Source organism: Ascaphus truei, chromosome 4 (genome assembly GCF_040206685.1).
Source record: "Ascaphus truei isolate aAscTru1 chromosome 4, aAscTru1.hap1, whole genome shotgun sequence".
Taxonomy (NCBI): domain Eukaryota; kingdom Metazoa; phylum Chordata; class Amphibia; order Anura; family Ascaphidae; genus Ascaphus; species Ascaphus truei.
The window spans coordinates 288920556-289208913 of NC_134486.1; the positions used below are offsets into that span (position 1 = coordinate 288920556).

A 288358-nucleotide genomic window follows, 5' to 3' on the forward strand; every position below is an offset into this window, starting at 1 on the left:
CCATCAACCTGGAGAGGGTTAGGAGGAGGAAGAGTGCACCCAGGAGAGGGATTCTCCCAGAACAGCTTCAGCAGGGAAATGTGGAACAATGGGTGAAACTTTAGGGAGATGGAGAGCTCCAAGAAAGAGATTGCTGCACTAATGAATTCTATTTTAATTAGGCATTTTTGGTCCAACTTCATGGTGGGAACTTTCAGCCATAGATTTCTTGTAGAGAGCCAGACCCTATCTCTGAAATGAAACATTGAGGTCTGTCTGCAGTGTTGATCCACAGGTCTCTTGTACTGTACCCGAGCCTCCAAGGCTCTTTAGAGTTTCTTGGATTTCCTTTAATGTGGCAAGTCTTTCTGTAATGGCCGGAATATGACCAAAAACAGGAAGGTAGGGCGATAATCATAGTTAGAAACGAAGGGGCTTTGCTGCATCAACTATGCTGAGCATTGTTGTATGAAAACTCGGCACCTGGCAAGAAATTGGACTAGACATCCTGGAGGTGGCAAAGAAAGCAGTGCAGGTACTGATTCAGAGTCTGACTGTCGAATTGGAGGTAATAATAGTAGGAGGACAGATTTAGCTTAACTCCCAGGGTGGAACAAAAAGTCTTCAAGAATTTTGAGGTGAACTCACCTCTCTGTCAGGCACGATCTCATCAGGACCCAGTGAAGGCAGAAAATCTTCTGTATAAGCAGTTCGGCTGTCTGATCCACTGCAGGGAGATTCTGGGCAGCAATAAAATGAGCCACCTGTGTGAGCCGATCCACGACTACCAGGATGGTATCGTTTCCACTAGATAGAAGTAGCTCTATGACAAAGTCCATTGAGATGAACCCCCAAGGACATGTAAGCACTGGGAGTGACTGTAATAAGACTAGAGGGGAGGATCGAGCGGTTTTGGTCCTGGTGCAGGTTTTGCAAGAAAGGATATATTTACAGGCATCTCGTGGCAGTTTGGGCCACCAAAAAGAGCGGGACAAAAGCTTCTGGATGTCTGGATACCCGGCAGATCTAGAGCTGTGCATTAGTTGGAGGACTTCTAATCTTACTTCTTCTGGAACAACCGACAGCCTTGAAAGATCAAGAGGCCATCCTGCAGAATCAAATCGAAATTCCATTGGGATTACTTAGAAATGAGTCATTGGTATAGGCTCCCTTAATCTGTGAGAGATCAGTGGAAAAGGTGACGCCAAGAAAATGTTCTCTCCACATTTTGGGCTTGAACAAGCATTAGGCGATAACCTGTGTAACGGATATTCCTTCTATCCCAAGTACAGATATAGTGTGTGGGTGGAAACCTATGTGTTACCAGGTGTGGTGCATATAACTGTAGGTTCACAAGAGGCCTGAGCCTCTGCTTGTTGGGAACCTGGTGCGAGTCCTTCGGCTCGATCTGGTTTGTTGCTCCTCCACCTGTGTAGGGTTCTAGGAATGTAGAAGGTTGCCTACACAGGACCCACATATACAATAAGTACATACACGGAGATGTATATAACCAGTTTATATATATGCAGGAATAATCACACTGTACACGCTTATCACAGACTTTAGTAATCACTACTGTGTACTTATAATAATACTCCCCCTAGGGGGTAACTCCACACTATGTACCGTAGTACCAATGTCATTCACTCCACTTGGAGTGTACCTTGCACCCACCACCGTGTATCCCCACACCGTGTCCACAGTTAACCCCTTTGTCCCGTGGTCAGCGCTGCCACTATGTGAGAGTATAGATATATATTTAGGTGATTCGTTGGTGCACTTATAAAGGTACCTGCCGAGTGCTCCTGCACTCGGGCCTGCAAGCAACTTCAAAAAGGTTCCGCCGCTTGGTGATCTCGTCTGCGATCCGGTGCTTCCTTGCACGAGGGTCCGCCAGGGGCGATCCCACCCTGGAGATAGTCTGTGTCTCTTTGGGCGTAGGCTTGAGCTCAAGCCTCTTCTCTGGGAGCTCAGCGTCCGCTGTGTCCCTAACACTGGTACTAATGTGACAGGTTCCTAACCTAGGGCCTGTCCCTGTAGCACCACAAGCTGTGAAGGGCTCAGGACCTAACTGGGGCCTATGGGGCTGCTGGCCTAATGCAGTGGGTCACAGACCCCTGCACTCACCTCCTTCCCCTAGCTCTTCCTGGTCCTGACTAACGTGGGCTCCTTCAGTGCACGAAATGTATCAAAATCTCCTCAGCAGGGAGATTCTAAGCCCTATTGGCTCCATGGCATCACGTGGGGTCCCCTAAGGCTCATGGGACTCGTAGTCCCGTCAAAGAGCCTTCCCTGGTAGGCTAGGGTTTCGTGGGCTGCCACTGCGCATGCGCAACTCGTCGGGGCCGCCGGAGCCTACTGCGCATGTGCGGACTTATTCAAGATGGCGGCGCCCTGCACGGGAGCCGCCGGTAACCTGCGGAGCGCCGAAGCGAACCCTGCATGATCCCCACCCTCCAGAAGTGCCGGCGGGTCTATCGAGTGACCCCCGGCAGCGGAGGTAACGAGGGGGGGGGGGGGGTCGCGGGACAGAAGGGACCTGGCTACTCCTGGATAGAGCATCTGCTTTCCCATTCTTGGGACCAGGGCGGTACGAAATCAGGTACTTAAATCGCAACGTGAATAGAGCCGTTTGAGTTTGTCAGGCTGACAGTCTTTTTTTTTTCTATTGGATAAATTCTAAATTCTGACGATACATAAGGACGGTAACTGGGGGAGTGGCCCCTTCTAGTTTGTGTCTCCACTCAAAGACATCATCCTTAATGGCCAAGAGTTCTTTGTTCCTGATGTCATTGTTCTATTCCGCTGGTGACCTTTAGTAACAGTAAAACGCACAAGGGTGAAGGACCATCTTTGGTCCAATTTTTTGGTTAAAGATAGCTCCCATGCCGTAGTCGGAAGCATCAACTTCCACTATGAATGGAAGTTTACGATTCAGATGAACGAGGACAGGAGCAGAAGTAAAGAGAGACTTCAGTTTCTCGAAAGCTGAACTAACTTCCGGCGACCACTCAAGCGGAACATCTTTTCGGGTGAGTTGAGTAATGGGAGCAATTAGACCAAATACATTTTTAATGAAGCATCTATAGAATATGACGAAGCCCAGAAACTTCTGAACATCTTTTTTCATTTTTTGGAATAGGTCATTTCCCCACAATCTGAATTTTACTAGGATCCATCCTTAAACCATCTGGGGAGATAACATACCCAATGAATTGCATGCAGGTCTTTTCAAATTCGCATTTCTCAAGCTTGATGTATAGTTGATGCCAACAAAGATGTTCCAGGACCATTCAGACATGTTTTGAGGGGCCTTAAGATTATCGGAGAAAATCAGGATGTCATCCAGATACGCAACAACAAACTGGTCGAGGAGATCTCAAAGAGCATCATTGATTAAATGCTGAAAGGTGGCTGGAGCATTGCAGACACCAATTGGATTGACCAAATATTCATAGTGTCCATAGCGGTTTCAGAAGGCCTTCTTCCACTCATCTCCTCGTACAAACTTGATTGTAAGCTCCCGGGAGATCAAGCTTTGTAAAGTTCTTGGCAGACCATAATCTCTCCAGGAGCTCTGGAGTCAACAATAGTGAGTACCAATTTTTTTCCTGAAAGTCAATGCAAGGTTGTAAGGAGCTGTCCTTTTCCCCCACAAAGTATATGATATACAGTGCTTGAGAAATCACCCAAAAATCTATTCGTCGAACCAAAAATTTTACTTGCCACCTAGCCCCGCCCCCAGCCCTGCATTTAAAAAAAAGAAATTGAATAATTTCCTAGTAAGAACTAATAACATTCTTTTTTTACATAAGTTTATTTATTGTATTACATTGATACTTTACTACAATTAGGTGTGTGTGTGTGTGTGTGTGTGTCAGATGACCTCACTAATCTAGAAATAAAAGACAGATATGAATGACAAATAGTCCTGAACCACTTAACCAGTGTCTGGATGCCCCCGCTTCACAATTTTCCCGCCTGGGATCTTACCTGGAAGTGATTCAAACTGACCAGAAAATGACGTAAATGGATTTAGAGTATATAGAGGTACAATGCCATCTATTTAGTACAATTAACACTAAAAATATAAATAATAAAATAGGGTCAATAATCAATAGACACAAAAATATATATAAAGATATATATAAACCTTCAAAAAATGATAAAATTATTTAAAATCCCCACAAAGTGTGTATTAGACACAAATGTAATTGCCAATAGGCAATATAGTAAAAACTAATGAAAAAGTCTAAAATTCCAGTTAATATAATAACCAGATATCCAATTCTTCATTAAGGCCCAAGGAGGCAAGAATCCTCATTTGGTATATCCAAAACGTCTCCTCCTTAGAGAGGGCCTTAATCCTATCTCCCCCTCTTCTATTTAGATGTACAACTTGCACCACTTTGTACCTCATCAAACTCAAGTCACTACCATGATGACTTTTAAAGTAACGAGGTACACTATGTTTGTCCATGACATTTCTTATATTTCTCGCATGTTCAAGGATTCTTGTTTTTAAACAGCTTTTTGTGCTACCAATTATTGGAGCCCACAGGGGCACTCCAACATATACCTTGTGATATCCAGGATGCTTTGGAGGCTTATTGCGGAGCTCTTGTGAGTTCGTCAAGGGGTCGTTTCCTGTCATTCAGCAGTCAATCATCTCCTGCTTCTAAGGAGTAAGATCTCTATTGTGGACAACACATTTGGACTGCTGTGGACATAATGGATTGGCGGTGATATTGATTTTCACAAATGCCTAAATTGTAATGACTCTTGTGAGTGCGATTCCTCCCTCCCTCCCTTCCCTCCTTTCCCTCCTTCCCAATACATGTTATCTTTATACGCTATGGGGCGTGCACTCTCTCTTCTTTTTTTCGTATATATATATACAGTGTTCGACAAATCACCCAAAAATCTACTCGCCCAACCAAAAAATCTACTCGCCACCTAGTACTGCCCCCAACCCCGCCCCTAGTCCCGTCCCAACCCCGCCCCCAGTCCCGCCCCCAACCCCGCTTTAAAATAAAATATATAAATAAAATACATTTAATAAATTCCTAGTCAGAACAACATTCGTTTTTGACGAATGTATTTATTACATTATACTACAATTAGTCCTTGTTACGTGTGTGTGTGTGTGTGTGTGTGTGTGTGTGTGTGTGTGTGTGTGTGTGTGTGTGTGTGTGTGTGTGTGTGTGTGTGTGTGTGTGTGTGTAAATGTCGGATCTAGAAATAAAGCCACAGGTGAATGACTAGTTTTCTGAACCCCTTAACCAGTGTCTGGACGTCCCCGCTTCACAATATCTAAAGCAGCAATCCCGCCTGGGATCTTACCTGATCCGCAGTCTCTCAATGTCCAGGTACCTCATTCCCGCAATGTTATAAATTGGAGGGGAGGTGTTCCCTACCTGTCTTCTGGGTTAGGGGGGGTTCCGATGTCTTCCGTGTGAAGCTTGAGACAGATCTGGAAGAAAGCAGTATAAGTTATTTTGGTGTAGTATAGGACAGTTAAGATATATAGGGTAAATAAGATATCCAGATACAGAGAGAGGGAGGGGGAGAGGGAGGGAGAGGGAGGGGGAGAGGGAGGGAGAGGGAGGGGGAGAGGGAGGGGGAGAGGGAGGGGGAGAGGGAGGGAGAGGGAGGGGGAGAGGGAGGGAGAGGGAGGGAGGGAGGGAGAGGGAGGGAGAGGGAGAGAGGGAGAGAGAGGGAGAGAGAGGGAGAGAGAGGGAGAAAGGGAGGGAGAGAGGGAAGAAACAGAGAGGAGAGAGAGAGAGAGAAGAAACAGAGAGGAGAGAGAGAGAGAGAGAAGAAACAGAGAGGAGAGAGAGAGAGAGAGAAGAAACAGAGAGAGGAGAGAGAGAAGAAACAGAGAGAGGAGAGAGAAAAAAGAGACAGAGGAGGGAGAGAGAAAGAGACAGAGGAGGAAGGGGAGACGGGGGAGACCAGAGATAGGGGAGACCAGAGAGAGGGGAGGACAGAGAGGGGGGAGATCAGAGAGAGGGGAGACCAGAGAGAGGGGAGACCAGAGAGAGGGGAGACCAGAGAGAGGGGAGACGGGGGAGACCAGAGAGAGGGGGGAGACCAGAGAGAGGGGGGAGGGGGGAGACCAGAGAGGGGAGAGGGGGGAGACCAGTGAGAGGGGAGACGGGGGGAGACCAGAGAGAGGGGGGCAGGGGTGACTGACTGACCGGGACAGGGGTGACTGACTGACCGGGGCAGGGGTGACTGACTGGGGGGGGGTACCTCTGGTGTCACACACATACTCCCATACACACATACACATTCTCCCATATATATACACACACACACTCCCACATATATACACACACACTCCCACATATATATACACACACTCCCACATATATATATACACACACTCCCACATATATAGACACACTCCCACATATATACACACACTCCCACATATATACACACACTCCCACATATATACACACACTCCCACAGATATACACACACACACATGAATACACACTCCCACATATATACACACACACACATGAATACACACACACACACACACACACACACACACACAACAGGGGGAAGAGGAAAGGCAGCAGGACCGAGCACCACCACGGCCCCGCTCGACACCCCCCTCTCTCCCCCGTGACCATCTCCAGCCCGGAGATGCCGGGACAGGGTGAGAAGGGGGGACACCCCCACTACAATCTCCTGCCCCGCGCGGGAAGCCGGGACAGGGCGAGAAGGGGGGACACCCCCACTGCAATCTGCAGCCCCGCGCGGGACACCGTGACACGCCGAGAAGGGGGGGGACACCCCCACTGCAATCTGCAGCCCCGCGCGGGACGCCATGACAGGCCGAGAAGGGGGGGACACCCCCACTGCAATCTCCTAGCCAAGTTAAGTGGGGACAGGGAGAGAAGGGGGAAGGGGGAACACCTGCCTCGCGCGGGGAGTAAGGGGGCTTGCAGGGAAGGAGAGTAAGGGGGCTTGCAGGGAAGGAGTAAGGGGGCTTGCAGGGAAGGGGAGTAAGGGGGCTTGCAGGGAAGGAGAGTAAGGGGGCTTGCAGGGAAGGAGTAAGGGGGCTTGCAGGGAAGGGGAATAAGGGGGCTTGCAGGGAAGGAGAGTAAGGGGGCTTGCAGGGAAGGAGAGTAAGGGGGCTTGTAGGAAAGGAGAGTAAGGGGGCTTGCAGGGAAGGAGTAAGGGGGCTTGCAGGGAAGCAGCAGCGGGGCCGCAAGACGGAGGATTGGAGAGTACTTACTTAGTCTCCAAGAGCTCCAGCCGGAAAGAATGGCTGCTCGTTAGGGGAGGGCTCATATAGAGCCTGTCCGCGCGCCCACAAAGCTTGGGAGCGCGTGCCAATCAGCTGTCAGGTAGGGAGTTTTTTTTTTTTCAGCGCGAGCAGGGGAAATTTAAAAATAAAACACGTGTGCTGCTTGGGCCAATGTTTACTCGCCTGGGGGTTAAATCCACCCGCCGCGGGCGTGTAAATGTATACAATTGTCGAACACTGTATATATATATATATATATATATATATATATATATATATATATATATATATATACACACACACACACACAGGGGTGTGACAAAGAAAGTACACCCTCTTTGAATTAATTCTATGGTTTTACATATCAGGGCATAATAAAAATCATCTGTTCCTTAGTAGGTCTAAAAATTAGGTAAATACATCCTCAGTTGAACAACAACACGACATATTACAGTGTGTCATGATTTATTTAACAAAAATAAAGCCAAAATGGAGAAGCCATGTGTGAAAAACTAAGTACACCCTTACTGTTTCCATAGGAATTAAGATACTAAGTAGAAGACAGGTGCTGCTAATCAAATGCCCTTGATTAATTGATCATCAGCAAGTGTGACCACCTCTATAAAAGCCGAAGTTTTAGCAGTTTGCTGGTCTGGAGCATTCAGGTGTGTGTTATCACAATGCCAAGGAGGAAAGACATCAGCAATGATCTTAGAGAAGCAATTGTTGCTGCCCATCAATCTGGGAAGGGTTTTAAGGCCATTTACAAACAATTTAAAGTCCATTATTCTACTGTGAGAAAGATTATTCAAAAGTTGAAAACATTCAAGACAGTTGCCAATCTTCCCAGGAGTGGACGTCCCAGCAAATTCCCCCCAAGGTCAGACCGTGCAATGCTCAGAGAAATTGCAAAAAACCCAAGAGTTACATCTCAGACTCTACAGGCCTCAGTTAGCATGTTAAATGTTAAAGTTCATGACAATACAATTAGAAAAAGACTGAACAAGTATGGTTTGTTTGGAAGGGTTGCCAGAAGAAAGCCTCTTCTCTCTAAAAAGAACATGGCAGCACGGCTTAGGTTTGCAAAGTTGCATATGAACAAACCACAAGACTTCTGGACCAATGTCCTTTGGACAGAAGAGACCAAAGTGGAGATGTTTGGCCATAATGCACAGTGGCACGTTTGGTGAAAACCAAACACAGTATATCAGCACAAACACCTCATACCAACTGTCAAGCACGGTGGTGGAGGGGTGATGATTTGCGCTTGTTTTTGCTGCCACAGGACCTGGGAACCTTGCAGTCATTGAGTCGACCATGAACTCCTCTGTATACCAAAGTATTCTAGAGACAAATGTGAGGCCATCTGTCCGACAGCTAAAGTTTGGCCGAAATTGGATCATGCAACAGGACAATGATCCCAAGCACACCCGCAAATCTACAACAGAATGGCTGAAAAAGAAAAGAATCAAGGTGTTGCAATGGCCCAGTCAAAGTCCAGACCTCAACCCGATTGAAATGCTGTGGCTGGACCTTAAGAGAGCTGTGCATAAACAAATGCCCACAAACCTCAATAAACTGAAGCAACGTTGTAAAGAAGAGTGGGCCAAAATTCCTCCACAACGATGTGAGAGATTGATAAAGTCATACAGAAAATGATTACTTCAAGATATTTGCTGCTAAAAGGTGGTTCTACAAGCTATTGAATCATAAGGTATACTTACTTTTTCACACATGGCTTCTCCATTTTGGCTTTATTTTTGTTAAATAAATCATGACACGGTGTAATATGTCATGTGTTGTTGTTCATCTGAGGTTGTATTTACCTCATTTTAAGACCTGCCAAGGAACAGATGATTGTTATTATGTCCTGATAGGTAAAACCATAGAATTCAAAGAGGATGTACTTTCTTTTTCACACCACTGTATATATATATAGCCCCGGTATCCCTCAGGGGATTGTCACATGCTGCGGCTTAGTCAATAGTGCGGCTGCATTTGCAATTAAGGCCTTTTCAGTGCAAGGGAGCCTGCGCTGGCAGTTTTGAATAGGGACAGTTAATAGAGGCTGCAGTTACATGTTGCTAGGCAACCAGTGAAGCTGTGAGAGATGACAGTTAAGACGGTTTTTGAAGAGTGTAAGTTGGAGCTGGGAGATGGGTGAGTTAGGGAGTGTGTGCAGGGAGCAGTAGCCCCTGGCACTAGGCCTAGTTAACCCCAGAGGCCCCAGATAACTGTTAAAATTGCCCCAGTTTGTTGTTGCTTCAGGGACAGGCCCTACGTGAGGAGTTCTGCCCCTTTAGCTGTTTGGGTTGAGTTAAGTTAAGGAGCCATTCAGTGGCGCGCAGCCTGATTACTGGGTCTGAGCTCAGACCCCCCAGAGTTATATATAGACTATCTTCTTGGAGGCCACGCCAAGCAGTGACTGCGGCCTGCAGGCTGCAGGAAGATCGCCGTCAAGGTACAGATGGTGCGGAGCTGCGGTGATATTATCCACGCTGGAATTCACCCCACGCGTAGGAGGACGTCTCGTCGGATCAGGCGGATCCACTTCAGTGTATAGCGGCACCCGCGGGCCGGAGCCTGGGCAGGTATCTATAAGTAGTGCACCAACACGTCCAGGGATAGCGCTATCTCCAACACACGTGCGTGGGTTTGGACATAAGGTACTTTGGGGAATACCTATGTTGATGGGTACACCCAGGGCACGTCTATGTGTGTGTATACGCATTATTCTGTGTGGTACAGATACCGAAGTTTTTATTAGTAGTTACAATAGTAAACAGTTATTAGCATACACTGTGTGCGTGTTTTATTATTGTGGTTCCTGTAAGAGGACCATCCCACTCAGGTGGGAACCCCTTACAGGTGGAGGCGCTGTGTTCGACGACGGATCAGGTAACCCCAGGCTCCAGTGGCGGAGGTTCAGGCCTTCTGTGAGCCTATCAGGTGACGCACCACACCCGGTAACACGAGTGTAGATTTCCCCACATGGTCCCTATCTGCGATTGGGGGGGGGGGGGGGGGTGAAGGTGTTACATATATATCAAATGAAATAAGTTAAAATGATTGCATGCTAAAAAGTGGGGGGGGAAAATAATTAAAATCTGACAAAATTAGGTCAACAAGATCTGAAATCAATCAACTAACCACAACAGGGCAATAAACCAGGAGAACGAAGAAAAAGGAAATTTGGTTAGTACAGGGCCGGATTAAGGCTTTTGGGGCCCCCAAATTAAAAATGCTAAATATATCTAGTTTCCATTGGAGCTCCAGGAACTTTGCCTGGCAGCTTCCTGTAAGAAGTGCAGCCTTAACTAGGAGATTGCCTGGAACCAAGATGGCTGAAACAGCCAAGTGAGGGCAAGCTCCAGAAAAAACCTGGACCGGAGTAAAAAAAAAAAACCTGACGTGGATCGAGCAGAATAATGTAATCCACTTCCTGTCACCCCCCCTCCTCCCATGACCGCCCCCTCCTCCCGTCACCCTCTCATCCTCCCATCCCTCCTCTTCTTATCATCACGCTCCTCCTCTTTCACCCCCCTCCGCCTCATTTGTCCCACCTTCCTCCTCTGTTACCCCCCCTCCTCCTCTGTCACCCCTCCTCCTCCTATGTCACCCCTTCTCCTCTTCTGTCACCCCTTCCTCCTTCTCCATTACCCCCTCCTCCTTCACCCCCCTCCTCCTCCCACACTCTCCCCTCCTCCATCACACTCCCCTCCTCCTCCATCACCCCCTGCTCCTGTCACTCCTTCTTCTTCTCTGTCACCCCCTACTCCTCTCATCCCCCCATCTCATCCTCTCACCCTCTGCCTCATTCTCTCTCACCTCCCCTTTCACTCCCACCTCCCATCCCCTCCTCCTCTCATTCTTCTCATTCCCTCATCCGCTCACCCCTATACCTCCTCCACTCATGCCCCCCTCCTCCTCTCAACCCCCCTCAAACCTCCCACTCCTCCTCACCTACCTTCTTCCTCCTCACCCCTCCTTTCTCACCACCTCCTCCACACCCTCTCCTCCCTCCGCCCTCACCCCATCCCTCTTCTCACCCCCTTGCTCCTCTCTCACCCCCTTCCCCTCAATCATCCTCCTCATCTCTCACCCATCTCCTCCTCTCTCACCCACATCCTCCTCCCCTCCTCAACCGCCTCCTCCCATCCTCTCGACTCCTCCTCCCCATCCTCTCAATCCCCTCCTTCCCCCATTATCTCATCCTCCTCTCCTCTCACCCCCTCCTCCTAATCTCACCCCCTCCATCTCTCACCCACCCTCCTCTCATCCCCTCTCCTCCTCCTCCTCCTCTCATCCCTCCTTTCACCCCACTTCCTTTCACCTCCTTCTCATCCCCTTCTCCCTCTCCTCCCCCACTTCCACATTCTCCCCCATTCCCTCACCCCTTCCCTCCCCCTCATCCATATTTGCCTCGCCCACCTTCACCCCCTCCCCTTCTCCACTCACCCCTCCTCCTCCTCTCACCCCCCTCATCTCCCCATTCTTTCAGCACCTCATCTTCTCTCATCCATCTCCTCATCCTCTCACCCCCCTCCTCTTCTTACGTCCCCTCCTCTTTGTCTCACCACCCTCCTCCACCTCACTCGCTCTTCTTCTCCTCTCACCCCTCCTCCTCTTACATCCTCTACACCCTTCCTCCTCATCCTTTCACCCCTTTCCTCATCCTGTCACCCCTTCCTCATCCTCTCACCTCTTCATCCTTCCTTACCACCCTCCTCCTACTCTCACCCCCCTCCTCCTCCTCTGTCCCCTCACTTTTTCCCTCTCTCCCTCAACTCCACCTCTATCTCCCCCTCTCAACCACCTCTCCTCCTTACTCCCTCTCTCCCTTCTATCTTGCTCTCCCCTACCCCCTCCTCCCCCCCCCGGCCCACTGCGGGAGGAGAGTAGTTGTCCAGGCTCTCCCCCTGTCGGCGTGCACCATAGGGCACCGTGTTGGGGACCCTTGAAATCGATACATTGACAGGTGTGTATATTTTTATTTATATAGTGCCAAAAATGCTTTACACAAAAAGAATTCACAGATTTCTAATACAGTAAATGCAGCAAACAAAAGCAGACAATGGGAGTTTAACAGATAAAAGCTTATTCTATGAGTGGCATATTAGGACACGTACAGAGACAGCAGATGAAGGAGTGCAGTGGATGATAGTGACGAACCACAATGGTTGTTAAGTGCATCTATGGGTGTGGGGCACCAGCGATGAATCCAAGCTATTGAAAAGCCTCACTCTGCATGTTTTCAGATTTGACTTGGAGATGGCAAGAGAAGGTGCATGGCATATACTGTCAGGGAAAAAGAATTAGGTGAGTGGTAGGGGTGGAAAGGAGAAAGCATTATATTTTTTAGACAGATAATTACACCTTTAAACCTCAGACCTATTTGTTCCCTCTTTTTAAGTGTACCTAAATACAAGTACAATAAGAGCTGATACCTGGCCCCTGATCTCTGGAGACACATGGGCTGCTGTGATACTGGAGCTATTTTGTGTCAGAGCGTCTTCGAGTGACATTGGAGCTTCTTATTGGCTATTGTGTCCACACCGGTGTCCAAAATTGGTTATATCTCAGGAGATGCCAAGGGTTGGAGAACCAATGATCACCAGTTTAGGTAGAAAAAAACTAAAAAAGATGAATGCCATGCAGATTGCTGCTTTAAACTCAGTGACACCAATGTATCAATCCTCAGGGAATTAAAGCATTTGACTTACAAAACTGTTTTCATGGAATTTCCTAACCCTAATATTTACCTCTGCATGCTATTGTGTATGTTATACAGATATTTTGCTTTTACACATTATACATTGCATATTACTGTATAATAAAAGTACACAATGCATTGGATAGTTTCCGTCCTTACCTTTAGGCCACATCCATGGTCGGCGAGAGCGCGCAGAGGAGTGCACAATGCCTTAAGGCAATGATCGCAGCTAGCGCGCAACAGTGTGAGTGGGCGGTTTGCCCTCAGCTGTGACGTCACGGCCACGCCCCACGACACGCCTCCCTTCTACCTTGGCCACAAATCGCTGGTGCAAAAAAGTGGGTGACGTCATGCGCACAGACACGAGTGCACATCCCCATGGACCCAACCTTAGGCTACGCTTATAGTGCCAGCGACGGCGGGCTACGGTTGCTGGAAAAATCAAATTGAGATGACTTTCAGCGATTGCGACCAAGCCGTCGCTCCGTCGCGTTGCGCTTACTATAATATAAGCGCACGCGATGGCGGCAATGCATTTATTTTGACGCGATGTCGCGTCGCTGTCATCAGCACTATAAGTGCAGCCTAAGGCCTCGGCCCCAGTGCTCGCTGGCATGAACAAGAGACGGCCCTCTATGGGGCAGCCCCAGTCAGTTCGTGTGCGCTAGCACAAAGCGTGATGGCACGACCGCATATAGGCAAGACAAGAAATGTGTCATTTCATGCGGCGACAGCGTCACATGTTTGACTGTGATCCAATGATAGTGAAGATAGTTTAAACCAATGAGAGGGAAGTTCTTTTCAACCAATGAGAGCGAAGTTACTCTTCTGGTGATACAGTACAGTAACTGATACAAAGTAACTACCTTGCATGACAAAAGGTTATGGAGATCAGTATGACTTTCTGCATGCCCAAGGCCTCATGCTTCCAAGACAGAAGGGAAAAGAACCAAAGATAACATCAAAGTCTGGCCATATTTAGATCCAGCAAAAATAGGCAGATAAAAGTAAAACACATGAGTACTCTGGTAAGAGCATGCCAACCTGCATAAAACACATTTTGACATGCTTAATAGATGACACACGGTATTACACTAAATATATTTGTCTATGGCTTCTAAATATCTATAAAACTCAATGGAATAAAAATTAGCCAAGTTTTTATGGAATGTAAATGTGTTCAAAGTATTTCACATTTCAGGCACTTATAACGACTATTAACATGACCTTGTCTAAAAGTATCAAAAATTACAAATGTAGCTAAAAATCAGATTCTCACTGTATTCTTTGCTATACACAAGATATAATCAAGATATAATTTCCTAGGGAATAAATAAAAAATGTAGTAACACAGGTACCATGCCACATTGTCCAGAATGGAATAAATGATGGTATAGGCTTAAACTACTTTGTTTTCAGAATAGTGCAATAAACAGGGAGGGGGGGGGGGGGGGGTGGGGGGAAGAGACAAAGAGAGAGAGAAAAAGAAAAAGAAAGGGTGTGAAGGTTCAAGGATAAATGAATATACTACTCAGAGGTGCCACTTCAGAATTGCAATATTGTGAATATAAACCACATCACATTTTCGTGTACTGAGGATGTGATGTCATGCCTCCCCCCCCCCCGACAGTGAGGTACTCTGTGTGTGTAGATTGTGTGTTATAAATACGTTTATAATAAATAAATACGTTGGTCTTCTCCCGTCGGCCGGCTCCACGCTCACTGCCGTGCGCACAGGCGGTCCTATTATAGGAAGGCTGGCTAACCACAGCCAACTATAAATGCCGCACGCTCCCTCTATAGAACAGCCCTAAGATCTCCAGGTAGGGATTTTCCTTTGTATTGTCTGACTTTGTTGCATTTATTGTATTAGATTTTCCTGTACTGTATTGTGTTTGTAAAGGGCTGAGTACACTGTGGTGCTATATAAATAAAGATATACATTTTATAGAAATAAGCAAGGAGTTGGGTATTACATTGCTATATACTGCAGTGTATGTGTCTTCATTTCTGCATTGCTATTGTAAATTATTCAGACACACAGAGCTCAGTAATACATACATATCCTTAGCTCAGCAACTTAATGACTCTGGGATTAAAGGTGCAACTCACTTAGGTAACAAAATAAAACAATATGTTGTAAACAAGATAAAATATAATTGATTTATTTAAAGAAATGCAGTTATGCGTAAAGCAAACATTATGAAAGGATCAAAGTGGGTGGGGTTTGGGGCTTCTTGAGCAACCAAATTGAAGTCTGACACCCTGCCGGTAGAGATCAGTGCGAGAGGCAGGAAATCAGAGACGACATATCTGCTTTGGGCTGACATAAAGTGGGGGGTCCTGGACATCTGCGTATAAAACGTGTTATTGAGCTACTGGTGGCCTTGATTTTTTTAAACAAGCAGCCATGTAAATGCAGGTAACCACTTTCCCACTTAGAGGGGGGGGGGGCAGAGGAGGGGATAATCCATGTGCAGACCGGAGCCGCCAGGGAACCGGCACATCTCCTGCTAATCAGACTGCGCGAGACACACCTTAACGAGGCCCCGCCTCTCAGTCTGCGCGCGCACGCCGCTGCCCGTGTGCTTCCTGCGCGGCTCTGTGACGCATTTCCGGTTCCATCATGGCGGCGGTCTCGTCCCTGGTGTCTTATAGTAGCGGTTCCGAGTCGGATTCTGAGGCGGAGGACCGGGCCGTGGCGGTGGCGGAGGACCGGGCAGTGGCGGCGGAGTGCAATGCCCATCTCAAACCCCTGCCCGCGGGGGACGGAGCAATGCGGGCTCTGGACTCGGCACCAGAAGTCGCAGTAAAGGTGAGTTCTTAGAGATGTTTGTGTGTATATACCACCAAGCAGGAGAGAGCATAATACGTGTGTGACCGAGCAACCGTGTATATACGTATAGATACAATCCCTGACTGAACAACGAGGTATGTATACAGTAGGGACACCATAGTATCTACACACATTAATAGTAATGCAACACCCTCTTACATTTCCACACCTACCCACACACTGATATACACTCCCACACCTTTTGTAAGACGCTACAGTGGGCGCTTTATACATTTATATTTACATACACTCTTCCATCACTAACATTCAGGGACCATTTAACACCTTAAGGCCGAGTCCATGGTGCCTCAGCCCGTGCGGAGGCGCGCTGAGGCTGAGGGGAAGCCAGTGCTTTCCCTGGCCTTGGTTAGCGCGCCGTCGGGGGGGCGGGCCAGTGACCTCACGGAGCTGGTTCGCCCTCATTGGGCGAACCGCTCACGTGACCGGCCCTGTGCTCCCATGAGCGCGAAAATTTACATTTTTCATAAGACTTACGCTTCCGCATGCTTGCGTAAGCGAGCCCCTACTAAAGCCGCTCTCATTGCGGCTGCAGGGGCTCACTGCCGAGCAGCAGCGCGCCTCAGCACGGGTCAGCGCATAAGCCTGTCATAAATCGCATACTGCACAGGGGGCAGGGATAAGCTTCAGTCACAGATAACATTCCAAGATGCACTGTTTTTAAGTAAAAACCCTTTCTTGCTTTATCCATTGTAACACCGCCAGAAGAAGAGATCAGTGTATGTCGAAAGCTCGCACAAATAAAAGCATTTCGTTAGCCACAGAACAGTGTCGTCTATCCGTTTTTGATTATTAAGCTCGGCTAGTATATATATATATATATATATATATATATATATATATATATATATATATATATTACACATATATATACACACACACACACACACACACACACACACACACGCATACCCCGGTTTAAGGACACTCACTTTAAGTACACTCGCGAGTAAGTTCATGTCGCCCAATAGGCAAACGGCAGCTCACGCATGCGCCTGTCAACATGTCCTGAACAGCAATACCGGCTCCCTACCTGTGCCAAAGCTGTGCACAAGCGGGGAGACTATAGAGCCTGTTACAAAAGCGTTATTTACATCAGTTATGCACGTATATGACGATTGCAGTACAGTACATGCATCGATAAGTGGGGAAAAGGGAGTGCTTCACTTTAAGTACATTTTTGCTTTACATACATGCTCCGGTCCCATTGCGTACGTTAATGTGAGGTGTATATATATATATATATATATATATATATATATATATATATATATATATATATATATATATATATATTTATATTTATATATATATATATATATATAGTTATATGTTACCGTTCCAAGGATTGGTAAACAAGAGACAGCACTCAATGTTGAAAATCAAAGTGTATTAGTGAAAGCAAAAATACATCCAGAAACCCAACGTTTCGGTCCTACAGAATGGGACCTTCCTCAGGGGGATATCAGGGGCTTACAACAATTTTGGCCAAAAATGTCAAACTAAAAGACCATTTACTTATTAGATATTTATCCATATATATTTAGGCACTGTACCGTGTATGAGTCTCACTAGATGTGCTAAAAACTGAGCTTTGTCTGTGTTTTATGTTATGTCTCTGGTTTTAATGCATATTGCCATGCTCAGTAGCACTCCTCTGACACTCATATGCTTATATATATGTTGTGGGTATTTTGGGGGTTTAATAGGAGCTTGTTAGGTGTCCAGTATGTTAAAGAACACGTAGCCTAGGTGATATTAAAGATCAAGTATTGGCGTACTTTGTTATAGCTGCCTGAAATGCCAATCTGTAGCTGTGAATATCTTTGTGTATTTACTATTTGTATTATCAATGAACATGAAGAAATAAAGAATTTACAAAAAGATGCACAAAGTTAATAGGCATGAAAACATTAACTTAGTGTTTTTTGTGGTGCAGTCTGCATTTAATACTAAGTGTTAAAAATAGGAAGACATACAGGAAAAATATATTGGAATAATCTCTTTTAGTGTCTATATCATCCATCTTCAGCCCTTGTCGATCCACTGCTGGATGAAGGCCTCCCCAATGATTTTCCAGGTACTGCGGTTGCAGCCTCTCTATGTTGCTCCAACACATTTTCTGATGTCATCCTCGTCTTAATTTTGGTCTTCGTCATTTTAATCTCTTGGACAAAGATGATACTCAACTGAATTCCAACGATGGTCATTTCTTCTTGCGATATGTCTGGCCCACTACCACTTACATTTCTTCACCCTTGTGATGTCACAAAGTTTTGTTTGCTTTCTAACCCATTTGTTTTACCCATGACACATCGCTCTATACTTCTTTGCATGCTCTAAAGCTTTTGAATTAACGTTGCATTTACGGTCCAAGTTTCACATTCATATGTGAGCATGGGCAGAATACACTGGTTGAACAGTTTCTTCTTGAGGCACAGTGGAAGGTTCCCTTGAAATATTGTCTTTCTTCATTCTCCTATTGATTTAATTCAAAAGGTTCCCATCCATTGTTATTTGCTGGCATGGTAGACATAGTGTCCCACTTCTAGTTGTATTTCATTTATTTCAATCTTCGAAGACTTTACACATTTGAACATCACCTTGGTCTTGATGATATTCATACGGAGGCACACATTCTTACTTCTGCTAGTGCTTCAATTTTGTTGCTGGAGGTTTTCTTGACTTGTAGCAAAAATAACAATGTCACCTGCAAATCGTAGGCGACTCAAATATTCACAGTTGATCTTGATTAGTTTCTTCCTAATCTAAGGGCTGTTCTATAGAGGACGCGCTTGCTGTGCGCGCGCTCGGTAGTTGTCTGTGGTTAGTCAGCCTTTCTATAATAGGATCGCGCGCGCATGGCAATGAGCGTGGAACTGGCAGATGGGGGAAGATGGGGAAAATAGAGATTTCGCGCGGCTACCGCCGCTGAAATGTGTGTGTGTGTGTGTGTGTGTATATACACAATGTTAATTAAAAAAATATTCTTACCAACATATTTATTTATTATAAACGTATTTTAACTCACACACTCACACACACTACCTCACTGTGTCGCTCACAGCATACACACAAAGTGTGCGGCACGTGCACAGGCGCACGCACGGACGCACACTATATTACGGGCCTAATGTCTTTAGCAATTCAAGTGTTGCAATGAAAAGCTTTGGTGACATGGTATCTCCCTTGCTGATCCTTATCTTGCTTATATCTTTATGTAATCTGATGATTGTGGTATTATCGTGAATGTTCATTTTAATATCAATGTACGCTTCAACATTTTGTTTTAGTGCATCTAGGACCACTAAGGTGTAGACAGGATTCAAATGCTCATTCACTATCTACGAATCCTAAATGGAGTGATAGATTGTATTCATTACTTCGGGGAATCGCTTCTTGTATGACTTTGATGTGGACCATTGTGTTATATCCACTGCAAAATCCCGCTTCTCTAGGCTCGGCAAAATCAAGGGTCTGTTAGTGAGTATCTTCATAAAAATCTTGTAAGTGATTGGAAGTAGACTGATCGATTGGTCTATTGTTCTTTGTCAACTTTTTCTCCTTTCTTGTGTGTGAGGATAACTATGGCATTACTTCATTGTTCTGGAAATTTCTTGTTCTTGAAGCATGTAAAGAGTTTTGCAAGGATTTTTTTTTTTTTTCTACTCCCCCAGCTTCTTTCAAGATTTTGGTTGTAATTCCATCTTCCCCGGGAGCCTTCCCATTCTTCATGGGATCAGACTTTACCTTTTAATATGCTTGTTCCTGGGCCACTACTGTCGTTTCCTCACTGTTTTGTCTCAGATATTTTCGTGTGTTTTTTTTTTTTTCCCCCTGCGCTTTTAACTAGTTCTACAATTTTCAAAAGTTCATAATTGTTGGTGTGCCCATGCATTTTGAGGACACTGATGTAATCTGCAGTAAACTAATTGCTGATCATTCATTGTGTCAATGATTAAGGGCTGTGCAGTCTTCAATCATGTGTTTCTTTAAGATATAGTCAATTTCATTACTGACCCCATTGGGTCCATTCTTTGTCCATTTCTTATTAGAATTCTTCTTGACTAATTCATGATATAGACGTTTTCACATTCTGTAGTTTCTACCAATCTGTCCCCACGTTTATTCTTGTTACCGTAACCATACTTACCAACTGATGCTTTGCATTGAAATCTCCCTTGAAATCTTGGTGACAATTTCCATTGTTGTTGTTAAATTTGTTGAAGTCTTCTACTTTATTGTCTGTGTGACTTGATGTTGGAGTATTCACTTGGATTATTTGAAACCTGTATCTTTTTGTCAACTGAATGACTGTTCTGGCTGCTATTTCTGATGAGCTTTTGTACTCCACTATGTTTCTTCATCTCTTGTTAATGATGACGCCTACTCCACTGATTCTTCCATTATCTATACCTTTTGTAATAGAATGTGTCTGCTTTTGTGGTCAATGAAGCCTTCATCTTTTATTCTAAATTCTTTATTATTTATTTATAAAATGTTTTAGCAGGAAGTAATACATTTGAGTTACTTCTCGTTTTAAAGTATGTCCTGGGCATAGGAGATAAAATGACAAATACATGGTTACATAAGTGAACAGGGTATACATTATATACAAACATAGCATGCATACTTAAAGATAATATATATTATTGGTGTATGTAACAGTTACAGACCAGATTAAAATGTGAGACAGTTTTAGTTTTGAAAGAACTTAAACTGGTGGTGGATGTAAGAGTCTCCGGTAGATTGTTCCAGTTTTGGGGTGCACGGTAAGAGAAGGAGTGGCCGGATACTTTGTTGAGCCTTGCGACCATGAACAGTCTTTTAGAGTCAGATCTCAGATTATAAGTGCTGCATGTGGTGGGGGTGAGGCCAACAAAATCCCATTTTAATCTTTTGAAGTTTAGCTTCCGGTTATTCCAGTGCTGCTTCACTGGAGAGGGTCCGGCAGTTGTAGGTAGCAGGGCCGTTTAAAGACCTTTTTTAGGCTCTAGGCACTTTTATTTCTACAGGCCTGTGTGTCCAATATTTTTACTCATGTTTATGCTAATTTCATCGTTTGCTTGTTTCTTTTGATACTAGCGATATTTGGCATCGATACTTTTGTTTCGATATTTAAAGGTATCAATACTTCGAAGGCATTTTAAATTAAAATTTGCTGTTTTCTCTTTGTGGTGGTTTTTGTTTTTTTGTGTTTAGGTATTTTTTCAAGGGAAATATTGTAGGCCCTAAAAGGTTCGGAGGCACTGTGCCTAGTCGGCCTAATGTATGAAGCGGCCCTGGTAGGTAGCCAGGCTTCGGTTTGAATGACTGCTTTTCTTAAACCTCCGGTGATTCTTGGCACCCTCTGCCTGCATGCCTTCCTAAAAGCTGTCGACCATTGCTTTTTGGTGTGTTCCATATTTTGGGATTGAGGCCCTACTTGCCATGCCAGCCTCATTTGTTATAGTGGGCTATACTTGGTGCTTTACGAATGAGAGACAATACAGTATAGGGAATTATAGTACAATAAGTCCAACAAATAAATAAGATCAGACAATGGGAATGGAAATCCCTGCCCCGGAGAGTTGACAATCTAAGTGGTATGAAGGGAAGTTTACAGAGACAGCAGGTGAGGGAAGAAGTGCAGTAGATGGCAGTCATTTGTAGGTGTGACAGTAGCTATGATTCTAGGCTATCGGAGCTCTTCATTTTAAGAGGTGAGATTTAAGGTTTGCCATTAGAGGTGGGGAGGGAAGCGCCTGGCGTATACTGTGTTGGAAAGTTTCACAGGTAAGGGGCAGTGAGGGGAAAAGGTTTATGGCAAGAGAGCGTAGAGGTGAAATGGGTGGAAAGGAGAGTTGTGGGTAGAACGCAGGAGCCGAGCAGGGCATAACGAGAGATTAAAGATGAATATGTGGAGAGCTTTTGAAGGTAATGCATGTTGGCAAGTACCTTACCCACTTTAGCCGGGTATATTGTTCAAGCTTTCATAGTATGGTTAAACATCCAGCACAAGTACCACTGTACATCTTCCTGAACCCGGTGACACCTTCTCACCACTTTAAGGCAGTGAATATACACACACGCACGCCCCTGTAAATGTGTCTCACACTGTGCAACAGATGCACACAGCTGCCATTGGGGGGGAGGAGGAAAGAGTTCTGTTACAGCCGCCGTGTGTGTGTCTGTGTTTCTCTTCCTCCCCCATATACAAGAAGCTGCCTCTCTTGGTCCATATTATCATGCATATCTTTGTGGATAAAATTGTTGTTCAATCTTTTTATGTTTTTAATATCTCCTGTAACCTACTTTTGATCTTCCTCAGAAAACACAATATCTGCCAAATCTCTCTCAAATAGAAATTTGTGGCTTCCTGTTGGATGTCCATTTAAATCCCCTTTAAAAAAACAAAAGTACTGTCGGTTAATTCACCAGTCCAGTGCTGGAATTAGTGTGAACAGGTAAAGGATAAGGCAGTGCACTGCCAAAAGGAATAGGAGGCTCACGGCATGCAGCATCAAAAAGGTGTTTATTCCATCTTAAGTGGATCAAAGGTCTGTTGTGACCTAAGGGGGGACCTTTGATCCACTTAAGGCTAAGGCCCCGCTCCCAGAGTCAGCGCGCCCGCACTGCAGACAGGCGGTGCGCTGACATACACAGATCGCGATATGTGGTCTGTAGGGACCGGGAGGTGGGCGGGAGTGGGAGGTTTGACAGGGAGGGGGGGCGTGGCTTGAGCGGAGGGACCAGCTACTCTTCCCCCCCTCCCCCTCCCTCCACGGACTCGGGCTGGAGCTGCTGATGGTTAGCAACACACACACACACACTCATATACACGCACACACACGCGCGCACTCATATACAGGCACACACATACACAGACAGAGGCAGGCACTCACGCACTCAGACACATACACACACACAGACAGGCACGCATGCTGCTTTCACTCCACACTCCTCCCCGCTCCCCGAAGCCTCTCCTCCTCCCGAAGCCTCCCCTCCCCATTGGCTCACAGCCACACCACGTGACGCGTCAACGCTAGGGATCACCATTTTCTTGTGTCCCATAGCGGCTGACGCGCCACAGCGTGTAGTGCGCTGTGCCGCCAGGGGGGACCGGGACCGGCTCGGGAGGATTCCCCTGCTGGTGGGGAACTCGCGTGTGGCCGCCCGCGCCAACGAGCGCAGCGGGACCGAGGCCTAAGGCCTTGCCCCCGCTGCCTGCTACAGTGTCCGCTGTGGCGGACGCTGCGCTCACGAGAGCCCTCCCCGCAATGGCGCCGGGCCCGCTGCGAGGGGGGGGCCGCAGCGCTCACGCGAGAGCTACTCCTGCTCTCAATAGAATTGAGAGCAGGAACTCGCGTCGAGCGGCTAGGCACGCCCCCCGGCGGTTCAGCCAATGAGGGCGAACCTGCCGGGTGACGTCATGGCCGCGCCCCCGTCACTCCTCTGCCACGCCCCCCCCCGGTCTCTGCTCCTGCAGTGAGCTGCAGACTGGGGAATCGCCGGAACGCGCAGCCAAAAGCGCGGGCGCGCATTACAGCGCCGTGACCGGGGCCTTAGCCTAAGATGGAATAAACACCTTTTTGATGCTGCATGCCGTGAGCCTCCTTCTATTCCTTTTGGCAGTGCACTGCCTTATCCTTTACCTGTTCCTGCTACTACCTGGGAGATTGCACGCCTAAGAACACACCTGTGGTTGGACACTCCAGGAGAATATAAGTGAGTGATACTTATGGGTCGCTGTACCCTTCATTTCTCCTTTATTATGGGACTTTGGTCTGTACTATTCATATATGGTGCCGCTGGCATTAGGTACTAGTCCCCTAACCCTATTAGGGCTATGCTATGATACATGCTTATATGGAAGGAGTTTATACCAACTGCAGTTCTTTATTACAAAACAGGACTTGTTTTTTCTGATGCGCTGGCTTTCTATATACTGGAATGAGTGTGGTTCAGGACCCCCCCCACCCCCCTACCCAGCTCAAAGCCTATAAGAAAAATGTATGCTCCTTTTAATTTTTGTATCACACCTGCATATTCAGTATTTCTATTATGTTAACCATGTATAAATATACATGGCTATATCTGCTTCTTTTGCAAAAAAAATAAATATATATATTTTATAATTTTTCATGAAGAATGGACATAAGTCAACTCTATAATCATTAGTTAGCCCTTAAAGGCATCACTTCTGCCTTGCTTTTTGTTCTGTAGTGCTTTGCAGCCAGTGTCATTTATTGATGACCCGATACCTGAGACTGTGGTAAATGCCTTGCATAGCTCCTCCGTTGTTTACCAAAGATATTTTTTAAAGGAGGATACAATATTAAATTGTAGACTTATCAACATGTTCACTCAGTCTGCGGTCTCCTAGTCGGCAGTTAACATGTTTCAATTTTGAAGGGTCTGTCAACTCATTCCTTTGCAGTACTTATGGCAATCTGCCATGGAAGGGAATGTCTTCTGGCAGCATCTCTTGCAGTCCTTGATTTTTAGAATGTGTTTGTGTGTTGTGCTGCACACAGAACAGCTCAAATGCTCTTTCCTGCCTAGCCTAATCTAATTTCCCATTTGTTTTATACAAATACTGGGAGGTTGGCCGGGTTGAAACCCTACATTGTGCATCTTGACACGCCGATCGTGGTGAAAGGTATACATGAGGCTGTAGGCAGTAGCTCTGGGACATAATTGGGCCTTGCTGACCTCCCTAAATACAACAGGAAGCTGTGTTTGGTAGTATCAAATGAATTTTAAGACGTTGAGTGACGATGAGTTAAACTCATAAAAAGCAGGCTTCAGGGCATTTTTTGCAGAACAGGAGGCTTAGAACAGAGTGGTTGTTTGTCAGAGAATTTAGTTTTGTGTCATGTGCTGTGTGTTTTATTTTTACATGGTAATGCAAAGTCCTTTTTTAGTGTGTTCTCCCCCCCACCACCACCACCCATATTTTTGCTTTTGCACGCTATTCTAAAAATATATAATTAAGTAGAGCTGAAACAAACACAGCTAATTTTTAATTTTGTCTGGAAATACAAACTACATATTTTTTCAAAGGTAGCAATCATGCTAGTGGTTTAGAAATGCGAAATGAGAGCAAAATGTGTCATGAATAAGATCCAGATTTGGGATTAGATCCAAAATACACCAACTTAATATAGATATTGAATATCACCTCTGTGCTGATAGTTAGTTTAAAACCCCTGACTTTACACCTGCTGTACAGACCAAAGTTTCTGAATGTCTCTCCGCTATATCCTTCTGGATGGCCCGCCGCCGACTGAAACGTAATATATCAAAAACAGAGCTTTTCATATTTCCTCCCAAATCTGGCTCTACTACCTCCTCCTTCCACAGTACTTTTGGAAGCACTATCATATACCCTGTAGCACAAGCACGCTGCCTAGGGGTCACATTCGACTCTTCTCGCATTCTCCTCTCACCCCTCACATTCAAAAGGTAGCTAAAACCTGTCGTGTTTTTTTTCCTTTGGTAATATTACAAAGATACGCCCTGTCCTATGTTGCTCGACTGCTAAAACGGTGACGTGGGCCCTCATTCTCTCCCGTCTCGACTACTGTCACCCCTGTCCGGCCTTCCTGCCTCTCACCTGTCTCCACATCAATCTATCCTAAACACTGCTGCCAGAATCACTCTACTCTTTCCTAAATCTGTCTGTGTCTCCCCTGCTGAAATCCCTCACTTGGCTTCCTATCAAATCCCGCATCGCACACTCAATTCTCCTCTTCACTTTTAAAGCTTTATACTCTTCTGCCCCTCCTTACATCTCAGCCCTAATTTCTCGCTATGCACCATCCCCCTCTTGCGTTCTGCTCAAGGATGTTTTCTCTCTACCCATTTTGTGTCTAAAGCCCTCTCCCGCCTTAAACCCTTCTCACTGACTGCCCCACACCTCTGGAATGCCCTTCCCCTAAATATCCGACTAGTATCCTGTCTATTCACATTTTAAGACCCATCTGAAAACATACTTCATTAACGAAGCATATGAGTAGCTCCGTGGCTGGTAGTTTACACCTCTTACATTAACCTTGGCCCCTTGCAGACGCACTTACCAGAGCACCTTCCTACTGTCTCTTATATGTTAGTCCTAGTTACCAAATAGATTGTAAGCTCTTCGGGGCAGTGAATCCTTTTCCTAAATGTCACTTTTATGTCTGAAAGCACTTCTTCCCATTATGTGTTATTTATATAATTTGGTATTTATATGATCACGTGTACCATACATACATACATACATACATACATACATACATACATACATACATACATACATACATACATACTGTGACCCACCCACACACCAAGAAGACAGAATGTTGTCAGACTGCATGCAGGTAAGACGGCAGCTATAGGTTGGCTATAATTCTGTAAGAAGTAATATTTCTAACTCAATTAGTGAAATGAATCTAATATTCTGTGAAGGACTTGCATTATTTTTTTTTTTTTTTTTTAATATGAAATAAAGCTCATTTTCGGTTGTTTTTCCCCTAAATTGCATGGATTGGCACCTGTAAATTGGAAGGGAATCTCCTCTGTAATGGGTATACTAGTGTCAGCGTGAGCTATATTGAGTAAAAACCTGTATCGCATACAATTTTACAAGTAGACCAACTATTTTCACACATCTGTGAATGGACGTATATTTGACCTTTATGACAGATTAACTACTTTCTTTTATTTTTAATGTCAAGTGTATTAGAATATTGCCCCAATAGGTGCAGGGGAAGTGGTTCTTTGAGCTGCAGCTAGTGGCTGTGCGCAGACGGAGGTGGAGCGCTCCGATGGCAGAGATCGTTTCACCGCTCCATTGGAGCTGACTGTAACCAATATTGCTTTTTGTTTTTAATGGCAAGATAAATGGTTCCCTTTTGTAATGCTACATTGAACATTTTAAAAGGTAGGGTTTTCTGCATTCTGGGAACATGTGATTAGTGAACACGTGTGGTGCCAGGAAAAATGCTCAATGGAAACAACAACAACAAAAAGGGTTGCATTTTCCTGGTCTAGTGATGCCTTTACATTCTCTGATTTAACCTTAGTGGACAGGAATGCAGTGATCTTTTTCTTGCTGTTTTATCCCAAAAGGTGCACTTCGTCGTGAATGTTTTTTTTGTTTTTGTTTTTTTTAATGAAGTAATGCAGTCGTTCCTTGTCTCTTATGGCAATGCAATTATCTACGCTGCCGATCGCTCCATTCTCCTGTGATTGTTCAGTGAAGATCCTGCTTCCCAGGGCATACGATGTGGCTGCCTATTGCAAAAAATCAAGTGGTGCTGTGACTTCCTATATAGTTGCTATAGCAACCCAAGGAAGCTTAATACATTAAACACCAGTAAAACGGGTGTACAGGTTGGAAAGGTGGGGAGAAATAAAAGTATTATCTAATACTACAGGGGAGACCAAACTTCTGGGGCTGTGCCCCCCCCCCCCCCCGCCTGCTCCCCCTCGCTTTCGCGCTCACCTTGGTTGGCGGCATCAAATGAAGCCGCGGGGTTGCGTGACCTGTTACCATGGAGATGGCCATGTGACGTCACTCCGCATGACACGTGGTGACACATGACACATTTGACAACGCGTCTGACCCCCGGTAAGTTTGTTTCAGACGCCTCACGCAATTCTCTCCCCCCCCCCCCCCTGCATTTAATTTGAATGTCTCGGGGCCTTTTCAAGCGCCTGAGCCCCCCAAAAAATCCCGCGCCCCTCACATTGTTCACCGCTGTAATACTGTACTACACAACTGATTTAATAAAACCCATATAGGATTTGAATGAAATGCTGCTACTTGGCCTCTGGTAGTTTTTTTTTTTTTTAACTTATATTTTTATTGAGATTTTTCAGATATAAATTGGGGGAGGGGGAACAACCATTTTGCAACAAAATTCTTATTATTCAACAGTCACATCACATACATTTTTATAAACCATGTGTCTATTCTCTCTCCCAAATCTACCTTTCTATTACAATTATCATTATCCCACACCCCAAAGTTCCCAAACTATATCGAATTTTCTTGTGGTGTGATTCAGAAATGAGGTGAGTCTCCATTAGTTGGACACCATTAACTCTTCTAATCACTCTCTCCTGAAGGGCGGAAGTGTCTTCTTCCACGCTGCTGCTACAGCGCATCTCGCCGCCGTTAGGATATGCATAATCAATGTAACTGTATAGTGGTTCACCTTCTCCATGGGTCTAGCCAGAATAATCAACACTGGGTCTAACAGCATCTTAATCCCTGTTACATCTTTTATCAATTTCAAAATTGTCCTCCAATATGTTTGCATAACTGGACAGAACAACCAAATATTACAAAAATGGACTAAAGTCTGCTGCGTTGGAATTACACCCCCAAGAGGTTAAAGCAAATGTTCCTGGAGTCTACTGATAGATGCTGGAGGGGTTGTGGGCAGATAGGGGATCTAGCGCATAATTATAATAATAAATAATAGCGCTATCTAAGAACATGTTGGCGCTAGATCCCCTCTCAGTAGACTCCAGGAACGTTTGCTTTAACCTCTCGTGTGTGTGTGTGTGTGTGTGTGTGTGTGTGTTCGTTCCCTAGTGAGATAAATCCCTAGGTATTTTAAATGGGTCTTTTTCCACTTGTAATCAAAGTGGCCTTTGAGGACCTCGACCTCCCTTTGTTAACGTTGGATTTAACGCTTTCCTACATTGACTTTATATCCTAATAAATCTCTGAATCCACGGAGGGGGGATTGCAAATTCGGAAGTGTCACCAGAGGATTAGAAATGGTAAGGATAATATCTGCAGAGTGATATTTTATAGCACTCGTCTTTTTTATTTTAATCCCTTGTATATTTGGGGAGTTTCTGATTGCCGCAAGAGTCTTAATTTGTCAAGTCAAAAAGAAGAGGAGAGAGGGAGCACCCCTGTCTTCAATTGTTAGTTGGTTCCTCTTCGCTCCTGGGATTTTCAAAGTGGCTGTCGGTGTCTGGTAAAGGGCGCGGACCCCCTGTGTACAAAAAAAAACAAAAAACCCCATAGAACCCAAAATACCTCTAATGTTTTATCCAGAAAATCCCATTTTATCAAACGCTTTCTCCGCATCCAAGCTCAGGAACACTGCCTTCACTTTGGCTTTGTGGACCTGTTCAATCACATAGATAATTTTCCTTGTGTTGTCTGATGCCTGGCGTTCGCTCACAAAACCCACTTTGTCATTATTGATTAACCTAGGAAGTATTGGGTTCAACCTGTTAGCCAGGATTTTACTATAAATTTTCAGATCCGTATTGAGTAGTGAGATTGGCCTATAGCTGCCACAGCATAGTGTCCTTACCCTCTTTAGGAATCACCACTATATTGACTTTCGTCACCTGTGAGGGGATTGGTTTTCCGCTAAGAAAATAGTTAAATAAATCTAGTAATCATGGTCCTAGGATTCCTTTAAAAAAAAATTGTAATACAAATTCGAGAAACCATCTGGGCCAGGGGCCTTTGATGGTTTCAGTGAGCCAACCACCCTTGTTGCGTTTTAAGATTTTATTATCTTCCTCTGTTAGTTTTCAGAAGGTTGCATTCTCTAAGATAATCCTCTATCTGGGACAAGTGCGGTGTCTTAGAATTTGGGGATGTGTTATCTAGGTTATAGAGGTCCCTATAGAATGTAGCAAATTCCTCTGCTATCTTAGAGGGATTGTATGTCACTTCTCCTTTCATTCTAATGGCAGGGACCAAAGTTCTCGACCTAATCACTCTGAATTAATTTGACAGCAGACGGTCAGCCTTATCTCCTTTTATCATAATACATCTGTTTAGTCCCCTTCAGGGCTTTCTCTAGCTCTTCTAATTGTAAGCTCCTTGAGTTCTACTCTTGCCTGACTTAGAATTTTTTGTTTCTCCATTTTCATCCTCTTTCTATACGTTGCTATTGAAATAAGCTGTCCTCTAATCGTGGCCTATGTGCTTCCCATAATACTGCTGTTGATTCTACAGGCCCGTTATTAATATGGAAATAATTTAAGTGACTCCAATTTTAGTGCTAATCTCTGGGTAGTTTAATAGTCATTCATCCTCCAATGGAATTATCGCGTCCTAATGGGGGATCGAAAAAGATCGCTATGGGGGCGTGGTCTAACCATGTAATAGGCCCTATCTGAGTGGACCAATACTTCCAAGATACTTGGGGAAACAAATATATTATCAATTCTCGAAATACGAATCATGTGGGGGCGAGTAAAAAGAATAATCCCTCTGTGCTTTGTGTGCTGTGCCAAGCATCCCATAGTCCAAATTCTTTGAGTAGCAGTCTAAATGTCTTTGCTACACTGTAGGTCAATGCGGAGTGTGGGTGTTCTGAGTGAGTGAACGAGTCCATGTCTGGATCTGGTGCCATATTAAAACAACCTCCCAGGATTAGTTGCTGATCTCTACTTCCCCCATAGATTCCAATGTTTCCCTTTAAAAAAATCATTTTGACCATCGGTGGGAATGTAAATATTTACTAGCGTAATCTGTTGGCCTGAGAGGAGCCCGTGGTCCACCAGGGACCCTCCCTCTTTTATCCCTCTTGAACTCCAGTGGCTGGAACGGAATACCCTGTTTTATCAGTATCGCCAACCCCCCTTTTTTAACTGGTAAAAGACGAGTAGAATGCTATAGTGTAAGTGCCACTGAAAGTTTCCGGGGGCTCCTGGGTGTCAAAATGTTTCTTGTAGAAAAACATCTGCTTTCAGATACCTACATTCTTTTAGGGCTAACCTACGCTTACCATTGCTATTCAGGCCTTCAACATTTATGGATACTAACTTCAATGGCGCTTGATTAGTCATTCCCAATATCGTGCCTCTCTCATGTGAAAGTTGTGAACAAAAAAAGTTGATGGTTGTTGGGGACAGGTGGGAATAGGAAAATGTAAGGATCTTTCCCCCTCCGGGAACTTGAATGCTTAAAAAAAAAAAAAAAATTAAACTACAAAAAAAGATGTGTAACCAGCCACTCATCCGTAATTTGCAGCCAGGCCCTGATGTCGGGAATTCAGGGCTTCTTCCCACCCCACACACCCCGCCTCCCTCTTCATCATAGTCCCTTGATCGCACCTGAATCCTGGCCGTAGCCGAGGCTCGCAAACAGCACGATCGTCGTTTTTATCTAACCGATCAGCAGACCAACTTCCAAGATCTAGACGTCCAAATCGAACTCTAATGAAACAGTCCCTACAACAGTTATAAGGAATAAAAAAGGGAGAAACAAGGAGTTTTTAAAAAAATTTTTTTTTTTTTTTTTTTATAAGGGTGGAAGCAAACATGGTTATAGAATTGACGTAGATTTCTCACGATTGTTCTCTATAGACGGATCATCTATTGCAGAAAGCAGCCGTGGATTCCAGTTAAATCTTCCAAAGTTCTAGAGAACCACAGGGAGAGTGGTTCGACAGGAGACCATCAAAGGCACAGACGGTCTTGGTTCTTTTATTTCCTGGCAACTGCACCCTCGGCCGATGGATCATCGTCTGCGTCGTCGTCCCGGGTTCTTTATTGTTGGTCCGCTCCATTCCTGGGGGTCAGACCCAACGTCGATTAGAAAGGATGGTGATTCTTCTGGGTGCCGGATCAAGATCTGTCTGCTATCATGGTTGACTACAAGGCGTAATGGAAAAGCCCATCGGTAGCGAATACCCCTTTCTTGAAGTACTGCTGTTACTGATCGTAACCCTCTCCTCCTCCTCTCAATTGTCGTCCTGTATAGGTCCTGGAAGATCTTGATGGAGCTGTTTTCAAATTCGATTGAGCCTATGTCTCTGCAAACTTTTATAATCCTTTTCTTGGATGCATATTGGTGGAGTCTTAGGACCACATCCATTACTTGCCTCTCTCCCTTGTTGCCTGCAGGTGCGTGTGCTCCTGTGCGCTCAGTGGCGCCATCTTTGTTTTTTCTTTTCTCCGGTGCCGCTTGCTGCCCGCAGGAGAGATACGGGGTCCCCGGCTTCAGCATCTTCTTAGAAGAAATCCCCGCTGTTCCCCTGGCTGGTCGAATATATCGTGGGGCTAAACAAAGCGGCTATCGGGATTTTAACGGATTTTCCCGATGGGGTGCCCGGAGCTTTCCTAGCCTGCGTGCACCCACATTGAAGTCACGCGTGCCCCGGCCTCTTGTTTTTAATGATGAGTATAACTAGCTTCAACTTTCAGCTCATTATTAATGTAATTGTACAGAGTTAACTGTAAAGCTGCTTATTATAAATTAAAATAGTTAAGTACTCCGTAACAGTTCCAGTCCGTGTAGTCCCAAAGTGGTATAGGATTTGCTTAGCGGAGATGAAATACTGTACTTTAAGGTGAGCAGAATTTTATATAAAGCACTGGGTCTGTCTTGGGACATATTTACCAGATTGCACAAAAAATAAATTGGGACTTGACCTAAATAATATTCAGTGGAATACATTAAAGTTTAAAAGGCAGACGAACGATGCACATTAGTTGTTGCACAGCTTATTTATGTTGTACAGCTGCTATGCAGTGCTTCTGTTTGAGAGTAATGTTTAAGGAAAGGCACACTAGATATATTACTAATGGATTAGGGTGTTCATCATTTTCCTAACCATATTCACTGCTCAACGTCTCCCAGAGCAAAACATTTCTCATGATCCCAAATACACTCTGTACACATGGAGGATTATGGATGTGTGACATTACCCACAGGGGTGAATTTCCCAGTATTTATTTTGTATTTCTGTATACATATGCATGTATTGGAGGGTGTATGATGTGCTTTGTGGTTGCTTCTCTCTCCAGAAGTGAAGTCTTTTCATGCATTATTTAAGGTGCAGAATTAATCCTTTTTATCTCGCCCACACACGTCTCCCGTTTTTTGCGAGCAGAGAATATACGCCATCAAGATCCCTGTCGCATATGTTGGCACTGCTTTCTCCAATGTAAAAAGGCAAATCTTAAGCAGACAGGGAATTGATACGGATTCATCAGTATTTCACGGTCATTAACTCCTTTTTGGTGGTTAAATAAAAAGCTATGAATATATAAAGTTGAAGTAAAAAGTACATGGTAGCATACTTGGGAACATTTTGAAGATACGTGTGGTGTCTGGGTGTAACTAAAATATCATGCACATATACCTGCATGGAGAAGCAACTACTAATGCTATTTATAGAGGGAAACAATGTCCAATTTTTCTTGCAAGGTTTTGGAGTTCAATACACAGGCAGGGAGAAAAGGTAACTTTCAAAGGTACTCTGGATCTTTTTAAAGCCATGATGCAGTAATGCATTGTTTTGTAACATTTAAGACATAGGGGGATTATTCCTCAGTCTGAGGTGGAGAACTAAGGCGAATAAACTACACCAGTATAAAAAATATTCCAACTGAAACAGGTTTTCTTCATTGAATTGGATATGATGCTTTCGCACCAGTATTACAGTCCCGGAGCTCTTGGTAAGTAGACTATAGGGAAGTAATGCCTTGGCATTCATGAACAGTTAAATGACCGCAAATACTGTTGTTACTTCATAAAGCTTCTGTATTATTATTTGCATTTACAGAATTAGAAGTAGTGGAAAGATTCAGAATAAAAGACGTGGTTGGGTGTGGGGGAATGTCACACTTATAAGTGGGGGGCAGGGCATGATAATAATAATAATAAACCAAAAGGAAATGTATAAATATATGCTAATACTGTAATTGTTGTTCCTAGAGTTATCAAACGATAAACTTGTTTGTCAAGTTTCCTTTTTCATGAAAACCTGCTTTGGGCGATTGGTATCTTTTTTGTTTTTTTTAGCGGTCTCGTATGTGACCCTACTATATAATGTGTGTGCGATAGAACGAGAGATGAGCTTTTGTTAACCACAAACTAAACCTTTGTCGATTTTTGCTAGTAAAGACAAAGATTTGTATTTTGGTAATATGCCATTATTATAATATCCTTCCATTGTAGATGCATGTTTAACAAGTAAAATAAATGTAGGTGATTGAAACCATAAAAATGCAGACAAGTCAAGGCAGTTTAAATAATATTTTAAACATGTTTCCATAGTAAGCAAATGCTGTAGAACATTTTACCTGATCGCTTTTGTGAGATCTTGTGTATACAGCAACATTGTGTGCACATTACTTTTTTGTTGCTTTGTGTAAATGGTTTGTGATGCCATCATTAGTCAAACAGATAAAGGGAAAAACAAGACTGCATCAGATTAGAATGATATAGTATCTGATAAAAATAACGGTTAGAACACAGGAGAGATGACAGGGAAACCTCCCTCCTATTGCACACTAATAAATAATAGAAAATAAATAATGCAGAAATGATAAAACGTCAACTTTAATGTCCATAGTTATAAAATAAATGGGTATCACACACGTACGTTACATACAGAAGGTGTGTGGTAACCAAATCTGATGTAGACGAGAGAGTACTATCTTAATGCATTGATGTTGATGGGATCCCATTAGTAGGGATAGCCTAAGTCAGCGGTGCGCAAACCGGGGGGGCGGGGGGCGGGAGATTTGTCTTTGGGGACGCGGCGGTTGCCGAGGCCCCGCGCTCTTCCCCAGGGCATTTAATGCCGGGGTATTGCGTGAGGCCTCTGCAACACTCCACTTACCTTGATTTCAGCTGGCTGTGTGACGCATGTGACATCACATTACCCATCGCCATGGCAACGCGGGGTCAAATTACACCGCGGGGTCATGGCATGACATCACATGACGCGCACGCCGGGAAGCATGGTAGGGGGGGTGTGTGTGCGAGCACCAGGGGAGCAGGCAGGGTGGGGGGGGCACAGCACTAATAGTTTGCGCACCCCTGGTCTAAGTGAACCACCAAAACATTTTATTGGTAGCAGTGGACTTGGTGCTAGTATCGACTTAAAAGGTGTGTGTGTGTGTGTGTTACCTCTTCCTCCAGCCAACAGAAGAGGGGCCACAACAAAGTGTCCCAATGTCTGTATGGTGGTGTATGTCAGGGGAGCACTATCTTTTTCTCCTGCATCCCCCTCTCTGCCCCCCACCCCCATACCTTGGTTCAGACGTTCTGGGCGTCATGTCATGGCAACATGACGTCACATGACTCGCGGCGGCATTTGATGTCACGTTGCCATGGCGACACATCTCCAGAAGCAATCTGAACCGAGGTAAGTGCAGTTTAGAGTCCTTCGCCGCTTCCCTGGATTTAATTTAAATTCCTTCAGTAAGCGTGCGGGGCCTCTGTAAGCCCTGCGCACCCCTGGGGTATGTGATGCTCCGCGACTCTTGTTACCTTCTTTCTCAGGTGCTGGCATCTATGCAGGCTGGTGCGGCGAGCATTTGAAAGCAGGAGGGCGCCAGGAACAAACGGGAACGGTTTTCAGATAAAGGGTAGCGTCTTGTTGCAAAGTATATAGTTGAACAGGCGGTTCCTCAACAATGAGATATTTGAGCAGGGGTAATCTCTTTCCCAACCTTAAACCCTCTCACCAAGAACAGAACGATGGGACATTCTTCCCCCGTGTAATTCCCAAGCAAACGCCTTCAGGTCTCCTTGGGGGAAAACCTTTAATAAGGTGCTCACTATTCTACTGTGGTGGGTGACCTGTTCAGGAATATATCTATAGGGGCCCCCTTAGTCTGGGATACTTTCCCTATCTTAGAAAACAAGAAATGATGTTGCTTACCCATGGATAAAGAAAGAACTATACACCTGAGATCCCCCTTACTCTGGGTCCACTAAGATATGAGGGTGGAATATTTCCATTCCCATGTTCTATACTCCATTGTGACGTCACTAATCGCTATGACTACTAGGGGGCATGTTATGATTCTGCTTTGTAGCAATAGTTAATTACATCACAGGCACTTTCTAGAAGATTGGTGTGACTAAACCTCTGCCCAGCAACTCCACACAAGGTGGAGGAAATCTGTTCCACTATAGCTACAATGCGGTTAACCCCTCTAGGAACCATTCCCTTAAGTAAAGTAGTATTCCCACAGGGATGCTACATATATATTCGTTAAATCCCTCTGTGTTCAAACATAACCCTTTTGATGTAATCCCTCAGGCAGCTGAGGCCTTAATTGAAATTGTGCTAACTCCCTTTTAACCCTTTGCAGCACTGTTAATTTACAAATCAGTGAGGCTACTAAGGTCTCTCTTAGAAGGGGTTAATCCCCTCTGTATCCTTGCAATCGCTGAGCTGTTAGGGCAGTTATTTATGAGACTGCTGAGATTGGGTTAAATCCCCATGTAATTGTAGCAATGCAGTGCTATTGGGATAAAACTGTAGCAGGGCTGGTCTAAATATAGAGAGCCTAGATAGAGGTTCAATATAACCAGGTAGGAAAGAGATTCCTCAGTTACTAGATCACACAGATGGCTAGAAACCATAATGCTGGTCATGCTTATCATAACTGCGCAGCGGGAAAGGAGGCTGTCCGTAACGGCATGCGGTCTTCTCTGACCGTCCCGCTCCATCTACTCCCCCCCCCCCCCCCTCCCCACCTGCGTTTCATCTGCCATTCTTCTAAGAGATTACAAATGAATATTTTTGAGTTTGCCCTGGATATCTCATTTTTTACCATATTGCTGGCTGTGCTCCGTTTTCACCCTTTACTTCCTATAAATATAAACCAACCCACAGTGGGAGAGATTAGATTCACATAGTGGGCAAATACCCACAGGGCATATTAGTCACTGCTTTGATAGTACCTATGCATTAGCATCTAACCTTCATAAATTATGGCACTGATAGCCTTACTGAATTTGATCTGAGTTCACGATACATATAAGCGTTAATAGTGAAAGTCAAAGAATTGATTTATAAAAAGGTGGATGAATGAAGGGAATATTTTAAAACGGAGGACCGATACTTTCCTTGTTTCCAACAGGGGTACCTGGAGTCTCATAAACACTGAGGGAATAAACCCAGAATAGTGTGAAAGCTTAATCTTGTGTCAAGGGTGAGAATGGCAGGGTTAGTTGTTTTGACTGACATTTGGTTTTAGTGATAGCTTGTATAGGATTTTGAGACTTAAAGGAGAGAACATGAAGCCCGTCGTTGAGGCCATTAGGTCTGTTCTCCGGGAATAAATCCATCTCTATTCACATCTCGGTAGTTCACGATCCCTGTTCACTTTCTCTCTTTACTGTCTTAGTCCCTGTAAATTTTAGTACCTGAACATTGCCAATGTGTTCAATAATGTGTCTATCCGATACAGGGATATCGTACTTCTTCCTGACCGTGCCTACACGTTCCACAATTTGTCTCCTGAATTGACTGCAGGTTTTCCCACAACAGTTTGCATAACTTAAATTACACGCATACACGTAACCGTTTTTCTTCAAGGGGGATTTGTACTTATTTCTGATGAAGGTAATTACATTGAAACATTTAATTGTTTTTGCGTGCTGTTTTGGGACTGCCTTTTTAAACCACAGATGCTTACGTTTTTTTAATGCAATGTTTATTTATACAGTGCCTTGACAAAAATCAATTCACTCATCCTTGCTGATATATATTTTTTTAATTTTCCATGTGCTGTTATCAGCTAATACTGAAATATATTTATAGTGAAAAGATACCTTTTTGTTATTTGGACTAACAATTGATATTAGGGAGGAGTGGCTCAGTGAGTAAAGACACTGACGGAGCCTGGTTCAATTCCCGGTGTCGGCTCCTTGTGAACTTGGGCAAGTCACTTTATCTTCCTGTGCCTCAGGCACCAAAAACATAGATTGTAAGCTCCACGGGGCAGGGACCTGTGCCTGCAAAATGTCTCTGTAAAGCGCTGCGTACAACTAGCAGCGCTATACAAGAACAAACTACAGTATTATATGAGCTTTCGATTTCTCTCTCTTCCTCAGGTCAGCAATACTAATTGACAAAGATTCTGTGAGTTTAATACAGATGTAAAATCCAAGTTAATAATCTAAGGCAGATGCGGTAGAGGGAATGGTAAATACACAGGGAAATGGATGAAAGGGGTAGTGAGATGTTGTGAGCAAGTAGGCTCATATATTCATCGGCCGTGTGAAAGGTTTGACATTATAAAAATTAAGAGGTACAAAAAATTATGATGGTGTGTAAGAAATCCCATATCCCCATTAAGTCCTCTTGTTTTAGTCTGATAGCGGACTATCATTTTTGAGTTTAAATGTTTTCTGTTCTTGAGTGCTTTTAAATATTTTATTGAGGATTTAGATTTTTACATAATTTCACCATAAATATAAATTCCATTTAATATCTCCTCTGTCTCGACAGCATGAATGTCATAAGGACTCTTGATTACCGTCTGCACTTATGGCAAAAGAAAGTGTACCGCTACAGTTGTTTGCTGTCAATCTATCACATACTTAGTGGTAAACAATTTGCATTGCAGATGCTTTAGTGTTCCTGCTTGTGTTTTATTCCGATTTTATGGGCAGAGATTCCCCGTGTTGTGTTAAACCCATGTGACTGTGGTCAGGGGCGTGCGTTAGGACTAGCTGATTGACTTGCATTTTCACATGAACACACTTTTTTTTGTCGCACTAGGTCATAACTTCATTGTGGTCCCTCCATAAGAATTTCTTGAAAATGAAATGGTGCCCTGTGTCTATTGTGAATATTGTATGCACTTCTAAAAGCCGACTTTTACCCCCTTTTTAAAGCTGCAGTTCAGGCTCTAGTATTTTTTTTTTTTTACTTCAATGGTTTCAGTTGTGCAATCTCTACTTACCTAAAAAACTGAATAGCTCCCGGTCAATTCGTTCTCCGTCTATTGATTGGCAAAGTTTGACGACATCTTTAAATATGGGGAATGTAAATATTTGCTATAGGAACAAGCATGCTTGTTAAAATAGAATAAAAGAAAATTGGTCTTTCAAAGTTTTTTTTTTTTTTTTTTTTTTTTTTTTATAAACATAAAATGCTAAAAGTATTTTTCCTGATCACCCTGGCAGTGGGCACCTTTGGGTTAATCCCTTCTCACTCTAGGTAGGACAGGAAATAGACTTTTGCAGGTAGGCCATATAAGGTCCCTCCCTCTACCTGCACCTTAGTCTTTTTCCTGTCCTCACAGCTAGGAGTAGGATTTTTTATTTTGTAAGGGACTCACCTACTGCACCTTGTGTAGATATCCAGGGTCTCGGCCTCTCTGCCCTGAAGCTCCGATCGACGCGCACAGGTGGTGGCAAGACATAGACCCCTAAGAGTCGGGGGAACCCCAGGAACCCAGTACATCCGTGGGGTGGGGAGCAGCTGCAGCTGCGGGCGTGGAAGCTTACATGCAAGGAAGCCCCAGTACCAAACGAAAGGTAAAGAAATGGTGCGCAGAGGGGGAGCATAGCAGCTGCAGCTGAGAGCCCATGGAGGCCCAGACTCACCGCATTAGCGTCTGGTACGCTGCGGTAAAGGAACCCCAGGAGCCCGCTGCGAGCCGGAGAATAGGCTCAAATTGACCGCGCTAGCGTTGGGAACGCTGCGGTAGAGGGAACAGTGCACGGGAGCGCGTGCGTCACGTTCCGGCCGGCAGATGCGTGCACAGACACGCTGGCCGTGCACGAGCACTTGATACGTCACAGAAGCGACAGACACACTGTGTGTATGTGTGAGTGAGAAACTGCAGCATGGAACGCTCAGCAGGGAGAAGCCAAGTGCTGGAAATGGATTCGAAAATGGAGACACCCAAAAGTTCAGTTCCCAAGACTAGGTGAGTCCTTTGTTTTAGTTCTACATGGGAAAGAGAGATGGGCTATATACATTAGGGTGTATGTTTAGTATTTATTTTGTTTTTATAAAATAGTTCGGCGGTTACCCTCCCAGAAGCAGAATCTTCAAAAGGGACGGGGGAATCCCTGCCACATAAAAAAGGTTGCTAAGAAAACTAAATGGTGCGCAGCTTGCGAGAAACCAGCCCTAATAGGGAAGAAATTATGTGAAGATTGTCTTAAGGCAGCTGCAGGGGATTCCAAGAACAAATGAGCACTTTCCTTGTATTGATGAAGGCAGTCCAGCAAGCAGTTAACCCTGCGCAGAAAAGATCTAGATCCCAAACCAGTCTGGATAAGGGGAAAGGTTTTTCATCAGATGAGTCTGACATTGATTGTTTTCAAGTATCAGAGGGTGAAATGGATTCATCAGATCAAGATATTCAGGAAGAGGAATCTGAATTTGATGTAGAAATGGTGGATCCACTCATCAAAGCCATGGCATTGGAACTAGAAGACACTGAGGCGTTAACCCACAAGAAGGATAAACTTTTTGGGGCGAGACAAAGAAAAGGTAGAGTCTTTCCTATCCATCAAGTAATTAAGGACCTCCTTCAGGTGGAGTTGGCGTGACCAGACGCCAGAGTATTTACGCCTAAAAGGTTTGGGAAGATGTATCCATTCCCACAAGAAGAGGTAACATTTTGGGATGTCAGCCCAAAGGTGGATACTGCTATTTCCAGAATAGTAAAAAAGACCACAATCCCAATAGAGGAAGCTGCGTCATTGAAGGACGCTATGGATAGGAATATGGATTACGTGTTGAAGAAAGCGTACGTTACAGCAGGAACATCCTATAAACCAGCCATAGCAACTACGTCAGCAGCAAGGTCTATGTGAGTGTGGATTGCCAACATTGAAGAGGCAATAGACAAGGGTGTCAAAAGAAGTGCTATTCTTAAAGCACTGTCCGAAGTAAAGTGGGCAACAGATTACATAGCGGAGGCCTCATTGGATGCGGTAAAATTAGCAGGCAAATCTATGGCGCTAGCGGTATCAGCAAGAAGGGCTTTATGGCTCAGACAGTGGATGGCTGACACAGCATCAAAGAACAGCTTATGTGGACTACCATTTGAAGGTGAATTCCTCTTCGGTAACAAACTGTATGCGATAATAACAAAAGCATCAGGAGGTAAGAGCACTTTCTTACCTCAGGAAAACAGGGCCAGAAGATTCGGTTTCCAACAGGCTAATAGAAACCAGTATAAGGAAGCAAAGGCATATTGACCTGGCAGGTCATTTCCAAGACAAACAACATGGAGGGGCGGCCAGAACCGGCTTTTTCGTGGCGCCAGAGGAAGAGGATCATTCACAAAGAACAAGTCTACATGAAGGTCAGAGGGCCCAGCAGTTGCCAGTAGGAGGGCGACTGAAGCAGTTTTCTGCAACATGGGCCCAAACAATACAGGACAATTGGGTATTACAGACCATTCGTCAGGGGTACAGTATAGAATTCAGAGAGATGCCAAGAAGAAATATGGGCCTAATAACATGGATACAGTCCAAGGAAAAAAGAAGGCAAATGAATTTGGCTTTAAAGAAGTTATTACAAGCAGAAGTAATAAAGAAGGTACCTCAGGAAGACAGAGGAAGTGGAATTTATTCCAGAATATTTCTAGAAAAGAAACCTACAGGGGATTACAGAGCAATCCTAGACCTAAGAAAGGTAAATTTATTCTTGAAAATAAGAAAATTCAAGATGGTGTCGTTGAACCTGATTATTCAAGAGGTACAACCAGGAGACTGGATGGTGGCGATAGACTTAAAAGACGCTTATCTACATGTGCCCATAGCAAAGGGACACCAAAGATTTCTAAGGTTTGCAGTAAATCAAGATCATTATCAGTACACAGCATTGCCATTTGGTCTGGCGACTTCCCCAAGGACGTTTACAAAGGTTCTATCCCCTCTAGTGGCAGAAATGAGAGAAAGAGGGGTAGAAATATACTCATACATGGACGACATCCTGGTAAAATCAAAAAGTCTGGAGAAACTACAACAAGACCAGAAGATGATCATAACCTTCCTGGAACAGCACGGTTGGTTAATAAACAGAGACAAGAGTCATCTCATGCCCACTCAGCTGTTAAGATTTCTGGAGGTAGAATTCGATACGGCAAAAGGAGAAGTGAGACTTCCAGACGCAAAGAGGCAAGACATAGCCATGCAAACAAAGAAGCTCAGGAAAGCTGCCAGGACTTCAGCAGAAGAATGCATGAAGCTCCTGGGAAAATTTGCTGCAACATTAAGCGTCACAAAATGGGCAGCACTACATATGAGACCATTACAAAACAATTTTTTACAACAGTGGAACGGGAATCACAAAAACACAAGACAAAGAATCTTGTTACATCCACACACAAAGCAGGAATTAAAGTGGTGGGAAGATACCCGAAACCTGGAAAAAGAGCAAACACTACACCCAGTACAGTGGGTAAGAATTACTACAGATGCGAGCAACGCAGGTTGAGGTGCCCAAATGGAAGAAACATTGGTGCAAGGAACCTGGACAAACCAGGAAAAGCATCTTCCTTCAAATCTGCTGGAACTAAAAGCAGTACAAAGGGCCCTAGAAGCTTTTCAAGACCAAATAAATGGTAGCTATATAAAAATAGAATCAGACAACAGGTCAGTTGTCAAGTATATAGCCAAGCAAGGAGGAACCAGGAGCAGAAAGCTGATGAACCTCACAGCAGAAATCCTCTTTTGGGCAGAGCGCCACTTGTCACAAATTACAGCCATACATATCCCAGGACTAGAAAATGTCACAGCAGACTTTCTAAGTCGAAACATCATACACCCAGGAGAATGGGCATTAGACCCACAGGTGTTTCAAGAACTGGTTGAGCGATGGGGTCAGCCAGACATAGATCTCATGGCGACACATCAGAACCGCAAGGTAAGGAAGGAACTACTGTGCCAGACAGTTTCATCCAAGCGCACAAGGTACAGATGCTCTCAGTTTCAAATGGGACTTCAAGTTGGCATACCTGTTCCCTCCAATTCCCCTAATTCCGAAAGCAATCAGGAAAATCAGGGAAGACCAAGCAGAGGTGATATTTGTAGCACCATTCTGGCCAAGAAGGCGTTGGTTCACACACTTGGTAAATATGGCAGTAGATACACCATGGCACATACCAGATCGCAAAGGACTGATGCGACAGGGGCCAATATGTCATCCAAACGCCAAACAATGGGCCTTGACGGCATGGCGATTGAAAAGTATACCATAGAATCTGGCTTTGCTTTCGCGATTGGTGTGGAAAAGAAAAACAAAATTTCCTTTCACCTAGAATTGTATCAATAGTAGAGTTCCTGCAAAAGGGATTTGAGAAAGGTCTCAGTCTTAGTGCAGAAACCTGTACTTTCAATTAGCTATCAGCCTTATTGGAAAGAAATCTGGCAATGGAAAGATTAATCATCAGGTTCTTACAGGCAGTTAAAAGATTAAGGCCTCAAATCAAGAACAGGGTACCTACATGGGACTTGTCCCGAGTATTGGATGTACTAACAGCAGCTCCGTTTGAACCTATACAGGAGATAGGCTTAAAATGGTTATCATGGAAAATGACGTTTTTGATAGCAATCACCTCAGCAAGGAGAGTGGGAGAACTACAGGCTCTATCAGCCAAAGAACCATTCCTAGTCATACATCAAGACAAGGCAGTTCTCAGACCAGTGCATCAATTCCAGCCAAAGGTTGTATCACAGTTCCATATGAATCCAGAAATTGTGATTCCGTCATTCTGTCCAGAACCAAAGAATAAGAAAGAAGAAAGACTACACAAATTAGACGTGGTAAGATGTCTAAAAGTGTACATGGAAAGGATGCGAGATATCAGAAAGTCAGACAGACTATTCATCATACCAGAGGGACCGAAGAAAGGTCAAGCAGCATCAAAGACAACAATTTCCCAGTGGATAGTGTCTTGTATTAAAAAGGCTTATGAAAGCAAAGGACAAGATAAACTTTTGAACATTAAAGCTCATTCTACAAGGGCCATGTCTACTTCATGGGCATTTAAAGCCCAGGCTACACCAGGACAGATATGCATAGCGGCAGTCTGGTCCTCATTCAATACATTCTTGAAATACTACAGACTAGACGTACAATCATCAGCTGGCGCAAGCTTTGGTCGTAGAGTGTTAGAATCTGTAGTGAAATAAAGTGTAAAGTGTATTAATAAAGGTCAAACTGATTAAGGCATTAACTGGTGGTGTTTATTCTGATGTATCCCTCCCTAAAATTGTCACTGCTTAGGGTATGTCCCAAAGTTGCCCAATGCCAGGGTGATCAGGAAAGAAGAAAATTACAGTAAGTTGTTTTAAATTTTCTTCTTTTCTTACTACAGAACTGATTGATTAAAAAAACACACATGCAGGATATTGCCTGAACTGCAGATTTAAAGAAATGTAACCCGTGGCACGCAAAATCAGCAGAAAATCCGTTTATAGAAGATTTGTTTCAACAACACCTGAAACGTATAGCATTTAAATGATCACTTGTGACCAAATTCACCTCATACAGGTCTGCAACCATGTTTTTCCCCATTATCTCCTAGCACAGGGGTACACAAACTTTCCCCTGCAGCCCCCTGTTTGCTCTCTTCCCCCACCTCGCCCCCCCACACCGCTCGGTTCCGGCGTCAAATGATGCCGTGGGGTCGTGCCATGGCAGCTCTGGACGATGCGGCTAGTTGGGGAAGCCTTTACCCACTGTCATTGTTGTGAGCAATTTTAAGTGTATGAATGCATTTCCAGTTTTATTGAAGTCCTTGTGTGTATTTGAAAACCTGTCTGACGGATAGAAGAGCATTGTTTGGAGGAGTATAATTTTTGTTGGCAAGGCTGATGACTGATCTGTACACCCTCCTGGCTCGGCGTTCTTAAAACACACTAGAACAGTGTGGTTGATAGGTTTTCTTTTTTTTAATACGGAAAATATTTATTTTGAGGCTCATTGCTCTGTGTAGAAGACATTTAGTTTTTTTGAAATGTGAATTCATACTTGTATGGATGTTTTTGCATGTATTGAAGAAAAAATTTCATCTACTGAGCAACCCAAGTGTTTGTTTTCATTTTAACAAATGTTATTTTCAACTGACTAACACAGTACACACCCTGTACTTAAAGCAATTTAAGCAGTGTAAGCTTTTACTTCATATTTTACCGAAGTAGTTATCTTGACAGTGGTAATTATCTGCCTCTAAGTGAAAATAATTAGTCGTTATCCACAAGGATGTAGCCTATCTTTTCGACTCACTCACAGTGCTTGCTGTAGGGCCTCTACATTTAATACAATTTGTATATTGAAGCCTAGTCAACTATGTTCAACTTTTTACAATTGAAACAAAATTAAAAGGTTTTACAGAGAAGGAATGGGCCTCCTGATTAGAATATTCCTTTTTGAAGACTAAAATTATCTGTGACTGCAATTCTCTTGACCGCACTGTGCCTTGAACACCAAAAACTGGGATCACGTATGTTTTGTTACTCAAGTAATAAAGGGGGGGGGGGGGGAGAGAGGAGAGAGGAGAGAGGACTTTGAACAAGTTTGGTCTTCTTTTTTTGTAGTGGGATATCTATTTTTCAAATAACTTTACACATTTATGGTTTAATAAACCTTCTATATGGTATTGAGGGTTATCACGGAGTATATACTGTACTTTTATGTTGTATGCACATCGATTTTGATATAAGAGGTAGGCTAGTTTTCTCACATCACAAAGATGCACATTGTTTGAATATAGGCCTACTGTATGCTTGTCTTCCCCAATATGTGTATATATACTGGCATTTTAGGTTTTTTTTTTAATTTTTTTTTACAAGGAACTTGTCTGTTCTGTTTCAGGAAGAGGTGGAGACTGGAATTCATCTTGACCCCTCCCTCAAAGAAATTCAGTTCAACCCTACCTATGAGACCATGTTTGCACCAGAGGTAAGATTACAGGCCACGCTGATAGCTTGAGCTTTAGAAATGTTAATATGCTGAGACTGGGAGGTATATGAATGTTCCACATGAGGTGCAGCAAGGAATCTAGCCCTCCCATGATGCCTCATCGGTCAAATTAGTGACCTTGTTTGTACTTATGGTTTTATGTGTAAACAACATTTTTTGAAAACCGCTGCGCAAAAAAAGAAAATATTGGAGATCCAATCCTACAATACATATGTTTCAAACTGTTGCGGTTACAATGAAGAAAGATGGACTGAAAATATCTCCACGTTAACTAACATCTTTTCTCAATTGTTTATTTTTAATGGTTGATTAAAGTTGATCTGTAATTACATGTGACTTGAGTTTAACAGCCCTGATGTAAACTATCAGTTTTCATTCTAAAATGACAAAAAGCTGCTCTTTTCTTCATCTCTTTTTTTCGTCTTGTTGAAGCTTTATCTGTGCAAATGGAAGGCAATGTCGGGGAGGGTGGTGCTTACTGTAAACTAACGCTCATTATAGCAACAAATGATCAATATTATGGCTGCAGTATGTAACAAGTCTTACCATTTTACTGCACTCGGGATCACAACACTAACAGGAATCAGCCTTGTGGCAACAGATCAAATGTACTGATGCAGCGGTGGGAGCTAACTGTGCTCAACCCTTACATTTTGTAGTGTTTCTCAAGAGATGATTCAGATTATATCAGTCATGTTTAAAATATGCTGTGTGTCACCTGTTTGATATAAGACACCACCTGCATTTTGTTTGCATGGCAGCCACTGAATAAGAGGTGTTGAGATGACATTCCAGAATGTGCTTCTGGTGGCTAAATGTGTTCCACTTAATCTCTAGGGAAGTAGAAAGCAATGTTATGCAGGCATTCAGAAACCTAATGATATTTAAATCAGAATCAATCATTGTGTTGTTGCATTGTGATATATTTAGCCACTGTAAAATGGCTTTTTAAATTTGTCATTAAGGCTCTTTTAATTCCTCGCTGTCCCTGTATGAATTATCCATGGATATTATTTTTACATTCCCCAGTAGTGAATGTCTTGATGCACCCACGAAGTTGCAAGGCACCCTCTATCCAGCATTGTGGTAATGCTCAAGTGTAAGAATATAGAATGTCTTGTTAACATTGTGTATTAATGTTTATCAATGCAGTTGGGACCCAACAATCCCTTTAAAACACAGCAGATGGCTGCTCCAAGAAACATGCTTTCTGGATATGCAGAACCAACACACATTAATGACTTCATGTTTGAACAGCAGAGGAGGACTTTTGCAACATATGGTAAGAAGCAGAGGGTGAAATGTAAAGATTGATATGCATTTCTAGCTCTTCGCGGTGGCGAGCTGCATATTAACCAAAAAGTTAAATCCACAAATAACGTTAATTTTAAACCTTTTTAAACCTGTCCAAATATCTATTAACACAATTCAAATACATCATAGATCAGGTTGCCAGAAAATCTGTTTGGTCATTGTAGTATGTAATAATAATTGTTGGCAACAAGTAAAGGGTAGGTAATGCACACCATAAAAATTGTAATATGACAAGCGGTTATTGCATGCTCCAGAGAAAGCAAGCAGGCACTTGCCAGCGTCTCATGTGACATAGAAGAATCTTCCTGTACTCAGTGTAGCAAAATCTTTCATCGTTTATTTGGTTTCATATCAAAGACCCTTAAGGTTAGAATTTTAGGGCATTGGTACCATTCAGACTTGCACGTTTACTTCACACTTTTACTTCACCAGGAGAACAGTACTTGATAGGAGTACAATTGCCCTGAAATACATTTTGAATGCCCACCTACTTTTATTACCCAATCTACTGTAATTTCAGAGGTAGAAAAAATGACCTGTATAGATTCATTTTAGATGCTTGGGAACTGTTGTGATCTGCTTAAAATGTACTTGTTTTATCTTGTCATCAAATGTAGTATTATATTGCTGGTATATGAAAAAAAATTGTTCATGTAACTCTGCTAAAATAGAAAAGCTTTGCTGAACCAGTTATCCATGCTATCAAGGGCCTGTGAAGGTTTGGTGATGGCAGTAGCCTGTTACTATTCATGTTAGTGATGATTATCCATCTGAAACTAGACTGTTGCATGCCCACAAGGAGGCGCTCTTTCCCCTATAGAAGCCTGCATTGTGTTTATGAGCACAGGCCTCCCAACATGGTTATCTCTTGACATGTTTTCTAATACACAAAGGCCCTTTGTAGTCTGGAAAGCTCATGTACCATAATATCCGTGTATATTGTTAATGTTTGTACCATTAAAGTCAACCTGAGCAGAATCTAAGATTGCGACAGACAGAATGAAAAGTTTACTACTTGCTTTTCACTTGTGCACCTGGTTGCACAAGGCAGCAAATGTAAGTACAGGCATACCCCGGTTTAAGGACACTCACTTTAAGTACACTCGCGAGTAAGTACATCTCGCTCAATAGGCAAACGGCAGTTCACGCATGCGCCTGTCAGCACGTCCTGAACAGCAATACCAGCTCCCTACCTGTACCCAAGCTGTGCGCAAGCGGGGAGCCTATAGAGCCTATTACACATGTGTTATTTACATCAGTTATGCACGTATAGAACGAGTGCAGTACAGTACATGCATCGATAAGTGGGAAAAAGGCAGTGCTTCACTTTAAGTACATTTTCGCTTTACATACATGCTCCGGTCCCATTGCGTATGTTAATGCGGGGTATGCCTGTACTTAGAATAGATTATTAGACCATTCACATATCCTGATTCCAGACTGGAGAAAGGCATACAAGTTGTTGATCATCATACAATGTAATGACCATCCATTTCTGTTATAGGTTACGCACTGGATCCATCAATAGATATTCAGGAAACTGCTACTAAATATATAGGTTCTGTGGATGATGCAGAAAAGAATCAAGGTAACTTTATTCGAGGATTTGATGTAGTCTCTGTTGCATTGTTCATTTGCAAGAACCGTTAGATTTTAATGTTTTTTTGTAATTTGGGGGATAGAAGTTAGACTTGTGTTTTTGAAGTGAAACTTCTTCTTTGCTGGCACAAATCTCCTTTCAAGGAGACGGAAGTATGTTATGGAAGTGACAGCATTGCTGGCAGATGAGGCCGCCGGCTCGGCACGCAGCAGCAACCCTGCCACACTTGGGAGGCAGAACACACACACTCTTCAGTTGGTATAAATATAGAAGTGCAAATAGCTAAAACTGGGTGTGTGCTGACTGCGCGTCCATGCTGCTGGCGCGCAACAGAATGCCGTGACGTTTCGCTCGCATGTAGCTCGTGCCATTCTTCTCCTGTGGTAGACGTGACGGGGGGTGTTCCGGGTGGGGGGGGGGGGGGTAAACTCGAAGTCACAGAGCTGGTTGGGCGAACCGCTCACGTGATCCCGCCGTCGCTCGTCAAACACAAAAAAAAGCTGTGTGTGCTGTGCACGCGCATAGTAAGTGAAACTTCTTTGACTTTTGTCACAGAAATTTACTTATAACGCGCGTGCTCAGCACACGTGTCAGTGTGTGTATGTGTGTTTGTTTGTGAGTGTGTCGGTCACTGTGTGCATGTGTGTCAGTGTGTGTGTGTCAATGTGTGTGTGTGTGTGTGTCAGTCAATGTGTGTGTGTGTCAGTGTATGTCTCCCTCTGTGTTGTGTGAATGTCTCTCTGTGTCGGTCAGTGTGCGTATGTGTGTCAGTCAGTGTGCGTGCGTATGTGTCAGTCAGTGTGCGTGCGTATGTGTGTCAGTCAGTGTGTGTATGTGTGTCAGTGTGTGTATGTGTCAGTGTGTGTATGTGTCAGTGTGTGTGTGTGTCAGTGTGTGTGTATGTGTCTGTGTGTGTGTGTGTGTCTGTGTCTGTGTGTGTGTGTGTCTGTGTGTGTGTGTGTCTGTGTGTGTCTGTCAGTCAGTATGTGTGTCTGTCTGTCAGTCAGTATGTGTGTATGTGTGTCTGTCAGTCAGTATGTGTGTCTGTCAGTCAGTCAGTATGTGTGTATGTGTGTCTGTCAGTCAGTCAGTATGTGTGTATGTGTGTCTGTCAGTCAGTCAGTATGTGTGTATGTGTGTCTGTCAGTCAGTCAGTATGTGTGTATGTGTGTCTGTCAGTCAGTCAGTATGTGTGTGTATTGTATATGTGTATATATATATATATATATGTGTGTGTGTCTCTCTTTCTGTGTCCTGCCCCCTCTCTCTTGACTCCCCCCCCACCCCAGGCGGTGCTGCGGCTCTGTCTGAGTCTCTCCCCCTGCCCCTCCCCCTCCTCCTCCCCATCTCTCCTCTCCCACTCCCCTCTCCTCCCCCACGGAGACGCGGCCGCACTGGGCCCGCCGTATGTGAGGGGCTGATACCGTGATTAAGAGAGCCCCCGCCCCCCGTCCGGCAGTGCTGCGTGGGAAGTGGTGCGCTCAAACCCCCCGCTTCCCACGTTACCGGAGCAGGAGCCAGGAGCGCACGATAACGTCTGTGCGCGCATGCGCGGCACATGCTGACAGCGCAGCGGCCGTCATGATCCTAGGGCTCCTCTCCTCCTCCGGCACCGGCGGCACTCAGTCAGCGGGACTCGGGGAAGGGGAAGCAAGAGGGAGGAGAGAGGCTGAGCAGCGGCTCCTCCTCACAGCCGGAGGACTTGCGGGGCTTCCGCCATCTTGGTACACCCACAGTACCGGAAGCTCTGCGCACGTCTAGGGGTAACGGCGGCCGTTAAAAGTGGCGCCGGCGGCTATCGCCGCCGCATGTCACAGCAGGTGGGGGGGGGGGGAGTGGGTGGGTAGCGGCATCCATGTACATAGAGCTTCACAGCAGTAATACACGTGACCTAATAATATAACACACACTAGGAATAAGCGCAGAGACAAAAGTAACATTAGGAAAAAGGAGCCCCTTCCCCAAAAAGCTTACAATCTAATTTACATGGAAAACTTAGTGGATCCAATGCCTTTACAATTTTTGTTTAATGTATGCTTTTAAATTGCCTTCCATAATATTTTAGCTGCAAAGCATTTTTCTTAGGTTAACTTATTTTTTTTTTTTTTTTTTTTTTTTAAACGCTTGCCCCTAGAAATTCCCAATATCTCCCTCCATTCACATTATATGATGGTTACAGCAACCCCTCGCCAAAAAGATTTGTTTTCCCACTGAAGAAACAGTTTAAAAAAATAAAAAAGGTAAAGTGCTGAAGCACTAATTGGGAAGGAAGACCATTAAAACAATTCTCAAATTACTCTTATTTTTACAGTACCCGGTATATCACAATATTATAGCGATGCATTCACTTGCCATCCTTGCAGCCTCTTGTTCCTGAAACACTTACCTCCCATTATGGAGAGGAATTCCTTAACCACATGGTATCTGCAATGTGTGCCTCTGCTTACTCAACTGGCACCAGTCTTGAGCATCATAAGTGCTACAGAACTGAGGCCTGTACATCGAACAGTGTGCTTTAGAACCTATTCCTGCATGAAATAGCACTTTGGTGAATATACATACTTTTGACATTGGGATAACAGCAGGCTTGGAAATTGGAATTCTATAAGGAAGCTTAGGTGGGCTAATTGATTTGGCAGCATCTTCATATATTACTGTAACTTGAGGGTTTAGTTACCTTGAGGCTAGGCTGTAATTTTTGCAAAATCTGCAGGCTTGCCGTTTCGTGGGAGTTCTTACACCGAGTGATATGAACAGAACACTGATTTTCCGAGGGTTTCCTATTGTAACCACCCGCACACAGCTCTTGTCTTCATATTGCTCCAGGACATGACATATTTATGTTGAACGGAGGCACATATAGCTCAGACTATAGCAAAGCCTGTCTATTTCATCTTTAACTTTTTGTGTAACACATTCAGATAACACAACATAACTTGTTTGTTTCAATGGCACAATTTAAGAGTCACATCTCGCCATAATGTGCCAGGGAACAATGAAGTCTGCTACACCTTTATTTATTGTATAATATGGTTATGTCCAGTGTATGTTCTAGCAACCATCAACTAAAGTGCAGCTTGTGTAGTTGAGGCTGCTTGTGTTATGCAGTATACCATTGAAAAAACACGAGTGTTTCCATGCCCTCATTTTAGTAATCAATGTTACAAAGCCTAAAAAAATGACTTGATCGCAGTACTCTTGACTCTCTTGCGTTTTGTAATTTTTTTTTTTTTAATGCTCCGTTCATATGAGGCTGCAGCGGGGTTTTTTGGTGTCTGTAACAAAGTAAAGTTGCTTTACAAGTGGCATTGTTGCTAGAGGGAATTATTACCACACCAAACTGACCTATTGAGCGCTATATAACTTATTGCACTTTTTCCCCCTGCAGGTTTAACGGTATTTGAATCGGGTCAGAAAAAAACAGAGAAGAGGAGAAAAGTGAAAGGAAGCGATGCCTCAAATATAGATGGTTTCCTGGGTCCTTGGGCAAAATATGTTGATGAAAAAGATGTCGCGAAGCCGTCTGAGGTAAAACTACTTTGTGCTAGTGTGTAAAAACAAAAATGGACATCCCTTTACATGAAATATTATAAGAAAACCCTGTTTGTTTTTGTAGGAGGAGCAGAAGGAGTTGGATGAAATAACAGCAAAGAGACAGAAGAGAGGCAAACAGGAGGACGATAAACCTGCAGAAGAGAAGACTATTTTACATGGTATCCCCGCTATCCTGATGGCGTATTTTCCAGATTTTGTCACATTTATTAATGACACTCAAATCCCTCCAACATCATGGGCTCTTATCCCATGCTGAGAGCATGAGCGCATTGTTTTCTGTGGTCGCCTTTCATTGCATGAGCAGTAGATCAATTTGATTTGCCGCTTATGAGGTGGTACCTTGTTCACAGGATTTCATAAGCAAGGACAGCCAAGTTGAAAACTGTTGATATCAAGGGTCTCCTGTAAGAAAGGCTTCTTATTTTAAAAAGTAGATTACCTGAACCAAAGACCCTTTGAAAAACCAGACATCCTATTCCTAATCAATCTTAATGTTGCATGTTTGAAAGCTGTGAATGAGACTTGTATGGTGAATAAATGGATACAGTGCATATTTTGATATTACTGCCTTTCTGCATGTGTGCACGTTCTCGCACTCCATGGTGTGCAATGGGAATTTAATGTCCGTGCCATTTTTGTTTTCTTCAGTTAAAGAGATGTACGACTACCAAGGCAGATCTTATCTCCATATCCCTCAAGATGTCGACGTTAACTTGCGGTCTTCGGATTTGCCTGAGAAATGCTACCTACCCAAGAAACAGATTCATGTCTGGTCTGGACACACCAAGGTAGGTGATATTGGACTGAGCGCCTTTTTGTAATTTTTCCAGCCAAGCAAGAAAATAATTTGCCGTACAATGTAGGGTTGGGCAATAAATCTTTTCCCATAGTAAATATCGTTATACTGATGTATTAATATTATCTTGATAAATATCTGGTGAATGGAAGCATAGAGAAGAACATTAACCGCATAATAAAACAGAAGACATCAGTAACATAATACATTTGAAAATAAAATCATGTTAAAAATAAGTTTGAATGCTCAATACCAATTTGAAATGTGTTTATTTAAACTACATTTTAAAATAAAATACTTTTGCTTCCATCTATTTTTGGACATTATGAGAAGGGAGTTATGGGAATGGGGTAAATACAGGGCGAAGTGATCTTTGCGGTAAGAGGGCAGCACTGCTAACCTCCGGGAAGGGACCCTTATCCCTCCTTACCCTGGCAGCGCTATCTTCTTAAACACTGCTGCGTCCTCAACTGCAAGTCATCCACTGCCTGTAAAACGTCACTGGATCCCATTGATTGGCAATACCACGATCAAAAAAATTAACATTGACTTATCTTTCTTTTTATCGTGATATAACGAGCAAATCGCTATATTGCCCAACTCAAGTACATTAAAAGCATTCCCCCTCCCTTCCTGAACAGCTCTACCGTTTTTACTTTTTGTGATTAAGATGAAAGGCATTTAATCTGTGCCCAAATGTTTAAATCTTGACATGCTAAAAATGACAAGGGATGTATGTTGCTTTTGTTAATTTTTTTGCGTAACTAAGGAGAAGATGCTGAAACTATTCCAATGTTGCGGTGATCAGTTCTGAGGTATAGAGCGCCATTTGCAGAAAATGTAAACGGCAACTACTACTAGGTGTGTCTGATATTGAAAGCTTCTGAAGCAGCTTGTGAGCAAAGTATGTGATCAGGGGGGAAAATACATGTCATCATGACGTTCCTCGGCTTGTCAGTGCCCATTTATTTATTTTCCTTAAAATATCTGGACACCCGAGTTAAGCGTTTCCTGAACCCATGGGGTTTCTAGTGATGATGGCGTGGGGACGTCCTGCTCCAGGAGAGATTCTGCCGTCGGGTATAGAAAGGTGAAAAGAAATTAAAGGGAGTTGGGGACAGTTGGTGCTTTAATACTTAATAAAAAGGATGTAGCTGTGTAAGAGCCGTAGTAGTATTGTCACACTCTCCCAGAAGTATGTTGTGTTTTTGTTGAGTTTGCCATTTTATGGTGATCCATTAGTGTTTCAGTCGCCCTGCATAAACTGTTTAATAATACTACTTGCTTGTTTACAGGGTGTCAGTGCCGTGAGACTATTCCCCCTCTCTGGCCATTTGCTGCTGTCTTGCTCCATGGATTGCAAGATCAAGGTGAGCGAGCTCATGATTTGCTCAAATTTTTAACACCAGTATATGTTTCTCATGGTAAATTTCCGCAATTTGAATCATTGATTATAAATGCTGTGGGGTATCGTCGCTGTAGGTTGATCAGCTTCTCGTTGAACTTTCTAAATCCTTCTAGAATATTTACCCGCCTAAAAATTCTTATTTTTAATTATTAATCAGATTCATCTTGACCTTACCACGGTGCAGTTAATCATCTCTGGCTGTCACATTGTTCAAATATTGGTCTTGCGTTGATTCTTTGTGGTGCTGTCCCACTTGGCGGCATATAGTTGGTTGCAATACACTGAAAGCACTCAGCCAAGCAACACCTTTCAAATGACTTTTAATGGTAGTTTATAATTCAATGTGTGAGCAATATCTTGTAATGTGCACATACTACTTTGTTAGAGGCTAGTTCTAGTCTCCTAATTAAGAGACTGCAGAATTTTTTTTCCGTGTAGCTCCGGATTGTCTATAATCTTCCTTTCCTGTCAATGATCGATCCTGTGCCAGGGTTATCAGCGCACTGGAACAAAAAGATGGGGGAGCACAGTGTGAGGAAGAGTATGTGTTATTAGGGAAGGTGTGTCTTCTTTCACTGGTGATCAATATGGTGAGATCACCTCAATTGATTCGTCAGCTATAGGGTAGACGAGAAATATATATAAGTGTATATAAAAATGGGCATATAACTCACACGGCCTTGTGTAAGTTCTATTACATCAAGGTTTCTTTAACTCTCGGCTTTTTCTTATGGTGTAGGTTGTTGTTCTGTTCTTTCTTTATCTTTCGTGGGTTCTTGGATGTTCCTCACCGCAAAGGTAACTTCTTCCTTCTGGAGGTCTCCCTCTCACAGAAAAAGAAAAGCAGTTAAATCGGTACAAATGCAAACGACAACTGTGATGCGGGGAGGTATTTGTGAGAATAATAAAAGATAATATCTATCACTCACACGTGCTAATGTGATTGTTATCTTCTCGTGGTATCTTGATTTTCACCTGGCAATAGGATGGGAGGGGAAAGGGGGATGTCAGATAAAAATAGATTCAAATACTCACACGGACCAGTGTGAGTACACACTGATATAGGTTTCTTTGGCTTCCTTTTTCAATTCCGGAGTCCTTCTGTCTTTCTTATGTCCAGCATAGATGTGATTGCTTAGTGGGATATAAACCATAGGGTGCAATGGGTGGTCAGGACAAATAAAAGTTTTATTTTAAATAAGCAAGACAAACTGAAAATGATGCACAAAAACAAAGTGATTAAAACTGGTAATAAAAGAAATAGAGCACTGTGAAAGTGCTAAAAAGACATAGGGAGTCGCTCAGTGGTGGGTGGTAGGTAATCTCTTTCTCCGCGTCCGGATTAAGAGCTACGACGTCACTTCCGGCTCCGCTATGGTGGCTGCAACTGTCCAAGGTAATGAGCTACGCGTTTCGCCCTGTGCAGGGCTTCCTCAGGCTCTTTCAAAGAGCGGAGAAAGAGATTACCTACCACCCACCACTGAGCGACTCCCTATGTCTTTTTAGCACTTTTACTGTGCTCTATTTCTCTATTTCTTTTCAGTTAGAGACAAATTTAAAGCTTCTGACTTTCCCATATTCATTTTATACCCAGACAGATCACCAAATCTCAGAAGGGATGACTGTAAATTTGGGAGGGATGTCAGTGGGTTAATTATAGTAAAAATAATATAATCTGCGAATAGTGACAATTTATAGTGTTCATCTTTTATTTTGATCCTTTGTATATTTTGGGGAGACTGTTCTGGTGGCCGCAAGAGGCTCAATTATTAAAGCAAAATAGAGGAGAGAGGGGGCACCCCTATCTCGTACCATTCTTAATTATCAAATTCCTCTCCCCCTGGAAGCTTCAAAGTGGCTGTGGGCGACTGATAGAGGGCCCATACTCCCTGTAGAAAAACTCAGGAGAACCTGAATGCCTCTAGTGTTTTATCCAGAAAAGTCACGCCTTCTCCACATCCAAATAAAATGAGTGTAACCAGCCACTCAACCCAGGTTTTGCGTCCAGTCCCTACATGGACCGGCGGTCATATGGCCCTACTGGGGTCGCCCTAACATCTGACATGCGACTCCTTACTCTTACTCACCCCCACATACTGCCACTACTAAATCTCCACCTCCGGACTGCACCTTTTTGTTTGACCTTACTTGAAACCATAGTCATTGATTTATTTTTCCGGGCTCACAAAAAGTTTGTTCCTCTGCTCCAAACAGATCTCAGCCTCTTCCATACTCTGAGGGTCCTCTCTGCTTCGTAGAATTAGTCTTATTGTCCAGAAAATAGATAACTAATCTCGATGGCCTGACCTGTAAATAAAAGTACAGAGAGAAACAAGACCAAAAAAAACTCCAACTTTGGCTTCTTAGAGGATTGTAGGCTCATCAGTCGGTTAGACTCTCGTGGGCTCCGATGGACCCTTCCAGGGCTTGGTGACCGGCAAATAAAAATCACCCATGGAGCATATCAAGTGCTTGGCCAATCTTACTTATCCTCTAATCGGGTACTAGATTCCTCAGATTATGTGATCTATTTTTCTGGGATTGGCCTTGTTGGTCCGTTCTGCTCTTGGGCGCCAGACCCAACGCCGAGAGAAAAACTGAAGACTCCTCCGGATAACAAAGCCTGTCGTCATCCCTGGTTGATAAGGTGGAACAGAAAGGCCCACCAATGGCGAATTCCCTTTTCTTGTAAAATCGATGTTACCGGTCGTAATCCTCTTTACTTGTCTATAGTCATCCTTGACAAATCCTGGAAGATCTGGATGGGGGAGTTTTCGAAGTTGATTGATCCTCTCTTTCTGCTTCCCTTTATCTTGTCTTTAGCCGCATATTGATGAAACCGCAGCACTACATCTCTGCTTCTTTTAGGGTCGTCAAATCTTGGACCCAGAGCTCGGTGAGCTCTGTCAATTAACAGTTCGCTGTTTTTTAGTTGGAGGTCAATTGAGAGAAATAGCCTATTAAGATAAGGCTGCAGTGCCTCTGCAGTCCCTGACTACGGGATGTGGCGATTTTGCCTGCGCTCCCTATTTTCTAAATCGCCCAGACCTGTCTCTCATGGCTCTTACCTCCCCGTTGAGCCTCAAGACTTCATTGTCCGTATTCACTTGGTTTTGCAGGGAAGTGTCCATTTTAGATTCCAGATCCGAAGTTCTTCTAGCCAGGGTAGAGATTTCAGACTTAAACTCCAGCACTGCTTTATCCAAGGCAGACTGAAACATGGACTGCATATGCTGGAGCATCTCCTTTAAATCCTGTCTTGTTATAGCTATACCCTCTCCTCTTCACCCTGCTTCTTCTCAGGGCTTAGTGATGCGCGCCCCCCTCGGCGCCATCTTGGTTTTGTCCTCCCGCTGTCGTGGGCTGCTTGTGCCCAAAACGGGACAGATCTGGAGCGCCCACCTTCCTGTCTTTGAGAGGCATGTCGGGTGGTTCCCCCGTCCTCTGCCGCTATTTTGACCGCGCTACGAGGTGCCAATCGGAGGCTCTATCTGAAAACGGCAGACGTGCATGCACGGAGCTCCTCAGCAGACGTGCATGTGCTGTGACGTCACGCGCCCGCCCCCCTGCTACTCCATTTTAATAAACTTAACGTGAATAATTAGGACTATTTTCTAAGAGAGAAAATATTTAAATTCCGTTTTATGTTGACCATTTCCAGAGCTTTGTACCTTAGAATAGCTAAAATATTCTAAAAAACAGCACTAACAATATTAATCTGCAATAGTGACATTTATTCAAATCGCTCGCATGTTTTCACAGATCTGGGAGGTGTACAACGAGCGAAGATGTTTACGGACATTTATAGGTACAGTATGTGTATTGTGTAATGTTTTTCATCGCTGAGTGCACCAAGATGACAAATTCTTTGACGAATGCATTATTAAAGCAGCAATCATGTTTAGGAAGTATATTAGTCCTTTTACCGTTTGCAAATGTTTAGGTGAAGAGTGCCTTTATTGGCCTAAGGGTTTTTTTTTGTTTTCCCTACAGGTTTACAAAATATGACTTGATTGCCAACAAGTAGCAAAATACCCCCCTCCCCACTATTCTAGAAAAAATTAGCAGCAATAATCCAGCTCTGAAATGTATTACACGTTATTTTATCACATAATTTTGGGTGTAATATTGTTCATTTCACGTGAGCTTCTTACTGTGTGCAGTACGGACATGAAATGCTCCTTTTCAGTATGGTTATGGTGTATTCTCACAGAAAATGCTCATGTACCATAGACACGGCCCTCTGCTGGTATTTGTCTGAATACCATGTGATATATTTTACTTCATTTTATGATATTGCAATCCAGAGATATCAGCCCCTCGCCCCCAATTCATACACTTTTGACTGACATTAAGATGGCTGACATTTTCCCCAGTTTGAGTGACAAATGCTTATTTTATGATTTCTAATGACTGAAAAGAAGAAACAGTTTTTTTTGTTTTGTTTGTTTTTTAAAATAACTTTACAAGGGGCAACGCAGACTTTGTTAAAGCTCTCTCTGTCTCCTCCCCTTCTCTCTCCTGCTCCCCCCTTCTCTCTCCTTCCTCCCCCCCTTCTCTCTCCTTCCTCCCTCCCCTTCTCTCTCCTTCCTCCCTCCCTCCCCCCTCCCCTTCTCTCTCCTTCCTCCCTCCCTCCCCTTCGCTCTCCTTTCTCCCTCCCCTTCTCTCTCCTGCTCCCCCTTTCTCTCTCCTTCCTCCCCCCCTTCTCTCTCCTTCCTCCCCCCCTTCTCTGTCCTTCCTCCCTCCCCTTCTCTCTCCTTCCTCCCTCCCTCCCCTTCTCTCTCCTTCCTCCCTCCCTCCCCTTCTCTCTCCTTCCTCCCTCCCCTTCTCTCTCCTTTCTCCCTCCCCTTCGCTCTCCTTTCTCCCTCCCCTTCGCTCTCCTTTCTCCCTCCCCTTCTCTCTCCTTTCTCCCTCCCCTTCTCTCTCCTTTCTCCCTCCCCTTCTCTCTCCTTCCTCCCTCCCCATTCTCTCTCCTTCCTCCCTCCCCATTCTCTCTCCCTCCCTCCCCATTCTCTCTCCTCTTTCTCCTCCCCCCCCTATTCTTTTTTTCTTTTTCTCCTCCCCCTTTTTAGAAAGCATTAGTAAATAGGTGTGGAACATATGCTGAGGCGGTTACAGGTGTTCAGCTTGGCAATACCAGTTGTCTAACATTGGGGTTGGCAAAATATAGTGCATTGTATAAAATAGGATCTGTGCAGTCCAGAGTATGTATGTATGTCTTTATTTATATAGCTAAAGTGATAGGGGAGCCCCTGCTGCTGCCTCATAGAATGTGGACGTGAACGGTGAACGGTGCTTTGGGTATACAATGAATAGGTAGAAAGGGTAGAGAAGAACCCGCATTAACTCGCGGTCAGAGACATTAATGCGGAAGTGATTACAGCCCTGCGCGTGCACGTGTGGAAACAGAGCCGACGCGCGCGTTTCGCGAGGGGCTTTCTCAAGGCGAAACAGTAAGAGTTACTCACTGAGGTTTTTTATAAGGATTTAGTTTCCTGTGTGATATTGATACACAACAGGAGACGCCTATTATATTGATTGCGAGCCCTATGGCTGTCAGTATTTCGATCCCACGACCTCTAGTACGTCATTTTAACACCCATTATTTTATATATGTGTTGTATTAATAAAGTTTATATTTTAAACCATACACTAATCACCAGAGGGTGAACTTGAGTGCTACACTGGGTTCTTCTCTACCCTTTCTATTTATTTATATAGCACCATTAATGTAGATAGCGCTTCACAGCAGTAATATAGATGAGAATCATATATATAACACACAAAGGGGAGAAGTGCTTCAGACATAAAAGTTGCATTTAGGAAAAGGAGCCCCTGCTCCGAAGAGCTTACAATCTAATTTGTTGGTAGGAAGAACATACAGAGACATTAGGAGGGTGTTCTGGTAAGCTGCAGGGGGCCAAGCTTTATGTATGAGGTGTATAGTATCAGCCATAGAGCTAATAAGCAGTTGTGTTTTGAGGTGGGTCTTAAAGGTGGATAGAGAGGGTGCTAGTTGGATATTGAGGGGAAGGGCATTCCAGTGGTGTGGGGAAGTCAGTGAGAAGGGTTTAAGGCGGGAGAGGGCTTTAGATACAAAATGGGGTAGAGAGAAGATATCCTTGAGCAGATCGCGAGCAGAACGCATGCAGAACGCAAGAGTCGGGATGGTGCATAGCGAGAAATTAGGGCTGAGATGTAATGAGGGGCAGAAGAATGTAAAGCTTTAAAAGTGAGGAGGAGAATTGAGTGTGAGATACAGGATTTGATCGGAAGCCAGGAGAGGGATTTCAAGAGGGGAGATGCGGAGACAGATTTAGGAAAGAGTAGAGTGATTCTGGCAGCAGCGTTTAGGATAGATTGTAGGGGAGACAGGTGAGAGGCAGGAAGGCCGGACAGCAGGAGGTTACAGTAGTATAGACAGGAGAGAATGAGGGTCTGTGGATTGAGAGGCTCATGCAGTACAATAGACCAGGAGTGCGCAAAGTTTTTTTTGGCTGCGCCCCCCCCTGTCTGTGACCCGGCGTCAAATGACGCAGAGGGTCACATGACTCCGCAGCATAATTTGATGTGTGTTGTCATGAGGACCCGGTATCATTTGACACCGCGTTGTCATGGCGATGTGAGCAGAAGCCGGCTGAATCCCGGTAAGTACAGGTTGCAGAGGCCTCGCGCGGTCACCTGGCATTTAATTTAAATGCCCCAGGGAAGAGTGCGGGCCTCTGCAACCGCCTGCGCCCCCCCCCCCCCCCCTGAAAAATCCTGCGCTCCCCAGCTTGCGCACCACTGCAAACCATAGAAGCCTGCTTCACTTTCATTTCATTCACAACCATGTTTGAGCACTTGCACCACTCAATGCTTTGGTGTTTGATGGGTAATCCTTCTTTTCTTGTTATTCAGGGCACAGTAAAGCTGTTAGAGATATCTGCTTTAACAACGCTGGAACTCAATTCCTAAGTGCAGCTTATGACCGGTATCTCAAGCTCTGGGACACAGAAACAGGTACTATAAAAATGCATTGTAACTAGAAGAAAAAAAGTTGAATTTCAAAGCCAAACTGTTGTCACTTCCCCAATATGCTGTCACTACCTATCTCCTATGAGGGTGTCATTCTAATTTCTCTAGGTGGGAAATGGATATTCTTGTCATTTTTCTCACCCTGTCTGTGTTATGGTTGGGATGATTTCTCAAGTACTTCAATCTCTGATCTCGTTTCCATAAACCCCTTCATGTTTCTTGCCTTTTTCATGTCCAATATCCTGTTTCTCCAGTGCTGGAGGGCGTGCACAGCACATTGCAGAGCGTAGAATAGGTTTGTGGTTAATAATTATGGACGGCTTTTATGTCTCTGCTTTTTGATGTGGCTATATAAAATTACTTCCCAAAAGCTGGTGATTTTGAAGAGCATCTGCCACTTAACAGATTAAAAACCCTCTTGTGCTTGTTCTAGAGGAGTCATCTTGGATTGCAGAACAGAGCTTGCAAGCTAATAGTATGTTCTTGCTGATTCTGCAGTGTAGTTAGAGGGTAAAACTAGTTCCCTTTTTTCCCCCCCGCATTTGAACTCTAACTTATTGAATCATAGAAATTATCAGGCAGATCAGAACCACTTAGCCCATCTAGTCTGTCCACTTTCCATAGCTATTGTGAACTCGGAGACCTTGTTTGGACCCGTGGACTACGAATTTTTAAACCGTTTCAGGAGGGTGGAGACAAATCCTAGCTTAGTCATATTATAATTAATATATATGTCTGAATTGCTATAACTGAGTTAATTTCCCTCTTTGTTCCCTGAATGTAAATCTGCTGCTTATAAAGGGGAGGCAGACTTTTTTAGCCTCTGTAGCTTTTAATGCCACTCATGTAAATTGGCAAATTTGCTAACTTCCCCAAGTGCAAAAATGTTAAAGTGGCACACAGTATAAGCATTTTTTTGGCATCTCATTATTCAGTTGAAAGTTGCTTTGAATCTTTCCACGACCCCTTATTACCTTTTTGTAGAACAAATTTTCTAAAATCATACTCCTACTTTTCAAGTATGTTTTTGTTTGTAGTATGCATACGGTATCCAAATCTTTGACTCATTCTGCGTTGGATTTAGTTTGTAAACATTTTTGTACTACAGTACCATAATATTCATTGCCTGTGACGCTAACATAATTATGGTTGGTGTTTGCTTTTCAATACAATCAGGGGTTTGAGATGCCTAACTTCTGACTGGGGCGCAATTTGAATCTGGTTGGGGTGGGGGTGCAGTCATGGAGTCATCACATGATGCCGCATCGCTGTAATGACGCAGTGTCACATGATACCGTGATGCAGATAGAGGAGGGCTGCTGCCCGCTTTCTCCCACGGCAATCTATTCCATTGCTGTGGGGAAGAGTGCGGGGGGTGGGGGAGCCCATCTGTAAGTGCGATATCAATTCTTGGGTGGTGCAATTTCCCCGTCTCCCTGGTTCCAATACTGGCTTCTGAGACTTAAGGCAAAGATATGACTGCTTTGGTTTCTGTTAGGTGCTCAGAAAATGTGCCAAATTCCGTGATTTGTTATTTATTGGTCTCCTGGCTACAAGACCAGTACAAATTAATTGTACTATATGTATCAAATGACAATCCCATTGCTTTCCTTTTCCTTGATAACTTTAGTGAATTACATTTACTCCTGTTTTGGAAATATTTTGAATGTTATGGATCGATGACTTCATATCGAATCATTAAGGCGAGCGTAGCATTTCCATACTTCTGTATGTTGGTGGATTCCTTTCACCATACCCATTTTGTTCTTTGTCTGTAGATAAGGTCCACGATAATCATTTGTGCAGTATGATAATTCATAGTGATGGCAAATCCAGTTAGTGTAGTCATTCATGGTTTAATGGTTCTCCAGATCTTGGAGCGCAGATGTACTGTATATGAAAAATACAAAACACACACACAATAGTACAATATGTTTGTGACAGTGTAGAGACTCTTTCGAATCCAACAATGGGTGTACTCACATATTCCCCTTTCTTTTGTGCATATCCCAAATCGGTGGCAAAGGTGTGTCGTTTTGTACCCCTATCAGGCCAATAGTGCAGACTGGTATAAAAAAAATGTTATCAATAAATGAATAAAATAGATACTCACATGGTGTGTTAGCGTCCTACACAGTGATCGACAGCGATTTCACTCGACGTATTTCACCGACTTGCGGTTTCATCAGGAGAGCCGATACGAGAGACGCAAGCACAGCTGAGGAGAAGAGCGGTGCAAACGCCAGGGATCCCAGCCTGCTGCACTCGTTCATGTTCATGCCTTTTATTATCTGACACCATGTGAGTAACTCTCTTACCCATTTATTGATACTTTTTTTTTTTTTTATATACCAGTCTGCACTGTTGGTCTTTTTCCTTATTCACGAAGGTCACACTACAACAAGACGGATAGGGGTACAGAACGACACACCTTTGCCACTGATTTGGGGTATGCACAAAAGAAAGGGGAGTATGTGAGTACACCGCCTGTTGGATTCGAAAGACAGTCTCTACACTGTCACAAACATTACTATTGTGTGTCTGGTTATAAGTGCCATTTTTGATAACACTGTTTTCGATTTATGGTTAACTTGATTTCATATTTTTAATAACTTGATTTCATATAGTTATTTTCTCCCAATGGGACTCAAAGCACTTCAGTTACAGGATAGTGCACGGTACTCCGCACATAGGAAATATTACAGACAGCCCTTGCCCAGATGAGCATGCAATCTGTTTTTGGTGCCTGAGGCACAGGGAGATAAAGTGGCTTGCCCATGGTCACAAGGATAAAGGGATTTGAACCATTCTTCTCTGCTTCAAACTGTGTAGTTATCAGTTCGTGCCTTTACTCTGAGCCGTTCCTTCAGCCCCTTCAGGGGGTTACTCCAGCACTACAAAAGTTAGGCATAAATTGAGCAACCAGTGTAATGTTAAATAAAAATTAAAGTTGTATTTGCCTTAGTCCTGGCCATTAAACCGCAAGTTTCTCCCACGGAGGGGGAGCTTCTAATCAAAGAGCTGATATGATGGACTTGGCCTAAAAAGGACCAGGGATTAGCCAAATGGTCACCGCCATTTTTCTAAACCGTCTGCATAAAGATTTGTGCTCTTATTATGGAGGTGTATGTACACTTGTTCCATGACTGTATTTCTTTTCTATTTTCTATAACACGTTTTGAATTGCGCATACATTGATTTGCTACATTTTTGTAGTGCTGGAGTAACTCGCATAAGCCCATATTCACTAAAAGGTGCTGCGGTTTAGCATTCAAATAAATGGAAGTTAAGATGTGCAAAAAGCTTAACACCCTTTAGTAAATATGGACCATAGAAAGCAGATTTTTGGTGGATCTTAGGAGTGATTTGCACACATTCTCCCTTGTCCCCATTGATAGCACTTCTCCTAGAAGAAAGTTATGTCTGGTATACCTTTTTGTTTAAATGCATTTAGATGTTTGCAAAACAAAACGCGGTGCCTATCTGACCAGGCTTATGAGTAAGCGTCAAATGTTTTTCTTTTCAGGGCAGTGCATTTCCAGGTTCACGAACAGGAAAGTGCCTTATTGTGTTAAATTCAACCCCGATGAAGATAAACAGAGTCTTCTTGTGGCTGGAATGTCTGATAAGAAGATAGTGCAAGTAAGTAACCGTGCTTTTTTTTAAATGTGATATGCTTTACTTATTTAGGGCCTCATGCAGAGAGCAGCGCTATGCAGAATTGGAGAGGGGGAAAAATTTTACCTTTTTTGGAGAGTTTTTATGTCCATATGCAGAAAGGGCAGAAAACTGCCTTTCTGCATATGGAGAGTTTCAACCAGCGCTATTAGCGCTGTTGAAACTACTGGGGAAAAAATCGCGTTTTTTTTTTTCCCCCTCTCCACCGTCCGCGGAGCGCCAGCTGCTTGGTGGAGAGGGAAAATGTTGAAAATCGCGCCATTTTTTTGCCGCGAACAGCCACTAGATGGCGATCGCGGCTCTCTGCATACGGCAGAGAAAAAAACTGGAGAGAATTTAAACTCTCCAGGCGCGCGGCGAATTTGAAGGGGGGAAAAAAAAAATGGCGCTTTTTTTTAAACTGGCCGGTTTCTGCCTTTCTGAAGGCAGAATCCGCCAATTAATGCCGCTTTCACTTTTTGCGCTGCTCTCTGCATGAGGCCCTTAGTCTCATATCTTGGGCAAGGTATCATAAGAATGTCCATTATAGATCTCATCTGCTTCTTGCCTCTTGAAGGAGTTATATGGGGGGTGTGGGGGGCGGCGCTAATTACTTGCACTATTCTAGCTATTTCACGAATTTGATTTTGGCTCATATTGCAGTGTAATTCATTATTCTTCTGTAAAATAAAATATACACTTTTTTGTTTTTAATTGACAGAAAAATAATTAATTACATTGCAATAGGAGTCAGCAGAAATCTGAACTTGTACTGGTTATACCATGCACTTCACATTATTCAATGTTATGGGTAAATTCTAAATGCTCAACTCCAATAATATTGGCTAAAATACAGTTCTGTGAATCTGTAGGGCTGGATAAGTGAATTAGTGTACCATTAACAACTGTTAGTCTTTGGTGTGCAGTAGGCTCCTGAACTTATGCTTTTCGCAGAATTAAAAGTACTCAAACATTGATTATATGAATGGATGCAACACATTTTGTCATAGATATGTGAAGGTTGCCAGTTTTCAAGTCTAAATATAGGAGGTCGTTAAGTCTGAGAATCACGAGCCTGTTTTCCCCCCCCCCCCCCCCCCACCAGTGGGACATTCGAAGTGGGGAGATTGTCCAGGAGTACGACCGGCATCTTGGAGCTGTCAACACGATTACTTTTGTGGATGAGAACAGACGCTTTGTGAGCACCTCTGATGACAAGAGCTTGAGAGTCTGGGAGTGGTAAGATCCATGTGCAGTCACCGCATGATGCCAATTTCCGAAAATTGTATTTCAGGCGCAAATGGTTTTTAGAGCTTTATCCCAGTTGTACATGATTGAGAGGGAAAATACAGAATCCAACAATATTAAAAAAGAAAAAGTGATCCACCAAAAATAGAGGGAAAGGAGGTGCCAGGATTCGGCAACAAGTCGTAAGGGTGGTTCATAATAATGATATTTCACAGTAAATATACATCCACTTTACAAGCTTATTATTAGAGCCGAATAAAAACAGCAAAAAACCTCGGCGCTAACCTCCACAGAAAAAAACCCAAAGAAAAAGGTTGAATATTACCAGTGAATAGTGACGAATACCCCTAGCCAATCAATTTAGGAAAAACCTAGGTTGATGAACCCTTCTGCTACAACCCCAATGGGGGTTATCTAAAACCCTGGACAAGAGAGATAAACAAGAAAACGGGGGAGCAAGGGCTAAAAGGAGAAAATGCAGTCTTCAAATATAACGCATATATCAAACCTCATAAGGTTAGATAAGCCAGGGAGGAGGGGGGGGGGAGATAAATAAATATAGATCCACAATACTTAAGTATTGCTCCCCCCTGTTTTCTTGTTTATTATTAGAGCCACTAGAACGTTCTTAAAGGTTTTCTATACCAGCAGTGGCTGAGGAGGTCCAGGTTTTGTATTATCTTTTAAGAAGGCCGGCAACGTCATCTGCACAGAGTATGAAGTCCTATTTTTTGGTGGGGGGGACATGTTCTTGGTTGTTCTTGGCATAAGTGACCAGTTTTAATGACTACTGGTTTTCCCAAAATCTGACACAGATTTGAGAATTAATAACATTCCTCGTACCTGATTTGCTACAATAAATTGTAAGCTTAGTAAAATGTACAAGTGTATAGAAGAGCAATTGTGGTGTTTTCTGGGTTTCCTTTGAGTAGTATCCAGTTCCGTTAGAAATGTTTAATCCTAGTGGTGTATCATTTGGGGACACCAAGAAAACAAACCATATCAAGCGTACATAAAAGAAAAAAAGGGAACATTTCTATGTTGGTATAGTCTTAATTGTAAGAAAAATGTCTTTTCATAGCTTCTATACTCTGTTTATAAATAATGTACAGTCCTTGCTAGTCTAGGAATGCGGAAGATTTTAGTGGGGATTTTAGTTTTGCTTTCATATTGCACTTTTCACCTTGACAACGCACTGCAAGTACAAAACATCTTGGCCTTACAGTGATTGGTAAATAAATAAATAACTTCAATAGGCCATTATTCCTATGCTGTTCATCATTCTCCATCTGAGTGCCATTCTTCTTCTTTTGTAGGGACATTCCTGTGGATTTTAAGTACATAGCAGAACCAAGCATGCACTCAATGCCAGCTGTGACCTTGTCTCCGAATGGTGAGTAAACACAATGATACACAAGTGCATAATAAAAACTCGACTTTTTTTTTGTCAACATCTTTCCGTTTATGTATTTTTAATTTTTTTTTTAACTCTATCTGCTTCCTGTTTTAATACTTTTTTTTTCCCTGCACTTTATGCTTTTGTTCCAAATGTTCGATCATACAGAGTGCTGTATACTTATAATGGACAATGCAGTACGTGTGTGTGCGTGCGTGTGCGCGCGCAACAAATGGTGTAGTCCACCTTCTCTAGGGGCGAAAAGAGAAAACACGCACATTGAAAAAAAAATTACAGCTCAACCCCGTTATACGCAGTTTCGGGTTGTAACGGGTCACGCTATAACGCGATGTGAGCGTGGCTCCCAATTATCACTTACCAAAACCCAACCAATCGTAGCATGACCTTTTCAATTAATTATATGACGCCCACAAAAAGTAACAGGTTGTAACAACAATACCTAAAGGCAAGGGGCATGAGAGAGACAGGACAGCACACCTTCTCTGTCACTCAGGTTCTTCCCTCTGTTGTATAACTCCCGTCCTGCTCTTGCTGATGCTTGTGGAATCCCTACGGTGCCCCGGCGAATACAACGGTGCGTTGAATCTCAGCAGCACACCTGAGGTGTCACGTTGTTTCCTAGCAACTGTCCAATCGGGGAGCCACTGGGGGTGCATGCAAAGGTACACGCGCTTTCCCCCTGATCGTACCATCTGAGTTTCAGGAGATTGCCCTTAGCCGATTTTCCTCTCTCTCCCTGTCAGCCGGAGGCTGACTGCAGAAGCAGGGAGAGGAGAGAGCTGCTGCCGATGCCGGGTCAGTCCTGCGTGGGGGAGCCGCTGCGTCGCCGGGTCTGGAACAGCTGGGAGAGTTATCCCAGCTCTCCGCGGCCGTGGAACCCCTGAGAGGTGCAATTCTCGCCAAATTATTATTATTTTTTTTAACGCGATCCGCTTACAACGCGATGTGCTTCTTTGGACCCCAAGCACCACGCTATAACGGGGTTGAGCTGTAAATCTATACATATTAATTTTGTCAAACATACCTAGTAGGTCTATCACAACTTCCATTCATAGATACTCAAGGGGAAAACATTGTATTTAGCACATAAGCACAAAAGCAATATGTGTTAAAGTGATACTTAGTCATATTCACACCATCGACCAGAACAATGTTTTGGGGCATCGACCCCTTTGTCAGATCTCACGGGGGCTCTTCGTAGGGGCAATTCTGTGCTAATGTGCCTATTGGAATAAATACTGCTAGCTTGGAAATAATAGGAAATTGTAAAACTGTGCTTGCTACTAGATTCAAATATTTTATTTCCCCCTCTATTGGCTCAGAAGGGCCCGTGGGATTTCTGTGCAGATTACTGTTAGTTACCCCATTTGCCACTGCTACAGCCGGTGTTTTTTTGTAATACATGCATTTTAAATTGCTACACAGCCTTTTAATTACTAAAAGTCTTCACTGTAAAGGAAATGTATAAAGGATCCGATAACAAGACCTTGCAGCTTTTATACTACTGCACACACTAGTATTTTAAAATGTAACTTGTTTGTGTCAGACACTTTGTTACCTGCAGTTACACACAAATGTAAAAGTATATCAGAAGTAGCTGTGTGCCAATATCACCAAAATTTTGTTAATAAATCCAGTGTGTTCACACTATCTCAGCTCCAATACAGCTATTTTTATTTTATCTACCCTGCGTGCAAAAAGTAGTCCATGTAGAACTCCCTGTTATAGTTGCTGCAGAAGTGTAAAAATAAAGTATTGAATAATATTCAATGGAATTACATTTCCATTAGAATAAACATTTGTAGCTCAGGTGGTGTTGGTTACATAGTAGATGAGGTTGAAAAAAAGACATGCGTCCATGAAGTTCAACCTACGCTAACTTTAGACGACAGATATTTTACCCTATATTTGTAATTAGAGTATATTAAACCAGAGGAAGGCAAACAAAAAACCTCCCAGTGAAATATCATCTGATATCTCATAAGGGGAGAAATATAAATTATTTCCCAGCTACAAATATTGGCAATCGGATTACTCCCATGATCAGTATCCTTCCCATGTTTGCTTAATTGGTATATCCCTGTTTACCTTTTCTTTCTAAAAAGATGTCCAACCGTTTTTTTTTTTAATATCTATTGTATCTGCCATCAGTCTCCATGGGTAATGAATTCCACATTGTAACTGCCCTTACTGTAAGGAACCCTTTCCTTTGTTGCTGGTGAAATCTCCTTTCCTCCAACCTTAAGGGATGACAACATATCGTTTGTACTGTCCTTGGGATGAATCTTTGTTCTGAAAGCTCCTTGTATTGTCCCTGACTATATTTGTATATAGTTAACATATCCGCTCTTAGACTCCTTTTCTAATGTAAACAAATCTAATTTAATTAGCCTTTCCTCATAAATCAGATTATCCGTCCCCTTTATTCATTTGGTGGCTCTTCTCTGGTCATCTACTTTAATCTGTATGATGAGTTTACATAAAGCACAATGAAGATTGCACAAAATTTAAATTGCCACCGTCATATTGTTATAGTCGATGAGGTATTTACTTTGACAATAGCTTGTTTTAAAATGTCCGTGTCCCTTTGCTAGACTCAATTATGCCATTATTAAGACAATCGGGTCAGGTCGGAATTGGTATTCCTAAAAGGATGTCTGTGCAAACTGGATTTACCTCATCTGGTATGAGTGTTGGGAGAGAACTGGGGAATCTATTCTCTTTAGCGTAGCACATTAGTTAACTGCGAATGTCTGTTAGCCTAATAATCACAATCTGGAAAGGTAAGTGGTAGAATCCTAATTTCACCTGTTCTAAAATGAACTGATCAGAAACGTTTTAGTTGGTAGTCCAGGTTATCAATGATAGGACACCAGCGTCTTGTGGATTGGTATCTGGACTGCCTCAATACCTAAGGCCAAGGTACAATTAATTATGTTACCTGTGAAAAATATTGTATGCTATATACAGTAGGTGGCTAATCTTCTGTAAGGCATAAATGTATGTAGCATCTTTCCAGATTCTCTCCATGGCAAATATGTACATTTCTGCTATTCTATACTATTAATTTGCTAGTGTATTATTGGCAGTTGTCTGTGCCATGAGAATCTTTTTCAGTGTTCTGTATGCAATGGGAAATTACATTTGAACGCGACATACAGATGTAGCGTGTGACATTGTTTTCCCAGAAAAAACAACATATCCCAAATATAAAGCAGAATATTTAAAATGTCCATAGTATTAAATTTCAGTAGTGCAGTAGTTTGGTTTTGTATGACAATTTATCTGATCTGCTTCTTTCTGCATTCACAGGTAAATGGTTGGCCTGTCAGTCAATGGACAATCAAATTTTAATATTCGGAGCCCAGAACAGATTCAGATTGAATAAAAAGAAGATTTTCAAGGGGCATATGGTGGCTGGCTATGCTTGCCAAGTTGACTTCTCACCAGATATGAGGTTAGTGCTATATGTGGGATGAATCTGAACATTCTTGTGTTTTGTAAGTTAAACATTTCTACCTGTAAAATAGAAAAAAAAATTGTTTACATCATCTGTCAAGCATTCGTGCTGTGACAGGTTTCCGGGGGCCACCAAAAAACGCCCCACTCATCCACACGCCCCACTCATCCACACGCCCCACTCATCCACACGCCCCACTCATCCACACGCCCCACTCATCCACACGCCCCACTCATCCACACGCCCCACTCATCCACACGCCCCACTCATCCACACGCCCCACTCATCCACACGCCCCACTCATCCACACGCCCCACTCATCCACACGCCCCACTCATCCACACGCCCCACTCATCCACACGCCCCACTCATCCACACGCCCCACTCATCCACACGCCCCACTCATCCACACGCCCCACTCATCCACACGCCCCACTCATCCACACGCCCCACTCATCCACACGCCCCACTCATCCACACGCCCCACTCATCCACACGCCCCACTCATCCACACGCCCCACTCATCCACACGCCCCACTCATCCACACGCCCCACTCATCCACACGCCCCACTCATCCACACGCCCCACTCATCCACACGCCCCACTCATCCACACGCCCCACTCATCCACACGCCCCACTCATCCACACGCCCCACTCATCCACACGCCCCACTCATCCACACGCCCCACTCATCCACACGCCCCACTCATCCACACGCCCCACTCATCCACACGCCCCACTCATCCACACGCCCCACTCATCCACACGCCCCACTCATCCACACGCCCCACTCATCCACACGCCCCACTCATCCACACGCCCCACTCATCCACACGCCCCACTCATCCACACGCCCCACTCATCCACACGCCCCACTCATCCACACGTTTTTTTTATACAACTTCTACTGCACTACACAGTGGGACCCAGAGAAATCTTCTAACACTGTGACTGCACTCTAATCCCTTAATATAATATGAAAATAAAACATTTCAATGTTAGTCTTACCTTTTTTTTACATGATCCATTCTTTGATTTACAGACCATTTTACAATCTGCTCAATATGGGCAATTGTTCCCATGTACCAGTACATATTTTTTTTAATTTTTTTTTTAAATCTCTGCCTTCAAGTGATGCAAGCTCATGTAGCCTTAAAGTTTACAATATATCTAAACAAGATAATGATGTTATGTATATTTAAAAAAATAAAATAATCTCTTACACAGCTATGTGGTATCGGGTGACGCAGATGGAAAGTTGAACATCTGGGACTGGAAGACAACTAAACTGTACAGCAGAATAAAGGCTCACGATAAAGTTTGCATAGGTGCAGTATGGCACCCACATGAAACCTCCAAAGTCATCACATGCGGATGGGATGGTCTAATCAAACTCTGGGACTAAAAACCACCACTCAATTGCCTGGACTGGGTGGGAGGGGGGGGAACGACATGTTCTACGATAATGTGTCCGTGTTTGTGTGACTGTTTGATGGTCCTTCATGCATCTTGTTGAATTATGCTCACACAAGGACACTGAGCTGGAGGTTTGGATAACCTGTTGACCGTGCCATGGTAGATTACAAACTCAAGCACAATGGTGCACAAGTGTCACAACGCCGTGGTTTTTGTGTTTTACCGATAAAGACCCAATGCTAGTTTTATAGTTGTTTGCAGGTCTGGCCCTGTGGTAATATGAGAGAGTATCAGTCTGTCATACTGTTACCGTTTCCAAATGGAGTCAACATTCACCAGCTCTGTATTATACTGGCTATTCCATATGTTGTTGCTGATTTACATACTTTTGTGGTCGTATTTTACTTTGTGCAAATTAAAATGGCTCTGTGGTGGTTGAATGTATTTGAAGAAAATACCTTTTTTAAGGTGAAATGACTTGCTTGCACAAGTAATTTATGTTCAGTTGGCAACTTAAGTGTATTCATTAAAAGGCTTGTGCTTTTCTCTTAAGCCTTTATATAAATTGCTTAAAGCAGCATGCAGGTGCTGGTGTATTACATCAGAGGTATTTGCAAGTACTGTGTACATAAACATTCTTTTTGTAAGTACAAAATAAACTTTTAATAAATCTTTTTACATTATTGTTTCTTTTAGCACATTTAGTTTGATTATATAGTGCATAAGCCATTAATAAAGGTAATCTACACAAAGGTGTCAACATCACTGATCGGATTGTCGTGTTCCAAAACTGGCTTTTCTCTTGAGTAGAGTGAATGTGGCCTACATGATACCGTAGGCAGGACACGAGCCTCCAGCTCAACACGTTCCTGCCTCTTCAAACATTCCAAGCTTTGGTTACTCCGTATTTATTGCCTGGTGGAAAGGGAAACATTACTTTATTTTTTTAATACTGGTTGCTAAAGCATTTCATTTTTCTATAGTAGAATGTTAAACATCTTTTGCAGCTGAAGGGGAACTGGGATATATTGCTGCGCAATGTGCAGTCGCCTTCAACTTCGGGGTGTTGCAGCTATGCCTAAATCTTTGTTTGGTACATTTCCTATTTTCTGTTGCGGTAAACCCAGCTGCCAACCAAATGCATTTTTTTGAGCTGTGGAGCTTGTATACTGTTTGTAGATCCTTACAATAAACATTCATTGAAGGCTTCTCTAGCACAGCTATCTGTTTTTCCTTTAATTTGGAAAAGGATAAAATAATGCTGCGCTTTTCATTTTTGTGAATGGAAAATGTTGACCTTGCCAGCAGCATACTGACTAATAACTTAAAGATGCTGCCGAGTACAGAACCTCAGTATAAACATTCTCTGCACATCATACACATCATTGCTCAAAGCAAATTTGAATAATAAGCAGTGTTGCCGCCTTAAAAGAAAAAGAAAAGCGCTGTTCTGCATCTCCTTAACCATCGACAAGAAATGACAGACTTTGAGAGCCACCATTGCAGAAATAAGTACAAATCACAGCAGATGTTACCATTGATTAACCTGCAAGCATATTTTTGTTCCTGTTATCATTGAAAGAAGAGAAGTACTGCATAATCTGTAAATTGAAACAATCTCGTATATTGTCGTCCTCCCTTTTGACAAGCAGATTTCACGTAAATAACACTTTATTTACATTAGGCAGATGGTGACTGGCTTTGTATAAATACATATATGAATATAGTGCAACTGCAGTCTTGTCCCTCCGATGACACAATCCAGTTGTGTTTGTTTTTCAAGAAATGTACTGTTATCCTTGTTAATTAGAAATCGAAGATGGAATTTATCAACAAATCCATCTGTTATGTTTCAATCAGTTAAAGGTAACCAGTGATATTTCATACTGTACTAATGTGCATGTTAAATATGCTGGTGAGTACTTGGTAGAAAGTGTAACAAGAAATGTGCAGTTTTAAGGTTAAATGCCAACAAATGAGGACATTTTACTAAAGTAATGGTGAAAATTGTGAGAAGTCAGAAAATAAATATTGTAGCTACTTAGCATAGATACATCTTTGCATATAATATATTTGGAAACCCTTCTTTGTGGCTCATGTCTGCCATATATATTTATCACTCAAGGTGTATCCTAGTAGATAGGGAAATATTTCAACACTAACGTTTGTTTTTCACATAGTTAATAATTTCTTCTTAATAGAGTACAATGTTGTTTTCACCGAGGAGCACACACCTCTCTTGCATTAATGAACATGTCGGCCTCCATGCGGTGAGTTGTTCAAAGCAATATTTCTCAAAGTCCATAAAGAAGCAAATCTTTGATTCCTAATGTCATGTCCACCGGGTATTTGCCCAGCTAAGTGTGTAGCAGCTGCTTGCATTGAAGATTTCCTTTCTCAGGAACATCTGTGGTTTAGATATGTCCTTGTAAGTGTAAAAAAGTTTGAAGTCCTTGCGTTCTAGTTCTTTGAACAAGCTATACCAGTATCGAACCACACTACTGTCATTTCCACTGACCTCAAACCCAGGCCAGTGGAGGTGGATCTCTATGACCAACTGTCCTATCTGTTCAACAATGCCTTCTAAAATCAGATTTTCCAGAATTTTCCACTCTGCACTCTCCATGTCCGCCTTAAGAATATCGATCTGAAAATAAACACACATTATTTATTCAACAAGTAGTTGGAAAACAGCTTAATCACATACATGTATTTATGTAGCCGTCAAGCAATCATTTGTGTATTTTACACAAAAAAAAATTGTATTCGTTTATTTAATGGTGAGCTTCAGGGAGTGGAGGTCGTTCACGTTTACAACAGCTGTGCAGGAAGCCTGCAAATATATTATGAGAATCTGAGTTGGCACTTCCAACCTAATCAATGACGACGTGTATTAGGCCTGGGACATAGTGATTTTGTCCGGGCTGAGGCTCGGGGAAAGCGGTGCTTTCCCTGGCCATACACAGCGCGCCGTCCGGGGGTGGGCCAGTGACGTCACGGAGGTGGTTTGCCCTGATTGGGCGAACCGCTCACGTGACCGGCCCTGCGCTCCGGCGAGCTCCAAATTTGAAAACTGTGTGCGACGCACGCTTCCGCGAGCCCCTGCTAAAGCCGCTCTCGTTGCTGCTGCAGGGGCTCAGTGCCGAGCAGCAGCGCGCCTCAGCACGGGTCAGCGCATAAGCGCTGACCATGCCCGAGGCCTTAAAAGTGAAACCATCCATGGAGAGAAGTGAGGTAATAATAATTTCTTTGAACATTGAATTAAAGCTAGATTACCTGCCGTAATATCAGACTACTGCCAAGTAAAATGTAAGGACTTGATCACAATGTACCGGGCTGATTTTTAAATATATGGGTGTGTGATATATGAATGCTGTAAGTTGAGGAGACGTTTTAAGCCTTTAAACAATTACTATTTGCTGTTTTTATTAGTAAATAGGCCGCTACACTGTACAGTTATTTTTCTGCAATTATGCAATGCCAATGTAAAAAATGCAATGAGTTACTGGCACTTTTAGTGCAATACAATAATGATTTGGTTTGCACCCTACCCTAAATGCAGTTGGACATGCTATGTTTTAGTACTGGTATATATGGAATAATTCTTATCCCTAAAATGTGATCCAGTTGTACCCTTAGGCGTAGAGTTGATAACTATTACTTTGGGTTCATACATATAGCTTCACTAAAGTGCCATTATAGTATGTATTTTAATATGGGGAATCTGAGTTTGAGTGACTTGCATAAGATTGCACGAAATGTTAATTGAAGATTTTCAACCCACAACAATTATTCCATTCCAAGTTCTGCCCTTTAACCAGCATATAACGCCTCCACTTTCAAAATATTTTTGTGATGCAGTAGTGGCAATCCCTTTGCTTGAGCTATTCAGACACATGCTTTTTCTTTTCTGTTATAGAACATATTTAGCTTACATTTTAAGTCACTTATGTAGATATTTAAGAAAGTGTGTAGGGCCGAGCAACTGATCTTGTGAAGTCTCCTAGAAGAGCAAATAACACTTATTCTACTGCAAGTTTTAGGTCTGATAAACGAAATATTACCCGCTGTACACAAGGTTTCTTTTGTTTGTTTGTTTTTTTGTTTTTAATAAATGAGTATATGAAATGTGGTCCCACTGGAGATACAAATTTTATACCAAACATGTTCATTTATGGCAGCTCTTTATTTTGGAGCACAATTTAATGTTGTAAACATTGCACTGGGAGTTATGATGTTTGCGTTCCTCATGAAAGACAGATTTAACTACAAAAAATATCTTCATCGCAACTCTTAACTAATACGCCATCACTGTGACAATAGGGAATCATAGATACAAGTGAAGCCATTTTTATTACACCAGATATATTTTGGGATATGTCCTCTCAAACATGATATAATAATGACATATCAGAAATGAATAAAAAGGCAATCGGTAATAAATCTTGCACTTTGCAAGTATTGTTTAAACAGAATACATTGGAGTTCAGTTAAAAACAATATAAATATATATATATACTGTACACATATACACGAGTCTGAGTCCTAAATTCCGAGTTCCGAGTTCTAAAATCTAAATTCCGAGTTCGAGTTCCGAAATCTAAGTTCCGAAATCTATGTTCCGAGTTCCGAAATCTAAGTTCCGAGTTCTAAAATCTAAATTCCGAGTTCCGAATTCCGAGTTCCAAAATCTAAATTCCGAGTTACGTGTTCTAAAATCTAAATTCCGAGTTCCGAGTTCTAAAATCTAAATTCCGAGTTCCGAATTCCGAGTTCTAAATTCCGAGTTCCATAAATCTAAATTCAGAGTTCCGAAATCTAAATTCAGAGTTCCGAATTCCGAGTTCTAAATTCCGAGTTCTAAAATCTAAATTCCGAGTTCCGAAATCTAAATTCCGAGTTCTGAATTCCGAGTTCCGAGTTCTAAATTCCGAGTTCTAAATTCCGAGTTCCCAGTTCTAATTTCCGAGTTCTAAATTCCGAGTTCTAAATGCCGAGTTCCGAGTTCTAAATTCCGAGTTCTAAAATCTAAATTCCGAGTTCTAAAATCTAAATTCCGAGTTCTAAAATCTAAATTCCGAAATCTAAAATCTAAATTCCGAGTTCTAAAATCTAAATTCCGAGTTCCGAGTCCCGAGTTCTAAAATCTAAATTCCGAGTCCCGAGTTCTCAAATCTAAATTCCGAGTTCCGAGTTCTAAAATCTAAATTCCGAGTTCCAAAATCTAAATTCCGAGTTACGTGTTCTAAAATCTAAATTCCGAGTTACGAGTTCTAAAATCTAAATTCCGAGTTACGAGTTCTAAATTCCGAGTTCCGAGTTCTAAATTCCGAGTTCTAAAATCTAAATTCCGAGTTCCAAAATCTAAATTCTGAGTTCTAAATTCCGAGTTCTGAGTTCTAAATTCCGAGTTCTAAAATCTAAATTCCAAGTTCTAAATTCCAAGTTCTGAGTTCTAAAATCTAAATTCCGTGTTCCGAAATCTAAATTCTGAGTTCCGAAATCTGAGTTCTAAAATCTAAATTCCGAGTTCCGAGTTCTAAATTCCGCGTTCTAAAATCTAAATTCCGAGTTCGAGTTCCGAAATCTAAGTTCCGAGTTCCGAAATCTATGTTCCGAGTTCCGAAATCTAAATTCCGAGTTCTAAAATCTAAATTCTGAGTTCTAAATTCCGAGTTCTGAAATCTAAATTCCGAGTTCCAAGTTCCGAGTTCTAAATTCCGAGTTAAATTCCGAGTTCTAAAATCTAAATTCTGAGTTCTAAATTCCGAGTTCTGAAATCTAAATTCCGAGTCCCGAGTTCTAAATTCCGAGTTCTAAAATCTAAATTCTGAGTTCTAAATTCCGAGTTCTAAATTCCGAGTTCTGAAATCTAAATTCCGAGTTCCAAATTCCGAGTTCCAAGTTCCGAGTTCTAAATTCCGAGTTAAATTCCGAGTTCTAAAATCTAAATTCCGAGTCCCGAGTTCTAAAATCTAAATTCCGAGTTCCGAGTTCCGTGTTCTAAAATCTAAATTCCGAGTTCCAAATTCCGAGTTCCGAGTTCTAAATTCCGAGTTCCAAATTCCGAGTTCCGAGTTCTAAATTCCGAGTTCTAAAATCTAAATTCCGAGTCCCGAGTTCTAAAATCTAAATTCCGAGTCCCGAGTTCTGAGTTCTCAAATCTAAATTCGGAGTTCCGAGTTCTAAAATCTAAATTCCGAGTTCCAAAATCTAAATTCCGAGTTACGTGTTCTAAAATCTAAATTCCGAGTTACGAGTTCTAAAATCTAAATTCCGAGTTCCGAGTTCTAAATTCCGAGTTCCGAGTTCTAAATTCCGAGTTCTAAAATCTAAATTCCGAGTTCCAAAATCTAAATTCTGAGTTCTAAATTCCGAGTTCTGAGTTCTAAATTCCGAGTTCTAAATTCCAAGTTCTGAGTTCTAAAATCTAAATTCCGTGTTCCGAAATCTAAATTCTGAGTTCCGAAATCTGAGTTCTAAAATCTAAATTCCGAGTTCCGAGTTCTAAATTCCGCGTTCTAAAATCTAAATTCTGAGTTCGAGTTCCGAAATCTAAGTTCCGAGTTCCGAAATCTATGTTCCGAGTTCCGAAATCTAAATTCCGAGTTCTAAAATCTAAATTCTGAGTTCTAAATTCCGAGTTCTGAAATCTAAATTCCGAGTTCCAAGTTCCGAGTTCTAAATTCCGAGTTAAATTCCGAGTTCTAAAATCTAAATTCTGAGTTCTAAATTCCGAGTTCTGAAATCTAAATTCCGAGTCCCGAGTTCTAAATTCCGAGTTCTAAAATCTAAATTCTGAGTTCTAAATTCCGAGTTCTAAATTCCGAGTTCTGAAATCTAAATTACGAGTTCCAAATTCCGAGTTCCAAGTTCCGAGTTCTAAATTCCGAGTTAAATTCCGAGTTCTAAAATCTAAATTCCGAGTCCCGAGTTCTAAAATCTAAATTCCGAGTTCCGAGCTCTAAAATCTAAATTCCGAGTTCCTGAGTTCCGTGTTCTAAAATCTAAATTCCGAGTTCCAAATTCCGAGTTCCGAGTTCTAAATTCCGAGTTCCAAATTCCGAGTTCTAAAATCTAAATTCCGAGTCCCGAGTTCTAAAATCTAAATTCCGAGTCCCGAGTTCCGAGCTCTAAAATCTAAATTCCGAGTTCTAAATCTGAGTTCCGAGTTCTAAAATCTAAATTCCGAGTTCCTGAGTTCCGTGTTCTAAAATCTAAATTCCGAGTTCCAAATTCCGAGTTCCGAGTTCTAAATTCCGAGTTCTAAATTCCGAGTTCTAAAATCTAAATTCCGAGTTCCAAAATCTAAATTCTGAGTTCTAAATTCCGAGTTCGAGTTCCGAAATCTAAGTTCCGGGTCCCGAGTTCTAAAATCTAAATTCCGAGTCCCGAGTTCCGAGCTCTAAAATCTAAATTCCGAGTTCTAAATCTGAGTTCCGAGTTCTAAAATCTAAATTCCGAGTTCCTGAGTTCCGTGTTCTAAAATCTAAATTCCGAGTTCCAAATTCCGAGTTCCGAGTTCTAAATTCCGAGTTCCGAGTTCTAAATTCCGAGTTCTAAAATCTAAATTCCGAGTTCCAAAATCTAAATTCTGAGTTCTAAATTCCGAGTTCTGAGTTCTAAATTCCGAGTTCCGAGTTCTAAAATCTAAATTCCGAGTTCGAGTTCCGAAATCTAAGTTCCGAGTTCCGAAATCTAAGTTCCGAGTTCTAAAATCTAAATTCTGAGTTCTAAATTCCGAGTTCTGAAATCTAAATTCCGAGTTCCAAGTTCCGAGTTCTAAATTCCGAGTTAAATTCCGAGTTCTAAAATCTAAATTCTGAGTTCTAAATTCCGAGTTCTGAGTTCTAAATTCCGAGTTCCGAGTTCTAAAATCTAAATTCCGAGTTCGAGTTCCGAAATCTAAGTTCCGAGTTCCGAAATCTAAGTTCCAAGTTCTAAAATCTAAATTCTGAGTTCTAAATTCCGAGTTCTGAAATCTAAATTCCGAGTTCCAAGTTCCGAGTTCTAAATTCCGAGTTAAATTCCGAGTTCTAAAATCTAAATTCCGAGTCCCGAGTTCTAAAATCTAAATTCCGAGTTCCGAGCTCTAAAATCTAAATTCCGAGTTCTAAATCTGAGTTCTAAAATCTAAATTCCGAGTTCCTGAGTTCCGTGTTCTAAAATCTAAATTCCGAGTTCCAAATTCCGAGTTCCGAGTTCTAAATTCCGAGTTCTAAATTCCGCGTTCCGAGTTCTAAAATCTAAATTCCGAGTTCCGAGTTCTAAATTCCGAGTTCCGAGTTCTAAATTCCGAGTTCTAAAATCTAAATTCAGAGTTCCGAAATCTAAATTCCGAGTTCTAAATTCCGAGTTCCCAGTTCTAATTTCCGAGTTCTAAATGCCGAGTTCCGAGTTCTAAATTCCGAGTTCCGAGTTCTAAAATCTAAATTCCGAGTTCTAAAATCTAAATTCCGAGTCCCGAGTTCCGAGCTCTAAAATCTAAATTCCGAGTTCTAAATCTGAGTTCTGAAATCTAAATTCCGAGTCCCGAGTTCTAAATTCCGAGTTCTAAAATCTAAATTCTGAGTTCTAAATTCCGAGTTCTAAATTCCGAGTTCTGAAATCTAAATTCCGAGTTCCAAATTCCGAGTTCCGAGTTCTAAATTCCGAGTTAAATTCCGAGTTCTAAAATCTAAATTCCGAGTCCCGAGTTCTAAAATCTAAATTCCGAGTTCCGAGCTCTAAAATCTAAATTCCGAGTTCCTGAGTTCCGTGTTCTAAAATCTAAATTCCGAGTTCCAAATTCCGAGTTCCGAGTTCTAAATTCCGAGTTCCAAATTCCGAGTTCCGAGTTCTAAATTCCGAGTTCTAAAATCTAAATTCCGAGTTCCAAATTCCGAGTTCCGAGTTCTAAATTCCGAGTTCTAAATTCCGAGTTCTAAAATCTAAATTCCGAGTTCCGAGTTCTAAATTCCGAGTTCTAAATTCCGAGTTCTAAATTCCGAGTTCCGAGTTCTAAATTCCGAGTTCTAAAATCTAAATTCAGAGTTCCGAAATCTAAATTCCGAGTTATGAATTCCGAGTTCCGAGTTCTAAATTCCGAGTTCTAAATTCCGAGTTCCCAGTTCTAATTTCCGAGTTCTAAATTCCGAGTTCTAAATGCCGAGTTCCGAGTTCTAAATTCCGAGTTCCGAGTTCTAAAATCTAAATTCCGAGTTCTAAAATCTAAATTCCGAGTTCTAAAATCTAAATTCCGAGTTCGAGTTCCGAAATCTAAGTTCCGAGTTCCGAAATCTATGTTCCGAGTTCCGAAATCTAAATTCCGAGTTCCGAAATCTAAATTCCGAGTTCTAAAATCTAAATTCCGAGTTAAATTCCGAGTTCTAAAATCTAAATTCTGAGTTCTAAATTCCGAGTTATGAATTCCGAGTTCCGAGTTCTAAATTCCGAGTTCTAAATTCCGAGTTCCCAGTTCTAATTTCCGAGTTCTAAATTCCTAGTTCTAAAATCTAAATTCCAAGTTCCGAAATCTAAATTCCGAAATCTGAGTTCTAAAATCTAAATTCCGAGTTCTAAATTCCGAGTTCTTAATTCCAAGTTCCGAGTTCTAAAATCTAAGTTCCGAATTCAGAGTTCCAAGTTCTAAAATCCGAGTTCTAAAATCTAAATTCTGAGTTCCGAGTTCCGAGTTCTAAAATCTAAATTCCGAGTTCCGAATTCCGAGTTCTAAAATCTAAATTCCGAGTTCCGAATTCCGAGTTCTAAATTCCGAGTTACGAGTTCTAAAATCTAAATTCCGAGTTCCGAGTTCCGAAATCTAAATTCCGAGTTCCGAAATCTAAATTCCGAGTTCCGAGTTCTAAAATCTAAATTCTGAGTTCCGAGTTCCGAGTTCTAAAATCTAAATTCCGAGTTCCGAATTCCGAGTTCTAAAATCTAAATTCCGAGTTCCGAATTCCGAGTTCTAAAATCCGAGTTCCGAGTTCTAAAATCTAAGTTCCGAATTCAGAGTTCCAAGTTCTAAAATCCGAGTTCTAAAATCTAATTCCGAGTTCCGAAATCTAAATTCCGAGTTACGAGTTCTAAAATCTAAATTCCGAGTTCCGAATTCCGAGTTCCGAAATCTAAATTCCGAGTTCCGAAATCTAAATTCCGAGTTCCGAAATCTAAATTCCGAGTTCCGAATTCCGAGTTCTAAAATCTAAATTCCGAGTTCCGAATTCCGAGTTCTAAAATCTAAATTCCGAGTTCTCAAATCTTAATCCGAAATCTAAATTCCGAGTTCCGAAATCTAAATTCCGAGTTCCGAAATCTAAATTCCGAGTTCCGAGTTCCGAAATCTAAATTCCGAGTTCTTAAATCTAAATTCCGAGTTCCGAAATCTAAATTCCGTGTTCAGAGTTCCGAAATCTAAATTCCGAGTTCCGAAATCTAAATTCCGAGTTCCAAAATCTAAATTCCGAGTTCAGAAATCTAAATTCCGAGTTCAGAAATCTAAATTCCGAGTTCCGAAATCTAAATTCCGAGTTCAGAAATCTAAATTCCGAGTTCCGAGTTCTAAATTCCGAGTTCTAAATTCTGAGTTCCGAGTTCTAAAATCTAAATTCCGTGTTCCGAGTTTCTAAATTCCGAGTTCTAAAATCTAAATTCCAAGTTCCGAAATCTAAATTCCGAAATCTGAGTTCTAAAATCTAAATTCCGAGTTCTAAATTCCGAGTTCTTAATTCCAAGTTCCGAGTTCTAAAATCTAAGTTCCGAATTCAGAGTTCCAAGTTCTAAAATCCGAGTTCTAAAATCTAAATTCCGAGTTCCGAAATCTAAATTCCGAGTTACGAGTTCTAAAATCTAAATTCCGAGTTCCGAATTCCGAGTTCCGAAATCTAAATTCCGAGTTCCGAAATCTAAATTCCGAGTTCCGAGTTCTAAAATCTAAATTCTGAGTTCCGAGTTCCGAGTTCTAAAATCTAAATTCCGAGTTCCGAATTCCGAGTTCTAAAATCTAAATTCCGAGTTCCGAATTCCGAGTTCTAAATTCCGAGTTACGAGTTCTAAAATCTAAATTCCGAGTTCCGAGTTCCGAAATCTAAATTCCGAGTTCCGAAATCTAAATTCCGAGTTCCGAGTTCTAAAATCTAAATTCTGAGTTCCGAGTTCCGAGTTCTAAAATCTAAATTCCGAGTTCCGAATTCCTAGTTCTAAAATCTAAATTCCGAGTTCCGAATTCCGAGTTCTAAAATCCGAGTTCCGAGTTCTAAAATCTAAGTTCCGAATTCAGAGTTCCAAGTTCTAAAATCCGAGTTCTAAAATCTAATTCCGAGTTCCGAAATCTAAATTCCGAGTTACGAGTTCTAAAATCTAAATTCCGAGTTCCGAATTCCGAGTTCCGAAATCTAAATTCCGAGTTCCGAAATCTAAATTCCGAGTTCCGAAATCTAAATTCCGAGTTCCGAATTCCGAGTTCTAAAATCTAAATTCCGAGTTCCGAATTCCGAGTTCTAAAATCTAAATTCCGAGTTCTCAAATCTTAATCCGAAATCTAAATTCCGAGTTCCGAAATCTAAATTCCGAGTTCCGAAATCTAAATTCCGAGTTCCGAGTTCCGAAATCTAAATTCCGAGTTCTTAAATCTAAATTCCGAGTTCCGAAATCTAAATTCCAAGTTCAGAAATCTAAATTCCGAGTTCCGAAATCTAAATTCCGAAATCTGAGTTCTAAAATCTAAATTCCGAGTTCTAAATTCCGAGTTCTTAATTCCAAGTTCCGAGTTCTAAAATCTAAGTTCCGAATTCAGAGTTCCAAGTTCTAAAATCCGAGTTCTAAAATCTAAATTCCGAGTTCCGAAATCTAAATTCCGAGTTCCGAAATCTAAATTCCGAGTTCCGAGTTCTAAAATCTAAATTCTGAGTTCCGAGTTCCGAGTTCTAAAATCTAAATTCCGAGTTCCGAATTCCGAGTTCTAAAATCTAAATTCCGAGTTCCGAATTCCGAGTTCTAAATTCCGAGTTACGAGTTCTAAAATCTAAATTCCGAGTTCCGAGTTCCGAAATCTAAATTCCGAGTTCCGAAATCTAAATTCCGAGTTCCGAGTTCTAAAATCTAAATTCTGAGTTCCGAGTTCCGAGTTCTAAAATCTAAATTCCGAGTTCCGAATTCCGAGTTCTAAAATCTAAATTCCGAGTTCCGAATTCCGAGTTCTAAAATCCGAGTTCCGAGTTCTAAAATCTAAGTTCCGAATTCAGAGTTCCAAGTTCTAAAATCCGAGTTCTAAAATCTAATTCCGAGTTCCGAAATCTAAATTCCGAGTTACGAGTTCTAAAATCTAAATTCCGAGTTCCGAATTCCGAGTTCCGAAATCTAAATTCCGAGTTCCGAAATCTAAATTCCGAGTTCCGAAATCTAAATTCCGAGTTCCGAATTCCGAGTTCTAAAATCTAAATTCCGAGTTCCGAATTCCGAGTTCTAAAATCTAAATTCCGAGTTCTCAAATCTTAATCCGAAATCTAAATTCCGAGTTCCGAAATCTAAATTCCGAGTTCCGAAATCTAAATTCCGAGTTCCGAGTTCCGAAATCTAAATTCCGAGTTCTTAAATCTAAATTCCGAGTTCCGAGTTCTAAAATCTAAATTCCAAGTTCCGAAATCTAAATTCCGTGTTCAGAGTTCCGAAATCTAAATTCCGAGTTCCGAAATCTAAATTCCGAGTTCCAAAATCTAAATTCCGAGTTCAGAAATCTAAATTCCGAGTTCAGAAATCTAAATTCCGAGTTCCGAAATCTAAATTCCGAGTTCAGAAATCTAAATTCCGAGTTCCGAGTTCTAAATTCCGAGTTCTAAATTCTGAGTTCCGAGTTCTAAAATCTAAATTCCGTGTTCCGAGTTTCTAAATTCCGAGTTCTAAATTCTGAGTTCTAAAATCTAAATTCCGAGTTCTAAATTCCGTGTTCTAAATTCCGTGTTCTAAATTCCTAGTTCTAAATTCCGAGTTCTAAATTCCGAGTTCTAAATTCCGAGTTCCGAGTTCTAAATTCCGAGTTCCGAGTTCTAAAATCTAAATTCCGAGTTCCGAGTTCTAAATTCCGAGTTCCGAGTTCTAAAATCGGAGTTCTAAAATCTAATTCCGAGTTCCGAAATCTAAATTCCGAGTCCCGAGTTCCGAGTTCTAAATTCCGAGTTCTAAATTCCGAGTTTCGAGTTCTAAAATCTAAATTCCGAGTTCCGAGTTCTAAAATCTAGATCAAAATTCCGAGTTCCGAGTTCTAAATTCCGAGATCTAAATTCCGAGTTCCGAGTTCTAAAATCTAAGTTCCGAATTCAGAGTTCCAAGTTCTAAAATCTAAATTCCAAGTTCTAAAATCTAAATTCCGAGTTCGAGTTCCGAAATCTAAGTTCCGAGTTCCGAAATCTAAATTCCAAGTTCAGAAATCTAAATTCCGAGTTCCGAAATCTAAATTCCGAAATCTGAGTTCTAAAATCTAAATTCCGAGTTCTAAATTCCGAGTTCTTAATTCCAAGTTCCGAGTTCTAAAATCTAAGTTCCGAATTCAGAGTTCCAAGTTCTAAAATCCGAGTTCTAAAATCTAAATTCCGAGTTCCGAAATCTAAATTCCGAGTTACGAGTTCTAAAATCTAAATTCCGAGTTCCGAATTCCGAGTTCCGAAATCTAAATTCCGAGTTCCGAAATCTAAATTCCGAGTTCCGAGTTCTAAAATCTAAATTCTGAGTTCCGAGTTCCGAGTTCTAAAATCTAAATTCCGAGTTCCGAATTCCGAGTTCTAAAATCTAAATTCCGAGTTCCGAATTCCGAGTTCTAAATTCCGAGTTACGAGTTCTAAAATCTAAATTCCGAGTTCCGAGTTCCGAAATCTAAATTCCGAGTTCCGAAATCTAAATTCCGAGTTCCGAGTTCTAAAATCTAAATTCTGAGTTCCGAGTTCCGAGTTCTAAAATCTAAATTCCGAGTTCCGAATTCCGAGTTCTAAAATCTAAATTCCGAGTTCCGAATTCCGAGTTCTAAAATCCGAGTTCCGAGTTCTAAAATCTAAGTTCCGAATTCAGAGTTCCAAGTTCTAAAATCCGAGTTCTAAAATCTAATTCCGAGTTCCGAAATCTAAATTCCGAGTTACGAGTTCTAAAATCTAAATTCCGAGTTCCGAATTCCGAGTTCCGAAATCTAAATTCCGAGTTCCGAAATCTAAATTCCGAGTTCCGAAATCTAAATTCCGAGTTCCGAATTCCGAGTTCTAAAATCTAAATTCCGAGTTCCGAATTCCGAGTTCTAAAATCTAAATTCCGAGTTCTCAAATCTTAATCCGAAATCTAAATTCCGAGTTCCGAAATCTAAATTCCGAGTTCCGAAATCTAAATTCCGAGTTCCGAGTTCCGAAATCTAAATTCCGAGTTCTTAAATCTAAATTCCGAGTTCCGAAATCTAAATTCCGTGTTCAGAGTTCCGAAATCTAAATTCCGAGTTCCGAAATCTAAATTCCGAGTTCCAAAATCTAAATTCCGAGTTCAGAAATCTAAATTCCGAGTTCAGAAATCTAAATTCCGAGTTCCGAAATCTAAATTCCGAGTTCAGAAATCTAAATTCCGAGTTCCGAGTTCTAAATTCCGAGTTCTAAATTCTGAGTTCCGAGTTCTAAAATCTAAATTCCGTGTTCCGAGTTTCTAAATTCCGAGTTCTAAATTCTGAGTTCTAAAATCTAAATTCCGAGTTCTAAATTCCGTGTTCTAAATTCCGTGTTCTAAATTCCTAGTTCTAAATTCCGAGTTCTAAATTCCGAGTTCTAAATTCCGAGTTCCGAGTTCTAAATTCCGAGTTCCGAGTTCTAAAATCTAAATTCCGAGTTCCGAGTTCTAAATTCCGAGTTCCGAGTTCTAAAATCGGAGTTCTAAAATCTAATTCCGAGTTCCGAAATCTAAATTCCGAGTCCCGAGTTCCGAGTTCTAAATTCCGAGTTCTAAATTCCGAGTTTCGAGTTCTAAAATCTAAATTCCGAGTTCCGAGTTCTAAAATCTAGATCAAAATTCCGAGTTCCGAGTTCTAAATTCCGAGATCTAAATTCCGAGTTCCGAGTTCTAAAATCTAAGTTCCGAATTCAGAGTTCCAAGTTCTAAAATCTAAATTCCAAGTTCTAAAATCTAAATTCCGAGTTCGAGTTCCGAAATCTAAGTTCCGAGTTCCGAAATCTATGTTCCGAGTTCCGAAATCTAAATTCCGAGTTCCGAGTTCCGAAATCTAAATTCCGAGATCCGAAATCTAAATTCCGAGTTCCGAAATCTAAATTCCGAGTTCCAAAATCTAAATTCCAATTTCAGAAATCTAAATTCCGAGTTCAGAAATCTAAATTCCGAGTTCCGAAATCTAAATTCCGAGTTCAGAAATCTAAATTCCGAGTTCCGAGTTCTAAATTCCGAGTTCTAAAATCTAAATTCCGTGTTCCGAGTTTCTAAATTCCGAGTTCTAAATTCCGAGTTCTAAATTCCGAGTTCCGAGTTCTAAATTCCGAATTCCGAGTTCCGAGATCTAAATTCCGAGTTCTAAATTCCGAGTTCTAAATTCCGGAATTCCGAGTTCCGAGTTCTAAAATCGGAGTTCTAAAATCTAATTCCGAGTTCCGAAATCTAAATTCCGAGTCCCGAGTGCCGAGTTCTAAATTCCGAGTTCTAAATTCCGAGTTCTAAATTCCGAGTTCCGAGTTCTAAAATCTAAATTCCGAGTTCCTGAGTTCCGAGTTCTAAAATCTAGATCTAAATTCCGAGTTCCGAGTTCTAAATTCCGAGTTCTAAATTCCGAGTTCCGAGTTCTAAAATCTAAGTTCCGAATTCAGAGTTCCAAGTTCTAAAATCTAAATTCCAAGTTCCGAATTCAGAGTTCCGAGTTCTAAAATTTAATTCCAAGTTCTACATTCCGAGTTCTAAAATCTGAGTTCCGAGTTCTAAATTCCGAGTTCTAAATTCCGAGTTCTAAATTCCGAGTTCCGAGTTCTAAATTCCAAGTTCTAAAATCTAAATTCCGAGTTCTAAAATCTAAATTCCAAGTTCCGAAATCTGAGTTCTAAAATCTAAATTCCGAGTTCTAAATTCCGAGTTCTAAAATCTAAATTCCGTGTTCCGAGTTTCTAAATTCCGAGTTCTAAATTCCGAGTTCTAAATTCCGAGTTCTGAGTTCTAAAATCTAAATTCCGAGTTCTAAATTCCGTGTTCTAAATTCCGAGTTCTAAATTCCGAGTTCCGAGTTCTAAATTCCGAATTCCGAGTTCCGAGATCTAAATTCCGAGTTCTAAATTCCGGAATTCCGAGTTCCGAGTTCTAAAATCGGAGTTCTAAAATCTAATTCCGAGTTCCGAAATCTAAATTCCGAGTCCCGAGTGCCGAGTTCTAAATTCCGAGTTCTAAATTCCGAGTTCTAAATTCCGAGTTCCGAGTTCTAAAATCTAAATTCCGAGTTCCTGAGTTCCGAGTTCTAAAATCTAGATCTAAATTCCGAGTTCCGAGTTCTAAATTCCGAGTTCTAAATTCCGAGTTCCGAGTTCTAAAATCTAAGTTCCGAATTCAGAGTTCCAAGTTCTAAAATCTAAATTCCAAGTTCCGAATTCAGAGTTCCGAGTTCTAAAATTTAATTCCAAGTTCTACATTCCGAGTTCTAAAATCTGAGTTCCGAGTTCTAAATTCCGAGTTCTAAATTCCGAGTTCTAAATTCCGAGTTCCGAGTTCTAAATTCCAAGTTCTAAAATCTAAATTCCGAGTTCTAAAATCTAAATTCCAAGTTCCGAAATCTGAGTTCTAAAATCTAAATTCCGAGTTCTAAATTCCGAGTTCTAAAATCTAAATTCCGTGTTCCGAGTTTCTAAATTCCGAGTTATAAATTCCGAGTTATAAATTCCGAGTTCTGAGTTCTAAAATCTAAATTCCGAGTTCTAAATTCCGAGTTCTAAATTCCGAGTTCCGAGTTCTAAATTCCGAATTCCGAGTTCCGAGATCTAAATTCCGAGTTCCGAGTTCTAAAATCGGAGTTCTAAAATCTAATTCCGAGTTCCGAAATCTAAATTCCGAGTCCCGAGTGCCGAGTTCTAAATTCCGAGTTCTAAATTCCGAGTTCCGAGTTCTAAAATCTAAATTCCGAGTTCCTGAGTTCCGAGTTCTAAAATCTAGATCTAAATTCCGAGTTCCGAGTTCTAAAATCTAAGTTCTGAATTCAGAGTTCCAAGTTCTAAAATCTAAATTCCAAGTTCCGAATTCATAGTTCCGAGTTCTAAAATTTAATTCCAAGTTCTACATTCCGAGTTCTAAAATCTGAGTTCCGAGTTCTAAATTCCGAGTTCTAAATTCCGAGTTCTAAATTCCGAGTTCCGAGTTCTAAATTCCAAGTTCTAAAATCTAAATTCCGAGTTCTAAATTCCGAGTTCCGAGTTCTAAAATCTAAATTCCGAGTTCTAAATTCCGAGTTCCGAGTTCTAAAATCTAAGTTCCGAATTCAGAGTTCCAAGTTCTAAAATCTAAGTTCCGAATTCAGAGTTCCGAGTTCTAAAATTTTATTCCAAGTTCTACATTCCGAGTTCTAAAATCTGAGTTCCGAGTTCTAAATTCCGAGTTCTAAATTCCGAGTTCTAAATTCCGAGTTCCGAGTTCTAAATGCCGAGTTCTAAATTCCGAGTTCCGAGTTCTAAAATCTAAATTCCGAGTTCTAAAATCTAAATTCCGAGTCCCGAGTTCCGAGCTCTAAAATCTAAATTCCGAGTTCTAAATCTGAGTTCTGAGTTCTAAAATCTGAGTTCCGAGTTCTAAATTCCGAGTTCTAAATTCCGAGTTCTAAATTCCGAGTTCCGAGTTCTAAATTCCAAGTTCTAAAATCTAAATTCCTAGTTCTAAAATCTAAATTCCAAGTTCCGAAATCTAAATTCCGAAATCTGAGTTCTAAAATCTAAATTCCGAGTTCTAAATTCCGAGTTCTAAATTCCGAGTTCCGAGTTCTAAAATCTAAGTTCCGAATTCAGAGTTCCAAGTTCTAAAATCCGAGTTCTAAAATCTAAATTCCGAGTTCCGAAATCTAAATTCCGAGTTACGAGTTCTAAAATCTAAATTCCGAGTTCCGAATTCCGAAATCTAAATTCCGAGTTCCGAAATCTAAATTCCGAGTTCCGAAATCTAAATTCCGAGTTCTAAATTCCGAGTTCTAAATTCCGAGTTCCGAGTTCTAAATTCCAAGTTCTAAAATCTAAATTCCTAGTTCTAAAATCTAAATTCCAAGTTCCGAAATCTAAATTCCGAAATCTGAGTTCTAAAATCTAAATTCCGAGTTCTAAATTCCGAGTTCTAAATTCCGAGTTCCGAGTTCTAAAATCTAAGTTCCGAATTCAGAGTTCCAAGTTCTAAAATCCGAGTTCTAAAATCTAAATTCCGAGTTCCGAAATCTAAATTCCGAGTTACGAGTTCTAAAATCTAAATTCCAAGTTCCGAATTCCGAGTTCCGAAATCTAAATTCCGAGTTCCGAAATCTAAATTCCGAGTTCCGAAATCTAAATTCCGAGTTCCGAGTTCTAAAATCTAAATTCTGAGTTCCGAGTTCTAAAATCTAAATTCCGAGTTCCGAATTCCGAGTTCTAAAATCTAAATTCCGAGTTCCGAATTCCGAGTTCTAAAATCCGAGTTCCGAGTTCTAAAATCTAAGTTCCGAATTCAGAGTTCCAAGTTCTAAAATCCGAGTTCCGAAATCTAAATTCCGAGTTCCGAAATCTAAATTCCGAGTTCCGAGTTCTAAAATCTAAATTCCGAGTTCCGAGTTCTAAAATCTAAATTCCGAGTTCCGAATTCCGAGTTCTAAAATCTAAATTCCGAGTTCCGAATTCCGAGTTCTAAAATCCGAGTTCCGAGTTCTAAAATCTAAGTTCCGAATTCAGAGTTCCAAGTTCTAAAATCCGAGTTCTAAAATCTAAATTCCGAGTTCCGAAATCTAAATTCCGAGTTACGAGTTCTAAAATCTAAATTCCGAGTTCCGAATTCCGAGTTCCGAAATCTAAATTCCGAGTTCCGAAATCTAAATTCCGAGTTCCGAAATCCGAGTTCTAAAATCTAAATTCCGAGTTCCGAATTCTGAGTTCTAAAATCTAAATTCCGAGTTCTCAAATCTTAATCCGAAATCTAAATTCCGAGTTCCGAAATCTAAATTCCGAGTTCCGAAATCTAAATTCCGAGTTCCGAGTTCCGAAATCTAAATTCCGAGTTCTTAAATCTAAATTCCGAGTTCCGAGTTCTAAAATCTAAATTCCGAGTTCCGAAATCTAAATTCCGAGTTCCAAAATCTAAATTCCGAGTTCAGAAATCTAAATTCCGAGTTCAGAAATCTAAATTCCGAGTTCCGAAATCTAAATTCCGAGTTCAGAAATCTAAATTCCGAGTTCCGAGTTCTAAATTCCGAGTTCTAAATTCTGAGTTCCGAGTTCTAAAATCTAAATTCCGTGTTCCGAGTTTCTAAATTCCGAGTTCTAAATTCTGAGTTCTAAAATCTAAATTCCGTGTTCTAAATTCCGTGTTCTAAATTCCTAGTTCTAAATTCCGAGTTCTAAATTCCGAGTTCTAAATTCCGAGTTCCGAGTTCTAAATTCCGAGTTCCGAGTTCTAAAATCTAAATTCCGAGTTCCGAGTTCTAAATTCCGAGTTCCGAGTTCTAAAATCGGAGTTCTAAAATCTAATTCCGAGTTCCGAAATCTAAATTCCGAGTCCCGAGTTCCGAGTTCTAAATTCCGAGTTCTAAATTCCGAGTTCTAAATTCCGAGTTTCGAGTTCTAAAATCTAAATTCCGAGTTCCGAATTCCGAGTTCCCAGTTCTAATTTCCGAGTTCTAAATGCCGAGTTCTAAATTCCGAGTTCCGAGTTCTAAAATCTAAATTCCGAGTTCTAAAATCTAAATTCCGAGTCCCGAGTTCCGAGCTCTAAAATCTAAATTCCGAGTTCTAAATCTGAGTTCTGAGTTCTAAAATCTGAGTTCCGAGTTCTAAATTCCGAGTTCTAAATTCCGAGTTCTAAATTCCGAGTTCCGAGTTCTAAATTCCAAGTTCTAAAATCTAAATTCCTAGTTCTAAAATCTAAATTCCAAGTTCCGAAATCTAAATTCCGAAATCTGAGTTCTAAAATCTAAATTCCGAGTTCTAAATTCCGAGTTCTAAATTCCGAGTTCCGAGTTCTAAAATCTAAGTTCCGAATTCAGAGTTCCAAGTTCTAAAATCCGAGTTCTAAAATCTAAATTCCGAGTTCCGAAATCTAAATTCCGAGTTACGAGTTCTAAAATCTAAATTCCGAGTTCCGAATTCCGAGTTCCGAAATCTAAATTCCGAGTTCCGAAATCTAAATTCCGAGTTCCGAAATCTAAATTCCGAGTTCTAAATTCCGAGTTCTAAATTCCGAGTTCCGAGTTCTAAATTCCAAGTTCTAAAATCTAAATTCCTAGTTCTAAAATCTAAATTCCAAGTTCCGAAATCTAAATTCCGAGATCTGAGTTCTAAAATCTAAATTCCGAGTTCTAAATTCCGAGTTCTAAATTCCGAGTTCCGAGTTCTAAAATCTAAGTTCCGAATTCAGAGTTCCAAGTTCTAAAATCCGAGTTCTAAAATCTAAATTCCGAGTTCCGAAATCTAAATTCCGAGTTACGAGTTCTAAAATCTAAATTCCGAGTTCCTGAGTTCCGAGTTCTAAAATCTAGATCTAAATTCCGAGTTCCGAGTTCTAAATTCCGAGTTCCGAATTCAGAGTTCCAAGTTCTAAAATCTAAATTCCAAGTTCCGAATTCAGAGTTCCGAGTTCTAAAATTTAATTCCAAGTTCTACATTCCGAGTTCTAAAATCTGAGTTCCGAGTTCTAAATTCCGAGTTCTAAATTCCGAGTTCTAAATTCCGAGTTCTAAATTCCGAGTTCCGAGTTCTAAATTCCAAGTTCTAAAATCTAAATTCCGAGTTCTAAAATCTAAATTCCGAGTTCCGAAATCTAAATTCCGAGTTACGAGTTCTAAAATCTAAATTCCGAGTTCCGAATTCCGAGTTCCGATATCTAAATTCCGAGTTCCGAAATCTAAATTCCGAGTTCCGAAATCTAAATTCCGAGTTCCGAGTTCTAAATTCCGAGTTCTAAATTCCGAGTTCCCAGTTCTAATTTCCGAGTTCTAAATGCCGAGTTCTAAATTCCGAGTTCCGAGTTCTAAAATCTAAATTCCGAGTTCTAAAATCTAAATTCCGAGTCCCGAGTTCCGAGCTCTAAAATCTAAATTCCGAGTTCTAAATCTGAGTTCTGAGTTCTAAAATCTGAGTTCCGAGTTCTAAATTCCGAGTTCTAAATTCCGAGTTCTAAATTCCGAGTTCTAAATTCCAAGTTCTAAAATCTAAATTCCGAGTTCCGAAATCTAAATTCCGAGTTACGAGTTCTAAAATCTAAATTCCGAGTTCCGAATTCCGAGTTCCGAAATCTAAATTCCGAGTTCCGAAATCTAAATTCCGAGTTCCGAAATCTAAATTCCGAGTTCCGAAATCTAAATTCCGAGTTCTAAATTCCGAGTTCTAAATTCCGAGTTCCGAGTTCTAAATTCCAAGTTCTAAAATCTAAATTCCTAGTTCTAAAATCTAAATTCCAAGTTCCGAAATCTAAATTCCGAAATCTGAGTTCTAAAATCTAAATTCCGAGTTCTAAATTCCGAGTTCTAAATTCCGAGTTCCGAGTTCTAAAATCTAAGTTCCGAATTCAGAGTTCCAAGTTCTAAAATCCGAGTTCTAAAATCTAAATTCCGAGTTCCGAAATCTAAATTCCGAGTTACGAGTTCTAAAATCTAAATTCCGAGTTCCGAATTCCGAGTTCCGATATCTAAATTCCGAGTTCCGAAATCTAAATTCCGAGTTCCGAAATCTAAATTCCGAGTTCCGAGTTCTAAATTCCGAGTTCCGAGTTCTAAAATCTAAATTCCGAGTTCCGAAATCTAAATTCCGAGTTACGAGTTCTAAAATCTAAATTCCAAGTTCCGAATTCCGAGTTCCGAAATCTAAATTCCGAGTTCCGAAATCTAAATTCCGAGTTCTGAAATCTAAATTCCGAGTTCCGAAATTCCGAGTTCTAAAATCTAGATCTAAATTCCGAGTTCCGAGTTCTAAAATCTAAGTTCCGAATTCAGAGTTCCAAGTTCTAAAATCTAAATTCCAAGTTCCGAATTCAGAGTTCCGAGTTCTAAAATTTAATTCCAAGTTCTACATTCCGAGTTCTAAAATCTGAGTTCCGAGTTCTAAATTCCGAGTTCTAAATTCCGAGTTCCCAGTTCTAATTTCCGAGTTCTAAATTCCTAGTTCTAAAATCTAAATTCCAAGTTCCGAAATCTAAATTCCGAAATCTGAGTTCTAAAATCTAAATTCCGAGTTCTAAATTCCGAGTTCTTAATTCCAAGTTCCGAGTTCTAAAATCTAAGTTCCGAATTCAGAGTTCCAAGTTCTAAAATCCGAGTTCTAAAATCTAAATTCCGAGTTCCGAAATCTAAATTCCGAGTTACGAGTTCTAAAATCTAAATTCCGAGTTCCGAATTCCGAGTTCCGAAATCTAAATTCCGAGTTCCGAAATCTAAATTCCGAGTTCCGAGTTCTAAAATCTAAATTCTGAGTTCCGAGTTCCGAGTTCTAAAATCTAAATTCCGAGTTCCGAATTCCGAGTTCTAAAATCTAAATTCCGAGTTCCGAATTCCGAGTTCTAAATTCCGAGTTACGAGTTCTAAAATCTAAATTCCGAGTTCCGAGTTCCGAAATCTAAATTCCGAGTTCCGAAATCTAAATTCCGAGTTCCGAGTTCTAAAATCTAAATTCTGAGTTCCGAGTTCCGAGTTCTAAAATCTAAATTCCGAGTTCCGAATTCCTAGTTCTAAAATCTAAATTCCGAGTTCCGAATTCCGAGTTCTAAAATCCGAGTTCCGAGTTCTAAAATCTAAGTTCCGAATTCAGAGTTCCAAGTTCTAAAATCCGAGTTCTAAAATCTAATTCCGAGTTCCGAAATCTAAATTCCGAGTTACGAGTTCTAAAATCTAAATTCCGAGTTCCGAATTCCGAGTTCCGAAATCTAAATTCCGAGTTCCGAAATCTAAATTCCGAGTTCCGAAATCTAAATTCCGAGTTCCGAATTCCGAGTTCTAAAATCTAAATTCCGAGTTCCGAATTCCGAGTTCTAAAATCTAAATTCCGAGTTCTCAAATCTTAATCCGAAATCTAAATTCCGAGTTCCGAAATCTAAATTCCGAGTTCCGAAATCTAAATTCCGAGTTCCGAGTTCCGAAATCTAAATTCCGAGTTCTTAAATCTAAATTCCGAGTTCCGAAATCTAAATTCCAAGTTCAGAAATCTAAATTCCGAGTTCCGAAATCTAAATTCCGAAATCTGAGTTCTAAAATCTAAATTCCGAGTTCTAAATTCCGAGTTCTTAATTCCAAGTTCCGAGTTCTAAAATCTAAGTTCCGAATTCAGAGTTCCAAGTTCTAAAATCCGAGTTCTAAAATCTAAATTCCGAGTTCCGAAATCTAAATTCCGAGTTCCGAAATCTAAATTCCGAGTTCCGAGTTCTAAAATCTAAATTCTGAGTTCCGAGTTCCGAGTTCTAAAATCTAAATTCCGAGTTCCGAATTCCGAGTTCTAAAATCTAAATTCCGAGTTCCGAATTCCGAGTTCTAAATTCCGAGTTACGAGTTCTAAAATCTAAATTCCGAGTTCCGAGTTCCGAAATCTAAATTCCGAGTTCCGAAATCTAAATTCCGAGTTCCGAGTTCTAAAATCTAAATTCTGAGTTCCGAGTTCCGAGTTCTAAAATCTAAATTCCGAGTTCCGAATTCCGAGTTCTAAAATCTAAATTCCGAGTTCCGAATTCCGAGTTCTAAAATCCGAGTTCCGAGTTCTAAAATCTAAGTTCCGAATTCAGAGTTCCAAGTTCTAAAATCCGAGTTCCGAAATCTAAATTCCGAGTTCCGAAATCTAAATTCCGAGTTCCGAGTTCTAAAATCTAAATTCCGAGTTCCGAGTTCTAAAATCTAAATTCCGAGTTCCGAATTCCGAGTTCTAAAATCTAAATTCCGAGTTCCGAATTCCGAGTTCTAAAATCCGAGTTCCGAGTTCTAAAATCTAAGTTCCGAATTCAGAGTTCCAAGTTCTAAAATCCGAGTTCTAAAATCTAAATTCCGAGTTCCGAAATCTAAATTCCGAGTTACGAGTTCTAAAATCTAAATTCCGAGTTCCGAATTCCGAGTTCCGAAATCTAAATTCCGAGTTCCGAAATCTAAATTCCGAGTTCCGAAATCCGAGTTCTAAAATCTAAATTCCGAGTTCCGAATTCCGAGTTCTAAAATCTAAATTCCGAGTTCTCAAATCTTAATCCGAAATCTAAATTCCGAGTTCCGAAATCTAAATTCCGAGTTCCGAAATCTAAATTCCGAGTTCCGAGTTCCGAAATCTAAATTCCGAGTTCTTAAATCTAAATTCCGAGTTCCGAGTTATAAAATCTAAATTCCGAGTTCCGAAATCTAAATTCCGAGTTCCAAAATCTAAATTCCGAGTTCAGAAATCTAAATTCCGAGTTCAGAAATCTAAATTCCGAGTTCAGAAATCTAAATTCCGAGTTCAGAAATCTAAATTCCGAGTTCCGAGTTCTAAATTCCGAGTTCTAAATTCTGAGTTCCGAGTTCTAAAATCTAAATTCCGTGTTCCGAGTTTCTAAATTCCGAGTTCTAAATTCTGAGTTCTAAAATCTAAATTCCGAGTTCTAAATTCCGTGTTCTAAATTCCGTGTTCTAAATTCCTAGTTCTAAATTCCGAGTTCTAAATTCCGAGTTCTAAATTCCGAGTTCCGAGTTCTAAATTCCGAGTTCCGAGTTCTAAAATCTAAATTCCGAGTTCCGAGTTCTAAATTCCGAGTTCCGAGTTCTAAAATCGGAGTTCTAAAATCTAATTCCGAGTTCCGAAATCTAAATTCCGAGTTACGAGTTCTAAAATCTAAATTCCGAGTTCCGAATTCCGAGTTCCGAAATCTAAATTCCGAGTTCCGAAATCTAAATTCCGAGTTCCGAAATCTAAATTCCGAGTTCCGAATTCCGAGTTCTAAAATCTAAATTCCGAGTTCCGAATTCCGAGTTCTAAAATCTAAATTCCGAGTTCTCAAATCTTAATCCGAAATCTAAATTCCGAGTTCCGAAATCTAAATTCCGAGTTCCGAAATCTAAATTCCGAGTTCCGAGTTCCGAAATCTAAAATCCGAGTTCTTAAATCTAAATTCCGAGTGCCGAGTTCTAAAATCTAAATTCCAAGTTCCGAAATCTAAATTCCGTGTTCAGAGTTCCGAAATCTAAATTCCGAGTTCCGAAATCTAAATTCCGAGTTCCAAAATCTAAATTCCGAGTTCAGAAATCTAAATTCCGAGTTCAGAAATCTAAATTCCGAGTTCCGAAATCTAAATTCCGAGTTCAGAAATCTAAATTCCGAGTTCCGAGTTCTAAATTCCGAGTTCTAAATTCTGAGTTCCGAGTTCTAAAATCTAAATTCCGTGTTCCGAGTTTCTAAATTCCGAGTTCTAAATTCTGAGTTCTAAAATCTAAATTCCGAGTTCTAAATTCCGTGTTCTAAATTCCGTGTTCTAAATTCCTAGTTCTAAATTCCGAGTTCTAAATTCCGAGTTCTAAATTCCGAGTTCCGAGTTCTAAATTCCGAGTTCCGAGTTCTAAAATCTAAATTCCGAGTTCCGAGTTCTAAATTCCGAGTTCCGAGTTCTAAAATCGGAGTTCTAAAATCTAATTCCGAGTTCCGAAATCTAAATTCCGAGTCCCGAGTTCCGAGTTCTAAATTCCGAGTTCTAAATTCCGAGTTTCGAGTTCTAAAATCTAAATTCCGAGTTCCGAGTTCTAAAATCTAGATCAAAATTCCGAGTTCCGAGTTCTAAATTCCGAGATCTAAATTCCGAGTTCCGAGTTCTAAAATCTAAGTTCCGAATTCAGAGTTCCAAGTTCTAAAATCTAAATTCCAAGTTCTAAAATCTAAATTCCGAGTTCGAGTTCCGAAATCTAAGTTCCGAGTTCCGAAATCTATGTTCCGAGTTCCGAAATCTAAATTCCGAGTTCCGAGTTCCGAAATCTAAATTCCGAGATCCGAAATCTAAATTCCGAGTTCCGAAATCTAAATTCCGAGTTCCAAAATCTAAATTCCAATTTCAGAAATCTAAATTCCGAGTTCAGAAATCTAAATTCCGAGTTCCGAAATCTAAATTCCGAGTTCAGAAATCTAAATTCCGAGTTCCGAGTTCTAAATTCCGAGTTCTAAAATCTAAATTCCGTGTTCCGAGTTTCTAAATTCCGAGTTCTAAATTCCGAGTTCTAAATTCCGAGTTCTGAGTTCTAAAATCTAAATTCCGAGTTCTAAATTCCGTGTTCTAAATTCCGAGTTCTAAATTCCGAGTTCCGAGTTCTAAATTCCGAATTCCGAGTTCCGAGATCTAAATTCCGAGTTCTAAATTCCGAGTTCTAAATTCCGGAATTCCGAGTTCCGAGTTCTAAAATCGGAGTTCTAAAATCTAATTCCGAGTTCCGAAATCTAAATTCCGAGTCCCGAGTGCCGAGTTCTAAATTCCGAGTTCTAAATTCCGAGTTCTAAATTCCGAGTTCCGAGTTCTAAAATCTAAATTCCGAGTTCCTGAGTTCCGAGTTCTAAAATCTAGATCTAAATTCCGAGTTCCGAGTTCTAAATTCCGAGTTCTAAATTCCGAGTTCCGAGTTCTAAAATCTAAGTTCCGAATTCAGAGTTCCAAGTTCTAAAATCTAAATTCCAAGTTCCGAATTCAGAGTTCCGAGTTCTAAAATTTAATTCCAAGTTCTACATTCCGAGTTCTAAAATCTGAGTTCCGAGTTCTAAATTCCGAGTTCTAAATTCCGAGTTCTAAATTCCGAGTTCCGAGTTCTAAATTCCAAGTTCTAAAATCTAAATTCCGAGTTCTAAAATCTAAATTCCAAGTTCCGAAATCTGAGTTCTAAAATCTAAATTCCGAGTTCTAAATTCCGAGTTCTAAAATCTAAATTCCGTGTTCCGAGTTTCTAAATTCCGAGTTATAAATTCCGAGTTATAAATTCCGAGTTCTGAGTTCTAAAATCTAAATTCCGAGTTCTAAATTCCGTGTTCTAAATTCCGAGTTCTAAATTCCGAGTTCCGAGTTCTAAATTCCGAATTCCGAGTTCCGAGATCTAAATTCCGAGTTCCGAGTTCTAAAATCGGAGTTCTAAAATCTAATTCCGAGTTCCGAAATCTAAATTCCGAGTCCCGAGTGCCGAGTTCTAAATTCCGAGTTCTAAATTCCGAGTTCCGAGTTCTAAAATCTAAATTCCGAGTTCCTGAGTTCCGAGTTCTAAAATCTAGATCTAAATTCCGAGTTCCGAGTTCTAAAATCTAAGTTCTGAATTCAGAGTTCCAAGTTCTAAAATCTAAATTCCAAGTTCCGAATTCATAGTTCCGAGTTCTAAAATTTAATTCCAAGTTCTACATTCCGAGTTCTAAAATCTGAGTTCCGAGTTCTAAATTCCGAGTTCTAAATTCCGAGTTCCGAGTTCTAAAATCTAAGTTCCGAATTCAGAGTTCCAAGTTCTAAAATCTAAATTCCAAGTTCCGAATTCAGAGTTCCGAGTTCTAAAATTTTATTCCAAGTTCTACATTCCGAGTTCTAAAATCTGAGTTCCGAGTTCTAAATTCCGAGTTCTAAATTCCGAGTTCTAAATTCCGAGTTCCGAGTTCTAAATGCCGAGTTCTAAATTCCGAGTTCCGAGTTCTAAAATCTAAATTCCGAGTTCTAAAATCTAAATTCCGAGTCCCGAGTTCCGAGCTCTAAAATCTAAATTCCGAGTTCTAAATCTGAGTTCTGAGTTCTAAAATCTGAGTTCCGAGTTCTAAATTCCGAGTTCTAAATTCCGAGTTCTAAATTCCGAGTTCCGAGTTCTAAATTCCAAGTTCTAAAATCTAAATTCCTAGTTCTAAAATCTAAATTCCAAGTTCCGAAATCTAAATTCCGAAATCTGAGTTCTAAAATCTAAATTCCGAGTTCTAAATTCCGAGTTCTAAATTCCGAGTTCCGAGTTCTAAAATCTAAGTTCCGAATTCAGAGTTCCAAGTTCTAAAATCCGAGTTCTAAAATCTAAATTCCGAGTTCCGAAATCTAAATTCCGAGTTACGAGTTCTAAAATCTAAATTCCGAGTTCCGAATTCCGAAATCTAAATTCCGAGTTCCGAAATCTAAATTCCGAGTTCCGAAATCTAAATTCCGAGTTCTAAATTCCGAGTTCTAAATTCCGAGTTCCGAGTTCTAAATTCCAAGTTCTAAAATCTAAATTCCTAGTTCTAAAATCTAAATTCCAAGTTCCGAAATCTAAATTCCGAAATCTGAGTTCTAAAATCTAAATTCCGAGTTCTAAATTCCGAGTTCTAAATTCCGAGTTCCGAGTTCTAAAATCTAAGTTCCGAATTCAGAGTTCCAAGTTCTAAAATCCGAGTTCTAAAATCTAAATTCCGAGTTCCGAAATCTAAATTCCGAGTTACGAGTTCTAAAATCTAAATTCCAAGTTCCGAATTCCGAGTTCCGAAATCTAAATTCCGAGTTCCGAAATCTAAATTCCGAGTTCCGAAATCTAAATTCCGAGTTCCGAGTTCTAAAATCTAAATTCTGAGTTCCGAGTTCCGAGTTCTAAAATCTAAATTCCGAGTTCCGAATTCCGAGTTCTAAAATCTAAATTCCGAGTTCCGAATTCCGAGTTCTAAAATCCGAGTTCCGAGTTCTAAAATCTAAGTTCCGAATTCAGAGTTCCAAGTTCTAAAATCCGAGTTCCGAAATCTAAATTCCGAGTTCCGAAATCTAAATTCCGAGTTCCGAGTTCTAAAATCTAAATTCCGAGTTCCGAGTTCTAAAATCTAAATTCCGAGTTCCGAATTCCGAGTTCTAAAATCTAAATTCCGAGTTCCGAATTCCGAGTTCTAAAATCCGAGTTCCGAGTTCTAAAATCTAAGTTCCGAATTCAGAGTTCCAAGTTCTAAAATCCGAGTTCTAAAATCTAAATTCCGAGTTCCGAAATCTAAATTCCGAGTTACGAGTTCTAAAATCTAAATTCCGAGTTCCGAATTCCGAGTTCCGAAATCTAAATTCCGAGTTCCGAAATCTAAATTCCGAGTTCCGAAATCCGAGTTCTAAAATCTAAATTCCGAGTTCCGAATTCCGAGTTCTAAAATCTAAATTCCGAGTTCTCAAATCTTAATCCGAAATCTAAATTCCGAGTTCCGAAATCTAAATTCCGAGTTCCGAAATCTAAATTCCGAGTTCCGAGTTCCGAAATCTAAATTCCGAGTTCTTAAATCTAAATTCCGAGTTCCGAGTTATAAAATCTAAATTCCGAGTTCCGAAATCTAAATTCCGAGTTCCAAAATCTAAATTCCGAGTTCAGAAATCTAAATTCCGAGTTCAGAAATCTAAATTCCGAGTTCAGAAATCTAAATTCCGAGTTCAGAAATCTAAATTCCGAGTTCCGAGTTCTAAATTCCGAGTTCTAAATTCTGAGTTCCGAGTTCTAAAATCTAAATTCCGTGTTCCGAGTTTCTAAATTCCGAGTTCTAAATTCTGAGTTCTAAAATCTAAATTCCGAGTTCTAAATTCCGTGTTCTAAATTCCGTGTTCTAAATTCCTAGTTCTAAATTCCGAGTTCTAAATTCCGAGTTCTAAATTCCGAGTTCCGAGTTCTAAATTCCGAGTTCCGAGTTCTAAAATCTAAATTCCGAGTTCCGAGTTCTAAATTCCGAGTTCCGAGTTCTAAAATCGGAGTTCTAAAATCTAATTCCGAGTTCCGAAATCTAAATTCCGAGTCCCGAGTTCCGAGTTCTAAATTCCGAGTTCTAAATTCCGAGTTTCGAGTTCTAAAATCTAAATTCCGAGTTCCGAATTCCGAGTTCCCAGTTCTAATTTCCGAGTTCTAAATGCCGAGTTCTAAATTCCGAGTTCCGAGTTCTAAAATCTAAATTCCGAGTTCTAAAATCTAAATTCCGAGTCCCGAGTTCCGAGCTCTAAAATCTAAATTCCGAGTTCTAAATCTGAGTTCTGAGTTCTAAAATCTGAGTTCCGAGTTCTAAATTCCGAGTTCTAAATTCCGAGTTCCGAGTTCTAAATTCCAAGTTCTAAAATCTAAATTCCTAGTTCTAAAATCTAAATTCCAAGTTCCGAAATCTAAATTCCGAAATCTGAGTTCTAAAATCTAAATTCCGAGTTCTAAATTCCGAGTTCTAAATTCCGAGTTCCGAGTTCTAAAATCTAAGTTCCGAATTCAGAGTTCCAAGTTCTAAAATCCGAGTTCTAAAATCTAAATTCCGAGTTCCGAAATCTAAATTCCGAGTTACGAGTTCTAAAATCTAAATTCCGAGTTCCGAATTCCGAGTTCCGAAATCTAAATTCCGAGTTCCGAAATCTAAATTCCGAGTTCCGAAATCTAAATTCCGAGTTCTAAATTCCGAGTTCTAAATTCCGAGTTCCGAGTTCTAAATTCCAAGTTCTAAAATCTAAATTCCTAGTTCTAAAATCTAAATTCCAAGTTCCGAAATCTAAATTCCGAGATCTGAGTTCTAAAATCTAAATTCCGAGTTCTAAATTCCGAGTTCTAAATTCCGAGTTCCGAGTTCTAAAATCTAAGTTCCGAATTCAGAGTTCCAAGTTCTAAAATCCGAGTTCTAAAATCTAAATTCCGAGTTCCGAAATCTAAATTCCGAGTTACGAGTTCTAAAATCTAAATTCCGAGTTCCTGAGTTCCGAGTTCTAAAATCTAGATCTAAATTCCGAGTTCCGAGTTCTAAATTCCGAGTTCCGAATTCAGAGTTCCAAGTTCTAAAATCTAAATTCCAAGTTCCGAATTCAGAGTTCCGAGTTCTAAAATTTAATTCCAAGTTCTACATTCCGAGTTCTAAAATCTGAGTTCCGAGTTCTAAATTCCGAGTTCTAAATTCCGAGTTCTAAATTCCGAGTTCCGAGTTCTAAATTCCAAGTTCTAAAATCTAAATTCCGAGTTCTAAAATCTAAATTCCGAGTTCCGAAATCTAAATTCCGAGTTACGAGTTCTAAAATCTAAATTCCGAGTTCCGAATTCCGAGTTCCGATATCTAAATTCCGAGTTCCGAAATCTAAATTCCGAGTTCCGAAATCTAAATTCCGAGTTCCGAGTTCTAAATTCCGAGTTCTAAATTCCGAGTTCCCAGTTCTAATTTCCGAGTTCTAAATGCCGAGTTCTAAATTCCGAGTTCCGAGTTCTAAAATCTAAATTCCGAGTTCTAAAATCTAAATTCCGAGTCCCGAGTTCCGAGCTCTAAAATCTAAATTCCGAGTTCTAAATCTGAGTTCTGAGTTCTAAAATCTGAGTTCCGAGTTCTAAATTCCGAGTTCTAAATTCCGAGTTCTAAATTCCAAGTTCTAAATTCCAAGTTCTAAAATCTAAATTCCGAGTTCCGAAATCTAAATTCCGAGTTACGAGTTCTAAAATCTAAATTCCGAGTTCCGAATTCCGAGTTCCGAAATCTAAATTCCGAGTTCCGAAATCTAAATTCCGAGTTCCGAAATCTAAATTCCGAGTTCTAAATTCCGAGTTCTAAATTCCGAGTTCCGAGTTCTAAATTCCAAGTTCTAAAATCTAAATTCCTAGTTCTAAAATCTAAATTCCAAGTTCCGAAATCTAAATTCCGAAATCTGAGTTCTAAAATCTAAATTCCGAGTTCTAAATTCCGAGTTCTAAATTCCGAGTTCCGAGTTCTAAAATCTAAGTTCCGAATTCAGAGTTCCAAGTTCTAAAATCCGAGTTCTAAAATCTAAATTCCGAGTTCCGAAATCTAAATTCCGAGTTACGAGTTCTAAAATCTAAATTCCGAGTTCCGAATTCCGAGTTCCGATATCTAAATTCCGAGTTCCGAAATCTAAATTCCGAGTTCCGAAATCTAAATTCCGAGTTCCGAGTTCTAAATTCCGAGTTCCGAGTTCTAAAATCTAAATTCCGAGTTCCGAAATCTAAATTCCGAGTTACGAGTTCTAAAATCTAAATTCTGAGTTCCGAGTTCCGAGTTCTAAAATCTAAATTCCGAGTTCCGAATTCCGAGTTCTAAAATCTAAATTCCGAGTTCCGAATTCCGAGTTCTAAAATCCGAGTTCCGAGTTCTAAAATCTAAGTTCCGAATTCAGAGTTCCAAGTTCTAAAATCCGAGTTCCGAAATCTAAATTCCGAGTTCCGAAATCTAAATTCCGAGTTCCGAAATCTAAATTCCGAGTTCCGAGTTCTAAAATCTAAATTCTGAGTTCCGAGTTCCGAGTTCTAAAATCTAAATTCCGAGTTCCGAATTCCGAGTTCTAAAATCTAAATTCCGAGTTCCGAATTCCGAGTTCTAAAATCCGAGTTCCGAGTTCTAAAATCTAAGTTCCGAATTCAGAGTTCCAAGTTCTAAAATCCGAGTTCTAAAATCTAAATTCCGAGTTCCGAAATCTAAATTCCGAGTTACGAGTTCTAAAATCTAAATTCCGAGTTCCGAATTCCGAGTTCCGAAATCTAAATTCCGAGTTCCGAAATCTAAATTCCGAGTTCCGAAATCTAAATTCCGAGTTCCGAATTCCGAGTTCTAAAATCTAAATTCCGAGTTCTCAAATCTTAATCCGAAATCTAAATTCCGAGTTCCGAAATCTAAATTCCGAGTTCCGAAATCTAAATTCCGAGTTCCGAGTTCCGAAATCTAAATTCCGAGTTCTTAAATCTAAATTCCGAGTTCCGAGTTCTAAAATCTAAATTCCAAGTTCCGAAATCTAAATTCCGTGTTCAGAGTTCCGAAATCTAAATTCCGAGTTCCGAAATCTAAATTCCGAGTTCCAAAATCTAAATTCCGAGTTCAGAAATCTAAATTCCGAGTTCAGAAATCTAAATTCCGAGTTCCGAAATCTAAATTCCGAGTTCAGAAATCTAAATTCCGAGTTCCGAGTTCTAAATTCCGAGTTCTAAATTCTGAGTTCCGAGTTCTAAAATCTAAATTCCGTGTTCCGAGTTTCTAAATTCCGAGTTCTAAATTCTGAGTTCTAAAATCTAAATTCCGAGTTCTAAATTCCGTGTTCTAAATTCCGTGTTCTAAATTCCTAGTTCTAAATTCCGAGTTCTAAATTCCGAGTTCTAAATTCCGAGTTCCGAGTTCTAAATTCCGAGTTCCGAGTTCTAAAATCTAAATTCCGAGTTCCGAGTTCTAAATTCCGAGTTCCGAGTTCTAAAATCGGAGTTCTAAATTCCGAGTTCTAAATTCCGATTTCCGAGTTCTAAATTCCGAGTTCCGAGTTCTAAAATCTAAATTCCGAGTTCCGAGTTCTAAATTCCGAGTTCCGAGTTCTAAAATCGGAGTTCTAAAATCTAATTCCGAGTTCCGAAATCTAAATTCCGAGTCCCGAGTTCCGAGTTCTAAATTCCGAGTTCTAAATTCCGAGTTCTAAATTCCGAGTTTCGAGTTCTAAAATCTAAATTCCGAGTTCCCGAGTTCCGAGTTCTAAAATCTAGATCAAAATTCCGAGTTCCGAGTTCTAAATTCCGAGATCTAAATTCCGAGTTCCGAGTTCTAAAATCTAAGTTCCGAATTCAGAGTTCCAAGTTCTAAAATCTAAATTCCGAGTTCGAGTTCCGAAATCTAAGTTCCGAGTTCCGAAATCTATGTTCCGAGTTCCGAAATCTAAATTCCGAGTTCCGAGTTCCGAAATCTAAATTCCGAGATCCGAAATCTAAATTCCGAGTTCCTAAATCTAAATTCCGAAATCTAAATTTAGAACTCGGAACTCGGAATTTAGAGTTCTAAATTCCGAGTTCTAAATTCCGAGTTCTAAATTCCGAGTTCCGAGTTCTAAAATCTAAATTCCGAGTTCCTGAGTTCCGAGTTCTAAAATCTAGATCTAAATTCCGAGTTCCGAGTTCTAAATTCCGAGTTCTAAATTCCGAGTTCCGAGTTCTAAAATCTAAGTTCCGAATTCAGAGTTCCAAGTTCTAAAATCTAAATTCCAAGTTCCGAATTCAGAGTTCCGAGTTCTAAAATTTAATTCCAAGTTCTACATTCCGAGTTCTAAAATCTGAGTTCCGAGTTCTAAATTCCGAGTTCTAAATTCCGAGTTCTAAATTCCGAGTTCCGAGTTCTAAATTCCAAGTTCTAAAATCTAAATTCCGAGTTCTAAATTCCGAGTTCCGAGTTCTAAAATCTAAATTCCGAGTTCCGAGTTCTAAATTCCGAGTTCCGAGTTCTAAAATCGGAGTTCTAAAATCTAATTCCTAGTTCTAAAATCTAATTCCTAAATTATTACTCTAATTCCGGAGTTCTAAAATCTAATTCCTAAAATCTAATTACTAGTTCTAAAATCTAGTTCTAAATCTAATTCTAAATTCCGAGTTCTAAATTCCGAGTTCTAAATTCCGAGTTCCGAGTTCTAAAATCTAAATTCCGAGTTCCTGAGTTCCGAGTTCTAAAATCTAGATCTAAATTCCGAGTTCCGAGTTCTAAATTCCGAGTTCTAAATTCCGAGTTCCGTGTTCTAAAATCTGAGTTCCGAGTTCTAAAATCTGAGTTCCGAGTTCTAAATTCCGAGTTACGAGTTCTAAATTCCGAGTTCCAAAATCTAAATTCCAAGTTCAGAAATCTAAATTCCGAGTTCAGAAATATAAATTCCGAGTTCCGAAATCTAAATTCCGAGTTCCGAGTTCTAAATTCCGAGTTCTAAATTCCGAGTTCCGAGTTCTAAAATCTAAGTTCCGAATTCAGAGTTCCAAGTTCTAAATTCCGAGTTCCGAAATCTAAATTCCGAGTTACGAGTTCTAAAATCTAAATTCCGAGTTCCGAATTCCGAGTTCCGAAATCTAAATTCCGAGTTCCGAAATCTAAATTCCGAGTTCCGAAATCTAAATTCCGAGTTCCGAAATCTAAATTCCGAGTTCCGAGTTCTAAAATCTAAATTCTGAGTTCCGAGTTCCGAGTTCTAAAATCTAAATTCCGAGTTCCGAATTCCGAGTTCTAAAATCTAAATTCCGAGTTCTAAATTCCGAGTTCTAAATTCCGAGTTCCGAGTTCTAAAATCTAAGTTCCGAATTCAGAGTTCCAAGTTCTAAAATCCGAGTTCTAAAATCTAAATTTCGAGTTCCGAAATCTAAATTCCGAGTTACGAGTTCTAAAATCTAAATTCCAAGTTCCGAATTCCGAGTTCCGAAATCTAAATTCCGAGTTCCGAAATCTAAATTCCGAGTTCCGAAATCTAAATTCCGAGTTCCGAGTTCTAAAATCTAAATTCTGAGTTCCGAGTTCCGAGTTCTAAAATCTAAATTCCGAGTTCCGAATTCCGAGTTCTAAAATCTAAATTCCGAGTTCCGAATTCCGAGTTCTAAAATCCGAGTTCCGAGTTCTAAAATCTAAGTTCCGAATTCAGAGTTCCAAGTTCTAAAATCCGAGTTCTAAAATCTAAATTCCGAGTTCCGAAATCTAAATTCCGAGTTACGAGTTCTAAAATCTAAATTCCGAGTTCCGAATTCCGAGTTCCGAAATCTAAATTCCGAGTTCCGAAATCTAAATTCCGAGTTCCGAAATCAAAATTCCGAGTTCCGAAATCTAAATTCCGAGTTCCGAGTTCTAAAATCTAAATTCTGAGTTCCGAGTTCCGAGTTCTAAAATCTAAATTCCGAGTTCCGAATTCCGAGTTCTAAAATCTAAATTCCGAGTTCCGAATTCCGAGTTCTAAAATCTAAATTCCGAGTTCTCAAATCTTAATCCGAAATCTAAATTCCGAGTTCCGAAATCTAAATTCCGAGTTCCGAAATCAAAATTCCGAGTTCCGAAATCTAAATTCCGAGTTCCGAGTTCTAAAATCTAAATTCTGAGTTCCGAGTTCCGAGTTCTAAAATCTAAATTCCGAGTTCCGAATTCCGAGTTCTAAAATCTAAATTCCGAGTTCCGAATTCCGAGTTCTAAAATCTAAATTCCGAGTTCTCAAATCTTAATCCGAAATCTAAATTCCGAGTTCCGAAATCTAAATTCCGAGTTCCGAAATCTAAATTCCGAGTTCCGAGTTCCGAAATCTAAATTCCGAGTTCTTAAATCTAAATTCCGAGTTCCGAGTTCTAAAATCTAAATTCCAAGTTCCGAAATCTAAATTCCGTGTTCAGAGTTCCGAAATCTAAATTCCGAGTTCCGAGTTCCGAAATCTAAATTCCGAGATCCGAAATCTAAATTCCGAGTTCCGAAATCTAAATTCCGAGTTCCAAAATCTAAATTCCAAGTTCAGAAATCTAAATTCCGAGTTCAGAAATCTAAATTCCGAGTTCCGAAATCTAAATTCCGAGTTCAGAAATCTAAATTCCGAGTTCCGAGTTCTAAATTCCGAGTTCTAAATTCTGAGTTCCGAGTTCTAAAATCTAAATTGCGTGTTCCGAGTTTCTAAATTCCGAGTTCTAAATTCGGAGTTCTAAAATCTAAATTCCGAGTTCTAAATTCCGTGTTCTAAATTCCTAGTTCTAAATTCCGAGTTCTAAATTCCGAGTTCTAAATTCCGAGTTCCGAGTTCTAAATTCCGAGTTCCGAGTTCTAAAATCTAAATTCCGAGTTCCGAGTTCCGAGTTCTAAAATCTAGATCAAAATTCCGAGTTCCGAGTTCTAAATTCCGAGATCTAAATTCCGAGTTCCGAGTTCTAAAATCTAAGTTCCGAATTCAGAGTTCCAAGTTCTAAAATCTAAATTCCGAGTTCGAGTTCCGAAATCTAAGTTCCGAGTTCCGAAATCTATGTTCCGAGTTCCGAAATCTAAATTCCGAGTTCCGAGTTCCGAAATCTAAATTCCGAGATCCGAAATCTAAATTCCGAGTTCCTAAATCTAAATTCCGAAATCTAAATTTAGAACTCGGAACTCGGAATTTAGAGTTCTAAATTCCGAGTTCTAAATTCCGAGTTCTAAATTCCGAGTTCCGAGTTCTAAAATCTAAATTCCGAGTTCCTGAGTTCCGAGTTCTAAAATCTAGATCTAAATTCCGAGTTCCGAGTTCTAAATTCCGAGTTCTAAATTCCGAGTTCCGAGTTCTAAAATCTAAGTTCCGAATTCAGAGTTCCAAGTTCTAAAATCTAAATTCCAAGTTCCGAATTCAGAGTTCCGAGTTCTAAAATTTAATTCCAAGTTCTACATTCCGAGTTCTAAAATCTGAGTTCCGAGTTCTAAATTCCGAGTTCTAAATTCCGAGTTCTAAATTCCGAGTTCCGAGTTCTAAATTCCAAGTTCTAAAATCTAAATTCCGAGTTCTAAATTCCGAGTTCCGAGTTCTAAAATCTAAATTCCGAGTTCCGAGTTCTAAATTCCGAGTTCCGAGTTCTAAAATCGGAGTTCTAAAATCTAATTCCTAGTTCTAAAATCTAATTCCTAAATTATTACTCTAATTCCGGAGTTCTAAAATCTAATTCCTAAAATCTAATTACTAGTTCTAAAATCTAGTTCTAAATCTAATTCTAAATTCCGAGTTCTAAATTCCGAGTTCTAAATTCCGAGTTCCGAGTTCTAAAATCTAAATTCCGAGTTCCTGAGTTCCGAGTTCTAAAATCTAGATCTAAATTCCGAGTTCCGAGTTCTAAATTCCGAGTTCTAAATTCCGAGTTCCGTGTTCTAAAATCTGAGTTCCGAGTTCTAAAATCTGAGTTCCGAGTTCTAAATTCCGAGTTACGAGTTCTAAATTCCGAGTTCCAAAATCTAAATTCCAAGTTCAGAAATCTAAATTCCGAGTTCAGAAATATAAATTCCGAGTTCCGAAATCTAAATTCCGAGTTCCGAGTTCTAAATTCCGAGTTCTAAATTCCGAGTTCCGAGTTCTAAAATCTAAGTTCCGAATTCAGAGTTCCAAGTTCTAAATTCCGAGTTCCGAAATCTAAATTCCGAGTTACGAGTTCTAAAATCTAAATTCCGAGTTCCGAATTCCGAGTTCCGAAATCTAAATTCCGAGTTCCGAAATCTAAATTCCGAGTTCCGAAATCTAAATTCCGAGTTCCGAAATCTAAATTCCGAGTTCCGAGTTCTAAAATCTAAATTCTGAGTTCCGAGTTCCGAGTTCTAAAATCTAAATTCCGAGTTCCGAATTCCGAGTTCTAAAATCTAAATTCCGAGTTCTAAATTCCGAGTTCTAAATTCCGAGTTCCGAGTTCTAAAATCTAAGTTCCGAATTCAGAGTTCCAAGTTCTAAAATCCGAGTTCTAAAATCTAAATTTCGAGTTCCGAAATCTAAATTCCGAGTTACGAGTTCTAAAATCTAAATTCCAAGTTCCGAATTCCGAGTTCCGAAATCTAAATTCCGAGTTCCGAAATCTAAATTCCGAGTTCCGAAATCTAAATTCCGAGTTCCGAGTTCTAAAATCTAAATTCTGAGTTCCGAGTTCCGAGTTCTAAAATCTAAATTCCGAGTTCCGAATTCCGAGTTCTAAAATCTAAATTCCGAGTTCCGAATTCCGAGTTCTAAAATCCGAGTTCCGAGTTCTAAAATCTAAGTTCCGAATTCAGAGTTCCAAGTTCTAAAATCCGAGTTCTAAAATCTAAATTCCGAGTTCCGAAATCTAAATTCCGAGTTACGAGTTCTAAAATCTAAATTCCGAGTTCCGAATTCCGAGTTCCGAAATCTAAATTCCGAGTTCCGAAATCTAAATTCCGAGTTCCGAAATCAAAATTCCGAGTTCCGAAATCTAAATTCCGAGTTCCGAGTTCTAAAATCTAAATTCTGAGTTCCGAGTTCCGAGTTCTAAAATCTAAATTCCGAGTTCCGAATTCCGAGTTCTAAAATCTAAATTCCGAGTTCCGAATTCCGAGTTCTAAAATCTAAATTCCGAGTTCTCAAATCTTAATCCGAAATCTAAATTCCGAGTTCCGAAATCTAAATTCCGAGTTCCGAAATCAAAATTCCGAGTTCCGAAATCTAAATTCCGAGTTCCGAGTTCTAAAATCTAAATTCTGAGTTCCGAGTTCCGAGTTCTAAAATCTAAATTCCGAGTTCCGAATTCCGAGTTCTAAAATCTAAATTCCGAGTTCCGAATTCCGAGTTCTAAAATCTAAATTCCGAGTTCTCAAATCTTAATCCGAAATCTAAATTCCGAGTTCCGAAATCTAAATTCCGAGTTCCGAAATCTAAATTCCGAGTTCCGAGTTCCGAAATCTAAATTCCGAGTTCTTAAATCTAAATTCCGAGTTCCGAGTTCTAAAATCTAAATTCCAAGTTCCGAAATCTAAATTCCGTGTTCAGAGTTCCGAAATCTAAATTCCGAGTTCCGAGTTCCGAAATCTAAATTCCGAGATCCGAAATCTAAATTCCGAGTTCCGAAATCTAAATTCCGAGTTCCAAAATCTAAATTCCAAGTTCAGAAATCTAAATTCCGAGTTCAGAAATCTAAATTCCGAGTTCCGAAATCTAAATTCCGAGTTCAGAAATCTAAATTCCGAGTTCCGAGTTCTAAATTCCGAGTTCTAAATTCTGAGTTCCGAGTTCTAAAATCTAAATTCCGTGTTCCGAGTTTCTAAATTCCGAGTTCTAAATTCGGAGTTCTAAAATCTAAATTCCGAGTTCTAAATTCCGTGTTCTAAATTCCTAGTTCTAAATTCCGAGTTCTAAATTCCGAGTTCTAAATTCCGAGTTCCGAGTTCTAAATTCCGAGTTCCGAGTTCTAAAATCTAAATTCCGAGTTCCGAGTTCTAAATTCCGAGTTCCGAGTTCTAAAATCGGAGTTCTAAAATCTAATTCCGAGTTCCGAAATCTAAATTCCGAATTTAGAGTCCCGAGTTCCGAGTTCTAAATTCCGAGTTCTAAATTCCGAGTTCTAAATTCCGAGTTTCGAGTTCTAAAATCTAAATTCCGAGTTCCTGAGTTCCGAGTTCTAAAATCTAGATCAAAATTCCAAGTTCCGAGTTCTAAATTCCGAGATCTAAATTCCGAGTTCCGAGTTCTAAAATCTAAGTTCCGAATTCAGAGTTCCAAGTTCTAAAATCTAAATTCCAAGTTCTAAAATCTAAATTCCGAGTTCGAGTTCCGAAATCTAAGTTCCGAGTTCCGAAATCTATGTTCCGAGTTCCAAAATCTAAATTCCAATTTCAGAAATCTAAATTCCGAGTTCAGAAATCTAAATTCCGAGTTCCGAAATCTAAATTCCGAGTTAAATTAAATTTCTAAATTAGAAACTCGGAACACGGAATTTAGATTTTAGAACTTGGAATTTAGAACTCGGAACTCGGAATTTAGAACTCGGAATTTAGAACTCGGAATTTAGAACTCGGAACTCAGATTTTAGAACTCGGAATGTAGAACTTGGAATTAAATTTTAGAACTCGGAACTCTGAATTCGGAACTTGGAATTTTGATTTTTGAACTTGGAACTCTGAATTCGGAACTTAGATTTTAGAACTCGGAACTCGGAATTTAGAACTCGGAATTTAGAACTCGGAACTCGGAATTTAGATCTAGATTTTAGAACTCGGAACTCAGGAACTCGGAATTTAGATTTTAGAACTCGGAACTCGGAATTTAGAACTCGGAATTTAGAACTCGGAATTTAGAACTCGGCACTCGGGACTCGGAATTTAGATTTCGGAACTCGGAATTAGATTTTAGAACTCCGATTTTAGAACTCGGAACTCGGAATTCCGGAATTTAGAACTCGGAATTTAGAACTCGGAATTTAGATCTCGGAACTCGGAATTCGGAATTTAGAACTCGGAACTCGGAATTTAGAACTCGGAATTTAGAACACGGAATTTAGAACTCGGAATTTAGAACACGGAATTTAGAACTCGGAATTTAGATTTTAGAACTCAGAACTCGGAATTTAGAACTCGGAATTTAGAAACTCGGAACACGGAATTTAGAACTCGGAACTCGGAATTTAGATCTAGATTTTAGAACTCGGAACTCAGGAACTCGGAATTTAGATTTTAGAACTCGAAACTCGGAATTTAGAACTCGGAATTTAGAACTCGGAATTTAGAACTCGGAACTCGGGACTCGGAATTTAGATTTCGGAACTCGGAATTAGATTTTAGAACTCCGATTTTAGAACTCGGAACTCGGAATTTAGAACTCGGAATTTAGATTTTAGAACTCGGAACTCGGAATTTAGAACTCGGAATTTAGAACTCGGAAATTAGAACTGGGAACTCGGAATTTAGAACTCGGAATTTAGAACTCGGAACTCGGAATTTAGATTTCGGAACTCGGAATTTAGATTTCGGAACTCGGAATTTAGATATCGGAACTCGGAATTCGGAACTCGGAATTTAGATTTTAGAACTCGTAACTCGGAATTTAGATTTCGGAACTCGGAATTTAGATTTTAGAACTCGGATTTTAGAACTTGGAACTCTGAATTCGGAACTTAGATTTTAGAACTCGGAACTCGGAATTTAGAACTCGGAATTTAGAACTCGGAATTTAGATTTTAGAACTCAGATTTCGGAATTTAGATTTCGGAACTTGGAATTTAGATTTTAGAACTCGGAATTTAGATTTTAGAACTTGGAATTTAGAACTCGGAACTCGGAATTTAGAACTCGGAATTTAGAACTCGGAACTCAGATTTTAGAACTCGGAATGTAGAACTTGGAATTAAATTTTAGAACTCGGAACTCTGAATTCGGAACTTGGAATTTAGATTTTAGAACTTGGAACTCTGAATTCGGAACTTAGATTTTAGAACTCGGAACTCGGAATTTAGAACTCGGAATTTAGAACTCGGAACTCGGAATTTAGATCTAGATTTTAGAACTCGGAACTCAGGAACTCGGAATTTAGATTTTAGAACTCGGAACTCGGAATTTAGAACTCGGAATTTAGAACTCGGAATTTAGAACTCGGCACTCGGGACTCGGAATTTAGATTTCGGAACTCGGAATTAGATTTTAGAACTCCGATTTTAGAACTCGGAACTCGGAATTTAGAACTCGGAACTCGGAATTCCGGAATTTAGAACTCGGAATTTAGAACTCGGAATTTAGATCTCGGAACTCGGAATCTAGAGTTTCTAAATTCCGAGTTCTAAATTCCGAGTTCTGAGTTCTAAAATCTAAATTCCGAGTTCTAAATTCCGTGTTCTAAATTCCGAGTTCTAAATTCCGAGTTCCGAGTTCTAAATTCCGAATTCCGAGTTCCGAGATCTAAATTCCGAGTTCTAAATTCCGAGTTCTAAATTCCGGAATTCCGAGTTCCGAGTTCTAAATTCCGAGTTCCGAGTTCTAAAATCGGAGTTCTAAAATCTAATTCCGAGTTCCGAAATCTAAATTCCGAGTCCCGAGTGCCGAGTTCTAAATTCCGAGTTCTAAATTCCGAGTTCTAAATTCCGAGTTCCGAGTTCTAAAATCTAAATTCCGAGTTCAGAGTTCCGAAATCTAAATTCCGAGTTCCGAAATCTAAATTCCGAGTTCCAAAATCTAAATTCCAAGTTCAGAAATCTAAATTCCGTGTTCAGAGTTCCGAAATCTAAATTCCGAGTTCCGAGTTCCGAAATCTAAATTCCGAGATCCGAAATCTAAATTCCGAGTTCCGAAATCTAAATTCCGAGTTCCAAAATCTAAATTCCAAGTTCAGAAATCTAAATTCCGAGTTCAGAAATCTAAATTCCGAGTTCCGAAATCTAAATTCCGAGTTCAGAAATCTAAATTCCGAGTTCCGAGTTCTAAATTCCGAGTTCTAAATTCTGAGTTCCGAGTTCTAAAATCTAAATTCCGTGTTCCGAGTTTCTAAATTCCGAGTTCTAAATTCTGAGTTCTAAAATCTAAATTCCGAGTTCTAAATTCCGTGTTCTAAATTCCTAGTTCTAAATTCCGAGTTCTAAATTCCGAGTTCCGAGTTCTAAATTCCGAGTTCCGAGTTCTAAAATCTAAATTCCGAGTTCCGAGTTCTAAATTCCGAGTTCCGAGTTCTAAAATCGGAGTTCTAAAATCTAATTCCGAGTTCCGAAATCTAAATTCCGAGTCCCGAGTTCCGAGTTCTAAATTCCGAGTTCTAAATTCCGAGTTTCGAGTTCTAAAATCTAAATTCCGAGTTCCTGAGTTCCGAGTTCTAAAATCTTGATCAAAATTCCGAGTTCCGAGTTCTAAATTCCGAGATCTAAATTCCGAGTTCCGAGTTCTAAAATCTAAGTTCCGAATTCAGAGTTCCAAGTTCTAAAATCTAAATTCCAAGTTCTAAAATCTAAATTCCGAGTTCGAGTTCCGAAATCTAAGTTCCGAGTTCCGAAATCTATGTTCCGAGTTCCGAAATCTAAATTCCGAGTTCCGAGTTCCGAAATCTAAATTCCGAGATCCGAAATCTAAATTCCGAGTTCCGAAATCTAAATTCCGAGTTCCAAAATCTAAATTCCAATTTCAGAAATCTAAATTCCGAGTTCAGAAATCTAAATTCCGAGTTCCGAAATCTAAATTCCGAGTTCAGAAATCTAAATTCCGAGTTCCGAGTTCTAAATTCCGAGTTCCGAGTTCTAAAATCGGAGTTCTAAAATCTAATTCCGAGTTCCGAAATCTAAATTCCGAGTCCCGAGTTCCGAGTTCTAAATTCCGAGTTCTAAAATCTAAATTCCGAGTTCGAGTTCCGAAATCTAAGTTCCGAGTTCCGAAATCTATGTTCCGAGTTCCGAAATCTAAATTCCGAGTTCCGAGTTCCGAAATCTAAATTCCGAGATCCGAAATCTAAATTCCGAGTTCCAAAATCTAAATTCCAAGTTCAGAAATCTAAATTCCGTGTTCAGAGTTCCGAAATCTAAATTCCGAGTTCCGAGTTCCGAAATCTAAATTCCGAGATCCGAAATCTAAATTCCGAGTTCCGAAATCTAAATTCCGAGTTCCAAAATCTAAATTCCAAGTTCAGAAATCTAAATTCCGAGTTCAGAAATCTAAATTCCGAGTTCCGAAATCTAAATTCCGAGTTCAGAAATCTAAATTCCGAGTTCCGAGTTCTAAATTCCGAGTTCTAAATTCTGAGTTCCGAGTTCTAAAATCTAAATTCCGTGTTCCGAGTTTCTAAATTCCGAGTTCTAAATTCTGAGTTCTAAAATCTAAATTCCGAGTTCTAAATTCCGTGTTCTAAATTCCTAGTTCTAAATTCCGAGTTCTAAATTCCGAGTTCCGAGTTCTAAATTCCGAGTTCCGAGTTCTAAAATCTAAATTCCGAGTTCCGAGTTCTAAATTCCGAGTTCCGAGTTCTAAAATCGGAGTTCTAAAATCTAATTCCGAGTTCCGAAATCTAAATTCCGAGTCCCGAGTTCCGAGTTCTAAATTCCGAGTTCTAAATTCCGAGTTTCGAGTTCTAAAATCTAAATTCCGAGTTCCTGAGTTCCGAGTTCTAAAATCTTGATCAAAATTCCGAGTTCCGAGTTCTAAATTCCGAGATCTAAATTCCGAGTTCTGAGTTCTAAAATCTAAGTTCCGAATTCAGAGTTCCAAGTTCTAAAATCTAAATTCCAAGTTCTAAAATCTAAATTCCGAGTTCGAGTTCCGAAATCTAAGTTCCGAGTTCCGAAATCTATGTTCCGAGTTCCGAAATCTAAATTCCGAGTTCCGAGTTCCGAAATCTAAATTCCGAGATCCGAAATCTAAATTCCGAGTTCCGAGTTCCGAAATCTAAATTCCGAGATCCGAAATCTAAATTCCGAGTTCCGAAATCTAAATTCCGAGTTCCAAAATCTAAATTCCAATTTCAGAAATCTAAATTCCGAGTTCAGAAATCTAAATTCCGAGTTCCGAAATCTAAATTCCGAGTTCAGAAATCTAAATTCCGAGTTCCGAGTTCTAAATTCCGAGTTCTAAAATCTAAATTCCGTGTTCCGAGTTTCTAAATTCCGAGTTCTAAATTCCGAGTTCTAAATTCCGAGTTCTGAGTTCTAAAATCTAAATTCCGAGTTCTAAATTCCGTGTTCTAAATTCCGAGTTCTAAATTCCGAGTTCCGAGTTCTAAATTCCGAATTCCGAGTTCCGAGATCTAAATTCCGAGTTCTAAATTCCGAGTTCTAAATTCCGGAATTCCGAGTTCCGAGTTCTAAAATCGGAGTTCTAAAATCTAATTCCGAGTTCCGAAATCTAAATTCCGAGTCCCGAGTGCCGAGTTCTAAATTCCGAGTTCTAAATTCCGAGTTCCGAGTTCTAAAATCTAAGTTCCGAATTCAGAGTTCCAAGTTCTAAAATCTAAATTCCAAGTTCCGAATTCAGAGTTCCGAGTTCTAAAATTTAATTCCAAGTTCTACATTCCGAGTTCTAAAATCTGAGTTCCGAGTTCTAAATTCCGAGTTCTAAATTCCGAGTTCTAAATTCCGAGTTCTAAATTCCAAGTTCTAAAATCTAAATTCCGAGTTCTGAAATCTAAATTCCAAGTTCCGAAATCTAAATTCCGAAATCTGAGTTCTAAAATCTAAATTCCGAGTTCTAAATTCCGAGTTCTAAATTCCGAGTTCCGAGTTCTAAAATCTAAGTTCCGAATTCAGAGTTCCAAGTTCTAAAATCCGAGTTCTAAAATCTAAATTCCGAGTTCCGAAATCTAAATTCCGAGTTACGAGTTCTAAAATCTAAATTCCGAGTTCCGATATCTAAATTCCGAGTTCCGAAATCTAAATTCCGAGTTCCGAAATCTAAATTCCGAGTTCCGAGTTCTAAATTCCGAGTTCTAAATTCCGAGTTCCCAGTTCTAATTTCCGAGTTCTAAATTCCGAGTTCTAAATTCCGAGTTTCGAGTTCTAAAATCTAAATTCCGAGTTCCTGAGTTCCGAGTTCTAAAATCTAGATCTAAATTCCGAGTTCCGAGTTCTAAATTCCGAGATCTAAATTCCGAGTTCCGAGTTCTAAAATCTAAGTTCCGAATTCAGAGTTCCAAGTTCTAAAATCTAAATTCCAAGTTCTAAAATCTAAATTCCGAGTTCGAGTTCCGAAATCTAAGTTCCGAGTTCCGAAATCTATGTTCCGAGTTCCGAAATCTAAATTCCGAGTTCCGAGTTCTAAAATCTAAATTCCGTGTTCCGAGTTTCTAAATTCCGAGTTCTAAATTCTGAGTTCTAAAATCTAAATTCCGAGTTCTAAATTCCGTGTTCTAAATTCCTAGTTCTAAATTCCGAGTTCTAAATTCCGAGTTCTAAATTCCGAGTTCCGAGTTCTAAATTCCGAGTTCCGAGTTCTAAAATCTAAATTCCGAGTTCCGAGTTCTAAATTCCGAGTTCCGAGTTTTAAAATCGGAGTTCTAAAATCTAATTCCGAGTTCCGAAATCTAAATTCCGAGTCCCGAGTTCCGAGTTCTAAATTCCGAGTTCTAAATTCCGAGTTTCGAGTTCTAAAATCTAAATTCCGAGTTCCTGAGTTCCGAGTTCTAAAATCTAGATCAAAATTCCGAGTTCCGAGTTCTAAATTCCGAGATCTAAATTCCGAGTTCCGAGTTCTAAAATCTAAGTTCCGAATTCAGAGTTCCAAGTTCTAAAATCTAAATTCCAAGTTCTAAAATCTAAATTCCGAGTTCGAGTTCCGAAATCTAAGTTCCGAGTTCCGAAATCTATGTTCCGAGTTCCGAAATCTAAATTCCAAGTTCCGAGTTCCGAAATCTAAATTCCGAGATCCGAAATCTAAATTCCGAGTTCCGAAATCTAAATTCCGAGTTCCAAAATCTAAATTCCAATTTCAGAAATCTAAATTCCGAGTTCAGAAATCTAAATTCCGAGTTCCGAAATCTAAATTCCGAGTTCAGAAATCTAAATTCCGAGTTCCGAGTTCTAAATTCCGAGTTCTAAATTCCGAGTTCTGAGTTCTAAAATCTAAATTCCGAGTTCTAAATTCCGAGTTCTGAGTTCTAAAATCTAAATTCCGAGTTCTAAATTCCGTGTTCTAAATTCCGAGTTCTAAATTCCGAGTTCCGAGTTCTAAATTCCGAATTCCGAGTTCCGAGATCTAAATTCCGAGTTCTAAATTCCGAGTTCTAAATTCCGGAATTCCGAGTTCCGAGTTCTAAATTCCGAGTTCCGAGTTCTAAAATCGGAGTTCTAAAATCTAATTCCGAGTTCCGAAATCTAAATTCCGAGTCCCGAGTGCCGAGTTCTAAATTCCGAGTTCTAAATTCCGAGTTCTAAATTCCGAGTTCCGAGTTCTAAAATCTAAATTCCAAGTTCCGAAATCTAAATTCCGTGTTCAGAGTTCCGAAATCTAAATTCCGAGTTCCGAAATCTAAATTCCGAGTTCCAAAATCTAAATTCCAAGTTCAGAAATCTAAATTCCGAGTTCAGAAATCTAAATTCCGAGTTCCGAAATCTAAATTCCGAGTTCAGAAATCTAAATTCCGAGTTCCGAGTTCTAAATTCCGAGTTCTAAATTCTGAGTTCCGAGTTCTAAAATCTAAATTCCGTGTTCCGAGTTTCTAAATTCCGAGTTCTAAATTCTGAGTTCTAAAATCTAAATTCCGAGTTCTAAATTCCGTGTTCTAAATTCCTAGTTCTAAATTCCGAGTTCTAAATTCCGAGTTCCGAGTTCTAAATTCCGAGTTCCGAGTTCTAAAATCGGAGTTCTAAAATCTAATTCCGAGTTCCGAAATCTAAATTCCGAGTCCCGAGTTCCGAGTTCTAAATTCCGAGTTCTAAATTCCGAGTTTCGAGTTCTAAAATCTAAATTCCGAGTTCCTGAGTTCCGAGTTCTAAAATCTAGATCAAAATTCCGAGTTCCGAGTTCTAAATTCCGAGATCTAAATTCCGAGTTCCGAGTTCTAAAATCTAAGTTCCGAATTCAGAGTTCCAAGTTCTAAAATCTAAATTCCAAGTTCTAAAATCTAAATTCCGAGTTCGAGTTCCGAAATCTAAGTTCCGAGTTCCGAAATCTATGTTCCGAGTTCCGAAATCTAAATTCCGAGTTCCGAGTTCCGAAATCTAAATTCCGAGATCCGAAATCTAAATTCCGAGTTCCGAAATCTAAATTCCGAGTTCCAAAATCTAAATTCCAATTTCAGAAATCTAAATTCCGAGTTCAGAAATCTAAATTCCGAGTTCCGAAATCTAAATTCCGAGTTCAGAAATCTAAATTCCGAGTTCCGAGTTCTAAATTCCGAGTTCCGAGTTCTAAAATCGGAGTTCTAAAATCTAATTCCGAGTTCCGAAATCTAAATTCCGAGTCCCGAGTTCCGAGTTCTAAATTCCGAGTTCTAAAATCTAAATTCCGAGTTCGAGTTCCGAAATCTAAGTTCCGAGTTCCGAAATCTATGTTCCGAGTTCCGAAATCTAAATTCCGAGTTCCGAGTTCCGAAATCTAAATTCCGAGTCCCGAGTTCCGAGTTCTAAATTCCGAGTTCTAAATTCCGAGTTCTAAATTCCGAGTTTCGAGTTCTAAAATCTAAATTCCGAGTTCCTGAGTTCCGAGTTCTAAAATCTAGATCAAAATTCCGAGTTCCGAGTTCTAAATTCCGAGATCTAAATTCCGAGTTCCGAGTTCTAAAATCTAAGTTCCGAATTCAGAGTTCCAAGTTCTAAAATCTAAATTCCAAGTTCTAAAATCTAAATTCCGAGTTCGAGTTCCGAAATCTAAGTTCCGAGTTCCGAAATCTATGTTCCGAGTTCCGAAATCTAAATTCCGAGTTCCGAGTTCCGAAATCTAAATTCCGAGATCCGAAATCTAAATTCCGAGTTCCGAAATCTAAATTCCGAGTTCCAAAATCTAAATTCCAATTTCAGAAATCTAAATTCCGAGTTCAGAAATCTAAATTCCGAGTTCCGAAATCTAAATTCCGAGTTCAGAAATCTAAATTCCGAGTTCCGAGTTCTAAATTCCGAGTTCTAAAATCTAAATTCCGTGTTCCGAGTTTCTAAATTCCGAGTTCTAAATTCCGAGTTCTAAATTCCGAGTTCTAAATTCTGAGTTCCGAGTTCTAAAATCTAAATTCCGTGTTCCGAGTTTCTAAATTCCGAGTTCTAAATTCTGAGTTCTAAAATCTAAATTCCGAGTTCTAAATTCCGTGTTCTAAATTCCTAGTTCTAAATTCCGAGTTCTAAATTCCGAGTTCTAAATTCCGAGTTCCGAGTTCTAAATTCCGAGTTCTAAATTCCGAGTTCCGAGTTCTAAAATCTAAATTCCGAGTTCCGAGTTCTAAATTCCGAGTTCCGAGTTCTAAAATCGGAGTTCTAAAATCTAATTCCGAGTTCCGAAATCTAAATTCCGAGTCCCGAGTTCCGAGTTCTAAATTCCGAGTTCTAAAATCTAAATTCCGAGTTCGAGTTCCGAAATCTAAGTTCCGAGTTCCGAAATCTATGTTCCGAGTTCCGAAATCTAAATTCCGAGTTCCGAGTTCCGAAATCTAAATTCCGAGATCCGAAATCTAAATTCCGAGTTCCGAAATCTAAATTCCGAGTTCCAAAATCTAAATTCCAATTTCAGAAATCTAAATTCCGAGTTCAGAAATCTAAATTCCGAGTTCCGAAATCTAAATTCCGAGTTCAGAAATCTAAATTCCGAGTTCCGAGTTCTAAATTCCGAGTTCTAAATTCCGAGTTCTGAGTTCTAAAATCTAAATTCCGAGTTCTAAATTCCGAGTTCTGAGTTCTAAAATCTAAATTCCGAGTTCTAAATTCCGTGTTCTAAATTCCGAGTTCTAAATTCCGAGTTCCGAGTTCTAAATTCCGAATTCCGAGTTCCGAGATCTAAATTCCGAGTTCTAAATTCCGAGTTCTAAATTCCGGAATTCCGAGTTCCGAGTTCTAAAATCGGAGTTCTAAAATCTAATTCCGAGTTCCGAAATCTAAATTCCGAGTCCCGAGTTCCGAGTTCTAAATTCCGAGTTCTAAAATCTAAATTCCGAGTTCGAGTTCCGAAATCTAAGTTCCGAGTTCCGAAATCTATGTTCCGAGTTCCGAAATCTAAATTCCGAGTTCCGAGTTCCGAAATCTAAATTCCGAGATCCGAAATCTAAATTCCGAGTTCCGAAATCTAAATTCCGAGTTCCAAAATCTAAATTCCAATTTCAGAAATCTAAATTCCGAGTTCAGAAATCTAAATTCCGAGTTCCGAAATCTAAATTCCGAGTTCAGAAATCTAAATTCCGAGTTCCGAGTTCTAAATTCCGAGTTCTAAATTCCGAGTTCTGAGTTCTAAAATCTAAATTCCGAGTTCTAAATTCCGAGTTCTGAGTTCTAAAATCTAAATTCCGAGTTCTAAATTCCGTGTTCTAAATTCCGAGTTCTAAATTCCGAGTTCCGAGTTCTAAATTCCGAATTCCGAGTTCCGAGATCTAAATTCCGAGTTCTAAATTCCGAGTTCTAAATTCCGGAATTCCGAGTTCCGAGTTCTAAATTCCGAGTTCCGAGTTCTAAAATCGGAGTTCTAAAATCTAATTCCGAGTTCCGAAATCTAAATTCCGAGTCCCGAGTGCCGAGTTCTAAATTCCGAGTTCTAAATTCCGAGTTCTAAATTCCGAGTTCCGAGTTCTAAAATCTAAATTCCAAGTTCCGAAATCTAAATTCCGTGTTCAGAGTTCCGAAATCTAAATTCCGAGTTCCGAAATCTAAATTCCGAGTTCCAAAATCTAAATTCCAAGTTCAGAAATCTAAATTCCGAGTTCAGAAATCTAAATTCCGAGTTCCGAAATCTAAATTCCGAGTTCAGAAATCTAAATTCCGAGTTCCGAGTTCTAAATTCCGAGTTCTAAATTCTGAGTTCCGAGTTCTAAAATCTAAATTCCGTGTTCCGAGTTTCTAAATTCCGAGTTCTAAATTCTGAGTTCTAAAATCTAAATTCCGAGTTCTAAATTCCGTGTTCTAAATTCCTAGTTCTAAATTCCGAGTTCTAAATTCCGAGTTCCGAGTTCTAAATTCCGAGTTCCGAGTTCTAAAATCTAAATTCCGAGTTCCGAGTTCTAAATTCCGAGTTCCGAGTTCTAAAATCGGAGTTCTAAAATCTAATTCCGAGTTCCGAAATCTAAATTCCGAGTCCCGAGTTCCGAGTTCTAAATTCCGAGTTCTAAATTCCGAGTTTCGAGTTCTAAAATCTAAATTCCGAGTTCCTGAGTTCCGAGTTCTAAAATCTAGATCAAAATTCCGAGTTCCGAGTTCTAAATTCCGAGATCTAAATTCCGAGTTCCGAGTTCTAAAATCTAAGTTCCGAATTCAGAGTTCCAAGTTCTAAAATCTAAATTCCAAGTTCTAAAATCTAAATTCCGAGTTCGAGTTCCGAAATCTAAGTTCCGAGTTCCGAAATCTATGTTCCGAGTTCCGAAATCTAAATTCCGAGTTCCGAGTTCCGAAATCTAAATTCCGAGATCCGAAATCTAAATTCCGAGTTCCGAAATCTAAATTCCGAGTTCCAAAATCTAAATTCCAATTTCAGAAATCTAAATTCCGAGTTCAGAAATCTAAATTCCGAGTTCCGAAATCTAAATTCCGAGTTCAGAAATCTAAATTCCGAGTTCCGAGTTCTAAATTCCGAGTTCCGAGTTCTAAAATCGGAGTTCTAAAATCTAATTCCGAGTTCCGAAATCTAAATTCCGAGTCCCGAGTTCCGAGTTCTAAATTCCGAGTTCTAAAATCTAAATTCCGAGTTCGAGTTCCGAAATCTAAGTTCCGAGTTCCGAAATCTATGTTCCGAGTTCCGAAATCTAAATTCCGAGTTCCGAGTTCCGAAATCTAAATTCCGAGTTCCGAGTTCCGAAATCTAAATTCCGAGATCCGAAATCTAAATTCCGAGTTCCGAAATCTAAATTCCGAGTTCCAAAATCTAAATTCCAATTTCAGAAATCTAAATTCCGAGTTCAGAAATCTAAATTCCGAGTTCCGAAATCTAAATTCCGAGTTCAGAAATCTAAATTCCGAGTTCCGAGTTCTAAATTCCGAGTTCCGAGTTCTAAATTCTGAGTTCTAAAATCTAAATTCCGAGTTCTAAATTCCGTGTTCTAAATTCCTAGTTCTAAATTCCGAGTTCTAAATTCCGAGTTCTAAATTCCGAGTTCTAAATTCCGAGTTCCGAGTTCTAAAATCTAAATTCCGAGTTCCGAGTTCTAAATTCCGAGTTCCGAGTTCTAAAATCGGAGTTCTAAAATCTAATTCCGAGTTCCGAAATCTAAATTCCGAGTCCCGAGTTCCGAGTTCTAAATTCCGAGTTCTAAAATCTAAATTCCGAGTTCGAGTTCCGAAATCTAAGTTCCGAGTTCCGAAATCTATGTTCCGAGTTCCGAAATCTAAATTCCGAGTTCCGAGTTCCGAAATCTAAATTCCGAGATCCGAAATCTAAATTCCGAGTTCCGAAATCTAAATTCCGAGTTCCAAAATCTAAATTCCAATTTCAGAAATCTAAATTCCGAGTTCAGAAATCTAAATTCCGAGTTCCGAAATCTAAATTCCGAGTTCAGAAATCTAAATTCCGAGTTCCGAGTTCTAAATTCCGAGTTCTAAAATCTAAATTCCGTGTTCCGAGTTTCTAAATTCCGAGTTCTAAATTCCGAGTTCTGAGTTCTAAAATCTAAATTCCGAGTTCTAAATTCCGTGTTCTAAATTCCGAGTTCTAAATTCCGAGTTCCGAGTTCTAAATTCCGAATTCCGAGTTCCGAGATCTAAATTCCGAGTTCTAAATTCCGAGTTCTAAATTCCGGAATTCCGAGTTCCGAGTTCTAAATTCCGAGTTCCGAGTTCTAAAATCGGAGTTCTAAAATCTAATTCCGAGTTCCGAAATCTAAATTCCGAGTCCCGAGTGCCGAGTTCTAAATTCCGAGTTCTAAATTCCGAGTTCTAAATTCCGAGTTCCGAGTTCTAAAATCTAAATTCCAAGTTCCGAAATCTAAATTCCGTGTTCAGAGTTCCGAAATCTAAATTCCGAGTTCCGAAATCTAAATTCCGAGTTCCAAAATCTAAATTCCAAGTTCAGAAATCTAAATTCCGAGTTCAGAAATCTAAATTCCGAGTTCCGAAATCTAAATTCCGAGTTCAGAAATCTAAATTCCGAGTTCCGAGTTCTAAATTCCGAGTTCTAAATTCTGAGTTCCGAGTTCTAAAATCTAAATTCCGTGTTCCGAGTTTCTAAATTCCGAGTTCTAAATTCTGAGTTCTAAAATCTAAATTCCGAGTTCTAAATTCCGTGTTCTAAATTCCTAGTTCTAAATTCCGAGTTCTAAATTCCGAGTTCCGAGTTCTAAATTCCGAGTTCCGAGTTCTAAAATCTAAATTCCGAGTTCCGAGTTCTAAATTCCGAGTTCCGAGTTCTAAAATCGGAGTTCTAAAATCTAATTCCGAGTTCCGAAATCTAAATTCCGAGTCCCGAGTTCCGAGTTCTAAATTCCGAGTTCTAAATTCCGAGTTTCGAGTTCTAAAATCTAAATTCCGAGTTCCTGAGTTCCGAGTTCTAAAATCTAGATCAAAATTCCGAGTTCCGAGTTCTAAATTCCGAGATCTAAATTCCGAGTTCCGAGTTCTAAAATCTAAGTTCCGAATTCAGAGTTCCAAGTTCTAAAATCTAAATTCCAAGTTCTAAAATCTAAATTCCGAGTTCGAGTTCCGAAATCTAAGTTCCGAGTTCCGAAATCTATGTTCCGAGTTCCGAAATCTAAATTCCGAGTTCCGAGTTCCGAAATCTAAATTCCGAGATCCGAAATCTAAATTCCGAGTTCCGAAATCTAAATTCCGAGTTCCAAAATCTAAATTCCAATTTCAGAAATCTAAATTCCGAGTTCAGAAATCTAAATTCCGAGTTCCGAAATCTAAATTCCGAGTTCAGAAATCTAAATTCCGAGTTCCGAGTTCTAAATTCCGAGTTCCGAGTTCTAAAATCGGAGTTCTAAAATCTAATTCCGAGTTCCGAAATCTAAATTCCGAGTCCCGAGTTCCGAGTTCTAAATTCCGAGTTCTAAAATCTAAATTCCGAGTTCGAGTTCCGAAATCTAAGTTCCGAGTTCCGAAATCTATGTTCCGAGTTCCGAAATCTAAATTCCGAGTTCCGAGTTCCGAAATCTAAATTCCGAGATCCGAAATCTAAATTCCGAGTTCCGAAATCTAAATTCCGAGTTCCAAAATCTAAATTCCAATTTCAGAAATCTAAATTCCGAGTTCAGAAATCTAAATTCCGAGTTCCGAAATCTAAATTCCGAGTTCAGAAATCTAAATTCCGAGTTCCGAGTTCTAAATTCCGAGTTCTAAAATCTAAATTCCGTGTTCCGAGTTTCTAAATTCCGAGTTCTAAATTCCGAGTTCTAAATTCCGAGTTCTGAGTTCTAAAATCTAAATTCCGAGTTCTAAATTCCGTGTTCTAAATTCCGAGTTCTAAATTCCGAGTTCCGAGTTCTAAATTCCGAATTCCGAGTTCCGAGATCTAAATTCCGAGTTCTAAATTCCGAGTTCTAAATTCCGGAATTCCGAGTTCCGAGTTCTAAAATCGGAGTTCTAAAATCTAATTCCGAGTTCCGAAATCTAAATTCCGAGTCCCGAGTGCCGAGTTCTAAATTCCGAGTTCTAAATTCCGAGTTCTAAATTCCGAGTTCCGAGTTCTAAAATCTAAATTCCGAGTTCCTGAGTTCCGAGTTCTAAAATCTAGATCTAAATTCCGAGTTCCGAGTTCTAAATTCCGAGTTCTAAATTCCGAGTTCCGAGTTCTAAAATCTAAGTTCCGAATTCAGAGTTCCAAGTTCTAAAATCTAAATTCCAAGTTCCGAATTCAGAGTTCCGAGTTCTAAAATTTAATTCCAAGTTCTACATTCCGAGTTCTAAAATCTGAGTTCCGAGTTCTAAATTCCGAGTTCTAAATTCCGAGTTCTAAATTCCGAGTTCCGAGTTCTAAATTCCAAGTTCTAAAATCTAAATTCCGAGTTCTGAAATCTAAATTCCAAGTTCCGAAATCTAAATTCCGAAATCTGAGTTCTAAAATCTAAATTCCGAGTTCTAAATTCCGAGTTCTAAATTCCGAGTTCCGAGTTCTAAAATCTAAGTTCCGAATTCAGAGTTCCAAGTTCTAAAATCCGAGTTCTAAAATCTAAATTCCGAGTTCCGAAATCTAAATTCCGAGTTACGAGTTCTAAAATCTAAATTCCGAGTTCCGAATTCCGAGTTCCGATATCTAAATTCCGAGTTCCGAAATCTAAATTCCGAGTTCCGAAATCTAAATTCCGAGTTCCGAGTTCTAAATTCCGAGTTCTAAATTCCGAGTTCCCAGTTCTAATTTCCGAGTTCTAAATTCCGAGTTCTAAATTCCGAGTTTCGAGTTCTAAAATCTAAATTCCGAGTTCCTGAGTTCCGAGTTCTAAAATCTAGATCTAAATTCCGAGTTCCGAGTTCTAAATTCCGAGATCTAAATTCCGAGTTCCGAGTTCTAAAATCTAAGTTCCGAATTCAGAGTTCCAAGTTCTAAAATCTAAATTCCAAGTTCTAAAATCTAAATTCCGAGTTCGAGTTCCGAAATCTAAGTTCCGAGTTCCGAAATCTATGTTCCGAGTTCCGAAATCTAAATTCCGAGTTCCGAGTTCCGAAATCTAAATTCCGAGATCCGAAATCTAAATTCCGAGTTCCGAAATCTAAATTCCGAGTTCCAAAATCTAAATTCCAATTTCAGAAATCTAAATTCCGAGTTCAGAAATCTAAATTCCGAGTTCCGAAATCTAAATTCCGAGTTCAGAAATCTAAATTCCGAGTTCCGAGTTCTAAATTCCGAGTTCTAAAATCTAAATTCCGTGTTCCGAGTTTCTAAATTCCGAGTTCTAAATTCCGAGTTCTGAGTTCTAAAATCTAAATTCCGAGTTCTAAATTCCGTGTTCTAAATTCCGAGTTCTAAATTTCGAGTTCCGAGTTCTAAATTCCGAATTCCGAGTTCCGAGATCTAAATTCCGAGTTCTAAATTCCGAGTTCTAAATTCCGGAATTCCGAGTTCCGAGTTCTAAATTCCGAGTTCCGAGTTCTAAAATCGGAGTTCTAAAATCTAATTCCGAGTACTAAAATCTAAGTTCCGAATTCAGAGTTCCAAGTTCTAAAATCTAAATTCCAAGTTCCGAATTCAGAGTTCCGAGTTCTAAAATTTAATTCCAAGTTCTACATTCCGAGTTCTAAAATCTGAGTTCCGAGTTCTAAATTCCGAGTTCTAAATTCCGAGTTCTAAATTCCGAGTTCCGAGTTCTAAATTCCAAGTTCTAAAATCTAAATTCCGAGTTCTAAAATCTAAATTCCAAGTTCCGAAATCTAAATTCCGAAATCTGAGTTCTAAAATCTAAATTCCGAGTTCTAAATTCCGAGTTCTAAATTCCGAGTTCCGAGTTCTAAAATCTAAGTTCCGAATTCAGAGTTCCAAGTTCTAAAATCCGAGTTCTAAAATCTAAATTCCGAGTTCCGAAATCTAAATTCCGAGTTACGAGTTCTAAAATCTAAATTCCGAGTTCCGAATTCCGAGTTCCGATATCTAAATTCCGAGTTCCGAAATCTAAATTCCGAGTTCCGAAATCTAAATTCCGAGTTCCGAGTTCTAAATTCCGAGTTCTAAATTCCGAGTTCCCAGTTCTAATTTCCGAGTTCTAAATTCCGAGTTCTAAATTCCAAGTTCCGAGTTCTAAAATCTAAGTTCCGAATTCAGAGTTCCAAGTTCTAAATTCCGAGTTCCGAAATCTAAATTCCGAGTTCCGAAATCTAAATTCCGAGTTCCGAGTTCTAAAATCTAAATTCTGAGTTCCGAGTTCCGAGTTCTAAAATCTAAATTCCGAGTTCCGAATTCCGAGTTCTAAAATCTAAATTCCGAGTTCCGAATTCCGAGTTCTAAATTCCGAGTTCCGAGTTCTAAAATCTAAGTTCCGAATTCAGAGTTCCAAGTTCTAAAATCCGAGTTCTAAAATCTAAATTCCAAGTTCCGAAATCTAAATTCCGAGTTACGAGTTCTAAAATCTAAATTCCGAGTTCCGAATTCCGAGTTCCGAAATCTAAATTCCGAGTTCCGAAATCTAAATTCCGAGTTCCGAAATCTAAATTCCGAGTTCCGAGTTCTAAAATCTAAATTCTGAGTTCCGAGTTCCGAGTTCTAAAATCTAAATTCCGAGTTCCGAATTCCGAGTTCTAAAATCTAAATTCCGAGTTCCGAATTCCGAGTTCTAAAATCTAAATTCCGAGTTCTCAAATCTTAATCCGAAATCTAAATTCCGAGTTCCGAAATCTAAATTCCGAGTTCCGAAATCTAAATTCCGAGTTCCGAGTTCCGAAATCTAAATTCCGAGTTCTTAAATCTAAATTCCGAGTTCCGAGTTCTAAAATCTAAATTCCGAGTTCCTGAGTTCCGAGTTCTAAAATCTAGATCTAAATTCCGAGTTCCGAGTTCTAAATTCCGAGTTCTAAATTCCGAGTTCCGAGTTCTAAAATCTAAGTTCCGAATTCAGAGTTCCAAGTTCTAAAATCTAAATTCCAAGTTCCGAATTCAGAGTTCCGAGTTCTAAAATTTAATTCCAAGTTCTACATTCCGAGTTCTAAAATCTGAGTTCCGAGTTCTAAATTCCGAGTTCTAAATTCCGAGTTCTAAATTCCGAGTTCCGAGTTCTAAATTCCAAGTTCTAAAATCTAAATTCCGAGTTCTAAAATCTAAATTCCAAGTTCCGAAATCTAAATTCCGAAATCTGAGTTCTAAAATCTAAATTCCGAGTTCTAAATTCCGAGTTCTAAATTCCGAGTTCCGAGTTCTAAAATCTAAGTTCCGAATTCAGAGTTCCAAGTTCTAAAATCCGAGTTCTAAAATCTAAATTCCGAGTTCCGAAATCTAAATTCCGAGTTACGAGTTCTAAAATCTAAATTCCGAGTTCCGAATTCCGAGTTCCGATATCTAAATTCCGAGTTCCGAAATCTAAATTCCGAGTTCCGAAATCTAAATTCCGAGTTCCGAGTTCTAAATTCCGAGTTCTAAATTCCGAGTTCCCAGTTCTAATTTCCGAGTTCTAAATTCCGAGTTCTAAATTCCAAGTTCCGAGTTCTAAAATCTAAGTTCTAAATTCCGAGTTCCGAAATCTAAATTCCGAGTTCCGAAATCTAAATTCCGAGTTCCGAGTTCTAAAATCTAAATTCTGAGTTCCGAGTTCCGAGTTCTAAAATCTAAATTCCGAGTTCCGAATTCCGAGTTCTAAAATCTAAATTCCGAGTTCCGAATTCCGAGTTCTAAATTCCGAGTTCCGAGTTCTAAAATCTAAGTTCCGAATTCAGAGTTCCAAGTTCTAAAATCCGAGTTCTAAAATCTAAATTCCAAGTTCCGAAATCTAAATTCCGAGTTACGAGTTCTAAAATCTAAATTCCGAGTTCCGAATTCCGAGTTCCGAAATCTAAATTCCGAGTTCCGAAATCTAAATTCCGAGTTCCGAAATCTAAATTCCGAGTTCCGAAATCTAAATTCCGAGTTCCGAGTTCTAAAATCTAAATTCTGAGTTCCGAGTTCCGAGTTCTAAAATCTAAATTCCGAGTTCCGAATTCCGAGTTCTAAAATCTAAATTCCGAGTTCCGAATTCCGAGTTCTAAAATCCGAGTTCCGAGTTCTAAAATCTAAGTTCCGAATTCAGAGTTCCAAGTTCTAAAATCCGAGTTCTAAAATCTAAATTCCGAGTTCCGAAATCTAAATTCCGAGTTACGAGTTCTAAAATCTAAATTCCGAGTTCCGAATTCCGAGTTCCGAAATCTAAATTCCGAGTTCCGAAATCTAAATTCCGAGTTCCGAGTTCTAAAATCTAAATTCTGAGTTCCGAGTTCCGAGTTCTAAAATCTAAATTCCGAGTTCCGAATTCCGAGTTCTAAAATCTAAATTCCGAGTTCCGAATTCCGAGTTCTAAAATCTAAATTCCGAGTTCTCAAATCTTAATCCGAAATCTAAATTCCGAGTTCCGAAATCTAAATTCCGAGTTCCGAAATCTAAATTCCGAGTTCCGAGTTCCGAAATCTAAATTCCGAGTTCTTAAATCTAAATTCCGAGTTCCGAGTTCTAAAATCTAAATTCCAAGTTCCGAAATCTAAATTCCGTGTTCAGAGTTCCGAAATCTAAATTCCGAGTTCCGAGTTCCGAAATCTAAATTCCGAGATCCGAAATCTAAATTCCGAGTTCCGAAATCTAAATTCCGAGTTCCAAAATCTAAATTCCAAGTTCAGAAATCTAAATTCCGAGTTCAGAAATCTAAATTCCGAGTTCAGAAATCTAAATTCCGAGTTCCGAGTTCTAAATTCCGAGTTCTAAATTCTGAGTTCCGAGTTCTAAAATCTAAATTCCGTGTTCCGAGTTTCTAAATTCCGAGTTCTAAATTCTGAGTTCTAAAATCTAAATTCCGAGTTCTAAATTCCGTGTTCTAAATTCCTAGTTCTAAATTCCGAGTTCTAAATTCCGAGTTCTAAATTCCGAGTTCTGAGTTCTAAATTCCGAGTTCCGAGTTCTAAAATCTAAATTCCGAGTTCCGAGTTCTAAATTCCGAGTTCCGAGTTCTAAAATCGGAGTTCTAAAATCTAATTCCGAGTTCCGAAATCTAAATTCCGAGTCCCGAGTTCCGAGTTCTAAATTCCGAGTTCTAAATTCCGAGTTTCGAGTTCTAAAATCTAAATTCCGAGTTCCTGAGTTCCGAGTTCTAAAATCTAGATCAAAATTCCGAGTTCCGAGTTCTAAATTCCGAGATCTAAATTCCGAGTTCCGAGTTCTAAAATCTAAGTTCCGAATTCAGAGTTCCAAGTTCTAAAATCTAAATTCCAAGTTCTAAAATCTAAATTCCGAGTTCGAGTTCCGAAATCTAAGTTCCGAGTTCCGAAATCTATGTTCCGAGTTCCGAAATCTAAATTCCGAGTTCCGAGTTCCGAAATCTAAATTCCGAGATCCGAAATCTAAATTCCGAGTTCCGAAATCTAAATTCCGAGTTCCAAAATCTAAATTCCAATTTCAGAAATCTAAATTCCGAGTTCCGAAATCTAAATTCCGAGTTCAGAAATCTAAATTCCGAGTTCCGAGTTCTAAATTCCGAGTTCTAAAATCTAAATTCCGTGTTCCGAGTTTCTAAATTCCGAGTTCTAAATTCCGAGTTCTAAATTCCGAGTTCTAAATTCTGAGTTCCGAGTTCTAAAATCTAAATTCCGTGTTCCGAGTTTCTAAATTCCGAGTTCTAAATTCTGAGTTCTAAAATCTAAATTCCGAGTTCTAAATTCCGTGTTCTAAATTCCTAGTTCTAAATTCCGAGTTCTAAATTCCGAGTTCTAAATTCCGAATTCCGAGTTCTAAATTCCGAGTTCTAAATTCCGAGTTCCGAGTTCTAAAATCTAAATTCCGAGTTCCGAGTTCTAAATTCCGAGTTCCGAGTTCTAAAATCGGAGTTCTAAAATCTAATTCCGAGTTCCGAAATCTAAATTCCGAGTCCCGAGTTCCGAGTTCTAAATTCCGAGTTCTAAAATCTAAATTCCGAGTTCGAGTTCCGAAATCTAAGTTCCGAGTTCCGAAATCTATGTTCCGAGTTCCGAAATCTAAATTCCGAGTTCCGAGTTCCGAAATCTAAATTCCGAGATCCGAAATCTAAATTCCGAGTTCCGAAATCTAAATTCCGAGTTCCAAAATCTAAATTCCAATTTCAGAAATCTAAATTCCGAGTTCAGAAATCTAAATTCCGAGTTCCGAAATCTAAATTCCGAGTTCAGAAATCTAAATTCCGAGTTCCGAGTTCTAAATTCCGAGTTCTAAAATCTAAATTCCGTGTTCCGAGTTTCTAAATTCCGAGTTCTAAATTCCGAGTTCTGAGTTCTAAAATCTAAATTCCGAGTTCTAAATTCCGTGTTCTAAATTCCGAGTTCTAAATTCCGAGTTCCGAGTTCTAAATTCCGAATTCCGAGTTCCGAGATCTAAATTCCGAGTTCTAAATTCCGGAATTCCGAGTTCCGAGTTCTAAATTCCGAGTTCCGAGTTCTAAAATCGGAGTTCTAAAATCTAATTCCGAGTTCCGAAATCTAAATTCCGAGTCCCGAGTGCCGAGTTCTAAATTCCGAGTTCTAAATTCCGAGTTCTAAATTCCGAGTTCCGAGTTCTAAAATCTAAATTCCGAGTTCCTGAGTTCCGAGTTCTAAAATCTAGATCTAAATTCCGAGTTCCGAGTTCTAAATTCCGAGTTCTAAATTCCGAGTTCCGAGTTCTAAAATCTAAGTTCCGAATTCAGAGTTCCAAGTTCTAAAATCTAAATTCCAAGTTCCGAATTCAGAGTTCCGAGTTCTAAAATTTAATTCCAAGTTCTACATTCCGAGTTCTAAAATCTGAGTTCCGAGTTCTAAATTCCGAGTTCTAAATTCCGAGTTCTAAATTCCGAGTTCCGAGTTCTAAATTCCAAGTTCTAAAATCTAAATTCCGAGTTCTAAAATCTAAATTCCAAGTTCCGAAATCTAAATTCCGAAATCTGAGTTCTAAAATCTAAATTCCGAGTTCTAAATTCCGAGTTCTAAATTCCGAGTTCCGAGTTCTAAAATCTAAGTTCCGAATTCAGAGTTCCAAGTTCTAAAATCCGAGTTCTAAAATCTAAATTCCGAGTTCCGAAATCTAAATTCCGAGTTACGAGTTCTAAAATCTAAATTCCGAGTTCCGAATTCCGAGTTCCGATATCTAAATTCCGAGTTCCGAAATCTAAATTCCGAGTTCCGAAATCTAAATTCCGAGTTCCGAGTTCTAAATTCCGAGTTCTAAATTCCGAGTTCCCAGTTCTAATTTCCGAGTTCTAAATGCCGAGTTCTAAATTCCGAGTTCCGAGTTCTAAAATCTAAATTCCGAGTTCTAAAATCTAAATTCCGAGTCCCGAGTTCCGAGCTCTAAAATCTAAATTCCGAGTTCTAAATCTGAGTTCTGAGTTCTAAAATCTGAGTTCCGAGTTCTAAATTCCGAGTTCTAAATTCCGAGTTCTAAATTCCGAGTTCCGAGTTCTAAATTCCAAGTTCTAAAATCTAAATTCCTAGTTCTAAAATCTAAATTCCAAGTTCCGAAATCTAAATTCCGAAATCTGAGTTCTAAAATCTAAATTCCGAGTTCTAAATTCCGAGTTCTAAATTCCGAGTTCCGAGTTCTAAAATCTAAGTTCCGAATTCAGAGTTCCAAGTTCTAAAATCCGAGTTCTAAAATCTAAATTCCGAGTTCCGAAATCTAAATTCCGAGTTACGAGTTCTAAAATCTAAATTCCGAGTTCCGAATTCCGAGTTCCGATATCTAAATTCCGAGTTCCGAAATCTAAATTCCGAGTTCCGAAATCTAAATTCCGAGTTCCGAGTTCTAAATTCCGAGTTCTAAATTCCGAGTTCTAAATTCCGAGTTCTAAATTCCAAGTTCTAAATTCCAAGTTCTAAAATCTAAATTCCGAGTTCTGAAATCTAAATTCCGAGTTACGAGTTCTAAAATCTAAATTCCGAGTTCCGAATTCCGAGTTCCGAAATCTAAATTCCGAGTTCCGAAATCTAAATTCCGAGTTCCGAAATCTAAATTCCGAGTTCTAAATTCCGAGTTCTAAATTCCGAGTTCCGAGTTCTAAATTCCAAGTTCTAAAATCTAAATTCCTAGTTCTAAAATCTAAATTCCAAGTTCCGAAATCTAAATTCCGAAATCTGAGTTCTAAAATCTAAATTCCGAGTTCTAAATTCCGAGTTCTAAATTCCGAGTTCCGAGTTCTAAAATCTAAGTTCCGAATTCAGAGTTCCAAGTTCTAAAATCCGAGTTCTAAAATCTAAATTCCGAGTTCCGAAATCTAAATTCCGAGTTACGAGTTCTAAAATCTAAATTCCGAGTTCCGAATTCCGAGTTCCGAAATCTAAATTCCGAGTTCCGAAATCTAAATTCCGAGTTCCGAAATCTAAATTCCGAGTTCTAAATTCCGAGTTCTAAATTCCGAGTTCCGAGTTCTAAATTCCAAGTTCTAAAATCTAAATTCCTAGTTCTAAAATCTAAATTCCAAGTTCCGAAATCTAAATTCCGAAATCTGAGTTCTAAAATCTAAATTCCGAGTTCTAAATTCCGAGTTCCGAGTTCTAAAATCTAAGTTCCGAATTCAGAGTTCCAAGTTCTAAAATCCGAGTTCTAAAATCTAAATTCCGAGTTCCGAAATCTAAATTCCGAGTTCCGAGTTCTAAAATCTAAATTCTGAGTTCCGAGTTCCGAGTTCTAAAATCTAAATTCCGAGTTCCGAATTCCGAGTTCTAAAATCTAAATTCCGAGTTCCGAATTCCGAGTTCTAAAATCCGAGTTCCGAGTTCTAAAATCTAAGTTCCGAATTCAGAGTTCCAAGTTCTAAAATCCGAGTTCTAAAATCTAAATTCCGAGTTCCGAAATCTAAATTCCGAGTTACGAGTTCTAAAATCTAAATTCCGAGTTCCGAAATCTAAATTCCGAGTTCCGAAATCTAAATTCCGAGTTCCGAAATCTAAATTCCGAGTTCCGAAATCTAAATTCCGAGTTCCGAGTTCTAAAATCTAAATTCTGAGTTCCGAGTTCCGAGTTCTAAAATCTAAATTCCGAGTTCCGAATTCCGAGTTCTAAAATCTAAATTCCGAGTTCCGAATTCCGAGTTCTAAAATCTAAATTCCGAGTTCTCAAATCTTAATCCGAAATCTAAATTCCGAGTTCCGAAATCTAAATTCCGAGTTCCGAGTTCCGAAATCTAAATTCCGAGTTCTTAAATCTAAATTCCGAGTTCCGAGTTCTAAAATCTAAATTCCAAGTTCCGAAATCTAAATTCCGTGTTCAGAGTTCCGAAATCTAAATTCCGAGTTCCGAGTTCCGAAATCTAAATTCCGAGATCCGAAATCTAAATTCCGAGTTCCGAAATCTAAATTCCGAGTTCCAAAATCTAAATTCCAAGTTCCGAGTTTCTAAATTCCGAGTTCTAAATTCCGAGTTCTAAATTCCGAGTTCTGAGTTCTAAAATCTAAATTCCGAGTTCTAAATTCCGTGTTCTAAATTCCTAGTTCTAAATTCCGAGTTCTAAATTCCGAGTTCTAAATTCCGAGTTCCGAGTTCTAAATTCCGAGTTCTAAATTCCGAGTTCCGAGTTCTAAAATCTAAATTCCGAGTTCCGAGTTCTAAATTCCGAGTTCCGAGTTCTAAAATCGGAGTTCTAAAATCTAATTCCGAGTTCCGAAATCTAAATTCCGAGTTCCGAGTTCTAAATTCCGAGTTCTAAATTCCGAGTTCCGAGTTCTAAAATCTAAATTCCGAGTTCCTGAGTTCCGAGTTCTAAAATCTAGATCTAAATTCCGAGTTCCGAGTTCTAAATTCCGAGTTCTAAATTCCGAGTTCCGAGTTCTAAAATCTAAGTTCCGAATTCAGAGTTCCAAGTTCTAAAATCTAAATTCCAAGTTCCGAATTCAGAGTTCCGAGTTCTAAAATTTAATTCCAAGTTCTACATTCCGAGTTCTAAAATCTGAGTTCCGAGTTCTAAATTCCGAGTTCTAAATTCCGAGTTCTAAATTCCGAGTTCCGAGTTCTAAATTCCAAGTTCTAAAATCTAAATTCCGAGTTCTAAAATCTAAATTCCAAGTTCCGAAATCTAAATTCCGAAATCTGAGTTCTAAAATCTAAATTCCGAGTTCTAAATTCCGAGTTCTAAATTCCGAGTTCCGAGTTCTAAAATCTAAGTTCCGAATTCAGAGTTCCAAGTTCTAAAATACGAGTTCTAAAATCTAAATTCCGAGTTCCGAAATCTAAATTCCGAGTTACGAGTTCTAAAATCTAAATTCCGAGTTCCGAATTCCGAGTTCCGAAATCTAAATTCCGAGTTCCGAAATCTAAATTCCGAGTTCCGAAATCTAAATTCCGAGTTCCGAGTTCTAAAATCTAAATTCTGAGTTCCGAGTTCCGAGTTCTAAAATCTAAATTCCGAGTTCCGAATTCCGAGTTCTAAAATCTAAATTCCGAGTTCCGAATTCCGAGTTCTAAATTCCGAGTTCCGAGTTCTAAAATCTAAGTTCCGAATTCAGAGTTCCAAGTTCTAAAATCCGAGTTCTAAAATCTAAATTCCGAGTTCCGAAATCTAAATTCCGAGTTACGAGTTCTAAAATCTAAATTCCGAGTTCCGAATTCCGAGTTCCGAAATCTAAATTCCGAGTTCCGAAATCTAAATTCCGAGTTCCGAAATCTAAATTCCGAGTTCCGAAATCTAAATTCCGAGTTCCGAGTTCTAAAATCTAAATTCTGAGTTCCGAGTTCCGAGTTCTAAAATCTAAATTCCGAGTTCCGAATTCCGAGTTCTAAAATCTAAATTCCGAGTTCTCAAATCTTAATCCGAAATCTAAATTCCGAGTTCCGAAATCTAAATTCCGAGTTCCGAAATCTAAATTCCGAGTTCCGAGTTCCGAAATCTAAATTCCGAGTTCTTAAATCTAAATTCCGAGTTCCGAGTTCTAAAATCTAAATTCCAAGTTCCGAAATCTAAATTCCGTGTTCAGAGTTCCGAAATGTAAATTCCGAGTTCCGAGTTCCGAAATCTAAATTCCGAGATCCGAAATCTAAATTCCGAGTTCCGAAATCTAAATTCCGAGTTCCAAAATCTAAATTCCAAGTTCAGAAATCTAAATTCCGAGTTCAGAAATCTAAATTCCGAGTTCCGAAATCTAAATTCCGAGTTCAGAAATCTAAATTCCGAGTTCCGAGTTCTAAATTCCGAGTTCTAAATTCTGAGTTCCGAGTTCTAAAATCTAAATTCCGAGTTCCGAATTCCGAGTTCTAAAATCTAAATTCCGAGTTCTAAAATCTAAATTCCGAGTTCCGAATTCCGAGTTCTAAAATCTAAATTCCGAGTTCTAAAATCTAAATTCCGAATTCCGAGTTCCGATATCTAAATTCCGAGTTCCGAGTTCCGATATCTAAATTCCGAGTTCAGAGTTCCGAAATCTAAATTCCGAGTTCAGAGTTCCGAGTTCTAAATTCCGAGTTCCGAAATCTAAGTTCCGAGTTCCGAAATCTAAGTTCCGAGTTCCGAAATCTAAATTCCACCATTTTACCTCAGGACTTTGCTGACTATTTCAAGAAAAAGGTGGAATCCATACATCAGGACATTTCTCCCGCCCCCTCTCTTTTCGCTGTCACAGAGGAGGTATTGTTGCTGATCTCCTCTTCTCCCTCTACCACCTGCCCTCTTGACCCCATTCCCTCCCATCTCCGAAAACCGCTTGCTCCTACTACAATCCCTACCCTCGCACACATTTTTAACTCCTCCTCCTACTCTGGTACCTTTCCCTCCTCTTTCAAACATGAAACCGTTATGCCATTACTCAAAAAAAGCAAGCTTGACCCTACCTGTCTTTTTAACTATCGACCTGTCTCCCTCCTGCTTTTTGCCTCTTAACTCCTTGAACGTCTTGTATTCTGTCCCTTGCTCCATTTTCTCATTCTCTCTTAGACCCTCTACAATCTGGCTTCCGCACTGCTCACCCCACTGAAACAGCCATCACTAAAATAACGAATTACTTCCATGCTGCCAAAGACAAAGGTCACTACTCTGCTCATATTACTCTACCTCTCTGCAGCATTTGATACTGCGAACCATACTCTTGGTATCCATAACAGCTCTATGCTGGATATCCGCTTACCCCTCCCATTGTACTTTCAATGTCTCTTTTGCGAACTCCTCTATCTCTTTGCGGGAGTACCCCAGGGCTCTGTCCTGGGACCTCTTCTCTTTTCTCTTGATACACAATCTAGGTGATTTGATCACATCTCTTGGTTCAAATGTCACCTCTATGCTGATGGCACATTTGCTTTTCAACCGCTGACCTTAGTTAGACCTGCTGTACAGACCAAAGTTTCTGAATGTCTCCACTATATCATCCAGGGTGGCTTGCCGCCGACTGAATCTTTAATATGTCAAAAAAAAGAGCTGCTCATATTTCCTCCCAAACCTGGCCCTACTTCTACCTCTTACATTACTGTTGGAAGCACTATCATACACCCAGTATCACAAGCACGCTGTGTAAGGCCTGGGACATAGTGTGTTGGGAGCGCGCTCCTGCTCTGCCTCGCCTGCTGAAAATGGGGCTTTTCCTGTCCTTGCAGGCGAGGCAGTGAGCGAGCTCAGGGGGCGGAGGCGGGGGCGGAGCGGGGGCATGCCAGGAGGCGGGGCTAGTCCCCCACTCCCATTGGATGGGAGTGGTCACGTGACCGCTCCTCCGCTTCCCCGAGTGGCAAATTTCAAAACTGCCTGTCTCGGGGAAGTTTCTCAGCCTCCGCACGCATCAGCGCGCATGCGGAGGGAGAAACTATAGCCGCGCTGATTACAGGTGCAGGGGCTTTGTGCATCTGTTCAGTGTGGCTCAGCCCGCCTCAGCGACGCTGATTGCACTATGTCCTAGGCCTAAGGGTCACACTCAACTTCTCACATTCAAAATGTAGCTACAACCGGCAATTTTTTTTCCCTCCGCAATATTACAAATGTATGCCCTTTCCTGTGTTCTATTGCTAAAACTGACACAGGCCCTTATTCTCGCTCGTCTCGAATACTGTAACTTCCTGCTGTCCAGCCTTCCTGCCTCTCACCTGTTTCCCCTACAATCTATGCTAAACGCTGCTACCAGAATCACTTTAGGCTGCGTCCATACAGCCTTCATCCACGCAGAGGCGTGCGCGTGCATAACGTCACCCCTGTAAAGCGGGTGCGTTTTCAGGACATGGTAGATGCACCTTCGAGGGGCGTGTACGGGCATGTCTGTGACGTCACAGAGCTGGTTCGCTCTCATTGGGCGAACCGCTCACATGACCTGCCCGTCGCGCATAGAAATCAGTTTCAACTGATTCCTCACGCAACGCGCTCTCATTCCTGCTGTCGTGCACGGTCTATGGGCCTGATCAATGCCTTAAGGCAATTTGATCGCGCCGTGCGGTCTTCGGCAGCATGGACTCCGCCTTACTCTTTCCTAAATGGATCTCATCTCCCCTGCTGAAATCCCTCTCCTGGCTTCCTATCAATCTCCTCCTCACTTTTAAGGCTTTACACTCTTCTGCCCCTCCTTACTTCTCAGTCCTAATTTATTGCTATACACCATCCCGACTTGCGTTCTGCTCAAGGGTGTTTTCTCTCTACCTCTTGTGTCTAACGCCCTCTCCCGCCTTAAACCTTTTTCACTGACTGCCCCACACCTCTGGAATGCCCTTCTCCTCAATATCTGACTAGTATCCTGTCTAGTCACCTTTAAAGACCCATCTGAAAACCCACCGCCTTGACGAAGCATGAGTAGCTCTGTGGCTGATACTATACCCATCATACATCGACCTTGAGCCCCTTGCAGATGCACTTAACAGAACACCCTCCTACTGTCTCTGTACATTCTTCCTACATAGCAATTAGTTTGTACGCTCTTTGGGGCAGGGACTCTTCCTAAATGTTACTTTTATGTCTGAAGCACTTCTTCCCATTGTGTTATTTGTTATTTATATTATGTCACGTGTATTACTGCTGTGAAGGGCTATGTACATTAATGGATACTCAAGACTACTGGGGAGCGGTGGTGAAAGCCATGTAATAAAGAAAAATTCCAAACCACATTAATGGAGATATACAAATAAAGATATACAGTATTACCTAATACTCTGAGATAAAATGCTTTAAATCATTCATTCTCCATTACGTTACACAATAATAGATGAACTCTAGCATTGTTGTCCTAACCACTAGACTTACTGTATTTCTAGTTTGTTATCCATTAGGGCAACGAGCCCTGTACCTGCACTACGAGCTGTGTCATGTGCTTGTTCGGTGGGAATCCTGCTTTAAGGCTACAGTCCATGACTGCAAACTGGGAATAGTGACCCGATATAAATCTGTGCACAACGTTTGCAAACTGCAATTAGAGCTGCTATTTTTTTTTAATGCATAATCATTAAAACTAGTAAATTAGTTTATATTTCTGGCAAACAGCAAAGTTTCTGCGCTCGTGCTGTCCTATAAAATCAGCTAGGGTAATCCGGTTGCACCTTTGCACGCAAGTAGTCACTCCTCATACACTCCTAAAGTAGAGAACTCCCAAAGGAGCTCCCAGAAAGACAGACAAAAAACAATGCACACAATGAGCACCACGGATTAGATTTAAAATATAGCAACTTTAATATCTGGTCACAAGACCACAATAACCAATGCATCACAATAAATAATAACTACAACTCATTAATTAAATGAATTACATTTGAAAAAAAATACATATAAGTATTACATAAAATACATGGACATTTCCACATAAGGGGACACTGACACAGTACTAGCTTCTGTGAAGCATAACATAAAAACACGAAACAAAACCCAAGTTAATCAAATCAAACAATCGTATTGGAAGTTCTATGAATAACCCGATTTAGTGACCACAATGAGGGGCACAGATACTAACCACAAGCGACAGCAGGTAGCCGGTGTACGCGCGAAAAAGTCCGGACTGCACGAACACACAGCAGAGCTTCCCTCCGCGGGTGCTTCCTGGTTGCTCCGTTCCAGCTAATGGGTAAGTGCGCAGAACAGCCTCTCGTGACCTCTACGCGTTTCGCAACAGCGTGCTTCGTCAGGTCATCACGTTAGAGGCTGCTCATGCGCATTAAGTATCGGTCAAGAAAAAAGTGAGCGCACAATCCTGTGGTAAGAATAATATGTATATGAATACAATTTAATAAAAACACAATGAGAGAACAGATCAAATTGGAAATGTGATCCTATAACAATAATAAAACAATGCATATATAAGCTAAAATGACGGAACTAGCTGCAGCAAATGGTTACAAACTTGTATATTGTTTGCATTGAGGAATTGGTTCATTCCTTGTTGAGCTGTCATCTGTTTGTTAACCTTAGTCTTCACTACATGCATTTATTAGTATTTGATTTGTTTCATTGCCAAGCGCTGGTTCTTTTTTGTGTGTGTGTGTGTACACACACAAATGTTTGAACAAAATTTTGAATCAATACAAATACGAAAACACAACAAATGCAGGAAAAAATAAATATATATATATATATATATATATATATATATATATATATATATATATATATATATATATAATATATTTAAGATCCAAAAATATATTTATATAAACAAACAAATACATTAATATGTTACTGGTGCATATAACAAGGCACCCCAACCAAATAATAAACTTACTAAAAAATGCTTTTAAAAATGAAACAAAATTCAATTAAATATAAATTTGGAAAATAAGGTTGATCAATCAGTATGTGACCTAGATTACAAATACCAATCTTGAGTCACATCCAAGACTTATCTGAGGATTTGGGTATTTTGACTCAAAAGTGTATATCCAAAATTGTTCTTTTTTCAGCAAGAATAGATCTCTATCACCCTGTCTAGCTGATCTTGGAATACATTCAATCCCCATAAATTTCAAAGAGCTTGGATCGCATTTATGAACATCTTGAAAATGTTTAAGTAATGGTGTCAATGGTTCAGTTTTGACCTGACTTGGGGGCCAAGAGCCCCTTCAGGTTTTGGACCTTCCTAAAGACCACATCTGGTTTGGATTTAATTAGTGGACCCAAAACAGGATCTAATTTTAAGATCCTCCAATGTTCGCTCAATTTTTTTTTTAATTGAGCCGTGTGCTCTATTGAACTGAGTTAAAATACCCAAAGGGATTCAATGAATTGGTGGAACTGACTCCATTCCTCAGACAAGTCTTGGATGCGACTAAAGATTGGTATTTGTAATCTAGGCCACATACTGATTGATCAACCTTATTTTCCAAATTAGACTTTTAATTGTATTTTATTTCATTTTTAAAAGTCTTTTTAAGTAGGTTTTATTATTTGGTTGGGTGCCTTGTTATATGCACCAGTAACGTATTTATTAATGTATTTATATGTTTGTTTATATAAATAAAATTTTGCATTTTTTTTTGTATGTATGATTTTCTTAACGGTTCAATAGTTCCGGTTCCAGTTCCAAACAGGTTTTCTTGATTTGAGCTAAATGTCTCACGCTTTGTACTTACATTTGACTGCAAACAGTACGAACTAAACAAAAGTATGTTAATACAGAGCTGTAATTTAGAAATGTTGGCTTTAGTGTTGTCTTTCTGTGGTTTTCTTGCCATTCTCAATTATAGTCTTGACTTGATCGGATGCAATTGTTTAGGATACAGTTAGGGTTAGTTTGTTTCATCACATTATGTGACTGAATGCCTGTACTTTAGTACAATTCGGAGGTGTGTTGACATGGATGAACGTACTCCCTGTGTGTTAAGCATCGTTTCAATAACCCCTCTGTGCGGCTTGCAATGCCAGCTCCCTGGGCTATAACACTAATGGCATTTTCTGACTGGATGTTTTTGTTTTTTCAAAATAAAGAAACTCAAAGATTTTATTCTATTCTTCTGTTGGATGTAAGTATTACCAGTAACATTTAACGTGTGTGTGTGTTTTTTACATTAATAGTTAGTAAAACTTTTGCTTTGCAGCTGCATCTGTTTAAAAAAAAAAAAAAAAAAAAGGACACATTGTGTTTGGAGACTTCTTGAGAAGAAACATCTGATGTCTGTTTACAGGGATGCTGATAGAATGACAATGCATGATAATATAGCTAAACACAAATTGCTGCAGAGAATTCTTCTTTTCATTAGAATAACAAGGCATCTTTACTCAGCTAAGTAAAAAGTGATGAATTAAGGAATGCTCTAGCTAAACATAACATGTTTACTTATGAATGTCACATACACAGCATTTATACATAAGTATTGATTTGGCTTTACTCCCAACTACCTGGAAACACTGTAATGATGTATTTCTTTTTCGGGAAGTCATTCATGAGCTCTTACAGCTGAATACCAGATATCACTAGTCCCACCATTTACTGAGCTGTAGTGTCACAAGAGACTGCGAAAGTGGTTTTCCCAGATGTACCACAACTGTCTAGTTTTATGAATCACCAATCAGTGAGAATGACTGACTGTGTCCTTTTGGCCTTCTATTTAACAGATTGTCAAAAGAAAAGAGCTTAATACAACACACAATGCAGAATAAATATGTTGAACGTCTTCTAATCATATTCCTGTGCTTATCTGTGTCATTTTAATTATAGCACATTCAGGAACTTTGCAGCTAAGAATACAAATTACTGTGGTAGCGCCAGGGGTCCACTGACCCTGATCAGCAAAGCTAATAATCTGGCCACTCTCATTAACATAATATGCACATTATATCCAGCATAAGTAAGGCAGTAAATGGTATTATACACATTTCAAAGTTTGTTTTCTTGTATAATAAACGCACTACCACATTTTGTTTACACACACGCATTCCACTTGCTTTGTTTTTACACATTACAATGTATAAACAGCATAAACCTCACAAGACTTTACAGAAATATGAGCTTTTCCACAAATTCCACTCATACCTCTGCAAGACACACACACACACACACACACACACACACACACACACACACACACACACACACACACACACACACACACACACACACACACACACACACACACACACACACACATATTTTAATCTATATATCTCTATATATCTCTATATCCAAAGTGCACACATCAAATAAGTAGCTGCTATGTTTTAAAGCTGCAGACCAAGCAATATCCGATGTGTTTGATTTTTTAAATAAATCAGTTCTGTACTATGAGAAAATACTTGTAGCATAATTTTTTTTTTTTTTAAACTCTGATATTTTTTATATATTATAATGTAACAAGTCTTTTTTGTTTCTACAGCAACCATTTACAGAATCACAGATACGGAGTCAATACTACACTGCAGTCATTCAGTGAACCCCTGAGCCAAATCTTCGCTGATCGATCACAGGAGAACGGATCGATCAGCAACTTGGCTAATTACTTATCATTGTGTGGATTGTATTGATGCACATATTAATGGGAAGGAAAAAAGAAACGGCAGTTTGAACTGCTGCTTTAAATTAGTGCTCCCGAGAGAAGCAAATCATTCATTTTTCACAAGATTACAACTAAGAAAAACATTTCAATTAAGGGTGATTGAATCTTTAGAAGAAAGTTACACTGTTAACACCTGCTACATTGTATTTTTTTTTAAGGCACCCTTCTGTTCTGCAGAGAGGAAATGTTTTGGTGCGATCTCCAGATTGGACAACTCTTCAGTACAGGAGTATGTGTCGGCAACATGCTTCCATGTGTGACCCAAATACCATTCAAACAAGGATTAGTGAAACATTCAACAACAAGAATGATTTTATACATTTTAGCAAAGACTTATTTTTAGAGCTACCTTAGGTTGAGTCCCCGCTAGTTCTGAGCGGGCGGCGCTTGCCGGGGTTACTTTGTATATATATAGATATATGTAAGTCCCCCGCTCACGCGGTTTGTGTGCGGGCACACACACTCACCCGCGCTCGGCGCCGATGTAAACAAAAAAAACTAACTTTCCAGTGAGCTCAATTCTCCCCCCACCCCCCCCACCCCCCACGCGCGTAAATGCCAGGACACCCGGCGCTCATGTTTGGAGCTCTCTCCAAGCATTGGCGCACTCAGCGCCAGCGGGGACTCAGCCTTATGCAGCATTCCTCCCTGCTTTCTTTTTCGCTGATCTATTTGTCTTTCAAACATCTATTCCAGGATCTCCTAGAGGCAGGGGAACAGAAGTAATGGAAAGGGGTATATGTGTGAAATAAATACTCATCCTGGTATGTCAAGAAACGAGGTAAGAAAAGTCTGAATCATACAAAGGGAAGAAGCCATCCTATACACCAGCTACATAATTTCTCCTAGATATATACATATTGGAAGGATTTGTAATGGACATGCGAATAATCATTGCAAACGTGGATTCATTTTTGCCTTTGGGAAACTAGAATAAAACTCAATTCCTGCCTCTCACACGTATGGTTCACAAGGGCCAGATCTATAAAAAAAACCTGAGCAATCTAGATAAAAATAACAAAAGAGGAGTTAAAGGTAAAGTTGTGGCTGACAGTTATCATCAATAATGAGTCTCTGTCTTTATAGTTTATTAAGTTAAGGTTGGAGATTAAATGCACATTTCTGCCTAGATAATGTTTTTCTGTCAGGTAGGAAGCAGAGAGTTTCCAAACCTTAAAATCTGTTCATTTCAACTTCGGGAACCCCTGCTTCCTGAGATACCTCCATGGGTCATGTTGGTAGCAGCCCGGACTAGGCACTAAGTATGGCGGTTTAAAGGTCTGACATTATACATGCCAATAGGAAGCCACCATGTCTGACATGGCTTCCAGTTGCACTGCGTGATGCAGGACATTTAAGTTTGCATGTGGCACTGGCAAGCAGAGGGTCCACAGAGCTGAAATTAATGGGCTTAAGCTCGGGAGATCCCCTGCTTCAGAAATAAATTTAAAAAAATGTATCAGCTGTGGTGAAAAGCTGTGTACTACGACAGGCATAAGATTATTGGGGTCCATGTTAAAATGGATGAGAAGTTAAGAGTGACCGTGTGTGGCTCCGTCCTGTGGGACACGTAAGGCAGGAAACAATGTTAAGTAACTACACCTTCCAACATCTATGTGCTCTCTGTCCTGCACTTGTTCCCAGGTTTTCTTTCATATTTTTTTTCTGCCCCCTATCTGTTTACTGCACACTGCGCAAAGCTGGACAGCAGTAACATGAATGAACAGAATGGGCATATTAATCTTGAATGTGTTTATATGCATATTTCTGCAATACGACTGCCACAACTTGTACTTGTACTACTCTTACCTTCCAATGTCCAAATTCATTCAGGATGATGCCCAGTTTTTTAGTATTGATGTGGGAGTTATGTGTTGCAATGGCAGGGTTGGGATCCCTCCAATCAATGGATAGACGATGATGCCAAAGCCGCTCTCTTTCATGGACATGGGCAGATTTAGTGCTTGGATCGAACCGATGGACCTCACACCCTCCATTAGCCATATTGACCTCAAATAGGTTGTCATCACCACCTAATCTACAAAGGAACATGACAATCACTTTAATACAAGAAACAACCCACAAATATTGATCTACAAAAAATAGAGACTCATATTTACTAAGCAGTCTTCTGCCACAAGACACCCAGACTGGAAGACACCTTACAGCACATTGACTTGCATGAGCTATAATGGGTCTTGTACACTGCTTAGTAAAAATATTCCATTATGTTCACAATTTACTGGAAAGACAAAACAAAAACATCTGAAATGTAAGTAAACATTTCAGTTACTACAAGAAAGTATACAGAAGAATCAATGTATATGGAATATAAAGATAAGTACCAACAACTTCTGACATTTGTATAATATTTTTATACACATGTAATCTTGCAACTGTACAAACTTACAGCTGCAGACCAAGCAATATCCTACATGTGTTTTTTTTAATAAATCGGTTCTGTGTTATGAGAAAATACTTGTAGCATTTTTTTAAAACAACTCTGAATTATATTTTTTATGTATTATAATGTAACAAGCATTTGTTTCTATAGCAACCATTTACAAAGACATCCCCTTCCTCTTCTTAAACCGGCCCAGACACACCCCTTTTTTAGGCCTGCCCCCTCAAGCAGTGCACCAGCTGTATCAAGTGACCCCCTTGTCACATGATCTTCCCAACAGAACTTTGCATCTTTGGTCCTCTTCTGCTGCACTGACAGCCATTTAATGAACCCCCAAGCCAAATCTATGCCGATCGGCAACTTAGCTAATTACTTTTTGTGTGGAAGGTATTGATGCACATATTAAAGGGGAAAATACATTTTTGTTTTTTAAACAGCAACTTGGACTGCTGCTTTAAGGCTTTTTTCATTTTTGGGTTGCATCTTTCATTTTTTAGATCACTGTTTCCTGAGCATTTCCTTTTACAACATATTCTAAAAAATCCATTGTAGGCATCTGGCAGGCTGATGCTTAACATACGTTCACTGCTAGATTGGTTTCATTGCATTGGGTTCGCTGTCTAGCAACAGAATGTTCAGCGGATCTAAATGTTTATGGTGGACAAAAGAAAATCTTTTAAGAGAACCTTAATCTGCATCAGTGCTTTTGCAGAAAAGTAACTAGAACAGTGCAAAGATAGGCATTCAATATTTAGTGTGGCTCATAGGTGGAGACCCTGCTGGTCCTAGATCTAGAGACACTGCAGATCCAGCGATATTTAATTATGAAAAAAAGTGCGTGTGCCCGAGCATGCGCATTTTAAGTGAAACTTCTTTGTCTATTGTCACTGTTTTGTCACAGAAATTGTATTTGTGATGGTGATGTTTTTAACTAAAAATCAAAACACAATTTAATTGCCAAAACGCAAAGAAGTTTGACTTAGAACCCCTGTTTTAGCTATTTGCACTTCTATATTTATTGTGCGTGTGTGTCTCTGTGTCTGAAAGGAGTGGACTTTCAGAAGTTCCGTATGACACTGCTTCTGTGCAGGCGCGTGGGGGATAACCGGAGTTGCAGGAGCCCTCTGCCGAGCTGCCAACACTGAAAAACTGACTGCCTGGGTGGGTGACTGAGTGACTGCCTGGGTGGGTGACTGACCTTGACCGGGTGGGCGCTGCTTCCTGCTTCCCTGCCTGCCGGATGCTTCGTCCATTGTTTTTTCCTCGCTTCCCCCCTGCCCCCGATCCCCGCGGCTGCTACCTGGGGCGGGAGGTAGGCGTGTTGGGGTGTAGGCTTAAAGAGCATGGGAGCTAGGCTGGGGGGGGGGGGAGGGGCGGGAGGTAGGCTGGGGGGGGGGGGGGGTGAAACTGGCGGGCTAATTCCCATCCTCTGGTCCCCACGGGTGCTACCCAGGGCAAGAGGCTGGCCCTGGGTTGGTGTGCGCGGGCTCGCCATGATGCTTCCCCTTTATCCCGCGGGGAGAGCGGGCCCACAGGCAGAAGGCCAGACACCCTACTTTTGCTGCGCACGGGGATCGCCGGCATTTATTTTTTTTTTACACTTTTTTTTAATGAAACTGGCACGGCCGGGCCTCCTGACTCACCGGGCCCGGGTCGACAACCCCAGCAGACCCCCCCTGTTGGCGGCCCTCGTGCCAGCAAAGAAGTTTCACTTCAAAAAGAGTACCCCTGCGCAGTTTCCTGCTTCTAAGCCTCAGTGGCCTCTTTTTAATTTACTGAAAATGTTTGTATGTTCGAGATGAATACGCGGGTGCTCCATGCACTAACGCAGCAGCAGTGCCTGCGCTGCAATGTATAAAATGACTGAGCAGTGTTGCTTTCTGCTTTAAAATACTGGAGAATATTAGTCAACCCGAGACAGTTATTCTTGGCAGACAGAATCTTTAGGAAAAGTTGCTTCAACGTGGCTGATGTGCTTATCGTAAAGTTTACTACCGGGACACTGGTTACATTTTATCTTCAGCTTTAAAAATAAATATACAGATAAGAGTAAGTAGTTTATTAATCACTCTTAGAATGCTTAACTTGGATTACATTTCCATTCTTTTGCTGACCCCTCTAGTGAATCAGCAATTTCTAAAAAAAATAGCAGTGTTTGTGTTTTTACACACGCACATTCAGTACTAGAGGATTTGGCAACATATTTCTCTGCAGTGTGCACTTCAATACAGTACTTTAAATACAGGCATCAAATGAGTTTTCAGAAAAAAGCAGAGATTAAAAAAAAAAGCAACAACACTTTCTGTAGGCAAAAATCCGCTTAAAGCTGCAGTTCAAGCTGCCGTATTTTTTTTAATATATATATAATATATATATTTTTTCATTCAATATGTGCATCAATACAATCTGCACACTGACAAGTGATTAGCTAAGCTGCAGATCGATCTGTTCTCCTGTAATCAATCGCTTGCTCTGGGCTATTTAATTCAGTTCTTGCACAGCATTGTGGGCAATGTTGTCCTGGAATATGATTGACTGGGTAGTTACTAGATACAATTGGTGCACTGCTAGAGAGAGGGCGGGGCCAAGAGCCAGAGTCTATCAGAAGGGGAAGGGGCTGTCACTTGGGAAATGCTTCCTACATTAGAAACATTAAAAATGTATTTCAAACATTTTTTTTTTACATTTTTTAAATGCTACAAGTATTTTCTCATAGTACAGAACTGATTTCTTTTTTTTTTTTAAAAACACACGTAGGATATTGCTTGATCTGCTGCTTTAATATGTGCTTTATGTTTTTGAAACTGTTCACATTTCCATGATTCAACAACTATCATATGCAAGTGTAACACTCCCCCCCACCCCCCCACCCTCCCGGTTTGGTTTTATAAAGTACTATAAGGAGTTAATAGTTGAGACTGATAGGGTCCATACAGTATGTCTTATGTGATTACATGGAACTATGTGACAGGGGGTGTAAGAGGAGAAGGAATATTCTAGAGAGGAGGTCCCAGCGTGGGATGATAGGCTCTTCGGGGAGTAGAGGTACAGGATATGTTCCCACAGTTATGGTATAGATCAGGCCCACATTTTGTGTGTGTTTCATTTAGGGATAGTGCCCCATGTGTTAGGATCCCATAGTATGGCCATAAGAGTAGGACAGGTCCCAGATAGGACATTAAGACATGACACAAGGGACAACGCAGAGAAGGCCCCAGGATGTAAGGAGATCAGCCCTACAAGCGGATTCCCATCTACAATATTCATTATCCCAGAGGATGTCGCAGTTCCACAACAGGGTTGCAGATTAATAGAAACGTACACAGAACAAGCCAGTATTTCAGCAAGGGCCGGCAGTAAAAGGGAACAATAGGATGTTGCTAAAAAGGGGGGCACGGTCCACCAGATGAAGTCAGAACAGTAAGGCCGAGCTTATAGTGGCGGAGTTGCTGCATGCGCGTCATGCACACTTCAGTAATTGGCTATAGCAGTTAGCCAAGTGCAACATAACTACAGGCGAAGAGGCGCGTTGACGCGGTTTGAGGAGACAATATATGTTGTCTTCTCAGGCGGCTGCCATGAGCTGGTTCAGCCAATGAGGGCGAATCAGCTTCATGACGCGGCCGCTATGCCCCCTCATCGTCTCCAGCACTATGAGCAGGGATCGCTTGTGCTGCAGCCGCGCGGCACGGTAAGAGCTCGCACTCTCGCTAGCAAGAGGAGTATATAATCTGTGCCTAACAAGTGAATGTACCTCCCATGGGAAGAAATGTATTTAGAGTGATAGCAGTATGGATGAGAAAAAGGTACGGCCATGTCAATCTTATTGTAACTGTGACTGCAGTGTTCCCAAGCATGGGAACATGAATAAAGATTGAAGTTGTACTATGAAAAATCCTGGCGGCCATCTTTTCCATTGCCCAGCCGACCACAGACAACACCCTGAGAAGGTAAATCTATACAGATGTCCAAAACAGAACTACATTGATGTAACCCCAGAGGGAGCCGGACAGGGAGGGTTACGCAAGGAAAATGCTAAGGACAAAAAACAACCTGGTTAACTTAAAATATAGCTCAAACCCATGAGATGTAAAACATTCCTTTTTTTTTCATGAAGCAGGCAACATAAATACCTCCAGATTATTAGAAAAATCATATTTTTTTTAGTGTAACAAATCTACAGATTACAGGTTCTGCTTGCAAGTTCAAAGATTGTTCCTTTGGGAGTTGAGCGGAAAGTGAGTTTGAGTGGCAGAGAACACACAACAACAGTAACATATTATTATTATTATTATGCCAGTGACCTGGTTACACTGGAAAAATACTTGTTATCTTCAACTTTTTAACTACAGTTTAAGGAGGAACAGGGCAACAGAGACTCCGATAACACATGTGTTTTCAATAATCTAAAAAAATGTGTTGTGTAAACTGTGACTAGAGTTGCTATGAATAGAGGAAACACGTTCCACAGCACAGTGACAGTTTATGTTGCTAAATCCATTCATTTCTGAGCAGTTGTGGATTTACAGTATGTATAAGATATATAAGCTACAGTTTAGGGCCTCCAAAAACTAAGAAATATTTGTTTTTTCAAATACCTATAATATATTTGTGGGACCCCGCAAGTCCAAAGGGTCAATTCATGCAAAAAAATAATGAGAAGAAAATCAATAGTGGTTTGAATCTTTAGTAACAAAAGTTGAATGTACGTTAAAAGCAACCTGTGTCATGTAAAAAAAAAAAAAAAAAAAGACTAACAGTGAATCAACAATATTTTGCAGAAGAACATAATGATTTCGTTAGTTATTTCCTTCGTTTTCATATCCACAGTCCCTGTTTTGTTTAAGTTCTAGGAATAGACTCTCACACTATCTTTCAATTGGTCATCTTTATCATAGTTTAGGGCCTCGCAAAGTCTTAATCCGCTTCTGAGTTAAGGGGGGTATTCGTTAAACTGTGATAGTGTCGATTGGGGCACTATCACATAGACACCTATAGTGACATCAATAGGCGATTCTGTGCGATAGTGCCCCAATTGGCACTATTGCAGTTTAATGAATAAACTTCAGGGAATGTTTTGTCAGGAGCTTTTAAGATGTCACATTTTGTTACCATAGCCTTAGATTGTAAGCTCAGGGATTTCCTTTTTACATTGTCCGATTTTGTTTGTTGCACTTATTGTATAATTGTATAATTCCCTGTACTGCATTGTCTCATTTGTAAAGTGATGAGTACACTGTGGGTGGGATCCCTGACGAAGTAGTTCGCTACAAAACGCGTAGGATTGTGTGTTATTACTGGACACACTCCTGCAATCATCACCGTGTTTTGGACCCTCCATACGCTGCCTGCGGGACCTTATATCCTTCGCTGTTCACCGAATTTACCGGTATGGACTCGTGACCAACTGAAGTGATGTCAGTGCCCCAATTAACGATCACAACGGGACGGAGGTTCACTGCTTCCAGACGGGTCCCAGCTGGAGTGGATCTATCGTGTAGGAGAGTTTGCTCCATTGCTTTCTTCATCTGTAACCCTGTGGGTACTATGTAACTGACATTGCTACAAACCGTGATTGGATACTCTTGCTGCAACTGGGGTTAAGGTTTCCTGCCTGGGCCAGAAGGAGTGTATGTTGATGGATCCTCACGAAGCAAGTCATAAACTTCTTGAGTGGTAACATGTACCCTAAACATGCCCTGCTTTTTTGACTAAGCTTTCTTGTACGTGCAATCATTTACACTTTAATATTGTCACAATATAATTACTTTTTTACACAGTCGTACGCTTTGATTTTTCTCTTTTACATCTATCCTGCGTGATTTTGAGCCATCCATTCTAACAGGCTGCAGACTCTTCATGAATGATAAAGGTTTTTATATTTTATTTTTATCATTTATATTTCACTTATTATCTCTGATTTGGAATACAAGTCTGTGTTCCCATAAACCTTTACGTGCACTTTAATTGTATCACTTCTTTTTTGGTTTGATATTAGCACATAACTATATTAGTTTTTATTGTTTATAAATAGTTGCATTCGGTGCGCAGTAAATAGTTTTTTCTTTAGTGAGCATAGTCTCTGTTGAGTGAGCAGTACGAAAACTAAGTCAAGAGTAAGAGTTCTGGTGTGAGGGGATAGGATCGAAAGGGCGTGTGGTTCAACGAGAAGAGAAAATCAGCTTAGAAACCTCCAACTCTGTAACATGAGAAAAGAAGTCAAGAATGGAGGAAAGAGGTGTTGAGAGAAGCAGAGAGGAAGGGGAGGGGACACAAGAAATCTCATTCTGGATAGAATCCACCTTGCCTTTAAAGTGATCGGCAAAGGCTTGAGAAGAAGTGAAGACAGGATGATGGGAAAGGGTCAGAGGAGAGAGCCAAATACAGAGAAAAGACAGCATGTATTGAATCTGAAAGTGTTGATGAGGGAGTAGTGTTGTTTGGCCTTAAGGAGAGCAGAGTTAGATCAGGAGAGGAGAAATGTATAGTGCAGAAATTCAGCCAATGTGAAATTAACTCCAAAGACGTTCAGAGGAGCGAGTGCAAGTGCGAAGGAAGCGTGTTTGTGAATTTAGCCAAGGCCGTGTGTTATAGGGGCTGGTATATAAATCCTTGTGTCACACGAGACAACAGGGATCTGTGGCGGCTTCCTATTGGACCACATCATTTTTGAGATTGAGGCTCCATTTTTCACGCAGTGTGAAAGCAAATAGTAGATTTGAACAATTTGATGTACACATTAGCTGTAGAGAATTTCACACTCAGCAACAAACCAGCAAGCAAAAGTAAACGTGATTACTAAATGCTGTATTATTAATTAATACGCACTATTACTGCTGTTTATGGTTGGCAGAACAATAAAGCACGCGTTTACTTTATTCATTAACATTTCTGATCAACAGGTCACTCGCTCCCTGTGTGGAATGAAGGGTGGAATGTTTGTATGATGTATGAATCCACCCCAGTGCACTTTATTAACATTGGATGAAAATACAATTTAAAGGCAATTCATTCCTTCACTACTGAAATCCATGTATTTGCCAGAAACTGTAGGTAATTACAACCTGAAGCTGTTCTAAACTCCTTTAAATTTTGAAAACTGTACTTGTGGTTATAACATTTTGAAATAGTATTTGGTCTTTAATGATGAGAACAATGTGCAAGTAACCCATCTCTTGCAGTGACAAGGTGATGCATTAATAATACAATTTTTAACACCTTTAGTGCCAAAGTAATCTGCAATCACTTGTTTATCATTTATTTACATGAAAAAGCAACAATATGAAAATAAGAAGATAAAATATACTTTTTCAAGGATTTGGAGAAAAATAATATTTTTGGCTTTGGACCTTTTTATCTAAGGCTCTTGCCAACTCTTGACATAGCCTTGTCACAGGCTGCCAACAGCTATGTGTGCCAAGTGTCTAGATGGATAAGTTACAGCCCACGGGGAATGAAGCTGCTTCAGAACTGCCAGCAGGAACATTCATTATAAGCATTCCATACTTTCAGCTACTCACATATGCAGACGAGCCTCAGTTCAGAGATACGATATACTGTCATATAAATAGGACATTTATTCTCATTTTAGTAACATTGCATTTGACAGCAAATGAGAACCACTTGACCCACCTTGTCTGCCCATTTTCCTTTCTGCTCTAAAACCTCGGACCCTATTTGATCCTTAACTATCTTTCGTTTTTAGGATACTCCTATGTCTATCTCAAGCATGTTTACTGTATTGGCACCTACTACCTCTGTTGGAAGGCTATTCCACCAATTACTATCACCCTTTCTGTAAAAAGAAGTACTTCCTCAGATTTCCCCTCAGCTGGCCACCTTCGAGCTTCAGAGAAGGACCTCTTGTCCTCACACTTCTCTTTCTGTGGAAAACGCTTCCCTCTAGGGAAACATGTAATAGCCGAATGATTTAACCCCCTCCATGTCACAGGAGGATGCAAAGCAGTGTTAAACCCTATCTAGTGTCACTGTTACTGTACATGTTAGCTTCGCCTACTGATATAACCATTGGTCAAAGGGGTTTAAAGAAAGTACTGGTACTCTGATTGATCTGAGAAATTCAAAAGTCATTAAGCATTGGGGTGAAGCTTGTGATCTTTATTTTAGAGTTTGTCCAATAGGTATTCTCTAAAACATAAATGGTGCTAACATTTCTAAAATAAAACCCATTTTCTTTCAACAGAGTTGAGCTGTAGGTATATAAATAAAAAAAGTTGTGGTAATTCATGGTACTTCGGTGACTTCAAGGTTACACATAGAGTGAAGCTAACAATCTATGTTTTTTTTTGTGTCTGAGGCACAGGGAGATAAAGTAATTTGCCCAAAGTCACAAGGAGCCGACACCGGGAATTGAACCAGGTTCCCCTGATTCAAACTCGGTGTCACTAGTCACTTTAGTATTGTTTACTGTATACAATATTACACTATATTTTTTGCATTTCGTAGATTAGGCAAAAAGAGAGGGAATACGGAGTTAAAAAAAGGAGAAAATACAATATTTTATCAGAAAATAAGCTGGCCAGCCATGTCATGATATAATTCTGGCTAAAAAGTATGTACAAAATAGCAAGATATTGTATTTAGTTAATTCTGGGAATGCTGGCTAGTACATAGTGAAACGACGACAACAACCATTCCACAGAACGTAGAACATAGCAAGTAATCTACAGAACTCGCTGATTACTACTGACTTATATAAACATTGGTAGTACCATCACTGATATACAAGCACATGTGGTTACCATCTCAGGAACACTCGGTACATTGCTGCAGATGTACATTATTACTTTTATTATATACATTATTATATTATATACATTATTAAGTTGTGAGTGTATATATATATACACAACTTAATAATGTATATAATAAAAGTAATAATGTACATCTATATATAAAGAGAAGAAAAAGTGCCCGATCCTAGTGTGATACCAGTGGATACAATTTAATATTTGGGACAATAACAATTTAAAACTCACAAACAGCAGTGAATTTTGAACGTTGTGTGAGTAAACTCATGCCCCAACATGCTTTTCCTGGACGCCGCTCCACGCCAGCTCTGTTATTGGATATCCTCCTCCAGATCCCCTGATGAAATCCCCATAACAGATTGGACGGAGTGGCGTCCTGGAAAAGCATGAAGTTAGTTTCATTCATTGTTAGATTGATACCAATATATATATCCCTTTAAAATTAGGGTTCATCTGCATGCATTGCAGTATACATTTAGAGGCGCTGTCTAAATACAGCTCAACCCCCTTATAACGCTGTGCTTGGGGTCCAAAGAATCGCATCGCGTTATAAGCGGATCGCGTTAGAAATAATGTACAATTGAATGCATTGTACAATAAAGTATTTAAGATGCCAATAATCGTGTTGTAAAGTATTCATAAATACGAAAATTGGGAGCCACGCTTGCATCGCGTTATAAGCAGATTCGCGTTGTAACGGATCGCGTTATAACGGGGTTGAGATATGTGTGTGTGTGTGTGTGTGTTACTTATATATTCATGGCACTATGAAGATGGAAATTCCCAACAAATCTGTATCCTCTAAAAGGGTTAACAAACGTCATATTATGGTGCTCATTTCCATTTTTCTGGCATGCAGATTACTGCTGTGCTCTCACCATAACTGCACTGTCACACAAGCCTGTATTTTAGGGTTTAGAATGTGGGCCGTTAACCTTGCTCCAGCCATGGGAAATATCGAAAGTTGGTGGGGGGTTTGGGGGACACAGTATTCGCATTATATCATCTTTATTTCCAGAACTTTACACGCATTAGGAAATGGAAATTACAACAGATAAGGAAGTTACCCCTGTGGCTGCCCGAGGTGCCTGCAATACATTGCAAATGGTTATGGAAGCAGTACAGGTATTGAGTTTGGAATTAGAAGACAACAGTAACAACTAAAATATATCAGTAATTACCCCAGTGAGTAAACGCGACATTGTTTATTTCTGATTTGATGTGCCAAGTTGAATTTGTCATCCAGACAGACAGTCCATGGCTTAGCTGTGGCCTCAGACTGATCTGTCAGTCCGTTTCTCACCGAGTGAGAGCACGAAATCTGTGAAAATGAGAGAACGTCATTTCTGTGCAATGTGACCTATTTCCATGATGGTTTCTCTTAGGCATCAAGGACAGGAAAACACACACACACACACACACAAACACACACACACACACACACACCAAAGTAAACTCATTAGAATGTAGTTTGTACAGCCTCTGATGAACGCGTTAGGCTATTTCTACACCTGAAGTGACCCTCCAGTAACTCTCCGTTTGGGAAATCTGATGCCTGTGGAAGCACTGAAGGACTGAGATCCGACCTTGGCAATAGTGTCACAACCGGTAGTGACGAAACCAGGATACAAGTATTTACAGAAGCAAGAGGCGGAATGGAGCTGTTTCCTTCCTGTGAGACCCTGCGTGGTCTATCTGTGCCTGGCCTTCAAAGAATAATAACATCACGTCACGTGTACACTAACAGCGCAGCTTCACAGAACAGTAACATAACGTTAAGTCATGTTTTCTCCCGTAAAGCACATTGCGTTAACTATAACAAAGGTTGGTAATAATTACATGCAAATTTTATCAAATGAGGGGTTACCCTAACACTGTATAGCCACACATCTGTTCAGGTTAACACATTATGTTAGTTAGGTCTCCATACCTAAACATGGTGCTACGCACATCCAGACAAAATAGAAAGGGTATCACAACGCTCACCAATTGAATTCAATATTGGTTATATGAATTTGCCTATGTTGCCAGAATTGGCAGCTGGTGCTACCTATGTGCTTAAGATAATGTCGATTTATCAACAAGGACAACAGTTGAAAAGGTGGCTGTTGCCCCAAAGGGAAGCACATTTGAGTGGTGCACTCTCAGGCGATTAAAACTTAACTTTTAATTCAACAATTGTAATATATATGTATACATACAACAATACATTTAACATAAGTGTATGTTTAAAAATAAACAAATAAAATGACAGGTTGTGAAGTGTAGTTATTTCTGCTGTTATGGTGTTTGATGTGTAATGAAACAGAACTGTTTGTTGGGTAATAGTCCAATGATATAGTAATGTCTTGTTGTCCCAAATATATAGACAATTTGGAGATAGAGAAACTATATACTAAATATGAAAGTCACATGAATGGGTGACGCAGCTCTAACATCGCTGCCAATAATTACTCCTCGTCATAAATTTATATTAATCTCTAAGTGAGGCATGAGTGAATGCGCTTGTAGAAGATGACAATATTGCATAAATGCTGGAGTGTATGATGTTGAGGTGCAGTGGAGATATAATGCTAGAAGCTAGATATAAAAGTCATGCAAAGCATGACGCAGCTCTAACATCACTGCCAATTATTACTCCTCAGCCAATTAATTTAAAGCTAATCTCCACAATGTGATGACTTGTGTATAATGTTTGTAATGAAATATTATAACATTGCGATAGTCTATACATGGGTATAAGTTATGGTAGACGATATGAATTGACCGTGTATTCATAGGAGTCTCTCTGTAAGAGAACAAAATGCTTTGATGTCCTTAGTCAGAGCTGCAACATTATGCTAGTTAGGTCTCCATACCTAAACATGGTGCTACTCACATCCAGGCCCTGAAACAGTGAGGTATGATTGAATTAACAGTGCTATTTCCCTCCCCTATCTTCATCAACTTAACGTCCGCTCCTACTTTAATTAACGTCAAGTTATGAGCCCTGAATTAACAGACCTTTGTGGATCTATCCCTGAGAGCGGGTTTGTACTTGAGCATTTAAAAAAAAAAATAATGAAAAAAATTTATACAGTAGCCTAATAAAGATTTAGGACTTTTTTTTTTTTTTTTTTTTTTTAAATCAAAGTCTCTTAATTGCAAAGCTATGCAAATGCTAGTTCAAAAATATTTGGCAAATAAAACTAAAATTGTAAAGAAATCCATGAGATTTTAAAAATAAACTTGGAGCAGTTTTTGCACCATTTTTGTAGTTGGGGAACTAATCAATAGCCCCCATTATCTTTACATAACAACTGTTCATTTTTTCCCATTAAGAAAACGAATTACATTAAAAATATTTTTTTTATATCCAATTAATACTTGTAATTTCAACCTGTAGAAATGTCATAAATATTTAACATTTTCTATATCTGACAATTATGTTTCAAATAATTATTCACACACCCACCTAACACCGCTTTATTATGTAATGATATAGACATTTTCACATTTTACTTCAATAAAAAAACTTTGATTTCTGTGTCTATTTTGCAATACATTATATGCAGGCAAAATATATACAATTTATTTTATTTATTCGTGGGTCCCTATTTGATCATATGACCTCGCCTATCAAATTAGAATGCACACGTTTTAACTTTAATGTTTGCAATGCAGTATGTAATAAATGATTCACCAAATGTTGTCTGGTGCTTTGTAGCAGTAACACCATTATAGGAACTCGTTGGTTCAAGTAGCTTACAAATTGTGCTACAGTGCCTCATTTAAAAAAAGATCCACATGTATTAAGCAGTGGAGTGCAGCTCTTTGGACTGTATTTTGGAAAGATTACAGCAATATTAAGGCTGTGGAAAAAGGTAGGAGAAACTTTCCTTTTCTAGTAGCAAACTGTCACCCCATCATTTATTTCCTTTCCTGTCATCACATCTATTTATTAAAACACATACAGCAATGGATGAAATGTACAAAAATAGCAAATAAGTCAGTCATTCCAGGTTTGCCAACAAAATTTTTTTTTAAATACCAAATTGTAACCATTTACAGCTTCATGGAGATCTCTAGGGTGTGCATTAATTAACCTTTACCTACCTGAGCTGTGCTGATGTAGTGAAGAAATCTTAAAGCTTCATCAGTAAGGGAGTGTGAGGTGCTAGCCCAGGGCTGCAGCTCTATGTGCCAACGTACAGGCTGAAAGAAAGACAACAGCATGCTCTTTATATAGTACAGCACCATAGCATAATGTTCTAATTATGTTCCAATTAATAAAAACATAAAGACACAATGAAGTTCTCCTTTAAATTGTCACTTTATCAGACGGAATCTTTTTTTTTTTTTTTAACAGACATCAATCTGTATGATAAAGTGTGAAACCACCCTCAAAACTGGGTCAGATGTTTTTCTCCAGAAGAGAGTAAAGCAACTTTAAAATTGTGGCTCCGTCCACAGATATCAGGTTTTTTTTTTTTTTTTTCATTCTTAAACAAATGATTTGCACAAAATATGATCCTTGTCTTGCAACAAAACGGCCAATTTTCTATTCCATTTGTGAGTCAAGAGTTATAGGAGTCTGAATAAGGGGGATTAAACATGAAGGCAACGCGGAGTCACGCAATAGCTTTGACTGTGCAGACATACTGTAAAACAGCAGAAGTGTAGACAAATCACATCATTTTTCAGACATTGTGTACACATTTTTATATTTACAGAGTATGTAATCAAAATGGAAAAAGATATTGTATGACCTAAGCAGATGAAGTTTCGAGCTTCAATCAATATTTAAGATTCATCTAGGGGTGTTTAAGGAGATGCTCTTGATTGAATTCACTATCTATTCATAAAACACTTCTAATTGCATTGGAACATAAGAAGTCACCAACATAACAGGCTTACTAAATAATGAACTGGGGAAATGACCACAACCAACAGTCTAAAGAGACAGCAAGTCTGTTATCACAGACATTTAATATCAAACGCCAGAGTGAAAAATGTAAATGACGAAGATATGAAGAAATATTAGTGTAATTATGAATCTTCAATTTCCTTAGGAATGGAGATGCTTACTTTTCCAATTTTTATGTGTATGTCTATGTGATTAAGGTGAAGATAGATAGTCAACCAAGACAAAAAGAGGACTCTCTCAGACACTTTTCAATTATTAGGGGGTGCCAGTACATATGAACTACTAAAGACGAACCCTACACATGTTTTTACTAGGCAATTTAGGGCAATTCTTCTGGCAGCCAAACATAGTTCTATCCTTTCTAATTCTCAGTTTACATTTCTATTTGTGGAATTTTGGATCTATTATATCTGGGATAGAGTCACTTACTACAAAAGTATTTCAATATATTGACCATTATCTTCAGCTATTGGTTACAAATCTACCTATTTTAACCTAGAGACACAATTCACCTGTTACAACTGATTAGTGAAATGAAATGGCAACAAGATACCATATATGGGTATCTTGTCATGCGAATGCTGTGCCTTTTACCTACAGTATATCGTACATGGGAAGAGCCCCCAAGAAGTAAAACACCTCTTAGACTTGTTGAGTGGACTCCCCATTGAGAATTGTTATTTAATTTTACAGGGCATTTTTTTACAACTCTTAAATCTCATGTTCTCATTTCAAGACCCTTTGAGACTTTAATATGTGTGGTAATAATGTATGTTAGGGACTTCTGATTATTGTATCCTGTTATTTGATGAACTGTCTGCATATATCGTACTGTATGTTTTTGTAATAATCTTTTTCTGTAACCTAAGCACTGTACTACTTTTGTATATTAAATCTAAAATTGAGTAAGTATTGTCTTTGGCTCTAATTGAATTTAGCATGCTTTGAAGAGAGTAATTGCATTTTCGGACACATATTGCTACAAGAGATTATTGTGTGCTATTTACATATTTTGATTATAAACAGGAACCATTGGCAGGGCTTAGGTAGCCACAGTGGCAATCAATGGTTTTATGGTTAAAATGTATTTGAAATGTATTTATAATGTTATGCTGCTTTTTTAAGATGTGTTTTTTTTGGGGGGGGGGAGGGGTTAATGCACAAAAGTACTATTAGCCACATTTGGCTAGTAAGGATATTGGGCATTAGTCTAGGGGGGGTAGGTTTGTTGGGGGGGGAAGGGGGTTTAGAGGGGTGGGTGAGTAGTTGCCGGCGATTAGGCCTCCAGGAGGTGTGGCTGGAGGGATTAACCCCTTGCTTACCTAAGCGGTTGGCAAAACATTGCATGGCGATGCTTTACTACCCACTGAGGTGGCCAGAGGGGGTATATAGTGTAGTTTTATGCTTATATTAACCCCTTTGTAGCCTTTTATGGACAGCTAATTATGGAAACCCATCACCAGTTGACCCATGGGCTACTAAGGGGTTAATATGTACTGCTATGTATTTTAATTACTATTTTATCATCTATTTCAGCTTAGTTTAGCTTATCTTGCCTACAGTCCTACAGTATGCATATAATGGCGAGTATATACATACAAAAGATTGGGCTAACGCCAGCCTGGAGTAGGTGATAAATTATTTGCAGTCTTCTGCTGTTAATCCCATTCGATAAGTATTGGAACATGATAAATAGCCATTTTTACCAAAAAATGTCGTTTTGGCCTTTTTTTTATAGGACCCGATATTTTTTAACGGATCCAATAAAAGGTGCTTTATTTTTGATGATGCAACATTGATGAATTGCACGATAAAAATAAAGCACTTGTTTTGGGGATAAGACCGCTTTTTTAGGTTACCGCAACTTGATGGGCCACAGTGTGAGGTGATTCTTCAATATCAGCAGCTTTCTTCCGATAAATAGAACCCTATAGTGATCCGAGTTAAAGGGGTCACCCCCGGTTCCCCTGATCTTCCTTTGCCCCCTGCCTTACCACTGTGGCAGTGGGGGAAGGGGACGGCGACTTCTCCCGGCGGGCACCGCCATCTTGGTTGCGGCGCGAGGTTCGCGCAATGCGCAGAGGTTGGCCAGGGTAGCGGTGGCCATCCCCAGTGTGCCGGAGCTCTGGGAGGTTGCGCAGGCGCAGTTAAGCGTAACGGCGGCCATTACAGCGTCGCACATGCGCAGTAAAGATCGCGCACGCGGTCCCCATAGGAAAGAGCTGTGCCAAGGACTACAATTCCCAGCAGCCTCTAGGGACTGCACTTTCACCCTGGTCACAGGCAGCATTGAAGCCAATAGAGCTGGCAGATTCTCATGCTGCAGAGTTGCAACAATGTTGTGTGCAGACAGGGTTTTTGTCAGTTGGATCCAGGAAGAGATTGGGGAAGGTAGTGTACACAGAGCAGGGCTCTGCTGTACAAGGTCAGAGAAACCCCAGGTCCCAGGTAGGCCCCACTCCCCACTAGGTTAGTGGGTAAGTTCATAGGGAAGGCCCCTAGGTTAGGGACCCTGCCCTTAGGTGCGTGTGAGGTGCAGCCTTCTCAGTGTCACGGCTGTGAGTGCTGACAAGAAGGCATAGTGTGTGTGCAGCCGTTTGCTGCAGGTCCAAGCAGGTTGCAGTGCGTTGGTTGCAGTGCGTTGCTGCAGGTACAGTTAGTGCAGTGGGTTGCTGCAGGTGCTGGGAGTATTAGTTAGCAGTCAGGACCGGGAAGAGCTAGGGGAACGGATCAGGCCAGTAACCCCCTAGGCCCCAGATAGGTCTTCACTCCCCAGCTTGTGGTGCTACAGGGACAGGCCCTAGGTTAGGGACCCTGTCACAGTAGTACTAGTGTTAGATAGGGACACAGCGGACGCTGCGCTCCCCGTGAAGAGACTTGGGCTCAAGTCTGTAGCCCCAGAGAAAGAGACAGAGACTATCTCCAGGGTGGGATCGCCCCTGGTGGGCCCCGTGCGAGGCAACATCGGATCAGACGGGATCACCAAGCGGCAGATCCTTTTTGAAGTTGCTTGCAGGCCCGAGTGCAGGAGCGCTCGGCAGGTATCTTCCTATGTGCACCAACGTATCCTAACATATCACAACTACACATAGTGGCAGCGCTGACCACGGGACAAGGGGGTTGGGCTGTAGACACAGTGTGGGGATACACGGTGACTGTGGAGTTACTCCCTAGGGGGAATGTTATAAGTGTGTGTTATTGCCTGCATATATTAGTAAAGTGGTTATATACATTCCTGTGTATGTGGTTATTGTATATGCGGGTCCTGTGTAGGCAACCTTCTACATCCCTAGAACCCTACACAGGTGGAGGCGCTGAAACCGAGAACGTTCCAGAGGATTCACCCCAGGCTCTCACTGGCGGAGACTCAGACCTCCTGTGAGCCTGACAGGTATACTGAACCACACCTGGTAACACATAGGTTTCCACCCACACACACGGTATCTGTGATTGGGATAGAGGGAATACCCGTTACACGAAGATGTAATGAACACAATACATGATATGCTGTAGTATGCCAAAATCTATTCAAAACTGTACAACAAAGCGTATAACTATTCCACTGCCTGCAGGCTTTGCTCCTAAGCAGAAATGCTTTTAAGTAGAAATCTTTCAAGTAGTATGGAGGTTTAAAAAAGGAAGTTGGGACCATTGATCTGCTTCTCATCTCATCTCTTATCTTTTCTCAGGTAAAAACATCTCAAATTGTCTGTCTGTCCTGCAATCATCATACCCTGCTGTCTATTTAGTTCAATTTAGGTAAAAACATATCTCAAATTGTCTGTCTGTCCTGCAATCATCATACCCTGCTGTCTATTTAGTTCAATTTAGGTAAAAACATCTCAAATTGTCTGTCCTGCAATCATCATACCCTGCTGTCTATTTAGTTCAATTTAGGTAAAAACATATCTCAAATTGTCTGTTTGTCCTGCAATCATCATACCCTGCTGTGCCTTAATTTAATTAGTCTTTCAAACCATTTGCTTTAACGTCCCTCACATGTGCTAATTAAGTTGTTTAGTCCAGCCAGGTGACTTTGTAATAGTATATAAGTAAGCTCACAACAGCCATTGCTGCCTGCAGCCTTTGCTCCTAAGCAGAAATGTTTTTAAGTAGAAATCTTTCAAGTAGTGAGGAAGTTTAAAAAAGGAAGTTCAAAACGAAGTGGAAAAAGTAGAGACCATCTACTGCTTCTGATTCCTGCATTTGAACCATTCTGGAAAGGATTATACCATCACAGACAGCACATCTCAACACATTACTATTGCTGTGATGCCGCCTTTACTTTTTATATTTGCTGTAACCTCACTTATTTTCAAATTATGCACTTCCTTCCACCAGCCTCATCATGTCTCAAACTCTATTCATATTTCACCATCTCTCCTTACTTCACCACTTCTCAGTTCACATGAACTCCTCTCCTACCTGCGCCCTCTGTCACCACACAGCTATACCCCTTCACTAAAACACACCACTACAAATCATCCTCACACATTCTCTTTCTGTCCATGCTTCTCCTCCTCGCTTCTGGGAATATCTCTCCTAATCCTGGTCCCTGCCTTATTTCTACTAGCTCTCGTCCTCGCCTTCCACATGCAACTTCTACTCCTTCTGGTGTAAACCCCTCCAACCTCATACCCATCCCCTGCCACCCTCCCTCCTCTCTCCCTTTCTCCTGTGACCTTTGGAATGCTCGCTCCCTCTCTAACAAGTTCCTCTCTGTGCATGACTTCTTTCTCTCTCACTCTCTGCTCCTATTTGCCATAACTGAGACCTGGCTCACTCAGACTGACTCTGCTCTGGAAGCTGCCCTCTCTTATGGTGGCCTTTCCTTCTCCCACACTCCGCGCCCTGATGGCAGGGGTGGAGGCGTGGGGCTCCTTATCTCCTCTCTCTGCCGCTACCGAACCGTTCCTATTCCTCCCTCTCTTGCTTTTCCCTCCTTTGAGGTTCACACAGTCCAGATTTTCTCTCCTCTCCCGGTCCATGTGGTGGTCATCTATCGCCCACCTTCCTCTACTCATCCCCCTTCTGCCTTTCTCTCTCTCTTTGAATCCTGGCTCTCTTCCTTTCTCTCCTCAGACGCCCCTGTTCTTCTCCTGGGGAACTTCAACTGCCTCTCTCCCTTGGGCTTCCCGCTTTCTCTCTCTAACCTCTTCTTTTGGCCTTCAACAGTGGACTGAAGCCAGCACTCACAAGGATGGACACTACCTAGACCTGGTTTTCACTAAAAACTTCTCTCTCTCCGATTTCTCCATTTCCCCTTTTCCTCTCTCTGACCATCACCTCATCTCATTTTCCGTCTCTCGCTTCTCTCCATCTCCATCTCACCCTCGTTTTTTCAGAAACCTGCACTCTATTAACCTACCAGCTCTTGATTCCACTTTACGCTCCTCCCTCTTCTCTCTCAGTTCTGCTTCAGACCCTGACAACCTGGTCAGGAACTATAACTCTGCCTTATCTTCCTCTCTTGATCTTCATGCCCCGCTTTCTCTCTGCCGTCCTCGCCCTTTTAACCCCAGACCCTGGCTAAACTCCCACACATGCATGCTGCGTTCCTCCATTCGTTCCGCTGAACGCCTCTGGAGGAAATCTCATACGCTCGCAGACTTCATTCACTACAAATTTATGCTGTCCTGTTTCAACTCTGCCCTCTCTCAGGCTAAACAAACCTACTTTTCATCACTAATCAACACACACAAGTCTAACCCACGCCGACTCTTTTCTGTCTTTGACTCTCTACTCAGACCACTCTCAGCTGCCTCCTCTTCTTCCTCCATCTCACCTCAGGACTTTGCTGACTTTTTTAAGGAAAAGGTGGAATCCATACATCAGAACATCCCATCTGTTGCCTCCTCCCATCCCACACTGCTTCCCAACTCTCCTGCCTTTCTTGACTCTTTTTCCGCTATCTCGGAGGAGGATGTGTCACTGCTGATCTCCTCTTCTCCCTCTACCACTTGCCCTCTTGATCCCATTCCCTCCCATCTCCTAAAACCTCTTGCTCCTTCTATAATCCCTATGCTCACACAGATCTTTAACTCTTCCCTCTGCTCTTGTACCTTTCCATCCTCCTTCAAGCATGCAACCATTATACCATTACTCAAAAACAGCAAGCTTGACCCTACCTGTCCTTCTAACTATCGACCTGTCTCCCTCCTGCCTTTTCCCTCCAAACTCCTTCAACGTCTTGTATTCTCTCGATTGCTACACTTTCTCAACACCTATTCTCTTTTAGATACTCTACAATCTGGCTTCCGCACTGCTCACTCTACTGAAACAGTCCTCACTAAAATAACTGACGACCTCCATACTGCCAAAGACAGAGGTCATTACACTCTGCTCATATTACTCGACCTCTCTGCAGCATTTGACACCGTGGACCACCCTCTTCTCCTTCACATTCTCCATACTCTTGGTATTCGGAATAAAGCTCTATCCTGGATCTCCTCTTACCTCTCCCATCGTACTTTCAGTGTCTCTTTTGCTAACACCTCCTCCTCCTCTATTGATCTTTCTGTGGGGGTACCCCAGGGCTCTGTCCTGGGACCCCTTCTCGTTTCTCTGTACACACTCTCTCTAGGTGACCTAATCACATCTTTTGGGTTTAAATATCACCTCTATGCTGACGACACACAAATATACCTTTCAACCCCTGACCTTAAACCTGCTATACAGACCAAAGTTTCTGAATGCCTCTCTGGAATATCATCCTGGATGGCCATCCGCCGACTGAAACTTAACATGGCAAAAACAGAGCTCCTTATACTTCCTCCCAAATCTGGCCCTACTACCTCCTTCCACATTGCTATTGGAAATACAATCATTCACCCAGTAGCCCAAGCACGCTGCCTAGGGGTTACACTTGATTCCTCTCTCTCATTCTCCTCTCATATTCAAAACGTTTCTAAAACTTGTCGCTTTTTCCTCCGCAATATTGCAAAGATACGCCCTTTTCTCTGTTACTCGACTGCTAAAACTCTGACTCAGGCCCTCATTCTTTCACGTCTCGATTACTGCAACCTCCTGCTGTCCGGCCTTACTGCCTCTAACCTGTCTCCCCTACGATCTATCCTAAACGCTGCTGCCAGAATCACTCTACTCTTTCCTAAATCTGTCTCCGCATCTCCCCTCTTGAAATCCCTCTCCTGGCTTCCGATCAAATCCTGTATCTCACACTCAATTCTCCTCCTCACTTTTAAAGCTTTACATTCTTCTGCCCCTCATTACATCTCAGCCCTAATTTCTCGCTATGCACCATCCCGACTCTTGCGTTCTTCTCAAGGATGTCTTCTTTCTACCCCTTTGTATCTAAAGCTCTCTCCCGCCTTAAACCTTTCTCACTTTCTGCCCCACACCTCTGGAATGCCCTTCCCCTCAATACCCGACTAGCACCCTCTCTATCCACCTTTAAGACCCACCTTAAGACACATCTGCTTAAAGAAGCATATGAATAGCACTGGATAATCATGGACACATGATACATAAAGCTTGGCCCCCTGCAGATGCACTTACTAGAATTCCCTCCTACTGTCTCTGTACGTTCTCCCTACCTACCAATTGGATTGTAAGCTCATCGGAGCAGGGACTCCTCTTCCTTAATGTTACTTTTATGTCTGAAGCACTTATTCCCATGATCTGTTATTTATATTATTTGTTATTTATATGATATGTATTACTACTGTGAAGAGCTATGTACATTTATGGCGCTATATAAATAAAGACATACAATACACTCACATGTAATCAGAAAAAAATGAACATACATCCAAATAAGGGGGTGTAAGTAAATAATTGCACAGTAATGGCCTACTGTATGCCACTTTATTTTTTCACATGTTTATAAGCTAATTTTCACATTATGTTTATAAGCTCATTTCTACATTATCAGTCACAATTACTTTCACATTAGTGGTAGCGCCCGTAAGTTTGTCTCTACTTGCTAAATTAAAAATAGGCAGCTTTTTAGCCGTGAAGCTTTCTGACATTTAAAGTATTATTGCTTTTCACCATGCTTCCCTCTGATTTGTTTGCATTTAATAATAATAACTTTCTTTCACATAGTGCTTTTCTCCCAATGGGACTCAAAGCACTTCACAATTACAGTACAGTGCGCGGTAAGCAGTACGTAAGAATTTTGCAGGCACAAGTCCCTGCCTCATGGAGCTTCCACTCTATGCTTTTGGTGCCTGAGGCTTAGGGAGATAAAGTGACTGGCCCAATGTCACATGGAGCTGATACTGGGAATTGAACCAGGCTCCCCTACTTCAAACTCTGTCACTGTTTACAGTCAGTGTCTTTAATCATCCTTCTCATTTGGGAAGATTAGTGTCGAGTACCATACATATATTACTTATTGTTTCATACAATGTGTTAACATTTTCCCTGAAACTTGTTTCAGTGTGATGCAGTCATTGTAATGATAATTTATTGTATCATTTTGTAGAACTCTTCAGACATATATCTCCTGGAATGTGACACTAGCCCTGTGTTCTTCACTGGCACATGAATTCATTACCTTGCTTGTGCTAATCTTGCACAACCTGCCCTTTCAGCTGAGACAGTATTGTGTTTTTACTGAAGTCTGGGTATCATAAGAGATTTAGGTTAAAATAAAATAATGTTTCCTTTATTTATTGTGGCTTCAAAAGGAAATTGAAAACATATGTGATCAAAATACCTTTGGCAGATTTTGGGTTATCCTTTTTTAGGCTGTGTCACATTTCGTCTATTACCTAGTCCTAGATTAAATGTTTGTCAAATGATATCAGACACTATTACAATAGATAGAAACGACCATATTTGCTAAATGGTGCAAAAAATGCTGCAAGCTGTCTTATGCCTTTGCATTGCATAGTATAATATGACCCAATGTATCATGCACTTAATTTGTGTCACTTATGGGTAGCAACCGATGCAAATACATTGAGGTAGGTAGAAGCTGTCATCCTCAGTTTTCATACAGATTCTATAATAACAAAAAAGTTATACAAATGTTGCTCTGCTAGGTTGAGTTCAATTATAAAGGAAAGGTCCCAGTATATTGCCCTAGAAACCCCAAGAGTAATGAAAAAATGAACGCTCAACTTTTAATAATTCATATTTAAAATAATTATTCCTTAATAAGTAGATTGAAAATCCAAACAAGTGTCAGCCTGTGAAATAAAAAAATAGATCAAATACAAGAATCAGGTTTGCATATCCGTGACTGCTAGAGAAAGTGATGCAAAGGTATTATATGTATTATACACAATAGGAAAATATGTGCCCCCATACCACAATCCTTCTCTCTCTCCCCCTTCCCCTCCCCCCCTCACACACTGCAAATGTCACTATGTATAGATATGTGCAATCATTGTATATGAAGGCTTGCATTGATGCTGGAAATTTTGTCCATTTTCTGGTGTTCAAAAATTGAAAATAAATAAAGGCATTCAGAATATCTTTAAAAAATGTTTTTTGTTCAATTGAAAAATAGATAACTGTAACTATTGAATTGTTGCAATTTAATGAAGTGATGTAGCATTTCAACCTCTATAGATTGCCTTTAATGTTTTCTGTGAACTGTTAATGCAATTATTCTGTTTAGCAATAGTGTCGGGGAAGTACCTCAGAAGGTTGCTAATTTTTTTTAAGTTATGGTATTTCATTTTATCGTATCCAAATTCCTCTCTCTCCCCCCCGCCCTTTTCTCTACCCCTCACACTCTGTCCCCTCTCTTTTGTCCCCCTTACACACACTCTTTCACAGTCCCCCTCTCTCTTCTCCCCCCTGCACTCTCCCCCTCCCACTGTCCCCCTGTCTTCCCCCCCACACACTGTCCCCTCTCTCTCTCACCCCCCTTACTCTCTCCCCCTCACACTGACCCGTCTCTTCCCCCCTGATGCTCTCCCTTCCCTCTTACTCTCTCACCCACCTTCCCCCTTACTCTCTCCCCCTCACTCTCTCCCCCTCTCTTGCCCCCTTAGGCCTTGTCCAGGGTGGCACGGAGCGGGCTGGCGTGCTCACGCTGGCCGCGATGAAACACATTGCGGCAATGTGTGTGGCCAGCGTGAGCAAGCTCGGCGCTTAGAGCAAGCAAATTTTAATTTGCCGGTCGCAAGCGCGTCACGAGAGCGGTTCACCCAATGAGGGCGAACCAGCTCCGTGACATTGTGGCCGCGCCCCCAGGCACGAATCTCTCGGCCGTGCAGGACGCAGCACACGAGCGACAGTTCCCTGCCTGGCTGCAGCCTTACTCTCTCCTTCTCTCTCTTGGCCCCTTACTCTCTCTCGCTCTCTCCCCCCTTTCTTGCTCTCTTACTCTCTCCCCCCCCCACACACACATATATATATATATATATACACACATGTAGCCCTGTATCCTTCTGAATATAGTATAACTGGAAATTTGTTGCAGTGTGGATGGATAACAGCACCTTATAAGATGAGGAGTAGGTCACACCAAAGTAATTCAGCAGCTGCTACATGCCATGTGTAGCTCTGGTAAGAAATATGGCTATATGTCTTTCCTCCTACTGGTATAAGCCCTGTTAAGGGCAGGGTGCCAGTAGTTATCACGAGTTTCCCCCACATCAAGCCCTGCTCTGAGTGGTGGAAGTAGGTCACCTGACACTGTGTGGAAGGCATAGACACAGGGGCGGTACCTGCTGATGTCATGAAGGGGAGGGCTGTCTCTATTTAGTGTGACTGTTCCTGTCAGTGACAGTTCAGTCCTGGGTTCAGTCTTGAGTTAGTGTCAGTGTGAGAAGTGCATGAAGTGCATAGCTGCAGGAGGAGAACTGGCAGGCCCTGATTAGAGCTGCTAGAACTATAGGTGGACCAATACCTCTCACCCTGCATAGGGGGTGAGGGAAGCACTAGCCCCACCCTGGGTGCCCGTGGCCTGGGGTGGTGGCAGGGAACACCGATATCATCCTGAGCGAGAGCAGTCTGGAGGAAGGGAGACCAACTGTACTTGCTTGTGTTTCTGCTTGTATTCTGCTGTGCTGCACTGAATAAAGAGCTGCTGCTACTTCTAAGTAAGAGACGGTGTGAGACTGAAATCTCTCGTCCCTGAGTGGGGGACTCTCTGGAAGGATTTCACCCTACGTGGCTAGGGCTTACCAGAGATGGAGGCGCTGCACCATTAAGTGAGACGGAGGCATTCACCCCAGTAACCTGGTCCTGTCATCCCCCTTACCATCGAGGGAGACTCAGGCCCTCCTGTTGCCAGCAGGTATGCACCACCCAGAGACACATAGCCAGACCCTAGTGCAGAGGGGGGGGGGGGGGGCCCAATCTGCGATTGGCCCCGGGAAGAGGGGCTACACATGTATACACATCTGACAAATAAGAACTGCGTAGCCTGCTACGTATAGGAAAAAAAACAGTGGGATATATTTGGTCTGATATATCTCTTGTGCGGGCAGATCCTCAGAGGTCCATTAAATGTTTTTATCGTGACGTTAACCCCATTTAACGTATTTACAGTCATAATACAGATCTACAAAGGTGATTAGCGTTACGATGCCCTCATGTTAACCCAAGAAATATAGGATTATTAACTTTTAACGGACGTCTGGCTTACTTATTTGCAAATCATATGCTAATGAGGCATTAACCTAACATCTCATATCCACAAACCTCTGTTAATATTAGCGCATGGAAATATCATTACTCACATGCAGACCATGATTATCATAGCATTATGTCTGGGAATAGCCTACGAGGAAAAAGGGCAGGTCTAAAGTGGTACCCAAATAATTGTAATCACTATACTACTTAATCCTTTAATTATGAGCTCAATAGATGGGGGCAAATAAATGTCCCACCTTTAAATATATATCTAATAATCCACAGTCCGGTTCTTTTCTCAATCTATTCAGCGACAATAGAAAACATATTTTACAGCTTCATTTCAGTCTGTTGCATCATCCAGGCAGATAGAATTTATTTATAGAGTGGAGAATCGTTAGCTTGGGTATTAAATGATTCTGAATTCTATAAATCCAAATGCAATCTTTATACATTTCCTCAACATAGCAATCCCCTGTTTTTCTCACTGTCAGTTCAAAATGTTCTTAGTCAATCATAAACATTGGAACACTGTTTCCTCATTTAGCAATATTTACTTTGATTTTGAAGATCTTTCTTTGTTCTAAGTAAATATGGAATTAACAAGGTTCCTAATCTTTTAAAACATCTCTATTGTATTGTCTTTCACTACAATCAAACTATTTAACTACCGGTAACCTTTGATTCCAAACTCAAGATCAACTCAGCAAACATTAAACATACCAAGGGCCTCATGCAGTAAGCCCCGATAAGGCTTTTTCGGCATTTTATAGCCGTTTTTTGCCCTCCTGATTCAGTAAGCCCCGATAAGTGTGAATTATCGGCAACTTTTCTTCCGAAAAAAATTTTTTCGCCACCCGGCTGCCGATAAGCCACTTATCGGGACTTTTTTTTCCCGCCTGAATTCAGAAAGCCCCGATCAGCTTTTCTGTGCTGATCGGCAGGCCAGATTGGAGATTTTATGGCCAATCCAGCCCGCCAACTAAAGTTGGCAACTTGCTGAAGGAGAAGCATCGGCAAGGGCGACACTTAGGAAAAATCAGCCCTTTTTCCTGCCTGTGATGCCGGAGCTGATACCCGCACCGGAGCCCCCCGGCATGCATCCGAGGCAGGAAAAAGGCATTTAAAAGCCACTTCATTACCTTAGCGGCTAACCGCTAAGGCAATGAAGGGGTTAACCCACCGTGCCAGCGTTATTGTGGGTAGCGGGGATGGGTGAGGGGGGTATTTGGCCCTGGGTGTGAGTTTAGGACTTGCGGGGGGGATGCGGGGGCACTTAACCTCCTGAAGGGGTTAAGGCCTCCCGCTACCCACCCGCAAGCCCTAAACAACCACCGTTGGGGCTAATGCCCCCTTCACACACCCCCACTACCCACAATAATAAAAAAAACACACCCCAGCCCCACAATAACGAATTAAATAAATAATTAAATAATTATATATATATATATATATATATATATATACCCAACAACACCTATACCCCCCTAACATACAGTATAGTAATGGGCAGAATGACTATTGTCCACAAATGGATAATAGTGCAGTTGTCCATTTACAATACATACACAACAATAAAGACTTTAAATACATATAGCACTCACCCATGTCCCACTGCCACGATGAAGGCCATCCTCATCTTCATCCTGCCCATGCCCCATCCGCTTCTGCAAAACAAACACAAGAATTACAACATCCAAATTAATGTCCCCTAACCCCTTAATCACCATAGCGGTTATTAACCGCTACAGTTATTAAGGGGTTAAGCCACCATCACCCACATACCCTCCCCCACAAAGCCCCCCAACCACCCTCACCCAATACCCACAGGGGAGTCCTACCAAATACCCTTGGCCCTAATACCCCCTCCCCCAGCACATACAGTACAATAATGTGCCAAATAACTATTATCCACATAGGGATAATACATTATTTGGCCATTATTAAACACATTCAATACCGTTAAAATGTAAAGAAAATTGAACTAACCTCATCAATAAGAAGTCTCCGTCGCCAGCATCATCCTTGGGGTCCGTTGCCAACATTAGTAATAGCCACAACATTTGAATATCATTAACATAACACTGAACCCCTTAATCACCTTATCGGGTACTAACCTGAAAGGTAATTAAGGGGTGAAGCCATCCTGCAATGCCTACAACAGTTATGCATAACATCCTCAGTGAAATAAAAACCAATTGCCTAACCAAATTCCATTTAATCATTCAATCTGTAGGCTCACATGCCTCATAAAACATTGCATTTACAGTGTATACATGTAGCATAACATGTAAACTGCATGTACACGCTGCAAATCAATGTTAACAATACAATAATCTCACTCAAATCGCCATACATCACAAGAAGTATATTATTTAATCCAATAAACTCACCATCAATGAATTACCACACATCACTTACATCCCTAAACAATTAAAATACCATCCATACCAATTACACAATGAACTAAAGCTATCCTAACAGAGAACAACTTCAAAACATAGTCAAAAGTACACCAACAATTACAATATACTAAAGCAAGGCTTTCCATATCCTACTGTACGGCCTGGAAGCCCAAAACTTACATCTGTCTAAAAATAAAATACATTTAGCACACATCAATGCATAGCCACAATGATTAACAATACAGAATTAGAAGCTTTAACAGCACTATCATTTCTTACCCTGTATATATATCTGTACACATACATACAGACATACATACAGTGGGAAGAAATGATATGCATTATAAAAAATGAAAACATGAAAAAGCAACAAAAAAAACAGTTACATTAAGTACATTTCTTTATTTAACTTACCATTACTTGCCCCCACCGACTCCCGTTGATCAGCTTACTCACGAACCAATCCACGACACCATCCACGACACCATCCACGACACAATCCAGGAACAAATCCACGAACCAAACCAGGAACCAATCCAAGAACAAGTGCAGGAACCAATCCAGGAAGCAAGCCACGAAGAAATCCACGAAACAATCCACGACACGATCCAGGAACAGGAACCCATAAAAGAAAAAAAAAAAACAAATTAAACATTAAAATAATAAAACATGACAATCAAGGGTTGTACTAGTTTTATTCTTAGTGAATCTGTATTAAAATACCTTGTTCCGGGGTCTTCTTGACGTCCGGTGCCACGCCCTGGTCTTCAATCTTCAGGAGGAGGTCCGTCCTCCTCGGCATCTGCCTTCAAAATGAGACGACATAGGCTTTTAAAGGCCTATGACGTCACATTTGTCGTCATATGGTTCCCACGGCCCTGATTGGGCCGTGAAAACCATGTGTTTTGGCCGATGTAAAAAAATTGATGACGTCACTTAAAGGCAATGCCAGCACAGCCAATCAGAATGGCTTTGCTGCTATTGCCTTTAAGAAAACGTCATGAAATGACACATGGCCGGACTCACATGGTAAGCCAGCCAATCAGAACAGGGATGGAGTTCCCACGCTCTGATTGGCTGGCTTACCATGTGAGTCCGGCCATGTGTCATTTCATGACGTTTTCTTAAAGGCAATAGCAGCAAAGCCATTCTGATTGGCTGTGCTGGCATTGCCTTTAAGTGACGTCATCAATTTTTTTACATCGGCCAAAACACATGGTTTTCACGGCCCAATCAGGGCCATGGGAACCATATGACGACAAATGTGACGTCATAGGCCTTTAAAAGCCTATGTCGTCTCATTTTGAAGGCAGATGCCGAGGAGGACGGACCTCCTCCTGAAGATTGAAGACCAGGGCGTGGCAACGGACGTCAAGAAGACCCCGGAACAAGGTACTTTAATACAGATTCACTAAGAATAAAACTAGTACAACCCTTGATTGTCATGTTTTATTATTTTAATGTTTAATTTGTTTTTTTTTTTCTTTTATGGGTTCCTGTTCCTGGATCGTGTCGTGGATTGTTTCGTGGATTTCTTCGTGGCTTGCTTCCTGGATTGGTTCCTGCACTTGTTCTTGGATTGGTTCCTGGTTTGGTTCGTGGATTTGTTCCTGGATTGTGTCGTGGATGGTGTCGTGGATGGTGTCGTGGATTGGTTCGTGAGTAAGCTGATCAACGGGAGTCGGTGGGGGCAAGTAATGGTAAGTTAAATAAAGAAATGTACTTAATGTAACTGTTTTTTTTGTTGCTTTTTCATGTTTTCATTTTTTATAATGCATATCATTTCTTCCCACTGTATGTATGTCTGTATGTATGTGTACAGATATATATACAGGGTAAGAAATGATAGTGCTGTTAAAGCTTCTAATTCTGTATTGTTAATCATTGTGGCTATGCATTGATGTGTGCTAAATGTATTTTATTTTTAGACAGATGTAAGTTTTGGGCTTCCAGGCCGTACAGTAGGATATGGAAAGCCTTGCTTTAGTATATTGTAATTGTTGGTGTACTTTTGACTATGTTTTGAAGTTGTTCTCTGTTAGGATAGCTTTAGTTCATTGTGTAATTGGTATGGATGGTATTTTAATTGTTTAGGGATGTAAGTGATGTGTGGTAATTCATTGATGGTGAGTTTATTGGATTAAATAATATACTTCTTGTGATGTATGGCGATTTGAGTGAGATTATTGTATTGTTAACATTGATTTGCAGCGTGTACATGCAGTTTACATGTTATGCTACATGTATACACTGTAAATGCAATGTTTTATGAGGCATGTGAGCCTACAGATTGAATGATTAAATGGAATTTGGTTAGGCAATTGGTTTTTATTTCACTGAGGATGTTATGCATAACTGTTGTAGGCATTGCAGGATGGCTTCACCCCTTAATTACCTTTCAGGTTAGTACCCGATAAGGTGATTAAGGGGTTCAGTGTTATGTTAATGATATTCAAATGTTGTGGCTATTACTAATGTTGGCAACGGACCCCAAGGATGATGCTGGCGACGGAGTCTCCTTATTGATGAGGTTAGTTCAATTTTCTTTACATTTTAACGGTATTGAATGTGTTTAATAATGGCCAAATAATGTATTATCCCTATGTGGATAATAGTTATTTGGCACATTATTGTACTGTATGTGCTGGGGGAGGGGGTATTAGGGCCAAGGGTATTTGGTAGGACTCCCCTGTGGGTATTGGGTGAGGGTGGTTGGGGGGCTTTGTGGGGGAGGGTATGTGGGTGATGGTGGCTTAACCCCTTAATAACTGTAGCGGTTAATAACCGCTATGGTGATTAAGGGGTTAAGGGACATTAATTTGGATGTTGTAATTCTTGTGTTTGTTTTGCAGAAGCGGATGGGGCATGGGCAGGATGAAGATGAGGATGGCCTTCATCGTGGCAGTGGGACATGGGTGAGTGCTATATGTATTTAAAGTCTTTATTGTTGTGTATGTATTGTAAATGGACAACTGCACTATTATCCATTTGTGGATAATAGTCATTCTAACCATTACTATACTGTATGTTGTGTATTGCTGCTATGTTTATTGGGGGCATTTGTCCCCAATAAACATGCTACTATGCGTTAACCCCTTCATTGCCTTAGCGGCTATCCGCTATGGTAATGAAGCAGCATTAATGTATTTTAATAATATTGTGCGGAAGCAGGAGGCCCCCTGAGCTGAAGCGCATTTATTTGTGGCTCAGAGACCCCCTGCCTCCCGAGTTACAGGCCCCGGTTTGGGCCATCGGTTACAGTGTGGACGCCATGTTTATTGCGGGGACGCTATAAACATGGCGGCGACACTGCCACCCGATGACACATACCAGGGCCTGTAACTCGGGAAGCAGGGGGTCCCTGCTCCACAAAGCAATGCGGTTCAGCTCAGGGGACCCCCTGCTCACTGTACAGTATAATTAAAAAGACATTCATGCTGCTTCATTACCGTTACACATAGCCGCCAAGGTAAGGAACGAGTCTTTATTGATGTGTGTGTGTTTTATTTATACTGTACATGTGCAGAGGGTCTCCGGAGCAGAACCGCGTTGGTTTGAGGTCCGGGGACCCCCTGCCCCCCGAGATACAGGCCCCTTTATGGGGTGCGGTATCCCTCTGGTTTGTTTACAGGTCGCGGTCACGTGATCGGGACCTTTAAACGCCGAGGGATACCGGCACCTCATAAAGGGGCCTGTATCTCGGGGGGCAGGGGGTCCCCGGACCTCAAACCAACGCGTTTCAGCTCCGAAGACCCCCTGCACATGTACACTATGAATAAAAGTTGTTTTTAAATACTTTTTTTGGTGCCGATGTTTGCGCTGAGAGAGCGGCTTGTCTCTCTCAGCTGCAAACATCTATCGGCACCAAAGGCTTATCGGGAGCCTTATCGGGAGCCAGGCTGTATCGCCACAGGTCATCGGCAGCTTTGCTTTCGCAGTGCTTCAGCAGGGATCGGAAGGATTCGGCCCTTACTGAATACTGCGAGGGCAAATCGCCCAAAAAAACCATTTTCGCAATTCGTGCCGAAAATTTTGTATCGGGGCTTACTGCATGAGGCCCCAAGTGTCTTAAATCACACAAAACATTTCTACCCCTGCCTGTCTTCAGATTGATTTATCTTCTTCTCTTTGTAGAGGCAGCTAATCTTTTTCCAATACTATTAATACTTAATTACTTATTTTAACGAGTTACATGCTGAATATTTATGTATATAGACAATATAACATCTTTATTATTTAGGCTTGAAATCATCCTATCTTCACATTACATGTCCTAGAAAAATATATATTATGGATCATATAAATGTCTGAAACACATCAAACGATGCATCTTATAATGTGTCATTAAGTTCATGTAATAAACCAACTATGGTTTTTTACATAGTTACATAGTTACATAGTAGATGAGGTTGAAAAAAGACGTACGTCCATCAAGTTCAACATATGCTAAATTTAGACAACAGATACTTTATTCTATATCTATACTTACTTATTGATCCAGAGGAAGGCAAACAAAAAACCTCATTAAGGGGAAAAATTAATTCCTTCCTGACTCCAAGAATTGGCAATCGGATTAATCCCTGGATCAACATCCTTCCCATGTATACTTATTTGGTATATCCCTGTACAGGCATACCCCGCATTAGCGTACGCAATGGGACCGAAGCATGTATGTAAAGTGAAAATGTACTTAAAGTGAAGCACTCCCTTTTCCCCACATATCGATGCATGTACTGTACTGCAATCGTCAAATACGTGCATAACTGATGTAAGTAACGCATTTGTAACAGGCTCTATAGTCTCCCTGCTTGCGCACAGCTTCGGTACAGGTAGGGAGCTGGTATTGCTGTTCAGGACGTGACGACAGGCACATGCGTGAGATGCAGTTTGCCTATTGGGCGATATGTACTTACTCGCGAGTGTACTTAAAGTGAGTGTCCTTAAACCGGGGTATGCCTGTATACCTTTCCCATCTAAAAAGATATCCAACCTTTTTTTGAACAAATCTATTGTATCTGTCATCACAGTCTCCATGGGTAATGAATTCCACATTTTAACTGCCCTTACTGTAAAGAACCCTTTCCTTTGTTGCTGGTGAAATTTCCTTTCCTCCAACCTTGATTAGTGATTAAAGTGAATGGAGGATATGTTTGTCAGACCTGATATGAAAAATAATCTTGACTGTAATAAGAATGGCTGTATTATAATATTATAACAATAATTAACAGATTGTCAGACGTTGTGAACAAAACATTTATTCACACGGTTACTTCACTGTGTGTGAAAAATAAATTCGGAGAAAATTAACATCTCTACTTTTTTGTGGCAGAACTGCAAGACCCTCTGGTAACACGCCTGTACGCATGTGCATTAAATGGAATAGGTCCGGGCCTACGGTGGCAACATTTTGGGGCTGCTAAAATGTCCGCCCCCATATACATTTGTCACGCTCTCGGGTCAGTCGGGCCTAATGGGAAGGTCCTTAGCTATGGCAGCCGCCTCCTTGCTGCCGCCCTCCTCCTCCTTTCAAATCACAGCGTGAAATCATGCCGCAGGCGTCGCCAACATGACATCACACGGCGTCTCGTTGCCATGGCAGGTGGGTAACGCCCATGGCGTTACTTGACGCTGTGATTCAGAAGGAGGAGGGGGGCGACAGCAAGGAGGCGGATGCCACAGCTAAATGCCATGGGGTGGTGGATTTTGAAATCTGCCACTGACTCTGTAGACTTTGTACTGAAGAAACCGTATCAAGAATTGTGCTGAGCACAACAACTTTATATTTGCCTTACGTGTTCTAGCGCAACTTTCAGAGTTATACCTACTTCTTGATCTGTACCAGAGAAACCTCTTGAGTGTCTCTTGAAAAGAAGACGAGAAAACGAACATGTTAGCGTCTAAAAGTTTGCAAAAAGGGTGTGTGTCCAGGACACAGAGCTGTGCAGTCGCAACTCTGCCCAGCTCCTCGCAACCTGAGCCAAATTAGGCAAAAAATCAATAGAAATTATACCAAAAATGTACTGAACAGCCCAAATCTTGGGTGATTAAACCCACCAAAGTTGTCTGGCGGCTTTTGTCCGACCCATGGACACCCCTGCTACCTGTGAGGATTTGACATCCTGGCGGCCGCACACCGTCTCCTCACCCCAACAAGCCTTCCGTGACGGATACCGAGGATGCGCGGTTTCGTGAACCCAGTACGCACGCGCGCAGACCTTGCGCACTCTGATCAACCGCCCGCGAATTCGGATCTCGCCCCCATCTCCGGCACACGACGTGTACGTTCGGCCAGCCTCCCTGCTGACGCGCGAGTCAAGCTCCGCCCCCGCTTTGGGGAAAGTCAGGACCGCCATGGGAATGACGCACGTTCTCGGCACCGCCCTCTGACCTCCGTGATGCGCGACTGGTCCCGCCCCCTCTTGTCCCAGCATGGCATGGGAGTGACGCGCGCTCTAAGCTCCGTCTCCTGGCCTCCGTGACAGTTCTACCCTCAACCCCGATTAGGCTGCATCATAGGGCACACCTGTGTGCACCAGCAGCCAATCGGCTCTCACTTTCTGGTTCCACCCTGGCTGGCTATTGGAGGCTCCTCCTATTTATACCCTCAGTCTGCTATCATTCCTTGCTGAGCATAGTCATTGTGACGCCATTCGTTGCCACATCCTTGCTTCTGTATCCTTGCCTTGCATGCTGATTAACCTCTTATTTCCTGAACCCTGCTAGCACCTTGGACTCCGCTTCTCTCCTGATCCGGCTTATACGACCATTCTCCTGTCTCCAGTCCTGACCTTGGCTAAGTACTCCAACGATCCGATATTCTCCTATCCTGAACCTGGCAACGTACCCTGACTATCCGATACTCTCCAATCCTGAACCTGGCTACGAACTAAGACGATCCAAAACTCTCCGCTCCTGAACTTGGCAAGTACCTTAACCATTCTCCAATCTGTAATCCTGACCTGGCTTGAACGACTACTCTACATCCTAGGCGCGCCCGCGTGGCTGTGGGTCGGCGTTATCCAATCCCCTACCTCAGCACCGCGGTCGCGCTTCGTTTGTGGTGAGCTATGCGTTACACTACCGATCCCCTGCAGGAAAAACTTTAGGCGAACTCCCCTCAACAGGAGCACTTGGGACGCCCAAGAAGGCCGCCGGTCGTACGCGGCCCAACTAATTTAGGAGAGCGGGGATTAGCGGATTACCTGGAGGCGGTCAGAAAGCGCCCGACAAAGATGAGCCCTACCGGGACCCAGAGGAGTTTGGACGGACACCGGGCGCTACCCAGGTGTGCACGAGTGAGGCAGGGAGTAGAGGGCGGGAGCTGGTGTCGGCGGCGTGTGTCATACACTAGAACCTGAAGTGGGCGATCCCAGAGATAAAGCTGATCATGGCGTGGGGTTGCTCCCGACCGGAGACCATTGCGCCGACGCTGAGGTGAGCCCCCAGCTGTCAGCTGCTGCCAGGTGCAGTCGCTGAATAGGCCCCACTAACGCTGAGCTGAGGAGCGCCCATCTTACCTTAACAGAATGATGAATCCCTCTACTCCCCCCCCCCCCAAAAGCTAATCAGTGCTAGGAGCCCTCTACCAAGCAGCCTGGCTACAACAAGACACCCCTCCCCCTCACCCCTCCCTAGACAGATCTGCCTAAGCTCACAGTGGTGTGCAGGGGACAAGATCCAAAGGCCACACAGGTTGCCCCCACTGCTCAGGAGGGCCGCTGTAGGCCTCTAGGACACTTTGGGAGACTACAATAAGCCTCAGACTGACACTGGGAAGAAAAAAAAGAGAAAATAAATAAATATTAAAGACAAAGGTGAACAACCAGTAGCTGCCAACCCCACACGCCACATTCCACCTATCTGATATAAATGCTCTAACTGAAATAAAAGTTTGCAAAAACCAAATGCTAGCTCCAGCCATTAGATCTTAATCTAAGTCCTAATAATAGATAAAGATAACCTGATCGAACAAATGACACAAAAACATGATACCTTTTCACCATTTATTTATCCAACAATGTTTCAACATTCAATATCAATGTGTGAAAAAGTATGTGTACCTGGTGGTACCCCCATGAACAACAATTACTTCAACTAAGCATTTCCTGTAACTGCTGGTCAGTCTCTCACATCGGTTCTGAGAAATGTTGTCCCATTCCTCCTTACAGAACTGCTTCAACTCAGTGACATGTGAGGGCTTCCTTGCATGGCAGCTCCCTTCAGGTCCTGCCACAACATTTTGATGGGGTTTAGGATCAGACTTTGACTAGGCCATTCTAAAATGCGGAATGTATTCTTCTGGAGCCATTCTTTTGTAAATCTGCTTCTATGTTTAGGATCATTGTCTTACTGCATGACCCACTTTCACTTCAGCTCACAGACGGATGGCCTGACATTCTCCTCTAGAATCTTCTGATACAATTCAGAATTCGTGGTTGTGTCAATGATAGCAAGCCGTCCACGTCCTGAGGTAGAAATGCAGCCCCAAACTATCACATTCCCACCACCACGGCTTGACGGTTGGGATAAGGTTCTTCTGTTCGAATGCAGTGTTTGCTTTTCGCCAAACATAACATTTCTCATTGAGGCCAAAAAGTTCCACCTTTGACTCGTGTGTCCAGAGATCATTGTTCCAGACATCTTGTGAGTCCTCTATGTGCTCCTTGGCAAACTTCATACGTGCAGCAATGTTCTTTTTAGAGAGAAGTGGTTTCCTCCTGGCTATCCTTCCATAAACACCATTCTTGTTCAGTTTTTTTCTGATAGTTGAGTCATGAACACTCACATTAGCCAAGGCGAGAGTGACCCGCAGATCCTTGGATGTTACTTTGGGGTTCTTTGTGACTTACTGGATGATTTGCCGATTTTGTTCAGAAATTTTGGTAGGACGACTGCTCTTGGGTAGAGTGACTGGGGTCTTGAACTTTCTTCATTTGTAGACTGTCTATCAGTAGATTGGTGGAGCCCCAAATCCTTACAAATTGTTTTGTAACCCTTTCTATAATGATGAGCATCAATAACTGCTTTTCTGAGGTTCCCAGAGATTTATTTTGATCGTGGCATAACGTGTTTCCACACACCTATATGGTGAAGACCAAACTCACAAAGTTTCTGATCTTTATATAGGGTGGGCCTCCCAAACTTACATCTGATGTTCTACCTAATTATTTAAACACCTGATTCTAATTATCCCCTTTAATTTAGCTGATTAAACCAGGGTTTTGCTTACTTTTGCACATACCCTGAATCTTAATTACTCATTGTTTGTCTAATTCAGACATAATTCTGTTTCAAAAGACATGAAATTGGTTCATATAAACCCTATTGGATATTTAAGAAAAACTGTTTTTGATTCAAGCATGTTATCATGGAAAAACTATGGAATTTCCGTAATTATCATTGGGGTTCACAAACGTTCTCTCGTCACTATATAACTAAATTTAATGGTCGCAAGGTCATGGGTTAGCCTGATCTAAAGACAGTTTACTGTAAAACACCTCACCCTCAGCCACATTAGGAGAAGATTGTTGCAATACCATCTCATTATAGGCTCAGTGAACCTCAAGCCTCAGGGATTAAGGGTCCCGAGATACTGCTTTGTGAATGCAAAGATATTGATGGGTGGACGAATTCCTGTAGCAACATGAATATTAAATCATTTACAAGTGGTGGTCTTTTTGACATCCTGGAAGGTCACAAAATGAAAATATACTGAGAAATCAGTTGCCCGGGGAAGAAGTATCAGGTTGCCATGCCCCTCATAAGACTCCCTGTCCCAATTCATACAAGTAAAAATAAAAACAGGGTTGCTGGTTTAATCAATTTAATACATATTTGGTATAGTATGTTCTTATTCATCGCTATTGTTCTGCAAATTGGGCTCTAAGAATATATAGATCTTCCATTACCTATGCAGTCAACCTCATCTTAATGACAAATAGGATCTGAATCTGCAGTGGATGAATCTCCATTGTGCTATCAATGTGGGTTAGAGGGCACCTAGGTTGCCCATAGCACCAGACAGGACTTTGTTGTCTTTAATTAGACAGAACCTGGAGATTTTGTAAATCTGCAAAGTGAGAATCACTGACAGGAGGGGGCATTTTTTTACTTAACTCAGCAGTCCGAGCTGTTTGCCGGGGTTTTTTATTTTTTTGCATTTTATTTTTTAAACACTTCTTGGACTTTCCTATTTTATATATAAAATCCAATTCTCAGTTCTGTAAAGAAGTTTAAAGTGTCCAGGAGGTAAAAATGTGTCTTTCCCCAGATCCAGTCTGACGTTTATCATTTAAAAAATTATTAGCAAGACATGCCAAGGGGACAAGATACTAACAATATCTGAGATAAACACAGATAGGATTCAGAGGGGGTGAGAAAGGGATGAGGGGGGTTGCTATTTTAAGCTCCCTATTGTGAACATCAATAGTGATATATATATATATATATATATATATATATATATATACATCAATATATATATATATTTATATATATGCAAATATAGCTGTATGCTCATCTGCATGTTTTAGGCAGGTCTGCAACCCCGCCTTTCCCCATTATCACCCAGCATACAGCACTTCCACTGCAGCAAGGGATTCTGGGAAATAACATGCAAATGAGCACACAGTGTCACTTTTTGCCTCAATAACCATTTTTAACATGGTTCCCTATAGGCTTAAGCTTGCTGCATGGTCACAGCTTTGAGCACAGCCAGGGTTACGGTGCATACCCAGAAAACCACCCACAGACAGCTGTTTTGACCTTGATGGGTCTCATCAGTGTGGGGTTGATTTTACTGGGAATGCAAGCGAGGCTATGGGATAGGCTAAACCATAATACTGAGTTAAGTTATGGTGAGTAAAAAAAGTGACAAAAACCCTCCACAGGAAAGCAAATATGCAAATATAGCTGTATGCTCATCTGCATGTCTTAGGCAGGTCTGCAACCCCGCCTTTCCCCATTATCACCCAGCATACAGCACTTCCACTGCAGCAAGGGATTCTGGGAAATGACATGCAAATGAGCACACAGTGTCACTTTTTGCCTCAATAACCATTTTTAACATGGTTCCCTATAGGCTTAAGCTTGCTGCATGGTCACAGCTTTGAGCACAGCCAGGGTTAAGGTGCATACCCAGAAAACCACCCACAGACAGCTGTTTCGACCTTGATGGGTCTCATCAGTGTGGGGTTGATTTTACTGGGAATGCAAGAGAGGCTATGGGATAGGCTAAACCATAATACTGAGTTAAGTTATGGTGAGTAAAAAAAGTGACAAAAACCCTCCACAGGAAAGCAAATATAGCTGTATGCTCATCTGCATGTCTTAGCTGTGACCATGCAGCAAGCTTAAGCCTATAGGGAACCATGTTAAAAATGGTTATTGAGGCAAAAAGTGACACTGTGTGCTCATTTGCATGTCATTTCCCAGAATCCCTTGCTGCAGTGGAAGTGCTGTATGCTGGGTGATAATGGGGAAAGGTGGGGTTGCAGACCTGCCTAAGACATGCAGATGAGCATACAGCTATATTTGCTTTCCTGTGGAGGGTTTTTGTCACTTTTTTTACTCACCATAACTTAACTCAGTATTATGTTATATATATGCAATGGCTATAGGGAGCTCAAATCTTTTCTCCTCTATCACATTTGTTATATACAAAGAAAATGCTCTTAAATATTGAAGGTTTAACATCCATACTGCTGCATGAGCCTGAAATAAGGAAACTGTTTGATATGAGAACTATACAGGCATACCCCGGTTTAAGGACACTCACTTTAAGTACACTCGCGAGTAAGTACATTCCGCTCAATAGGCAAACGGCAGCTCACGCATGTGCCTGTCAGCACGTCCTGAACAGCAATACCTGCTCCCTACCTGTACCGAAGCTGTGCGCAAGCGGGGAGACTATAGATCCTGTTACACATGCGTTATTTACATCAGTTATGCACGTATATAATGATTGCAGTACAGTACATGCATCAAAAGTGGGGAAAAAGGTAGTGCTTCACTTTAAGTACAATTTCACTTTACATACATGCTCCGGTCCCATTGCGTACGTTAATGCGGGGTATGCCTGTATACAGTTACAACTATGTACAAATATATTCTGGGTCAATACAAGGAGCTTTCAAAATGATTATTCATCCCAAGGGCAGTACAAAACGAGATTTCACCAGCAACAAAGGAAAGGGTTCTTAACAGTAGGGCAGTTAAAATGTGAAATTCATTACCCATGGCAGATACAATAGATATCTTCAAAAATAAAGGTTAGACATCTTTTTAGAAGGGAAAGGTATACAGGGATATACCAAATAAATAAAAATGAGAAGGATGTTGATCCAGGGAGTAATCCGATTGCCAATTCTTGGAGTCAGGAAGGAATGCCAATTCTTGGAGTCAGGAAGGAATTTATTTTTCCCCTTATGAGATATCATTGGATGATATTTTACTGGGGTTTTTTGTTTGCCTTCCTCTGGATCAAAATATTGTAAATACAAATATACGATAAGTATCTGTTGTCTAAATTTAGCATAGGTTGAACTCGATGGTCAAATGTCTTTTTTCAACCTCCTCTACTATGTAACTACAGTAAGTAACTATGTAATGTTGATCTATCCTTTTTTTTTTTTTAGCCAATGAAAATACCACTTGTGGGTACATTTGCATGACCAGATAGGTAGGCAACCCTGCCTTTCCCCATTATTTCTTAGCATACAGTGCTTCCACTTCAGCTAGGGATTCTGGGAAATTCTATTCAAATTAGCACACAGTATATTTTTTTAGCCAAAGGCTTATTTTTTTTTCATTAAGGGATAAAATTATGTTTGAAGGCGGGGCTGGTGTGGCCATTAATATTTCATGTGCCGGATATTTTCTTGCCACAAAGAATCATGTAAGAAGATGTGATGGGAGTAATATTATTGTAGCAGTATACTCGTTCTAACATTCTTAAAGAATAGGAAGAGGGCGCGTTCCAGCCTATGCTCAAAAGAATGAAGAATTTATCCTTGCATCACAAATACTGACTTTATGTGGACATTTACATCAGCGAAATTTGCATAAGACGCGACAGAGTCTTGATGACATCATCGGTGTGCTCCCGGAGATCCGACATCTAGATCCTGTGAAGAGCCTGTGTCGCCTCACATCTACGGTAGCAGTGTTCCTCCACACAGTGAGACGTGCACCGACGGAAGCGACAGGACCCAAGAAGCAACCATCTGAGAGAGAAGGCGTCTGATTTCCTTGTCTGGCCTGAACTGATGTTACGGGATGCAGTAGCTGATGTGGTAACATGTCCCAAACATGTCATGCTAATATTTGATTGACGTACGTGCAATACTCACCTGCTGATATATATCAATACACTATGTATATACTACACTACGAGGTTTTGCGCTGTTTTCTCTTTTTGTTTTTTGCTATAGTACAACGGTTTGTGGAGCCAATCCATGAGCACAGCAGCAGCAACCTCCCTATAATCATTTGATTGTTAACAGGTTTGACAAAAATCTGTTATTTTTTGATACACCAACACAGCACTTCAATTGGGTATAACACTCACTATCACTAATAGTTGATGTATATATATTCACTATAATTTGCACAATATTGGGGTATTGGTATTCTTAACCAAATTACATAGGTATTCAAATCACAGAATTCTGAGCGCAGATCACCTGTTCACATTTCTATTCTTAAAGAATAGTCTTACACGAGAATATGAACGTAACGGCTTGCCTTCAGCGTACGGAATACAGTGGTCTGTCATGTTGAGTATCTCTATATACTTCCAGTCTCCCGAAGCAAATACTCAAGAGGAGATTATCATTTTTCTGAGAAAGTAGAAATTAAATGAGTCAAGTTCGGACATGAAAGCTTATTTTTTGTGTTGCTGCCTAAAATGCTCTCAAACCCACAGTAACGACCAACAGGAGAGCTCTCCCCCACAGTTGAGTTTGTAAGGGGATTAAAGTGATTAGTAACAGAAAGCAGGATAGCACAAGTAATTATTTAGGGTGTTTCTAAAATCATATAAACTAATGGATCTGCTTAGTCATACGCAACCTGGATTTATGTTGCAATCGTTTCACTTTCATTTGAGTTTGGAACTCGTAATACTGTTTTAAGTAGTCCAAAAGGTCATGAAGTGTATGAAACACCTTGTATTTATATTTAAGAACATTTCAGCACACCACTTGCTAGAATCAGTAATATGCCTACAAGGACAGGACACATTTACAAAAGTAATTTAGTATTAGAGAAGCCCATTCGGGACCCACTAAAGAGTATGAACAAGACCAGATGAAATGACCGTAATAACTTCTACACTTAAATAACAAAAAAATACAGAATGGTAAGCAAAAAAAACTAGTTCAGCCTTTAAAAAATGTTTTGTGGTTTGAGCGACTATTACAGTCAGTGGTTGGGGAAAACATAATAGAAAGCTATGAATGGAAGTAGACACATGGGGTTTAGTTTACAGTTTTTAAAGGCCACAGGGTACCAATAACTACAGTTAAAAATTAATGCTGAACTCACCACAAGTAATCAGCAGATCAGCAAAGCAAAGAGATGCAAGCAAAACTCATTTGATCTTAAAAGTAAAATAGTAACGAGCACTATCCAATTCATAAGAACTTTGTTTTAATCCTAATTAGTACTGCCAGAATATTGGTCTGACTTCTTCTTACAGCTCCCGTGCCCCAGGCACAGCACATGGGGATTCCATTCACTCTTCTTTCTTCTCAATAAGTGTTTTTAAATCTAGTGGATTAACCGTGAGAGCAAGAGTGTTTATAATGGGGGTTGGGAATCCCCATGAGAGAGGGGAAGGGACAATGCTCCAGCCAGACGCCTTATATAGTGAACTTTGTTGAATGGGAGACAGGAGTATTAAGAAACGCTATATTAAAGGGCTGGGTCTGGGAGTTTTGTTAACTTTAATGAATTAAATAGAAAGATTATCTTTTCGTATGCTACAGCATTGTGTTTTTTTTAGCTGAAACAAATTAAAAGGTTAAGAGTACATACTGAAGCAGTTGAGCATATTATCAAGATTATTTTCCATGGACCATTTGACCTCCTCATCCCTGAAAGAACTTGCAAACTTTTACCATGCATTGCTGGACCTTCCACCATTCAAGATAAGTTAATCATGGAGCAGTCAATGCTGATTCTCAACAAATGTTGAGACGACGCTGTACTTCGCAGCCAATGATAGTTTCAACAATGAACACTACCATTGGCCGCCAGGGGTCGATGACAAACTCGCGCGCACGAAAGCACGTGCACGTCGTGTAGCGCTGTGTGTGCTCCAGGCCTTACATGTCTCAGCAGATACAGGCAACCTGAGACCCCCAGATCAATCCCAACATTCTATTTCATTTGGCTTAGAAATATAACATTCAGAAGAAATAAGGAATACATAATTTAACATATGCAGTGACGCTCCACTGAATTGAGGTGGAGGCGATCATGTTGAAAACAATGTGGAAGGAAACAGACAGTTGGATTATTATTATTTTTTTTAATCTCAGAGGGGCGAGGACTATGAAGCCCAAATGTTGTGTTCTGCCTATTTAAATAGATAAACATTCACACATTTACAAATATAAAAGGGCACGCAACTAAAAAATCTAGCTCCTTCCCTCCCCTCCTTCCCTCATTGGCTGACTGCCGCACCACGTGATGCGTCAGAGCTTCAAATCACTAGGATCTTGCAGCATCGGCCGGCTGACGCGTCACAGCACGCAGTCAGCCAAGTAGTAACGAGACAGGGGGGACCTCCACACTACAGGAAAGGGGCTGGTGGTCCGCTGCCGTGCGGCCGCACGGGCCGTCGGAAGCAGCGGGACCCAGGCCTTATCTAGGATTTGCTTCAACACTAGGTAGGGCTAGGGACCCTCCAGACCTCTCTGGTGTACTTCACGGCAGAGCACTTTCCAATCTGCTGCTTAAAAGTCCTGCTCTCTGCTTCTCCGGAAGCACACAGTCCCATAGCCCAAAAGCACTTTCAAACATCCAACTCGGATAGGCACCCAGCCTCATTTTCAGGTGTCTCTGGCAAAGCCTTGGAGCCCAACGCTTAATACATCTCCAAGTCAGGACCTGAATGAGCTGTGGAGCGCTGATCGGGTCTCCGTTTTCTATATTCCCCCTCTGCCATAGGAAAGCATGGTAGAGGGGTTGGCAACAAATCAGAGCGCAGATTCAGCTCATGGACCAATCAGGAAACGAGGGCTCACCTCCATGGACCAATCAGGGCTGGGGGTGGGTTTTGAGGCGTTGAAGGGCTGTGGAGGGAAAGCCAAACTGGCCAATAGAAGCAGCGCCTATCAGCAGCAAATTGCTCCATTCTTCAGGCGGACGCCCCCCTTGCCCCACACCAGCATGATCTCGGTCCCTGGACACAATTTCCTCTGTTCCCTGCCCCTCTTCTCCCCCTCCAGTACCAGCAGCAACCATTTTCTCTGGATATGCGGACTGCACCAGGGGTGTCTCAGCCCTGCATGTCCAGAGACTCTGGCTCTGCTTTATAGCTACACCAAACACATTTTTATGCTTTATTACATTTACACAACAGGAATAAAAGAATCCAAGTAGAGAATGTACAGAGGGGCTACACAGTACATTTACACCGGTTGGCTCCACGGTCTGGTGGTCAGATGTGCCCTAGGGAAGGATGGAGAGGGACATGGGGCCGGGCTTAATCTTTATTATACTGGTCCCTGGGCCCCTTTCAATCATAGAGGTTAGTTAGGGTGGATTGCTACTTAAGCCCTTTCAGCTTCCTTAATTTACCAATCGTACATACCTAATTATCTAAGGAATGGGGTTTTTCTGATGCATGACTCCATGGTTTATAATCAATAAAAAATAATGCATTAAACAAAATAACCTTAACTGTTTCTTACCAAAACTTATTTCATTTCAACCAGTTGTATAAAAGAATGCATGGTAACAACATTTTACTCACAATAGGAAAGTGCTTATGTTCCTTCCCCCCCCCCCCATTTCTATTAGAAATAAAAATTCCGACATACATGTAACACCTTTTGCCCCCCCCCCCCCTATCGCAGATGGGGACCATGTGGCGAAATACACTTGTGTTACCGGGTGTGGTGCGTTACCTGATAGGCTCACACAAGGCCTGAACCTCCGCCACTGGGAGCCTGGGGTTACCTGATCATTCGTTGAACACAGCGCCTCCACCTGTAAGGGCTCCCACCTTAGTGGGATGGTCCTCTTACAGGAACCACAATAATAAGACACGCACACAGTGTATGCTAATCACTGTTTACTATTGCTAATACTAATAATAACTTTGGTACCTGTACCACACAGAATAATGCATATAGCCATACACATAGAAGTGCACAGGGTGCACACATCACCATAAATATTCCCTCCTCCAAAGTACTTGGGTGCTGGGCACCAATCCCCTGATGTCCCTTTATGTCCACACCCACGTGTGTTGGAGATAGCGCTATCCCTTGAAGTGTTAGTGCACTACTAAAGGTACCTGCCCGGGGCTCCAGCCACGGGTGCCGCTATACAACTGGGTTTGGATCCGCCTGATCCGACGTGATGTCTTCTTACGCGTGGGGTGAATTCCGGCGTGGATAATATCACCGCGGCTCCGCACCGTCTGTACCTTGGTGGGGATCTGTCTGCAGCCGGCAGGCCGCAGTCGCTGCCTGGCGTGGCCTCCGTGAAGATATTCTATATATATATTAGTCTCTGGTAAGATAGTCTTTATATATAGAGGGGTCTGAGCCCAGACCCAGAAATCAGGCTGCGCGCCACAGAGTGTATCTTTACTTAACCAAATAGCTAAAGGGGCAGATCTCCTTCTCTAAGGCCTGTCCCTGAAGCAACCAACAAACTGGGGCAAGGGTAACCGTTATCTGGGGCCTTTGGGGTTATCTGGCCTAGTGCAAGGGGCTACTGCTCCCCTGCACCCTCACTCACCAGCTCCCTGCTTCAACTGACTCTCTTTAAAAACTGTCTACTCTCACATCTTCACTGGTTGCCTAGCAACATGTAACTGCAGCCTCTCAACTGTCCCTATTCAAAACTGCCAGCGCAGGCTAACTTGCACTGAAAAGGCCTTAATTGCAAATGCAACCGCCCTATTGACTAAGCCGCAGCATGTGACAATCCCCTGAGGGATACAGGGGCTATATACAGTACTGTGTATTTAAAAAAAAATTATAGTCCTGACTGTCACTTGCAGGGTTATACAGAGAATGTAGCAGGCACCAGTCTCTTAGGAGTTGAATCTGGTTCACCACTTGAAAACCAATATGTTCTTTCAGCCCGCAGAGGCCCTTACAGAGCTAGTACTCTTTCTCGATACGTGAGTACTCTTTCTCGTTACATGAGAGCGTCAAATGGCATTCCACTTTGGTGTTCTGCAATGCATTGCAGGCGTCTCCAGCAGAGAGAGAATTATATTAAATTACAATTTTGTTCTAAAAAATATATTAAAAAAACGTTCAAATGACTAACTAAAAGCATCTGAATTTAAATTAGACACATTTATGATTTCAAAAGCACATGAAAAATGTTAGTGTGAAATATTCCCCAGGCAAAATATTCATTGTAATAATTTCCATTAAAAAGCAGTGTTTTGGGATATTTTTTTTTTTTTTTTGCCACGTGTAATTACTTTTAAAGGGCAACAGGATAAAGAAAATAGTTGTCGGTTGGCTTAATTAAAAATGCCATATGTGCGTTTGCTCCGAGGGAAGTCGTTGCGAGCACAGTGAGGGTTATTCAATAAGCTGCGATAGTCACGTTTAGGGCACTGTGCCAGTTTAATGAATAACTCACTATGACTATTTCATGGAAATCTTTTGGATCTATCACCTGATACTAAAGCAGACACTCCACACAACCAGGTGCCCAGCTAAGAGAGAGAATAGTGGCACAAATCCAAATCTATAGTACAGTTCCAAAGTGCAGGGAAACAGTTTCAGGCGAGGAGATTCCTGCTTTTGCAGCCAACACACAATAGACAAACAATAGACAAACAAATTCCTCAAAGTGCAGGTCTCCTCTAGGACAGAGGTACAAAGTAGAGCTCTACTCACAAGTTCACAATGCAATTCTTCATTTATTGCAGTCGTTTTCAGCCGGGGTTCGACGAGCGCCCTTTAGGGGCTCTGCGGCCGCCAGGGGGGGGGGATAGCTGGGACGAGACTCCCAGCTGTCTCAGGCTCGGCGGCGCAGCGCACCCCACGCAGTAGTCACTGTGATGCTTCCTCTCCCTGTGTGTATGTAAGTGAAGGTGTGTGTATAATTGAGGGTCTGTGTGTATGTAAGTGTACGTGAGGGTGAGGGTGTATGTGTTTATGTAGAAGAGAGGGTGTGTGTGTGTGTATAGAAGATAGAGCGTGTGTGTATGTGTAGAAGAGAGAGGGAGCGTGAGGGGAGAGGGAGCGTGAGAGGGAGAGTATGAGGGGTATAGATCGTAAGGGGGAGAAAAGAGACAGGAGAGGGAATGAGAAACAGGGGAGCGAGAGGGTTGAGGTTCCCTAGAATTTCACAATCTAATTATGGGGTTCCTTAACAAAAAAAAAGTTAAAAACTACTGATTTATTGTAACAGTTACAGTAAGAACAGTGGAGAAACAATGTTTCAGGTCCTATATGGACTTTATCAGGTGTTTCCCCTCTGTTCTTGGCAATACAATAAATGAAGAATTGCATTGTGATCTTGTGAGTAGAGCTGTACTTTGTTCCTCTGTTAGATTCTCCAAATCTACCATGAAAGTAAACAAGTCAGATCACATATTTGGTTTCCTTGAAAGGCTTAGTAAGAGGATGTATTATTAGGATAGCTCTGAAGAATAGTTTTACACTCCCTGCACATCACAGCTAAAGTGGATTGTTAGAGGAGTGAGCGAAGCTAAAACATCAACTAGACTTTGTAGCCACTTTGGGTGAGTGTATTTTTGTGTTGGTGTGCTCTCTCTTCACAGGCCAAATGCCTTGACCAATTCTGATGAAAATTTGAGAGTACCTTTCTGCCACCCTAACTTAGATCTGCCAGAAGTGTCAACCAAATTGGAACAGCCCCCATCCTGAAATGTTTTTTTGAAGTGTTAAAGAAATATAAACGATAACATCTCATCAACCGGCTTCTTCATACAAAAAACATTAAATGTATTACAGATGCAGCCAGTTGTATCTCCAACCTGCCGCAGCACATGTGCTGGTGAACCGCAACACAAACATGAGCGTTCACAGCAAAGTGCCGAGCAGGGGGGAATTGTCCATCAGGAGTTTGCAACTTGCACTACATTTCCACACAATTTGCTTGAACCCTTTTAGAGAAATGTAATATTTGAAATGAAAATACATTTTTTAATGTGGTTACAAACAACCTGTAGATTTACTTTGACATCTAGGTGGCAGTGATAATTATTCACTGCGCAATATATTCGTTTTCCCACGGTATCCACGATGGCCGTATAACTGTTCATATGTCACGGCCTTTTTGAGAATAATGAATTTTGTGAGTAATTTTTTTTGGTTTTTCAACTGTTGGACAGTTTGTTGCAAATTAAATTGTCATTGCTACATGGAAGTGTTTTGCAATGTGAGAGTTGAAGTGGTATTCAATATTTACATTTTTGTTTGACGTTAAGAAAGTGCTTGATCCTTGTGACACAATAGCCGCCTCTCTGGACGACTTAGTTGCTGGTGCCTCGATTTGATACCACATAACCACACGATAGTGTGAGAATTAAATTGACCAGATATTACCGTTTTTAACTGACGTTTGACAGTACTAGGACAATTTGATGACAAAATATACAAATTGATGGCGTTTCAAAATTTGTTTTGCCTGTGTTTCATTCAATGTTACGAATCTTTGTCCTATTGTGATTATTGGAATGAAGAATTTGTGTTAAGGCCGCAAGTTCACTTCTGCTATCCTTCCAGAGGAACAGGATATCATCTATGTAGAGAATCCACGTGTCAGTATGCTACGTATACGTCAGAATAGCCAATGAAAAGATGCTTACTGCTTCCTACCAGCCTAGATAGAGGTTGGCGTAGGTGCGGTTACAGGTGGTGCCCATGGTTGTTCCCTGGATCTGATGGTAATATTTATTGTTAAATAGAAAATAATTATGGTTCAGTATGAAGGCGAGTAGTTCACATGTCAATTTGTTATGTTTGGTGAACTGCAGACTTCTAGATGATATAAACAGTTGACCGGCAGGTACATTATTTTTGTACCACGTTTTAATAAAAGTTAACTATTAAATGATTATCAATTATCTTGGAGTTTATGATTTTGTGGAGTGTACCACAGATGGGATTTCTTTCTTGGTGTACGTCTTTAGTATATTTATTTTCTTGTCGCAATGTGAGAGTTGAAGTGGTCTTCAGTATTTGCAATTTTCTTTGACATCAAGACAGTGCTTGATCATTGTGACAGACAATAGCCGCCTCTCTGGACAACCTTGTTCCTTTCCTGGTGCCTCGACTGTTAGTGGAAACAAGTCTTATTTATAGGCTCGTATAATACCACACAATAGTGAGAATTCAATTGGCCTGACATGACTGTGTTTAACTGACGTTTGAGAATACTAGGACAATTTGATAACAAAATACACAAACTGATGGCGTTTCAAATTTAGTTTTGTCCGTGTTTCATTCCATGTTACGAATCTTTGCCCTATTAGGTATAATCACTCATTTCACAATGCAGTACAAAATATAGCGTTTTCTTAGTAGTCCAATGCTTCTCTTAAACAATATTATAAAAAACCTAAAGCCGCACAGAAGAAAAAAAAAAAAAAAAAAAGCCTCCAAATTGCAATCAATTGTCTGGCTGAAGTCGTTGAAGTATCAACTCTTTTCACAGCTTCTTGATTCAATTCTTGTTAAAGAAAACATCAAAATTGACTTAATATCTTCATTCTCTGACCGTTTTCTGATTGTAAGCTAAGTGTCGTATTTACTAAGACATTTTACTCCATCAGACACCTTCCATACTGGGAGACACCTTACAGCCGCATTCAAATGAATGGGTTATTATATGGGGCCATATCTACAAAGCTATGTTACTTCAGAAGATACCTTCTGTGCCGGAAGACACCATACAGCCCATTCACTTGAATGGTCCATAAAGGGCTATATTTCCTAAATCATGGTGGAAGGTGTCTTATGGAGTAGCAGATCTTGGTATGTATGCCCCTATATCTGTATTACCTTCTTTTTTTTTTTTTATATATATAGCTATAAGTATTTTAAATGTTCTTAGTTATTTTGTAAACATGATAAGCTATACTGTTATGCCTGTGTGTTGGATCAGGACATTGCAGAAGCACAGCTCCTTCTTCTGGCTTGGTTCTCTGACAGGAAGAGGGCAAGCTAAGGCCTGGGTCCTGCTGCTTCTGATGGCCTGTGCGGCCGCGCGGCAGCGGACCACCAGCCCTTTTCCTGTAGTGTGGAGGTCCCCGCTGGCTCCTTCCGACTTGGCTGACTGCGTGCTGTGACGCGTCAGCCGGCCGATGCTGCAAGATCCTAGTGATTTGCAGCTCTGACGCGTCACGTGGTGCGGCAGTCAGCCAATGAGGGAAGGAGGGGAGGGAAGGAGCTAGATGGGAGGCGGCTTGGGAGGGGAGCAGGGAAGAAGCTGCAGGGGAAAAGTGTGTGAGTGTATATGTATGTGTGTGTGTGTGTGTATGTCTGTGTGTGTGTGTGTATGTATGTGTGTGTGTGTGTGTATGTATGTGTGTGTATGTGTGTGGGGGTGGATGGCACCACGGCACCACGATCAGAGTTTTACCTCACGATCAGATTTAAAGTTTTACCACGCCCCCCCCCCCCTCCCACTCCCACTCCCGCACGCTCCCTGCTCCCTCAGACCGCATATCGCGGTCAATTGCCTGTCAGTGCGCCGCCTGTCTGCAGTGCGGGTGCGCTGACTGAGGGAGCGGGGCCTTAGCCTAAGAGAGAAGCAGGAAGTTGATGGGCATAAATTGACTTCTTCAGAGTCCTGATGTAAAGAAACACTATTATCTTTTCCAAAGGAGCAATAAACAAGTCAAATGTTTGCCAATTACCCCGTAAGTTGTTTCATTTTGTTCTGAGCCACAGTATGTGTGGCTTGTCCCTGTAAATACTGAAGTTTAGCTGCAGCACAGTGCAGGGTTGAACTAGTGCAGATATACCTGTGCTTATCTTTTATAACCTGCATTACCAGAGAGCTGCAAATCAACTGATTACAAATTGTACTGAACAGAAAGTCATTTGAGAACAAAGAGCGTCTAATATTTAAATGAATTGCTATCTTGTACAAAAGAATGTCTGTGTCTTTCCAAATACAGTGCAGACAAAACAGAACCAAGAGAGACTTGGCTGATGTTCCTTCGCTTTGATTATTTGCTGTTGACAACTATTCATAAAATTATATTAACTACACAAATTATGAAGATCTCTCATTCAGTGCTAAACAAACACATTTTTATTTAAAGTTCTTGTTTTAATTCCACTTACAATACTGATGTTCTTTTTAGTTATCATTCTTAACAAAATAATACGCACTTCATAAATAAATCTATTAGAACACGTTTTTCTATTTTTCAATTTTTATTTTAAAGTGAGTTTGTAAGCATAATGAGCTGAAACTTGACATGGGTTTGTGTCCTATAAGTAGCTCATTTCATGTGTTGTCATTGTGTGTTGATCGCACCTTGCAGAGGCAAAGCGATAATGCCAATCAGGGACGCCAACAGGGTGGATCTGCCGGGGTTGGTATCCCGGTCCCGGTGAATCGGTGGGGCCAGGCCAGCCGTCACTGCAAGTTGGGCCCGACCTCTGGCCAGGCCCATCTGGCGGTCCTCTCGCAGCTGGGCCCCGGCTCTCCCTTAGCAGCAGTTTGCATGACTCTATACCTCTGTCCCACGCCGACAAGCCTCTCTGACGTCAGCGCGCCAAAAGCGCTTTGATGTCAGCGCTCTCTGCTTCTGGTGCGCGACAGCATGAGAGGGAGGCCTGTCAGACGAACGGTGTGGGGCAGAGGGATAGAGGCATGCAGGCTGCTCCTGAGGGGAGAGTCGGGGTCCGGCCAGAAATCACCAGCCCCCGGGCCTGGCCAGAGGTCAAGCCCAACTTGCAGTGCCGGCCACTGAACCCCACAGCCACTGGACCTGGCCTGATCATTCACAAAGTTAGTCTTTTTATATGTATTGTGGGTGTCATTTTAATATTTGTTGGGGGTTGGAGTCTTTTTTATATGTATTGGGGAGGTGGGGATCTTTTTAATATGTATGGGGGGGTCTTTTTATATATCTTGGGGGGCTTGGGGAATTTTAATATTTATGGGGGGCTTGGGGGAATTTGTATATGTATTGGGGGCTTGGGGCTATTTTTATATTGGTTAGGGTATTTTTTATATGTATTGGGGAGGGTTGTTTTTTGTTAATATGATATGTGTGAGTGTGTGTGTGTGTGTGTGTGTGTGTGTGTGTGTGTGTGTGTATATATATATATATGTATGGGGGGGTTATATGTATTGTTTTTTCTAATATGTATTGGGTAGGTGGATTTTTGTATGCATTTGGGGGGATGGGGGAGGTTGTATGTATTTGCGGGTGGGAAGTTTTTTGCATTGGGGTGGGAAGTTTTTTTGGTATATATCTTGTGGGGGAATTGTGTGAGGGGGAGGGAATGAGTGATCGTGGGGTAAGTGACGGAGGGAGAGGAGAGAGGGGGTGATTGAGGAAAAGAGGGAGTAAGAGTGAGATACAAGGGAGAGAAATACATGCGAGGCGGGAGAGTGAGAGGGGGTGAGACAGAGGGGAGAGAAATACATGGGAAGAGAGCGGGCTCGTGAGGTGTGAAATGGGGGAGGCGGCTCGCAATACCGCCAACATGGAGGGGGCCCTGCTTAAAATGTTTGTCCTGGGCCCCACGATTTATGTTGGCGGCCCTGATGCAATAGGGGCACTATCGCATGGAAACTCCTACTGACTTCAATAGAAGTTTCCTTTCGACCTTGCACTAATTGGAAGCCTCGCTGTTTAATGACCCTCAAACGTGCCCACAGCTCTCCTCCCTCTTGCCTCATTCCAGTGACAAAAACAAACTCCATTCAGTCTTCTCATTATAAAGAGTCAACCTCTTATAATAGAGCATAAATGTATTTAAAATATAAAAGTCATCTCCTATTGGAATGTTGTAATTCTGCTGGAAGAACCTGTGGTGCCGGGTTAAAGGATTTAATGTAAACTTAGTACTTTCTAGCAGATCTATTCCAGCCTTTCAGACATTATCTGTTTGTTGTATATTGAAGGGAAAGTCAATATACAGTACCATTAACAAGGACATGAGAAGCATTTAATAGCGGGCCCCCAGACAAAACATGTTGACAAAAACACGTGATTTCTATGCAACCTGATAACATAATGAAGAATGGTTTGCCATTAGTCCCTACAAATCATATTTACAGCATTGTATCATGGCATTTTGGTATAAACATACATCACCATGCACCAATTATATAGTATTTTGAAAAAAAAATCATAATAAAAGCCAGATGATGTTTACGGACACGGACATGATACAATATAAGAATCACTGCAGACAGCATGAGAAGACTTGTTACAACGCTGCATAAATATTTGTGCAATTAATCCTAAACTTGCAATATTACGTCTGCAGGCTCCTCCTAACATTCTTTTCACCCTTATAAGTTTTTCCGAAAATACTACTGCTGGGGACAGAACGACATGGGAGGTGGAATCAGATGAAAATGATCCAATGGATCATTCCAGAGCATGACGATGGAATCCAGTGTCATGATGTCACTGCCGTCACTTGGAAAAAAGAACAGCGAGAATGAGACAATCAGAAGATAATGGGAAGACACTATAGCAACCATTGGGCTTCCTTGATAGTCGTAATTATTAAAACTAAAATGTTCATAGTTTGCGATTTAAATTAAATAAATAAGGATAGTATATATAATTGATCAATCTTCCATATGATGGATTTATCACTAAGCTGATTTTTTGGTAGGGTAGCAGCTGTTCATCTGATGCTCTGTCAGTACAGTTTAACAGGACACTTAAAAAAAAAATATATATATACTGTATAGCAAATGGAAATATTACTGTGCACTTCTTAGACAGGTCTGCAACCCCGCCTTTCACCATTATCACCCAGCACCCAGCACTTCCACTGCGCAAGGGATTCTGGGAAATTACATCTAAATGAACACACAGTGCCACCTTTTGCTTTAAACCCATTTAAAATGGCCCCCTATAAGCTTAAGCTTGCTGCATGGTCACAGCTTTGAGCACAGTCTCGGTTAAGATGCATAGCCAGTAAACCCACCCACAGACAACCATTTCGACCTTACTGGGTCTCCTCAGTGTGGGGTTGGTTATACTGGCTTTGCAAAATGAAGCAGGGATAGGTTTCACCACACTTAGTTAAGTTATGGTGGGTAAAAAAAGTGACAAAAACCCTCCACAGTAAAGCATATAGCAAATGGAAATATTAATGTATGTTCATTTGCATGTCTTAGACAGGTCTGCAACGCTGCCTGTCACCATTATCAGATGAATAGAGGTGAAACACCGGCGCCACAGCAATCAGTCAAGGTCCAAACGAATTGCTGTGGCGCCGGATTTCACCTCTATTCATCTGCTTATCTTCATCTGGATGCACGCAACGGAACGCGAGTAAAGAGGGCAGGGACCCAGGATGGATGAGCTGACAGGTTTAAGCCTAGTGCCCCTGAGCTCAGACCTTCACTTGTGGCCGTCCTCCGACGCATGTTCCCTCACTGTCAGATCACTGACACTTTGGTATCTTTTCCCCAAGCTGTTTGCCTGAGCGCATGACAGCACTGGATTTCGCTGTCACCATTATCACTCAGCACATAGCGCTTCCACTGCAGTAAGGGATTCTGGGAAATGATTGTGTGCTCATATGATCCCTTGACAAGCCCTGGAGATACACTACAAGCTATCAGGCATAACGTGATCTACTCCATGAAGAATTGATAATGGAAAGAGAAAATAACGCAGAGCTACAGAAGACTGTGCTCGCAATTTACTTGGAGGCCAAAACCGAATTGGAGGATCTAAGGATGAATCTAGATACTGTGAACACTACTATTACCTTCATGGATGAAAAACAGAGCAAGTCTGACCGAATGATTGCTAATCTGAAACAGAAGTATGAGGAGGCACTGAAAGAGATTAGTCTTTCAGCAAGAGGTTCGCAATTGCCATAAAGAGTGGGAAGTCTCTCAGAAGGAGGTTAATACTCTCTGCATAGAACTGGATGCCTCACACCAAGAGATCAGCAGTTGCCATGCAGAACTGTAAGTCTCTACAAAGGAACTTCGCAGTCTCGTTAAAGAGCTGGACATCTCTCAAAAAGCTGTCTACAGTCTAAATATGGATCTTAAAGTCTCCCCGAAGGAGCTTCACGCACTCAACCTAGAGATATAAGAGAGTCTCAACTCAGAAGTGCGTAAATGGAATGTAGACTACAAGGAGACCCTGAATATTATAGAGACTGTAAGAAGAGAAAATACAAGGATGAAAGATGAAAGGTTAGAAGCATTGGAGCAACACACACAAGCAGAGCACCTGCTGCAGAAACAACTGCAAGGTCTGCGTACGCACGTCATGATTGCCAAAGAGAAGCAGCGATCTCTGCAGGAAGAAAATCTGCAGGCTGCTAAAGAAGTACAAGTGCTGTAAGAACATCTAAGAACCAAGTATGTTCTTGCAGAGCAGAATGAGGAACTGAAGGCTACCCAGAACATGACCAGAGCATCGCCAGAGGCCAAACTTAAAGGCCAGATGACTCGGTACAAGAGGGAGCACAAGAAGGTCCAGAAAATGAGGTAAGCAGATGCGGACCTAGCGAAGAAATCCGCAGAGCTCCAAAATATAATGAAGAATGCGTTGATGCACACTCAGAGCAAGTTCCAGAAACAGGATTCTCTTGCTGATGAGCTAATCTTCTTAAAAAGGGAGAAAAGCAGCAGAATAATTCAGAAGTACTACAAAGCTCTTGTCCAAGCAAGGTTGGAAAGAGAAATGTATCTGCGCAAACGCTCTGCAGCGCTCACCATACAGGCTGCCTACAGAGGAATGGAAACTCGTCAGCTAAGTAGCCAGAATAAAGTAGCCTGCCTTCTCCAATCCATATGGAGAATGCAACGTCAAAGAAAAAATTATAAACATTTGAAGCAGTGTGTAATTTTACTCCAGACAAATGTTAGGAAGTGTCTGCAGCAAAGATACTACAAAAAAAATTAAGGAAGCTGCTGGTGTGACTCAATCCAGAAATAGGTTCTATAGCACAGCCATGCAAGCTGTGCATTGCTTTAAGCGCAGCCACAATGCAATCTCAGTACTAAGATCGGCTTTCCACACAAGCCAGGAAAAAAGAGCTCTGTTGAAAGCCTCATGTGAGACACAGGGAAAAGATTCCTTACCTCACATTTGGGCTGACTTAAGGAGAAGGAGGACTGCAGAGATTTTCCTCACCACATAAGGTGCTGCAACGAGGAGAGAGTCTTGACGCACTAAGAAGGACTATGCTGACAGCAAGACGAGGGGACACAGGCATTTCCATAGCACACAAGGATGCTGACCCAGGAGAGCAGAGAAGCCTTCCCCTACAGTTACAACAACAGAAACAGATAAGAGACTTTCTTGTTGGATTGCTGTGTGTGTGTGTGTGTATGTGTATATGTATATATATATATATATATATAATACAGTATATATATATATATATATATATATATATATATATATATATATATATATATACATACATACAGTTTTTCACACATAGCTTCTCCATTTTGGCTTTATTTTTGTTAAATAAATCATGACACTGTGTAATATGTCATGTGTTGTTGTTGATCTGAGGTTGTATTTACCTAATTTTAAGACCTCCTAAGGAACAGATGATTGTTATTATGTCCTGATATGTAAAACCATAGAATTCAACGAGGGCGTACTTTCTTTTTCACACAACTGTGTGTGTGTGTGTGTGTGTGTGTATGTGTGTATATATATATATATATATATATATATATATATATATATATATATATATATATACATAGGGCAACCACAGGTGTGGACGTAGTCGCTGTATCAATTGCAAACATCTGGTTATTCAAGCACAGTTTAGTTCACACAATAAGGAGAAAATGTATCATGTTAAAAGTCACATTAATTGCCTCAGTGCTTTTGTCATCTATTTGATTCCGTGTTGTTGCGGCCAGAAATATGTTGGCCGCACCACGCGGCCATTACACGTGCGCTTCCTAGAGCACAGGAGAAATGTCATAAAGGGGATGAATACACATAGTATCCCCCGTCACTTCAAAAAAGTACATAACCAGGATCCCAAATCAATGACAATTATGGGACTGGAATTCATGTCTCCGTGTGCTCTGGGAGGCGACCGTTTCAAAAATCTTTGTCGCCAGGAAACATTTTGGATCCACCGGTTGGTGGATTGAACCTGGTGGATTGAATGAATGTCTAGATGTAAGCACTCTGGTTTAGTCGCCTTCTTCCTTTGCGGGCTCCCTTCGCTCCATCACTGCCATCCAGATTTTTATCTGGTTTTGTTTTGGACCTCTACGGCTGACTCAGAGAGTCCGCTCGAGTGATCGCTTACATTCCTCTGCTCCTCTATATAAAGATTATATTATGTATATTATTAGGGTGACCACCTGTCCCCCTTTTGCCGGGACAGTCCCGGTTTTTCGAGAGCTGTCCTGGTTTCCTGTGTGTCCCGGAAATGTCCCGATTTTTCCTCAATGTGTTCCCGTTTTTTTTTTATTGTCGCCTGCGGTGCACGAGTAAGCTCCGGTGCACGAGTCTGCAGCGGCGCGGAGGAGGAGACTGCAGCAGCCCGGCTGGTAAGTATTTTTTTTTTAAAGCCAGGGGTTGGGCTTGTGTAGAAACTGGGTCTTGCTGATTGGAGGATGCGGCCCGACATTGTACAAAGTCCCACCCCCCGGCATTTTCCTACCTTGGCCAATCCCCTGCGTCCCGGCATTAAGCCCCGCCCCCGGCAGCGGAGGCAGTGAGGAGGAGAACCCGAGGACCCGAGGATGCGGCAGCCCGGCTGGCGAGTACTTTCAGATGCCAGGGGGTTGGGTTTCTTACTTGAATGTCGGGCCGCTGGGGATTGGTGGAGGATGCATGGGGCGGGGCTTTGGCTCTTCCCTGCTTTCCCCCCCCCCCCACCTGGTCCCACCCCCCTCCTTCCTCCCCCCGAGCCCCCTCACAGCCGCTCGCGGCACTTCCTGTGCCTGCTGCTAGTGAGCGCGTGACACAGAATCTTCCTGCTCCTCTACTGGTGGCTACGCAGTGTCCCCCCTTCTGCCCCGGGTCCCCGTGGCTGCCCGCCCAGGGTGATAGTAGGTTGGTGCAGGGGTGCGGCCGCCAGGGCGGGAGGGGGTTGCCTCCTGTCCTGGTGCTCCCTTCCCCCATCCCCTTGGCGTGGGAGATGAGCGTGGGGGCGGGTAGTGGTGATGCACTGCTGGCTGGTTGGATCGCCGGCCTTTCCCCTCCCCCTCCCGCCCCCAGTCACTTACATCCGGCGCTGCATCTCTTGCTCCACTTTGTGTGTGTGTGTGTGTGTGTGTGTATGTATGTGTGTATCAGTGTGTGTGTGTATATATCTGTGTCTGAGTATGGGTGTGTCTGTGGGTGGGTGTGTATCTGTGTGTGTCTGTCTGTGTCAGTGTGTGTGTGTGTGTGTGTGTGTGTCTGTGTCAGTGAGTGTGTGTCTGTGTCAGTGAGTGTGTGTGTCTTTGTCAGTGAGTCTGAGAGTGTGTGTCTGTCTGAGAGTGTGGTTCTTTCTGAGAGTGTGTCTGTCTGAGAGTGTGTCTGTCTGAGTGCATGTCTGAGTGTGTGTCTGTCTGAGTGTGTGTCTGTCTGAGTGTGTGTCTGTCTGAGAGAGTGTGTCTGTCTGAGAGAGTGTGTCTGTCTGAGAGAGTGTGTCTGTCTGTGAGAGTGTGTCTGTGAGTGTGTCTGTGAGAGTGTGTCTGTGAGTGTGTCTGTGAGAGTGTGTCTGTGTCTGAGAGTGTGTCTGTGTCTGAGTGTGTGTGTCTGAGAGTGTGTGTCTGAGAGTGTGTGTCTGAGAGTGTGTGTGTGTGTGTGTGTGTCTGAGAGTGTGTGTGTGTGTGTCTGAGAGTGTGTGTGTCTGAGAGAGTGTGTGTCTGAGAGTGTGTGTGTCTGAGAGTGTGTGTGTGTGTGTGTCTGAGAGAGTGTGTGTGTGTGTGTGTGTGTGTGTGTCTGAGAGTGTGTGTGTGTGTGTGTGGTCAGTGTGTGAGTGTCTGTAGATCAGTGGCTGTGTGCAGGTCAGAGAGAGAATGGGGAGGGGGGAGGGAGAGAATGGGGGGGAGAGGGAGAGAATGGGGGGGAGAGAATGGGGGTGGGGAGGGAAGGGAGAGAGAGAATGGGGGGAGGGTGAGAAAAAATGGGGGGGGGGGGGGAAGTAGAGAGAGAATGGGGGACAGGGCTGGCAACGGGGGTCTGTTGGGGTTGGCTTCCCGGGCCCGGTGAGTCAGGGGGCCCACCCAAGTGTCAGTCAACCACCCTCTCACCCTCCCTGTCTCTCCCCCTCTCCCCCTCTCTGTCTCTCCCCCTCTCTGCTCTCCCCCTCTCTGACTCTACCCCTCTCTGTCTCTCCCCCTCTCTCTCTCCCCCTCTCTCTCTCTCTTCCCCTCTCTCTCTCTCTCTCTCTCTCTCTCTCTCCCCCTCTGTCTCATCTTAACTGCCGTATACCTACACCGAAGTTACCTACCCTGCTTTCTCCCAGATCTGACTCAAGTTTCACGCGGGAGACATCGGAAGACAGGTAGGGAACACCTCCCCTCCAGTATAGTACCTTGAGGAACTGCGGATCAGGTAAGATCCCAGCCGGGATTGCTGCTTTAGAAATTGTGAAGAGGGGGCGTCCTGACAATGGTTAAGGGTTTTGTTTTTGTTCGATTAGTGAGGCCACCCGACACACGCCACACACCACACACCACACACCACACACCACACACACGTACCTAGGACTAATGGTAGTAAAGTATAAGTGTAATACAATAAATAAACTGTTAATGTAAAAAAAAAAAAAAATTGTGTCCCGGTTTTTCATTTTCAAAATCTGGTCCCCCTATATATTATATCCCTTGAACCCTTCAAATATATACATACGATATATGTGTGTTACGCATGTACTGTGTGTGTGTGTGTGTGTGTGTGTGTGTATATATATATATATATATATATATATATATATATATATATATATATATTACTCACCAGAACTTAACTCAGTATTATGGTTGGCCCATCCTTTAGCTTCTTTGCATACCCAGTTAATCAACCCCACACTGATGAGACCCATCAAGGTCGAAACGGCTGTCTGTGGGTGTTTTTCTGGGTATGCACCTTAACCCTGGCTATGCTCAAAGCTGTGACCATGCAGCAAGCTTAAGCCTATAGGGAACCATGTTAAAAATGGTTTTTGAAGCAAAAAGTGACACTGTGTGCTCATTTGCATGTCATTTCCCAGAATCCCTTGCTGCAGTGGAAGTGCTGTGTGCTGGGTGATAATGGGGAAAGGCGGGGTTGCAGACCTGCCTAAGTCATGCAGATGAGCATACAGTTGTATTTACATTTATATATATATTTAAAACCAGAGACAGAACATAAAACACAGACAGAGCTCAGTTTTAGCACATCCAGTGAGACTCATACACAGTACAGTGCCTAAATATATATGTATAAATATCTAATAAGTAAAATGGTCTTTTAGTTTGACATTTTTGGCCAAAATTGTTGTAAGCCCCTGAGCCAACGGCACGGCAGACCAGACCTGACGCCGTGACTAGTTTGGGACCGCCATTTGCCCACGAGCACTGAGGCTAGTTATTGCCAGAGACTTGATCCTTTGAGTGTATCATACGGCCCTAATTCAACCTTACCATAGAGGACTTGGAGGACTTTTGCTGTCCGGAGGGTCTCTTCCCAGCCGAACACTGAGTGCGAGCTTCCGCTTCCGTTTCACCGGTTCACCGGCTACACGAGGGGAGTCACGTGACGATGCCAGTACCTGGAGCTACACCGAGAGGACCAAGCTGATGGCACATGAGAGCCAATCTCATACACGCTATTTATCGCTTTACCTTTGTGAGTGGGCATTTGAAAGATTTTATGTTCCTTGAAATACAAATTTTATTATGTTAATGCACTAGGTTTGCGCCTGTTTTTTCTTTTCTTTTTTTTTAGATATGGTTAGGGGACTGGTGATCCCTTTGAAACGGGCTGCAGGAACCTGGTGCAATTATCATTGGAACAGGACTTTTTATTATTGAAGGTTTTTTCATATATTTTTTATTTTTCATTTTTCACTTTTTCACTTTTTATATTTTTTGTGGTATTAAAGTTTCTATTTTTTAACCCATATACAGGTATTTTTAAATTCAATACAAGCTGTGAATTAGTCCTTATATTGCTATACATTTTTAGTCTATATCATTGTGTACTAGTCTCAATTAGCCACCCCACCAAGCACCTTTTCATGATTAGCTTGACCGGTTCATTTTATTAGTTAGTTTTATATAGAGGCGCTACTTCATTTTTCGTCTGTTTTGATATATATATATATATATATATATATATATATATATATATATATATATATATATATATATATATATACACACATATATATATATATACTCATTCAACCATATGTGAGATTTTTTAATTTTCATTTCATTTCTAACACTCACATTGGTTGCTTTTATTGAATGCTTGTCAATCTTGCTCTCAATTCCTTCTCTCTCATCAATTCCAATGTGGTTTATCAATATGATAGCCACTTTCACATTTAAACATTATCAATAATAATAATATTTTGTATTACTTATTATTATAATTTATTTTGGCGTCAAGTCTGGTTTAGTATCATCATCATAGTTTTTTAATCATTTTACAATGATATATAATCCCTTTATAGTTAGTTGATAGAATATTTCACCTGTTTTTTGAGTTGATTAAGATCATAATTAATATCAAATATATTTTCCATTAGTAAATCACTCCCCTTATTAATTTTAGAATTGTAGTGTAGAGCAATTTGTGTTATTAATAACAATATCCTATAGAGATCATGATTAGTATCACTATTAGGGCAGGCATTCGAAACACATAATTGCCAAGTAAATATATATATATATATATATATATATATATATATATATATATATATATATGGAACCATGTTAAAAATGGTTTTTGAAGCAAAAAGTGGCACTATGTGCTCATTTGCATGTCATTTCCCAGAATCCCTTGCTGCAGTGGAAGTGCTGTGTGCTGGGTGATAATGGGGAAAGGCGGGGTTGCAGACCTGCCTAAGACATGCAGATGAGCATACAGTTGTATTTACATTTGCATATATATATATATACAGGCATACCCCGCTTTAAGTACACTCACTTTAAGTACACTCGCGAGTAAGTACATATCGCCCAATAGGCAAACAGCAGCTCACGCATGCGCCTGTCAGCACGTCCTGAACAGCAATACCGGCTCCCTACCTGTACTGAAGCCGTGCGCAAGCGGGGAGACTATAGAGCCTGTTACAAATGCGTTATTTACATCAGTTATGCACGTATATGACTATTGCAGTACAGTACATGCATCGATAAGTGGGGAAAGGGAGTGCTTCACTTTAAGTACATTTTCGCTTTACATACATGCTCCGGTCCCATTGCGTACGTTAATGCGGGGTATGCCTGTATATATATATCTATATCTATATCTATATATATATATATACACATATTGCTATACACTGCTATTTACACATTAATATGGTGTCTGATAAGTGTTTTTATATATAGGGAGTGGAATTACGTCACCACGCATGCGCAGACGGGCCGCATCGAGCGCGGACAAATATTGCGGCCAGCAACAACAGGATTCTTCCTTTGAACTCGAAAAGCATTAGATTTGCCTGCTGATTGATCCTTTGGAGTCCTGCACCAGCCATCTTCACCTAGCAGCTTCAAGTGAGAGTTGGACTGCGGAGTCTGGATGCAGATTGACCTGATTGGTGGTAATTTTATCACATACTGCTTGTTTTATACTTACCCTTGTGAGTGAATCTTCACCCCCCCATCCCCTCCACCCCCCCCCCCCATCCCCTCCGCCCCGTTCCAATAAATGTACAATTTTACGCTATGGGGCGTGTTAAAGGAACAGGCGCAATAAAGCCAGGATTTCATTTCACCCTAATCGGTCTCCATTAAGTGTACCTCTGCACACATCTCTTACAGCAGCGGTGCGCAAACTGTGGGGCGTGCCCCCTTGGGGGGCGCATGATTATGTAGGGGGGGCGCGGGCTGCGTGCGGAGAAACCTGGGGGCGGGCAGAGCTGTGCACGGGCGGCCAGAACTGTGCACGGGCGGCCAGAAGCTCCGTGCTGAGGCTGCTTCTGTGTGATGTCTGCCTTGCTGTGGGGGCGGGGCTTCTCACTGCACACAGACAGCCCCTCCTCCTCCTGTCCCAGTTTTCATCGTACATGGGGGACTGAAGCAGGCTTAAAAGTGAAAGTAAGTATTTGTGTGTTGTGTGTTGTGTGTGTAGAGGTGGGAGACATATTGGGGGGAGGGAGAAAGAAAGAGAGCCATGGAGAGGTGGGAGACATATTGGGGGGAGATAAAGAAAGCCATGGAGAGGTGGGAGACATATTGGGGGGAGGGAGAGAGAAAGAGAGCCATGGAGAGGTGGGAGACATATTGGTGGGAGAGAAAGAGAGCCATGGAGAGGTGGGAGACATATTGGGGGGAGATAAAGAGAGCCATGGAGAGGTGGGAGACAGAAAGAGAGCCATGGAGAGGTGGGAGACATATTGGGGGGAGATAAAGAAAGCCATGGAGAGGTGGGAGACATATTGGGGGGGGGGGGGGGGGGGGAGATAAAGAAAGCCATGGAGAGGTGGGAGACATATTGGGGGGAGGGGGAGAGAGTCATGGAGAGATGGGAGACATATTGGGGGGAGGTGGAGAGAGACATGGAGAGGTGGGAGACATATTGGGGGGAGGGGGAGAGAGACATGGAGAGGTGGGAGAAATATTGGGGGGAGAGATATGGAGAGGTGGGAGACATGTTGGGGGGAGGGGGGAGGGGGAGAGAGACATGGAGAGGTGGGAGACATTGGGGGGAGGGGGATGGAGAGGTGGGAGAGAGACACTGGGGGGAAGGTGAGAGAGAGACACTGGGGAAGGTGAGGGAGAGACACTGGGGGGAGGGAGAGACTCAATGGCTAAACAGTGGGATGAAGGTCAGGCAGAGATGGCAGAATTGAGGGGCTTGGGAGGATGAGTTTTGGGGGGCTGAGGGTTCTTCTTTGGGTCAGAGGGGTCACTTCGGAGTATTGATCAGCAGGGGAGATTCATCAGTACCCCCCTTGAGTTTGGTTATGGGGTTCCCTGATCCCTGGGCAACGTTTAAAACAGGAATAAATAAATAATACATAAATCTGGTAGGTAGGAGTGGATGACACTGGGGAAAGCAAATGGGAGAGGGAAGGGATGTAGCAAAGAGGTGGATGAATGCCCCCTCAAATGGACTGCCTTTGTGCACCAGAAAAAAACATATTACCAGATGCCAGCAAACAATAAAATAAACAGTGATCCAATACTAGTATACTGCCTGCGCGCACGCCTGCAGCCCAAGCGATTTGTGAACTTGGCTGCAGGAGATTGTAGACGCGTGGCGGGGGCGTCACAAAGCTGGTTCGCCCTCATTGGCTGAACCAGCTCACGTGCGCTGACGTCATGGGATTTTGATTACATCAGGCAGGGGGGGCCCGAGAAATTTCATGGATGAAAAGGGGGGCTCGGCATAAAAAGTTTGCTCACCCCTGTCTTACAGTATGATATGTACTTTACTTTGTATCAAAACTACAAACGAATAATCATACATATTAAACATATTAGTATAGTATTTAGCCCCCGCAGTGAACCACAAAAGCGCCTGTATTATGAAGTCGAATTCTTTGTTTCCTTTATTGTCATACTGAGAGCTTTCAATAAACGCCAATTCTGCTCCAAGCATTTCCCCCCCCCCAAAGCTGACGTACAAAACTGAGGTACACAATTACAGCAGCTGAATAATAAGCAGATTACAGTGATTTTTTTTCTTCTTCCCTTCTGCTTATTAGAAGCTGCTGAACCTTCACATCCAGATGGATGACAATCACAGCGTTTTCATGCCAAGCTGTGCAGCTGAATAGTCCCAGCAGCAACATCTGGGTTCTTTGGCAGACTCCCCACACTTTTGCACTTGTGGCCTTTCGGACCCCGAGAAAGGCCCTTTTCTTTTTTGCTGCATGTTAATATACTTTGTATTCACAGCTGCACCATAACATCTATGGATGATTTTTCTTGATGAGGGTTCATGAAATTGCCATAATAAAAGTCTTCTAAGGGACATCGGCAGAAATGCTCGCCAGGTTTTTTCATTTGTTCACTCCAATTTACTGTACTTTAATCTCTCTCCCCTCCCCCTCTATCTCTCTATATATATATGAGATTTCCACAATTATCATTTTTATATTTATTTTGACATTGTACCCCTATCATACCCCCTTCTATAGTCTGTACCCACTGAGTTAATTTTAATTTAAAACTTTGGTTAAATCATTAAAAAAAAAAATCTTATATACATCTATGTCTATATTCTTAATGGGGGGGGGGGGGGGGTGTGAAGGCAAAGACCCTTTACAACACCATAGGACAATCCGAGACACATATAACTTTGCAGTAGTCTAACACAGTAACTGTCCAACATATTTCAATTCAGCAGTGTAATAATAATCAAGTCCTGGCTTTTGTGTTCATATTTCCTGTACTTTTTGGCATGCTGAAGAAAGATCTGGACAAAAACCACCCTGAAATACTATCACACTACTGATCTTGAGTTAGTTATAGTGTCACATACATATGAAAGTATGGTTTCCGTTAGCACAATAGTCATATTGACTTACAAAGAATAATCTTTTGACTGTGTTCATCTTTAAAGTGTATTTATTGAGGAAAAACAATTTTGACCATATTTTATAAACATTGATACAATATTTATACTGAGAAATAAGAAAGTGAGAGAGGCTTCCTAAAATATATATTTTTTAACTTCAAATAAAAAGTGTATGTATATGTATGGCAATAAAAAGAAGTACTGGTACTCAGTCTGGTGTTATACATGTGATACGCTGAACCTCCCAATACTACAGTATCACATGGTTTCACATAGACTGGAGTTGCAAAAAAGTGCTATTGGCCATGTGACACATTACCATTTGAAGGGTTGTTTAATAATTAACGGCTTTGTAATGTCTTTCCAAATTAAGACCTGCAAGCACAACCCCAAAAAGCCCAACTGCAAAACAATTAGCAATACACACTACATACCGGTTTCAGTACAGGACAGTTAGCAGCTTTTATCTAAGAAAGGAAAAAATATTGGAGGCATATCCACAGCTGATATGAACAGGGCTGGCTCTTCAACGGGTTTTCCAAAGGGGTTGGATCAGAAAACAGTTACGAGTAGAGGGGCAAGACGGATATTATAATGTGATATTGGATAAATGGAAAGACTTACAAATCATAAAACATTTTGACAGCGTTTATAACATCTGCAGCATATATATATATATATATATATATATATATATATATATATATATATATATATACAGTGCTCGACAAATAATGATAACCAGTCGCCCTTTGCGAGTGGATTTAGGCAGCTGGCGACCCGTGCTGCAGCTCTATGAATTCCCCTGCTCGTGCCAAATTTTTTTTTAAAATAAATAAATAATCCCCCTCCCTGATTGGGTTAACGCGGGGAAGAGCCCTTCCCCTGATCTCCTCCCCCTCCTGATCTCCTCCCCCTGATCTCCTCCCGTGAGTCAGGGGGGGCCCGGCCAGGTGCCTGTTAATGACATTTAAAAAAAAGTTAAAAAAAATGGCGGCGATTCCTGTGGTCCCGGCGCGCGTGTACAGGGCAAGCAGAGTGTCCTGCCATTTGCGCTGCCTGTTCCCCCCAGCAACCCAGAATCCCCCGCATCCCTCCCCCCCTCCCCACGTGGGACGGAGGGGAAGCCCAAACCAAGCCCCGCACGCAACCCAGCCCCCCCCCCCCCACACCCTCCCCCCTCCGCTCCCCACGTGGGACGGAGGGGGAAGCCCAAAACAAGCGCGCGATCCAGCCCCACGCACCCTCCGCTCCCCACGTGGGACGGAGGGGGAAGTGCCAACCCAGCTTCCCCCGTGCGCGCCTCCTGCGCCAGTCCGTCTCCTGCCCATGATCTCCCCCTAATCACCTGCCCCCGATCCTCGCTTGCTGCCCGGGGGTGTCCGGGGAGCGTGCTGCGGCGTCGGCCGCTTCGGGAGGGATGGGGGGGGGGGGGGACCTGCTACTGCTGCTGCTGCTGAGGCCCACGCTGCGCTGTGTGTCCCATGTCTTGGAGAGGCACCCCAGCCATGTGGAGGGCCCACTGCCGTGCGGAGACCCCACTGCTGCCACGTGCGACCCGGTGAGTGTGTGAGTGACAGACTGAGTGTCTGTGAGTGTGTGAGTGTGCCTGTGTGTCTGTGAGTGTGCCTATGTGTCTGTGAGTGTGCCTGTGTGTCTGTGAGTGTGCATGTGTGTCTGTCAGTGTGCCTGTGTGTCTGTGAGTGTGCCTGTGTGTCTGTGAGTGTGGCTGTGTGTCTGTCAGTGTGCCTGTGTGTGTGTCAGTGTGCCTGTGTGGCTGTGAGTGTGCCTGTGTGTCTGTGAGTATGCCTGTGTGTCTGTCAGTGTGCCTGTGTGTCTGTGAGTGTGCCTGTGTGTCTGTCAGTGTGCCTATGTGTGTGTCTGTGAGTGTGCCTGTGTGTCTGTCAGTGTGCCTGTGTGTCTGTCAGTGTGCCTGTGTGTCTGTCAGTGTGCCTGTGTGTCTGTGAGTGTGCCTGTGTGTGTGTCTGTGAGTGTGCCTGTGTGTGTGTCTGTGAGTGTGCCTGTGTGTGTGTCTGTGAGTGTGCCTGTGTGTCTGTCTGTCAGTGTGCCTGTGTGTCTGTCAGTGTGCCTGTGTGTCTGTCAGTGTGCCTGTGTGTCTGTCAGTGTGTCTGTCAGTGTGCCTGTGTGTCTGCCTGTGTGTCTGTGAGTGTGCCTGTGTGTCTGTGAGTGTGCCTGTGTGTCTGTGAGTGTGCCTGTGTGTCTGTCAGTGTGCCTGTGTGTGTGTCTGTCAGTGTGCCTGTGTGTCTGTGAGTGTGCCTGTGTGTCTGTGAGTGTGCCTGTGTGTCTGTGAGTGTGCCTGTGTGTCTGTGAGTGTGCCTGTGTGTCTGAGTGTGCCTGTGTGTCTGTCAGTGTGCCTGTGTGTCTGTCAGTGTGCCTGTGTGTCTGTGAGTGTGCCTGTGTGCCTGTGTGTCTGTGAGTGTGCCTGTGTGTCTGTGAGTGTGCCTGTGTGTCTGTCAGTGTGCCTGTGTGTCTGTCAGTGTGCCTGTGTGTCTGTCAGTGTGCCTGTCTGTGTGCCTGTCTGTGTGCCTGTCTGTGTGCCTGTCTGTGTGCCTGTGTGCCTGTGTGTGAGTGTGAGTGAGTGTCTCTGAGTGTGTGTCTGTGAGTGTCTGCGTGAGTGTCTGCGTGAGTGTGTCTCTGCGTGTCTGTGAGTGTCTGAGTGAGTGTGTGTCTGTGAGTGTCACCCTCTCCCTGTGTTGACCTCGCCTTCTCCCTGTCGCCCTCTCCCTGTGTCGCCCTCGCCCTCTCTCTGTCTTTGTCTCTCATTCTCTCTGTGTGTGTGTTCTGTGTCTCTCTTTTTTTGTCTCTCATTTTTGTGTGTCTCTCATTTTTGTGTGTCTCTCATTTTTGTGTGTCTCTCATTTTTGTGTGTCTCTCATTTTTGTGTGTCTCTCATTTTTGTGTGTCTCTCATTTTTGTGTGTCTCTTTTTTGTGTGTCTCTTTTTTGTGTGTCTCTTTTTTGTGTGTCTCTCTTTTTGTGTGTCTCTCTTTTTCTGTGTGTCTCTCTTTCTGTGTGTGTCTCTCTTTTTCTGTGTGTGTCTCTCTTTTTCTGTGTGTGTCTCTCTTTTTCTGTGTGTGTCTCTCTTTTTCTGTGTGTGTCTCTCTTTTATTGTGTGTCTCTCTTTTTCTGTGTGTGTCTCTCTTTTTCTGTGTGTCTCTCTTTTTCTGTGTGTCCCTCTTTTTCTGTGTGTGTGTGTCTCTCTCTCTCTCTCTGTCTCTCTCTCTCTCTCTCTGGCCGAGTCCATAGAAGGACAGGCCGCACTGAGCCGTGCGGACGCTCCGCGCTGAGCCCCTGCATACTCAATGAGAATGCCTTGAGAGGGGGCTCACGCGAGCGTCCGCAGGCATGCTGAGGCGCTGGATTTTTCAGCCGACAGCCAAGCTGTTTTTCAGAGCACTGTCGGCTGAAAACATCCAATCAGCGTGGAGCAGCGTCAACGTCACGGCGCCTTGACGTCTCTTTATCTGTCTCTATCTGTCTCTCTCTCTGTCTCTCTCTCTGTCTGTCTGTCTCTCTCTCTGTCTCTCTCTCTGTCTCTCTCTCTGTCTGTCTGTCTCCCACTCTCTCTCTCTGTCTCTCCCACTCTCTCTCTCTGTCTCTCCCACTCTCTCTCTGTCTCTCCCACTCTCTCTCTGTCTCCGTCTCTCTCTCTCTCTGTCTCTCCCACTCTCTCTCTGTCTCTGTCTCTCCCACTCTCTCCCACTCTCTCTCTCCCACTCTCTCTCTCCCACTCTCTCTCTCTCCCACTCTCTCTCTCCGACTCTCCCTCTCTCCCTCTCTCCCACTCTCCCTCTCTCCCACTCTCTCTCTCTCCCACTCTCCCACTCTCCCACACTCTCACTCACTCACTCACTCACTCTCACACTCTCACTCTCTCACTCTCTCACTCTCTCACTCTCTCACTCTCTCACTCTCTCACTCTCACTCTCTCACTCTCTCACTCTCTCACTCTCACTCTCTCTCTCTCTCTCTCTCCCACACTCTCTCTCTCTCCCACACTCTCTCTCTCTCTCTCTCTCTCGCTCCCCCACACACTCTCTCTCTCTCTCCCCCACACACTCTCTCTCTCTCTCTCCCCCACACACTCTCACACTCTGGATCTGGATATCTTAACTGCCCTATACTACACTGAAATAACCTATACTGCTTACTTCCAGATCTGACTCAAGCTTCACACGGAAGACATCGAACCCCCCCTAACCCAGAAGACAGGTAACGAACACCTCCCCTCCAATGTATAACATTGCGGGAATGAGGGTACCTGGACTTTGAGGGTCTGCAGATCAGGTAAGATCCCAGGTGGGATTGCTGCTTTAGATATTGTGAAGTGGGGGCATCCAGACACTAGTTAAGGGGTTCAGGAAACAAGTCATTCACATCTGGCTTTTTTTTTCTAGATTCGACATTTATACACACACACACACACACACACACACACCAAGGACTAATTGTAGTATAATGTAATACAATAAATAAACTAATATCAAAAACGAATGTTCTTACTAGGAATTTATTCAATTTATTTAAATTATGGCTTTTTTTAAAATGCGTGGCTGGGGGCGGGACTAGAGGCGGGGTTGGGGGCGGGACTAGGGGCGGGACTAGGTGGCGAGTAGATTTTTTGGTTCGGCGAGTAGATTTTTGGGTGATTTGTCAAGCACTGTGTATATATATATATATATATATATATCTACAAAAACACAGAAAAAACAGGCGCACTCATAGCGTAAAATTGTATAACAATAAATTTATGGAGTAAGGGATAAAAATGCACACTCACAAACAAAGCTGAAAAAAATGCGTTTTTGAGTACAACTCAGCCCGTTCAGATGCAGGAACCCAAGGAGGAGGACTTCGGTGTGATGTCCGCGGTGTGTCTTGCCACAATAGCCCCTCTAGGTCCTGGCAGGGACCGAGAGCCACAAGGGACGCCGCCTTCCCCTCTCTCCGGTGCTACACAGAGCATACACTGAATAGAGTCTCGCGTGAACTCGATGATGTCAGCGAGGTTTCAGCCGGGGAGAGTTCACAGTGTAAACAGGAACTTGAATGTCTGAATGGCTGGTAGCAAAATGCTAGCAAAGCAGCAGGAGTGCAATAATGTAGATGAGTGCAAATAAAATATATAACCTGGACAGTAGGCTCCACAGCAATCTCTACGCGTTTCGTCTCAAGCGAGACTTCATCAGGAAGTGGTAGCATAGGCATTCCATACAGTTATATAGTACACATGACCAATAAGATCATAGCTGATAAAGGTGGGGCTATCGTCTTGCAGGACAGACAGGACTATGCGTCCGAAGCGGCCCGCCTCCTAATGGACAGCTCATCCTATCGTATACTGGATCAAGATCCAGTTGTAGACTTTCAGTTGGCCTATCAAACACTTATTCACGATGCACTAAGTATGGGCATTATCACTAAAGTAGAGAGCACTTTTCTGTTTATCAGACACCCTAGAACACCTGTTTTTTATCATTTGCCCAAACTGCACAAAGACACCACACACCCCCCTGGTAGACCCATTATCTTGGGGGTGGGATCAATGACGTCGAACGTGTCCCAATATGTCGATTATTTCCTTCAACCGTATGTGAAATTGCTACCATCTTACATTAAGGACACGTTGCACGTCATTGACTCCACCTCTGAGATCACTTGGAAAGACACATTTTGGGCCTCATGCAGAGAGCATAGAATTTTAAAATTGGCGAATTTCATAAAAAGTAGCTTTTTTGGAGAGTTTTATTCTCCATATGCAGAAAAGTGCGAATTCTGCTATGTTTAACATGGATGCGTGTGGCGAGTTTAAATTGGCGAGATGCGCGCTTCAGAAACGTGTAAAAACAAATTTGCGCCTTTTTTTTCCCCTTTACTATAGGCGGCGAGCGCCATCTTGCCATCTTTTCCTGGCGCGACAAAAATGCGAGAATCGCGCCATTTTTTGGCGCGAACAGCCACTACATGCCGTTCGCACCTCTCTGCATTCGGAGAGTTTTAAAAATGGCGAGATGGAGGTTCTCGCCAGCCGCGAGGCGAGTTTTAGACATAGGAAAAAAAATTTGCGCGTTTTTCGTAACTCGCCATTTTCTGCGCGAAATTGAACAAAAAATGGCGAGTTTTGAAATAACGATGCTCTCTGCATGAGGCCCTTTGTTGGGCTACATGTGATGTATGTTCTCTATACACCTGCATAGATCACACTAAGGGCCTAGAAGCCATCAATCATTTTCTATCATTAGATTCCAATTTACACGTGTCACAAAAAGATTTTATTTTATCTTGTATTACGTTTATTTTGACACACAATTATTTCACTTTTGATGGTACTTTTTATTTGCAGACCTGTGGAACGGCCATGGGTACCAGATTTGCTCCCAGTTATGCGAACCTCTTCATGGGGTTGTGGGAGAACCTCCATGTTTGGGGGAATGCACGACTGGTGGCTGGTCTGGTATTCTATGGTCGTTTCATAGATGATATCATTATTATTTGGGATGGTGATAGGGGCCAACTGAGAGATATACTGGAATCATTTAATGATAACAACATGGGGCTTAAATTTACCCATACCATACATCCAGATACGGTGGTATTTCTAGATCTTGAGCTGTTCATTGATAGGTCGGAGATGAGGATACATAGTAAAACACACTTCAAACCTGTCTCCACCAATGGGTACCTGCAATACGGTAGCAACCACTACAAAAAGTGGTTGAACAACATCCCCAGAAGCCAATTCTTTAGGATCCGTCGTAATTGTTCCCTCAACTCAGACTTCTGCGATCAGGGAGAGACTCTTATTAACAAGTTTCTCCAGAAGGGGTACGATGTAGCGGTGATGCGGAGGGCGTTCGATGACGCCCAAAGTATTGATAGGAGTGCCTTACTCAAGAGGTCCAGGACCAGACCTGATCATGCTGGCCTTGATCCAGAGGTGGACAGATCTAGCGTGAATCCTTTGCACTCTTTTCCAAAGTTCATTACTAAGTACAATAGATTGGCCTATCAGGTTAAACATATTATTAATAGGCACTGGAACATTATTCAAAATGATCCCATTTTAGGTCCCAGGGTGCCATCACGAGCTCCTATTGTTTTCAAAAAAGCAAGATGCCTAAAGACCATGATTGCCCCAAGTAGACTTAAGCCAACTATTAAACCACAACCCCTGACATCCAAAAAGGGTAATTTTTCCTGTGGTAGAACTAGGTGCATCACTTGTGGGCATTTAAGTAAAATTAACTCCTTTAAATCCTTTTCTAACGGCTCTGAACATGAAATCAAACATCATATTACCTGTTTGAGTACATACATTATATATCTCATTTCCTGTCGTTGCGGCCTACAGTATGTGGGCCACACGTCTAGGACGATTAGTACTAGATTTCTTGAGCATCGTAGAAATGTCAAACATGGCCTTCAGTCGCATTGTCTAGCACGACATTTTGACACCATGCATAATAAGGATCCCTGCTCTCTGTCCATCTTTGGTATCGAGGCCATCTCACCTTCCCTATCGGAGGGTGATAGGTTAAAAAAATTGTGTGTCAGGGAGACCTACTGGATATATGTTCTTGGTACATTGGTTCCGGGGGGTCTCAATGACACAATAGATATCAGTACAGTAGTTTAGTTACATCAAATTGTCCACTGTGAGGTCTGGCGCTTAGCTGGGAGGTCTGGGTTGAACGATTTATTTCGTTCCCTCCTTGTGGGTGCCATTACACCACAGTGGCTCAGTATCTCTACATTTATATTTGTATACCAAATCATTTTCACATTTACATTATTCATATGGGTACCATTGACTTTGCTTGCGTGACCACCATTGGTCTAGTATCCTTCATTATTTAGACATTATCTCAAAAAAAATATTTTTTTTTTTTTTTTTTCTCCATTTGTACTTTTATTTTTATGTTTATTTTTATGTTTATTTTCTTTTATATTTTTAGTTCTATTTTTATTTATTTATTTATTTTTTTGATTTTTTAATTTCATTTTTATGTACTTTTTTTTTTTTTCTTTTACCTACATTATATATATATGTCTACCCCTTTTTTTTTTTAGTTGTTCTGTTAGCCTTTTGGTCTCATGTTTCCTTACCCGGGTCCCTCTGGGTCTCTTTAGCACCTATGTTGTCTCCTCCTATATTTAGTGGTTATATAGTGGTTATATAGCTATCTCTCTATACTTAGGGTATTGTTCACCACATATTGACATCTGTTTACTGTATTATACATATAATATATATGTTACTATGCAAGTCAACTACCAATGACATTTTACTTAACTCTTCAGGTTAACCTTTTTTGGCTGACTTGTATGTTTAATTTCTGGTCTATAATTGTGATATATATTTTATGCATTGGTTGAAGCGTCTAATACTATATGCTATAACATACTTGGTCTTTAGGATTAAAATTGTGAATCCTTATCTATGTGTGCTCTGGCATATATAGGGGTTAATCCAACCCTAATACTCATCATGTGTATCTCATTACTAATCCTCTGCCTCCTATGATCTTATTGGTCATGTGTACTATATAACTGTATGTAATGCCTATGCTACCACCTCCTGATGAAGTCTCGCTTGAGACGAAACGCGTAGAGATTGCTGTGGAGCCTACTGTCCAGGTTATATATTTTATTTGCACTCATCTACATTATTGCACTCCTGCTGCTTTGCTAGCATTTTGCTACCAGCCATTCAGACATTCAAGTTCCTGTTTACACTGTGAACTCTCCCCAGCTGAAACCTCGCTGACATCATCGAGTTCACGCGAGACTCTATTCAGTGTATGCTCTGTGTAGCACCGGAGAGAGGGGAAGGCGGCGTCCCTCGTGGCTCTCGGTCCCTGCCAGGACCTAGAGGGGCTATTGTGGCAAGACACACCGCGGACATCACACCGAAGTCCTCCTCCTTGGGTTCCTGCATCTGAACGGGCTGAGTTGTACTCAAAAACGCATTTTTTTCAGCTTTGTTTGTGAGTGTGCATTTTTATCCCTTACTCCATAAATTTATTGTTATACAATTTTACGCTATGAGTGCGCCTGTTTTTTCTGTGTTTTTGTAGATATCCTAAGGAAGTGGTGTTCCCTTCATTCGGGCTGCAGAGACTCTTTTGGATAGCAATTGGAACATTTTGGGATTTGTATATCTTTTACATATATTTTTCTGGACATTTTCTTTTTTGATATTTTATTATGTATTTTATTGGTTCATTATTTTAAAATGTTTTACCACATCCACTGTGCTTAGCATAGGTTTTTTACTTTTATTTGTAATAACATTTTCCATTTCACTTTTATTTATATTTTTACTCTATAGAGATTTTATATAGTGATAGGTTGGCGCTAATATATTTCTTCTTTTGTTGTGATATATATATATATATATATATATATATATATATATATATATATATATATATATATATATATATATATATATATATATATATATATATATATATATATATATATATATATATATATATATATATATATATATATATATATATATATATATATATATATATATTAGACTAGCTTACAAGTGAGTTTCTAGGCACTTAGCTACCTAAGCAACTATAATTAAATTAGCAGAAGCATTCAGTCCATGGGCCAGTTTTGGACGTTATAGAAGTTTACCAAGACTGGTAAAATAAATATTTTACTCCAATAATGTTACAAAATAAAAATAAGAAACAGGATTCGGATGAAAAAAGCAAGATAAACACAATTTGTACAATGAATAAATATTCTTGTTAATATAGTATTTTTGCAAAGCCGCTGCTTCATGTGGTGCTTGAAATGTATTGTGTAAGCATCAAAAGAATAATACTTTTATATGGCACCTCTGTCCAGGTAGGTTTCATAGACATAAAAAAATAAAGCAGCAGCAGTAGTTGCACTTTCATGCAGGGTCGCCAACAAGGTGGGTCTGCTGGGGTTGGCGTTCCCGGGCCCAGTGAGTTGGGGGGGCCCGGCCGGCACTGCAAGTTGGGCCCAACCTCTGGCCAGGCCCGTCCGCTGGTCCTCTCGCGGCCTGGCCCCAGCTCTCCCTTAGCAGCAGCATGCATGACTGTATCCCTCTGTCCCACGCCGACCGGCCTCTCTGTCAGCGTGCCGGAAGCTCTCTGTCGTCAGTGCTCTCTGCTTCCGGCGCACGATGGCATAATAGGGAGGCCTGTCGGAAGCTCGGCGTGGGACAGAGGGATAGAGGCATGCAGGCTGCTGCTGAGGGGAGAGTCAGGGTCCGGCCGTGAGATCACCGGAAGCCGGGCCTGGCCAGTGGTCGAGCTCAAGTTGCAGTGCCGGCCGCCGGGCCCCCACAGCCACTGGACCCGGCCTGATCATCCACAAGGTGTCTTTTTTTTTATATATGTATTTTGGGGTTCTTTTTTTAAATATGTATTGGGGATGTGGGGGTCTTTTTAATATGTATGGGGGGGTCTTGTTATATGTATTGGGGATGTGGGGGTCTTTTTAATATGTATGGGGGGGTCTTGTTATATGTATTGGGGAGGTGGGGGTCTCATATGTATTTGGGGTTGGGGGTCTTTTTTATATGTATGGGAGGGCTTGGCGGAATTTGTATATGTATTGGGGGGCTTGGGGGAATTTTTACATGGGTTGGGGTATTTTTTTATATGCATTTGGGAGGGTTGTTTTTTATATGATGTGTGTGTATGTATGTATGTATGGGTGGGGGGGGTTATATGTATATTTTTGTGTATTGGTCGGTGGGTTTTTTGTATGCATTTGGGGGTGGGAAGTTTTTTGGTATATATCTTGTGGGGGGTATTGTGTGAGGGGGAGGGAATGAGTGAGTGAGCGTGGGGTAAGTGACGGAGGGAGAGGAGAGAGCCCTGCTTCCATGTGATGGTCACATATAGTTAACGGGAGACAGTGGTAAGGGGGCAGGAAAAAGGAGGGAAGCCAAACAATGCTGGCGTCCTGTTTTATGATTATAATAAATGTGAGAGCCAGTAATCACTTTTATTGCCCATACTTAAACCTCATCTAACGCACGAGTGCTGGAGGGGGAGTGTCTGTGTGAGAGAGTGTCACAGATACACACTGACACACACACAGTGACACAAACGGGTGCAGGGGGGGGGGAGAAAGGAGGTAGCCGAATGCCCCCTCTCCCCCTTTAACAAAACACTCCTAAAAATTCTGGGTGACTCCTAAGTATTTTATATATTTTTTCACCCTTTAATTTAAGCTTCAGTGAAAAATATGCTTCTTTGCAATATATACAGTATATATTAAAAAAAAAGCTTTGTTTTTACCTCCATCGGTGACATCATAATGCACATAGACTGGGGGCAGATATGGAGACAAAGAAAGAGTCTCAGTAGACATGTGAAGAGTAAGGCTAAGGCCCCGCTCCCTCAGTCAGCGCGCCCGCACTGCAGACAGGCGGCGCCCTGACAGGCAATTGACAACTACTTGCGGTCTGTAGGGAGTGGGAGATACAAATGTTCTGCCTCTCGCGCATCACCCATCCCTCCTCCCGAGCCGGCCAAAAGTTAACAAACAAAACCAGGACACACACCCGCAGCTCCTTCCCTGCTCCCCTCCACTCACACAGGCAAATACAAACGGGGGTGGTGAATCGGAGCAAGGGGGGAATCGGAAGGGGGGGTCGGGCAGAGGGGGGACAGGAACGGGGATCGGAGCTGAAGGGGGAAATCGGAGCGGGGGGATCGGAGCAGAGGGGGGAATCGGATTGGCTGCTGGGATGTCACGTGACGCGACACTGGCCAAAACCACAACCTTCTTGTAGCTCCAACTGGCTGACGCATCACAGCACGCAGTCAGTCCCGCCGAAAGGAGCCAGCGGGGGCAACTAGAACGGTGGCAAGCAGCTGGTGGCCCGCGGCCGTGCGCGCCGCCGGCCGCAGCGGGACCAAAGCCTAAGCACGAATGCTGGAGAGAGGCGGAAAATTGATGACATCATAAGGTGTTAAATCAAAGATGCGGTAAAGAGAGAGAGAGAGAGAGAGAGAGAGAAGGAATATAGAGAAGGTGTGGAAGATAGAGAGATAAAGTGGCAGAGAGAAAGGAGGAGAGAGAAGGTGGGGAAAGAAATAAGTAAAACCTGTCTCAATCTTGTGGAGGGTAAGGGTTGGCGTCCGAATCGGGACTGAGCCCTAAGTACAGAATATAACAAAAGAAAAAGTCAAAAGTGAAGCAAATTACTTATTTTACTGAGCTGCGCAGTAGACGAACTAGGATCCCCACACTACTCCAGAAGAATATTTGTAGGAAAATAAGAGGTCCATTGCACTCTCACGTATGATTAAAATATCTGTTAATTGAATCCATCATATTAACAGAGAACAGAGAGCAGGGACATTCGTCGACAATAAATAAATAAAACACATCATGACTGAATAACTCTACTGCTTGTTAATGAAGTTTCTAACATTTGACACAGATTGTTAGAAACTGAGAGTTCTGTACATGCTGTTAAAGTTTCTGTGTTACTAAATTCCTCTTTCCTATAATGTAAATAACGTAGGAATGTTGGGACAGAAATAAATATAATTTAAACTGAAACAATACACTCTTTGGCAGGAACGCCCGAAACGCGTCAGTGTAGATTCTATACCCACTCACCTTGATGTTCGCTCATGTCATTCCCACAATAAATAGGTTTTTAATTTCATTCCATGATGTGCTGTACTCCATTTTTTCCTCCCCATACTGTGCACCGTTTTTCCATCTATATCACTACTGTTTCTGCTGCTGATTGCACACCCTGGAGCCTTGAAGTTCAGTTATCCAGTGAGTACTATCCAATTTGAGTTATGTTCCTATGCTTTTACTGTGACCTACTATCAACGTGTCTGACACTGTAAGTAATACCTCCCATAAGTGTGGTGGTGAACAGGCCAGAGTTGCTTCACAGGCTCTCTCTTCCCCCATTAACCATAAATCCCACTTGGAGTAAAATAGCCCATTTAACTTCTATCAAGCTTATTTATGTCTGGCTCTATTAATGGGACTTGAGATTATATATATATAGCAGAAAATAGCCGTGTTAGTCCAGTTGCGATAGTGCAGAATAAATGAGTTCTTCAGTATCACCGAATACTGAAGAACTCATTTATTCTACACTATACATATACACACACACACACACACACAATAATATACCTTTACTTGTCGCTCTGTTCTTGGGACTCATCAGTCCAGTTTTTTTCTAAACTGAAACAACATTTGTGGAAAAAATGTGTGCTGCGTAGCTTTCTTCAGGCTGAGCCAAATATACTTCTACGTTAAATTATCTTTAGGTTTTTTTAATTGCACTTTTCCAATACATATTTGGGTTCATGCTTTTGACTATTATTTTGTCTATTTTTTACATTATTTTAGTTGTAATTATGTCTAATTTATTAGCAGTATTTTCAGCTTCTATGACAAAATTCAATTTTTTAGGGCAACATATTAATCTTTTCACTCTTTACATATACTCCAAATAAACTTGTCATTAAAACTCTGAAAAAGTTCTTATTAGTTCACTCTAGTGAGGAGGAGAGAGAGGATCACCACTCTAATTTCAGTTCTGTATCGGGACACAGGGTCATATTTACGAAGCAGTCTTCTCCAAAGGATACCGAATAGCCCATTAATTTCAATCTGCTATGAATGTGTGAATTTTTACTTCAATGGGCTGTAAGGCGTCTTCCAGAGCTGGAAAATGTCTTATGGTAGAAGACTGTAGTATCAGCAGCATACAACAACAAAATTGTGTTGCTTACATTTTTGAACAAGCCAGTTAAGAAGTGCCATTGTAATTTCCATCTGACTATGTGTAAATAAACTATTAACATGAAACACTTCCATTCCATGGAGAAAGAGCGGCTCAGTGAGTAAAGACACTGATTTTGACGCAGCGGGAACTTGGTTCAATTCCCGGTGTCGGCTCCTTGTGACCTTGGGCAAGTCACTTTATCTCCCTGTGCCCCAGGCACCAAAAACATAGATTGTAAGCTCCACGGGGCAGGGACCTGTGCCTGCAAAATGTCTCTGTAAAGCGCTAAGTAAAACTAGCAGCGCTATACAAGAACATGCAATTATTATTATTATTATCTAATGGTTGTATTTAGAAGTAATATTATATGTACTTATATTTAATTAACCCCCTGTATTGGCAGAAGCAATACATTGTGACGTAATGTGTTGCTTTCCCCTTTGGCAGCAACTGGAGTTTTACAGGAGCACTGTAGTATTCATGAACATTTGTAAATAAGTATTTAGAATTATGCCAACCCAAACCTCTGCCTAAGTAATCATGTTTAACCCATTACATACTTCTTCCAGTAACATGATAGTGCAGAAAATAAGGCTGTGTCCTATTCAATATGCTGTGAAGCACTTACCCATGCTGAAGAATTCAGCTCCATTCAAATGCATAAGACCAATGCCTTCTACAGCATGGGGAAGTGGCTTATTGAATAGAGGCCTGTGTTTGCTTATCAAATAATTGCTGCAGTCACCCAATGATTTATAAGGCACATATCTCTAAATATTTTATTTAAAATAACATGGTGAATTTCTCAAGTTGTAAAACCCAAGGGCCCCGAATTTACTAAGTTGTTCAATTCCAAAAGACACCTTCCTATGCTGGAGGACACCTTATGCCCCATTCAAATGAATGGGTCAAAATGTGTCTTCCAGAGCCAGCATGGTATAGTACTGCTTTGTAAATATGGGCCCAGATGTTTACGATACAAATCCTTTAATGATTACAGTTATTATGAAACTATGTTTCCAAAGAGTGAGGATACTAATGAGTACTCGGCCATACTATTTTATATTCCTCACTGCACACTTAGGTATTGATTAATATTTAAGACAATGTTTCCACCCTGATGGAGCATCTTCCGCAGAAAGAATCCCATCTCCAGCTAGCTACACAGTGTCAAGATACCATGCATGGAGCCATTGGTAATGCGTCAAAAGCGGTCTATGCAATTTCATAGGAGACTTAATGATGCAAATTGCTATGTTTTGCCCATTGTTTAACTGACCTTAACCTGCACAGCTGCATCTCCATTAGTAAATTCAGGAGATAGACCATACAAATTCGTGCAATTAATGGCATAGCAACACTTCTGTAGGGTCCGCTTGGGGTGTCCTTGTACCGAAAAAGGTCGATAACTGCTCATTTCCCCTTTTCCTGTTTAGCATGAAGTAGGGGAGCATAATTGGAATAAAAAAACAGTAGTGATTCGGCTTTCCTTCAAAAAGTACTGCATGGGGTCCTAAATTTGCTCCAGCAATACCAACTTTACATGTATTCATGTGTCATGCAAGACCTCCCCATGTCTCAAATTATTCCAACTTCAGGCCCTGAATAAACAATTGGGGCCACCTCGGATAACACTTCGGATGTTCTTGAATCATAAACGACATTGACCCACCATATCTGTAAGGAAACTCTTTCAATCATACAAAAAAATCCACCCACCTCCATAGTACACTTCACATATTCATATATCATACACAAGCATATCGTATTAGGTCCCCCACACGCTATTCCAGCCTAGGGTCAATGAGTGGATAAACAGCACCACCCCAGAGAAGGACCCTGTCCCCTGGAGGTCTCACATTAGGTGCCACTCACCTTCTTGCTAGCTCTTCTGTGCGCTGCAGAGCTGCTGTCCTGACTCCCAGGGCTGCCCCCTCTGCTCCTCCTCACATATATCACCTGTCTCTTGCTGGGGACCTCCTCTGCCCTCTTGTTGTACCCCTCTCCGCCCGGCTCCTGCAGCTTCACCAGTAGCCCGGCCGGGGGCCACGACCTGCGCCTCAGCTCAGCCGAGAGATGGGTGCAGAGAAAGACAGCCAGGCACAGGGCGAGGAGGCGCAGGGCACAACCTCTCCAGCGTAGCCTGACCTCCCTCCCCAGCATCCTCCAGCCAGGACCCGGGCTGATCTGCAGAGGGGTGCTGGGTCAAAGCATGGAGGTGCTGTAGCAGGTCGAGCACAAAAAAAAAATACAACTCTTCCACTCCTTGGTTAATGAGTGATGCTGCAGTTCATAGAAAGCATCCATGTATGGAAAGCAGGGAAGTGGTATTTTTCCAGTGGTGACAGCCCAGTGCTGGAGGGGGGAGTGAGAGCCCACTTAGGAGAGTTGTGTGGTTCACATTGCTGCTGCATGTGAAGTTCAGTGAGAAGTTAGGAGCCTCCCCTCTGTTACACCCCCCTCTCTGTGCTCATGTAACCCTATCCCCGGCACTGTGAGCGCAAACACCATCTCTCTGTGTCCTTCACAGGGTACTTCAATAGGGGGGAGCAGAGGAGGATTTAACTTGTGTTGCTTGTAATCTTTTCTAATCCACAATTCACCTTTATCAGTTAAGGTCCCAGCACAGACTTGTCACAAATAGTTTCCTTTGTTAAGGGTGTTAAATAAGTAAAAAATAAAAAAAGCACATGCTTACAATTTTAGCATCACAAGTAGTTTAACTGTGTGTTTATGTACATTTGTACATAGATGGAAAAGAAGTCTTTTGTAATAAAAAATAAAAAGTAAGGTTGAAGTTATACTTTAAAAAGCCTGCCTGGACTCAGTGATTTGATACAAAACACATACACAGTTAACAGAACAAAAACGGCTCCTTACAACAAAAAGTCCAATACAAAAGAGACCTGACCAAAGTGGAAAAGTCCAGGCCTTTTGAGAACAGAGGTCCTTTATATAATCTTGATTGTTGTCTCATACATGTGGGAAACAAAAAGTTAAAGACCAATCATAGTGTATAACTGTAGACACTAGAATATTAAAAATTAAATATGAATATTGGTATATATATAACCTATAAAATAATTCACTGCTGATAGGACAAACAATAACATACAAACCAAACACATAAAACAAAATACTTAAACTAACTCAAAACAACACAACACCTAATGCTGAATCATAAAAACAATTGATTTAATAAAATGCACTTTGTGAAAAATAAACTGGATAGGCGACTTTGGTGCTTGGCTCCAGGAGGGGTAGAAATTGAAACCCTACTTACAAGAGCCCAAAAGCAAAAGGGCATTAAGGATAAGTCTTCCACAGGTACAGGGTCCGGCTCTAGAACCAGATGCTACTCCAAACGGTGGCAGGTCTTGCTTCTGCATGTACCGTCAATCCAATACGATCCGTATGGGCAACACTGCCTGTGCTGGATTCACCTCCTGCGACCCGTAGCCGCGTGTGACCGCTCCGTGTACAGACAGCAACCTCCCAGGGGGGTGCGCGCGCATACGCGGAAGTGTAGCTCCGATGTTGACAGTCCACTTATATAAAGGACCTCTGTTCTCAACAGCACTGGACTTTTCCACGTTGGTCAGGTCTCTTTTCTTTTGGACTTTTTGTTATAAGGCCTTACATTTTCTCTTTTTTTTTTTTAATAAAAATATTTTTTCTGTGTGCTTTGTGGCCAACCTAACACCATCCTTTATCTTATGTTTGTTTAGTGTACATATGCAAATCTATTGGCATCTCTGTATATATCAGTATTTGTCAACAAGGGTTCCTTGGAACCTAGTGCATTTATAAAGGGCTCCCTGCAGTTTTCAGGTCATTTGAATATGGTACCAAATACAGAAGAATTTATAAAGCATCTGATCTCAGACGCGCAATTAGAGAGGGTTGGGGTTCCTTACAATGCATCTGATCTCAGTATTAGAGAAGTTGGGGTTCCTTACAATGCATCTGATCTCAGACACAGTATTAGAGAAGGTTGGGGTTCCTTACAATGCATCTGATCTCAGTATTAGAGAAGTTGGGGTTCCTTACAATGCATTTGATCTCAGACACGCTATTAGAAAAGGTTGGGGTTCCTTACAATGCATCTGATCTCAGACACGCTATTAGAAAAGGTTGGGGTTCCTTACAATGCATCTGATCTCAGTATTAGAGAAGTTGGGGTTCCTTACAATGCATTTGATCTCAGACACACTATTAGAGAGGGTTGGGGTTCCTTACAATGCATCTGATCTCAGACACTATTAGAGAGGGTTGGGGTTCCTCAGAATCTCACAATATAAATATAGGGTTCCTTAACCAAAAACATGTTTCAAAAACACTGGTATAGATCAATCTGTTTGTACTTAAGTGTGTGTATCAGTGCTTTTGTGCATGCATCCTTGTCTCTGTGTGTGTGTGTGTGTGTGTGTGTGTGTGTGTGTGTGTGTGTGTGTGTGTGTGTGTGTGTGTAGTACATCTACATGACTACTAACAAATACCTTATTTGTATATGTGTATGCTAGTACATTTTTGCAATGAGGCTGAGTGAGCATCAGATTTTGAGGGTAGGGTTGTCAGCAGCTACAATTGGCAGAGGATATCATTACACAGCAATGTGTTGCCGCGTCCGCTGATAGTCAAAGGGTTAACATTTGTGCTTAGAAAAAATAATGTGCACTGCCTGACTCCCGATTGTATTATTACCCATGATAAAATTATGCTGGATAGTGGATGAAAAGTGGAATAAACCCTTCCACTGCATATCATATAGCCGAGTCTAAAGCACCGAAGAGCTTGCTCTCCTACACGGTGGAGCTATTTATCAAGAGGAGGCAGTTTGTAACATAATCAGAAGTAAAACAGTGTATTAACATGCTATTTGGGTTTCTTAGGCTGCGACCCCGCTGCCTGCGCTGCACGCGCGTCTGCGAGACAGGCGATGCGTGCAGCTGAGTCCCCCGGTCTGCAGTGAGCTGCAGGGGGGGAGTGACAGGGGCACAGCTGTGACGTCACCTGGCAGGCTCGCCCTCATTGGCTGAACCGGCCACAGTGGGCGCTGCAGTAGCCAGCGGGGACCTGGCCTTACACCGGATGCCGTTGATCTCTTAACACCACTCCCCAGACTTGATAGATTTAAGTAATGCAGTGAAAAATTAAAACTGCACCATTTCCAAATGCAAACTTTCCAATATTTTATATTTTTATATTGGATACATATTCTAATATAATACAGCGCCAAAACAACTCCTTCCAGAACCACTTTACAATTTGCTCAGTGACACAAGGGAAACCAACTTGGTTCAAATAACTTTGATGAACGTGAATTTGTGAGAAGTGGAGTAACACTGTAAGAATGCATCAATCTCCATTCAAATAAATGTATTAATCACCATTCGGATAGCTGCCCTAATCTCCATTTAATTGACTGAATATTAGTGCATTGACATCTGTGTGTTACTCTACATTGAATAGGGATCTTGCAGTCAACGTAATATCATAATGCCCATTTGTAACACTTTAAACATATCTTCCTGTGCTTTATAAAATTACTAATATTGTTATCCGAGTGCAATGAAATTCCTTTCAGATAATTGTATTTTGCATTCAAGAACATTTTAAGTTTGAATTGAGAAAAAAGTTTCATGTAACTCATTGTAGTGTGCTTGGGTCACTAACAAATGGTTGAGTGGCTAGCATACAGTGAGCCATACAATAAACTTTGTGTGGGGCCAGGTATCTTTGGACAACGGGGGAAGGACGGGCCCTCATGCTTGTTGGGCGCATGCTCCAAAGACAGAGCATTATTCTCTCCCTGGCAGCCAGGCGTCTTCCCCTGTGAGAGGTATGGTGCTATAATTGGGAACCAAGGCCTGGTTCCTAGCCCTGTCGGCTCGATTTCCATTGGTCAGTTCAGATTTCCCATGCTCCCAAAGCCCCGACCCCTGGAGCTGTTGTTCTGCACCGTCATCGACCACAGCCCTGATTGGTCCATCCGGTTGAGCCCTTGGCTCCTGATTGGCTCAGCGAAGGGCTGGTCGGCACCCAGTTCTCCATGATTTCAGATGCAGGCCAAGGTTCTCTACAAGCTTATGCCGAACAGAGTTCCAAAATGTTCATGTTGGTTTCGGTGACTAGAGGCCAACTGGAAAAGTGAACTGTGGACCGAGAGGTGGTTATCCCTTGTTACTTGGATACTCTGGGATGGACAAAACAAGGGGGCATCCAGGGTAAGCTTGCTTCGGCAGCACCCTGCAACTAGCGTGCTAGTAGTACTCCATAATCCCCTGTCTCGGCGAGTTATTGCCTTGTTTTGTGCATTGTGTTGCCCCCTGTTGGCTGCTGCCAGAATAAACCTTTGTTTATTTAACACTCGTGTTCTGCCTGGTGTTTGCGATCCCTCTTAAAGTCTGGTCTATCGTGACAATCTACTTTTGTTATTTTCGATACAATACATCTGTATCGAGAAAAAACAAACATGCACACAGCACAACGGAGGTTAATAAAGAATTAAGTAGCAATATGTGTATTCACAAGTAAATTATACAGTTGCAAGTTGTATAACTAATAGATGAAAAGATCACCAAAATAATAGTTAAGGCTCAGTAAAGACGACATATATATATATAACACAATATTTATTACAAATTATAATACACACACAGAAATGTGTATAAGTGATAGCCATTAATAACACAACCCTTGTAAAAATACAAATGCAATAAGATACAGTAAAAAAAACTACAGTGAGTACAAATAACAACTAACTAATAACTTTGTTGTAGATGTAGCCAGGTCCCCTGTTGGTTGCCGGGGAAGCGAGCGGGCCGGTTGCCGGGGATGTGAGCGGGCCGGTTGCCGGGGACGAGATCGGGCCGTCGCTAGGGCCGCGGTCGCGTTGCTGCGGTCCCGGCGCTCGCGGAGCAGTGCGCCGACATTGCCAGGAGCGTTGCGCATGCGCAGGAGCCAGATAGCGCGGGAGGCCCACAGACAGCTCGCGCATGCGCATTGCAGGACTGTCAGCCCCCAGGGTGCACAGGGGCCGAGCCACATGACCCCAGGGAGCCAATAGGGCTGCAGCATCTCCCTGCAGAGGGATTGATACAATGCAGCACGTTGAGCAGTTGGTGACCGGAGCAACTAGGGGAAGGAGGTAGGGTGCAGGAGTCAGTGACTCCCTGCACTAGGCCAGCAGTCCCCTAGGTCCCAGATAGCCCTGAGTCACCGTAGCTGAGTGTTGTAGGGACAGGCCCTAGGTTAGGGACCCTGCCCCATTAGCTATTTGCTAGTTAGGGAAACAGCGGACACTGCGTTTCCTGCTGAGAGACTTGGGTTCAAGTCTCTGTCATTAAAGAGAGCTAGACTATCTTCAGGGTGGGAGCGCCCCTGACGGATCATCACCCGGGAGTATCCAGGACATCGTGTAGGAGTTCGTCTGATCCTTTGTGAAGCTAGTTGCAGGCCCGAACACTGGAGTGCTCGGCAGGTAATCTGTAACATCAAGTGCACCAACAAATCCTATTACCAGACATAGTGGCTGCGCAGTCACACACACATTTATATGACTTGGTAGTGCAGGATATTGTGTGGGGTTACTGGACATGGGGTGGGATAATTTGGTGAAGTGTTGGCGTCTGCTGTGGCGCAAGAGTGTTAGCGTCCTGCGAGACGCAGTAGTTAGTGTCTCCTCTAGGGAGGGACACCTGTTGATGTTACAAGCACGTACGTTTCTATGCTCGCAAGTAAAGTCATTGATTGTTTACATACGTTGGGCTGGTTATTTATGTGTCCTGCGAGGACCAATTCCTGCTCTGCTAGGAACCATCGCAGGTGGAGGCGCTGCACCGAGTACAGGGTTACTCTTAATATAATTGCCCCAGGTTCCCCGTGGCGGAAGCTCAGCCCTCCTGTGAGCCAACAGGTAACGCACCACACCTGGTAACATTGTATGTTCTCCGCACCCACATTATATATACGATTGGGTGGGGTGGAATACCCGTTAGATTTGGAGGCGCTGCTGAGATTTGCAGACCTGGGGTGCCCTGTTCCCTTTTTTTTCTCTCAAAATGTCACCACCATTACCGTACCCGTCGCGCACAGAAGTGTATGACTGGGCCGTAGAGCTGCAAGTGCTGCTGCACCACACGCTCGCGGTGTGCCGCGTCCCTGTTGATACTCCGTCTTCGTCCATACAAATGGCCCGGAGGCAGCACCCAAATCTCAGGGAGGCTGCCACAATAGAAGTGTTGGAGCAACATTTGGAGGATGAAAGGTATTGCTCCGTGTTAGTGAGTGTAGGGCAAGATATAACTGAAGACCAGGGTCCATCCAGCTTGTGGCTCGGAAGGCCAACCGGTTCCTGCTGTATTGTTGTTTATCCTAAATTGTCCATAAAATCGGAACCCCGCAGCTCTCGCACGAACTTGGAAGCGGTTGCTATGTGTACATCGCCTTCCCACCCTGCGAGTTATTGCGGGGCTGATCAGGCTGCGCCCACCAATTGCAGCCCACCACTAAGTATTGCCCACCCGTCCTCTAACATTGGGGATGGAATCCGAATGCTGGCTCAGACTATCATAGACATGGGGGCGGCCAAATACGAAGCTCAGACCTCGCAACAGTATCGCAAGCTAAAATTCTTTTCAGGAACCAAGCCGACCCCGACGGGCGAAGAAGCATTTGATGTCTGAGAGAATACGCTTCTCAGGTTCTAGAAGAGTGGACGTGCTCTGGGTTGTTGAAGCGGCAACGCATAATGGAATGCCTGCGCCCTCCCGCATCCACCACAATACAGATGGCTAAAGATCAGCATGCGGACGTCACCGCACATCAAATGCTAGAGACTCTTGTGCGGGCTTACGGGCGACCCGAGGACATAGGACAATTGATGAAGCGGTACTACGATCTTTGCCAGAAAGACGGAGAGGAACTATCTGATTTCCTACAGCGGATTCGAGCAGTCTTATGGGAGATGCAAAAAAGGAAAAGTATTACGGCCGCCGAGGTGGATGAATATTGCCATAAGCAATTTCTGAGAGGAGCTCTACCCGAACATCATATTTTAATCCTGGGAGAAGCTAATGGATGAGATAAAAGAACATGAAGCCTACGCCCAGTTGCATACTCCCAAGAAGACTAGGGAACCTCCTGGGGCTGCTGCGCCAAAGGCCAAGAAAACCCCAATTCAAGAAGAAGAGACCGCAACCACGGTTCCGGTCTCCAAATCTAGGCCCTCCAGGAAATCATCTTCCCCGTACATGGGTCGTCCCAAACGAAGAGAAATCATTTGCCATAACTGCGGTAAGAAGGGCCACTTCTCCAGTGACTGTCCTGAAAGGGAGGATCCCCCGGAGGAAAAACCCCCAAATAGAGGAAATTCAGCCCGGGCAATGGTCTGCAGTGGGCGACTGGCAGAGTCTGATCCAGAAACCCCTAATGGACCCGAAGAGGCTTCGGCTGACCCCGGCCCCAGTGTTGGCACCTTACCCGGGGATGCGTACCGTCAAGTAGGGCCCCCAGCCATAGTGCCTGTTGTACTGGAAAGAATCTATGCCTCTGCCTTACTCGACACCGGGTCCCAAGTGACCATTATATACCGCCAGTTCTACGACCAGCACCTTAGACACTGCCCCCTGAGGTCGGCTGAACATATGAAGGTCAGGGGGTTAAGTAATGAAGACTACCCCATCGATGGGATTGTAAGGGTGGAACTAGAAATACTCCAACTAAACACCGGCAAGAGACACCACATGCACGTAGCGGCCATGGTATGCCCGGAGCCCCAAGACCAGTGCAAGTATCCGATCATCTTGGGAACCAATACTGATATAGTGCAAGCGGTAATCCGAGCATACCTGAAAGAGACCAACGAGTTGCCACTGGCCCATTTGCTCCTGGACCCCGTTCTACGAGAGGAGTGTAACAGGGTTTATGCCTTGGAGCGCCACGGGATATCTACAATCGTCAATGCGGGCTGACGACCATTTTACCAGGGGGAGTACAACGAATGGCCGTATGTTGCCACTATCACGAGCGAGATGACAACGACCAGCTTTTCTCTCTGGAAAGTACCCCTGAAGAAGAAGTTCAGAGAGGTTACAGGGTACTACCCGAAGTAAGGGAGTGGACGATTAAGATCCCTCGGCGAACTTACGTATATGTACAGAACATCTCCCCATTCCCGATGGAACTTGATGCCGGACAGAGTCTGGTTTGCATATATCCAGTCAGCCCGGTGGAAACCACTTCCCAGGTGAACGCTGTTGCTGTGGATGAGCAGTTAGTCGATTTGAATTTCAACTTCGGCGAGTCGACATTGCCCCGAGTGGAAAGAGCGGCTAACGACCCAATTGAATAACCGACAGACTGTGTTCTCCATGAGTGAGATGGATGTGGGGTGCAGTCGCAGCGCCCAACATGCCATTCGACTGAGTGACGTCACTCCGTTCCGGGAACGCTCTCGTCGTATCGCCCCGTGGGATGTGGACGATGTGAGGAACGTCATACAGGAAATGGAGACCGCGGGGATTTTGACGGAGTCTCGGGGGCCCCTACGCGTCCCTCATAGTGGTGGTGAGGAAAAAGAATGGATCCGTACACCTGTGTGTCGACTATCGAACCCTGAACAATCGTACGATACCGGATCAGTACAACCTTCCTCGCATTGAAGAGATCCTGAATGCTCTGAACGGAAGCCGATGGTTCAGCGTGCTCGATCTACGATCCGGGTACTATCAGGTACCTATGAATGCGGACGATCAGGAGAAAACAGCCTTCGTCTGTCCCCTGGGGTTCTACCAATTTACATGTATGCCCCAAGGCATATGTGGGGCCCCTGCTACCTTCCAACAACTGATGCAGAAGACTATCGAGGACATGAACCCCCGGGAGTGTCTCGTCTACCTGGACGACATCATTGTCTTCGGAAGAACTCCGGAAGAGCATGAAGAAAGGCTGCTTAAAGGGATTGACCGTCTGGGGAAGGAAGGGTTGAAATTGTCCCTAGACAAGTGTCGGTTTTGTCACACCTCGGTGACCTACATGGGGCACATCGTGTCTGCTCAAGGGATCGCCACCGACCCTGCCAAAGTAGAAGCGGTCGTGAACTGGCCGCGTCCCGACAATATCACAGAACTACGATCCTTCCTGGGGTTCTGTGGGTACTACCGTCGCTTTGTGGAAGGGTACTCTAGTAGAGCTAAACCCCTGAACAATCTGTTGAAGATATACCCCGAAGAGACCGGAAGGAAGACTGTATCGGCCCCAAACCGTTTGGTGATAAATGGACGTCTGAGTGTGAACAGGCCTTCCGGAAATTGAAGAAATGTCTGACCGAAGCGCCGGTGCTTGCGTATGCTGATCCAGAACAGCCATATGTTCTCCATGTGGATGCCAGTCTCAATGGACTGGGTGCCGTCCTGCACCAGAAGCACCCCGAGGGTCTTCGGCCTGTAGCCTACATCAGCCGCAGTCTGACGCCCAGTGAACAGAGATACCCCTTCCACAAGTTGGAGTTCCTGGCTCTCAAGTGGGCGATCACCGAGAAGCTCCACGATTACCTGTACGGTGTTACGTTCGAGGTAAGGACGGATAACAATCCCCTCACGTACGTCAATACCTTGGGCCAAATTGGACGCCCTAGGACACTGATGGCTGGCAGCCCTAAACAACTACCGTTTTTCCCTGAAGTATAAGCCGGGACCTTTGAATGTAGGGTCTGACGCTCTATCCAGATGACCCGGGCTAAGTGCTACTCCAGATGATGAGGAATGGGAAGAACTCCCGGGACCAGGGGTGCGCGCGCTGTGTAGCACTGCGACCATCATCAACGATCAAGTGGCCTTCTCCGAATTACGGGTTGCAGATTCCTTGGGATGCCAGTCGCAGGCCGTTCCCGCTGCCTATTGCGACCCGAAAGGAATTCACATAACTCATGACAAAGTGCTACGGTGGAAAGATCTAGTAGACTATCAAGTACAAGACCAAGTAGTTAGTATTATTAGGCAAGCCGTTGAAAAGAGGAACCCAGCTCTATTGAAACGTGCTCCCAAAGACTTGGTTGCTTTGCTCATGCGGGAAGCAGACAAATTTGAGATTGACAACTGCTTACTCTATCGGGTGGTGCAATACCACAACCACCCCGATAGACGACAACTAGTCCTCCCTAAGAACTTGCAATACATGGTGTTGAAGTCCCTACATGATGAGCATGGACATCTCGGTGTAGAGAAGACATTTGGGTTGGTCAGAGACCGATTTTTCTGGCCCAAGATGCAAGAGGCCGTAGAACAACATTGTCGCCGTTGTACTAGGTGTGTCCAACGCAAGACCATACCTACTAGAGCAGCGCCTATGGGCCATCTGAAAAGTTCTGGCCCCATGGACCTTGTGTGTATGGACTTTTTGTGCATTGAGCCTGAAAGTCGGGGAATATGCAATGTGCTGGTCATCACGGACCATTACACCCGGTATGCTCAGGCCTTCCCCACGAAAGACCAGAAAGCCATCACAGTAGCAAAAGTATTATGGGAGAAGTACTTTGTTCACTACGGTCTTCCCAACCGTCTTTACTCAAACCAAGGTCGGGACTTCGAGAGTACGTTGATCTGAGAACTGCTCAAAATGCTGGACATTTCTAAGTCACGAACGACCCGGTACCATCCTGAAGGAGATGCGTTGCCTGAACGATTTAATCGAACCTTACTGGACATGCTCGGAACTCTAAAGGGTGCGCAGAAAACCGAATGGAGTCGACATGTAGAGGCTTTGGTTCACGCGTACAACTGCACCCGACACGAATCAACTGGATTCTCCCCGTACTTCCTCATGTTTTGGCAGGAGGCGAGACTGCCCGTAGATGTGCGCCTTCGCGTATCGACAGATGGGATACACAAAGCTACCCATTTCAAATACGTGCAAAGACTCAAAGACAGCTTGCAACGGGCGTACCAGCAGACTGAGAAGTCTACCGCTAAGCTGAAAGCTGACAATAAAAGGCGATACGATCATAAGGTTAGATATAGGGAGCTTCGACCTGGAGATGCTGTGTTACTGCGGAATTTGGGAGTTCCCAAAAAACACAAATTGGCCGACCGATGGAGAGACGGTGTCTATGAAATAGAATCTCAGATGCCTGGCCTCCCGGTTTATCGCATCAAAGACACTGAAGGTCGGGTAAAGGTATGCCACCGAAATCATCTTCTTCCCATTCCACAATTGGGAGATGAAAAAGCAGAGATACTGGCCACGCCGCTCAACGGTGAGCCCGACTTAGCAGAGATGGGTCAAGAGACTGTAAATAATGAAACTCACTCTGAAACTCCGTAAGATCCTATGGAGGGACCCTCTCAAAGGGACTCTTCCACCGAAGGGGCATCTCCCGGAGGAGCTACGGGTAAAGGGCTCCGTGGGCCAACGCCTACTAAGGTGGCTCCAGCGGGACAGCCTTTGGATCCACAGAGCCCATGCTTTGTGCCTAACAGAGACTGTTCAGAGACAATTCTCCCCTCAAGGGAAGAGGCTGAGCCTCAGGACTGTGTTTATTACTCCCCCGAGGGAGTTGCCGAAGAACAGCTCCGCAAGAGCCAAAAAGTCAGGTACCCTCCAACTCGGGTAACCTATGACCAAATTGGGGCACCCCATTATGAGGCTCGGCAGTGGTCTCGGAGCAATATCCAATCTGTGATTGCGATGTTCACAGAATTGTGCAATATCGTTTAGAGTCATGCATGTGCTAAGTTATATTTTGAAATGCATTTTTATTATATGATTTCTGTACATGGTTATGTTCCAAGCGAGGACGTTGGGATTTTTACCAGGGGGAGGATGTAGCCATGTCCCCTGTTGGTTGCCGGGGACGCGAGTGGGCCGGTTGCTGGGGACGCGAGCGGGCTGGTTGCCGGGGACGCGATCGGGCCGTTGCTAGGGCCACGGTCGCGTTGCTGCGGTCCGGGCGGCTCGCGGAGCAGTTGCGCATGCGCAGGAGCCAGATAGCACGGGAGGCCCACAGACAGCTCGCGCATGCGCAGTGCAGGACTGTCAGCCCCCAGGGTGCACAGGGGCCGAGCCACATGACTCCAGGGAGCCAATAGGGCTGCAGCATCTCCCTGCAGAGGGATTGATACAATGTCACGGGCTTGCAGCACGTTGAGCAGTTGGTGAACGGAGCAGCTAGGGGAAGGAGGTAGGGTGCAGGAGTCAGTGACTCCCTGCACTAGGCCAGCAGTCCCCTAGGTCCCAGATAGCCCTGAGTCACCGTAGCTGAGTGTTGTAGGGACAGGCCCTAGGTTAGGGACCCTGCCCCATTAGCTATTTGTTAGTTAGGGAAACAGCCGACACTGCGTTTCCTGCTGAGAGACTTGGGTTCAAGTCTCTGTCATTAAAGAGAGCTAGACTATCTTCAGGTTGGGAGCGCCCCTGACGGATCATCACCCGGGAGTATCCAGGACATCGTGTAGGAGCTCGTCTGATCCTTTGTGAAGCTAGTTGCAGGCCCGAACACTGGAGTGCTCGGCAGGTAATCTGTAACATCAAGTGCACCAACAAATCCTATTACCAGACATAGTGGCTGCGCAGTCACACACACATTTATATGACTTGGTAGTGCGGGATATTGTGTGGGGTTACTGGACATGGGGTGGGATAATTTGGTGAAGTGTTGGCGTCCGCCGTGGCGCGTGAAGTGTCGGCGTCCGCCGTGGCACGTGAAGTGCTGGCGTCCACCGTGGCGCAAGTGTTAGCGTCCTGCGAGACGCAGTAGTTAGTGTTTCCTCTAGGGAGGGACACCTGTTGATGTTACAAGCACGTATGTTTCTATGCTCGCAAGTAAAGTCATTGATTGTTTACATACGTTGGGCTGGTTATTTATGTGTCCTGCGAGGACCAATTCCTGCTCTGCTAGGAACCATCGCAGGTGGAGGCACTGCACCGAGTACAGGGTTACTCTTAATATAATTGCCCCAGGTTCCCCGTGGCGGAAGCTCAGCCCTCCTGTGAGCCAACAGGTAACGCACCACACCTGGTAACATTGTATGTTCTCCGCACCCACACTATATATACGATTGGGTGGGGTGGAATACCCTTTACATAGACATACACAAAAACATAACAAACAAACTACAAAGGGGGGATGCTAAGATACTGACCGGGAAAGTTATACAAGCGGGACTGCTGTGATCATCGCTGATGTTAATGTCCGGACTGCACTGATCAAACAGCTGGTGTTCCTACGCTACAGCTCCCCGGCGATCTGGCACCAGCCAATGGGAAGGCGCGCTGAACAGCCTCACGTGACCTCTACGCGTTTCACAACTATGTGCTTCGTATGGGGGGGGGGGGGGTGGATCACAGCAGTCCCTCTTGTATACCTTTCCCAGTCAGTATCATGGCTCCCCCCTTTGTGGTTCGTTTGTTATATTTTTTGTATGTCTACAGCAGAGTTATTGGCTAGTTGTTATTTGAACTCACTGAGTTTTTTTTTTTACTCTATCTAGTTGCATTTATATTTTTACAAGGTTTGTATTATTAGTGGCTATCACTTATACACATTTATTTGTGTGTATTATAATTTGTAATTAATATTGTGTTATTTAAATATATATATATTTATATATATTTATATTTGGTCATCTTTACTGAGCCGTAACTATTATTTTGGTGATCTTTTCGTCTATTAGTTATACAACTTACAACTGTATAACTTACTTGTGAATATGCATATTGCTACGTAATTCTTAATTAACCCCTGGTGCGCTGTGTGCATCTTTGTTTCTTTCTCGTTACATGGTGAAAACACCTTAGCGCGTTTTCACATAGGAGCGATTGGGAGTACCTCCACGCATCCAGCAGCAAGGGGCTTATTTCAATATTAACGTCTGACAGCACAAGTGTAGCTTCCATGCTTTCATTTACAGGACATCTGTATATTTTAGAAAACAAGATAATCGTAATGAGTTAGTTGAATGAAAAGTATTTGTGTCTTTTTGAACATGAGTACATTTACAATTATATGTTATGCGGGAATTAATGGAATGCAAATTGTGTCACATAGATAGGAATCTATGAAGAGGACAGTAGAATGGAGATTTAACAATGGAACCCCTGCCTAGTCTCATTCCACTGACCTTTTAGGAATGCATACTAGTCCTTAATACCATTTCATGCAGCCTGGTCAGTTGGATGCCTGCAACTTAGGTGGTATTGAATTTCATACTGTTCTGTAAAATACCACCACAATTTATAAGCACTATTTTTATGCATGTCTAGGATTGTATTGTATGTCTTTATTTATATAGCACCATTAATGTACATAGCGCTTCACAGTAGTAATACACTGGGTAATCAAATAAATAACAGATAATATAAATAACAGATCATGGGAATAAGTGCTTCAGACATAAAAGTAACATTAAGGAAGAGGAGTCCCTCAATTTGGTCTGTAATTCCAATACTACCTGGACATTTTTTTGTTCAAATTCTCTCTATAATATCTCCATTGGTGTAGAGAATGATGTGCCCCCAAGCAAAAGTAGAAAAAGAACACCTGCAGTTTGGCCATATAAAAGGTCAAGGGTCATTGTATCACTTGAAAAGATCAGTCTACTCCACGCCTAAGAAAACAAAGATAAGATTACTCTGGAGAGCTTCTAATGAACAAATCCATGAAGCTTAGACTGGTCCCACAATGGAAAGAATGTCACCTGTTTAAGGGACAGATTCCTGATCCTATTATGCAAAACAAAAACCTCTTAACCCCTTTGATGCCATAGTTGAAAGCAACACCTTACAAATGCACTGTTAACCCCCTTGGAAGCAAAGAGCCTCAATGTTCTGTCCCACTTATCAGATTTCACGTTTTATTGTATTTACATTGACATTATTTTCCCTATTCATTGATTGCACATTTTTATAATCCTCTAATAGTTATTTATTTGTACTGAGAAATATGAATGTGAAACTATTTGTATTCTGTTTGATGCAGTGGTGAGTTTCTAAATCAGGTCTCAAATGTGGCACACAATGGGCCTTGATGTGGCCTCATACTAGTTGCTTAGGCAGCTAAGTGCAATTTTTCATACTGAAACTCCCTTGTAAGTTAGGATAATGTAAATACATTTCGCGCCAAAATGGCCCACAGGTAAGAGGGTATATAATGGAAACCAAAGAAAAATATATATAATGCTCTCTAAATCAAATGATGTGATGATAATATGGTGGTGCCTGAGCCGTCAAGATTGGCGGTGGGTGCAACTGATGAGCTGCACTAGACAGAATTTGGTTTCAGCTGAGAAGTGAGGGCATCTTTATTGCTACCACTTAACAACTAGAAGCTCATTTCGTAGTGCACTCCTAGGCTTTTAAAACTTAACATTTAATTGATAATGGGAATAAAATAAGTTCTTAACACAAAGTGATAATAATAAATACATATAATGTACAATGGCGGGAGGGAATGAGGAGACGATAGATGGCCAAGGTATATAGTCTGATATACTGATGCTTAATAATACAGATCAAAAGCAGTGATACCTAATAGGCCTTGATGGGAGAGTGGGTTACTCAGCTGGGAAAGCTCAAAGATGCTTGCCCTGTGTATGTGTATTGTGTGTCATGTGGCATAGCGTACCGAGCACCCAACCTGTATTGATAAATAGCCCAAATCAGTGTGCTAGTCCTAAGTTTAATAAATATAATGTTATGGCTAATAGATATAATCTACCATATTGAAGCTAGTAGATATAATCACTGTATGTGCAACTCAATAACAGGTTGGTGGTACGTGGATTGATTCTGCGCCCAATGACATTTAACAATCACTCTACACAGATAGTATATACGGCAAGCTATTAAATAATAAAAGACCAGAATGAACTGTTGCTAAACACTCTGCTGGGTATTAAAGCAGTAAACAGATTTTTACTGTGGTTGTGAAGTAAGCCGTCAACAAATAATCAATACTGTAAATAATTGTCCTTAGCAAAGATCCCTGCACACATAACCTTTTATCATGTCATAGAACCATTGGTGCATGAATAGGTTTCAGTGTGTAGCAGATGCTGGCAGACTAGCAGTGGTAAGATAGAGCATACATAGAGTCGCAACTAATTGCTACAAAATCCCTGCTAGCTACAGGACAAAGTAACACAATGTATCACAGTATAGAGGCAGGCTGTAGCAAAAACCACTGAGCGAGTAGAGCCAGTTAAACCTGGACACGATCGCATTTAAAAGGAGCACCAGCAGAGAACACAAGCACAAAATGTTAATACTACCCGTCTCTCTCAGTTCCCTCGCGCTGACGTCACCACGCCAAAACGCCCTACGCGTTTCCCTCCTTAACGGAGATTCTTCAGGATATATAATGGATGTTATCACATTGTGTTTTATCCTTGAAAAAGAACGCTGCGACGTTCGAAATGCATTGGATGGGTCTTTTGCCACATTAAAGTGCCCTTTTAATCATTTTTTTGTCCTGGTTTCTTCCTGCTCCGTTTGTGCTGGTGCGCTTTTTGGTCTCCCTTTTCCCTGTATTGCATTGAGTAGCTGCACAGCCTGCCTGCCTGCCCTACCAGGATGTGAGTATTTGCATATTTTTCAGGGGAACCTGCCAATGAGACTGATGGTGAGTGGGTTGCACCACACACCACCTGTCTTCAGGAGGATAGTACCCATTATATGACACAATAGGTACTATATCAATTGTTAGTACCCTGGTACAGTGGTCTGGCTTATTATCATTTTGAGATATATCTGCATTTGAGCGCTTCAGCTATTTTCCATATTCCTATATAGTTAGCACCTATAGTAATGGCCCAAGATTAAATATAAACTCAAGTTCCAGCACTCACTGACTATAGAATAATAGATCAAACAAGGTAAATGCCAAAAAGGTCATGTAAGGTCCGGGGGGACCTCTCTCTAAAGGGGTTCCTCCCGCGACTTTACTCACCCGATCCGCTCCGGCTCTACTGCCTCACCGCCACGGGCGGGATCCTCCTTCCCCTTCGCTCCCCGCGGTGGTTGCTGAACGCGCGCATGCGCGCACATGAACAAGGACCTTTACGTCCTCCCACAGGAGGAGTTCCCGCCCCCAGCTCAGGCCGCGCATAGCTCTCCCGCGCGGCGCCCACGTCTGATGCGCGTGCACCGCCCACAAGCCTCGCATCAAGCGCACATGTGGCAATCTTGTCCTCTCCAATCCCTATCTTCCCTGGGGCCGCTCCCTCGTTACTCCCCCGCTTCCTATTGGTCCTTCCTCCTATTTATACCTTGCTCAGCCATTCCTTCTTTGGCTGAGCATAGCTTTGTGTGACCTGTGTTACCCACGGTCGTGCCTGCCTTGGCTCTTGTCTCTTTGTCTTCCCTAGCGATCTTTGGTGTACCGAACCGGCTTGGCTGTGGATCCGCTCTGGACTTCGACCTTTGGCTTGTACCCTGACTTCCTGAACTCTCCGACCTTTTACCTCAGCTTTTTACGGATTCCGATCTACCTCCCGGCTCTGGACCCCAGGCTCTCGGTACCAACTATCCTTCTGGAACCTCCCTTCTCGTCCGGCGAGTATCTTACTTTATCTTATACTCCCGTACGGTTCCAGACGCCTATTTTCCACTTTCCAGGCGTGTCCCCGTAGCTGTGGGTGCAGGTGTTACTCTTCTCACCTCAGTTTCAGAGTCCCTCCTTGTCCGTGGCGAGCACAGCGTGACAGGTCAATTATTTAATATCAGCACAAGACCATATAACTAAACCTGGAGTGATGTGGCACTAGTGGGTAAACAATAGACCCTACAATATGGGTGTTGAGGGACAAGGAACACAGGGATAGGGAGTGTAATTAACAATAGACAAGGACAGTGGGGGAATAACAAAACCAATGGGGGGAAGGTAATTAGGAGGGCAACGTTTCGGGGAATTACCCCTTCCTCAGGCCCGTTCCCTTGGGTCTATAAGGACCACAAGGTACTTCCCTGAACCCTTATCTCCCCAACCACCAGAGCAGCACCCAGCAATCACTATTCAAGAACAGAGTTTAAGCTCAAAATGCCAGAGTCCTGTGATGGCAAGAGGAGAATGTATTAAAGATCAATGTCCAAACCGTCAGGTTCAAAGTCTCTCTGTCTCTCTCTCTCTGTCCCTCTCTCTGTCTCTGTGTCTCTGTCCCTATCTCTGTCTCTGTGTCTCTGTCCCTCTCTCTGTCCCTCTCTCTGTGTCTCTGTCCCTCTCTCTGTCCCTCTCTCTGTCCCTCTCTGTCCCTCTCTGTCTCTCTCTGTCTCTCTCTGTCTCTCTCTGTCTCTCTCTGTGTCTCTCTGTGTCTCTCTGTGTCTCTCTGTGTCTCTCTGTGTCTCTCTCTCTGTCTCTGTGTCTCTCTCTGTCTCTGTGTCTCTCTCTGTCTCTGTGTCTCTCTCTGTCTCTGTGTCTCTCTCTGTCTCTGTGTCTCTCTCTGTCTCTGTGTCTCTCTCTGTCTCTGTGTCTCTCTCTGTGTCTCTGTCTGTGTCTCTCTCTGTGTCTCTGTGTCTCTCTCTGTGTCTCTGTGTCTCTGTGTCTCTCTCTGTGTCTCTGTCTCTCTCTCTGTGTCTCTGTGTCTCTCTCTGTATCTCTGTGTCTCTGTGTCTCTCTCTGTGTCTCTGTGTCTCTCTCTGTGTCTCTGTGTCTCTGTGTCTCTGTGTCTCTGTGTCTCTCTCTGTGTCTCTCTCTGTGTCTCTGTGTCTCTCTCTGTGTCTCTCTCTGTGTCTCTGTGTCTCTATCTGTGTCTCTCTCTGTGTCTCTCTCTGTGTCTCTCTCTGTGTCTCTCTCTGTGTCTCTCTCTGTGTCTCTCTCTGTGTCTCTCTCTGTGTCTCTCTCTGTGTCTCGGTGTCTCTGTCTCACTCTGTAGTATAATTGGATCGGCCCCACCGGAAAGGTCACTAGTGAACTTCTGATCCAATATGCATGGATAAGGTATACAGTACAGAGTAACGGTATGCTGATCCCAGAGAGCAGTGTATTCCTAACGGAGGCGCACTTGAGATGGGGCATTATTGATGCTATGCAGGAGATTGACAATCTAACCCAGTGGAGCGCAAACATTTTGAGCTGCTCCCCCCCTGCCTGCTCCCCCTCCCCACAGGTACTTGTGCCCCCCTTACTTTTTGACTAGCGTCAAATGACGCGGGGTGACGTCACATGACCTTTTGCCATGTCGAGGGCATCAAATGACGCCGTGGGGTCATGTGAAGTCACTTCACATGGCCTCGCCGCGTCATTTGATGCCGCGTTGCCATGGCGACGGGCACACCAATCTTCTGAATCCCAGTAAGTAGGTAACAGAGGCCTGACGCGAACCCCCAGCATTTAATGTAAATTCCTTGGGGAAGAGCGCGGGGCCTCTGCAACCGCCCGCGAACCCCCCCAAAAAAATCCAATACCCCCCATGGGGGGCACCGCTGATCTAACCAATACTAAGGGAAATAAACATAAGTACCTCCCATAAGAATATGAACTTCCAAGGGAAGAAGCACAGAGTAACTTTATGATTTGTCACCAGTTAACATGTCTAGTGTGCAGTCTGTTCTTGTATGGCGAGCCTTATAAACGAATGTTGAATAAAGCTCTTTTTGTACTATAAAAGTTCCTGGCATCCATCCTTATTCTATCTGCATGTCCACGCCCAGCCTGCACCGACTGAGCACCCTGAACAGGTACTGTATAAGAGACTTAGCACTGCAGTGCATATAATCAATTCAATATCAACTCCTTTAAGGCCGGACAAGGAGGGTTACATATATATGGTACAGAATACTTTTAAAGTCTTTAAATGTATGTAAAATAACATTGTAATAAACTTCTATTCCTAATTTTTTTTTGATCTGGTTCCTTTGGAGAACTAGTTGAAGAGCCCTGTTCTAAATGTTTCTTCACAGCTCTGCCCTCATCATTGCAACTTTGGAACTACTGCTTCATTCTTTCCTCAGATATGAACCCCCAAAAATTCCTGAAAGCAGGGGTTATTTTCCTTATTGTGGACCACTTCAATGTTGTATTGTATGTCTTTATTTATATAGCGCCATTAATGTACATAGCGCTTCTCAGTAGTAATACATGTGGTAATAAAATAAATAACAGATAATATAAATAACAGATCATGGGAATAAGTGCTTTAGACATAAAAGTAACATTAAGGAAGAGGAGTCCCTGCCACGAGGAGCTTACAGTCTAATTAGTAGGTATGGAGAACGTACAGAGACAGTAGGAGGGAGTTCTGGTAAGTGCGTCTGCAGGGGGCCAAGCTTTATGTATCATGTGTTCAGAATATCCACAGTGCTATTCATATGCTTCTTTAAGCAAGTGTGTCTTAAGGTGGGTCTTAAAGGTGGATAGAGAGGGTGCTAGTCGGGTACTGAGGGGAACGGCATTCCAGAGGTGTGGGGCAGTCAGTGAAAAAGGTTTAAGGTGGGAGAGGGCTTTAGGTACAAAGGGGGTAGAAAGAAGACATCCTTGAGAAGAACGCAAGAGTCTGGATGGTGCATAACGAGAAATTAGGGCTGAGATGTAAGGAGGGGCAGAAGAGTGTAAAGCTTTAAAAGTGAGGAGAAGAATGGAGTGTGAGATGCGGGATTTGATCGGAAGCCAGGAGAGGGATTTCATGAGGGGAGATGCTGAGACAGATCTAGGAAAGAGTAGAGTGATTCTGGCAGCAGCATTTAGGATAGATTGTAGGGGAGACAGGTGAGAGGCAGGAAGGCCGGACAGCAGGAGGTTACAGTAAGGAAGACGGGAGAGAATGAGGGCCTGAGTCAGAGTTTTAGCAGTCGAGCAACAGAGGAAAGGGCGTATCTTTGCGATATTGCGGAGGAAAAAGCGACAAGTTTTAGAAATGTTTTGAATGTGAGGGGCGAATGTGAGAGTGTGACCCCTAGGCAGCGTGCTTGGACTACTGGGTAAATGATCGTAGTTCCAACAGTAATGTGGAAGGAGGCAGTAGGGCCAGGTTTGGGAGGAAGTATGAGGAGCTCTGTTTTAGCCATGTTGAGTTTAAGGCGGCGGAGGGCCATCCAGGATGATATAGCAGAGAGACATTCAGAAACTTTGGTTTGTACAGCAGGTGTAAGGTCGGGTGTTGAAAAGTATATTTTTGTGTCATCAGCATAGAGGTGATATTTAAACCCAAGAGATGTTATTAGGTCACCTAGAGAGAGTGTGTTCAGAGAAACGAGAAGAGGTCCCAGGACAGAGCCCTGGGGTACCCCCACAGAGAGATCAATAGAGGAGGAGGTGTTAGCAGAAGAGACACAAAGTACGATGGGAGAGGTAGGATGAGATCCAGGATAGAGTTTTGTTCCGAATACCAAGAGTATGGAGAATATGAAGGAGAAGAGGGTGGTCCACGGTGTCAAATGCTGCAGAGAGGTCGAGTAATAAGCAGAGTGTAATGACCTCTGTCTTTGGCAGCATGGAGGTCGTCAGTTATTTTAGTGAGGGCTGTTTCCGTGGAGTGAGCAGTGCGGAAGCCAGATTGTAGAGGGTCTAGGAGAGAATAGGTGTTGAGAAAATGGAGCAATCGAGAGAATACAAGACGTTCAAGGAGTTTAGAGGCAAAAGGCAGGAGGGAGACAGGTCGATAGTTAGAAGGACAGGTAGGGTCAAGCTTGCTGATTTTGAGTAATGGTATGACTATTGCATGTTTGAAGGAGGATGGAAAGGTTACAGAGCAGAGGGAGGAGTTAAAAATGTGTGTGAGCGTAGGGATTATAGTAGGAGCAAGAGGTTTTAGGAGATAGGAGGGAATGGGGTCAACAGGGCAAGTGGTAGAGGGAGAAGAGGCGATCAATAACGACACATCCTCCTATGAGACAGTGGAAAAAGAGTCAAGGAAGGCAGGAGGAGAGTTAGGAAGAGGTGTAGGATGGGAGGAAGAAACAGAGGGGATGTTCTGCCGTATGGATTCCACCTTTTCCTTAAAATAGTCAGCAAAGTCCTGAGCGGAGATGGAGGAAGGAGAGACAGCTGAGGGTGGTTTGAGTAGAGTATCAAAGACAGAGAACAGTCGGCGTGGGTTAGACTTGTGCATGTTGATTAGTGCAGAAAAGTAGGCTTGTTTAGCCTGCGAGAGGGCAGAGTTGAAACAGGATAGCATAAATTTGTAGTGAAGGAAGTCGGCGAGAGTGTGAGACTTCCTCCAGAGGCGTTCAGAGGAACGACTGGAGGAACGCAGCATGCGCGTGTGGGAATTTAGCCAGGGTCTGGGGTTAGAAGGGCAATGTTAATAATCATTTGGAGGACCACCCCATTACACACTGGTCTGTTAATCTTTATACTTTTTATAGCTATACAATATATCTGTAAATCTCTTCACCCGGTTCTAGAGGATTTACTATACCCATTGGTAGTACTTAGTCTCTCAGGCCTTTACAGGATGCTGGGTAGGAGCACACTGGGCATGAATAAGCAGATAGGACATTTTATGAAACAAAAAAGGTGGGTTATTTGACATATGGTGCTTCATGACACAACTCATGGCAAACAATAATACTCTAGACTTCATCTGCAGATAGCTCTCACTCATACGCTGGGGAGGTACTTAACTTGTTACCCGTAGTAAAGGCAAAATTAGCAGTCACTTGCATAGCCTTAGTACTGCCCCACTACTTGTCGAATGGGCATTTCAGGCATACACTTTGGGCTCCTGGATTAGAAACCCGCTATTACTGTATGTATTCTATACTTCCACCATACCTAGTTGATCAGGAATGGACTGGAAACCTTCAGGTTGGGCTGGTCCAAACATACTCCAGTTACTATGCCAAGAACTCCTATCAAGAGCATGCTGCATCCTTATCAATAGAGAGAACAATCGTGGTCCCTTACTACTGGCGCTTACTTAGACTGGGCTATGTCTCCTAACTGAAACAACAAACGGGTCAGGACACATCTGAATACACTTAGCTATATTTAATAAACACACAATCCCAGTAATATCTAACCCCAGAACCCACCACATCACTATATATATTATATATAATCAAAAACAAATAGACGATACTGTTCTGTGGCTAATGAAATGCTTTTATTTGTGCGAGCTTTCGACATACACTGGTCTCTTCTTCTGGCGATGTTACAATGGACAAAGCAAGAAAGGGTTTTAACTTAAAAACAGTGCATCTTGGAATGTTATCTGTGACTATACTGTATATATGTGTCAAAAGGAGTGCTACTGAGCGTGGCCAAATGTATACAACAAAAGACAAAAATACCCAATGCTACATCCAATGTGACATATATATATATACATATATATATATATATATATATATATATATATATATATATATATATATATATATACCCTTGATACTCTATAGTGACATCACATGTCACAAGACAAACAGGGGCGGGGCAATACTGGAGTGAGCCTACCCCGTTAACTCATAGAACTAGTAGTCCCCAAAGAGGGGGCTACATTTCATTCAACCATACTAGCCCTGGAGAGCAGGAGAGTTCTGAAGTACATTTTTAAGCGTTTTAGGTAGGATTTATGAATATATGTACGGAACACAGATTGAGAACCCCTGCCTTCAAGAAAACAGTAGGTATATTATATGCGTTGGTACTTTTTTATTGTACATTTTGCAGTTAATCTGTTGGGTTTAAATATAAAAAGATAATGTTCTTTAGAAAAATGCAGTAATCCTTAAAGTACTGTAAATTTTATTTACAGTTAGGTCCGGAAAAAATTGGACACTGACAATTTTCATAATTTTGGCTCTGTACGCCACCACAATGGATTTGAAATGGAACAACCAAGATGCAATAGAAGTGCAGACTTTCAGCTTTAATTCAAGGAGTTGAACAAAAATATTGTATGAAACGTTTAGGAATTGCAACCATTTTCATACACAGTCCCCTTATTTCAGGGGCTCAAATATAATTGGCAAATTAACACAATCATAAATAAAATGTTCATTTTTAATACTTTGTCGAGAATCCTTTGCAGGCAATGACTGCTTGACGTCTGGAACGCATGGACATCACCAAACACTGGGTTTCCTCCTTTTTAATGCTTTGCCAGGCCTTTACTGCAGCCGTTTTCAGTTGCTGTTTGTTCGTGAGTCTTTCTGCCTTAAGTTTTGTCTTCAGCAAGTGAAATGTATGCTCGATCGGGTTGAGATCAGGTGATGGACTCGGCCATTGCAGAATATTCCACTTCTTTGCCTTTAAATAACTCCTGGGTTGCTTTCGCAGTATGTTTTGGGTCATTGTCCATCTGTAAAGTGAAGCCCTGTCCAATCAACTTTGCTGAATTTGGCTGAATCTGAGCAGACAATATATCCCTATACACTTCAGAATTCATCTGGCTGCTTCTGTCTTCTGTCACATCAATAAACACTAGTGACCCAGTGCCATTGTAAGCCATGCATGCCCATGCCATCGCACTGCCTCCACCATGTTTTACAAAGGATGTGGTATGCTTTGGATCATGAGCCTTTCCAAGCCTTCTCCATACTTTTTTCTTCCCATCATTTTGTACAGGTTGATCTTAGTTTCATCTGTCCAAAGAATGCTGTTCCAGAACTGGGCTGGCTTTTTAAGATATTGTTTGGCAAAGTCTAATCTGGCCTTTCAATTCTTGAGGCTTATGAATGGTTTGCACCTTGTGGTGAACCCTCTGTAGTTGCTGTCGTGAAGTCTTCTCTTTATGGTAGACTTGGATAATGATATGCCTATCTCCTGGAGAGTGTTCTTCACTTGGCTGGATGTTGTGAAGGGGTTTTTCTTTATCATGGAAAGGATCCTATGATCATCCACCACTGTTGTCTTCCGTGGACATCCAGGCCATTTTGTGTTGCAGAGCTCACCAGTGGGTTCTTTTTTTCTCAGAATGTACAAAACTATTGCTTTGGCCACTCCTAATGTTCCTGCTATCTCTCTGATGGATTTTCTTTTTTTTTGCAAGAGAGGGCTACATATTAAAGAGATGTAATTCCTAAACCCTTTCTCCAATTTGGATGTGAATACCCTCAAATTAAAGCTGATAGACTGCACTTTAACCCCACATTCATTATTTAACAGTAACTTGAATTTAGTGTCCAATTATTTCCGGACCTAACTCTATATGATGACTTTGAAAAATAAATACCATTGTATTTATATCTGGTCCTCTGTATTTCTAATTTTATTGGGTAATTACAACCTCGTACTTACTTTACAAACAGAGAACGAAGTGAAGGAAAGATAAATTAAAACTTAATTGTGGATTACAAGGTCCTTAATTATTATGCCGCAAAGTCACTTTCCAGTGCTGGAAAATACTTTAGTCCTAACAATTTCAATGTAACTAAACTCTTCCCACATAGTTGAGTAGATCACAACATTTCAACATTAGGGCCCAGGAGTCCAAAACAATTTTATCATGAACGATATTAGATAAAGACTGTGAAAAGAACATTTCCAAGCATTTGCTTACCATTGGAAGTGCTAAAAGTTTAGAAAATTCATAAAACATACTTATTATTGCCTAATTTGTTTTAAAAAGAGGCATCAACCATGAACATTTAACATATTAAATATGCCATGCCATCTACACCCAGTTCTATTTGACTTCGCCCATAGGGCCTCATGCAGTATGCGTTGATAAGGATTTTTTCGGCATTTTATAGCCAAAATTGGGTTTGAGATTCAGTAAGCGCCGATAAGTGCTTGATTTCGGCAGGTTTCGTAGCCGATAATTTTGTTATGGCCAGTCGCCTACCGATAAGCCTGTTTTTGGCACTGATCGACACTTTTTTAAATCGGCTGGATTCAAGTACCAAAATCAGCTTATCGGGGCTGATCGGCACTAGGAAATTGAGATGTTATGGCCAATTTCTCCCGCCAACTAAAGTTGGCAAGTTGGAGGGGAGAACGATCGCTAAGGCTGCCGGAACGGCACTTAGAAAAAAAAACTCTTCTGTACATCAATGGAGTCAATGGAGCGGGGACGTATAACAGTATAGTACTGTTTACGTTTCATTGCTCACAATACAAAGGTGATTTGCATTACAGTGTGGGGGGCATTCCCTGCATTGTGTCACAGCTGACGTGTATTATTTGCATAACATTGTACTTGTAGATGTTTTCATCATTTGCGTGTCACATTACTCATCATGTGATGATGTGTCAAGGGAAAATCCTATACTTAACTCTTAAAGGAGAACCTCACATCATATCACACATTTTACTGAACTGAGCGACAATTATTTATATGATGTTACACATGTCACACATCTAACACATACACCGTATATTCATGTTGCTTTACATTACACAATGCTTGTAATGTGTAACATATCTTTAAACGTTCATGTACATCTTTCTTCTCATGTTTACCTGTACTTTTTGGGTCCTCCCTTTTTTCATGACGTCACTTATTGGACACTCAATCACATTGCATGTTTACATTGTAAACGTTGCATTACAAGCACTTCAACCTAACTTCTACACACATCTACAGTAATTAATCATTGTGACACCTTTCAAACTGATTCGATAGCAACTATCCTCATTACATAAATGCATGCATATGCACACGACAATTCATTGTTGTCAACATGTGACAATAACATGGCTAATTACACATGTTGCAGCAAACATTTTACACGCCAATCTCAGGCTTTTTGTCTATTTACATGACTGACTGTTGCGTTCAGAAGTGTTACATGCATTGCACATTACACTAAGAATTTTCAAAAAATGTTTGTACAAAGCTTCACGTTACATCATTGGCAAATATCATGATTGCCTGCTCAATACACAGAACAAATAATTCTTTCTTCAAATGGACACAGCTTGTCAGCAAAGTACTTTAATTTGTTAATGTAACACCTTGCTTTTTACTATGTCACCTGACATCATCACATACCTATTTAAAGGACGCCCATTACCTGCTCATTCACAGCTACTCATTTCAAAATGTTGCGATTGTTTAGGAGGAACATTCTTTTCCATGACATGCTTGCTGATCAAGAGAATGACATAGGGCAAGGGAGGGACAGAGCCAGGGACAGTGACAGGGACAGGCACGCGGATACGACAGGGACAGGGAGAGGGACAGGCCGAGGGAGAGGTAGAGGGACAGGAGATCAGAGGAGAAGACAGAGGAGACAAGTTGTGCCTCGTCCGCGTGTGTACAGGGAGAGAACCCTGTTAGATGGGATGAGTGAGGAGGAGATAGTAAGTCGCTATCGTTTGAGTTCAGCAGCAATCTTATCTCTTTATGAGGAGATAAGGGGAGATTTAGATTTTTTGACAGCCAGAGGTCGTGCAGTCCCTGGGCTTGTTAAAATGCTGTGCTCATTACATTATCTTGCTTCCGCGTCATTCCAGACAACTGTGAGCATAGTGGGCAGGGTCTCGCAATCTACATTCTCGCGGGCCTTTACCCAGTTTCTCTATGCACTCAATAGACGCGCTAGGAATTATATTCATTTTCCTACAGAGGCGACAGAGTGGCTGGAAGTCAGGACTGGCTTTTATAATATAGCAGGGATACCATGTGTGCTGGGTGCAATCGATTGCACACATGTTGCTTTGATTGCACCTAGTCAGAGTGAGCATGTTTACCGCAATCGTAAGCACTACCATTCACTCAATGTACAGGTGGTATGTGATGCGACGATGAGGATAATGCATGTGGTACCCAAATTCCCTTGTTCCAGTCACGATTCCTCTATCCTGAGGAACTCTTCAGTCTTCCATGCGTTCGAAGAGGGACATTTTGAACATGGTTGGCTGCTGGGTGAGTACAGATTTAGATGTTCTAACACAAAACACATTTTTCTTTAGGAATGTTGTCATTGTAGAATCTTATCACTAATGTAAGCTTATGTGTGCTCCATTCATTATAGGTGACTCAGGATACGGAATTAGGCCGTGGCTATTGACTCCGGTGCTAAACCCTCAAACTGAAGCAGAGGAGAGGTACAATGCAGCCCATATCTCTACAAGATCTGTTATAGAGAGGACATTTGGCCTACTCAAGACCAGATTTAGGTGTCTGGACAGAACTGGTGGGGCTCTTCTATACAAGCCTCAAAAAGTGTCTGATATTATCCTTGCCTGTTGCATTTTGCACAATGTTGCACTCAGACACAATGTACAATCAGACATAGCTGAGCTTTGGTAGACGAGCATCCCACCGATGTAGCTGCTGAAAATGAACAAACAGCCAGTGGTGGCCAGACACGCCAGAATCTCATCAATTCCTTTTTTTCTTGTAAGTAAAAACATATATGTTCCTAGTACTACTTTTATAGATTAATTATGTTATATTAACAATAATGTTTCTTTATATAACCTTCTGTTAGGACACAGATGAATATGGGTTGCACACCTTTCTTTTCTCTGCTGTGTGCACAAAGGGATGTGGCACCGGTATGTTATTGTTGCACAGGTTATATAATCCCTCTTCAATTGTACATTAGTTGTGTGTATGTGCATACAACTGGGGTAACAAAGCAGTAATATTTTAGCATTGTGTTGTTCCTTATGCAAACACAATACACATAGTATGGCCATAGTCATTCATTCTTGCAGTATGCTTACATACAATGTTATTGTTGCAGTGTAACATGTACATCCATATGATGTGTACACCAGGCTGCTTTACATTTTGAATGTGATTAAATATACATGGTGTTGCACATTTAACACCAAATACACACTTTGCTATGTTGCTTACGGTACTGAAGATGGCATGTCAATGTTTGCAATTTACATATTGTTCCATTGCATTATAGGTATATCTCCAGTATGACTGATCATGGTATGTATATTTGCTGACATCTGTCATAAGATGTGCCTACCTCAATATTCGTATAATTATTTGAACTAAAAACCCAACATATTGGTTCAAAGAAAAATGTTACATATATGTACTTTCTGCATCATGTACATGCATTTAGCTACTATTGAGGTTTCATGTGCATTGTATTATAAAATGATTACTCCCATTTCATCACATTTAATGTATGTTCCCTTATAAATTCCATTAAAGTAATATAGAGGTGTTTGGAGAGAAGGGGATAACTGTACTTATTTGTTTACTTACGGGAGCTCATTAATCACGGATGCAATTGACTGATCATAACACTCCATGCATGAATGCCTGTAATCACAACAATGCGTGGTACATCTTATATTTAGCAATGTAGGTGATTATTAATGCTACAAATTATTTGTCAACATTAATTAAAATTTGTCACATGTGTATGTATAAGTCACACGTGTGTTGATGTGACCTACATGTAACAAGTGTCAAAGTGTAAACAAAACCACAATTGTGTCAAAAATGTTACTGTAATTTTGCATTTCTAATTTCCCACAATGACAATGTTGGTAATATATTTGGAATGTCATTGACGTCACTTCATCATTATCATGATGATAATTATCAAGTATTCTCAAAATATAAACGTCAATCACGTGCACATTAGCATGGGCACACTTTTTAAGACAACTGTTTGTGTCTGTATCAATTTGTGTATGATCCATGTACAGTATAACACCGACAAATGATAACAGCAGGTTTATTATGGTAGCTTATATCATCAGATTGACTGTAGTATGTATGTGTTGAACGTTTAATAAACACAGTAAACTACAGTTAGTTTGGTACATGAAATATACACATAAACCTACTTCATTACATGATGTTGATGTAATATTCAGAACATCATGCATTGTAGGGGACCACAACATCTTGCCAATAACATTATTTGCTACAGTCCCAAACCATTTTATCAACATACCCATGTAACAAGAGATTTTTAACAAGAAATGGCTAGTTGGTTGTAAGTGTCCTTTACATTGGGAGAAGGAGTGGCTCAGTGAGTAAAGACACACACTGGCACGGGGAGTCTGGTTCAATTCCCGGTGTTGGCTCCTTGTGACCTTGGGCAAGTCACTTTATCTCCCTGTGCCTCAGGCGGCAAAAAAAAAATTGTAAGCTCCACGGGCCAGGGACCTTAGCCTGAAAAATGTGTCTGTAAAGCGCTGCGTACAACTAGCAGCGCTATACAAGAACATTTTCATATTATTATAATTATTATTATTGTTACATAGTTTCGACAGTCATACGTTCCATTACACAATAGAATACACAAATGTGTTAGCAGAGTGGGAATGGTTGTTATATATAAAACACACCATGGCATAAAATGTTAGTAGTAATTAAAGAACACTCAAGAAAATTTCTAGCTGCACTCTTTTGCAACATCATTATGTTAATTAAGTGCTTATGCAATATAGGCATAAGGTTATCACATTTTTAATTGTTTGTTAATAAGCGCTGCAAGCAATATAAAATTAGTTCCATATGTAGTATAGTAGTCGGTGGCTCCTCCTCACAATCATCTCATATAAAGGTAGACTCTTCTGAAATCATACATTGATCCGATTGTATCTTCCCCGACATCTTTGAAATACAGCAAACACATGATGGTCAAAGATGGCACCTTACTATATATGTATCCGTGACAACGCATTACACAGCTCTATATGATTGTGTAGATACACACGTCAGTCACTTATATGTTAGAACTACAAGTGTACATCATTATGTAATCGTTAATTAAATTAGTAGCAGGCATAACTATGTATATGAAGTTAACGTTGCCTGTATACTGAAAAATGTGCGCGCACATCTTAGTGTGCGCACGCACTTCACGCTTGGGTCGACTAACTGTTAGCGCATGCGCAAAGCAATGCGTACGTTGTGCGTTCAATACATGTTGAAAATAGCATTAACCATTAAATATTTATTTCAAATACAATGAAGGCGAAACTACTTTCGTTCTAAACGAGTATATCTGTATTCTTTTTAAACAGACGTGTGTGGACAGAAAGCACGGCCGATAACACAATGCGCAAATGCAATACGTGTGACGTCATGTTAAGCCAGCGTGAAGCGCACGCAAACACTCCTCCCACTGAATTAACATTCGGCTAACGCCCAGTATACGCCCACAAACACTGAGGCGCACGCATGACACAGTGCAGTTACCGTAACTATAACAAAACAACACAGCCAATAGGCTTTGACGCGCGCACGTCGCTTGGGGGCGGGACTTACATCCGTAATCCTTTTTAAGGACGCCTTGACACATGACAAGGGTCCCACGTCATACGTGGTCGACCCGGTTTGTTTTTTGGAGATGTTGCATGATAACAAAACAGGTGTTATGGTAACATGTTTATAATATGTTTAAAGGGATAGGAAAGTACGTATATTTATTCCGTGAGCAATGTGTACTACTCTTTCAGGTTCTACTATATTGTAATAAGAAACAATGTGTTTGTGATCGCTACATGTTATGCAGTCTGCAATGTTACGCTGTATCCACGCATTTAAAGTAAAAATGGTGGTTAGAAAAAAAAAAACTTTTAACGCTGAGTCAACGCATAACGATTGTTATATTTACCATTCTTGTAGAAGTAACACTTCGTCTGTCTGCAACTGGTCGCTCCAGAAAACCAAGGCATTTGCATCCACGGTTGACCCAAACGCTGAATCCTGTATGACACACATCTCCTCCATGAAGCGCTCATAGGAATCGCCACTGCTTTCTTCAAACAATTGATCCGGAGGTAGGTTCATTTCTTCGGGTACCCATTCGAATGCGTTTGCAGCAGAAAGGCTTGGTACCAAATCATAGTAGTTATGTTCTTGTAGAATGTGTGTTTCAGCAATGGAGGGTGCAGATATTGCAGCAGGGATCGATTCACACGGAACAGTAGTAGCGGATCCATTGCTATTGGCATTAGGAATAAATATGCCATTTAGCACAATATGTGTGCCGTCTTCCACGGTGAATTGTTTTTCCTTAGCAATCTTCCAAAAACCATACCTTTCTTGTAGCTTATCCTGCACACGTTCAAAACAGTCATTAGTTGATAAAGTGAATCTTACTGAGGATTTAAAATTTCGCGCACGCCCAGGTTCTTGGTAATAAGGATACTTTGCTCTAATCAAATCATAGATTTGTCCCACGTTGGCTTTCTGGTCCGCACTTGACACTATCGCTTCTGCAATCATCAGTTTGTACCCCTTGTGTGGATGCATATTTGTACATAAATCATCAGCCATTGCAGATTATCAGAAATGATGTGTGCAGTTCTATGTTCTTTGCTCATAATAATGAAATGGTTCAAATGCTAACTATTTTGTGTCTTTCCTTTTCAAGGTCACACAATGTTTCAACTTGTACTCCTTGTTTCAAGCACCAATTGGAGGTCTAGAAATAATTGGTTTCACATTTGTGGTTTCTGATAGCCATTTGACTGACCAACATGTAGCAACTTTAATCTACTTTCTCAAAACATTTCTAGACTTTTAATTAAGAAACATTGTGGGTTGAGGAAAAAAACATTGTCCACTTTATGAAACTAGTGCTTACACAGCCATATAATGAAATACACACACACCTGCAAAAGAAATTTTTTTTTCCCCATAAATTTCTGTGTCTATTTGAAAGTCTGGTTAACTCCCTGTCTGCATTAGAGTTTAAGTACGTGTGTATATGTAGATATATATATCTCTCTCATAAATATATATATCTATATATATATACTGAGTTAAGTTATGGTGAGTAAAAAAAGTGACAAAAACCCTCCACAGGAAAGCAAATGCATACAGTTATATTTGCATATATATATATAGATATATATAAAATGTCTGTAAAACCAAACTTTTAATGTGTGTGTATATTACAATATTTAAGGGTTTATGTAAAGAGGGATTTTTATATTGGTGTGATTTATTTAAAGGTTTAAATAATAGAGCCTTAAAATGTTTTATGGCCTATTGCATTGACCTGTCTGGTAAATGTGATTTACCATCAAACAAGGTTTTTTTTAAATTTAGAAGGCCTGTAGTGTTACAACCAATAATATCTCTGTAATGCAGGTGTACACAGAACATATTGATGGCAGTAAGTAGGCCTTGTATGAAACCTATTTAAATGGTGATAAACATGAGTGAATTAAGTAATAAACATTTGTTTTAGGCCAATACTGTTATAGGCTCACAGTTAGTATAGTTCACAAACATTAGGCCTGTATTATTAAAATACTGTGTTTTCACAAGGAAGCATGAAGTGTATGTTTTCTGAAAATACATCTATACCAGTTTAGATAGTACAAATCATATATAGATATGTTCTTGAAACAAGAACACATAAATGATTAAAGGACAACATTACAATGGGCAAGCAAGGTGAAGGTAAGTAATATTTTACAGTTAATCCTGCTGTACACGGACAAGAAAGATTTTTGCAGTTAAATAGATGTGTGTTTTTAATTGCATGTGAATAATATTAACATGCAATGATTACATCAAGTAACACACCCAAATACAATGTTTTGCAGGTAAGTCAATGGCAGCTTCTCTAAACATAGCAACTGGCTCCTGGTGGACCATTACTGAACAGATGATTAATACATCAATATTAATAACACTATTCATTAATGAGGACTGTTAACATTTCCAAAACTTCACGTGTACAAGAACATACTTGAAAGTTTGGAAACAACAGGTCTTCAGCATACATACAATATTCATTAGATAATCTGAAGTCAACAAAACAAGGCCAAAGACATATTTAGTGAATCATAACATTTTTGTTTTTTTCCTTTTGAGAGCGAGTAACAGGCCTGCTTGTTGTCTCTTGGATTTTCCTTTTTCGTTTAGCAACAACTTTAGGCACAACAGAGCCACTTTGAGTGGCCTCTGGCACTTCACGGGCAGGGCTTGTGGCCTCTGGCACTTCACGGGCAGGGCTTGTGGCCAGTGACTGTTCACGGACAGGGCTTGTGGGCAGTGACTCACCGACAGGGCTTGTGGGCAGTGACTCACCGACAGGGCTTGTGGCCAGTGACTGTTCACGGACAGGGCTTGTGGCCAGTGACTGTTCACGGACAGGGCTTGTGGGCAGTGACTGTTCACGGACAGGGCTTGTGGGCAGTGACTCACCGACAGGGCTTGTGGGTAGTGACACATGTGAGCAAGTTGGTACACCGTGCACAACACATGGTTGGTCCGTTTCATGTTTCCTGGTCAGTAGTAATTGCTTGTGGTTTTTTGTTTTTGTCGCCTCCTTTGTAGGTGTCAGCTCCTGATTTTCTACAGATGGCAGCGGTAGGATGTCGTCAGGAACCTGCACAGAAATGTCTGCTACTTGACCGGTAACATTCCGACCTGGGGAATGAACATCAGATGCATGTGGTGAAAAATTACCAGCATGTAAAGATCCTGCCTGTGAGGTGTTGAAGTTGAAATTTGGTACAGTAGTCATTCTCAAGTAATTAGCTTGGGTTTGCTGCACAACCATTGCTTCTAATGACGTGTTTATTTTTTTGCATTTGTTTAGGCACTTCAATGAAGACTCTGTGGAGATGTGCCAATTGTGATATCGTTTGTTCCTGCAGTGAAATCATCCTTTCGAGCACTGTCATCAGATCAGAATGGCGACGATTTTCAGCTTCCATAATTTTTCCCTCTGAAGCTACTATTGCATCGTATGTGTTACTTGATGGACGAATTGGCTGTGTAACTGTTTCTATGGGAACCTCTTCATGGTCACTTGGTTGCTTTTCTGTGTCTATGGTGGCATCATCATCATCATCATCATCTTCATCATCATCATCTTCATCATCATGTTCTAAAAATAAATGTACACATTATGAAATGGCATGTTAATCTCTGCTGTTTTACTATGTAATTATACTGTGTCATAAGTAACAACAAACATGTTTCCATATGTTTTATAACGTCCCATTAAAAACTACCTTGACTTACGAATAATGTTTGTACTCAGTATGAAATAAGAATGAATGAAAAGTTGTTCTAAACTCACACCTCCTACATGATACTTAACATCACAAACACAATACATGTTGTCTTAAACTTAATTTTCACTCACACTAAGTAATCCTATTTAAATAACATGTGCACAACAAATAATGAACATGACAACATAACATATAGAAGTGCACATATTATATGGCCACCACCTCATACACCCACCTTCTAGGTGTGTTGAGCTGCATGACCCAGGTGAAGACACTTGTTCCGTCTCAGGTGACACATGTCCTCCAGGGGCAACTATATATAACAATAACATCAGTTGTACATTTACATGTGTAAATATTGAACAAACAGTTATTGTATGTTCTGTATTTATGAGTAACTAACAGCATCAGTTCCTTAACCGAAAATGTGTGTGAGAAAGTGAACATAAATAGTTGTAATAACAATGTACATGCCTGTGTACTTAGAACTTTTGAGTTCCCTAACATACACTGGCGACACACTTTATTCGAGCTCGGCTAGTCCCACGAATTCGGGTATACCCGGGTGTATTGAGGTTTGTGACTGTTTTCTGCCCGAGTGCATTGAGGTATTTTGCAGGCAGGGATTGAAGCATTTTATTCCCGCTGGCTGCAATACTGCACAGTATATATATATATATACTGCATTACAATTCATAAATTTATGCCATCTGGTAGACACGCGAAGCATTGCAGCCTATTATATCCTAATCATTATCATTTAACAGATCAGCCGCCCATCAGCCAGGCATGAACCCAGGCTGGGAAGGCAAACACAACGGGGCTTGTCAGAGGTGAGGAGCGGCGCATTCCAGGTATCTGCCAGGTACATACTGGGTATTTGCTCGAATAAAGTGTGTCGGTGCAGTACAACATACTATGTTTCTGCAGTAATGCGTTAGGATAAATTGATTACATTTGTAGATTAAAATCATATGTTGTGTAGTCATATCAGTATCATAATGTACATAAGTATCATGATATGAACATTCACAATGGTTATCATGAAGGTGGTCATATAGCAAAAAGATTCGTTTTTGGTAGAGGATATGTGTGGTACATTAATAGAAACTGTGGCACACCTGAATGTGGCTGTCACTCAACAACACAACACATGCAGTGTGTGAAAATGTGTTGTTGATATCAGTTGAACTATAGATATGAGTGAACGAATGTGTGACGTACGGTTTGATAAGTAATGACTTGTTGGGGGATTTAGTACCTAGAGTTAAGCTTTCAAATGAGTGTGATTACCTTCAGTTTTGCTAGTCAGGTTGTAAGAACGGTATTCCCGTCCCCAAAAACCCTAATCAGGCAGACCTTACAATTACTTCAAACAGGTGAAAATGGTGTGAACTAAGTTGACCGTAAGATGACCCTGTAATTTGGGTGTGTGCTGAACCCCACCCCCTCTGTTGACGTGTATGCTGTGATGACATATTCATTGCAGCTGCTTTAACACAATGGTAGAGGAGCAAAATAGTCGTCTGAAGTGTGCAAGTTATGAACACAATGACATAACATATGCTACGTGTGCTTCATTATGCTGTCTGTATATGACCTAAAGCAAAAATGGACCTTTTAATAAACAACTAGACATTTGTTTGTGCTAGTGATGTTTGTTGGCCGTTGCATGCAATATATTCGATGCATGATTAGAATAGCCAGTAATGTCGTGTTTGTATGAGTTAAATAAATAATATACACATTAATATTATACATATTTATGTTCTGTAACAGTAGCTAGTAATAATTTCTCATTAGCATGTGTTACACATGTGTGCTACCCTGTTGTTCCCCATCTTCGCCCACCATAAATTGCTTCCACTGCAGCAAAGCATTGTGGGAATTCACATGCAAATGAGCACGCAATGCAACGTGGTATATTAGTTACTGCTTTTAGTAGGACTACAACATATATGTCTAATTTGACACATATATATATATATATATATATATATATATATATATATATATATATATATATATAGAGAGAGAGAGAGAGAAAGAGAGAGAGAGAAACAGACATATACATATATAGATGTAGGTATGCTTATATTGGGAAGACACTATAAAAAGCAGCGGAAATGTTTAAAATAACTGTAAGCAACCACACGCCTAGTACAGTAATATTTCTCACCTGGTGGAAATTGTGAGGGATAAATTCCGATGTCCCTGTCACCGGGCAAACCCTCCACGACAAAGGGAAGTAATTTTCCCCGAAGCAGCTCCTCCAATGGAGTTAATATCAGACGCTGTGGTGGCGGGCCACCTCCAGTGCCAGTAGCATGCACGCGTTGGTCTTGTATTTTCTTTTTTAATTTTGCCCTAATATCGTCAAATCTCTTGCGACAATTCTCCTTGACCCTGACACGATTCCCACACGCATTGACACCAATTACTATTGTGTCCCACATTTCTTTTTTGCTTGATGAACTTGTCCGCGCTTGAAAAACATACAAAATATATGACGTTAATTAATAATAATACAACCACCAGTTTCCTACACTGCTAACTGTTCCAAGAGAAAGCAAACATGCTGTTTTAGGTGTAATATGTGAAGCACATGAGCATTCACTAGTAAACCTATACATGTAAGCAAGGTTGCATTAATATTGTATGCAGTTATCGCAAATTGTACGCCTGAGTTTTGTTGTCCTTGTAACGCATGATAAAAAGATGTGTTTCCACACTAATTAACATAGAAAGATATTCTGTACCCATATTTCCATATTAACAAAACTCACATGACCTAGGATCACATGTATTTAAAAATAAACGGAAAGGTACACTTACCTAGTAAATGTCCATAGAGACTGTCATAGTACTCCAGAATCCCAGTGACAAGAGCCCTATTTTCTTGGTCATTGAAGCGAGGATTACGTGGCTTCTCCACACGTTTCTTCCGAGCACGTTTAGGCTCAGAGCTTGCCTGCTGCTGACTGGACTCTAATTCTTCCAATGGAAGAGACTCCAAAAGCTGGCCACCAGCAAGCACGCCACCACCAGACACCCCATCAGCAACTGAGCCACCAGCAGCACTCCCACTCCCAGCAACAGCACTCCCACTCCCAGCAACAGCACTCCCAGCAACAGCACTCCCACTCCCAGCAACAGCACTCACACTCCCAGCAACAGCACTCATACTCCCAGCAACAGCACTTCCACTCCCAGCAACAGCACTCCCAGCAACAGCACTCGCACTCCTAGCAACAGCACTCCCCTGAACAGTACGTTCACTCTGACGCGTACTCGCACGAGTAGCACTACCACTCCCACCAGCATCACTCTTCCCACGCTTTGCGGGCATACTTACAGCACTCACAAAAAACAGAAAACAAATGTACAGCCAATCACACGAAACACTTCCACATAGAAAACAAGACAAAGATGTAAACAAAACAACAAAGGACAAAGCTCTCACAATACACAACAAGTCTCTCAGTCAATATGCAAATATTAAATCGCCCAGCTCTGTGCGTCTCTCTCTCTCTCACTCCCAACAACACAGAGAATGATTAACAGTACACGTTGCCTTTAAATATGGCGCGCTATCCAATACATGCTTGCTTCGCCTGATTCAGCAAGATTTTTGATTGGCCAACCTAACAGCACCCCGCCACGCACGCCGATACACCTGTGTGTGATCGGCAAATCATCGTGAGAGTGGGCAGATTTGTTTTCGGTTTCATTTTGAAGACATTCGGCACTTACTGCATACGGAGACGGAAAATCGCCAATAACATGACTAATCGGTAAGCTTGCCGATTTCACATATTCGTCGCTTACTGCATGAGGCCCATAGTTCTTAGGTCTTTCAACCATGGCCATAAAATAAGCTCCCAATTCATTAAATCAGTATTATTTGCTGATGATTTGTTGCTGTTCAGATCATTATTGTAATAAATATGACTGAAAACTTGAAGACCTTCCTGGAATACATAGCTAATGTCTGTAAATCTGAGAGTTGTTGCTTGCTCGAAGGATAGGCTTGCTTTCCAAATTATATATATTTGCAAGGGAACTTTCTGCAAAAAAACAACAACAAAAACAATTATATATATATATAAAAATAGTTTTTGTTTTTTTGCAGAAAGTTCCCTAGCAAATGAAATCTTTGGAGATCACCATCCCATTAAACTGAAATAACACACATAATAAACTACAAAACTTTAATCAATAAAATAACTACATGACTGGAGAAGTCTGCCACTGCCCCTTCTGGGTAAATTGGCTCATATTAAAATGGTATATTACCCAATATTTCTGTACCCTTGACAAATGCTGCCACTCCTGCTTAAAAAAAAAATATATTTTTTTTATTCAACAAAAAATAATGACTGTTAGCAAGTTTGAGTGACTTAAAACCGACACCCCCCCCCCACAAAACAAATTATATATTTCTTCTTTTCATTGTTTCAAAATAATTTTTTGTTGCCGAGTTTTCACCAGTTTATTATTTCACTGCTATCAGCTGTCACCGGGCTAGGGCCTGCCTTCCCTTTGGTGGGGGCCTTAGTTCTGCAGCGCCATGATGTCACAACATCAGGCTTTGGTCCTGCTGCGTCCGGCGGCACGCGGGCCGCGTGCACGCTACTCACCATCTCCTGGTATCCTCCCGAGCCGGTCCCAGTCCCTCCTCCCTGCAGGGCTCACTACACGCTATGATGCGTCAGCCGCCAGGGGATGCAAGATAATTGTAATCCTGAGCGGCGACGCGTCACGTGGTGTGGCAGTGAGCAAACTTTCTCCTCATACTGTGTGAGCCGAGACACACTCCGGGACTTTGAACCAGAGGGAAGACCCACCCCTCCCTAATGAAGGGGAAGGAAGGCGCTTGATGAAGAAGAGGGGCACAGCAGATTAACCCCTATAGTGTCTGCAGTGTCAGCAGACGCACAGGGGGGAGGTGGGGGAGGGAACCCTTGGCACAGACAGTGTGATGGCCCTTCCCCCCGACATCATTGCCGTGCCCCCCTGACCCATCTTGGCCAGCCCCCGCTCCAGCTCCCTACAGACCACAGATAGTGGTCAAGTGCCTCTCCTGAATGCAGTGTGGGTGCGTGATCTGAGGCAGCGGGGCCTTAGCCTAATGATGCTGCGTTGTCAACACGATGCTGCAGACGCATCAGGTAGACATCCCACAGCTATATACACATGCACATACGCACACACCGCCCCTAGTTACACACACCTCCCACCCTCCCTGCCTTGGGGTGAGCAACTGTGCGGTCCTACACTGGTTCAGGAACTACCTAGCTCTTGTAACGCCTGTATGCCCACAGACCTGGCCAGTCCCCAGTACTGAGGTGGGTAAGGGTATAACATGCACCCACAGCAGTGAGGGCGTGCCCGGAGTGTGGTAGTAGCGTTGCCGGGCCTGATGAGTAATGGTTAACGTAATACTTGCTGAGTCCAGGGTGCCAGAGGTCGGAGGGTAATGTCCAAGTGCCAGTGTTCAGGGGTTGGAGAGAGCAGCGTGGTGATGTCCGACAGTCAGGGTTCAAGGGCAGGAGAGAGCAGCGTAGTCAAGTCCAAAGCAGAGTTCAAGTTCAAGCCAAAGGAATCCAAACAGGGGCAGGAACAGGAACCAGGGCTGAAACAGACAAGGGAGCTAGGCATAGACACTGCACACACAGGAGCTACAGGAAAGCTATGCAGAGCAAGGAATGAGTGGGGTTATATGGGAAGGAGGACCAATAGGGATGCAGGGAGGAGCATAGGTTTGAGTGGGTACTTGCAGGGATAGGTCAGTGAGAGCAGGGGAGGAAACAGGGAGGTAATCAAGGGTAATAGCCTGCAACCGATGGGGGGCGGAGCCAGAGCGTGGGGGTGGTAACTAGAGCGAGTGCTCGTGCCCTCTGTAACACCGCGCGGGCACCAGAGCATGGGGGAAGACCAGCGGAGGAGGTGCATGGGAGAGAAGACAGAAGACAGAGGGGAAGGAGGAACGAGATAGGGAATGGACAGTGGCGACAGAGGCACGCCGAGGAGCGCGTGAGCCACGATGGGGAACCCGCGATCGCGAACGCGCGAGCAGAGTGTGATCCTGGGCGTGAGGATAGAGCCTTGGAGGAACGGCTGAGGGAGGAAGGTAGAGTTTGGGGATGTAAGGGAGCGGAGGAACTAGGCACTGTGGAAGCAGGGGTGACGGGGACACGCTGGGAACTGCGAGTCCCCCGATCTGTTACAGCTCTGCCCTTTCCTGTCGGGTGGAATTTGGATCTTGACACTGACAAGAGGAGGGAGAGTGGGGCCCCTGAAGGCATGGGGACCAAGGCAACCCCTTGCTCGCCTTGCCCTAAAGTCGGTCCTGTTAAAATGGCAACATCTATTGTTGCAGTGAGTGTGAATAGCAGGGCCATCAACAGAGGGGAGAGAGCTGGGACAACGGACCCAGGCCTGGAGGCTGTGGGGGCCAGATGTTGGGCTCGACTTTGGTGGCCGGCTGCCAGGCCCCAGCTCTGCCCAGCTGTGGCCTGGTCTTCACCTCAAGCCGCCCTCCCCGTGTGCCAGCAAGTCGGGTCCAATGTTTGCATCCCTCCGATGCTGCAGGATCGGATGCGGCATCGGAAGGATTGAGCATGACGGGAGACATTGAGTGTGTGAGGGGGATTGAGTGTTGGGGGGAGTGGAATTTGAGCGAGGGAGTGGGATTGAGCGAGAGGAGGGGAGCATTGAGTGAGAAAAGAAGAGAGGTAGCGAGGAAGAGAGAGTGAGCTAGAGAGGGAGTGTAACAGAGGGAGGGGGAGAGAAGAGATTTAAGAAAGGGAGGAGTGGGAGGTGGAGGAGTGAGAGGGGAGTCTGAGAAAGGGGGGGGACAAGTGACGGGGAACAGTGTAAGAGGGGAAGAGTGATACAGAGGGGCAAGAGTGAGCGAGAGAGGGGGGAGTGAGCAAGAGAGGTGGGAGTAAATGAGGGGAGAGGGGTATGAAAGAGGGTAAGAGGTGGGGATGTACGAGGACGGGGAATTGTGAGAGTGGGAGGAAGAGGGAGAGGGGAAGGCGGGAGAGAAAGACATGGGGAGAGGGTGAGGTTGAGAGTGGGGAGTGTGAGAAGGGGGAGAGAATTAGAAGGGGGAGGGTGAGAAGGATAGAAATAGCGAGGTGATTTGTGTAGGGGGGGGAGGAGTGTAGGAGGGGGAGGAATTGCAAGGCTGCTGACACGGGAGGCTCCGGTGGAAACTTTAGTCCTTGACCCCAGGAAAGCTGCAGGCGGCCCTAATCGCAGCAGCCATTTTAACATCCCGGGGAGAGAAATTCAGAAACTAATATCTCCATAACTCATTAACTCATTGTAAAAAAGTTGGGATTGCTAAAAGAAACAGAAACAAACTGACTTTGCAATGGTAAAAACGAAAGAGGACTATTGTTTTTTCAGGTAAGTAGACCAGATGGCTGCTTTAAGACAGGGTAATGAATTTTCCTAACATCAGATGTCTCCATCTTGCCTCCTGACAAGTGCCAAACACTGGATATTTAATGCATATACTTTTTCTAACCCGGATTTTGGAGGCTGGAATAGTTCATCCCATTCATCTTCCTTTCATCCATCCACATTCACCCAAACTCTACCCCAATAGATTAGAAATAACACTTTAATTTGTAATACTGTTAGAGTCTGGGTGCAGCCTCTACATAAGTTTAAACTCCTCTCAATCATATTTCCTTGCCTCCTTTTTCAGGATAATGGAGAATGTATTCCTGGAGACACCAAACTTCCTGTTTTCCTTTGGTCTCACACGGCTCATTAGGGGTCTTTATGATTTTACAGGTCAAATGTTAACGTCTCTCCAACACTTAAAAGATATTAATACCCCAGATGATAACATCTATGCATGTTTACAAGTCACACTCATCTTTCGAGGTGTCTTTTGAGTTGTCTAAACGCAGTAGGTTATTTATGGTCTATATGTAAGAAATTGACTCTCTGCGGATTAGCAGGGACATGCTCAGCTTTTCACCGAGAGAGTCATACTGTACACATCGCTCAAACAGGTCATTTAGGTCATGTATAAACATACGTATAGTTGTATGATATGTAGAGTTCAAAAAATATTAACAATGAATTGCTTAATGTATTATCAAAGCCGATATGTCTTCCTTACGTATGTTTTTTTCAGGGTATAGTTTTAGCACTAGTTTTAGAGCTTCGTCTTTATTTTGGTTACTGAATATTCCATATGAGGAGCACTTTTTTTTTGCAGTTTTGAGAGTCCATAGTATGGAGATGTGTGAAGTCAGACGTTCATTCTGACTAGGTTGGTTATTGCAGGTATGATCTTCAGGCGTAGAATGCACATTAAAACCAGAGACAGAACATAAAACACAGACAGAGCACAGTGCACATCCAGTGAAACTTATACACGGTACAGTGCCTAAATATATATAAAAGACCATATTATTTAATAGATATCTATACATTTAGGCACTGTATCGTGTATAAGTTTCACTGGATGTGCACTGAGCTCTGTCTGTGTTTTATGTTCTGTCTCTGGTTTTAAATATATATTGCCATGCTCAGAAGCACTCCTCTGTGACACTTATATGCTTATATATATGTTGTGGTTATTTTGGGGGTTCAATATGAGCTTGTAGGTGTCCTGTATGTTGTAGAATGCACATTATCAAGTTCTGTAAATGCATTGGTAACAGTGTACACTGTTTTATAAAGAAACATATTTTGGTTCAGCTTTGGACACTTACTGTAGCTATTCAGTGACTCAAAGAAACTGTCAATGAGGACATAGGTAAGGAATGCATATGAATGATTAACACGAAGAATAAATTAAAAGTTGCTGTTTTCTCACAGCAATGAGGGTATGCATGCACTGCAATATTAAATGATCTGCAATATTAAATGTATGCTTACAAAACATCCCATGCAGGTGTAGCAGGGATCCCCCTTCTTACATCCTGGGGGAAGAACAGCTCCGTTGTTAAGGAGAAACAGCAGTGTTGCACTGGTCACGTTATGGTTGGCATGACCCTTCAGACTGTGTAATGTGGTTGCCATCTTGGGGTTGGCGCGACCGGAAGAAAGCGACCTAGGGAGACAGGATTTCCTCTGTGGTACAGAGGTGACCTTGTCAGGGCATCCGGAGCCATGGAGGAGCAAGGTAGTGTCCGGGGAGCCTGTCAAGCTCCTGGACTAGGCCCCAGGTAGTTCCCCTCACAGTAGAGATGTGTGCAGGGTTGGTCCTATGACTAAGTAGTTCCCGCTAACTAGGGAGCCCAGCGGATCAGATCGGAACGCATGGGGAGGCTTCCACAGCCGCCTGTGTTATCAGCCAGCATCCGGACATAAGGCGTGAGGGGCTTGTTGTTAGAGACCCCGCGCCATGAGACCCTGCTGCTATTCTTGTCTTCACTTGGAAGTGTGGCCTGGTTGGACCTTAAACCAGGAAGGTATTGTCCCCCAACGCAAGGGAGAGGGTAGCACTGCTCTCACACACACACACTTTGGTGGGGGGGGGGGGATGGCGGTTGCTTGCTGGACACTGTGTTATAGGTGCCCAAGCACCCTAGGTACTATTGGGGCTAGCTACCCCCTAACGATATTACTGTTTTCCCTGTTATTACTGTGCATTGTGTTGTACGTATTATTTGATGCCTTCTATGGGACCACAATAAAGGAATTATATTATACCTAGGTGTGTATGTTATTGGAATATACTGTAAGGTAGACGAGTACCTATGAGGAGTCATTCTGTTACCCAGGATCCTCATAGGTGGAGGCGCTGCACCATTGAGATATAGAGAACATACAGTGACCCCAGGCTCCCTAGAGCAGAGGTCCAGGCCTTCTGTACGCCTAACAGGTAGCACAGTTCAGTCATTACCGCTGTTTCCATAGGGAGATTGCTTTCTTTTAGTACCATCCCAAAACTTGTCTGACCTAAAGAAACAGTGGCCCGCCAAAGCAATTGTGCCAAATTATTGGCACACTGGAAAAAAAATATTGCCACCCCTGGTTTACTGTCAAAAAGTGGAGAACGGACGTGCCATACCCATTTTATAACTTTTTAATGGTTTAATTAGAAGTCTGGAACAGATTAAATTTAACTGGAACAATTCAAACTTAGAGACCACCCTTTCAAGTGGTCCCTTAACAGTTTAAATACCAGTAGCAGCAGTTATTAACAATATCTGGACTTGTAAAGCACAAATGGATGCTGTGCCACTTTTTACACTTTTCAGTCAATTGGGTTAGTGGGACCTAAATCTTATGAAATAACCGAGTGTCTTCTAAGTGAGGAGGGTCCTACCTACCAATTAATGTATTAGAAATCATTCATTCAGATGGCAAGGTTAGTGTTCAAAAAGTAAACTGGATTCCCCCATGTGTAACAGATAACTGTAACTTCCAAGAGCTGTTTGTGAAGATGAGTGGGAGACAGGTTTAATATACTGTATCTATGACAAAAGCCTGACCTACTGTGTGTCACGTATGGCACACCTTTCAGCATATGACTTGTATATGGGACATGGGTTAATACACGCAGCTATTTATCTGATCTAATCTTCACCTCGCAAGGTCACTCAAATGAATAATATCTCTCCTCAATCCGTCCCAATATATCATTTGTCACAAACGGCACATCTGTGAGAACGTGACTCATCTGTGACCCGGGTTAATGCACACAGTTAAACTAGCCAACTCACCTTCACCTGCGCACAGGACCCTCGAATGAATAATTTCTACCCACACTCTGTCACAATATTTATCTTTGATCCGCCTCCGCCATCACCAAAGAAATAACAAATATGTAATTAGCAGGGTCTCTGGTCCCTGTTTATTAAGAAAACTATGCACTTAACACACAAAATTCTGGTTTAGCAAAATGTGTAATGAAAAATATTCAAGTTTAGATTTTAATATACAAAAAGTAAAGTGCTTAAATTACAGTAAAAGATTATTATTACAAGAAACACAGTATAAAATGCAGACCGTTTCTTAGAATTAAAAGATAAAAATAAGCAGAAGTCCCTATATGTTACCAATAGGTTCTGTCCAGAGAGATCATTTGAGCAGAAAAAAAGAAACTTCATGTGTCTGCTCCCCACTACACACCTCTGTTGAATTCTGATACATAATCCCAGCTACATGGTTTCTATTCTATTAGGCTTATCAGTGAGTTTCAATGAAAAACATGTTTCTGGGCGTGTCCCCAACCCACCCCTTTTCATCAATCGGCCCCACAACAGTTTAACAACTGAAATAAAAAACTTTCTTTTAATGTTTAAACTTTGCCTTAATATATAAATCTAATAATACTTAGAGAAACGCCATTTTCATTGTTGCGTCTGTTTACTTAATATACATGCCTGAATATGAAATATGACCACAACTATTTTTCGTATGAGAAACAGTTATCAGTAGAAACCCTGTTTTTTTTGGCATTATGTTATTCGTGTAATCGCAATGGTTACAAATTTGTATTAGTTAGTCATGCGACTTGCTGTCAGGCCCAGAATTCCATATTTGCTAGCTTTACCCAAACCTTTGGCTGTCATCTTGGCCACACCCCCCTGATATTTCACAGATCACCTGTAGAATGCCTTTCAAGTACATTTAAATGATTTACGTCTATTCTAGTGTCAGGTAAGGCATATTTCAATCCCCCCCACTTACAAAACCAGATATCGTTTATCCCTAGATCAGCAGATAAAACTAGGCATGGACAGCGGTTCGGCCTGCCATAAAACAATTCATGTGTAACCCCCCAGCCCGGATTCTAGGGAGATTACATTGGTGTGTTATGTATGGCTACTCTGCATGGGTTACCTTGACTCAGGGGATGGATTCAAGCAGCTGGGTGATGAGGTAGCAAGGTTTATAGAATAATAGGCACCAAGAACTTTTGTAGTACAAATGTCATTTATCCGTGTCCCCAAGCACAGGGACTGCTCCTACACATTTTAACAACGTTGGACTGTATTTTATATCAGACATACATGAATATGGTACTTCCATTAGTGCCCACTCATAACACGGTGGCACATTTGCTTAGTTGCTCTACGTAGATGTGGGATTTGGCACCCCTTGGTGCTTCGAAATCATCGGTACTAATCCGATTAATCTGAGTTCCAACAGGAATCCTGGTGGGTCTTCCTTACTTGATCCAATACCTTTTGTCTGTTTGGGAACTGCCACTTCCATACAGATGGATGAGTAATATTAGCGCAGGTCCGGGGTTAGGGCTGATCTGCCTGCACCAGGAGTCCTCTTTGCTGAGGCCCTCTGTGGCATTTCATATTCCTTTTCATTAAGTATTCAGGACTCCATTCCTTCTTTTGGGGATCCAAACTTAAGGGGTACTATCCCAATCTACAACATAAACAGAAGGGGCCTGGTTCTATGATATTACTTTATAAACATACTTATCTACTCTCCCCGATGCTCCTCTCCAATTGACCTCTGGGAACCTAACTTTCCTCTCCCCATATATACTATCCGTGATGTCATGATCCCATGACCACACAGGGTGGCACACCAACCATAGTAGTAACCTTTTTAGCGGGGGAATTACACATGTATTTTAAGACGATTTGTAACCAACGTTAACCTCTCGTGTGTCAGATTGATTAAAATACTTAATAGCTCATGCTATTATCATGAAAGTGAGATACCTTCAATGGCAAGATATTCACTTATTTATACTTTGTGAAATTAACCAGAATGCTCTATTCAGCAGTCATGGTTTATGTTAGCCTAACCTGAATTAGTGCTGCGTTGTTGTAATATAATCCCTGACCTGGTTTCAGCAATATTTGTCAAGGGCTGCTTTCACTGATGTAGTCACTTATGTGATGTAATCCCTGTTATACCAGTTAACGGAAATTATGTCCCAGAGGGGAGAGTGAAGGTGGTGCACTGTGTTCCAAAGCGCACACATGCGCGAAACACATCAGAGGTTCCTCTCAAGACTCCTGTCTGCTAGCATGTTGCAGTGGATCCAATAAAGTAAAGTTTTTTTAGCGACCAAGCCTCTGTGTTCCTGTATTTGGAACGCAGTGCACCCGCCTTCACTCTCCCCTCTGGGACATCATTTCCAGTATTGTATCCAGGCTGAGAGCACGCTGTATTCGGGCAGCCATTTCCACAAGGTCGTGAGTACCCGTTTATATCTTGAATTTCATGGGCTTTCAAACTCAATACACTTATGGTCTTGCTCTATGGGTTATATATCGCCAGTAAACTAGGGGTCTGATTTCCTCACTTGTGGGTTCTTCAGACATCCTTAGTATATCAACAAGATTCATACCCCGTACATGAGAGCTTTCGTGACCTGTTTCTACTTTGACCCACGCTGGCGAACCAGGATACATTACCAACCTTTTCATTGTATCATTATTACGTACATATACATCCTATTATAAACTACCCTATACTTTTTTGGATGTATCTGCACACGTTTGAGCCCTGATTTTGGAAGCTTTTGTTTCCGTTTTTTTTCTATATCTTGTTATACCAGTTAACACTTGACTTCACTTGTTCCATATATTTATATCAGTATGAACAACATATTATTGTTAATATTTATATTATTAATTACTATGTATATTATATTATAGATAATATTTATAGTTATGGCAGTAGTATAAAGCACTCTGAATAGAATTAAAGATATTGTCACGGGAGACCAGGACTCTTGCACGGGATCAAGCAACAGACAGGACACATCAAATAGAAGCAGATTTATTCTGATCGACGTCAGACGACAACACACAACGGCGGATTTAAAAATCCGCCGCCCCTAGGCACTAGGTGTTTGATGCTGGGATGCCAAATGAGCAGGAGGGCGACAGCTCGGAGGCGGCCAACACAGGCAATGCCTTCACATCAGGCCTGAGAGCGCAGCAAAAGCATATGGGAGTGGAAAAAGTTGCCGTCCTAGGCCCAGTCCAACGAGAAATCTGCCACTGACAACACACTGTCACCAACAGAGATATCACTCCAAACAGGGAATACGCGTGGAATCCTATAAGTCCTAGGTGCCCAGCACCAACGAAATGGCTTACCCGGTGCAGCTTCCCCTCCTGTGCGGGATCAGGAACTCCAGACAGCACAGGATGCAAGTCGCAGCAGAGCAAACTTAAGTCTCCCACTCGCAATAACAGGCAGCCTCGGTTTTGGGCATCTATGGCACAACTCGGAGTACACCGCTTCGTCCATCTCCATAGTAGCTTCAGCAAGGTCTCTGGAGTGGAGATCGGCTGCCCCTTTTCTAGAATTCCCGCCTCCATAGGAAATCATGGAGAACAGGGCGGCAACCAATCACAGCTTAGATGCTGTGTGTTGGGCCAATCACAGGGTGTGGGCTCGCCTGTGTTGGCCAATCCTGGCTACGGGTGTGACAGGGAGGCTGAGGTAAGGAGGTCGGGCATTACAAACCAGCCAATTAGAACTGCACCTATCTGCCTATGTTTTCAATGCTGACTTGATATCTCTTGATGAGATAGGCACCTCTCTGTCTGGGCAGACGATGGCTCCCAGATAGAAGGCTGGCCCGTCCTCAAACCCCTAGTGGAACCAGCTAAACCCAGATCTCTGGGCATGTAGGCTGGGTAAGTGTATTACCAGCCTAGCATTTCGCAAAGAACAAAGCAACACATGTACACAAGCACAAATTTCACAGAAAATACAGGTTTTCACATATACATTCACCTAATATATTTGGTCAGATGAGCCACAATAGAATTTATATACAGGGCAACCCTATATATTCATCCAGAGGATAGGGCAATGGCTGGACTTCCCCTTTATAAGAGCCTCATTGCCCATATTGTCACAGATATGTCTTGAGGCCAAGTAATTAAAAGCAAGGAAATAACTAGTTATGGATACGAAACGCTCAAATATGACTCTAAATCTGAAAACGCAAATCTATTGCACATTTTTATATTACTAAACAATTTATATTTTACATTTTCTGTGCTCATACAAATGATTCAATTAAGTATAAAGGCAGGGTTATATTTTGTAACATCATTTGTGATATAATTAGTAGTTGAAAATTCTAGTAGCTGAAATAACCCCAGAGATGTGTAGCTTAGTTGCAGATTGCTATACCTTTCAATACTCCAACATGAGAGCTCTTCCTAGATGAAATTATAGTGTACAAAACTTTCATAGGACTCCTGTTCAACTGTTATATTTACAAAGAGCAACAGGCTAAGCTGTGGCAGCCATTATTACTGTCTGACACCTGATCCTGGGACTAAAACCCACAATGTAAATATTCTTACTTCTTCAAAGATCCCACAAAGACATTCTAAGGTTTCAGCCCTAAGGTAACCCCAACAAGTCTACCAGTCTAGTTCATGCACCTGACAGTAATGTATCTCCTATTTCCCTACATATATGGTCCGTGGTACACAAAAGGCTAATACAGTAAACAATAAGACATTGTGCCAACCTATAAAAACAAATAAGAAGAGCGATCATTGAGGCTACACAGTGGCGCCAGTAACCATAAGATGAGGGTGAAAGAGAGGACATCATGGACATACTGTACCCTGTGTCTATACATTTGCTACTGGTAAAAAAAGAAATAATAAAGTATGAATATTTAAACAACTTGCAGATTTACAGAGCACAATACAGCATTTCATACTAGCTGCATGTTGAAGCCGTACATGCGGTGTTCATCTGCACTGTACCTTCAGTAAAACAAAGAACTCACTTATGAAGGACTAACTGGCTTCCTACAGCAAACCTCCAAACTAAACACTGGACATGAATACTTTACAGGCTTGTTTTATTCAATATATAAAGTTAGGAAACAAACACATTTGAACAGTTTGCATTAAGACAGAATGTATATAAAGTACATGATGAGCCTTCATATAAAAAGAAATGTATTTTAACTTCCAAAACTCTGGGCAGATTTATTCACATGTGCTGTGCAAATCACATGCAAACTAATTAATTCATAGAGAACAGAAGGTGAAAATTAAAAAGAGATGGAGTCCAAAAATGCCTGGAATGTACCGATATAATATTAAAGAAAGTCGGCTTGAATTCCAAAGCAAAGATGACCATTAAATAGGGCTACATGAATTAATCATATCCAGAATCCCTTACCGGTATTTTCACACTGCACAATATACAGGTTAAAGCACTAAAATACTGAGCACATTTTATTCGGAATTAAGATAAGAACAAATAGAAAATGTGAATTGATTGTGTCACACTGTGAAAAAAGTAGCCTAAAAGCAATGGTTCGAGAAGCTTGCCAATCAAGTTTCCTTCATTTGATACACTGTTACCTGAGACTTGGTGGAGTTTTTCTTGTCATAGATCCTGAAATGCCTTTGAAATGTGGGTTAAGTGAAACATTGTGACAATAGCTAAGAAGAGGTGTTGTGAACACAGCAAGGTACCGACAGTGTCCGATAACACAAATAAGTGTCACACCTCCCCAGTAGAAGAACATTTTCATTTAGTGAGGCACAATAGCGGAGATTCACTATGCGCCGTTCCAGGGTATTGTACCCTGATCAGACATTAACTTCCACTCAAGTTAATGTGATACCTGGCATATGTTCACCAACTGAAATCCGATTATGGACGTAGTGAGGCTGTAAGAACACATTTGTTATCTTTACATACACTTTTCAAATGTTATAAGAGAGCACTTAAAATGTAACCGAATTAGGAGTGGACTCATTTTTTGAGATACACTAGTATTAGACACTAACAGGTGGAGGACCTGCTTTGTTATTTTTTTGCTATTTCGGACCCTCAAACGACAGTATATACATATGCAGCACCGGTTATTGTAATCCCTTGAGTGCAGGATTGTGTTACAACTTGTGTTGTAGTGTTACCTGAAGCGTTACATGTCCAAAGCAGTACTACTAATCTTTCCTCCATCCACTGCCACCCCTATACCCAAACTCTCCCTCACTGTCAATAATACCACAATCTTATCAACACACCAAACCCGCTGCCTAGGTGTCATCTTTGACTCGCCCCTCTCCTTTATTCCTCACATTCAATCCTTCACTAGGTCCTGCCGTCTACACCTCCTAAATATTGCTAGAATACGCTCTCTTCTCATGCATGGCACAACTAATTTCTCGCCAGAAGGATTTGGATAGACATGAAACCTGGGCAGATAAATGGCAGAGGAGGTTTAATACAGATAAATGTAAGGTCATGCTTTTGGGAAGCAAGAATAAACAGGCTACTTATATACAGTACTGTATATTGCTTTATTTACATTTGTGAATATACATTTTTCAAAGATATGGTAAATACCAAATAATGAATGCTTTTTTTTTTAGACAAAAATATTTTATTTAGAAGCACCAGTGAAAGACCAGTGAAAGACCAGGGCCGCCAAGAGAAATCGCTGATACCAGGAAAAATATATAAAGCAGCCCCCACCCGGAGCAGCAGGGCGGTGGGGGGATATGAGAATGTAATGATTCAGGGGGGGGGAGGGGGAAGAGGTGTATGAGAAGGTAGTGGGTCAGGGAGGGATATAAGGAGGTAATGAGTATGGGGACGGTATAAGGAGATCCTGTGTGGGAGGGTATGAGGTCATGGGGGAAGGGTATAAGGATGTCCTGGGGGGAGGGGGGGGGAGGTAGAAGGATACTGGGACTAGGGAGGGGGATGTAAGGGGTACTGGGCCTGGGGAGAGGGGGTGTAGGGAGTACTGGGGAGGAGGGTAAAAGGGTATACTGGGCCTGAGGAATGGGGTACTGAGCATGTAGGGGGTACTGAGCCTGGGGAGGAGGATAAAAGGAGGTACTGACATGTAGGGGGTATGGGCCTGGGGAGTGGGTGTAAGGAGATACTGGGCACGTAGATGCTGATGGGCTTGGGGAGCGGGGTATAAGGGGTTACTGGGCATGTAGGGGGTGCAGGGCCTGGGGAGAGATGTAGAAAGTACTGGCCCTGGGGAGGGGGTATATAAGGAGGTATCAGGCCGGAGGGGGGGGGGGGGTAAAAGTTGGTACTGGTACTTGGCTTAGCGGGGGGTAATGGGTAAAGTAGCATAGTGGGCTTACCGGGGTGTGCTTCACACAGCAGGGGAGGGCCCTGCAAAGATGGCCTAGGGAAAGAGGGGGCCCTGCAGGAGGGGCCAGGGGAAGGGCCCTTCTTGCAGGCAATAAACTCTAGCATTGACCGACAGGGGCGTTTGGCACGGGTCCTTGACTGACCGGGCCTAGGATAGCAGTCCCAGCTCTCCTCCCACCCCCTGCCCCCCTCAGCTGCCCTGTGAAAGACAGACAAGAATGACATCTAAGAAGTTAAAATGCAACTATTTTCACATTTTTGGAAATTAGATAGATTACAGTCCCTGCTACATTTTATTATCAAATATCCTATACGATCTCAGAATGCATTAAAATCCAGTTGTGAGCAAATTTATATTAACTGTATTAAGCATAATTGAATACCAACATTATCTGTTATTGAGCAAGGAGAGGAATGTTTCTGCTTCTAGTGGTAGAGCCATGTTGGATATTAGCCAATAGTCCAGTTTAGAACCAATTTTATTATTCCTATTGTGCCATGTTAAAAGAACATCTTTAGGGTGAAATAATATCCAAAATATCTTTAACTCCTAATTCATTATGTAGTGTAAGAAGAGGTGTACTAGTTGGGTTAAATTGGGAATCTATCCAAATCTCTATCCATAAGAGAATTGCATGGGTACTGAACTGCAAGTTTTACAATGCAGGCTGTATGCATGCATGTGTTCCAAGGCAGCATACAGTGTAAGTCTGTGGAACGCATACAGTATGCATGCCAGTCACCTTCCTATTGCCATTTATTTATTTTTACAACCTGTGCATAGCCACCAAGAAGCGGGCAACGATGGCAAAAGTTCTTGCATGATTTCTGTACACGTTAATACACTTCATGATACACAACATGATTTTCCTCAGCTAAAAACACATTCCGGGTATGCACTTGAGATAACTTTTCAGCTCCTTAGTTAATAAATAGGAGACTAGTGCCCTCACTTTTTGGAACATATAGGAAGTACTTATCACCAATTATTTAATGGCAAAAACAAGCACTCTTATTAGATAGTGTGACATTACCATAACCGTTCAAGTGCCAGAGTGGATAGCAATTCAGTACCCCTTATGTATCAAGGCAAATCTGGTGCCATTCCAGGGCAAAATATCTGCATATATATGTATCAAAGAAAAAAATCCCATTGTAATCAATATTATATTTTTCTTTGATACATTGGGTGCGGTTATTATGCTCCAGAATTGCACAACTTTTGCCTTAATACATATACCCCAATGTCTTCCCACCTCATGTATTCATATTGTACTAGAAGTATATTGGACAACTTTAAGTGCTTTCTTCAATTCATTAAAGGTTTACGAATCCTTACATGCATGTGCACCGAATTTGGATAATGGCATTTTTTAAACATAGAAATTAGGTCAAGTTGCTGCATCAATGAACTTGCTTACTTATTTTAAATGTAACACAACGGCACCCTCTAATGGTAAAACAACAAACAAGCACTTAGAAATGTAGGTAATATATGTTTTACACGTATTAGCAAAGTGTAAAGATTGTTCTGTATGATTATGACTGTTGTCACAAATGGCACACCTGTGAGCACGTGACTTGTGTATGTGACAAGGGTTAATAAATTCATCTATCCACCTGACTCACTTATCTCCCAGAAGGGTCCCTAAAATGACCAATATCTTTAAAAAAAAAAAAAACAACACACTACAGTACACCTCAATTTGCTGCCACAACCAAGGATAATTCAATGGTTTGCTTTAGGAGTCCATGGCCTCATCGTTACTAGGAAAAGTATGTAATTTAACACAATACCCCAATGTAACAAAATGTGTCCTAAAATGCATTTCATCTCTTCAAAAAGTGTTAGATTAATTTAGAGCCCAAATATAGTATTTATTACATTTTAAATTTAATATACAAAAATAGTACAGTGATTGGTTACAGAAAAAGAAGGTTATGCAGACAGTTTAATACAATATACAGGATAAAACATGAGAAACTCCAAATACTTTACCACATAACAATATCAGGACCTTCGAGGAGGCTTGCAGTTAGAAGAGATTCCACGTGTGTATTGGTAAAACACGCCCTCCGTGTTGAATTCTAGTTTTCATATCACAAAACATGCTTTTTATCCATAAAACTTTGCAATGGGACCAGACTAAGCCCACCCTCCTGGGCGTGCCCTACTTTCCCATTCATACATCTCTTATGACATTTGTATAGCTTGGGAGAGAAAATAATTGTTTTAATTGAAAATGCCTCTGAGGGGCTCTGGTAGTTAAAGTACTGTCACCCGACATCCATAATATAAACATATAGTTCTTATGGTTTTATTACCCAATATAATGGACTCTAATATTGGCCAGATCTGACTTCTGATATCGTTTATGAGCCAGAGGAACAACATGCACTTTTAAAATGTTTCTTTAAATCCAGTTAACTTTAACCATTTGTGCACTACAGTATATTAAATTGAATATTTTAATGGTATTATCATGACAACTGTCAATACATTACATCTTGAGCAAGGCATTGAGGGCCACTAGAGGAATAAAGGGTCGTTAAACAATGCCCAATATATGCTGCCGCAGGCTGCAATGAGCCTCAACCCATTTGAATTTGAATGACATTATGTGTATGTCAACATATAGAATGTCTCATTCTTAAGAACAAAGGCCTAACCACACACTGTATACTTACAAAAGAAAAGATAAAGGGGCTTTTTCTATACACCTCGATAACCCACTTATCAAGGCCTCTTCGGCCAAAATGCCTACTGCTATTCTGTAAGCCTCGATAAGTAGGCGACAAATGCAGGAATCGCCAATTTTTTCAGCCATCAAAAATAAATCACCGGGTGAGCGGCGATAAGCCACTTATCGGCAGGTTCAGAAACTCATGCAATTCTAGTAGCCTCGATTAGCTTCAGATTGTTGTTTTCTCTGTAAAAAACATATATCTATCTTCAAACAAATGTGCTACACAGGATTAGTTGATCATGTTTCTTTTAAGTAAAAAATTCTGAAGTTGCTCCCTCTAGAAGAAACACTGATGACAAAGTATTTTTCAGGTGCTCCCTGTGTAAATTTCTAATTTTTTTTCTAAAAACCACCTAATAACGCAACATTGTAAGTGAACTGTTTCCCCAAAAAATTGATGAGTACTAGTAATAAAAATATAGGCTACAAAATAGTTTTGATGTTATACAATACAGTAATACAGTAATTTATGTTATACTTCTTGAAATACAGCTAAAATAATTTGTTGAATATTTTTTCTTAAGGTTTAGTGTATCTTTTTTTTTTCTTTAGGATTGTTACTAGTGATGTACCGGGTCCAAAAAATGACCGAGTACCCGGGGAAAAAAAGAAAAATTACCCGGCCGGGTAGTTTTGATTTACCTGCAGCCGGCGGCTGAGGGTGAGGAGGACCGCGGCGGAGGGTGAGGAGGACCACAGCAACATCCTGGTGGGAGCAGCGGAAGACATCCTTGAGGCGGTGGCATCAGAGCACATCCTTCTTCAGTCGGTGGGAGCAGAGGACGGCATCCTTCACAGCCGGTGCGAGCAGAAGAACATGTGACCGGAGCAGGAGTGTTACTATTGGACAGCCAGGGAGGAGCGCAACTTCTGCGTTCTGGTGCAGCTCCTCCTCGGCTGTCCAATAGTAACGCTCCTGCTCCAGTCACGTTCCTCTGCTCCCACCGGCACTGGCTGTGAAGGATGTCATCCTCTGCTCCCACTGGCTTAAGAATGACGTCCTCTGCTGCCACCGCCTGAAGGATGTCTTCCGCTGCTTCCACCGGCACCAGGAAGTCGCCGTGGTCCTCCTCACCCTCTGCCACCAGCTGCAGGTAAGTTTTTCGCTGCTCTGCTCCTGCCGTTCTCCAAGAGCAGGATAGAGAGAGCAGAATGAAAATTACCCACACCGGGTCCCAGCGCCCTGGGCCAGTTCCTGATAAGTTCCAGGTACTTTTAATATGGCTGGGTACCGGGTAATTTCCGGGTACTCGGTACATCACTAATTGTTACCATTGAAAAAATTTACTTAGTGTGCAAACCAAAGTCTCCTAAAGTCTTATAATTTTGACTTGGCATAAAAGCCTCTTAACAAAGGGATAAACTCCTCAACCAGTCTGGTGGCAGTTTTGGCAGTCCCTCTATGCACTGAAAATCCACCCCCACCATGCCCATAATTATGTACCACAGGAAGCTGTTGTCCATTCTTGACCAACATCTCTTTTTCAAGCCTCACAGCTGACCTTGCGGGCCTCAGACCCACCTTTGCCTGGATCACACGGACACCGTGAAGTGAGGGTTCAAGAGCGCAACATCTATCCAAGATTTCCTTGCTGGTCTTAGCATCTGGTGCCAGCCTCCAGTCATCTTTGTGTCTTGTCCCACCTAGAGTTGCACTGCTTATTCCAGGGTAAATGTAAGTGTTTCCATCAGCCTCCCTGATGAAGTGGGATAGCCATGGTGCATGGACCTGCAGTACTTGACCTCTGACAGGATACAGTGACAAGTCACCAAATAGATCTCTTGATCCAATACCTGAGCAATTTACAACAACATCATACTTGCCATGTAGCTGCCATACATTGTCTACTTTCCCAATATGTACTTGTCCACCATTTCTTTTAAGCCTAAAGAGCAATAAAAAAAATGTAGTCAGCATTGTAGCGTTAGGTGACTGGAGATTTATTTTCATAGATATGTGAACAGAACTTAAAAAAAAAAACTATTGGCGCCTATGATCATCTTCCATATTACATTAATGGAGTGTGCTTGTAGCTGCTCAGTAAAATAAAGGCTTTTTTTCAGTTAAAGTGTTACAACTGTCTGGTGATAACTTTCTGACTTTACAGAAAGTGTGTAATGTCTGAGAAGATATGTTGTTTATGAAGGTGAGTGAGTAAGGAGGAACCAAAGCGTGGGCAAGAGAGAAAATGTTTAAGTTTACTACTGTTTGATTTTTGAGCATAGGTGTAAAAACGATGTCATTCTAAAATGTCACAGATGTGTGGTGGATGTGAATAAAATCAATATAAAAATTCTACAAACTTTTTCTCCAGCCAGGTTAGATAGAGTGAGGATTGGCACTTCAGAGTTGTAAAGGTCTGACCGAAGGTATGATCAGGGAACTTCTCCAGCTCAGCTTCGGTCATCATCCGAAATCCCAAAACTATGTCCCACCAGAATGGGAAGGTTTTTTCCGGGGCGCTCTTATATATCTGCCATCTCAAGTAAAGTAAATGGGAAAAAAACAACCACTTTTAATAAACAGCAGCATAAGAACATCAAAATAAATATATTGGCTATTTTACCATGCGTCATTAAACCCCAACTGTGAAAATATGGACAGCAGGGCACACGTGCAGATGAATGCAAACTACACCTAACTGGGCGAAATACCCCCACCACCGATAACACATACTGTTAGGGGGTAGCAACTGCACCCATTGGCCGCAGTGGAACTTGCAGAGGGTACTGTCCCAGCAGAAAGGGTACAGGAGCGAGGAGGGGACCTGTTGCAGCAGTAGCAAGGAAGGTAGCATTTCCTGTGTATTTATAGGACCAATCCAGGAACTGATTCTGCTGAGCAAATCAGCGGTAAATCCTGCAAAACCATAGTGGGTTACAGCACGGATGCGCAAACTTTCAGTCTGCACCCCCTGACTGCTCTTCCCCCCCCCATACCTGGTGTCCGGTGTCTTCTGATGTCACAACATCGTGTTGCCATGGGAACGCATCATATGGTCCCGCGGCGTCCTTACCATGGCGACGTGTCGCTGGAAGCTGCCAGAGACCAGGTAAAGGAAGTTACAGAGGCCTCGCGCCCACTCCCTGGCATTTAATTTAAATGCTTTGCGGAAGAGCATGGGGCCTCTGTAACCGCCACCACCCTCTCCCCCAAAAAAATCTCACGCCCCCCAGTTTGCGCACCCCTGGGTTACAGTACACTCCTGAGTAGTAGAGTCAGCCGAGGAAACCCAGCGAGGATCTGAACGGAAATGCAGTCGGGATATCACACTAAATGAAAGTCAGCAATGCTTTACTCCTATACCCAGCATAGGTGTTAAAGGTAATATTAAATAGAGATATTTGAGCTGTGAATCTTCTCAGCACTGATAAGCCACCTTATCAATTTCACCTTGTGAAATATTCAATGGAGGTTATTCTTTAAACTACAATAGTGCTGATCAGGGCATGACGAACGCACTCTCAGTGAAGTCAATGGGAATTTTTGTGCAATACTGCCCAGATCAGCAGTATAGCAGAAGTTTAAGGAATAACTCACAATTAATTCACTACTTAGTCATATTTCTTTAAAGGGGCAGTCCCACACACACACTATTTTTTTCAACAACTCTAATAAATGTAATGGTTTTTCCTTTAAAGA

General features: G+C 41.8%; 3 protein-coding genes and 1 long non-coding RNA gene across 8 annotated transcripts; 2 read left to right on the plus strand and 2 right to left on the minus strand.

Moving 5' to 3' along the window:
• The first annotated feature begins 15507 nt into the window (after positions 1-15507).
• On the plus strand, positions 15508-73051 carry CDC40 (cell division cycle 40). The gene is made up of 15 exons (XM_075597608.1): positions 15508-15774; positions 45366-45452; positions 46626-46755; positions 48292-48375; positions 51776-51915; positions 52004-52100; positions 52591-52730; positions 54034-54108; positions 57909-57954; positions 61047-61148; positions 64690-64805; positions 65926-66059; positions 67385-67461; positions 70798-70942; positions 72175-73051. Exons 1-15 carry the CDS (start codon positions 15586-15588, stop codon positions 72350-72352), a joined length of 1740 nt encoding a protein of 579 aa, XP_075453723.1. The 5' UTR covers positions 15508-15585; the 3' UTR covers positions 72353-73051.
• METTL24 (methyltransferase like 24) lies at positions 72999-229504 on the minus strand. Of its 4 annotated transcripts, none has more exons than XR_012801121.1 (6): positions 228979-229504; positions 160470-160568; positions 157556-157695; positions 147009-147237; positions 74598-75010; positions 72999-73278 (listed from the first exon to the last, which is right to left on the minus strand). XR_012801121.1 is itself a non-coding variant. In XM_075597611.1 (6 exons), the coding sequence occupies exons 1-6, from the start codon at positions 229264-229266 to the stop codon at positions 73261-73263; spliced, it is 903 nt and encodes a 300-aa protein (XP_075453726.1). In that variant the 5' UTR covers positions 229267-229504; the 3' UTR covers positions 72999-73260. The 4 variants fall into 4 exon arrangements, 3 of the variants coding, with proteins under 3 accessions (XP_075453726.1, XP_075453725.1, XP_075453727.1); XM_075597611.1 differs by having other exon boundaries at positions 74882-75010; XM_075597610.1 differs by having other exon boundaries at positions 72999-75010.
• LOC142492092 (uncharacterized) lies at positions 193323-212946 on the plus strand. Its single transcript, XR_012800733.1, has 3 exons — positions 193323-193605; positions 210174-210388; positions 212498-212946. It is a non-coding gene; the product is annotated as an uncharacterized LOC142492092 (long non-coding RNA).
• A 54292-nt stretch (positions 229505-283796) lies between the features above and the next one.
• Positions 283797-287608, minus strand: DDO (D-aspartate oxidase). Of its 2 annotated transcripts, XM_075597614.1 has the most exons (3): positions 287020-287608; positions 286238-286601; positions 283797-284898 (listed from the first exon to the last, which is right to left on the minus strand). In XM_075597614.1, exons 1-3 carry the CDS (start codon positions 287124-287126, stop codon positions 284863-284865), a joined length of 507 nt encoding a protein of 168 aa, XP_075453729.1. In that variant the 5' UTR covers positions 287127-287608; the 3' UTR covers positions 283797-284862. The 2 variants fall into 2 exon arrangements, with proteins under 2 accessions (XP_075453729.1, XP_075453728.1); XM_075597613.1 differs by lacking the exon at positions 283797-284898 and having other exon boundaries at positions 285240-286601.
• Between the last annotated feature and the right edge of the window lie 750 nt (positions 287609-288358).

Bases quoted from the DNA above. Each gene is read 5' to 3' on its own strand.
- CDC40 (XM_075597608.1), top strand. From the start codon at position 15,586: ATGGCGGCGGTCTCGTCCCTGGTGTCTTATAGTAGCGGTTCCGAGTCG. The intron at 57,955-61,046 runs GTACAGTATGTG...CTTGTTATTCAG, and splicing joins ATGTTTACGGACATTTATAG to GGCACAGTAAAGCTGTTAGA. The intron at 67,462-70,797 runs GTGAGTAAACAC...CTGCATTCACAG, and splicing joins TGTGACCTTGTCTCCGAATG to GTAAATGGTTGGCCTGTCAG.
- METTL24 (XM_075597610.1), bottom strand. From the start codon at position 229,266: ATGCTGGGGAGGGAGGTCAGGCTACGCTGGAGAGGTTGTGCCCTGCGC. The intron at 147,238-157,555 runs GTAATTACTGAT...GTTCCTTTGTAG, and splicing joins TGTCGCGTTTACTCACTGGG to ATTAGGTGGTGATGACAACC. The intron at 75,011-147,008 runs GTAAGAGTAGTA...GTTTATTTTCAG, and splicing joins ATGAATTTGGACATTGGAAG to ATCGATATTCTTAAGGCGGA.
- DDO (XM_075597613.1), bottom strand. From the start codon at position 287,126: ATGATGACCGAAGCTGAGCTGGAGAAGTTCCCTGATCATACCTTCGGT. The intron at 286,602-287,019 runs GTTTGTAGAATT...ATTGCTCTTTAG, and splicing joins CTAACCTGGCTGGAGAAAAA to GCTTAAAAGAAATGGTGGAC.